General features: G+C 41.1%; 2 protein-coding genes and 1 long non-coding RNA gene across 5 annotated transcripts; 2 read left to right on the top strand and 1 right to left on the bottom strand.

The window, feature by feature from the left end:
• Positions 1–36,284: 36,284 nt before the first annotated feature.
• Positions 36,285–38,921, bottom strand: LOC106507543 (uncharacterized). Its single transcript, XM_085024911.1, has 4 exons — positions 38,917–38,921; positions 38,530–38,787; positions 38,229–38,455; positions 36,285–38,196 (listed from the first exon to the last, which is right to left on the bottom strand). Exons 1-4 carry the CDS (start codon positions 38,919–38,921, stop codon positions 36,791–36,793), a joined length of 1,896 nt encoding a protein of 631 aa, XP_084881037.1. The 3' UTR covers positions 36,285–36,790.
• Positions 38,002–162,750, top strand: ATP2B1 (ATPase plasma membrane Ca2+ transporting 1). 3 transcript variants are annotated; one of them, NM_214352.3, is given in 21 exon segments: positions 38,002–38,178; positions 94,090–94,516; positions 107,607–107,804; positions 114,173–114,427; positions 114,513–114,638; positions 119,355–119,495; positions 121,284–121,322; positions 122,459–122,620; positions 124,062–124,276; positions 126,878–127,120; positions 128,652–128,893; positions 131,936–132,173; positions 137,212–137,391; positions 138,034–138,121; positions 138,474–138,580; positions 145,437–145,628; positions 145,838–146,051; positions 146,498–146,709; positions 148,123–148,230; positions 150,182–150,364; positions 159,486–159,955. In NM_214352.3, coding segments are annotated over 20 exon segments (3,663 nt in total). In that variant the 5' UTR covers positions 38,002–38,178; positions 94,090–94,308; the 3' UTR covers positions 159,798–159,955.
• A 27,668-nt stretch (positions 162,751–190,418) lies between these two features.
• LOC106510436 (uncharacterized) lies at positions 190,419–197,207 on the top strand. The gene is made up of 3 exons (XR_001308912.3): positions 190,419–193,442; positions 194,884–194,980; positions 196,084–197,207. It is a non-coding gene; the product is annotated as an uncharacterized LOC106510436 (long non-coding RNA).
• Positions 197,208–230,655: the final 33,448 nt, after the last annotated feature.

The raw sequence follows: 230,655 nt of genomic DNA on the forward strand, positions 1-230,655 counted from the left end.
CAGTTGGAGCTGTAGCCGCTGGCGTAGACCACAGCTCTCGGCAACACCGGATCCTTAACCCACTGAGCAAGGCCAGGGATCGAATCTGCAACCTCATGGTTCCTAGTCGGATTCGTTGAGCACTGCGCCACGACGACGGGAACTCCCAGAGTACGATTTTAGTGTCACTGTGAAGGGGTGGGACTGCTTTTAAACCACCCCTGGGGAAAAAGTTAAATGTCTCCAAGGAGCTCCTTCAGAATGTGATAGATCCTTTGTTCAGTGATCAGAAACCTTCATAATTAGGAAGTTCTTTCTGATATCTAACCTAAATCTCTCCTACTGCAATTTCAAACCACTCCTTTTTCTATCCTTAATGAATTAGGAAAGACCTGATAATCACCATAACCTGCCTCTTATAATTTGTCATGTTTTTAATTTTATTAGAATGTATTAGTACCTAAACATTCTCCGTATATGACATTTTATCCCACTTAGCTATTTTCTAGCTTATTAACTCTTGAGAGGTATTATTTAGTCTCTTTAGTAAATTTTCTAGTTTCTCTATGTATTCCATAAATTACAGAGACCAAACTTAATGAGTCTTTAAAACACTGTGAGTGATGACTTCTTTGTCGTCTTGGAGATTTGGCATATTACAACCTAACATGCACTAGCTTTCAAATTGCCTTAGGCTATCCCTACATTAAAAATGTATATTGGATTGTTTAACCTCAGGGAAAAAGCCATTTTCCCACAAGACCTATTTACAAAGTAGGACAGAATCTTCCCTTATAGAGAAAGCTAATGTAAGCTATTAATGACATGTGTCAGGTGCAAAATATTCTTAATGCTAACTGTCTCCATCTCTAAAATAACAAAACTTGTTTTGCCTCTTAGAGTTTGGTTTTGAAAGACAAAAATTCTGGAGTTCCTGGAACAGAGGAAACGAATCTGACTAGTATCCATGAGGATGCAGATTGGATCCCTAGCCTTGCTCAGTGGGTTAAGGATCCGGCGTTGCCATGAGCTGTGGTGTAGGTTGCAGATGCAGCTTAGATCTGCCATTGCTGTGGCTGTGGCATGGGCCAGCAGCTACAGCTCCAATTGTTCCCCTAGCCTGGGAACCTCCATATGCCATGGGTGTGGCCCTAAAAGACAAAAAAAAAAAAAAAAAAAAAAAAAGACAAAAATTCTGATTATTACAGTTCAATAATCAATACTTAGGAAGTTACTGTTTTCTCTGAATGTAGTCTTTGTAACCTCATTGGCCAATAAGATCTTCTTGACATGTAGTATCTTTCCTGGTGTCTACAATATTAGAAGAAAAAATAAACAGAGCCTCTTGATAGATTTTTCTGTTAGCACAAGTTAAAGAGAATTACCCACACAAAGGTAAAACAAAGCTCAAGTTTTGTATTTTGAGGAACATATGGAGAAAGTACGAAAAGTTAAAGCTCACTTTCTACCTGATTTGTCAAATATAAAAACATTTAAAAATATTTATAGTGATTTCTATATTCTATTTAAGTGTCAATTTTATATTTATACATGGGAAGTAAATATATCACATATCCTTGTATTTTAGGACTCAGCCTTCTTAAATGAACCTCTCTCTGCTTGGTATGTTTATCACCTTCTAAAAGTTGGCCACCCGTAAATGGATGTCAGTTGGGAGTCTCACAATGCTGTAATTGGGGTCTCCTCTGGTCTGTAAGCAAGGTGACTATTTCCTCTGCCTCTTGGATTGATATTGCCCTTGACCTCCCATTTCTAACTGATGAGCCCTGAGCTGACCCCCCTGATAACGGCTGTTGCAAGTGTTTCCACAGACTGGGAAGAGCAGCCAGTGGTTCCACCGAATCCCTTTGCACAAACATACCTCGCCCATTTCTACACAGTCACACATTCACACATGAAGAATTCTTTATCCTTTGGTATAAGTACTACTGTCGCTATTCCACGTTTTAGAAAATTAAATTCAGAGAACTTATCTTACCCAAGCCACACACCAGTAAGGGGAAGAGACAGGATTGGCATAGGTATTTCTGACTCCAGTGCATAAGTGTTTCCCCTTATCCACTGCATATCCGCCCTCATCGGGTGTAGGCAGGATAGCTTAGCAGTTCAGAGCAGTGATGGCAGAACTAAACCGTTAAGTGTTTCAAAACCACGTCTCAGTTTATGACCATCTCAACACTCCAGATCCATGATATGTAAAATAGACGTAATAATAGTATTTAACTCCTAGAATTGGTATAAGCATTAAATGTGAATGTGTGTGAAGTGCTTAGAATAATGTTGGCCATGTAGTAAATACCATTGAATTATCTATTATTATTTAGTTTATTTTTATCGTGCAATAGAAAGATCCTACTGAAAATCAAATGATATAAAGGGTGAAAGAAGGGTAGTAACACATTAATTCACAGCCCACGTAGAGTCTGAAAATTGGTACCTAGCCACCAAATAGATGTGCAAGAAAATGGAGACAGAGCAGGTGTATTTGACTATTGGACAAGATAGATGGAGAAGCGCCACAGTGAATAATCACAGGGACACTAGAAGCCTGGGGTAGACTGAACCAACAAAAAGGAAGCACAAAGCTTCTGCTTTAAAATTTTGCCGTTAAGTCGATGGTCAACAATCACATGAAAAAATGCTCAGTATTACTGATTATTAGAGAAATGCAAATCAAAACTACTATGAGGTACCATGTCACACCTGTCAGAATGGCCATCATTAACATGTCAACAAGTAACAAATGCTGGAGAGGATATAGAGAAAAGGGAACCCTCCTACACTGCTGGTGGGAATGTAAATTGGCACAACTACTATGGAAAACAGTATGGAGGTACCTCAGAAAACCACATATAGAACTATAGATGACCCAGGAATCCCACTCTTGGGCATATATCCAGACAAAACTTTCATTAAAACAGATACATGCACCCGTATGTTCATTGCAGCACTATTTACAATAGCCAAGACAGGAGTTCCCGTCATGGTGCAGCGGAAACGAATCCGACTAGGAACCATGAGGTTGCGGGTTCGATCCCTGGCCTCACTCAGTAGGTTAAAGATCTGGCGTTGTTATGAGCTGTGGTGTAGGTAGCAGACACGGCTCGGATCTGATGTTGCTGTGGCTGTGGCATAGGCCAGCAGCTACAGCTCCAATTAGACCCCTAGCCTGGGAACCTCCATATGCCGTGGGTGTGGCCCTAAAAAGCAGAAAAAAAAAAAATTGCTGAAAGTCGACTTTGATTGTATTTTACATTATTCTGTTTTTGTTGGCCTTATTACATACTTTTGATCCACCCTGTTTTAGGTATAACAGCCATCTTATGTTGACCCACTGCTCTTCCAGGACACTTGTTCAGTTATAAAGAAATTTCTCCTTATCTCAGGCATACTATAAAACTTTGAAATATCATTGTTCATTTTTATTTAATATTAAATCTGTAGGAGAATAATTATACAACTACTTGGAGTTATATATGGGACCTCTATTAAATCTAGGCCTTGCATTTTCACTGTGTACTAATTTGAGTCAAGGTCTGGTGCCCAATAAAGCCCACAGTATGTGTGGCAGCATTCCAGACATCCTTTATTCTTCTTGGTTTGACTTTCAGCTTCTTAATTCACTGTTCTTCTACTTTGTCAGCACCTCAGAGGAGAGAATTCTGCCTAAGTAGCAGACCTCATGACAACTTTCACCTCTGTATTGTGCCTGGTACCAGGATCTTAAGACTCTCGGGAGTCAGCTTGTCACACTTTTAAAATTAAACCATTGGTGGCATGATCAAAGGCTGAGATTCCATTGAGAACTTCACCTAGGGTTTTAATCTGACTCCTTGTACATGCTGGTTGCAAATACATTTTTAAAAAAGTATTAGTTTATATCTATTCCTTATGTAAAGAATTATATCATGCAGAGGAAAGGGATATGAAAGAGACTAAATCATCAGAGTGAAGATGAATCCATTTATTCCTTCACTTCTCCAATCGTTGCAAAGTCAGAGGAATTTAACTTCCCAGAACCAAGTCAAATAAGCACCTACCATATTTGCATAGTAGGAACTTGAATGCCTACATCCCAACACAAGACCAGTGCAAGTACACTATGTTATCATGAATGCTTCGGTGAATTTTTAATAAGAATAGTAATTCCTTTGTGTCCTTCCTATAAAATAAACCCCAGAACGAAGAATGAATATGCTATGATTACACATATTTTTGTTAGTGTATCAAAAACACCAATGAAGATTACTTTAATCCAATTCTCAGAGTTTATAGCAAACTATACTCAGTGGTTATTATTGTGCTAAAACTTTGGCAGATACAAAGAAATTAAAAACTAAATTTTAAGTGTGTATTGTATAGGTATTTACAAAGCATTTTCAATTTTAAAAAAAGTTTTCTTTGTCATATCTAATAATCCTGCTTGCTCATTTGGTTAGAACCAATATTATCATCCTCACTTTAGAGCATAAAATCAAGGTGAACCAACCAAGTAAAAAAGTAAATAAATAATTTACCCAGAGTCTTGGCTCGCAAGTTGCAGAGCTGAGACTCAAATCTTGGTCTTCCATCTCAAAAAAACCACATGTCGTCTGCTTCTAAATGGCCTACAGACTCCTTGCTGTGTCAAAGTTTCATAGAAATGTTGACTGAAAAATGTCTTGAAACAAGGCAGACAATAAATAAGATATAGTTGCCCAAATGAAAAGACTATAGATATTCATCAAGTGAGAAAGTAAGAAAAATCCTCATGGCCATTTTTGGTGGGAAAGGAAAACCTTCCTTGGAGAGTTTGAACTTTATATGTTACCATGTTGGACCTTCCTGTGTTCCTAAAATGTGTAGAGGCAGATGAGGAAAAGCCTGATTCTGTCTTTGGTCAATCTAGGCATTTACATGGGAGTAATGACTTCCTGACCGGTCCAGCATGCCCTAGGGGCGGGAGGACCACACTGCAGAGTAGCAGGTGATAGAAATAGACGAAGGAAGAAGAGATTAAAAGGTAGACAGCTGTATGTCAAGCAAGAAATTTGGCCTAGGTTCAGCAAACCACACGAAGTTGGAGTGAAGAAGGAGATAACCCAGCAGCCCGGTCTGAGATTCACTAGAAGGGCTATCAAAATCAGGTAGGCACGGTGAGGCCTTCTATCAGGGATAGCACTGAGTCATTAAGAAAGAAACCAAAGACCGTTTCCTTCGTTATGCGTTAAATGCAAAGGACAAAAGACAGAGGCAGTCCCAAGAATTAGAGCTACATGTATGATGATGGTAGCATTGACTACATAGGAAAGCTAGTTTGTAGTTTGAGCATGTTTGAAAGCAGTGGGAGTGCAGTTTTATAAAGCCATGTTTATAAAATGGCTTCTTCTTGACTGAAAACAGGCTAGATCCTAATTCAAGGCAAGTTGTTTTTTTTTTTTTTTAAATCAGGAGACGAATGATTGAGCCATGATCAGTTTGAATCTTTTACAAAACATCTTGCTTAGATAAAACCCTGGGGCATATTTTGAAAGTTTTAAAATTTCCAAATGGCAGTGGTTTGGAGGCTCTAGGAAAAATACCAAGAATCCAGTTGCCCTGCATGGAATGATATTTCAAAAGGATCCTTTGCAAAGGAAAGAAGGAAAGAAACTCAGAGATATCAGAGACCTAATACACACAGGCGTCTGCATCTACCTTCCTTTCTCAGGGCCCTATTATAATCACCATCAGTAGAGATTTAAATGGTGGTGTGGAAACAGAGCTCACCGGGGGCGGGTAAGGTGTATAAGGCAGAGTGTGGATTCAAAGCCAGGTCTTCTGGGAATTTCTGCTGTGGCACAGGGGGTTAAGGACCCTGCATTGCCACCGGTGTGGCGTAGTTTGCAGCTGCAGCTTCGATTTGATCCCTGGCCCATATGCTGCAGATACAGACCAAAAAAAAAAAAAAAAAGAAAGAAAGAAAGCTAGGTCTTCTGCTTTAAATTTGGTGTGCCGCGAAAGGATATGATTGTTCTCTAAATACCTCATGACACAGGAAAAGGATCTGCTAGTGTCCCGATAAGAGGAGGAAAAGGTTCAGGATAGAATCGGAAAGGACGCCACTATCTTTAAAGAGTAAAAACACAATAGAAAATAGGAATAACTATAAGACAAAATAATAAAATAAAACTGGATAAACATATACTAAAAGATGTAAAAGAAAGATGCACTCAGACTGCATAGCATTGTTTTTAATGTGTTAACGCAGAGTCCAAAAAGTATCTCATGTTCCATGATAACATTAGGAATATTCTGAGGTTAAAAAAAAAAAAAGATTAAGTGATAAGATGTTTTAAATCCAAAAATTTAATATTTTCCATATTATATAGAAATTGGGTGTAATGTTTGTCCATTCAAGAGTGTCAAATGCTGTATTTTGTCTCTCTGCCCAAGAGACATGTCGTTCTTCAGCGTTTGTCTCATGCAGAACCATCATCCACTCACACCTTAGTCAAGAAGTTCAAGAACTGAAACCCAGAGAATCGTCTATGTACATGAACGTGCTGAACATGTGTAGCATGACGGAAAACAAAAAGTTTCTTTCTAATGGATGAATCATGACATAATAGGACCTTTCCACATAAGAGCTTAGCTCTTTTTTAACATGCAGTTTTAAAACAATGTAATAAGCACAAAAGATTTCAGTTCCTGTTGGCTTTAGGAGACGACATCATTCACAATCAAGTCCTTCACTGAATTTGACTCTGTATTTCAGTGGTCCTCAACCTTGGCCATGCATCAGAATCACCTACAAACTTCACAGACATGCCTGCTGAGTTGGGACCTCTGAAAGGGCAGCCTGGGCTTCTTTGCCTAAAAAAAAGCTCCGCAAATGATTCAAATGCACAAGCCCTGAGAATTCTGATACGAGCAATATGTAAATAGTTCTTCAGTCACCTTTCTCTGAAAGGAATTAGGATATTGTCATGCAAACCTAAACACCAAAGTGTTCCCTGATAAGGAAAGTGTGACCACTTCTCAGAAGAGTTACCTCAATTGCACTGCTCCACAAAACAGCTGTGGTTCTACAATCTGTGCACCTCCAGGCTATCCCACTTTCAGCAGCTGCGATAAATTCCAGGCATATTTCCAGTGCAAACCAACCCAACCTCTGAATCTAAATCCCTCCAAGTCTCTCCTAAAGTTTAACTGTAAATGTTCACTTTGGTTCAACTTTCCATTTCCCTGGATTAGTCAGCCAGAATGGTTTAGAGATTTATAGGAAGAAAAGCTCAGATATGATCCATATTTTATTGTAATCAAATGTTAACTGGGTTGCTCCTGCTCCCAAGTATTTGGCTACTGTGGACATTTGAAAATAATTACTGAAAACGAACCTTGACTGAACTTATTCAATAAATACTTATTGGGATTCTACTGTTGTGGGACACCATGGCGTGTACTGGAGATAATGGTAATGCCCTTAATTTGCCCATAGGAAGTGAGTAGGAAAGCATTTACTGGACAAATATTTATTACATGGAAGCAAAGAAGCTCTCTGTATTCTGGGGCATCACAGTGCACATGAAGAGGCAGATTTATAAACAGAACTTGCTCTACAGTTTTATAAGTGTCATGATAAATGTGTTACAAGGTGCCGTGTGATCACGAAGGAAAAGCAACCTATGTGGGGAAAGTCAGTACAGGCCTTTCAGAGAAAGTGGCATCTACTGTGGAAGAATGGATGGAATTTTCCAAGCAGAGAAGAGAAGAAAAGTATTCCAAACAGAAATAGTACGGGCAAGTCTCAAAAATAAAGAAAATCATGGCACCCTCATGGAAAATAAGAACTTCATGGAATATTTAGCACAAGAGTCACTGCTGCTCTCTCTGTCGCCATCACTGTCGTCATTCTCAATAACTTCACCAGACCTGAAGATACCCATTCATTGCCTGACCTCTAGGTTCTTGACTTCCAATCACCACACCAAAAGGTGAAATGAGGGAGCGTTCACTCTCTCTGTCAGTCTGTCTTCAAGCTAAGACATCTGTCTTCTCCTGCTTTTGGATTCAGACCAGAAATATACCATTGGCTTTCCTGGGTCACCAGCTTGCTGACTGCAGGTCTTGGGTCCTCTTAGCCTCTGTAACTGTGTAAGCCAAGTTCTTACAAGATGCATGTATACATGTATGTGTTCGTGCGTGTGTGTGTGTGTGTGTGTGTGTGTGTGTGTGTGGTGTATCCTGAGTTCTGTTTTTCTATAGGACCCAGATTAATACAGTAAGCATCACTAAGTAGAATGGATGAATGAATGATGGTATATGTAGCTAAAATATGACAGGGGGAAAAGGATATGACGCTAAAGAGACATTGGGAATAATAACAACACTCGAATGTATTATGCCTTAGTTATATGCAAGGTACACTGTCAAACACCTTAAACAGACCATCTCATTGCGTCTTCCGAATACTCTGAGATGTGTGCTTTTCTTATCTCCCTTGACAGAGAAAGTGAAGTTCAGAGGAAGGAGGTAAATTCTGAAGTCACAGGACTATAAATGTTTTGTTGTAATTCATTTCCAAAATAGAAATACTTGTCTTCATTATTTCGGTTCTTTCAACTCAATCACTAATGAAGAAGCGAGAGTGTACCGAGCCTGCTCTTACGTGCCCTGTGTGGTTTCTGCTCAGGAAATGAAGCCACCGACACTGAGCGCGGGCATCTTCCTGGCTTCAACAAACCTCAGGTCCCAAATACTCCAAACTTATGATTCCTCTGGACACAACTTCCATTTTTCAGTTCTATAACTAGCTATGTGCAATAGAAAAAAGTAATTATAAGAGCAAAATAACTACTAATTACAAGCAGCTCTCAATAAGAAAAACTGAGTTCAACGAAGCATTCTAAACCATGTGTGCCATTTCAGAAATATGCTGTCCAGGTCATTATTGATGTAGGAAATATTTTTTATTCTAAAGACTAAAAACTCCACCCCTGGTCAATTGCATTTAAAAAATAGAAACTTAAAAAAAAAAATTTTTTTTTTTCCCCTCACACAACCGTCTAGATCAAGATTTGACAAACTTGCCCCGTAAGAGGCCACACAGTAAATATTTTCGGCTTTGTGGACTCTAAAGTCTCTGTCACAACTATTCCGCCCTCCCGCTGCAGCATGAAAACAGCCACAGACAGTGAGTAAATGAACGGCTGTGCTGTGTTCCAATCAAACTGTATTTCCAAAAATAGACGGTGGGCTGGATTTGGCCTGAGGGGCTGCCGTCTGCCCAATCCCTGATCTAGCCCCTTAGGTACCGTATTCCCAGATTGAAAAACATAACCAGCCTGCTCCCTCTGATGCTGGTTAGTTATTGATGAGGTCTAACCTGGTGAATACCGGGACGTGTCTGAAAGAACAGGCTGAGAAAGGGTAGAAGGTAGCAGGAGTTAAAAGATCATGTCTCTACTTGAGCCTGGATAAACAAACTACTCAAAAAGAACCTAGGACCTTAGAGGATCAGAGTGGTTGGCCCTTAAGACAGGACGCCACCATTTTACTCATCGTCTCCTTTCATCAACAGGTTTTTCAATATTATTGCTTCCCTCACATAAATTACATTTTATCATAGATAATTACCCATCATAGGCAAGGAAGACCTGATATTTTCCACATGATTTGGTGACTTGCAAACTGAGGCCTAGAAACCACCTGGAAGTTATAGTTTTGGTTGTTTCTAAACTGGTACCATGCGTTTCAAAGACCTAGACATTAGAAAATCCACATTGTCAGCTTCTGACCTTTTCTTGGTTTTGAATATCAAAAGACCACAAGAAAATACTTTTTAAAATTATAATCAAAATTTCTGAGTCATAAGCCCAATAAATATTTATATTATAGTAAAATATTAAATCTTTCCATTTAAAAGTGTACTTTTAACCATCAAAAAAAGTTTTCGTGTAACTAAAACATTTTTTAAATTCCCCTTAAAATTGCATTTCCATTAGTAAACACATTTTTTTCACTTTACACATTTATTTTTTATAGATTTATAAAATCTGTAGGATTTTGTTAACACTTCAGGTTGAAAATGAGATCCCATTAACACATACACTGGAATTTCAAAAGCCATCTGGTTGAGGCCTTAACTTTCAATACAGAGTCACTAAACTTTAATTTCCAAAGTGAATTCTACAGAAAGAACGTGCCACCATTTTTTTTTTTTTTTTTGACACGTGCTTTGTGTTGCTTGGTTTTATAAAATAAAAAGGATAATTTCTAAGTTCAACTAACTTAGGAAACTCATGGTTAATCTTAAACAGGCTTCAAAGTTGACCTTCAGACTACCTATTATTCTGAAATATAATTTAATCTATTTGCCAGAATTTCTAGTAGCGGAGGTTTCTTGTAAGGATTGGGTTAACATTTGGAAGCAAATAGCATTCCTTGTCTGGCAGGGGTAGGGCCGAGGGTGTCCTGGGGGCAGAACCCAAGTCTCCCTCAGCTCTGTCTTTCCACACCCTGCCGAACAGCAGAGCTTCTCCAATCCATGTGCATGAGCTTCATCCCTAACTTTGGTTCAGAGAGTTGAATTTTAAATTGCATCAATCAATAAAATGACATTTCTCAATTTAAAACTATGCCATATGCTTTAGTATTGTTATTATTATTTTGAGTTGTCAGTTAGTCAGGAGAGAATTCCTAGAGCCTGTGGATGTTTTTTTTAAACTATATTAACACCAAAAAAAAAAAAAAAAAAAAAATTTAATCTTTATTTTAAATTTTAGAGTGGACCATGACAATAATGTTTGAACAACCAAATGGCTTTTTGTGGAACAGGTAGGCACACTAGAGAACATTGCATTTGTCTTTCATGCCATAGTAACTTAATGTTTTGAAAGTTAAATATACATTTTCTCAAATGTTGTTTCACTGATTTCCATACTTGATAAATATGACTTATATACATAACAACACTTGTCAGTTGATTATCAACAAGTGCTTACATGAAACCACAGGAAAAATGTGGTTAGAAACTGCCAAAAAAAAATGAAAGAAAAAAAGAAGCCTCTTATTTTTCAGCTTTATATGTGGAGAAAGGGTGTGGTTAACAAGATAATGTATTTTAAAATAACAAAAATACTATTGAGACAACTTATCCATCAATGGTTGTTTGAAAAGATATGGTAATTTTTTTTAAATCTTCTAAAATCAGGCATTTTATTATATGAAGAGTTGACCATCATATGACAATTTAAAATCACCTTATATGAAGTTCCTGTCGTAGCTCAGTGGTTAAAGAATCCGACTGGGAACCATGAGGTTTCGGGTTCGATCCCTGGCCTCACTCAGTGGGTTAAGGATCCAGTGTTGCCATGAGCTGTGATGTAGGTCACAGATGCGGTTTGGATCTGGTGTTGCTGTGGCTGTGATGGAGGCCGGCAGCTACAGCTCTGATTAGACCCCTAGCCTGGGAACCTCCATAGGCCGCGGGTGCGGCCCTAGAAAAGACAAAAAAAAATTTTAATGTTTTTAAAATAAAACTGCCTTATAATTTCTGAAGCCCTGTTTTTATGTAGAAGGGCAGAAGGGACAGACCAAATAGAAGAAAAAAGTAGAGAATGGTCAATTGGAAGAGGTAGACTGAAAAAATAGAAAAATCAGAGAAATTTTAAGATTTTTTAAAAAAAGAAAAGCATCTAGAGAGAGAGAAGAAAAGAATAGAATACAAGAAGGAAGAAAAGGAAGGCAAAGAGGATAGAAAACAATAGTAAAGGGATTAAAATGAATTTATATCTGATATAATGTGCCTGAATTCTTTTTCCTTCAAAAAAAAAAAAAAAAACTATTTTGAAAGAAAAGTTGTCCAAATTATATAAAACACAAATGACACCACCCAAGATTTACAGAGCTGAAATTTTTCTGTCATCAAATAGCCCTTTTGCTTCACAATAATATGCCCTGCCTGGCATTTCTGGAACACAGTGATGACCCTAGCTGCTATCTGATCTGCTCTCTGATCCCATGGCTCACTTCCAGCTCCTTCCCTTAGTGCGTGACCTGTGTTTACAGAGGATGATACTAGACAAGTGGTCTCAGCTCTGGAAGTAAAGCTTTGGGTGAAGAAGAGTCCTGTCTGGAGAGAGCAGAGGAAGATAATGGAAACTTCGCAGTCACCAGTGTAGTAAGCAATTCGGGCAAGAATCATCAATGGATGCTCACACCTTTGTCTCAAAGTAGTACTCCACAGATGACTTATTAACTAAAAAGGCGAGAGCTTATCTTTACAAAAGAGAAGTCTGGCAGTCACTGTCTTGATCAAGTAATCAAGCTAAGCACCAAAAACAGGGAAGCAGCCTGACAGTCACGTCTGTACTATTCCTGCCCAAAATATTTAACCTAAATCTAACTGCAAGGAAACAAACAAATATAGAATTTAGGACACTCTGCAGGACAAGTGACCTGACTTTTCACTAAAGGTAATAGTACAAAAAACAAAAAATGAGGAAACGGTCCCATGAAAAAAGACAAAGGAATACTCAAATGCTATGCATGAGCCCAGATTTGTTCCTCGATAGAAAAAAAAAAATAGAACTATAAAAAAATGAGACAGTTATAGAAATGTAAATACAGATGATATGTTAGGTGATGTCATTGAATCATTTTGATTAGGTTTTTTTTTTTTTTTAGGTTTGCAAAGATTTATTATGTGGGAGAATGTCTTTATTCTTAAGAAATGCAGGCTCGGAGTTCCCGTCGTGGCGCAGTGGTTAACGAATCCGACTAGGAACCATGAGGTTGCGGGTTCGGTCCCTGCCCTTGCTCAGTGGGTTAATGATCCGGCGTTGCCGTGAGCTGTGGTGTAGGTTGCAGACGCGGCTCGGATCTCGCGTTGCTGTGGCTCTGGCGTAGGCTGGTGGCTACAGCTCCAATTCGACCCCTAGCCTGGGAACCTCCATATGCCGCGGGAGCGGCCCAAGAAATAGCAACAACAACAACAACAAATAAATAAATAAAAAAAAATTTAAAAAAAAAAGAAATGCAGGCTCAATATACTTGGAGGTGACAGGGTGTCTACAACTTCAAATAGGTCACCAAAACTCTGTGTATGAGTGTGTATGTGGGTGTAAAGACAGATATCAAATGTGGCAAAATCTCATCGATGAACAGGTGTTCCTTGAACTATTATAAAATGTTCATACGTTTAAAGTGTCCTAAATAAAAGTTGGACAGCCAGGTGGTGTTGGGAAATTGTTGGCCCTGAAGTCGGAGACCCTGGAACCTCAAACTGGAGTTTCTGTCTTGAGCCAACCACACGAATCCTCTGGGCATGAGAAGGATGGCCTCACGGATGCCGCCATAAGATTGCTGTAGAGCTGTATCATGTGTGCAAGCGGGTGTTTGTAAGCCATGAAGCACATCAGGGTTATTAACCTGGAGTCCTAGGAGGGAAGACAGGAGTGCCATGAATTGGGATGGGGGGAAATGCATCCCTTTCCTCTCTGTAGCCTCTTAGTGAAATGCAGCATTTCTTCCAATTATACATGGAGGCACAGACTCCAGGTCATGTGTCAAGGACATACTAGGAGCTAGATAAATTTAGCTCCATTATCACCAGAGTGAATGGTTTCAAATGGCACAAACGAGGGTGGTCAAAGGCATGAGTCCGTCACGGGTTCTTACAATCCGGCATCCTCTTTTCTCTTCCACAATCTGAAAGGACCCACCTACTCTGAGTCAATACCACGTGACAGATGCTATATCACTGACTCATGCTTTCCATGGCCTTGGCTTGTGAAACTTAAAGAAAAAAAAAAAAAGAAGAGCAGTGATAACAGAGCTAAACCAACGTATTGAAACGGAACTCCTGTTCTGCCCTCCCCCCCGACCGCCTCCCCCAAACCTGGTCCCTCAGAGCCTCCCCCATGATGGCACTCCATCTGTCCTGGTGCTCCGGTCAAAAATGTTGGGGTCATCCTTGAGTCTTCTTTCCTCCATTCATTTCAATTAAAAAACACGTCTGTGCTCCTATATTTATTTGGGGGGTTATTTGTTCAGCTTTTTATTGTGGTAAATTCCATGTAACATAATATTTACGACCCTAGTCATTTTTAATGTACAGTTCAGTCATAATTAAGTCCCTTCATATTGTCATGCAACCATTGCCACCACCTCTATCTCCAGAACTTTTTTTTTTTTTTTTTAGGGCTGCACCTGTGGCATATGGAGGTTCCCAGGCGAGGGGTCGAATCAGAGCTGCTGCAGCTGCTGGCCACAGCAATGCCAGATCTGAGCTGCATCTGTGATCTATTCCACGGCTTGTGGCAACAGTGGATCCTTAACACCCTGAGAGAGGCCAGGGATCAAACCTGCATCCTCATGGATACTAGTCTGGTTCTTAACCTGCTGAGCCACAATGGGAACTCCTCCATAGCACATTACCTCTTGCAAAACTGAAACTCTATGCCCATTAAACAATAACTCCCCATTTCTGTTAACTCATGTTCTGCAAGAGCCTACCACATGGTACTTAATACATTTTTGCTGACTTTATAAATAAATGCCTTTCGCAAAACTTCAGATGCCATCTCTACAGGGAATATTGCCAAATTTATAATTCAAGTAGGCTCTATTTCACGTTCCCTCAGTTCTGTCCAAATTATGCTCTGCTCTGTACACTAACTGTTTGCGCTGTGCCTCTTGCATCTTTATAATTCGCCAGTGTCATTAACATTTTTCTCTTAGACATAGCAAATGTTTACTAAAAGTCTAATGAGCGAATAAATGACTTAATACCAGAGTCATGAGTGTTGGGGCTCCCACTACCTCAAAACCCAGCTACCCTTTTTCGCACCTCCTGCCTAGCGCCACATCTGCTCGAGTGTGTTCAAGACGAGATGTTCTCGATAAGAAGGAGACAGGCCACCAGCTGGGAAACACACAGAACCGTATTCTTAATACTGTCAAAACCATGGTTTCCCATGATATGTTGACGGCCTTACTTTCTTTTCTGTTTGTTTGTTTTTAAGTTTTATTGAAGTCGAGCTGATTTACAAAGTTGTGATCATTCCTGCTGTACAGCAAAGCGAGTCAGTTATACATGCGCACACATCCATTCTCTTTCAGATTCTTTTTCCATATAAATTGTCACAGAATATGGGGTAAATTTCTCCGTACCGTACAGCAGGTCCTCGTTGATGGCCTTATTTAGGTGCCAGTGCTTTGGGAGGCAGCAGCTGAGAAAAGATGGAAAGTAAGGAAGAACTGAGCCAGTATATCTCCATGGGGAACTGGGGATTAAAAACAAAAATCAAACAACAACAACAAAAACAGGCTTCCAGGAATTCTAACGGCTCAAGAATCTACTGGTCCTCTGGAGAAAAAAAAAAAATCAAAATGGAAAAAGTAGAAAACCATAATGACCACTCTCTTGCCCAAAAAGAAACGGGAAGAGGGACCACCCCACCGAAAGTAGGGAAAAGATCAAGATGTTTAGACTCCATCCTGTAATAACCATTCATAGCAGCGAGGAAGAAAATCTGGGGGGAAGACACATGATTTTGTCACTCACATTTATTTCCTCTTAGACCCTAGGAAATGCTCCAGAGTCTTTGGCAGAAGTGCCTGTGAATTAGAGTCAGGCTAACATTGGGATCGTAGAAGGGAGCTGCGCGCAGTGGTGAAAAGGGATCCCCTCCAGACCTCTGAGACAAGGAAGGGGTGACAGCTGCAGTGACAGGACAGGTGGATGGACCAGAGCCAGCAGCAGGCTGGAGAATGAGAGCTGGCAGCATGGACAGATGCTTCCTGGCCACTGTGGAGAGGACAGGAGCAAGGAGATATGGGGAGGCTGAGAGGTCCAGGGGCTTAAATAGGTGGAAACCTGGAGGCGCTCATTTATCTCTCCTGCCCTGCAGGGCTGTTGTTCCAAGAAAAGAGGAAGCACAGTTAGATCAACTCAGTTGAATGGTCTGTTCTTTGAATTGAAGTTTCAGCCACAAAGTGGGTCATGGGAGGTCTGTGTGTCCTAACTCAGAGAGAGCTCGTTTGCCATACTTTTACATGGGATGAATCTTTTCATTCAACCGAGGGTTAAACCTCTCCATACAACTAGATCTGAGAAGTTGAAACTGACTTCCGAGGGCTGTGCAACCAAGTGGCATGGTCTCGTCCACATCCCAGAACCACGTTTCTCATTCAGGGCCTCTATTTTTAAAAGCTTCTCTTTGGACACCTAGATGAGAAGCTGTAGGACTTGGGGGGGAAAAGAGTCGGAGGCTCTCTGGTGATAGAAAAATGTTTTGACTCTCATAAGCTCCATCGGCTGGCCTCAGCCCAAATTCAGGAGCAGCATACAAAGATTTAGAACCCGCACGACATGAAAACACACATCAGGAAACTCATCCAGCACCTCTTCTCATTGGCTTCAAACTTTCTGAAAAATTGCCACATCTTCTTACCTGGCATTTGGTGGCACATCTTCTAATTACTTCCTGAGCCATGGCTCTGGGTACTTTTTTCCTAGTGTTTCTCCCTTCGCTCTGCAAGGAGCAGCCTGTTATACTGGGGTAGGAGGGAGAACACCAGCCAGGCCCGCGGTCTCCTTCCAGTGAAGGAAATCAGACACCAGAGCAACTTGATGCAGGCGAGTACCTTATCATGCGATGCAGGATGAAAAAAGCCGAAATTCAGTTTTACTCAATAATTGCATTCCACACCACACTCCCTCCAGGGCCTTTGATGCTGAAGAATCCATCTGAATTTCTAAAGGCTGAAAGAAAGTCTTAAAAGAGGAGGTTAGAGATGAGGAATGTTATTAACATCGGTGGGGATGTCAACAGAAACAAAAGGCAAAGGACCCAACTGACAATAGGGAAAAAATGTTTTCAGTGTTTTCAGACGGTGTGTCTGCTTGGTCCCACTTGTTGAAATTTGCATTAACTTAGCACATCAATGAATGATGGGGTGGGTGTCCCATTTGGTTGTCTTTCTAAGAGCCATTCTTTCTTCTTTTTGTTTCAAGAATCCTGGTTTATGGCCAACTATAGAGGATGAATCATAGTCTAAACCAGAGGAAGGCAAACTTTCTTTCATAAAAATCCAGGTGATAAATATTTTAGACTTTGCAGATTACAATCTCGGTCACAACCAATCGGCTTTGCTTTGTGGTGCAAAACAGCCATAGACAATATATATGATTCAATGCAGCTTTGTTCCAATAAAATTTTATTTGCAAAAATCCAGTATTGGTCTGGACTTAGCCCAGGATCGTAGTTTGTCAAACCCTGGTCTGAGGCAATCATAGCAACTTTCTTTGTGACCTCAGGTGTTGGCGTATTCTGTCTTCTCGTAGTGGAATACTCTCCCTTCTGGCCCCAACTTCCCATTTCTCATTCTGGCTGACTCTAACTCCTCTTTCAGGTCTCATATTAAACGCTATTGCCCCAGGAAGATTTTTTCTAACCCCATATAATTATGTTGTATATTTTCACAGCTGCCTGTCATCCACCTATCATTATGCTCATTGTTCTTTACTGTAATTATTTCTTTTATTATCCATCTCTCTCGCTGTATTACATTCCCCACAAGATCATGTCTGTTTTGTACTGTCGGATCCTAGTGGTCTGCCTTCCTCATGTCTAACATATACTTGTATATATATATATATTGTAATATATTGTAAAATATTGTAAAGTGTATGAATGAATGAAACATCCTGAAAGCTGTGAAAAAAGAGACTTAAAGACAGACCTAACATAAATGATTAATATTTCACTGTGGCTAGGGCTACCACAGAAGGATGAGCGAGATGCTATGGAATACAGAACAGGTGAGTTTCATCTGTGTCTTGTGTTCACCAGGTAGGAAAAATGGGTAAGAGCGTTTCAGGCAGAAGAGACAATAGTCTAGCAAAAGACTAATAAAATCCTGAGTCAAGGTAATTGTGGTAGAAGAGGTTGATTGGAAATTCAGATAAATATATATATATATTTTTTTTATTTTATTTATTTTTTCCACTGTACAGCATGGGGACCAAGTTACACTTACATGTATACATTTTTTTTCCTCCCTTTGTTCTGTTGCGATATAAGTATCTAGACGTGGTTCTCAACGCTACCCAGCAGGATCTCATTGTAAATCCACTCCAAGAGCAATAGTTTGCATCCGATGAAATTCGGATGTATTTTGAAAGTAGACCCAGCCAGACCTGTTGAGAGAGTGACTGTGAACATTGAGGAGGCAGGCGTCCAAGATGGCTTCCACATTTTACCTGAGGCACCAAGGGTGGTGATAATACCGTTTACTATGTACAGATTAAAAGAGAAGCAAATGTTTGGGAAGCTAAGAAAGTTAGCTAAGCTTAGGAGAAACAGAATTTTAGGGTTTGGGGAAACACGGGGGTATAGGTGATAAGAACTCGGAAGTCTAAAGTGAAGACTTATTTGAGGGAATTCAGGAAGCATAGAAGATAGTTGAAAACAGGGGCCCAAATGAGACCAAGATCAAATTAATGAACATTTGCAAAAACATGGCGTGATGATAAAGCACCAATTGCTTTTCCAAAACAAAAATAAGAACAGCATCCCTTAAACATCCAAAAGAATGATGCTTCTTTCAACTGAGTTGCCTCAGGAGGCCCTGCACGCAGGCTGGGTCTGCTGTGACTACTGCTAAAAATACTCCTTATAGAGGCCATCCTTTAAAAAGTGAAAAGCGTGTTCTTTTGAATATTCTTAGTAATGGCAAATCTTCATTGTTTAAGGATAAATTTGATGGGAGGAACAGAAAAACCATAGGGCTAAGTCTAATGAATAAGGGGAATGAATGATCATACTGCACAAAATCATTTCGGTTCAAAACAGTTGAGTAGCAACAGCAAGAAAGATTTTCTTACATGAATCTTAAAGCAATTTTCATTTTTTGCAGGGGGAGGCACAACCTTGACGTATGGAAGTTCCCATACCAGGGGGTGAGTTGCAGCTGCAGCTGCCTGCCTACGCCACAGCCACAGTAACGTGGGATCCGAGCCACTTCTGCAACCTACACCACCGTTCAGGGCAACGCCAGATCTTAACGCACAGAGCAAGGCCAGGATAGATACTGCATCCTCATGGAGAGTAGTTGGGTTCATTATCCCTGAGCCACAATGGGAACTCCTTAAAGCGATTTTCATTCGGTAAATATTTCTGCAGTGGCTATGGGCTAGATACTGTGCTCTTACGTGCACAATAGCAAAAAGGAAGGTGCTTATGTGTTTTGAGCCGTAGCATTTGAACAGATATTGTTTGAATAGATGTTCTTTCCCTAGTTGACTTCATAGAAAGATATGTTACTTAGTGGTACATCTAAGAGGTATTACTAGGGAGTATTACGTCTTCCTAGCTTCCTCATGGTTGGGCCTGGTGCATCTTCATTATGCTTTCATGGCTCTATGTGCATACTTCTTTTGTAGCATATTCGTACGATGTGGTTATTTTCTCTATGTGTTTATTTGTCTCATAGGACGTGATGATTATCTTATTTCACACTTAGCACAGTACCTGACACAGAGTACTGGTTAATAATTGCTTGTTCGGGAGTTCCCATCATGGCTAGGTGGTAACAAACCCAACTAGTATCCATAAGGACGTGGGTTTGATCCCTGGCCTCACTCAGTGGGTTGGGAACCCGGCACTGCTGTGGTATAGTTTTCAGGCGCAGCTCGGATCCCACATTGCTGTGGCTGTGGTGTAGGCTGGCGGCTACAGTTCCAACTCAACCCCTAGCCTAGGAATTTCCATAAGCTGTGGGTGTGGCCCTAAAAAGACAATAATAATAATATAATAAATAATTTCTTATTAATTTAATAGGTATATGGATTAATAAGTGAGTACATAATTTTAAAACTGCAAATTAATTTCTATTCAAATGCCTCAAAGAAGTCTTTCCCCATCAGCTGACCTAAATATCCACACACACCTACCACTATCGGCCTCTGAGTTTTTACTTGCTTTATTTTTCCTCCGAATACTTATGCATATCTGAAATTGAATATGCACTGTCTACTGTCTGTCTCCCTCACTAGAATGGAACTTTAATGAGAACAGTGGCCTTGCCTAGGCTATTCACAGAGGCATCCCCCAGTGTCTTGAACAACTGCTGGAACAGTAGTTTCTTTTTAAATAAATATGTGCGTATGTCCACTATATATTATTATGCAACAAATCACCCCAAAACCTAGTAGCTTAAAACAACAACCATCTTATGATAGCTCGTGATTTTGTGGGTCAGGAATTAGGGCAGGACTCAGCTGGGAGATTCTTCTGGCAACAAAGGACCATCAGTGATACACTTCTGGTGGATCTTGGTCTGGAGGATCCAAGACCGCTTTGCTTTCAAGGCTGACTGTAAGGCGGGGCTTAGCTGGGCTTGATGACCGGAGTCCTACCCGTGACTGTCCAGCATGGAGGTCTCAGAGCACTCAGGTTTCTCGCTTGGTGATTGAGAGCTCCCAAAGTGAGCATGCAAAGAGCTATCGGCAGAAGATTCAAGACTTCCTATTAAATAGCCTGACAGGTCCCCCTCAGTCATATTCCATTCATCAAGCAAGTCACTAAGTCTAGTTTATATTCGAGAGGCAGAAATAGAGCCCATCTCTCAAAGGAAGAATCAGCAAAGAATTGATGGTCATGTTTTAATCGTTCACATTGCATGAAGGAAAAAACTGAATGTGTAAAATTGGGTAGGGATTGAAAACCAAACACTGATTGCTGGATGAGCCAGACATGAGTAGCCATGAGAAAATGAAGTACAGCACAGACTTCTCTTCTCTACCCACAAAAAGACAAATTTTTACAGAGAAGTCAAACTGGAAAATAGTATCTATTAAACATGCTCTACATTCTCTTTCATTTAGTCCTCACAAACCACACTATTGAGTGGCTATTATTGTTTTCACCACCCTTTTCACAGATGAAGAAACTCAGGCACAGAGACATCAAGTACTTGCCCAAGAGTACACAATAGTGGATGATAGGAACCCAGGCAGTTCAACACCAGAGTCCACATTCTTCTCCATCAAACTATAGGGCTCTCGAGGTGAGCATCATAATATATTGCAAGACTGATATTTCTCCTACAGAATGAGCAAGAAGGGCCTATTTAAAGAAAGTAAAAAAAGAATGTGATCTTTAGAATCAGTCATTTGTCATAACCCTGGCTCTTCCTAGTAACAACTGTGCAACTGTGGGCAAGTTATTTCTTAATTACTCCTCTGCAAAAGAGATGATAGTATCTAGTTTGTAGGATACAGTGGAGTTGAAAGTGATATTTCCGGGTGCCTAGAATAGAGCCATCACTTAGAAAGACTTTAAAAAGTATTAGTTCCCTGCTGTGTAGCACTGGGAACTATGTCTAGTCACTTATGATGGAGCATGATAATGTGAGAAAATAGATGTACATGTATGTGTAACTGGGTCACCATTGCTGTACGGTAGAAAAAAAAATTGTATTGGGGAAATAACTATTAAAAAAAGTATTAGTTCCTTTCTCAGATACATAATAAGTGCCCTACTTAGAGGGAAAACCAATCCCATTGTGTGTCACAATTTTTTTCAGAATTTCTCCTGGCATAATTAAATATTTATAGTGAGAAGGAAAAAAAAAAGAGAGAGAGACTTCAGAAACTTAGGTTAGGTTTATCCATCTCCCTTCACAAGTTCAGTTTCTGCCCTATCTAGTGTGGACAATAGAATCGCTTCTTCTAGAAAAAGCAAGGTTACCACTGACGAAATAGTAGGGGGCTGTCAACACAATTTTTTGTTGGTAATAAAAATAGTTTTAGAAAAGACTTACTTTTTATTTAGAATGACCTATAAAAATAATACTGTAGAGAAAAATGCTCTAGATTTACTGTCTAATTCCACATTCCACTACATGGAGGAGTAGGGGAGAATTGGTGATATGAGAATATCACATTTCTAATTTGACAAGCTAACCTCAATGATTCGCATGAATATTCTATTACCAAGAATATACTGTCATGGTTTTATAAGAAAATTTTCTTTTCTACAGCTAAAAGCCCAAGATTGGTACTTGGCTACTTATAATTGTTATGTATAATAATGTACACTACTATTTTAAGTCTTAAATTAGCTACTTGCCTGACAAATCACAGGGACTATCCATTTCATTGCCCATGCTCACATTCTGCACTCTCTGAAAAAGGGTGAGAAATAAACACAAGAGCAAACGGGCAGCCCAAGTATACAGAACGTAAGTGCACCATTCAACTAGGGAAGAAATAAGACAGCTTGTGGTGACCTAAGGAAAAGGCTTATAACTATTAGAAGAGAGAGGTGGTTCAAGTAGCTGCAAGTCAAGTGCACAGTATTTCAGCGCCGAGGCCTAGACAGATACAAAAGATGGAAACATTCTCGAATCCTAGTCGTGCTTCATTTACAAGCACTTCCTCTGAAGACCAGAATTGTTCCCTAGCCTATGTTTTATAATAACCTAAATTACAAAATCAGAGTATGACTCTTAGAGGAGGAGGATTACTCTAAAGCAATAGGATATGGTCCTTACAGAAGTCAGAGAACGGGTGGACAAACAAAGCCTGATTATTCCAATCTTGAAAATTGTGAAGTTTGTTTTTTTTTTTTTTTTTTTTTTTTTCCCACAAATGAGAAGACCAGCAGAAGCACCAGGATTTTGAAGAGCACAGATTTCAGGGAAAAGCTAAAGAGAAATATGGGCTATCGAGGAGACTGCTGAATTTGAGGAAGCAGTCTCTAAGCACAAGAGTGCACAACAATCCAATAAGTGGTGGAGAATTATTAAACAAAGCTTTTGATGGCCAGTGACTTACAAAGGAGGCACAGATCTTTGTTAATTGCATAATAAGTGCATTTCTGAAAAGCCTCCTATGCATTAACCAGTGGAAACCAATGAAAGAGATAGGGGTTTACTCTTGGCTTATTAAATTAACTATCCTCAAGTTTGGCAACCAAACAAGAAAAAAAAAAATCAGAAGAAAGTGGACTTTTTATCATGGATGGTATTCAAACTCTATAAAACTCTGTGCCTCTTTACAGTCATGGAAATTTTTATTATTGCACTAAGGATTTTTGTGATTAGCATACACATTAAATGAAATACAGTAAAAAAAAAGTGACAGAGGGGAAAGTACGAAAGATATATGTTATCAATGTCCTGAGCCATAACTGTGGCAAGAATACAAACCAGCCAATTGCGCCACATCCTGGGTTGTTGGGGTTTTTTTTGGATTTTTTTTTTTTTTAAGGGGCAAGAAGCAAGGTCATGTATGCACAACAGAAAATAATGAATGGTAACTCAGGTATAATATTATACTGGGCACTTTTGAAAAGAAATTGTTGCACAAATACATGTAAGCAGCTTTCTGGGTGTTCTTTGATTTGAGACTCACTCACCCAAAGGGACGCCTGTCCTCTGACCAAAAATATGTCTCCCATTTATTGAGGTAACTAAAATTCACGCCATCCTTTATCACTTTCGGTTTATAGATAGAAAGGAGACCCTAGGTCTGTTGAGAAATGAGGCCGGGTGGAGTCCCAGGAAGGAGTCTGGGAAGCAGGAACATGCTTTGTATTCAAGAGCAGACACAGAAGAGGCAGCAGGGGGTGGACTGGAAAGGCAGCCCAGAGAGCTCTTCCTAACATCGTCCAGGAGTTTGGTCCAAAAGGAGCAAGAGTGATAGTTTCTCTACTTTTATCTTACTCACTGAATTGGCCATGTCGGCCTCAATTATTTTTGCTGCTTACTGAATTGTGTTTTGTGTATTTACTATGAAGACTTTGTTTCTTTTTGGAAAGTAGTTTTGCCATTTGGCTCCTTTCCTGATCAGTTCTAATCACCATTAATGGTTGTCAATTGTGACAACTTTCGGCTTCAGAGAGAGTAAATGCCTTATTATAAAGAGATTTCTATCAAATCCAAAATATGTTTTTATCCAAATCTTTGGAGTTTAGTTCATATAGAGTGATTATAGGAACCATATGCATATGCTATAGAAACTTTTGTATATACAGAACTTTCAAATATATGTGATATGTATATCAGTCCATCTATCTCTCTATGGATGTATATAGATATATATATATAGACAGAAAGATACAAAGATAGGTATATGCACATTTTGAACTTGAACTTAAAATCTTAAGACATTTACTGTGTCTAGGTTGTTACTCTTGTCTAGACGAGGAATTATCTATATGATTATTGGCAAATCACTGTGGGCCTGTGGAAATTACAGAATATAGGAATACCTATAGATTTTTGCCTCTGGAGAAGTTCATTTAACATGATTCTCTTATAGTTTAACTTTCTAGCAATACAAATATAAATAGTGGATAAACCACAAGATCCTACTACATAGCACAAGGAACTATATTCAGTACCCTATAATAAACTATAATTGAAAAGAATATGAAAAAGAACATATATATACATGTATATAACAGAATCACTGCTATACTGCAGAAACTAACACAATATTGTAAATCAGCTATACTTCAATTAAAAAATATATATGTATATGCACATATGACTTTTCTTAGAGTGATAAGGGTTGGAGATCATGGAATTCCAAGCCTCTATTCAATGCAAAAGTCTCTAGTTAATAATGCAAATTTTGGGAGCTCCTGCTGTGGTACACTGGGTTAAGAATCTGACTGCAGTAGCTGAGCGGGCTGGCTGCAGAGGCGTGGGTTGGATTTACCTCCTGGCACAGTGGGTTAAAGGATCTGGGGTTGCTGCAGTTGCAGCAAAGCTTGCAGCCGTGGTTTCGATTTCAGTCCCTGGCCCTGGAACTTTTATATGCCATTGGTGCGGCCATAAAAAATAATAATAATAATGCAAATTTTGTTGGACGTGTTCTTGTTTCCGGAGATGAGGAACTCACTACTCTATAAGTATAGAATTCCAAACCTGACTAGTGAAGAGCTTGAGTCCTTCCGCATTATCCTTCTCTCCCTCCAATTCAATTGCTCTCAGAGACCTACAGTGTCCAACTCCTTAATATTTTCTCTCATCTCTCTCTTCATCACTACATCCCTGCTGTACGTCCCCATCACTTCCAGTTACATTTTGAAATAGCCTAGCCATCCCAAAGCGTTGTCCCCACCCCCTTGTAACCATTAATTCATGATGCTGTTACACTGTCTTTAAAAAACAAACAAACAAACAAAAAAACGCATCTGATCCCGTCATCCACTTAAAACCAGACTTCTTGAAATCATCTTAAAGTCTGGTCCCAGCCAACCTTATTCTTTCTCTCCAGCCTCATTCCTATATCTAACTTCAGGTATACCCTATACTCCATTGTGAATAACCTGTAATTTGTAAAGAGCTAGCCTTTCTTCATGGCTGCCTATCTTTGTGTGCATGGATCCTTCAACCCGAAAAGTCCTCTCTCCTACCCTCCTATGGCCAAGCTAAGTGTTCAGATTCAGCTTGGGCACCATTTCCTCTGAGAAGCTCCCACTGCATACATGCATACCTGGCACTTAGCACATTAAATTAGAATTGTTTTCTATTTTGCTTTTTCCACTGTACTCCCAGTACCTGTAATACTATTACAGCATTACATACCCAGCTGAAATATAGCTAGGTAGTCAATGTTGAATGAACATGAGAGATTATTTCTGTTATTCTATTAAGCAAAAAACCACCTATGCATGGCTTTATTGCCTTTTCCAGATGATAGCCCTTACATTTGAAGACGGTTTTTATATCTAGATTTATCTTATTCTCAACATCTCCCTTAATTCCTAGCCTGATCATCTTTGCCTTGGTGATCACAAACTCTTTTGGAACAAATTTCCTAGCTAACCTTACCTTGCTTTCTGAACCTCTACTTCCAAAAGTTCTTAACTTGTGATCTAAAAGTCTACCCAATGCATTTTCTCAGAGTAAAACTAGATTTTTTTTCTAAGTAACTCGCTTCCTCTATAATCTCTTATTCTTCAAACTATCCTCCTCAAGAAAAAAATTGCTAATAACTCATCAAGTCATCTAATCCTTGCCTCAGAGCATTTTTTCAAGCTACATCCTAAATGTGGCAAGACCTTTAGGTCAAACAGCTCCGCTAATGGTTGGGGGACAAGGGCAAAAGGGCTTATCCTGGTGTCTTATCAAGTGAGTGATTGGCTTCAATGAGCTTGAGAGGATATTTGTAAAATTCTGCACCTTAGCTCAAAAAGTTAAGACTGCTGGAAAATCTACGAAGCTAATAAACTTTCTCTTTGCTGTTGTTTAGTTAGCATTGAAAGACCAATTCTTGAGTAAAGTTCTCCTTCCTACTTAAAATTATTTTGGAAGATGTTTCAGAGGCTCTACCAAGGAGTTGTCCTTAACCAAAATATAGCACTCCTTGGACTTTCCAGATGAAAGAATAAGTCTGAGTGAAACAATAAGAGCAGATATGTGTACATGCTTTTTTAAAAGGTCAACCTTGTTAACAAAATTACCACCCGATTTTCTGTGCCTGCCCAGTTTGAAAGTAGGTATGGTACATAGCTGTCTGTGATATTATTTTCTATACTTAACCATATGTTAAAATTTTCATAATTCAGAGTGAAAACTAAAAATTACTTTTAAAAGCTATGTGGAAATTTTGCCTCACATTTCCCCACTGCTTTACTTAATTCCTTAATAAAGCTACAAATGGGAGTGTGTACTACACGTGAAGAAGTTTGTCAATATGAAGTGTTTACCTCGGATCCTGTTTTTTGTTTCAGGATGAGTTTTACATATTATGGCATAAGTACCCAAACTATTCAACTCTTCAAAAGCTGTTGTCTTGTTTTTCTACAGCCCTGGAAGAAACATAGGATAAGTGCTACTCTCTCTGTTTTAGAGATGAGTGGGTACAGTTGTGAAGAATTCACTCACCGTCTTGCTCTGTGTCTTCCCAAATCCCTACATCAAGGCCAAGGTGCCTGAAATGATCACATATTTAATGGCTTCTAAAAAGCTTCTAGTCATTCAATGTTTTCATACTTCACTTCTACCCTTAACTGCCCTTAAATAATGACAGCTTTCAGAATTTACTGATAAAATAGAATTTTTTACTGTTTAGATTTCTAGGTATCAATGTTAATGCCCAGTTTTTAAGATGAATTAAGAGGGTAAATATTGTACTTTGCAGTAACTTAAATTATTCTTGTCTTACACATTCCAATTATTACTGATTTACTGCTAAGTACAGAAATGCTACATATTGAGGATATGTATCTAGCTGCTAATTTTAGTGTATTAGCGGCCATCAATATGTCTCTTAGAATCTTAGAAACAATCCTATAGAATATAAATTTATTTTTGAACATGCTGTCAAGGTATCTAAAGCACTGTTTTTGGATCTCAGGGTCAGAGTGCAGTAGCCTTAGTATTTTGGTTAGAAATTCATTGCCTGGCTTTTGCATCTATATGGAAGATCTCATAGGCTCCATCTATAATAAGCGGCTTATCTAGTATGTTAATTTTTTAAATGCTGCTCAAGAAAGGAGGCTGCCTTCTTCCGATAAACCTCAGACTTTAATAATTCTGTAAATGCAGTGCTAAAGTTCAGCAGGGTGATCTGGGCTGTTTCATTAGCCCACAGCTGCACTGCTGGGATAACATTTCTTGTTGAGGAGGGAGCTTGGTTTTCATTATTGGGGCACAGGTTCATAGTTCAGTGGTCACTTCAAGCTTTCTTGACGAATTCCTTGTCTTTGTTTTCAGGGAAGACCATATGTTCTCTTGCTTAATCATTACTCAGAAACACTTACTAGTGTTCTTGTCATGACTGTATAGCCATTGATTTGGTCATGTCATAACAAATGGCGGAAATCTTCTAGACTTTGAGAGATCCTGTGTTACCAAAACATATCTGAGTTACTAGTGTAACTAGTACATAGGTCACACCCATAGAACCTTAATTTCAAATACGTCACTGTTTCAAAATTCACAAAACTTTTAAAATCTCCTTTTTAATGCTGAGTATGGATTATAAAATTTAAAAACTCTTTCGACGCTATATACAGTTTGACTATATTTTCTAGTAAATTGTATTATTTTCACACACACTAGAACAGATGAAGACAATATCAAATGTGGCCGATGAGAATATAAACACCTATTCCTTTAGTGTCTATTAGGAAAAACTGCGTGATCTAATTTTATCCTCCCAGCCGCACTAGAAGGCTGCCCCTATTTTAGAGAGAAGCGAGCTGAGGCATCAGAGCAGTTAAGGCTCTTGCTCAAGATCACCCAGCTGGCGTGAATTTCAGAACTTGCATCTGAATCCAGGTCTGCCTTTCATCAAAGCTCAAGCTCTTTCTAAATGTCAAGTTGCCTCCCCCTCAAAGCCAAGAGTAAGATTCATCTTTTGCATAATAATCTTTCCAATGAATTTTAATTCTCTCAGCATGAATTCATGCAATGTGTACTGTACTGTCGCATATTTGTGTTTCTTTGGAATTATTTTTCTTGCTGTTTCATGACTTGTCAAGGCTACTGGATGTGCATAAGTCCAGACACTGTGTCCTCTACCTTCTTTTATGCACCACAGCAAGAACTACTCTGGACAACTTATCTAACCTTGTACATTTGTTATGGCAGGGCGTGATTACAGAGATCTTTCACTTTTCCTACTATATATATCTGTATTTGGATTAGAAAAAAATATACATACAGGAGTTCCTATCGTGGCTCAGTGGAAACGAATCTGACTAGCATCCACGAGGTTTGATCCCTGGCCTTGCTTAGTGGGTTAAGGATCCGGCGTTGCCGTGAGCTGTGGTGTAGGTCACAGACACGGCTCAGATATGGCACTGCTGTAGCTGGGGCGTAGGCCAGCAGTTACAACTGTGATTCAACCCCTAGCCTGGAACCTCCGTATGCTGCGGGTGCGGCCCTAAAAAGACCCAAAAAGAAAGAGAGAAAAAGATATGTACATACATACATGTAGATCATCATCTATACCTAGTACTAAAAATGATAATATATATGATTTTACTGTTTGAATTTTTGCAGATTAAAAAGAAAGGAGGAGGCAGCTTTATTTTTCTGTAGTGGATAAGGTCCCAAAACTCTGGAAAAGGATGACGCAGACACAGAAATAAGAAAGAATATGCGGCTATTAAGTATGTGGCATTTCATTTTTAAAGACCTGGAGAGGAATTATAAAGGAGAGCGAAGATGGCAAAAGATATGGAAGATAAACATTGAGCATGACGGAAGGAAAGACACTTCATATTCAAGGAAATGAGAGGAGTCAAACATTATCACCTTTAGTCAGAATAAGACTACTTTAAAAAACATCCCCAGGAATATAGAAGGCCATATATACATGCTATGCTATCAGTAGAATGATGGTAGCTCAAAGAGAATTTAACCATTCCAAACCAAAACAACGAGATTTTCTCTCCTTTTGGTGGGTTATTTCGTAGAGAAGTGTTCCTGTAGGCCTATAAGCAAGGCACGATTAGCTGGGAAAAATAATTTTGCTGTGATAAACTCTCAAAATAACTTTTGCTGTGGAGTGGCTTCATATGGCTTACCCTGAAACAAGGAATTTAAGAAGTATTTTTCCAAAAATGTTTAAATTAGGTGAATAAAATAAGAAATGAAATGATAGCGGCCAAACACACTTAACTCGATGCAGGAACTGTCTATGTCAGCAGCAGAGCATTAAAGGGGCTAAAATTTGGGACCTGGAAAGCCAAAAATGCAGAGGAGGTGAGAATCTTGACAAGGCAAGGGAGTCAGCCACTGGGACACGTTTTTAAGAAACAGGCATCATTAAAGTTCAAGAGGAGCCAGTGAGGTCAGAAACTTAGCAACAAGCAAGCAGAAGTGAGTATAAATAGATGTGAGAAGTGAGTCTAATCACTGGGTCAGAAATTGGGGAGGCCGAGGAGGTTAGAGGAGGTTACGAAGACACGGTTATGGGAGTTCAACGAGTAGTTACGGACACCATTACTTGCAAAGAGTGAGACCCTGCAAGCCATAGATCCCAAAAGAGAAAAGGCAAAGAAAATAGAAGAACCCGGCCAGTGGTCTGGAACCAGAAAATTCACAACCGCTACGTGAGTGGAGCAGGTATAACCATTTGACTCTGTGACAAGCTATCTCCAGAAGTTTCTCCATCATTACTATAAAGAAATTTCATAAAGCAATTAGTATTTCTAGGTCTTGAGAGTAGAAATATGAAGATGTGCTTGAGCAAACACAGCTAATTGTCAGGTTTTCATGGTGATACTCATTCAGTAAATTTTACATACAAAATTTCAAAGTTGGTGCATCTTCCCTGTCCCTACCACAAAGTGACTCCTCATCTGTCACCTCGGCCCTATCACCAGAAAACTGTCTAAACTATTTTTCGTGCACCTATGATGTGCGATTGCTTTGGCTGTTTCAATTCACTCACTTGATTATTCCTATTCAGATGACATTTGCTCACCGGTTAGATTATGGTCTCAACTCCATGAGGTATCTTCCTAGGACAGTTAATTTCAGTTGCGATCCAATGAATCCCCCGTCGCTAATCCTGAATCATAACTGAAGCAGATTCTTTAACTTTCTGGGACCGGTCAGCTAGGAAAAGACAGTAAAGAGGTTTCCCCTCCCCCTCATCAGCTCTATGCCCTTTTCCTCCCCTTTTCCCTCCCTTCTCAAAGCTCTGGCTCTTCCAGTCCTAAAGACAGGGAGGATGGAGGGAAGAAAAGGACACAATCTCTTTTCTTGGCGAGGCTCTGCTGCAGGCCCCTTCGGAAGCAAATACCTGACTCTTGCAGGTCCATGTGGAAGTGCAGGAACTGGTACCAGCACACCACTGGCTGGAAGTCAGGACTATGGCTGGACATGGGATGCAGTTCCAGCTTCCTGCCTCCCTGAGGCCCAATCATATCTTTTGTCATCAAAACTCCACACTCAAACGCTGATGACGTGTATCCTGGATCACTAATCCCCTCTGGGCTCCCTGCTGGACCGATACCTGCTTACTGCAAACTGGCTGCTCTGTCTCTGAGTTCTTTACTTCAGCACTGCAGACAGCACTGCAGATTTCTTCTTTGTTTGTGCCCATCTGGGCATTTACATTGTTCACTATTTTTCCCCCCTACTATTTGTACTGCGCGCGCACACACACACACACACACACTGTTTGGGGAGTAGGGGTGCATAATGTGGGAACGCTGATCCAGGAGGTCTGAGAAAGGACTCTCGTGTGTGAATTCCGGAAAAGGCTCACCAGATGAGTCTGTGTTATGGACTGAATTGTGTCCCCCCCAACACCCCCCACCCCCAATTCATGCGTTGAAGCCCTAACCCCCAATGTAGGATGGGGTAGTCAAGCACTAAATAAGATCATAAGGGCGGGCCCTAATCCCACAGGACGGGTCATTTTAAGAAGAGGAAGAGACCGCTGAGCTCCCTTTTTCGCCGTGCATAAAGGAAAGGTCACCTAGGGACACAGCAAGAAGGTAGAAGAGCGGTCTCCCCAGCAACCAACCCTTAAGGCACCTTGATCTTGGACTGTAGACAGCCTGTAGAACTGGAAGAAACTGAACTTCCATCCCGCCTGTGCTGTCTTCTTATGGCAGCCCTGGCAGACGAGTGCAGCCTGATTATCAGTGCCCATGACCATCCCTGCTGAGAAGAACTGCGCCAAACTCTCTTGAACTCCTAACAACTGTAACCGCAATGGGAAACCCCAACTCTGAATCACTAGAGGATATTGTGCAAACCTATACTGCTATAAAAAATTGTCCTCTGTATTTGCCTGGGCCCTGGGTAACATTTTATCCTTTGCTCATCCCTCAATTTCTTTAATCAGCTTATTCCAGCCCTTACTTAGCCTTACTCGATTCTGGCTGGTGGCCATAGGCACTTAGTATTATACAAGGAGTATTAAGATAACACTTCTGTGCCTTCCTCTAAACTTTAATTTTTCCTTTTTTTTCACACTTTTTTGGGGGGGCCTTTTTCTTCTCAGTCTAGAAAGAGATGTTCCTTTTTTCTTTTCAAGGTGAATCCCCTCTGTCTGTTTTCGATCCTTTCTTTTTCTGACCTCTGCATACACTCCCCAGCATTTCCAGCTTTCCTCCCTTGAACCCTTCCTGTCTGCCATCACAAACACACGTCAAAAAATGGACTTTCATGGGGGGTGGGGGGATGCACTGAGGGTTTGGGATGGAAATGCTATAAAATTGGGTTGTGATGATCACTGTACAACTCAAAATGTAATAAAACTCATTAAGTAGTCAAAAAAGAAAAGAAAAAAGAAAATTAGGAAATAAGGGATAAAGTGCAAAAACAAAAACAAACAAAAAAATTGGGGATTCTAAAAAAAAAAAAGAAAATTGACTTTCAGTGACCAGGTTTCTGATGACTGGTAAACTGGCTTTTTTCCAGGACAGCTGACCCTTGACAAACATGGGTTTGGGTCCGTTTACATGTGGATTTTTTTTTTCAATAAATACATGCATTTTTTTCAATAAATACATGCATTTTTCAATAAATACATACATTGATTTTCAATAAATCAATGGTATATAGTAATATATAGTAATATACCATTCACGGTTGGGTTTTGAAGCTGAGGATTCAGAACCTCTGGGGCAGCGGGAGGGGTGAGTGCAAAGTTCTAGGGAGATTTTCAGTTGCTGGGAGGATGGGCGCCCCTAACCTCTCTGTTGATTGAGGTTCAACTTTGTTCCTATCGGGAGAAAATGACCCTGAATGGAGTTCTCTTCGGTCACCAGAATAAAAGAACAAGGCAGTGGATCTACATTTAGAACTCATCATTGGAGAGGGATGATGTTTTCATTTGTTGTATTTGTTTAGTTTACTCGTTTCAAACTAATTTCATTTTAAGCACCTCTTCCATGCCAGGTCTTATGAGGCCGGGTATGTACTAAGTATTTGTAACAGTTTCTTTGTAGAAAAGAAGAGATGAATTACCACCTTGATGCGAATACCTTCTAAATCGATATCTTTCACGGTTTTCTTCCTTATAGGCTGAGAGGATAATCCGTCCAGATCCACAATTAAGGAGTAAATTAATGAGTAATGGATAACTAATAATTAATAATAATAAATTAATGAGTAAGGGGTAATTATCCTTACCCTCAAGGGACTGCCGTCATGAAAATGGGTGACCTCTGGGAAAGTTAGGTTAGAAAGAAACGCTGAAGTATATGCACTTAGTGTTGACAGCAGCCAGGGAAAGAGAAACTAAGGAGGCACCCAAGAGGATGTCATGGCAAAGGAGGGATACAGACTGAGGTGCCGCAAAGTCACCTAAAGGAACTGCCAGAAACGTAGATCCTCTGGCTCCGCTCCAAACAGTCTGAATCAGAAGCGCTGCCAGCACCAGGAATCCGCATTGCTACATCCATGTGTGTCTTCTGCACATTTTAATACCTCGAAAAATGAAAGGAGGCGTTTCAAAGGAAAGGTGGGCAATAATGAGCAATATATAAAACTAAGCACTAAATAATCTGAAAAACATGATATAATCTGAAAAACATAAGACACTCCACAAATGGGAGAAAATCATTTTGATTTTCCTATTTTTAGCATAAAAAGATACTGGAGCAGAAAGCTATGAGCCTGGACCCTTGACATCTGCCTTCAGCAGCCGAACCAAACCTACTGTCATCTACCTCTGAACTGTTGATAGGAGACACTTTATTCAGTAAAATAAAGTCAGTTAAGTAGACATGTATATTCTTGGTTGCAGCATATTTACTTTAAAATAAAGGGTAAAGCATGCATGCTTCTGAATAATAACGACCACGGCTACTGAGCATTTACTACATACCGAATATTCTGTGAAGCGCTTTGTAGAAATATCTCAACAAAACCTTACAACAACCCTGTGATACACTATAACTCATCATCTTAATGGGAAAATAAATGAGTTCCTTACGGAAGTGAAAGATAACGAGGGTAGTAAATATCCGTTTCATAGCTAATGAAAGGATAGGGAAATGGATGTGGTAAACTCAGCGAATTCTCAGGTACATTTCCTGGAATTTCTACTGCTGGTCTTCCTTCCCATTCAGTCAAATCTCACTTATACATTTTGTGCCACAAGTCAGGTCCAAATCCTCCTTTAAGAAATCTTCAATAACATTTAAGTAAGAACTCTCTCTTTTTTTGAGTCTCTGGAATTTAGATTTAGGGCCATACCGTATGACCTAGATTATCCAACACTTGGGCTAGAAAAAAGTGCCGTATTCCTCGAAGAGCACAGGATGCAAAATAATTCCCATCAAATGATAACATCTAACTATTTTACATTTTTACCTATAAGAAATTTTCATTATGTGACTTGCAAGTTCTTATTTTAGGCTTATCTGTAATCATACTTCTTTTAATTCAGCAAGTGTAATTAATTTATTGTTAATGGATAACATTTCTCTGTGGTTTTGACCTAAATGTTTCTCTTCACATCTCTCCCTGGTGATCCAGGTTGAGGGAAATTTGAGAACATATACAAGTACTTTTTATGAAGCATTGAATATTTTTCCTTTCCTGCCTCCCAACACCTGTCAGTTCTCCTTAGCATTCTGCTATAATTAGAACTGACACATTCACATATGTATAAATGTGTATTTTGAGAAATGATATTGTTTTTAAAACATGCTGCTGCTATGTCTTTATTTTGTCCTCTTGCTAGATGCATGTGACAGAATTCTTGATGGAAAAAAAATCCTAATGTTTCCCTTTATACTTAATTACATTGAGAATTTTAGAAAACTGTCTCCATGAGTTGTATGAGATTAGTTCATATTGAATTGATCAACTTATCAGAAAAGATGTCATTAGTTTAGATTTATGACACTAAATGGATCATACTTTGACAGTTTGCAAAATACATTATTTTGAAGACACAGCCTGTCTTCAAAGTTAACATCCCAAATAGTAACTTGCCATAGGATTTAAATACCTTTATAAACTTTTCTTTGTAACTAAAAAAGATATTCAAAGCATATTCAAAGAACTTTGTAGGATTGAGTACTTCGACAAAAAATTGCAGTATTGTATTATTCTTATTATGCACTGATATATTCTCTGGAATAAGTGAGGTCTAAGATTAAAAGGATATGGTTATATCATATACAGTGGCATCTTTGACTCAAGTAGTTCCATTTTTTAAGGAAATGCTAAATAGGTAATCAGGTATTTTCTTGATTTTTTTACAATGAAAAATTCACCATTCAGTACTAAACCTTTGGGGAAAAAAGATGAATTTCCTAATGTAATGTGTAAAGTTATTTACATATTACTTTCTATTTGAAGAATGAAAATATAAAAATCAAACTACACAGTACAATCATCCTGACTACGACAGTAAAATATATTATTGTATGTGACTCACATTTCATTAAAATGCATATAAATATGTTCTGGGATATATATGTATATAATCTCCATAAATGAAAACTCTATTGGAATCATGCTCTAAAACGAAAATGCTGAATAATTTTTCATGACCACAACACTTTAAGAGCATATATTTTAGTATTCGGGGCTGCAACAAACCCACAAAGTGAACAGATTCTAGTTTAATCTATTATCCATTTTGCTATGGCACTATAGCAATGAATCATATATTACGTTAATGTCAAATTCTTGATTAAAGTAGAATACATAATTCAATTTTCTGTTGCAACTTCCTTGGAGGAAAAGTTGGACAAAAGCCAATGATTCTTAAATGCTTCTAAGCCGTTCTGAAAAGTTAATCTGTTCCTCTGCTAAGAAGTTTTGAAATAGTGACAGGAAGGGCTATTGTACCCACCAACCAATTTCTTAACAGTGGTTAAAGAGAGGAAAACCGATGTCATCCTGGGCACAGTGCTAATTTTGCTTGTCAAGGGAACAGCTCACTAGGTTCCTACTGTGTTGACCTGGTAAGATACGTAAATTGATTAAAAAAAAAACAACCTTTTTATTCAACAGGGTTAATTTAGGATTTTTTTTTTTTTGCTTTTTAAACTTTTTACATATTTAGTTTCTAATCCTTCAAAAATATTTTACTATAAACCCTACCAGAGTGAACGTTCATAATAAAGTCCTTCACATCGCCTGTCTGCTTTCAGGAAGATGTTACAAACATTAATTTTTCCAGTCCTGGAGTTAAGAGAAAGGAGGAAGACTCTGCAAACCTCTTTTTGTTTTCATTAAGTGGTACTGAAAAATCACACTGACACGGTCTCCAAAGGAGCTGCGAGGGTTACTTGAAACAGGCGGTTAGATGAAGATGGAGCAGTGTCTTAGGTAAGACACCAATACACGTGTGCATGTGTTAAGTAGGAAGGAAAAACCGTTTTATTTTTAAAGATGTCATCACAGTGGTTTCTTTTTTATTAACTTGCAAAATCTCTTGAAGGTTGGGGCCAGTCAGGTTACCTTTTATTATTATTTAATACCCGTGGTTTTTTTTTTTTTTTTTCATTTTCCTTTCCCTCCCACGAAAGAAGGGTGTTGGGTCAAGATGCTACAAATGAGCCAATGGCTTGGCATACGTAGAAAGGGCAAACCCTAAACGAAAACACGGGTGCTCGGAGCGCAGATCCTGACAGGCCAGTTTGCATCCGCCGAACGCGTTAACCCTTTGGGCGCTGCAGCTGGGACCCCCGGAGTCTTACGGGCCCGACCCGCAGGAAGCGAGAGAGGGGCTCCCGGAGCGGGGTCTGCGCGGCCCTGCCCAAGGAGGGAAAGAGCTGGGAGGCACTTTTGTCGTCTGGCGCCTGCGTCACGGCCCGGGACAGGCACCGAGTCCGGCACTGAGTGGAGCGGAGACGCGGCGAGGAGGTGCTCAAGGGTCAGCGGACGCGGGCGTAAGCCTTAACCTATGCACGCCCGGAGAGCTGGCCCCAGCCCGCCTGGCTCCTGGGCTCGAAGGGGCGCTGGCTGGGGGTGGCTCGGGCTCGGCTCCAGGTGAAGGCGCCGGAGTCCGCCTGCGGCAGTCATCGCTCTCGGCGTCGGGAGCCGCGGGCGACGCCGCGACCCGCGCTGAAACTGCAGCTGTGCCTGACGAAGTCACTGCCCGGCGCGCCCGATCCACCCCCTCCTCCCCCTCCGCCCCCCTGCCCCGATACGTCATGGAAACACGGACGTCAGAGCCTCTCAGCCAATCGCCGGCAGCGGCTGGAGGAAAGAGGCGAACAGGAGGGGGCGGGGGAAGCGGCCGGCCGAGGCGCCGGGCGAAGGAAGAGCGGGAGGGGCGCGCGGAGGCGCGAGTCCCCCGCCCCTCACACCCTTTCGCCACCGCGCGGCAAGCTCTAGTTGCCGCGTACGCGCTCGCCTGCCGGGAGCGAGCTCGCCGGGTCCTCCCCTTAAACGCCCTCTCCGCGTCGCCGGGTTCCCAGTCCCCGTTCGAGCCGCGCTTCCTCCCGCGCGCGCGTCTGCCCGCCCCCAGGCTCCCCGCGGGCCGCGTCACGTGACCGCGCCTAGCCAGGGCTGCGGCGGCGGCGGCGGCGGCGGCGCTAGCTTTGGCGGCGGCGGCGGCGGCGGCAGTGGCAGCAGCTGTGCCGCCAGCGTGGAGCTGGAGGCGAGAGGGTGTGGAGAGAAGGGAGCGCCGGACCGGAACGGGTGAGAGTTCTCCTTCCCCTGCGCCCCCGGCAATCTTTCGCGCCACCCGGTGCAGACGGGGCCCCTGCCTGAAGCTTCTCGCAGCCCCCTCGTGCTCGGCCGTCCACTCCCCGGGGGCCGCGGGCCCCGCCTCGTGCAGGGCGGACTGCCGGGCTCCCAGAGGGGGCTGCACCCTGCCCGCGGCCGCCGTTGCGGACGGCGGCGTGAGGCCGGCAGAACTGCCCGTGCTGAGCGCGGCGCGCCCTGTGTGCGGCTCTGCGGAGCCCAGGAGGCGGGTCCTGCGGGGACGCGGGCGGCCACTCGGCTGCTGCCGGGCTCTGGGCGGGGGCCGGGCCGGGCGCCGCCTCCTCCGCCGCCGCCGCCGCCTCCTCGCAGTGCAGCGTGAGTAGGGAGCCCCGGCTGGTGGACGCCGAGCTTGTGGCTCCACGGCCGCTTCATCCTCGAGGTGCAGCCGAACCTCCGCGTGGCGCCCGGAGTCCTGCGAGCCGCCTGCGCACCGGCCGAGTCCCGGTTCTCTGCGTTGGCCGCCGTCCTCACCGTCCCCTTCCCCCGACCCTCTCGCAGCCTCCCCTTCCTTTCCCCCTCGGAAAATGGTTCCTGCTGCCGGGCGAGGTGAGTGGCGGCCGCCGCCTGCTCGCGGCGGGGGCGGCGGGGCAGGTCACCTGCGGGGGAGGCCGGGCGGAACGCGGAGGTCGGGGCGTCGCGGCGGGGGTCCTGACAAGTGGGTGTTCCGCGGACTGCGCGGATTCTGGAGCGAAGTTGGCGGGGCGTGCGGGGGGCCCCTTCGCAGGTGGGAGCACCGCGCCCGCCCAGAGAGATCGTAAAGGTGAGCGGGTTTCTCGGCGTGAGCCGTGGCGCGGGGTCCGGCCGGGAGTCCCCGCCCAGGGCCCTAGGGACCGGCTGGGTGGTACTCCGCGTCTACACCCTCAGCTCTTCGACTTCTCCTAGCCGCCTCGGCCGCGCCATAGCCCATCCTGCGGCCGGCCGCCCCTGCCTCGGCGCCTGGTGACCTTGAGGGCAGCGGTGCCCGGCAGTCTTTCCCCGCGCCCGGGGAGGGTCACCCCTCTAAATCCCCGACTTCGGCCCCGCTGGCGCTCCGCGGGCGGAGAGCGGGGCCGGCGTTGGCCCCCGGCGGGGGCTAGTTGATTGATGCGTGTCGCACAGGACGGTGATTCCCCGGGGGTTGGAGAACCGCCTCGCCTTTCTCCCGGTGTCTCTCGTCTGGCTCCCCAGGATATTTACGGTTGCTTCCGATTCGCGTTTTTAGACTTAGTTTTAAAAGAAAGAAAGGAAGAAGAAAAAAATCCTGCGTTCTCCACCCCCTTTTTGGAAGGGTCTGTAAGAAAGAACCGCATTCCAGTTGCAGAGGTGGTGGTGCTGGGGGGTGCTCCCTTTATTCCATCCTGCAGGAGAATCCTGTGGCTGAGCTAGTTAGCGACCCCTGGTTCTGTGCAGCGGTCACTGGCCAGGCTGGTTTCTGTGCGCATTTCATTCACCAGTTTTCTGCAGGACTCGCAGCGCAGGGAGGGCTCGAACCCTGTGCGGTGCAGCGGTGCCTGGCGCGGAGGGGAGGGCAAGAGGTTCAGAGGGGGTCTTTAAATCTGCGGAGGGCTCGATCCTCGCCTCGGCAGGCATAATTTTACCTTTCCTGGGTTTAGAGCTCAGCAGCCAGGCACCTTTGGCTGCCATGCATGCTACTTTTCTCGGTTTATTAATAATCTAATGGCTCCTGTTGGTATCGATTGCTGTTCATGATAAATTAGTTATATGGATTTTTCTTCATACGCGTGTAGGTATATGCATATATCGGGACTCTGCCTTTCAACATGGAAGCCTTTGTTGTGTTTAACCTCCCCCACCTGAGGACAGCCTTATTTTAAAATCTCTCGTTCAGCGTGGGTGTATTTTATAATAAGAAGTACTTGTAAGGATCTGCTTTGTATGAGGCTCTCCTTGGGCAGAGGGTGTGTAACCCTTTGGATAGTGGCCCATGTGAGTGAATGAAGGGCCTTCAACCGCTTGCCCTGCTGCCAGCTTTCCCCAGACTCCCTGTCCTTGTGTGTGGCGGAGGCGGATTGGGGGAATTAGAGGGATTGGAGGAGAATCTGCTTTTTGTACTTGAGCAGTTCATTTGGTCCCCCCCCCCCCTTTTTCTTTTTTGTCCTGGTGAGTTCAGATTTGAAGCAAATAGACACACTGTCCTTAAAGGGATCCTTTGAGAACTAGTGTATGAAATGGGCTTATTTAGCCATTTCAGGGGGGCGTCTTAGTTTCTACCTTGCTTTGCATGAGACAGTTAAATTGCTGTAATTAAGGGTGGATCTCTGTCCTGATTTTGGCTTCGGTGTAACTGCAATGATCTTTGAAAAGTAACTGTTATTTCCTACCATATAGTCTGCAAAAGTGAGTCACAATCGGGTGAGTTGAGGACAGAGCGCCACCTTTAATTTAAAATTTCGGCATTTTCTTTTATTAAAATGATGAACATTCAAAGGATGCCTTCTTGATTTTTGTTCCAGTTGGTGTCGTTCCTGGCATCCCCATTTAGATGTGTAAGGTGAATTGTCTTCTTTTTTCTGTATTCTGTAATTCCTCACTCTTTTATGGGGGGGGGGTTCTGCAATTGTGTGGGAAATTGTTTTTTTAATTTGAAGCTTGAAATTTAATGTAGACTTCTGAGATGAGATGAGAAACTAGATTTGATTTGTGCTTATGATAAAATAATAGGGGCAGTGATCTAAGGTATCTACCTAGGAAAATAAGGAAAGTAATAGCTTTATCATAAATAGATGTTTAAAACTAGCCATTGCCTCCAAATAAGGATATCCACCAGCATGATAGTAGTTTTATAAATTTTTTTTAGCTTCTGTGCTATTAACAGATTCTAAAGTAAACATGCAAAATTATGAACTTTGTTTGAATAAGGTATAGTAATTCCTTTTTTGTTTTTCATCTCCCAACATCTTGCCATTTATGGTTTGACTAGAGTTTTACAATTACTTGTTTTTAAATAATACAAACGAAGACTTTCAGCAGGAGTACTTATACCCAGTTATTGAAGACCGTATTGGAAAAAGTGGTTTCTGTGTATGGCTTTTCTCAAAATATCTCATATAAAAATAAACAGAGTTTTTAATGCTTAGAAAACAGATGCTGTAGTGACAGCTGAATGGGTGAGATTTCTTCCTTCCCTGCCCACTTGCTCCCTTGTGTTCCCCTCGCTCACAAATCAAAAATTTAAGGATTGTCTCTTTAGACACAGGATAATTTTTAATGATTATGACTGCAGATGTGACATAAAGGAAAAAGATTTACCTTTCAAGTAATGAATGCATTAATGTATGGATATTACCAATTACAGTTGAAATTACACAGCAGAGGTGGTATCATTTCTATCTGCATTTAATTTTTAATTCAACATTTGCAGTTTCTTCATAGACTACTGTAAAGCATAAGCTGTTGAGCTATAGATAGTTTTAAGTTAAAAAATCTGCTTGAGTTTAAAGGTAGTTTTTGCTTTTCAGTCTGTGGAATATGGCCCCAGGTTAAAGGACATCTTGAGTAATTAGGTTGATGTATGCAGAGTGATTATATGTTGTTACGCGTACCTGGATAGAATCCTTGATTTGGGGACTATATTTGCCAATTTCCTTTTGGATTCAGCATTCTCTTACCACGTGAATTGAGTTGTATATAGGTCAGCAAGTTTTAAGAGGAATGGCCAATTACAACCGTTGGTGGTCTTTTGCAGTACTAACAAAAAAGTGTGTTTGCGCCCTTTTTTCCTTATGTTTTTACACATAATGCAGTTGAAACATTATTTTCACTTTTTAATTCTGGAATTTTGTCATGAATGAGAACAAAAGTCATGAAATAAGGATCAGGAAGCAGAAGTTTAAAAATTAAGTTTTTGCAGCTTGGGTAAGAGTATTTACTTGCCCAGTGGAGGGGAATAGTTATTTTCTAACAGGTGTCGTGATATATGGAAGGTTATGGTGAAAGTAGCTTATTTTGAAATATGTAGAATCTGAGGTAACATTGAAGGAAAAGGATGCCATAGTTACGGGAATAATTTTCAAAAAGAGCTTAAAAAGATTTATTTTTTAGCTTTTACCGATAATTTACACACACACATATACGTTGTTAAAAATTTTTATTGTGGAAATTGTCCACCATGTGGAAATAGAAAGAATAATGTATTTACTGACCACTTTTGACAGTTATCAATTCATGGCACATCTAATTTCATTTCAGTTTTTATGTAAGCAATAGGTCTGTTATAAATGGGGACATAAGACAACTGAATGATATTATTTTTTATGTTTATAATTTATAGGATTTATACAGTCATGTCCAACATCTAATTGAATCCGAAAGGTCAATTTTTATATTCATCATTTCTGTAATACTCTGTTTTAAGGCAGGCATCTAAAGACAGTATCTCTCAAATATTATTCTTAATGATAATGATTTTGATATATAAAATGCTTTATAATATTTCAAAATGTATTATATCTCATTCAGTTCTTACAGAAAACCTGTGAAATAAATGAGTAAGGTAGATTGTACCTTTCTTTCTTTTTCTTTCTTTTTTTTTTTTAAGGTAGATAAAATGATTTGTCTGGGCCCTAAGGAAATATAGCTAACAGCCAGATTAGCCAGAAATGGACTCTAGGTGGCTTCTGGTTTTTGCTTCATTGCTCTTTCCATTATATATGTTTATATAAGTTTGTGAAAGTTGCACAAGTTTTTGAAAATCATTTTATGACGAGTAAATTTTATAGTGAAATATAAACATATTTGTTTGGTTTTAACTTTATACATTTAATTGTTGCTTATATTTGGTATAATGAAAGCAGTTCATTCCCTGATTTGATTAACAGCTGAGTAAATGAATTTGAACATATTTGAAATATTATATTTCTAATATTGTGGATTGGATTATTTTTAAAAGTTAGGAATTTTGTTTTCAAAGACCTGTTGGTCTTTTGAAATGGTGAGAGGTGTCTTAAATCTTGAGTTAAAAATAAGGTGGCGTATGCTAAATATTTCTTTTAACTTCTGTAATTTTTTTTTCCATATTCCCTTTTTTTCTGCCACAGCGTATTTGTTTCCTAAATCTTTTTGAAATATTAATTCGGTATGTGATGAAATTTAGTCTTAAAAGATCCAAAACGAGGAGATTTCAGTTCTTGAAATCCAAAACCCTTGTTATAAATTTCACAAAGAAGTTGGTGATTGTCCAGAATGTGTGCAGGAGGATCACCTGGGGGAGTTACTGAAAGTGCAGATTCCCTGGCATTGCCCTTGCAAATCTGATTCAGCAGATTTGGGTGGGGCCCAGAGTCAGCATATTGAGAAACACTGATGTTGAAGTTATATCTAGGTTAAAATTACCTTACAGAGTAGAGTTGCCTTTATAAATTAGAAGGACGTTACTGATTTATTTGACTTTGAACATAGTGCTTTCAAGTAGTTTTGACTCTTGTATCCAAGTTTGATTTGTGGACTTGGTGGTTTTTGTGACGGTTGTAAAACTGGTAAATTGAAAATTTTTCTGTTATCTGTGTGCGCTGTCTTCTTTCAGAAGATCCATCTAGGGTTATTAAGTTACTTATTAAGCACTGTAAAGTCCTGGTTGGAGAATGTTCATTTGTTTTTGTTTTCATGCCCCATTGTCTGCCATTTCCAAATGACTTGAACATAGGTGCTTATTTATGTAAAAGAAATGCATACTGTCCAGTAGAGTTCTGTATAGTTTCATACGCTTTAGTCTAGTTCTTATTTCTTGTCAGAAGGAAAGACTTTGGATGTTCCTTTCAACTGGGACAAATTGGTGGATAAGTGGTGGTCCTTGTTAATTTCAGTTAACAAGTAGCTATTCCTCCCGAAACAGCTAGTTAGTTTTTAATGAACTTTCAGGAATATTAGTAATTGGTAATTTACCATTCTGTGCATGAAAACAGAAGTTACTGCTATTTTAATTAAATATTATAAGTTTATATAGTTCAGCAATCTACTTTAAGGTCTGTTTGATGTAACTGGATATGACTTTTTTAATCATTTAATCTAATACTGTTTACCCCATAAGGATTACTTTCTATTTAAGACCAGATATAAAATGCAGTTGTTTTGCTTCATTTATGGCACTGTAGTAAATATCCTGCATCTGTATTTAAAATGCATTTTGTAATGAAATTAATCTCCAAGCACATCCATCACGAGGCTGTGCTGAACATTTTCTTATTCATTTGTTCCAAAAACTTAAGACTTGTTGGCTACACTTTAGAATATATTTAGGAACGATGGACTATAATTTAGTAATGATGAGGGAAATCTAAACTGATAAAGATTTCTGGCGGAGAGATCCAGATCAACTATGGGTAAACCTTTTCACTATATTCTTTTAAAGCTATTTTTGGTTAAATTTTACTAGAACCATGTTAATTACTCTGTAAACAATATGCAGTGTTTTTAGTTACCTCTTTGATAAGAATATTATTTGCTATTTCTGAACATAAAAACCCCACAACACAGTATCTCCAAATCTGGGGTGTCTGCTTTGTGTGAACATTAATTGTTCTCTGGAGGAAAGAATTAGGATAGTCTTGAATGGACCATGCTTGCTTACGTTGTGAAATCCGAGATTATGCTCTCTCCCTGTAAACTGGTAGGACTACTGTAAAGACCTGATAAATTTTGGACGAAAAGTTGTGTTTTCAGAAAAGTAGATCTTAAAAGGGATTTTACTCTTTAAAGGATGCTTTTTAAATTAACTTGATTATTAACCATGTTGATTTATTGTTCATTGTGTTAACTCAGTGAGTCACTTTGCTCCCTGCAGGATTTTTTTAAGCAGTCTTTTACTCTCAAAATTCTCAGATCTGCTGCTTTAATCTACCTTTGTTATTTGTGCCAGAATTTTTTTGTTTTTTAATAGTTTTCCTGCTGTTATTTCTTGACGAAAACTTTCAGTGGTTCCTCATTTTTCTCTTTATCAAGATTCAACTTGACTCTGCAAGCCCTTTATAAAGTAGCTCAGTATTTTCTAAAGTATGTTTTAGAATACTGACTCTGAGAAACATGAAGAGGGTTTTATGTGTTTGTGTGTTTACATGAGGTTGCTGTGCTTTATTATTTTTTAAATTTTATTGGAATATAGTTGATTTGCATAGTTGTGTTCAGCAGGGGTTTTATGGGGGGGGGCAAAATTTAAATCCAAGATAGGCTGGTTTACGCAGTTTCCCATTTAGGGCTTCTCCCGTACCTCGACATGCTAATATGGACTGAATCCATCTAAATGTGTTGAGTGTTTTGCAGCCTTATTTCACAGAATCACTTTATTAGAACATCCACCTGTTACTTTTCTATATTACTTATCTAGGACTACCACTTCGCACACCTCCAGGGGGTGCTGTTTCCTGGAGTTGAGAGCAGTGCTGCAGTACTGTAGTACTGCTGACTGCCCCCTGTGTGACAGTCATGTCTGGCAGGCTCCTGCATACACTCTTCTCCTTCCTTTTCACGTGACTAAATTGTTTTTCCTCTCACCTGATAGGATCCTTGCTGTTGTTTATCTAAATGTTCCCCTTCTTCGAAACTCAGCATTCATAAGTCTCCTTATCCCAGACATCACTCATTAATTTTCTTGTCTGAATTTTTCTACATTTGTGGTTTGGGTCATTCACTTCCCATCTATTATGTGTCCTTTTTGTCTTGGCAATTTCACTTGGGAATAATATGGGAGTGCAGATAAGAACATGAGTTCTTGGAGTTCCTGTCGTGGCTTAGCAGAAACGAATCTGACTAGCATCTATGAGGACGCAGGTTCGACCCCTGGCCTTGCTCAGTGGTTTAAGGATCTGGCGTTGCCATGAGCTGTGGGACAGGTCACAGACATGGCTTGGATCTGGCGTAGCTGTGGCCAGCATTTTTAGTTCTGATGCAACCCCTAGCCTGGAAACCTCCATATGTGCAGGTGTGGCCCTAAAAAGACAAAAAAAAAAAAAAAAAAAAAAAAAAGCTAACATTAAGAATAAGAGTTCTTGAGGATATATAGAGTTTTATCCCACAAGCATTCAATCAGGTTTTTTGGGGGTTTTTTTTGGCACATTAATTTAGGACTTAGACATTGCATAGCTTGTGTGCAAGTAAAGCAGATAAGGTGGAGGAATTTCTCGGAGAATTCCTAAAGCCTTTTTACCTTTGAAAGTATAACTTTGCTCAGATGGATTCATAGGACAACCTGTTTTACTTCTAGAGGGTAGCTACGTTTCGTAGAATGTTTCTAGGACAGTAGACTTTGGCTTCTACATAGAAAGTCTTTTCCGTTTCTTAGTTGCGGTATAGTAATTTGTCCATTTTAGATTTTATTCTGCTGGTAATTAGTCATTATAGTAGCTAAAAGTTATGTCTTGAAATGACCAGTTTCACTTTTCTTTTAGTTTTAATATCTTTTCATCAATATTGATGTTAAGATGTGCTTGTTACATCTGCAATCCATTAGCATACTGTGCAATGTAAAATGCCATAATGTGAAGTATATATTATGGTCTAAAATTTAAAGTATGATGTCCTGGAGTTCCTGTTGTGGTGCAGCGGAAACGAATCCGACTAGGAACCATGAGGTTGCGGGTTCGATCCCTGGCCTTGCTCAGTGGGTTAAGGATCCGGCGTTGCAGACATGGCTTGGACCCTGCATTGCTGTGGCTCTGGTGTAGACTGGTGGCTACAGCTCCGATTAGACCCCTAGCCTGGGAACCTCCATATGCCTCAGGAGCGGCCCTAGGAAAGGCAAAAAGAAGAAGGAAAAAAAAAAGTATGATGTCCTTGTAGTTACTATTGATAGGAATGTGGTTGGAGCCAAGTTTTTAAATGTCTGCTTGCTGCAGTTTCTAATTTTTCCGAGAGAGGACTTTTCCATGAATTGAGAGTGAACTGTTGGCTCAAGACCTGGTGCAGGATCACTGCAGGCATCAGGAAGAAGTGTTGGCGTATGGTCTCTGTTAAAGTGTAAAGCAGGCAACGTGCTTATTCTTCTAAGTGCCTTCCTTAGGTCGAGGAAGGAAAGCCCATACTTGATTCTGTCCTTTCTATAGAATGCTCACATAGTAGGTGGAGTCATAATTCCAGACGTGTAAGCAATTAATGATTTATATGGATTTGGTGTATGAGCTATTATATTTTAAAATACTTGAAAAAAGTTGCTTTCCAGAGATGATTCATTTTCCAGTGATGAGCACAGCTGAAATTGTGCAGGTGAACTGCTCTTCAGTGTTCTCCCAGCTCTTTGACTTGTTATAGACCTAATTCTTGGTAAGGTATTATAGAAAGAAGTAATTGTTTATCAAGAGAGGAGTGTAGAGTGGTTTTGGTAGTGAAAAAAATAAAAAGAAATCTGTGCAGGCAAAATCAATAGAATCCGCAAAAGTGAAAATGGATCGGAGGAGGACCTTTTTCCTCACGGATTTTGATCTTTTCCTTCTGGGACGCATGTGGGTTACACTGGCGTATACTCCATGCTGCCCTGCTCATACTTAGAGTTATGCAGAATTTTCACTTGTTTTGCTGCAGTTCTGTCCATTTCCTCTCTACTTGCGCCCACCAAATCAAGTAAGTGATCCTTTAACTGCACTTTTTCTGTGTGTTTCAAAAGTGAACCACAAACTTCAGGTATTTTGGACACTCCTGACAACTAATACTGGGGTGCAGAACTACGGGGTTAAAGGGCGCATAGAGAGGGCTGGGAACAAGGAAGGTCAGTCAATGAAATGGGAAAGAGGTGACAGCAAAGTCCAGGAAAAGGAGATCCTCCAGCCTCAGACCCTCTGAATGTCACTTGGCAGAAAAACAGTCATCAGTCAGCCAGTCAGGCAGCCCTCCTCTGAGTGCCACATGGATTTAGGGTGGAGTTTAAATTCACCTGCCTTCAAGCTTACACGCCACTGTTTTTATATGTATAATTGGTCACTGGAACTTACCTGATTCTCTTTTGCCTCTGGACCCTCTTGCTGCATCATCATTCCTTTTGCCAGTAGTATCCACGTTTCTTAGAGCCTGTGTATCTTCATAGTATTCCTAGGTGTGGCTAGACCCAAAACTTCTGATTTTGGTTTTTAACTCTATGATGTTGTCTTAAGATCTCTCCAGATTTAAATTAGACTTTTATCACTGCCACTAGAAAGCCAGGTGACCATGGGTCGATCATTTGATTTTTTTATTACCTCCCCCCAAAGTACAAAATATAAAATCAGAGAGTTTTATTAATTTTCTTTTTTTGGAAGTTTTGACTTTCAAAATAATATGTGTGCACATAGTAGGTCCTTTTCTCTTCCCACATCACCCCAAATTGTCAGCTGTTTAATTTCTTTTTTAGATTTGTCTTCCCATTTTGCCTTTAACTAGCTTGTCATTTGATGTTTTGTTGGTGATGCCCTATTTCATTCATGAAGATAATCTAGCTTTTCAATAAATGTATTTAATCTAAGACTTCTAGTTAAAGAAGTGGCGTATCACCGGCCTCTGACCCTGCTCCCTGTCAAATACTAAAATGAGAGTGAGTGTGAGTTTACAGTATTTGCTAAGATCCCAGCCGCCTTCCCTCCTCCCCTTGCTTTCAGGATGCTGGCCAGGGTTGAAGTGTCTTCTCCGAGGACTCTGACTAGCTTGAGGGACAGGAGCTAAGATGCTCACACCGGTTCTGTTTGCGGGAGGACCTGTCCAAGGAGAATGTCCCAGTCCCCTCCCCTCCAGTGGACTCCCTAGTCAGAAAGCCCCACATGTGAGTCTGAAACTCCTGTTTGATTTATTTGTGCCAACGCGAGAAATCACAGATGCCAGTAAACTGTTGTCCATGATAAAGGAGGGAGAAATCTGAATGTGAAGGAGAAATCAAGGAACTTCAGCGGACTTCAATGCACTGTCTTCCCTAAACAAGCTTTATTTGTGCCTCTTCCTTTCTCTCATAATTTAAAAAAAAAAAAAAAAAGTTCCCATCATGGCTCAACAGAAACAAATCTGAGTAGCATCCATGAGGACACAGGTTCGATCCCTGGCTTTGCTTAGTGGGTTAGGGATCCAGCATTGTCATGAGCTGTGGTGTAAGTCGCAGATGAGGCTCGGATCTAGTGTTGCTGTGGCTGTGGTGTAGGTCGCAGATGCGGCTCAAATCCTGAGTTGCTGAGACTGTGGTGTAGGCCAGCAACTCTAGCTCCGATTTGACCTCTAGCCTGGGAACCGCCATATGCCGTGGGTGCAGCCCCTAAAAAGATTAAAGAAAAAAAAAAGAGCCTTATTAAGGCACAGGTGACATCCAGTACACTGTACACATTCACAGTGGAGAACTTGACTTTTAATGTCTGCATTTGCAGTGAAACTGCCACCACGGTCACGTCATGTAAAGGAACACAACCCTCCCCCCAACATTTCCTTGCGCCGTGTTGTAATCGGCTTCCCTCGCTCCTCCTCTCCTTTCTTCGAGCAACCACTAATCTGCTTTCTGTCATTATAGATTAATTTGAACTTTCTAAGATTTATGTACTTGGAGTCATGAGGTGTGTGTTCTTTTTTTAGTCCACCTTTCATTCAGCATAACTATTTGAAATTCATCCATGCTGCATATATTAATAATTCCTGTTATTGCTAATAAGGACCTCATTGCATGGATGTACCCCAGTTCGTTTATCCATTTACCCAATGATGGCCAGTTTGGGTTCTAATAACTTACAGTGTCTGTTCAGATCTTCTGTCCATTTTTTCATTAGGTCATCTTATTACTGAGTTGTAGCTTCTTTGTATACTCTAAATTTAAAAGTACTTTGGGACGCATTGTATGAGGAAAAGAGTGGTATTGAAAGACACAGACACACGCGTGTGCATGCATACACACACACACACACCCTCCTGCAGGAGCACTGCAAGTAATATGATAGAATTCGGTAGTGAAATGAAAGGCACCTGTTCTTGTTGCCTCTGAATGGAAAATGGTGTAAGGGGACTAAAAAAGACTGCTGGTAATTTTTAAGAGTCTTGTAGACCTGCGTCTGTAAACAGACTTGATGGCATGTATAAGTTTGTCAAAACTAAAAAGGAATACGTACCTGGAATACACTTTTATGTGTGCATAAGCCAGCCGTGTCCCCTGTCAGGTCTCGTGTCTGCGTGCAGTCTTGGGCGACTTAGACGCGGACTCATTATTACTTTGGATAGAAGAATCCGTTTTTACTAAAGCACAAGCGGGCTATGTGGACTTGACCGAAAGCTTGTTTAGGGAAGACAGTGCATTGAAGTCCACTGAAGTTCCTTGATTTCTCCCATTCGGATTCCTCCCTCCTTTATTATGAACAACAGTTCATTGGCATCTTTGATTTCTTGCGTTTCCCCTGGGTTGTCCTTTCGTTACCGCCACTACTCCCCCCCTCAAAGAGCTCATAAAACCAGACGAAGACATTGTTTTTTCTCAAATAACTACATGTAGCCCATCCTCATTAAGAATTGGATAAATGATTTCTCCATTTCTTCGTCTGGCTACGTACATACTCTTAATGTTAGGGTTTAATTCCATGAGATGGTGACTCTTGAGAGACTTTTTAACATATTAAGTACCCTTTCGTAGGTGTGTCTTAACACTTTACCATATTTTAGAATTCCACACCCTGTAATTTCCTGCCTTCCCTTTGAAGAATTTGATTTGACAGGATGTCTTCCTCCTGCTCTTTCTTTGAAGGAAGAATTTCAGAGGGAGACAACAGTCATCTCTTAAGAGATGCTGAAATTCAGAAGAGAAAAGCAAAAAAAAAAAAAAAAAAAATCTATGGTTCTTTTGTCAAGGTGCCATGACAAATAGGCCAGCTCTAAAATACACTAGTTACTTTGACTAAATAAAGGGAGTTTGTATGTGTGTATGTATGTATGTATTGCTTTTTTAAAAAGGGCCACCCCACAGCATATGGAAGTTCCAGACTAGGGATCCAATTGGAGCTGTAGCTGCTGACCTAAACCACAGCCACAGCAATGCTAGATGGGAGCCGTGTCTGTGACCTACACCACAGCTCATGGCAAGGCCGGATCCCCGACGTATTGATCGAGGCCAGGGATCAAATCTGCATCCTCATGGATACTAGTCAGATTCATTTCCACTGTGCCACAAGGGGAACTTTAGAAATTTAAAAATATTGAGTATAATGAACACTTGTGTAGCTGCTTTCTACCTGCCGGGTACTGATTCAAGCAATTTACAAATATTAGCCTGTTGAAATGAGTGGGTTCTGTGGAATTTGGAGGAGAGAGATTCTCTACTGAAACAGATGAAAAGAGTTAAGAGTGGTTATAAAAGGGAATCCTGGAATACAGTGACTTAAGTGTAATGTTTCTACCAATTTAAAATGTAACAACACTAATTTTTGGAAAATACAGAACAATGTAAAAATGAAGCAAAATCACTACCTCTGAGAAATACCTAGCTTTAACATTTTGATTTACCTTTGACTTTAAAAAAAAATGTGTACACCTGTTAACATGCTTGAGATAATGTAGGTATTAATTGTGTGATTTTAAAAATCTTTGTCATTTGCTCATGTCGACAAATTTTTTTCATAAACATCCTTTTAGTGAGTGTGATACAGCATCTCATGACGATTCCCTTATTACTAGATGTTTAGGTTTTAAGTTTTTCTCATGTTAAGTAATCCTCCAGTGATTTTTTTTTTTTTGTAGGTGTTTATCTTCATTTACAATTGTTTCCTTTGTAATTACTGGGTTTAAAGGATTTTTGGTAGTTTATCTTCTGATTGATATTTTCTGCCAGCGTCATTCATGCGAGGCTGGTTAAGTATTGTCTTTTGCTGCTGCATGTACAGTTCATGACCCTCAACTTCTAGGGCTCTGCTTTACTTTCTCAAATTCTCCTAGCCCTTTTAAAAATTCATAATTTGTTGTTTTCATGTTGGACACCTCCATGAGCAGTAAAGTTGGAGAGGAGGCACTGTTAACCTTCTATCACTTGCATCTGGCACACTGCCTTTAGCCTGTGATGTTTTTGTAATGACTCTTGAATGAGCATCTTGCATCCAGTCTTGAGCCTGAGTCTACTGACAGTGGTGTCCAGGAAAATGGTTGTTCTTTCTTTCTTTAGAAACTGTAATATGCTTGCAGTTAGAATGTATCACAAGCTGCTGTTTCTTTTAACTTAAGCTGACTAATATGTTAGCTTAATCACACTATTGAAGATGAGAAATATTTTGTTATAACTTTGTGATGTAACATTTCTAAAACAGTTACACCAGCCCTGCTTGTAAAGGGTAATATAGACTTTACAAAGTGGAGTAGAATACTAAGAAGAAGCCCATCGAAATGGATGTTGCTTTAGTTGCAGTAGTATTTATTTCAAAATGCTGATAAAGCTTTTCTAGAATGCTTCTTACAGATTAAAACTTTTTTTAACAAAGGAGAAAATTCTACGGAAGTTTGACATTTTAAGTGCAAGTATAATCCAAAAAAGTAGAGGTTCTATATTTGTATATGAAATAAAACTTTAAAGTTTTAAGAAAGTGTAGCAGGCTCTGCCTTTGACATTGTATCTGACTTTTTTAATCATCAAGACTTTGGAAAATTTAAGATTATGGATAAATTCCTTTAAAAAGTATTTATGTGTTCAAGACAGTAGCCCCTGTGACCTGCTGAGAGATTGTTAAGCAGAACTTGCAGTCCATCTCACTTGCTGTGTCCAGTATTCCTTCTTGGTTTCCTTTTTTTGTGCGGTGATTCATCAGGTGCTGTGTGCTTCCAAAGAACCAGTGTTAAGTGTGTGCACATGTCCCCTTCCTAGTCTTTGATCGCTTCCTATAATGAATAGGGATGCGTTGTTTCCAGCTATTCTTTTACAAGAAAGAAAAGAAAGGCATTTTGGAGTATGCCTGTCAAACCCTCAAATCTCAGCAGTTTTGCCACCATTGTTTCCTGTTTTTAGAACTCTTGATGGTGAGCTCTTTCCTTGTGTCTCTATTTCTTTCCAAGGATTGTTTTTTATTTTTTTATTTTTTTTAAATTGCACTGAGCTCTGCTTATATTCCATATACAGCCAAGGTAGAGAGCCAGACTGTTAGTTCTGAGTTCCCTTGTAATCTTGGAGTTGCCTGTATTGCCTCCTTTCTTAATGTGCACTTATAGATTCAAATTGAATATTTCCTCAAGACGTGGCGGTCTTGGTGAAGGTCTTTGTGCTGAAAGGGGGAAAACTCCTCCTCTGAGGAGTTTCTTTGGCCCTGCCCCTCCAGTGTGTTCCATACTAGGTGGCCCCATATGGCAGATGCTGCAAGGAGTTGAAAGGAAGACATTTTAAGTGGTTTTTGGGGATCTTGAGAGATTATAGTTTAACCTAATGCTACAAATGTACACAAAGAGATTAGGGGCATTGAAAGTCACTAGATTATGGCGGTGAGGACTTTCAGATGACAGCTGCAGAAGTGGGATGTGACAGGGGAGGCAGAATAGGGTATTAGGGCAGAGTATGTAGTCGATTGAATGTAACTTTCTAACACTTAGTAGTTAGATAGCAACATATATGTATTTGACTATTCAAAGCTGCTGGGGTTTTTTTTCTCTTAATTACTTGGAAAAGTTAAAGAAGTAAAAGGATGGAGTGGCTTTGACATGCCTCTGATGTCAGAGTCAGTGAATAGTGGTCTTTTTGTCAAGGAATGCCGCTTAGTGGATTAAGCCCCACCTGAAATGCCCCCGAAAGGGAAAGGAATGGAAGAGGAAAGGGACCAGAAGAATGGGGAGAGGTGTGGGATAGTTTCTCTCCTAGCCTGAGGGCTGTTATTTTTCTAGCTTCCTCAACCGTGTAGAACAAGTAGAAAAGCAGGAAGCTGGCGGATAGGCCCTCTTGGAAGCCAGGAGTCCATGCATCAAATCTCTCGGCGACTCACCTCCACTTTAAGTGTTTACCTGGTGTGTTTACCAGTATTTTAAACTCATTTCTATAGCATTTGGATAACTGGTTTCTCAGCACACTGCAGACAAGAGCAGATTTGTAGAAATTGGGAAAGTTGTTCAAAGCAAGCCCAAATATTACCTTTTTTTAAAAGAAAATTGACAGTAAAAAACATTTTTAAAATAAAAAATAGAGAATCACAAACCTTAATAGCCACAGAAAAATTTGATTCAAAAACAGTAGCTCTGCAGTGCTTTTTCTGACTTTTAAGTCATCTAAGTCATTTTGGCCATTTGATTAAGAATCAACACCATAACATGTTGCTTTTCATAATCTCTATTCTAGGATTTAACCTCCTTAACGCCTTTCCAACTGACCTGTAACTTTGAAACAGTAAAGTGTATATAGATTTTGTTTGCATTTCTTATTGGTTTAAAGTTACCTTTCTTCGATTTGTGTGTTGTGATTTTTTTTTTTTTTTTTTGTCTTTAATGTAATGGAAGTAATTACATTTGTGTTACTGCATAAAAAGGAAACACTGCCCTTTCTTAGTTATGAAAATTCTGTGGTTTTTCTGCAAGGTGGGAAATTCTGTTCCCTTTAATTGCTTTGCCTGCCATGTGACAAGCAATCTGTGCATCAACTAGCTTTTGGTTTCATTGTTACTTCTTAATTATGAACTTCTGAAAAATTTTAAACAAAAATTGGAGATTCACGTTCTCATCAACTCAACAAGGGTGGAATTTGCTATTTTGTGGGCTAAAAATGCTGAGAAGTGGAAAGAATGACTTCTGAAATATACCGCAGCCAGGGAAATATGGTATTTCTAAAATATTTATTACATTTATCTGTCAAGTTCATACTCCTAGATCAATGGCATTCTTCAAGGGCAAGGTCTAGATTGGTGGTTGTTTATATCCCCAGGAACTAGCAATAGTACCTGGCACATTATAGGTCTTTTTTAAAAAAAGGTAGTAATCTTCAGTGATTACTTGCTGGTTTAATTCTGTTTGACTTTTTCAAATTGTCTAAGGTAATTTAGTGGTACGTGGAAAGATTTTTGTGTAAAATATTTAAAATAGAAGTTTTTTGATAAGTTTCAACTTATGGCATATATTTCACAACCGGATTCTGCTGAATAAATAAGTGCTTTTGACATGAAGAGTTGGAGTATTATGCTGGTAACAGTCGCAGTCCACTGCTTTAGTTTAAGAAAATGGATTTGGCTTACTGGCTTTAATATGCGAGGTCATGAGGATAAAGAATCTGATTTTCTTTGATGGTTAGAAGAGGATTAATTGTGCCAGAAGCATGTTGCATGTAACCGTTGATATGATTTATTCTGTGGCAGCCCTCCAGCTAAGATGATGGCTTCTTTCTCTGGAGATAGAGAAAGGAGTCAGTTCACCTGCCCACGTGCTCACGAGCAGAGAAGGCCTGCGGACCCAGCTCTCTAACTCCGCAGTCTGCTGCTCTTTCTGCCATATGCTGTGAGCCTCTGACATGTTACCAGAAGTTTAAAGTAATGTCAAGGGCCACATTTTTTTTTTCTCTTTTCTTAGCATTGAGATGTTCTTGGATGGTTTTTGACATACTTGCCTGTTTACCTAGGGCTTGATGAAAACTGCAGGAGGCTAGAGATTTGGCTTATTTTGATAAACTCCAAATACAGACTGCAGAAAGACAATTTTAAATCTAGTTCCTAGAAGAGTGTGCCATACCTTTGAAGTGACAATGAAGACTTGATATTATCTTGATCTTGTTACCAGAAATATTGGGAAAATGGTAATTGTTGATGAAGTGTGGTATGTCTGATGCTCTCTGGGGAAAAAGCTAAGGTCTGTTGTAGAAAAGCATAACATTGGAGATTCAAGAAAGCATTTAAGTCAAAATTAGTAAGTGATAAATTGCAAATGGTAAAACACATGTTTATTAATTTTAAAAAAGCAGAATTCTGTTAAATTCATGCCACAAGATTGAAAACTCATTTGGGCTTAGGATATGACACTCTGAATTGATTGAGGAGCTTCTGTATTATGAAGTGTTATCTTTCATAGACACTTGCCTCTAGTAAACAAGTTCTGTGACACAATTTTTTATTGACCAATGTCTTTATAACATGTAGTATGTGAACCATCTACTTATTAATGAAATTTATCAACAAAATTATTCTTGATGACGTATTGTCCAAAAAATGATTTGCTGTCCTTAAGGATATTTTCTTTTAAAAGTACCCCAGGCTCTAAAGGAAATTTTGAAATAGCAGTGCTGGAAATGTTTTTAGCAATGATAGCCTAACTAGAATGAACTAAGGTAATTAATTCTTAGTGTAAAAATAGGTATTTTTAGGCTATATATTTTGATATGTCAGTTATTACTTTATAGTCATACTGCATAGTAAGTCATAGTAAGCAGCGTCTAGGACAGAGTCTAGATTTGTTAGATACTTAGTTACTAGAAAGAATGCAACTATCCAGAAAGTTCATAACTGGACTCTCTGTACATTTTATGTTTAAAGTATGAGTCCAGGAGTCAGTATGACTTTATTTCAGAAAGTGAATTCCAGGTTTGTCATGAAATTAGTATGAATTCAGTGCAGGCTCTTACAACTTCTGTATTTATACTATTCTACAATGGTATTTAATATTTAGCTTCTGTGTATAGAACACTAAGTGTACTCTGTGGATGGTGTAGGGTAGAAGATGAAGGTGAGGATACAAAAGAAGTATTTCCCCAGTTGGTTTATGATCTGTTGGGTAAGATGGATGAATGTAAGTTTTTATATAGCAAATTAAGAAGCCATATTGATGGTTTATATAAAATGCGGTGTGTATATATACCCAGTCTGGAATATGATTCCACTATTAAAAAGAGAAAGACATCTTGCAGTTTATGACAACATGCATGAACCTTGAGGGCATTATACTAACTAAGTGAAATAGGTCAGGCAGAGGAAGACAGATACTGTATGAACTCACTTATGTATGGAATCTAATGAACAAAATGAGCAGATACTGATTGGTGATGGCAGGAGTTCTGGTGGGAAGCAAATGGGTGAAAATGGTCAAAAGGTACACACTTCCAGTTATGAAATAAGTGAACTCTGGAGATGTCATGTATAGCATGGTGACTGTCGCTCATAATACTCTGTTGCGTAGTTGAAAGTTGCTCAGAGAGTAGGTCTTTAAACATTCTCATCACAAGAAAACAAATTGTAACTGTGTGTGGTGATGGGTATTAACTAGCCTCATAGTGGAGATTATTTTGCACTGTGTGCCAATATTGAATCATGTGTTTACACCTGAAACAAGTACAATGTATGTGTCAGTTATGCCTCAAAAAATATATTGAGTCTGGGTCATTTAGAATAAAACAGCCTCTGAGCTGCAGATAGGAATTTGATGGTTTTAAGTTTCATTTTAGAAGCTTGTTATTTAGAAGGTTATTAGTCTATTATTAGTCCAGGGCTGGAAAGGGAGGTCATATGGGAGAGGCTGTTTTACAATTCATTTCCAATATTTTCTAAGTGTGGCAATTTGGGAGTGAGGTGAAGACGCGGTTTCCTTCTGAATCAGAAAAATCAAGTTATGTGTAGTGTTTAAACTTTTAAACATTTGTTTGGAAACTGTTAAGTCAGTACTAGAGTTGCTATATTTAGCAGGTAAAAACACAGGACACCCAGTTAAATTGAATTTCAGATGAATAATTTTTTTGTATACATGTATCCCAAATACCGGATGGGACATTCTTAGAGTAAAAAATTATCTAGTGATTGTCCGAAATTTACATTGAACTGGGTGTTCCGTATTTTACTTGGCAGTCCTGTTAGGACCTGACAAGACAGGCAGTAACGGAGTGTGAATCTTTTCTTTAAGCTGGAAAACAGGAAGTTGAAATATAGACCATATGTAGATTTTTAAAAGGATGTCAATGTTGAAAACAAAGTTTGGAGAATATCTGTTTATTGCCAGTCAGAATAGATGGGAGGTTTTTATGTTCTGGATGGAAACAGCTGAAGTCAACCAAAGTTGTTAAGAGAACCAAAGTTCTGAACCATTAAAGTGAATTTGACACTGACTCTATTTGTGGCCCAGCTTCAGGCTTCTCATGTTTTTTTTTCTAATGAGGAAACTGTAAGCAAAAGATGGGAGTAGCCCTAAGTCCCTGGAAGGGAACACTGATGTTTTTGCACTTGGACTGGGAGAGGTAGCGAGAGGCAGCATTTCAAGGGCGAAGAATTGAAGAGCTAAAGAAGAGCTTGGAGAACTTGGTCCAACCCTGGCTTTTTTAGATGAGAAAACTGAGACGTGGAGACCACCTCCCCGTACCCCCACCCCCGCAATTGGACCAAGATTACACAGTGAGGATGAAAACCCAGATCAGAATCCCATCTTAGTGGCCATTCCAGGGTTCAGTGCTCAGCTTTCCTAAACTTTGATGGGAATAGTAACCATTCAAGAAAATATATGCGTGCCAGCTTGTCCAGTACAGCTTCGGTGCCGTGATGGATGCTGGGATGATATTGGTTAAAACAGCAGTCTGTGTCCTGTGTATGGGGAAATTTATTGTCTTTCTATTTATTATAAACAGTTGGTGCTCAGTGAGCAAGATTCAGGATAACATGACTTCATTAACGTGACATCCAGAGCTGTATCTGATGCTCAATCCCTGTAGCTCACTCCGTTGTAGTTTGTAAGAGTTGTGCAAAAACTAGTATGAGTCTCTAAGTATAGTATACCCAGAACATCTGCATGGCTCCCAAGCGTTAACTCTTTCTTTATAGTTCATTCAGTTACCCTCAATAATGAAGAGTAATATTGATGAGACATCAGTGAGGAAAGAAAAGTACTGTAAATTCATTCCCTGGTACACTGAACAGACAAAAGCCTTGGCTGAAAGCTGCATTATCATCTTGGCTTGGATGCCCACCAAGGACCTTGTTCTGGAATGATGTCTGACTCGTAAGGTGGGTGCCTTTGGGTGCTTACAAGGCATTCGCAGTCCCTCAGCACTGTGGTCCTCGGTTTCCTCTCCTCACTGGAGGAGAGGAGAGAGTTCTTCTATGTTCTTGGGCTTTTTCCTTCCCCATCTGCCTTAAGTGTTCTGCATGCGACTGAACTCCATGGAAAGGGTCTTCTCGGATGTGCTGTAAGAGCTTTGCCTCCTTACTTTCACACGTTCCATTGGCTTCCAGATGTGAAGCATACTGCATTTTGTTTAAACCTTGAGAAAGGAGATACTACTCTAACTTGTTAAACTAGCAACTAAAATCACAGGGCGAGTGACTTTATTTCATTCCCGGATTGAACTTATCCTTCCAAATTAGTATTTTTCTTGTCTTAGCAAATAAAGTGTATGAAGTAAAACTAGATGTTTCTTATATTCAGGTACCTTAATTTTATAATTTTTACCATCACTTGTTCACCAGATCATGTACAGTAAGAGGAAGAATGATCCCAAATTATACTTTTCCAAGAATATTTAGAATGTTCTTAAAATGAATCTCATTTATAAAAACTTGACTGCCTCTTAAAATTCGAGCAAAAATGTTCTAATCAATAACTACTCAGGTTAAGTTCTAATTAATTTTGTACACTTTAAAAAAGTGTTTTGTGTGGTAGTATTTTTCTGGGAAGATGATACTGTCAGTCTTAAATGGGAAAAGGACGAGGTGGTTAGTTTGGCCACTTCCTTTATCTACCTGCCTAGTACGTTAGAAGAGGCTAATCATTTATATTTCTAGAAAACATAAGTAACTCCATAAGGGTATTATGTTAAATAAATTATGGCTATATGGTAGAGAGAGGATCATATTTTTATTAGGCTTAATACCCAGTTGTTTTCTCTTGGTGTGTATGTGGCCACTCTGGTGGTACTTACTGTGGTTTTAACCAAGTAAATTTGCTATGGGTGTGTATGCACGCACACAGGCACACACACATACACACACACACCCCGCACTTGAAATATGAACCTCTTTCCAATCGTATAGCCTCATGTTGTGGCTGAACCTAAGTGTGCCGTGCACTGATGGAAGTGCAGTGAAGCACGTGGAAAATGGCCTGTGTCTGGAGCGTGCTCTTAGGCTGGTTAGGTTGTTGATGGGTATGATTGGTTGGCTAATAGTTCATTTATTGTGTCATCATGTTTCTTTCTTTTTTTCTTTTCCCTCTTTTATTTTGTGGCTGCACCCACAGCATATGGAAATCTCTGGGCCAGGGATTGAATCTGAGCCCCAGCTGCAGCAATGCCAGATCCTTTAACCCACTACAGACAGGCCTGAGGATGGAACCTGTGCCTCTGCAGCAACTGGAGCTGCTGCAGTCTTAACCCACTGCGCCATAGTGGGAACTCTGCGATAGTATTTCTTAATGAAGAGTGTCTTCCATATAGCGCTGTTTTTGCTAAAATATCCTTTTAAATCTTTTGGAAGGTTTAGTGGTATGCTCTTTATCATATGTTATTCATTGTAAACTGGCTAAGAGGGCACATACAGTTGCGACTTTAAAATCCTTAACTACAAACTAAAATGAGAGTGAATGTGCTCAAAAGCGTGTCGGTTATCTGGCATTCTCCTAGTAGGGAAGGTGAAATTGGTGACAAGAATTTGAGAAAGAGGTGTGGTCTTTGCTTAGACAGGTAAAGAGTAGACCAAGGTCAAATTAGGATGGATTTTAGATATTGGAAGCAGCACAATTTTGTTCTTGGAAATAGACTTCAAACAGGTTACGTTGCTTATGCTTCTAGTTTATCTTCTCAAGGAAGTGGGGTATAAGATAACCTCCCTTTATCATCTAAAAAGAGTGAAAGGTTGACTTGAAGAACAAGTTTTACCGACGCCTAAGGGAACGTCAGTTTTCTTTTAACAATGGCCAGTGTTTTCAGTTCATACCTAAGGAGAAAAAAGCATCAAAATTAAATATTGCTGGGGCCACCATAACAGAGTAACCACAGGCTGGTGGCTTAAACAGCAGAAATGAATCTTCTCACAGTTCTAGATGCTGGAGGACTCACAGATCCAGGTGATGGCAAGATTAGTTTTCTCCTGAGGCCTCTAAGCTTGGAGATGGCCGCCTTGCCTTGTCCTTATCTGGCCTTTTCTTTCTGATGACTCTTCCTCTTATAAGGACACCAGTTTTATCAGATTGGGCCACACCTTTCTGACCCCATTTAAGGCTAATTACCTTTTTAAAAAGCCTTATCTCTGGAGTTCTTGTCTGACTCTTTGGAAACAAATCTGACTAGTATCTTTGAGGATGCAGGTTCGATCCTTGGCCTCGCTTAGTGGGTTAAGGATCTGGTGTTGCCCTGAGCTGTGATATAGGTCACAGATGAGGTTCAGATCCCGAGTTGCTGTGGCTGTGGTGTAGGCTGGCAGCTGTAGCTCCCATTCGACCCCTAGCCTGGGAACCTCCATATGCCCGGGTATGGCCCTAAAAGACAAAATAAAAATAAAATGCCCTGTCTCCAAAGACTGTCACCTTTTTGGATTAGGGCTTATACGTAAGAATTTTGAGGAGACACAATTCAGTCCATGATTGGAAGGAGCAAAGAAAATCACTCTAACCTGTCGTTTTCGTCCAATAGAACATGGTTCTCAAATTTTAGCATGCATCACAATCCCCTGGAGGCTTGTTAAAACACATTGCTGGGTCCCACGCCCAGAGTTTCTGATTGAATAGGTCTGGAGTGGGTCTGAGAATTTCCATTTCTAACAATCTCCAAGGTGTGCTGATCCTGCCTGTCTGCAGATGATGCTTTGAGAATCACTGATGTAATTTGCATTGAGGGAAGCTGCCGAAGGATGCCGCTGAAAGAGGGGAACTCTCTCCTTGGGGTGGGAGGGATGGCAGGGACTGCAGAGGGAAACAGAAGACATAGTGGGGATGTTGAGGAAATACCGGTTCTACTCACGGGTCGTCATATTTACTCTCAATAAGCTGATGAGACATTTGATTGGATGTCGAAAGCAAGCACTTCTGTTGTCTGTTATGGGAGGAAAATTGACTCTAGACTTGGTTAATAAGGAATTTAATTCCCAGAATGTTGATCACAACCTTCACATCTTTGCTGAAATGGCATTCCCTGATCATCCTAAATTGCGTCTATGAATTTAAAGACTATCCCAAGAAAAGAGCAAAAATATCCATTAGGTAGAGAGGTGCCGGAAGCTTGGAATTTAATGTTTACTTTGTTTAACCAGACTTTTGGGTTGAAGTGTAGGCAGTGGGTAGGATTGGGTTGTGCTTCAGAAGTTCATTTTTGTTGATTTAGAACGTTAAAGTTTCTCATGGAAATAGAACTGTAACCAATTGGTCATCAGAATCCAAAAATGAAGCTAAGTCGCTAGTACTCTACTAGCCCGAGATCTGGGAGCCCCCGTTGCATTAATACAGGACGCCAGGCGGGAGGGAGAGAAGCCACGTTCCCTTTGCTCACCCAGTCTCAGATGGACCAAGAGGGAAGGTGAAGTTTTACAGGGTGAACCTAAAGCTCTATATTAGATGTTCCAGAATAACCCAGCTTTTCTCTTAACAGACGGCTCTTGCTGTGGCTGATTTTAGCTGGGTATTGAAATAGCCCGAAGTCATTTTACAGTCATGTGTGAAGGACCACAGGTTTCCTCATCCTTGTAGATTCTTGCATTTTAAGACACGTATAGACATGTATTTGTGTGTATCTATGTTTCATGTACATACATGTGTATATATATATGAAATGGTGAAATCCCACTGGTAGCTCCCATGCTAGCCCAGCCAATGAGGCTCTTCCTTGCCTTCATTCCTTTTTTTTTTTTTTTTGTCTCTCTTTCTTCCACAGTGAGAACTGTATCTCCCAATGTTAACGCTTTCTTTGAGAACTTCTGCATCTGTGCCACTGTGGCAGAGTTACTGAGAGAAATTGAAGACTTGTTTACAGTCCCTTTTCCTTTAGACTAAGGAGAAGACTAGTCTGTTCCTTTAGACTGTTTTTACTCTGTAGTAAAAAGATTAACTGTGTCTGAAAGTTAATGTGCAGAGCTTTATTCATTTGAAATAAAGTTGGGTTCCTTATGTTGTATTCCCTTTTAATCCCTCGCCCAGCGCTTTTTATTTCAGTTCTGTGTGTTGAATATGTAGAACATTAATGTGCTTCTGGAAGTCCACATCTCACATACAAAATGTGTGCTCAAAATAGTCCTTCCCTTTGCCCTTCTACCCTCTCATCCCCATGCCTTTTGCACACAATGAATTTCCTTGTTTTCTGCTTCATTCGTTCTGTTTTTTTTCCCTCAAAAATGAATAGAATTTCGTATTATTTTTTTCCTCTCTCTTCTCTTACACAAAACGTGGCGTATGGACTCTGCTTTTTTTCCCTCCTGCAAATGCCCTGCACATCCCTCTGTACTGGCTCAGAGATACCTTCTTGTTCTTTTCTTTATAGCTTCGTGGTGCTTGTGCCACTTGTGCTCTGCAGCTGCTCTCCTCTGTTTGGACAAGTGAGGGGGGTTCCAGCATTTTAAAGTTATAAATAATGCTGCAATGAATGTACATAGGTATTTTCCTATTGTTAAGGTATATCTTCAAAGTAAATTCCTGAGATTGCTGAGGCGAAGGGTCAATTAATAGTAGTTGTATTAGCTGTTGTTAGATTAGGACACACCATGCTCTGGTTGTCTAAACTGCTGCTTAGCCTGCCTCCCCAGACTGATCGTAGCATTTATTTTGTTTCGCTCCTAGAGTCTAGGTCAGAAATTTAGGGAGAGGGCTTGAGGGTGGCTTGTCTTTGCTCCGCAGTGTCTGGAGCTTCCATTGGCAAGTCTCAGATGGCTGGAGGGTAACTCGGACGGTTAGGGACTGGAATTGCACAGCAGCTTCTTTACTTGTGGCTGGTACCTGGACGGGGACGTGTGAAGGTGGGCTCAAGTTCAGCCAGAACGTGGCGTCATGGTCTCTCAGTGAGCTTGGGCTGCTTCGTGGAATTGACAGCCTGGGTTCTGAGGAAACGTACAGATGGGGAGAGTGAGTGTTCCAGGTCAACCAGTCAGAAGCTGCATGACCTGTTATGACCCAGTCCCAGAATGTCGCTTCTGTGATACTTTGTTAGGGGAAGTAGTTGCAAGCCCATCCAGATTCAAGGGTAGGGATGTGGACGTCACCTCTCCATGTGTGTGGTGTCACAAAACTTTCAGCAGTGTTTTGCAACTGCCACATGGCATGTTGTATATATTGTTGATACATTGTTTCCCCAAACAAAGCCTCACTAAACAGTACATTTTCCAGCTTTTGAATTTTTGTTAGTATGTTTGATGAGAGACTGTATTTCACCCTGGATTTAATTTGCATTTCTCTTAGAAGTGACATTGAACATCTTTCCCTGTTTTTAAGGTCTATTTTTATGTTTTAGTGAATTGTCTGTAACTTTTGCTCATTTTCTATGGAATGTTTGGTCTTTTTACCCTCAACTTTAAAAATGTCTTTAATAGATTATGGAAACGAGCCCTTTTTTCTGTGATGTTGCTAATACTTTGTCCATATTTGTTACTTATGTCCTAACTTGGCTTACGTCATGTTTTACCATGCACATGTTTAAATTTGTGGTCAAATGTGTCACTCTTATTTAATGCATTTGAATTTCAGTCCTAGTTACCAAACCTTTTCTTATATTCCAGTTACAGAGGGATTTAACCGTCTTTCCTTCTAGTTTTTTGGTCGTTTCATTTCTTTGATCAATTTGGAATTTTCTCTTATATGGTTAAGGAATGGTTGGTTGGAGCTGATTTTATAAATGTCTAAATAACTGTTCACTTGTCCCAATACAATTTATGAAAGAGCCCATCTTTGCTTCTCCTTATTCTGAAATGATTTGAGTTACCACGTTGGTCATATACTGCTTTCAATATATAGTCGTGTCTATTTCTGAACTTGTCTGCTGGTACATTGGTCTACACATGTAATCGTACCACACTCTTTTATTCGTGCAGACTTTCCAGTACATTTTAATATCCCCTCATATCTTTTCCTTTGCTGTGGTTTCCCGTCTCTACTTGTGTGTTATTTTTTGATAGAAACTTTAGTATCAGCTTGTCTAGTTTCAGAGAAAAAAACCAAACTTGTTTGTATTTGGATTGCATTACATTGACAAATTGACTGAGGAAAAACTGACATCTTCATGATGAGATGTCCTAATCATGAACAAAGAATGTCTGCATTTGGTCAGGTCTACATTTGTGTCTTTCAAGAGTGTCAGGGTTTTTAAATGCAGATTTTAAACATTCATTGAGTTTATTCCTAAGTGTTTTTAATCTTTTTGGTTGCTGTTGTGATGAAATTTTCCATTAAATCTTCTAATTGGTTATTAGCTGTATAAAAAAGCCATTGATTTTTGCATGTTAATTTTAATCCTTGTGCCGTACTCATTTGTTTTCATTGATTCTCTTAGTTCTGGAGTTTAGGATCTTCCAGCTATATTATCATAGCGTCGAAAGAGATTGTTTTATTTTTCTTTTCCAGTTCCTATAGCTCCAGTTTTCTTTTTTTTTCTAATTCATTGGCTCATACTTTCAGAATGATTTAAATAATAGTGAACATGGTGGGCATTGTTTCTTTGTTTTTCACCTTATATTGAACGGCTCTGATATTTCCCCATTAATTGACTTTAGGATTGAGATCTAGAGAGATAAAATTTATAATGCGAAGTATTCATTTATTTCTGTTAACAAATGGATTTCCTAATATTGGAATATCCTTGCATTCCTGGAATAAATATCACTTTACTGTGTTTATTTTTTCCTTAATATGTTTTTGGAGTATACAGAAATCCTAAATAAAACATGAACATCAGCTTTCATAAGTGCCGTTAGTCTGCATTTTTATTCTGCCCTAATAAGGTTTAGATAGCAGTATAATATTTGCTTCATAAGAACCTTGAAAGTTTTATTTTCTATTCCCTGAAACAGTTTATGTAGCTTTGGTCCCCTGACTTCCAGAGTTTTGGTAGAATTCCCCCGTGAAACCCTCTGGACCTGGTGCTCTTTTGCAGAGGTTTTTCTTTGGTAAGGTTTTCTGTTTATCTCTGCTCTGGTCAGTTTTGGTAAGCTGTATTTTTTTTTTTCCAGAAATTGCCCATTCCATCTAGGTTTTCAGATTTATTTACATAGATGTCTTCAATCTATTTTTTGAAATTTCCTCCACATAGTTTTTCTTCTTTGTTTTATTTTAGTATATTTTTTGATTCTTTCTGCTTTGTCAGCATGTATAAAATGTACATTCTGCTCATTTAACCATGTTCCCACCTTTGTCTTAGTCCTGTATTTAAATGTATTAAATGCTCACCCTTAGTTTTTTTGCTGGAGATTTCCCAGGGATCCCTTGGTCAGATGAAATTCATCCAGTAAATTCTTTGAATTTACTTGCGTTTATTGTATTACTCAGTTCTTGCATATTCACACTGTTTGTGTGTTTGTCTTTTGTAGACTTAATATTTCAAGGAATGCTTGGCTCCCATATTCTTTAATTTCTTGAAAATTCTTCTCTGCTCCATGGTTGTCTTTGTGTGTGTGTGTGTGTGTGTATGCTTTTCAAGTCTAATTTTATTGCTTTTTAAAGTAATTTGACTTTTGTACTCTTAAGAGTTTTTCCCCTGTCTTTAAACTCTAGTGTTTCTACGAAGGTGGGTCTTAAAGTAGATTGTTCTAGGTCAGCTTCTCCAGGTAAACAGTGGACCCTTTCAAGATGCTGGTTTAGATTTTCTTTTATTTCTGGAAAGAGGTCTTGAACAATGGTTTTAAGTATTCTGCTCCATGGTTTTTGTTGCCTTAAAGGACTCCAGTTATACAGTGTTGGATCTCTTGTGTGTCTTACACTTCATGCACTCTCTTCTGATGCTTTATTCGCTCTTTATTTCATTTTCATTCTCTTTTTTCCCTACCTTTCTTCAATGTCTTGGGTTTTGTTTTTTTTTTTTTCTTTCACACAAATCCATTCTTTCTTGAGCATTTTGTAATTTATTCTTAATTTTAGAAATGGTTTTATCCATTTTATTTTTTGAGATCAGTTCTTGTTGCATTTCTTCCTGGAATTTTGTTCATTTCTGTTTTTAGATTTTGAATTTTGGGGTCTAGGTGATTCTGGCTTTTGTTTTTAATGTCTTCAGATACTTATTTGAAGATATTTAATTTAATTTGAAATACTGCTTTACAATTTTCTAAAATTGCATGGTATTTGGTGTGTTTTGTCATTATTTCTTCATGGGGAGAGTGTTCATTAGCTGATGTGATTTGCATTTTTTGTTTTCTTGTTTCAGTAGCTCTTTGTGGAATTGGCTTGATTTTTTTTTCCCCCTCCTGTTTCTAGGCATTTTGTGGGCAAGGTTTTTAGTTTGTAAATGCCTTCTCTCAAAATAGTGAAGGACATTTTGGGAGTTCCCGTCATGGCGCAGTGGTTAACGAATGCAACTAGGCGACTAGGAACCATGAGGTTGCGGGTTCGGTCCCTGCCCTTGCTCAGTGGGTTGGGGACCTGGCGTTGCCGTGAGCTGTGGTGTAGGTTGCAGACGCGGCTTGGATCCTGCGTTGCTGTGGCTCTGGCGTAGGCCGGTGGCTATAGCTCCGATTCGACCCCTAGCCTGGGAACCTCCATATGCCGCGGGAACAGCCCAAGAAATACCAAAAAGACAAAAAAAAAAAAAAAAAAAAATAGTGAAGGACATTTTTATTTTGTTTTACTTTATTTATTTATTTATTTTCTCTTTTTAGACAGCATATGGAGGTTCCCAGGATAGGGATCGAAGTGCTGGATCTGAGCCGTGTCTGCCACCTACACTGCAGCTCACGGCAATGCCGGATCCTTAACCCACTGAGCGAAGCTGAGGATCTAACCTGTGTCCTCGTGGATGTTAGATTCATTTCCACTGAGCCATGACGGGACCTTCGTAAATATAGTGAGGGACCTTTTTAAATGAATAGATAGCAGGAGTGAAGGAAATTAGGCGGGGGGTTGCTTGTCTTTTTCTCTCTGGTTTTTCCAGGATCCTTAAATTGTCTGTCTGTCTGCACCGCTGTCTCCTTAGGGGACCCCTCCTTTCTCTATTGATCTACTTCTTCCCCAGAAACGCTGCTTGTGGGAACCTGCGTTTTTGTTGCTCTTGTCTTTCGGTCTCTTTGTAGCTGATGGTGATGCCATAGGCCAAGGAGTAGCAGACTTTTTCTGTAAAGGGCTAGATATTAAGATGTAATTTTAGGCTTCCAGGAGCGTATATAGTCTTTGCTGCATATTGCTATTTTTTGTTCGCCCTTTAAAATTATTTTAAAATCATTCTTAGCCTTAGGCCTTGAGAAAACAGGGCATAGACAGTTTGACTAACGCCTGCTGTGGAACATCTTCAGATGCCTTTTTCTGAACCTGGCTTGAAAGTGACTGTGATGTTTACTCTTTTTCGAGAGCCTGAATCAAGTGTCTGAAGCGGCTTTAGATCTCCTCGGATGTACAAACCAAGAAGAGGTGGATTGGAGTGCGAGCCAGAAAGCATGGAAGTCATAATGAAATGGAACTGTCGGTGTTACTAGTTAGCTGAGAAGAACAAAAGAACTTTTTATGATTCCTGCAAAATACCTGATTTCACAAAGTGTTGCACTTTGATGGGTGCTTCACCTGTTGACCAGCACAATGTGTATAAATATGCGAATGAGGCGCCCTGGGAGTTGCACATACTCTTTAGAGTTACTTGTTTGCATTTTAAGAATTTCTGCAAATTTATTTTGACTTTTTGCACAGCTTAAATTACGCTTTTCTGGCAGTATATACAGGTTCAGTTGCTTCCTAAGGCAGCTCTTGATTTGTGTTAGCAAGACAGACACAAAATAGTTTCCTGTTTCCCATGGCCAGAGGCCTGTTCTTAGTCTTAAAGCTGTTGTTCTGTCATCTAAATGTGTTAGAGACGGAGCATGAACTCTCACTGCGTGGATGACCACCCCTCCTGCTTGTCAGTGGCCGGCAGGAGATTAAACGGGCTTTACGGTGGGTGTCAGTCGCACGTGAGGAGCACAGACATCCCCGTGGAAGGTGACGTATGTGACTGGCAGTGCTGTGGAGGTGAGAAGCAGCGAGGCTCCATTCGCAGGCTGAGTGTCGTCAGTCTTCAGCCATCCCTGGACGCCACTCACTGAGACATTCTTCTCTCTTCGCCTTCCTTGCACACTGTTCCTCTTTCTGGGGTTCGTCATTCTTGGGAAACAGCTGGACGAGACACATAATGAATGGAATTCAGGGTTCATTCGGTCGGGGACACGGTCACATTCGCCACTAACATGTTGCCTCGCGCACAGTAGATCCATTTTGAGGACTAAATGGAAGGTTTTGCCTATGTGTATGATTTTTATTTCAAATATCATCGCTTTTGTTATTGATAAAATATGAACAGTGGTATAACTCCCCTTCCCTACCCTGTTCCTCTCGGTGGAAGTTTAGGGCTAATTTAACTGAGCTTGGACATACAGGAGGAACTTACTATCTCTGATCCATGGCTTATAAGAGTGAAGATTTTTTAAAGGAGAAACATTTCAGCATTAAGGGTGATAAGCACACAATAGTGTCTTTGTAACTTGGAAAGCTGTCTATAATCAGCTACCTTTTTAAAATAAAGTTTACTGGAGTTCCTGTCGTGGCGCAGTGGTTAACGAATCTGTTAACCATGAGGAACCATGAGGTTGCGGGTTCGATCCCTGGCCTTGCTCAGTGGGTTGGGGACCCGGCGTTGCCGTGAGCTGTGGTGTAGGTCGCAGGTGCGGCTCGGATCCCCTGTGGCTGTGGCTCTGGCATAGGCTGGTGGCTACAGCTCCGATTGGACCCCTAGCCTGGGAACCTCCACATGCCGCAGGAGCAGTCCTAGAAAAGGCAAAAAGACCAGAAATAATAATAAAGTTTTCAATGTTCAGTTCCACGAGTTAGGTAAGGAAGAGGTGCACCTACCTGGGCTTTTGTCTGATGACCAGAGTAACAGGAGGATGTTTTTGTTGTCGTTGTTCATCTTTCTTTTTTAAATGGGGGGGTGGTTTTTGTGCTTTTCCATGAGGGCACCTGAATTTAGATTTCTGTGGAAATGATTTCACCCTGGAATTGCCTTAACCATTGATCCACACAGGAAGGGGCCCTTCTCTTGGTGTTTTCAAGGCTTACATTCACCCCCCCCCAACTCTGTCCCCCATGAATATGTAAGTGCTTTAAAAACTAGCCACGCTTCCTCAGTATCAAAGGAAGTTGTGCTTTCCCTTAATTAGTTTCTCAGGGAAACTGAAGATCACTGCTGCCTTCCCTTCTTATTTAGTGTAATGTTGATGCAGGAAGGCTTAGGTTGCATTTGTAGTGAACTAAGACTCCTTGATTTTCTTGAAGATTTCTCTGTTCTGTACTTAGGGCTTCCCCCCACCCCTTAGAAAATCTAAATGCAAGGTTTAGTGTTTATAAAATTCCGTCTTGTTTCCTTTTTTGTCCCACCTTATTGAACATGTAGCCTGCCCTCTTGGTATAGGAGGTCTCCCCTAGTTGTTGTGGTATTTGAAAAGTGTGTGTCTTTTATGTCTGCGTTTAGAATTTTGATGAACAGCGGACAAGACGAATGTGTAATTTAATTGACAGGCTACTACTGGTGAACTTAGGCATCGCCACACCTGATTTTCTGCTGCTCCAGAGAAGGAGAGGTGAACACTGGTGTGGTTTGGCACCAGGAAAAGTAAGCAGGAGCCCAAAGAGTTGAAGGAACCCGGTGATGCATTTTCAAGGAATTATACGTAGAATTTCTTCCAGTACAGTTTTCTTTCGAAGGTTGTAGAGGAGGACACGCAGAGCGTGCGCTTGTTCTGTGTCGTCAGTCTTCAGATGAATAAAGAACAAGTTTTGTTATCAGCTCGGTCCTGTGTTCCATTTAAATAAAGTATGGTGAATCAGATATTGCCATTAGTGAGTTAGGAGGAGAATATTTGAAGGACAAATTAATCTCAGTTGGAAACTATTTCTTAAAATGTTCATTAGTGTGCTAGAAAGATTTGGGGAGGGTATAATCACTGCCTCCCACTTGGCAGCACACAATTGAAATTAAACTCCTGTGGATAAATCTCTCAAAACAGCTGGGCTTTGCATAGGAGTACCTCAGAAGGGGGGCCCTGGATCCACGAAAGATACAAGGTGTTTAATATCCTGCAGGGTCTGTATTCAGCATCCTTTGGCAGTGATAAAGAAAGCCTCTTCTGTCTGCTGGTCCTTGGGTTGCTTTCTTGGCGCTAATGAATATGTGCGGTATTGTTAATAGCAAAATACTTTTCAGAGTGGCGCTATGATTGCTTTTTTAGGGGGTCGTGTTTTTTTGTTTTGGGGAGAAACTGCAACATTTTTGATCCATCACAGCTACTGTTTCCTACAGAGTTTTCTTCTAAGGAGAGAATGTGATTTGGGTTTTGGGGGGTTTTTTGGTGTATGTTTTGTTTTGTTTTGTTTTGTCTTTTTAGGGCCGCACCCATGGCATATGGAGGTTCCCAGGCTAGGGGTCCATTCGGAGCTGTACCTGCCAGCCTACGCCAGAGCCGCAGCAATGCAGGATCTGAGCAGCCTCTGTGACCTCCACCACAGCTCACAGCAACCCCAGATCCTTAACCCACTGAGTGATGCCAGGGATCGAACCTGCGTCCTCATAGACGTTACCTGCTGAGCCACATTGGGAACTCCGGGAATGTGATTTGAAACTGGAAAAGCATATGTTTCTTTTGTTTGTGTTCTGTAGTAATAATAATAAATGGCTGCTTTTGTAAATTTGGGAAATAGAATTGTTTTAAAAATGTGAATTTATAAGGGTAATCAACTTGTAAGAATGTGAGAGCCAGAAAATTTTGTTTCATTTTATGTGAGGTAGCAACAGCTGTAAAACAACTAAGCTTGTTATATCCTTGGATAAATAAAAGTGATGTCTTTACTTAGAGAAGACTTGGTATACCCCCGAATTTGCATACCACTTTGTTACCCTTTTAATGGAAATAATATCTACGAAAAGACCAAAGTAAAAAAAAAAAAATTCTTCTCATTTAAAAATTGAAGTGTAGTACATGCTTATTTTTTAGATCTTTTCTCGGAGGACATTATAGTTTTTAAATGAGGATTTCAAGTCACATGCAATTATAGCTGATGCTGACACACAAAGCCTAACAGACTCTATCACCAGTCATTCTGCCAGCCATCGACTGTAAACCATGTCTGCAATTCTTTTCAGTGCTGTCTACAGTTCTGTACATCCAGGGTGAAATCAGGAAATATTTATTGTTGAAAGTAAATCAAAAACTTTTGGTTTTAGACCTTTAATCTGTACTTTCAGAACCTCCTGAGAGCTCCTGCAGTGGGAGAGAGGAGCTCGAAAGTTCTCCAACCCTGCACCTTTTTCCCTGTCCCAGTGCTCACCTCCAGCTGAGAGTTTGTTTTTTCTTTTTTTTTGTCTTTTTTTTCCTTTTAGTGCCGCACCTGTGGCACATGGAGGTTCCCAGGCTAGGGATCTAGCCTGTGCCACAGCCACAGCCACTCGGGATCCGAGCCTTGTCTGCAACCTACACCACAGCTCACAGCAACGCCGGATCCTTAACCCACTGAGAGAGGCCAGGGATCGAACCCTCAACCTCATGGTTCCTAGTCGGATTCGTTACCGCTGCGCCACAACTCGAACTCCGAGTTTGTGTTTTACATACTAGACACTCCTAGATAACTGGTTCAGCTGCCTTCAGAGTTAACACCTCCCTACTAATTACCCTCTCCCTCCAGTGAGGAAACATTTTCGATGACAGTAAATCTTTCATGTTATTAAAAAAAACCCAAAAAACAATTCTCTGGCCTAAATAGATTTGTTAAGTATTCTGTAAGTAGCACTGTTTTCCTAGAACCTTTTATCGTTTGTTTTTGAAATAATTAAACCTAAAAATAAGTTCTGGCTAGTTGGGGCTTTATGGTAAAAAAGCAGTCTCTCCCCCAGAAAGATAAACAGCACATCTGTGGAGAACGGGCGTGGTTTCTGGGGCAGCCCAGAAAGGACCCTTTTCTTAGCTGTTTTGTTCTAGTGGTGCCTAAGGATTGAATCCTATCAGCTCTTTTCGTGATTAGGATCTTGAGTTGTGAGAACCGCTTTTCTGGAACATGGCAAGAGCTCTTCATTGCTTCAGTTTTAAATTACATAACAGCAGCATTGAGGAGGATACAGATTTTATATTTGCCCGGCTTTTCTAGCATTATTGTTAAACAGTGCTGTTTGTTCATTTAACAAACATTCAAGTGCCTGCCCTGTGCCAGACCACACACGCCACTCGACAGGTAAGAGATGTGTTTCTTAGGTTCATTGTTAATAAAGCAAGAACACAGATGTTCTCAAAGTTCAGGATAATATCCTAAAAGAATGAATAGTAATGCTACCTTCAAGTACAAGTGTGTCACCTGTCATAGATGGGTTATTTTGACTCTGAAAGAGATATGTTGACGTTTATGTAATATGACTCCCTATATACTGTTACATGCCTCTCTTACTTATGATAAGTGCGAGCATAAGCTTAGTTGCTAAAGGGAGATTTTCTTGTCTGTTCTTAGTGAAGAATTTTCTTCCTCATTTGTAAACTGGGTAGCACCTTTTTCTTTTTTAAGCCTTTTTGTATTTTCGTAATGAGGTATGTTTTTCATGTAATGAGCTTTAGTACGTATTGATGATGAAAATTCATGATCTCTTCAACATACGATCCTTCAGAATTAAAATTCTCAGAGACTTTTAGCGACATGTTGAATTTCCAAATAGATGGACATCTCAAGAGGTCCGGTACCGTGCTTTAATAGTATGTGAATATATATGCAAAGGCAGTTAGGGTAAGGAGCAGCAAGCCAGACTGCCTGGCTGTGAATCCCAGCTCTGCCCGTGCCAGCTTTGTGTCCTTGGACGGAATACTTGACCTGCTTTACCTCGGTATCCTCAACTGTGAAATGGAAAGTCCATTACCAATCAATCGCCTGGGGCCATAGTGCTCCATCAAACATTATGGAGATGTTAGTTATTATGATGTTACCGTCGTGATAATCATTCAGCTTCATGTGAAACTGACAGCACCGGGAGTTCCTGTTGTGGCACAGTGGAAACAAATCTGACTAGCATCCATGAGAATGTGGGTTCGATCTCTGGCCTCACTCAGTGTGTTAAGGATATGGCCTTGCTGTAAGCTGGGGTGTAGGTTGCAGATGAGGCTCAGTCCCACGTTGCTGTGGCTGTGACATAGGCCTGCAGCTATAGCTGCAATTCGACCCCTCGCCTGGGAACTTCCATATGCTGCAGGTGCAGCCCTAAAAAGCGTGCGCACACACACACACACACACCAAAAAACCCGATAGCACAGCTGCTCTCTGTATAGTAAACAGTCAAAATGGGGTGGTTTTTCTTTTACATTTGGCAACATGCCAAAGAGAGAGTATTCAGAGGTATTTTTGTCATTATAGGCACCGTGTCAAAGAATCTGCTTTAATGCTCCCTGTGGCCAGAGATTTCCTCACTTGGCTATCCCCGTGTTCCCCCGAGTACCCCGTGTTCATTTTGCATTTTCTAAGTAATTCCAAAAAGCTTTAATAAGACACACTGTTTTGTTTTGTTTTTCTTTTTAGGGCCACACCTGCGGCATATGGAGGTTCCCTGGCTAGGGGTTGAATCGGAGCCGTAGCTGCTGGCCTACACCACAGCAACTCCAGATCCGAGCCGGTCTGCGACCTACACCACAGCTCACGGCAACCCACTGAACAAGGCCAGGGATCAAACCTGCATCCTCAGGGATGCTAGTCAGATTCGTTTCTGCTGAGCCACAACGGGAACGCTAAGACGTACTGTTTGGAACCCTGTGTGAGCTTAATGTCCAGTTTTTTTTTTTTTTTTTGGCTCCTTCTTTCTGAACTCTAACTAAAGGTTAAAAAAGAATCAACTGATGTATACTTACCACAGTTGTAATTAAATAATTGTGTAATTGGTAATTTCATGTAATGTGTGTGTGTGTGTGTGTGTGTGTGTGTACATGGATGTCTTCTCCGGGAGGTTTTCAGTTCTGTGGAGGCGGGGACGATTCTGTCCTGTTCCCACTGTGTTCCCATTTCATTACCTAGTGCTCAGATGCAGCTAGAATGAGGAGGAATGTTTGCAGGCCAGGTACTTTTCATGCTGATGTCAGTAGTTACAGATACTTGTACAGAAGTGAGGACCTTCCTCTTTGGAAATGTACAGGCTAGTTGAAGAAATGCACAATAAGCAGAGAGTTAGAAAAATCCAACTTTAAATTCTTGAATAAATGAAAAACTTAGCTGTAAGCTGTTACCTGTTCTGTACCTCCTGAGGTATTTTGAAGGGGACAGGGACCCAATGCCAGGTATGATGCCACTGTTATTTCTTGTACCATATTCATATTTCCGCCTTTCTCATTTACTGCATTCAAAAGTCTCCAATTGTGGCTAATATGTATAAGACCAGTGCTGCCCTTATTAAGGAGATTGATATCCTTAAGCTTGGAGGGAAAATTCACCGTAATAAAAAACAAATTCTAGCTCACTCTTGGGGAGAAATGTTGGATGCTTATGACAGACACATGATGCAAGATGTGTCGCAGTCATTCTCTTTGAGTCCTCATGACAGCTTTGAGGAGTTGATAGGAACATATCTAATACTTATTTTGTAGACGTGATCTATCACATTCTTATGCCAGGGTCTGAAATGCAATGTTTTGGGGGGAATAGAAAGGATGGGAATGATTAGATGGAGAAGGAAAAGGAATTTAGCTATTGATTGGATATTGGGGAGAGAGAAATCAGAAGTGCTTTTGAGCTCATGTGGTCGATACTTTGACCGAAATAGGAGAGAATACAACAGAATTTCCTAAAGTGCTCTGTGAAACACTGGTTCCAAGAGATATTAATAGGTGCTCCATGGGGGGAAAAAGCAGTTGTTAAAAATAAGTTCAGGAAATGCTACATGTAATATTTCCCTCTTATAGAGACACAAAATTGCAAGGCTCTGCAGTCTCACTAAAGAAACTTACCTACTGTGCTAACCTTTTCACACCATACCTAGTAACATAGTGTGAATTAGCCTTCTCTAGGACCCTAGTTTGGAGAAATCTGGTCTAGAACAACTTGAGGATTGGTCATAGGAATGGGTTTTGAGGTTTGAGCTTGAGGTTAAAACTAAAAATTAAATTACCATTAGGATTTTGGAGATGACTGAGAACCGAGGCTTGAAAGTACAGGTAAATTCAGTGGAGGAAAGAGGCAAAACTTAGGAAATGCTAATAGGCAGTTGTAATCCTGAACCCAAAACTATTGAATTGCACATGGCTCCTTCAGATAAAGGCACAGCCTTTCAGTACCTCCGGTATATACGCATATCACATTAGAGCAATGGGGAGCACAGGAGTGTTTATAAATCTAGAGTCACGTAACTGTTGAGGGCTAGTGAGATAAGAGTAGAGGACCCGGACATTACTGGGATGGGTACAGAGGCAGAAAGTAGATGGGGGATCCAGTCAGAGACACAGGAAGGGATGCTGAGCAACAGAGGTAGAAAGCCACAAGGTGCACTTGGAAGACAAGGGAGGAGTGTTTCACAGGATAGGCAGCCACTGGTGGAGAAAAGAAAGGCTATCAGATCCTTGGGCCCAACTCCGCTGTTTTACCCATGAAAAACTGAGAGTGAGGAAGGAGGGTGATTGGCTCGGGATTAAACGTTAGCCTGGCAGAGTCGCTCACTTCGTTATTACTTCTTTGTACTCTGGACAGAAGGAAAGAGACCCCCCCGGTGGTCTAGTTGGGATTCTGCTCTTTCAGAAGGGAAGAGACCGCTGCGGGTGGGGTTGAGGTCTGCTCTCGAGCGAGAGAGGATTGGCTGTCCCCTCGAGGGTCCTCACAGGAGAGGAATTGCCTCCCTTAGGAGGTTTACCTGGTAAGGAGCCTGAGACCTAAGAGGCTCTGGAACCCAGTTCATCTCCCCTCTGATAATCGATTTTTTCGATCAGGCTCGTATTATCGAAGCTTCATAAGATTGATACAAAAATCAGAATGTCTGTTTATTAATTTAAACTGGGAAAAAAATAACTGCCTTGGGAAGCAGATTTTCAGGTCCCGACTAGCACATTGCCTTCCCCATAGGTTTTGCCACATGGGAAACCACGTTATAATTAGAAGGTTGCTTGGTGAGTATGAAGGCAGAAGAAGTGGAGAATATATTTGGAATGTGTTTTGGAGTCGGGTCTTTTTTAACCCCTCAAAGACCAATAACCCCATCTGGCCTTTGGGGTACTAATAGTACCTTGTTCACAGGGTGTTGGAAGGGTTCAGGAGAGTGTAGCGTATATGGTTTAGTGCAGTGCCTGGCACAGCTGTCCCATCCTTGTTAGCTGGTTCTTCCCAGTTAGGATGCACATACTGCTGGAAACTCTTTGTGGCTTACAGTACTCTCCTAGACACTGCTTGAATGAGAATGGCCAGGTTTTCTTTTGCTGTTCTAACCACTGTCCTTTGTGCTTTCATTGTTGACCCGTCCATTCCTGACTGTTAAATGTTTTTACCCCCCATTAGGATAAATGGACTCAGTCCGTCAAGCTAATCGATGATCTTGAGTCCTGGGATCCACTGTAATCTCTTTAGGATGCTCTGTTTGGTTGATGATGTCAGGTTGAACCACATGAAATCGCTGATAGTCTACTGGTTTTCATATACAAAAACGGCAGTGCCACATGGCTTGATCTGATATACTGATTTTAAAATTTAATTCCCAGGTGGTCCCAGTAGTTCCTATTATGAGAAGCTAAGTCTGTTGAACAGTTCAGAAGCCTTTCTTTGAAATGCAGTGGGCTGTGCCATTATACTTCTCTTCCTATAATCAGGTTCTTCAAAGATTCTTCTATTGCATGTCTGCTGTATTCTTTATGTAGTAGTTCTTTTTCCTCATCTCTTTCCATTAACTGTTGTACTTGCTCAGGCCAGCATTGGGTATATGAATAATTATTTGTAATTCCTTGATTGAGAGGTTATTTTTTCCCCTGTTGTTATGGCTGCTCCTGCAGCATATGGAGGTTCGCAGGCTAGGGATCAAATTGGAGCTGTAGCCTCTGGCCTGCACCACAGGATCCGAGCTGCATCTGCAATGTACACCACAGCTCATGGCAACAATGGATTCTTTTTTTTTTTTTTTTTTTTTTTTTGTCTTTTCGCTTCTTTATAGGGCTGCTCCTGCAGCATATGGAGGTTCCCAGGCTAGGGGTCGAATCGGAGCTGTAGCCACCGGCCTACGCCAGAGCCACAGCAACGCGGGATCCGAGCTGCGTCTGCAACCTACACCACAGCTCACAGCAACGCCAGATCGTTAACCCATTGAGCAAGGCCAGGGATCGAACCTGCAGCCTCATGGTGCCTAGTTGGATTCGTTAACCACTGAGCCATGATGGGAACTCCAACAGCGGATTCTTAACCTACTGAACGAGGCCAGGGATCGAACCTGCGTCCTCATGGATGATAGTCACATTCATTTCTGCTGAGCCACGACAGGAACTCCTGTAGTTTTTTGATTTTGATTTTGATTTAAGTGGTGGTGCATTTTTTTTTAAGTGATTAAACCAGTGTTTGCTGCTCAGTGTACATTCTGTGTATAATATCCTAGATCATAGCCATTAACGTTAAAATTTTCACCTCCTTGGTAAGGATGTTGTGGGTCAGTATCAGAGTTAACAGATTCCTCCTCCATTGCACTTGAATTTCAATGTAATGATGATGGATCCAAGTCAGAAGGCTTAATAATTGAAGGCAAATACATCGCTTGTATAACACTCAGCTAACACCCACGGCACTTTGGAAAGAAGATAACCTGTGATCTACTCTGACAAATGAGCTATTTCCCCCTCGTGTTTACTGGTTCTTGTCCCTTTACTATGTGTGAATTCTAAATGGCTATAATCATTGAATAGATACAGGTCTGTATTTCTGTCTTCAATACTGTATCACAAAGACTTTTCCAGGTTGGTGTTTAGTTTTCTTAATCATCATTTTTCAGTTTTGAAGACTCTTCCACAGTTAATCATTTAATTGTGGGAAGAAAACCTTTTTTTCTTGCTGGGGTTTCTCTCTACTGTTCTTTCTAAAGTAGATCCATCTAGTTGGTAGATCAGCTGTAAGAAAATTCTGGAGGTGATCCAGGCCTCTTGCTTTTTAACTTTTAAATGGCATTAGGTATCATTATATATAAGGATATCAATTCAGATACTGAAGTTAATGTAGTTTATTTTAAAAATATGTATTGTGTGCCTTCTAGATTTGGTAGACTGACTGCACTGCATATAGCAGTTTATTGGACACTAATTAAAAATGTGTTACTGCTAATTATAACAATTAAATAGCTATGGTTTATTAAGTACTTACTATTAAGTGCCAGGCGCTAAGACATTGGGATGATTTTAATATATTTCATGTATTAATTCATTTAAACCTCTTAAAAATTATGAGGTTAGTGGTATTGTCCCTGTTTTCCAAATGAGGGAGCCAAAACACTGGGTCAGTTGTCCAAGGTCACCTTAGTAAGTACAGAGACGTGCTAGAGTGAAATCGAAGAGGTTATGGACCTGCCATCATTCCTTGGGCCAGACACTCTCTTGTGCACTGAAGGAATCTCTGCTTCCCTGGAACTGATGATCTCACTCGCCAGCACCTGAGATGGGCCTTATTTAAGGCACCAGTATGTTTAGCGTGTTGCCACATGTTCTCCAGTTCAGTTACCTGGTGTGGAGTTGTTCTGTGGGCACAGTCTTGTTGCTGTGGGTGGTCACCAGGAGATTCCAAAATGAGCGAGACCAACCTGCAACCTGCCTTCAGAGCTTATAGGTTAATTAGGAGAAGAGCCATGTACACAGGTCATGGTAGTACATGTTGAACGTGACAGTGGTTCAAAAACTACAGAGGCAGAGAGAAATAGACTGGTAATTCCATGTCATGGGGTCAGAGAAGAGGGGGTATGTTAGCTGTTCCTTGAAGGAGAAGTTAGTAGAAAAACAAGGGCAACAGGCCAGCTTTCACAAGGGAAAATGACACGCGGAGACTTACTTGAAACTTGTCCAAAGAAAAAGGAGGTTGAGGAGTCTGAGAGCACAACTGAAACAAAAGACAGAGAGGAGGGATGCTGATGCGGTCCAAGACACCGCACTGAAGCTGTCAGTGTCCGCATTCCTCCTGTTGAAGCCCTCGACAGAGGAGGGGAGATGCTTACAAGCTAGACGCTGCCCAGCGGCTTATCACCATCTAAAAGTGCTTCCCTCTCATCTCCTCGTGGTTCTTTCTTTTTCGTTTTTTGCAAGAGCAAATGAAACATGGTCTGACCTTCTTAAAAGGTGATGCGAGTCTCATTAGTTTTATAAGATGATTTAAAATCATTTGTTTTAAGAAATTATTATAGGGAAATAGAAAGTCAGGAGCTTTTGAAATCTATATTTTCTCCCCCTCAGAACTTTATTAACCTGAAGTTTTGGTCATTTTCTTTTTTATGTATGTGCCTGTTTGTTTACATATTCTCTTAGGGGAGCTTTAGAATTCGGATTGCATTGCATCTTCTGCAATTTCAATGGACTCTTATCCATCTTTCTTCTAGTGAACCGTCAGCAATGTGTTAGCCTCTGTAAGAGCTATTAAAGGAACACAGGTTGTGGCTCCTCCCTTAGAAAGCTTACACTGTATTTGAGAAGAGAAGAGAAACTTACAAGAAACTTTCCAGAGGTACAAGGAGCCGTGTTTTTATCAGGGTATCAGCTCTTTCCTTTGCTGCCTTCTTAGTCTTTTCTAGTCAAGTGCATCCGACGTGCAAGGGCACCTGTGTTTTCAGTCCCTCCACGCCTTACTCTGCCCCACCTACCTTAGTCCAAGGATCTCCAAGCCGCCCCCATTAACACTGCATGCTCTGCGTGCTCACCAAACCTTTCCTGGTGCTCTCTAGAACACTTAATTGTCTTTGCTTGTATCCTTGTCTTTCTCCCTCATTCAGGCTGTAAACTCCCTGAAGAAAGAGCCCAGGACTTAAGAGTTCAGTCAGATGTTTGGGACTGATAAGTTCAGAGAAAATAAGTTCAGGAGGCAAAGTGTAATATTGGTGATTGTGTTTTATTTGCTGCAAGATACTCAAATGAACAGATGAAAACGTTGGCCTGGAGCTTGATCAGGACCTTCGATAAAGGTGGGGATGTGGTATCAGTTTCTCTTTGAGTCCTGTGGGTAGATCCCTGGGCGGTAGCCGTCCTTAGGGTGTGGTAAAGGTTTAAAAAGCCAAGAATGAAAGGGGCTGAGGAGAATGGCTTAGGGACAGGAGAGAAGTCAGGGAGCACTACAGCGGGTAGGAGAACAGAAGGATCGAGGGCGAGGGCTGAGAAAACCTCTGAGGTCCCGAAGCACCACGAGCGGCCCGCTCGGGAGTGTGCGGATGGATCCCATTCGCCCAGGGTGAAGGTGAGCGAGGAGGATCAGGAAGAAGCAGTGAGGCTAGACCTTCGTAAGAGGTGGTCAAAGCAAGGGGAAGAAGGGCCTGTCTTGTTTGGCTAACAAAATCCGAGAGAGGCTTATTTTGGGGGAGAAGGAGGGAAGAGCCTTTTATGGGGTGGAATCTGTCTGGATAGTGAAGCCGAAGGAGCCAGGACAAAGTGGTGGCCATGGCTCGCAGGGGCAGGAAGAGGGAAGTAAGATCTGGGAGTAGACTTGAGTTCTTGGCGAGAAAAGAGCTGGAGCTCCGGAATAGAAAAAGGAACATGCTAGGAAGTGAGAGATGTGTCTGTGGATCATACATAAATGAGGAAAACAGGTTTCTAATGGAACTAGGAACTCGGTTTTTAAAACCTTAACCAGCATTGCTTAGTTGTGTACTCAGGGGTCGTGAATTACCCAGACAGGTGTCGTATAAGAGTGAAAGAACCAGGGAAACACAAGCACAAAACTGGAGTGGCTGACCATTGGGGAAATAGCTTTTTTAAGGAAACAAGTGTGATTGGAAGGGGTCTTGACTGCCTTTGAGGCACGAGGTCAGAGTGTATACGCAAGGGAGTTCCTCTTGTGGCTTAGCGGGTTGAGAACCTGACTAGTATCCGTGAGGATGTGGGTTCAATCCCTGGCCTCACTCATTGAATAGGGATCTGCCATGGCTATAAGTCATGGTGTAGGTTGCAGATGTGGCTTGGATCTAGTGTTGCTGTGACTGTGGCATAGACCAGCAGCTGCAGTGCCAGTTCAGCCCCTAGCCTGGGAACTTCTATATGCTGTAGATTAGGTCCTAGAAAAGAAAAAGAGAATGTGTGCACAAGCCTCCACGTAAGTGAAGAGAAAGAGAGAAAAGTCATACCAGAGAGGAAATCTGGCGAATAGAGCAATTCCAAGGGGTGATGGCTTTGACTGCGTAGCTCTGCCCGTGAACAGCAGTCACAGGGTGCAGATCAGAATCCCGGACTGAAGGTCAGGACCTGTGTGAAGCCAGAGTTTGAAGGATCATCAGCACGACGTGACGGAGTGGTTATGGTTCAGGACATCCTCTGATATCCATATGCTTTGCACTTTGGTGGGTTAGCTCTAAATCAGATTCTTGCCTGACATCCTCTTAAAATACAGCGTACCTTATTTTTCAGCCAGACTCTTGAAATGTGCTGCAAAAGTATTGATTTACTGGCCTGCTCGTTAGTAACCACGGCTGGAAATGGCAAAAGATGTCACTATGAAATGGGATGCATGAGGAAAACGGAGATAAAGGAGTGGAAAATGGTCCTCCGCCCTCAGTTCTGTATTCAGTTGTTTAGACGTTGGAGACAGCTATCCCTGAAACCCAGCGTTTTTAATTAAGCAACCAGAAAGTGCATGTTACATTTCCAGAGAGGAGTTAGGCTTCTCTTAATATCGCCAACTTTATTTTTGTGAGCTCTTTCAGGGCCGTAATGAGCATCCTGTTTCCTTACGCATTTAAGTGTAGGTTCTTGTGAACTGACAGGATAGAAGCTCTTAAGAACTGAGTAGGCCGATAGAGCAGCTGGTGTGACACTCCAGTGTTCGTATTGCCTTCTAGCTCCTGAACAGAAGGAAGAAAACAGTTTTAATTTAGAAATCTCTTTCTTGACTATAGCTGAAATTCTCAGAGCCAGTGAGACTAGAAAATGATAGAACATTCATTTCTCCTAGTTAACTGAAGGTAGAATATGTTCTTAGGTTTGTTGGTAAGATGCCCTGGGTTATATAAAATTGCTTATTTCTGAGCTTTTCACAGGCCTTTCTTTTACCAGAAAACAATTACTGTTAGGATGAAAGTTCTAAAAACACCTAAATAGAACAATGGAGAAAACAAAGAATACTTTGTTTGGAGGGAGAGCAGGAGAAGGTAGATTCTGAATGTGTTAAAATGTAATGTGTTTGGATGTTTAAAATCATTTTACGTCTGTTCAAAATGAAGATGGCTTCCCGCTTCTTGGAATGAAGTGTTTGCAGTATTTGTACAGTATGTTAATATCCGTGGTATTAAAAGTCAAAACAAAGTAACAGCGTATTTTTAGAATATGGTCTTCTTTCAATTATTCGTGCAGATTAAGAATAGCATAATAGGAGTTTCTGTCGTGGCGCAGTGGAAACAATCCGACTAGGAGCCATGAGGTTGCCAGTTCGATCCCTGGCCTCTCTCAGTGGGTTAAAGATTCGGCGTTGCCGTGAGCTGTGGCGTAGGTTGCAGACACGGCTCAGATCCTGTGTGGCTGTGGCGTAGGCCAGCGGCTACAGCTCCGATTAGACCTCTGGCCTGAGAACCTCCATATACCACAGGTGCGGCCCTAAAAAGACAAAAAATAAAAGCATAGCATAATAGAGAACCATGAGTGGTTTACCTCTATTGTTGTCAGGAAATTCTGGATTAAGGCGTAATCCAGCAGTTTGTTCCTTAGTCACATTTTTGGGCGTACTTATTATCTACAGTGTTGTTTCTCCAGACTAGCAGCATTCGGTGTCACCATCGCTTGAGAGGTTCCCAGAAGGTGTAAATTCTTGTCCCCTACCCCAGATCTACTGCGTTGAATCCTGGGGTGTGAGGGGGAGATCAGAGATTGCCAGCCGTCTGTGTTTTAAGGAACCCTGTAGGTGATTCAGATGCATGCATGCTGAAGTTGGAGAACCACTGGTTTGTAGTTAGGACAACCTTTCCAAAAAAATGCTGGCATGAGCAATGTTGAGGACAAGATGATTCCAACTGGCTTGACCGTAAAACAGGAATGTCTGTAGTGAATCAACGTAGCTGTGTTTGGGATCAGTTACGTTAACATGTTATCATGCGCTCCACTTAATTAAGTACTTTGTTGGCATGAGCAAGTCATCTGCGCTGGAAATGACAGCTATCAAAAGAGTAATTGTCTTAAAGCCCCGGGGAGGGGGATGAATCACCAGTTTACAGAACCTGTTCTGCTTTGGGCTGACATATTTTTTTTATCAACTAAAGGCTATGGGGAACAGGAGCTGTGTTTGGGGCTAAGGTAAGGAAACCGGGTGGTTTTATTCACACTTAGACTGAGCCGGCCTGCTGTCGTGTCGTTTCAACATTTTAATTGAATAGTGAAATTCTGAAATAGAGAAATAGGAAAAAACGAACCTTGTAAATGCACAAACAGGCAAATTGTAAATTTTTACTATTATCTATAAACTGATCTTATGGTCTCTAACCAGAAACAGATGGACACAGTGACGGTCGGGATGCCAGTGCCGCTCGGTCCTTCCCCACTGATTCCTTTGAATAATTACTCAAGAAGAGGGACAAGCGGTGAAAAAGGAAAACGCAGCACTGTGGTGGGAAGCAGAGTCAAGCATCAGGGAGATGAAGGCAGCAGAACGTTTCCAGAGGGAGGCCGTGGTGAACAGTAGGAAAGGTTGCCAGTAGGTCAGATAAGAGGGACGCAATGTGTCCATTAGGTGTAGGGACAAGAGAGGTGAGTGGTCACCTTGAAGAGGAATTTCAGTGCAGCAGAAAGCAGCAGCTGGGTGGACGTGGGGTGGTCCCTGAGCTGGAGATAAAACGGAAGTGGCGCGTTGAAGAGGAGGATAGCTAGATGCGGACGGAGGGTCTTCTTGCCCGACAGCCTTCTCTGGGTAAGACTTGTTGTTTAGATCTGGTTACTAACCTGATCACTATATTGATTTGGCATAATTTTCACTTAGCATGAGTCATCCTAACGTTATTTCTCAGATGAATGTATCATTTCTTGCTGCCTTTATGAAGTATTGAAACTTGGCGTTACTACTTTTCATAGCCTCGAGGATCAAGGACCCGGTTAAAAACCACCACCATGTCGCTGTCCCCATAGAACTCATTTGGAATTATCATTTAAATTCCATTGTCTTAAAGCACTGAAAGGCAGGTTTGTATATTTGCATGCCAAGGTGGTTAAAAAACTCCTTGAATGTCTCTCAAGCTCAACACCTGGCATATTATTTTAAACATAGGGTTAGGAGGTTCGGTTCTGCTTTGCTGTTTGAATTGGCATTGGTTACTAATAGAAAACCTGTTTTCACATTGATTTTTAGGGAAGATTCAAACAGGAGTGTTTTCATTGAATAAACATTGAGCACCTACCGTATTCCTGGCAGTGCTAGGGGTTAAAAATAAAAATGGCACAAATCCTGCCTTGAGTTCACCGTTCATTGGGGAACACAGAAGTAAACAAACCGCGGCGATGTTAAAAGCTGCACCGGAAGAACACATTAGGAGGTCCTGCTGTGGCTCAGTGGGTGCAAAACCCGACTGGTATCCGTGAGGAGGCGGGTTCTATTCCTGGCCTCGCTCGGTGGGTTAAGGATTTGGTGTTGCTGCAAGCTGCGGTGTGGGTCACCGATGTGGCTTGGATTTGGCGTGGCTGTGGCTGTGGTGTAGGCTGGCAGCAGCGGCAGCTCGGATTTGGCCCCTAGCCTGGGAACTTCCATATGCCACAGGGGAAAAAAAAGAAAGAAAAAAACGAACTGGTGCCCACTCTGTTCCATTCTGCTCGCTTCCCGCTCCGAGAGATTTGCTAAAGTGGTCATTCTGAAGTTATCCTTGGCAGCAGCTGTAAGGTGCCCTTTAAAGTATTGTGCTTGGTCCCTGCCTCTGAAAGTCTGGTGAAGACGCAACTGAGGGCAGTGAGACGAATTTTTGCCAACACAGACACAGTGGTGGTATTTTGAGACTCGGAAGTCAGGCATAATAGACCCTGCTTCTTTTCTGTTTGTCAGTTCTGTGAAACACATCCTGTTTGGTGGATTTAATCTTGTGTATCATTCTTTACTCACCTGATAGAAATTGGCTTTTCGCTTGTTCAAACAAGCTTTATCGTGTTTCGACTCTTTATGCAAGCGTTATGTTTTCTTTAAGCCACTTAAAGCGTGATTCATGTGATTTCAGAGTAACATTCAAATTGAGTAACCCCTTGGTTCTTCAGAGGGTTTCACTGGAATAATTTGAATGTATCAAAATTTTGTAAAAGAAACTTCCCACCCCTCCGGTGTCTCCTCCTGGAAATGTCTGAGAGACCATTTGCTCTTTCCTCCATTACAGGAAATATTACATGCTGATATTTCTATGTTGAACAATTTACAGTACATTTTTATCACTTCTTATTAAAGTTGTTTGAACTGTTGAAAGACTCAATTTTAGGGTGTGAGTCAAGTATAAGGTCATTTTTTTTCTGCAGGAAGTGACTCTGTAAGGAAGTCAAAGAGCATAGGACCTCTTGCTTAAGATAAGGAGATGAAAGATAAATAAGACACAGGAGGTTTTTGCCTTGAAATAAATGCTTGGTATAAATATATAGCAGGCCTAAATGTAGACCTAGATATACCGTCCAGCCCCCATGGGGAACTTTTCGGTGGCGACTGAGAGTGACTGGTAGTGGCTGGCGGAGTAGGGTGGGGCTGGAAGCCTTGTTGTCTGAGAGGGTGCCACTGTGGGTGACATGCCTGCAGCAGCCACAGGGAGAAGCAGCTGTGAAGATGTTATCCCTCTTCTCATAGCTACCTGTCTGAAAAGAAATTTGAATTAATTTTTGTGTTAAAAGAAGAAAAAAAAAAAAACAACCCTAAGAAAATGGCGATTTCTTGCGTGTTCATTTTTTGAAAGGCTGCAGTCAAAACTGTTTTTAGCTTTTTGTCAGTCAGATGGTGTATCTCACCGCCAGGGTGTCAGGGTCCTTTTTTTTTTTCCTTGAAATGCAGTGCCAGTTATTCCCCCATAGTAGCCTCCTTAAAACCTACACCTTGTTATGATTTATCCCATGATTTAAATTTCGATCTTTTACTCTTCTTTTTAATGATTTTTGTGAACATTTAGTGCTTGCTTTCTTTTATTATAAACATCTTTATTGTTTTTGGAAGTAGATAATGGTGAGTGGTTTCAGTGACTATAAAATGAACAAGTAGATTTGCTCTACTGCATCCCTTTCAAAGCTGTTAAATTCTACGATTCTTTCCCTTGTAATCTTTTTTTTTAAGCAGAATGGTGGTTTTTAAAATTTTTATTGTTAGTTTGATTTAGAAACTTTTACAATTTTTCTCTTATTAAGTGAATGAAAATAAACTGTCTTTATCTTTTGAGATTTTTTTCCCCTTAAACCGCAGATACATAATTTGTGTTCCTGTAGAACCAATCGTGGATTAGGAATCCTTGTAAATACCTTTTTTTTTTTTTTTTTAATTTTTAAACATTTACTGAGACTTGCAGTAGACCTCGTGAATAGAAATTTTGCTTAACATTTATGTTATTCCAGTATTTGAATGAAAATTTGAAGACATTATTTTATTGTAAATACTGTAAGAGAACTGTTTGGATTTTCTTGGGAAAGAATATATGAAATTGGAAGTAACTTCGTGTGCTAAAGTAGTTATAGAATCTGTAAACATTAGAAAGTTAAAAGAGAAAGATTTAGAAAGGTAACTTTTTCTTTCAGTTTTGAAATTTCATCCTGATTTGGGAGTGATTTGGAAAAAAAATCAGTATTACTTGGGAGTCTCTATTGACTCGGAGAACATTTTAAGAGATTAATGAAAGTTTAATTGTAAAGGTGGTTTCTAACAAAAATAAATTACTTTTGATTTTCATCCAGTTTGTGTAAATTTAGGGTTGAAATTAATCAAATGTCTTTTCTAAGCTTATGTCTACAATTAGCAGATCTTCAAATGAGATGGTATGTTTCATGCACTTAATACAGAAATGAGTAATTTTTCTTGTCGAGAGTATGTTGTCTTTGAAGTACTCTTGCCTAAAAGGATCTTGATTTTCAAAAGCGAAACAAATTAGAATGAGTGGGCAGTGGAGTCCTGGCCAGGAAGCTGTGTACATACTTACTGTACCTAGACTGATGAGGTTACCTTTAAAACAGGAATGGATTTGTCAAGGCTATGAAATCGTCACCAAAAGGGCATGGGCTCTCTTCAGGTATGGAGCTCTCTTCTGTACCTTCTTCGAATGTAACTCCATCAACTCCAAAGGTAGGGAGACTGATGGACCAAGGGACCCTTGGTGAGTCAGGGTTCTCCAGAGAAACAGAGCCAGTGAGAAATCTGTACATATAATGCTTTATTGCGGGGAATTTGCTCAGGCATTATGGACATTGGGAAGTCCTGTGATCTGCCATCTGCAAAGTAAGGACCCAGGAAGTCTGGTAAGGTTTAGTTGGAGCCTGAAGGCCTGAGCACCAGGGAAGCCCGTGGGTAGTGCCCAGTCTGAGGGCCGAGGAAGACTGATTTCTCCCTCGCCAGGCAGAGAGGAGTGGGACTCCTGTTTCTTCACTTTAGTTTTATCCAGGCCCTCTTTGGGCTGGATGACGCCTACCTGCCTTGGATGGGGCCCTCTGATTTACTTAGTTTACCCGTTCAGATGCTGATAGCACCCAGAAACCCCCCTGTTAGGCACATCCAGAAATAAAGTGTAACCAAGAGCTGAGCACCTTGTGATCCAGTCACATGGACACTGTTAATCATGTAGATGTGTTCCAATTTGGAGTAACTTTTCACTAAGTTCTGCCTAAGCCAGAAATCTCCCTGTTAGCTTCTTTCATGTTGATCAAGTTGTGTCCTCCACTCACCGCAGAATATATCCACTCGCCACAGAATATATCCACTCGCCACAGAATATCTCCACTCGCCACAGAATATCTCCACTCACGGGTCCACGCTGTGGACCTTCAGATGTGTGAAGATAGCTCTCATGAGATATCCCCCCCACCCCCGCCCCTGACTAAATTACTTTCACTTCTTCAGGATTGGTTTTCTGCTTGCACCATTCTGTTTGAGTAATTGTTACAGTGCAGATCTCAGACCTGACCAATGCAAATTCTGGTAGGCCTATTGTCTGTAATGCAGATAAAAGTCGATGCCTCTGTTTTGTTCATTAGTCTTTTCGATGTAGTCAGTCATCATATGCTTTATCTGTGTAGCTGAGCTTCACTTGTGTTAGGTTCTCATTAGGGTTTGCCTTCCCTCTAGGTTTCAAAAGCTTAGCAATAAAAATAGCTAACATGAATTTACAGTGTACTGGGTGCCAGCTGAGCTCACATTGTTTGACATGTATTCACACATGTAGGGTTGTGTACATCGTTAGGGTGTCTCTGTTTTAGAGAGGATCCTGAAATGTTACAGGTGTGTTGATCCAAGGCAGAGTAGCATAGGTCTGTTGACTCCCTTGGTCAGGTGTTAGACACCTGAGACAGCTTGGGAGTGGGAGGGAAAAGCACTTATGTCATGTGAGTTAACATCAAGTTAATGCATATACAGAACTTTGAGTAAACGGAACCTTTGTCTTTGACTATATACTGTTGTATTTCTTGTATGTCACGTTTGTACAGTTACGTTTTGGGAATTAAATATAGAAGACCATACTTTTGTACCAATTAAAGTTAGCTTTTCATCCCCACCTGTCTTTCTGGATCCCAATTCTGTCATCTGCCATACTCGCTGACTCACCTTGATTCAGGTCACCTACTCATTGGAAACACAGCTTCTATGTTTTCACATCACAAACAAAAGTATATAACAGTCAGGAATCAGGAACCCAATAATGCATTATAAAAACACCTTGTAGGGCGTTCCCATCTGGCTCAGCAGATTACCACCCTGACTAGTATCCATGAAGATGTTGGTTTGATTCCTGGCCTTGCTCACTGGGTTAAGGATCTGTCGGTGCCATGAGCTGCAATGTAGGTCACAGATACAGCTCCATTTCGACCCCTACCTGGGAGCTGCTATATACTGCAAGTGCAGCCCTAAAAAGACAAAAAGAAAAACCAAACACCTTTTAGGTTGTTCCTCATATTCTAAGACACTTGTTTCTTATAGCATGTATTTTCTATCTTGCTTGCAGAAATCTCATGTTACTATGTAATATTAATAATCATTTTTAGAGCTCCATATTTCATCCAGTTCCCTATTTCATCCCAAAATTTACTTAACTTTTCCACTGTATTTATTTTGGTGTTTCTAATATGTGGTATTTTTGTTGAGTTATCATCGTCAAGGCTAGATAATATCCACATAACCATTTCCATGATCTGTAAGTCAAGTGACCTTGTGAAAGGAGGAATTGAATTATAATATTAGCAGAGCTGTCTCTTCATGAACTTCACTTGATACTAAGACCTTATAGTCATCCTTTTATTTTCTTTTGGGGCCCTGCCCATTCACAGTAAAATTCTTGTGTCATTTGAAATCCGTCTTCTTCTTCTTTTTGAAGACTCTATTTCTGTTTGCCCAACTCTAGTCGTAAGCCTCTTCTGTCTTTTTACATAATTCTTCAAAGATCACCAACCATGGTTGGATCAGAGATGTCATCTGGAGATTCTGGGATAAATTATATAGGCCTGTATAGATTAAGTGTGTGTTTTCTTTAAAGTTCCCTTCTTATGGAGCCTCGGCTTCCATTTAACATTTCTTCATAAACATTTCAAATGGAAGATCAAAATGTTTTAGTGAACAATGAGAAGCCAAGTAGATGTTCTGCTTTCTGTTGTGTCTCGGTTCCGCATGGCATGTCTCTCTCTCTGTTGTCATGTTGTGGTTACTAAGTGAGAAGCAAAACTTTTTTGATGTCCTTGGCATCCACTAGTTAGGTGGGTAGAAGAGTGATGAGTGGGTAGAGAGGAAAACAGTGGGAGAGAGGCTGTAGACAGTCTAGCAACAGGCAGGTTGTAGGTACTCGGCAGTTCAGATAGTTCACTTTTGGAACATGGCTCATCTGCATTTGGGGGTTTTCCCTGGACTCTTGGTTTCAACAGTAGGGAGGCAACACGGTTGGTAGTTGTGTCCTTATCAGAGCCCTGTGGGTTGCAAAGTGACAGAAGAACCCCCAAAAGGAATTCATGGGCAGTGATTGGCCAAGGGGCCTGACTGGTTGGGTGCTGACATGCATGTTTCCTCCCTCCTTCCCTTTTAGATCCATTCTCAAAGGCTTTCCACTTCTCAGATTCCAGTTGAGTAAAAAGAAACAAGTCTCTGTTCCAGAGTCTCAGCAGATGCCTCGTGGCCACCTTCCGGCCTTTGCTGACTCACATGCACATCCCTGAACCCATCATCACTATGGTCAGGGGACTGTTTGGATATGGAATGGACCACATGGAGAGTTGGGAAAAGGCAGACCCCCAGCAGAAAGCGAAGCCATTGCTGAGCTGTGGGGGAGAGAATGCTGAGGTGGCAAATGACAAATATCCAGTATAATGTCTGTTGAGTTCTGTTTTATTATATAAGTTGGTACACTTGGTATTGACTTTTTTAACCTACAAAATACTTCCATTTCAGCCTAATACATGTGAGGACTTAAAGCAGAGACAGTATAGTGGAAGGAGCGTGGCTTTTGAGTTGCAAATAGAGGTTCAGATCCTTGCTCTGTGTCCTCATTGCTGAGAAATTTAAGGGCAGTCAAATAACACCCTTCCCTCCTGCTTGAATTCTGTCAAGAGAAAAGGCAAATACTGTCACATTGAAGTAAAAATATTAGTTTTATTACTAACAAAAGCTGAAATAAAGGACTTCGTTTTTGTGTGACAATGATGAGGTTCTAATATTGAACCCAGAACTGAACAGGTATTTATCCCCACCCTAGACATTTAGGATGCTAGGCTTTTTTACCTGGGGTCTGCCCCTAATAACTCAGACCAGAATGCTTGAGTCTTGCAGACAGCTGGCTCACAAAAGAAGCCAGGAAGGTGAGGCAGCTACCTGTCTAGGTTTTCTCCACAAAATCTGCCCAGCAGCTCATTTCACCTCAGGAGGAGGCCAGGAATTAATTGTTAAGGAAAATTCCTCTTTGTGAAAACCAGAGGAATGATGACATAGATGTCCCCAGCACATAGACTAATGAATCTTAACTATTTTCTCTCTTAAATTAATACTAGGAGTTTATTTTAGGGTTGGTGTGACGTTCAGATGCCAAGAAATTTGGGGTATGAAAACAGAGATGATCCAATAACCATCGCACCCTTTTTGAAGTTGGGTTATTATAATAATTGATATGTGAGTAGGAACCTGCTTTGCCAAGGAGATAGTAAAATTGGTAATAAGTGGGCAAGTATAAGGATTTGTGTAGTGGGAGGAAGCAGGCAGTGGAAGAAGGTGTCTTACAGAATTCATAACTCTCACATCCTTGTAAATCTGAACCAAGGCAAGCAAACGTTTCTTCCAGCAGCCATCTTCAAGCAGCCAGTATAAATGCAAAAATTTTTAGCCTGTTTCTTCTCCAGTGGTTCTCATATTGTGCTCTCTGAACTGATAGCATCACTATCCCCTGAGAATTTGTTAGAAAAGCAGATTATGGAGCCTACTCTAATCCTCTTCAGCCTCTGGAGGTGGGGCCCTAGCAGTCTGTATTTTAGCAAGTCCTCTAGGCACTCTTGATGGGTATTGAACTAGGAGAAACGTATACCGTGATTTGCAAACAGCACTGTAAGGATTTCATCGCTAAAGATCAATCGCACTTGCAAGTAATCATTTCTAGTTCCTCATCACCAAGCCGTCATTAGATGTGGGGCATCTGGGGCGGGAGAGAGGTTGAGTGGGTCACACAGAACTTAGGCTTGAATGCCAGACAGGGATGAGCAGTACGACTGTGCTTTCACCCTATAGGTTTCGATGTCGTGGCTCGATGCCTAGTTAAACAAGTAAACGTAGCCGCACAACGTAGAAAGGATTGGGTGGAGGAGCTGATGGACTGAGAGCGAGGCTCTCGAGGGTAGGGATGATCATTTGCCTAGGGCACCTGAAGCTGAGGAGGAAAGGGGCTCTCTGTGGGCTTTTCGGAGGAAGCGTTGACTCTCTTAACTCCCTGGAGCTGGGGTGGACCCACTCACAGATGAGTTAAGAGCTCAAGCCCAGATGGTGGAGATAATGATAGTTGGGGGAGGGAGCTTTCTAATTAGGGGAAAATATGAATCCAGCGGTAGGCGTGTTGACTTTGAGGTGAGAGTTTAAAGGACACATGTTGAGAAGGAAGCGTTGAGAGTTCATGTTGAGGTGGTTTAGAGGAGAACTTTAACGTGCATCTGTCCCCTGATATCTGCAGGGCATTGGTTCTAGGACCCAACCCCACTCCCAGGACCCCCCAATCCACAGACGCTAGGTCTCTTACTGTCGACTCTCTGTCTGTGGGCTCCACATTCACGGATTCAACAGCCCATATTGTGAAGTAAATGAAAGTGATGCATTCACCAGTTTTTGACACTCTTAGTGAATGTCTGCCATGAGTGTGGCACAGTTCTAGGTTCTCAGGATGTAGAAATGGACAAACCTATGCCTGGTGTTCATAGCTCATATTATAGGTGGAGGGAGACAACAAACAAATAAATAAACAAGATACTTTCAGGTCATACCAAGGGCCAGCAAAGAAAATAGAGTAACAGTCAAGAGGGACTACAGGTTAGAGAATATCTTTGGAGAGCTGGTCAGGGAAGACCCAGGGTGGTGACATGCGCCAGAAACCATGGTGTGAGATAGTGTTAGGAAGTGAAAAGACGCTGCCACCACAGAGTGGCCAAGGAGGACTGTAGGGAAGCATGTGAGAAGGTTCGTTGTGCTCTTTCCCCTTTCAGGAGCTGGTCTAGAGGAAGGATTTGGAGAAACGGAACAGTCTATTTGAAGGAACATGGGCTTGGAGACGTCCCAGCTTACTCACATCAGGCATTTGCTAACTGTGTAGAAACGCCTCGAGTTTGCTGAGGCTTAGAGCAAGGAGTAATAATACCTCATGGGATTAAACTGTGGTGATTAAATGAGAGAATGAATTTAAAGCAACTAACGTAGTGCTTGGAACCTAAAGCACTTAATGATAACTATTAATTATACTGATACATCATGCGAAACACAGTTTGATTTAATAGTGGTGAAATCTAATGTCTCTTGATATACAATTGTATTTAGAAGCTATACTTAGACCTTTTATCATGCAAAGCCTTTTAAGGGCCTGAGACCACAGTAAAAAATATTTTTGCAACCAAATAATGTACTGTGATTAGCCGCCTTTAGAAGGTATGTTCATGCGCATAACACTGTCAGATGGATTTTACTGACGTTAAAATTTCCTTCTTACAGATGTGTACATCTCATGACTGAGAGGAAGAAACTAGTCATGGGTCAGAGGCCAAGATACTTCCCTGGGAAATGCTGCTGATGCTGCTTGACGAAGTCAAACAATGAGTGTTTGGTTTAAGAAAGATTTTCATATTTAAAAGATTTTCATCTTGGAAATACTGTCAAGTGAAAATTAGAGTCTTTTGGGAAACATTTTCCTCCTGATAAATTATACTTGTGATGGGCGACATGGCAAACAACTCGGTTGCCTATGGTGGAGTGAAAAACTCCTTGAAGGAGGCCAATCATGACGGAGACTTTGGAATTACCCTCGCGGAGCTGCGCGCTCTCATGGAGCTCAGGTCGACGGACGCGTTGCGAAAAATACAGGAAAGCTACGGCGACGTCTATGGAATCTGCACCAGGTTAAAAACATCTCCCGTGGAAGGTGCGTTTTACGCCACTCGTTCTTCATACATTGTACAGTAAATGCTGTAATTCGCTCGTGAATAAGCATGTTTAGATTGTCTTGGCTGTTGTTTGGTTGTCATATTTTTTGTAAAACAAGATGGACTAGCTCTCAGATTGGTACAAAGTGACTTGAAATCAAGAACAATGTTGCAAATTAATTTATACATTTCAAGTTGGTGAGAGGAAATACTTTATCCTCTGGCACACATTACTGCTTGTTTACAATAGCACGGTATTCTTGTTTATAATTTGCACAAGGAACCAGGCTTGGTAGTTCACGGGGGTTTCAGTGGAAATGAACCCTGTTTGCTATCCTTCATTGTGCCAGCCGACTAAAAAGGGTGAGCTGTTGCCAATGAAAACCCAGTGTTTTTTTTTTTTTAAACCTAGACTTTAACAATGAGTGCAGAAGGTACCAGACAAGGGGGGTAGATCAGATGGCAATTTTTATTTATCAGACATTTCCTTTGATTAAAAATAGCTTTCAGTCTTAGAATTATATTGTTTGCCTGTGTTCAGAGAAGCCTTTGGTTCACAGTTCTTGATTCTATTAGTAAATCTCTTTTTGAGAATCAGAAAAACATTCATTATAAGTTCGTTGTTATGATCTTTGAAATGGTTTGAAAGGGTGACCTTTTTTGTACCTTGATCATGTTGAATATAAAAGTCAGGTTAGGAAGTTTGGGGAAGGCATTTCTGAAATTGCAAAGGAGGCGGGAAGGGTACCTGAGGATGAATGTTTGGTGAATATAAATTATTTGGATAAGGGGATGAAGTAATATTAATGTTAAAGTTTAAGAGATGCTGGTGTTTATCCCAAAGCCAGTTCTAGAGAAATCATGCTTCACTGTTTTTCTTAACGTTTTTCCTGAAACATTGTATGCTATGCCTCTGCTTATGATAAATTTTAAGGTCATAGCAAAAAGTTATTTCCAAAGTTGTTAAAAAATTCTATTTTATTTATTTATTTTTTGCTTTTTAGGGCTGCATCCGCAGCATATGGAGGTTCCCAGGCTAGGGGTCAAATCAGAGCTGCAGCTGCTGGCCTCACACAGGCTCAGCAACTGGGGATTTGAGCCTCACCTGTGACATACACCCCAGCTCACAGCAACGCTGGATCCTTAACCCACTGAGCGAGGCCAGGGATTGAACCCACAACCTCATGGTTACTATTTGGATTCATTTCCGCTCTGCCACAACAGGAACTCTGAAAGTTGTTAAAAATTTTTTAAATCACACTTAAAGATTGTTTGAAACCTTCATATAATTCTGTGTGGATTGCTCATTGTTTTGATGGTAGATAGGCACCTTAATTTTTCTGAGGTGGCATGATCTTGAGGAGGCTGATGGTGATATTCAGATGAATCCTAAAAGGGCTTCCTCAGAGCACCTGCATTATGTTGTTGTTTTTCTATAAAGTCTTGCAGTTTGTCTGGATCTTTTCCTCTAGTCAGAAACACTAGAATCATGGACTAGTCAGTTATATCTTAAATACGCTAGACCATTTTAGGAGCTGGGGCCTCTGCTGCTTAAATTCAGGGAACAGGAGCAGACCCATGGACTTGAACAGATGTAATTTGACAAAATTTGGAGCTTATTCATTATGCAGATCTACTTTAAAATATTAGCTAACTTTCTATTATAACTTGAGAGATTTACACATTAATATGCTTTTCTCAGTTGGTAGATTCATCAATTCAGCCATATGTATGTGTACTACATTTAATCTAGGATCTAATTGTTGGGTGTTTCGAGATCACCAAGTTGATGGGAAACATTAATATTAAAAAACAAACCCTCAATAGAACAACATAGCTTGTTTATAACAGCAATATTGAACTTCACTTCAAAGCCTGCACTTCACTGCACTTCCCCCAACCATGTCTTCCTATTTCCCTGCTGTTAGTTAATCAGAAGTGTTCCCTTGTCATCACTGAGAAACCCTCCATGCTATGTTCTCATGTTTAATGGGTGCGATTTCTCTTTCATTTGCATTGCGGTTCCTTTTGTGCTGTTATTTTGGGCAGTACTCCTGAGGTTGATTTTGGTTTCATTAGTGACTGAAAATTTTAGTTAACTGAAAATTTTAGTTAACTGAAAATTTTGTACCTAGTACCATAGTTTTTAAAGTTTGGCAAGGGGAGGGGATAGCTATGTACCTCTTTTACCACCTGGTGGAAATCGTGGCCAATCTCTAGAAATAATCACCTAACACTTAAAATTATATGTGTAACATTGCTGCTTTGTGTTACAAGTGTATGCCATCTCCCCCTCTTTGATTAGAAGCTTCTTGCTCATCTTCTTCCTAGTATTGTAAATTTACTTTCTGTCAAAATTTTTCTTTTTTTGCTTTTTTTTTTTTTTAAAGAGACACACCTGTGGCATGTGGAGGTTCCCAGGGTAGGGGTCAAATCCGAGCTGTAGCCGCCGGCCTACACCACAGCCACAGCAACGCAGGATCTGAGCCGCATCTGCAACCTACACCACAGCTCACAGCCACACTGGATCCTTCACCCACTGAGCAAGGCCAGGGATCAAACCCACAACCTCATGGTTCCTAGACGGATTCGTTTCCACTGCACCACGACGGGAACTCCCTCTGTCAAAATTTGTACAAACTCTTGTCTTTCCTGTTCATATGTAGTTTGTCATTTTGAATTATTCTTCTAAAGAACGTGAAAAAATATTAAAAGCTTTTTTCTGTGTTTATAATTCTTATAAGAATAAATAAAACAGCGGTGACCATCACAGGAATGTCATTTCCAAAGAAATAGTTCTGGTTTAATATAGAAATAATTCACTCAGAAAGCTAACGGTAACTAGGCAAATTATAACAATTGACTCCTCACTGGGAGTAGTCGGCCAGGAGTTGGCATGCCCAAATAAAAGGATCTAGATGATAAGGAGCCTTTTGTTAGTACAACCTGCTAATAGTCTGGCAAGTGAGATAAAAGTGATTTTTCAAAGTACCTGAATTTTAGTTAGATAAAACTGAAGTTTATCTGACCCTTTATTTCCTTCCTTCATTATTTCATTCTTTGACATAGACAATCTTTCATCAGATTTAGGTTGTTAATTATCATATATTTTATATACATCCTTAAAAAATAATTAGTGTTGGCAGTTGTAATTTTGGGTGATTTTAAGTATGTAGTTAAGTTACATCCCAGTTACAGAGAAGGTGTTCCCGTTGTGGCTCAGTGGTTAACGAACCCAACTATTATCCAGGAGGATGCAGGTTTGATCCTGGGCCTCGCTCAGTGGGTTAAGGATCCGGCGTTGCCGGGAGCTGTGGTGTAGATCTCAGACATGGCTCGGATCCTGCATTGCTGTGGCTGTGGTGTAGGCCCGTGGCTGCAGGTCTGATTTGACCCCCAGCCTGGGAACCTCCATACGTTAAGGGTGAGGCCCTAGAAAAGAAAAAAAAAAAAAGGCTAAGAATATGTGTGTTCTAGAATTGCTGAGATACTGTCTCCTAACTGGCACTTTCCTAGGCTCTGAGCATATACATCTATGAAAGAAACAAAACTGCCTGCCGTGTTTTCACATGGGGGAGACAAGTTCACAGGACACGTTAAATGAGATGTGTTAGTGATACATGCCTATGAGAGAAATGAGTGGGAAAGGGAAATCCGAGGTATTGGGGTGGTGGGATTAGATTGCTCTCAAGGGAAATCCCAGGTATTGGGGTGGTGGGATTAGATTGCTCTCAAGGGAAATCCGAGGTATTAGGGTGGTGGGATTAAATTGCTCTCAAGTCTGGAGGAACAATTCAAGGTGTTTCTTAAGAACAACAACAAAAATGCTAAGTAACACTGATTAGAGATCAGTAATTAACACAGACAGATGTTAACTTATTTTATCCTCACAACAGCCTCATCCTATTTTCACAGCCAAAGAACCCACAGCGCAGAAAGGTTAAGTGATTTACCCAACATCTCACAGCTTATAAGCCCAGAGCAGGGATTCAAACCTAGACATTCCAGCTACAGAGAACGTGCTTTTTAACTACTGTCATGCATTGCCTGTTACAAAAATTCATCTCACTCAGCTTGCAAAAGAGTTGAGATATTGAGAAAGAAGTTCCTATGTTCTCTCTTTGCAGTAGTGTTTTTGTGATGGCAGGAATCACACGGGGGGAGAGGGGGGCAGGGGGAATGGGTGTTTCAGTTTCCGTTTAGCAGCCAGTCTTTAAAATATGCCCTACTCAGGAAGTTGTATTTGTGTTTCCTCATTTGGCCTTCTAATTTCTTGCTTGTTTTCTAGCACACTAGTCCTTTACCTTGATTTGAAGCATTCCGTACATGTACTGATCAACAGGAGGTGTTTTGAACCAAATGGGATTTTCATATGAAAAGGTTTCTAGTGGTTCTGATTAATTACCTTTACTCTTAAAAGAATCAGAACTATACACTGCAGGGTTGGCTGGAATGGCGACTTGTTGCTTCATATGTTTCGTTTTATCAGAGAGCAAACAGAATAGGCCTCAGAATCCAAGAATGTACTTTTATGCCAAAATAACCTTATGATAGCCTCACTATGTAAAATGGCCATCACAGATTTTCTTCTGTATGGTTTTCTAATTAACTTTCTTATTTCTGTTCTAAACTATATTTTTTGATCTTTTTCTTTTTATACTCGCTCTTCATTATCTTTTCCATCTTAATATGTTCCCATGCTATCTGTATTGTATTTTCTATTGGATGCTGACTAAGAATGCAGATCTCTAGCCCTCGTATCATGCCTCTTAGTCGTGGAACTGTATTAAGCATAAACACTAAAGACAGGTGTCCTGAGTGGTATCTGTTAGAGGTGTAACTTCAGTGGATTTGTAAAGGGCCTGGAAACGAATGAGACACTAGGCTATTTAAGTGCTAGTTGTTAAAATTAGGTAGAAAAGGGGAACCAAAAGGAAGTAAGGAAACAGTGGTAGGAGAGAAACAGAAGTCGCCTGTGGTAGGAAGCAGGGTAGAGTCAACAGCAGTTGTCCCTGGCTGACGAATGTTTCCAAAAGGTTTCAGATGGGAGTTTATATTTGCACTTGCTGGTAGTAAGGCTGTTGGTAATGGTGTGCTTTGGCCATGTCTTCATGGGGTAATATCATTAGACTGACAGTCACACATGGAAATACATGCTTAACTCTAAAGAAATGGGCCTTTTGCCCAGGATAAATCATTATTGACTCATAAATCATCACAGTGCAAGAACACTGTAATGCCCGGACGTATGTGTCTGGCCACACAGGTTGGCACAGCCTTTTCAGGCATTTGACCAGGATTTTCTTGGCCGGAGTGTGCCAGCCATGTATTTTTTAATACTTATAAACAGTTCCTAATGAGGGTTTTTTGTTGATGATCCTGTGTGACCTTGTTCTAGAAAGTTTTCTCCTGCTATAATAGAGAATTATACATTTAATTTAATACCTGCTCAGGTCACCAGTTTTCACTGCTTATGAATTTTTTGAAAATAATTGTAATACTACTTTTCAAACTTTCTAGCATGTGTATGATCTTTTAAAGTGGTATTTGATCTAGCCTGCAGTAGCATGGCTTTAGTTTTTTTCAAGTTCGGTGTTCTGAGTTCGAAAGACATATTTCCGTCTCAAAGCATTCTCTTCTGCTTTCATGACGTCACACTCTGAGGGTCTGCTCTCCTCCTGTCTGACCATTTTCATCAGCCTCCCGTGCTTTCCTTTAGACGTCGGCAGGCCCTGGGTTCCTTTCTCTTCATCTCCGCCTTCTCCCTGGGTGATGCCTCCGCTTCTGAGACCTCACATCTGACTCTGACATCTGTGGCTCCAGTCCAGGCTTTTCTCCCAGGTTTGGGGCCTGAAAGCTCAGTGGCTTTTAGACAACTTCATTTTCTCAGCCTCTCCAAAGCATCCTTTCCTTTTCCCTCTTCCAGGGGCCCTGTCTTTCACCTTGGTAGGTGGTCTTGACTCTGATAGGAATCTTTGGCCTATTCTCACGCCCTGGGTCCATACGACATGGAAATTCTAACGCCTGTCTCTGAACTCAAGGGTATCTGCTTCTCTGCCTCCCCACCACCCTGGTTGAGGTCACTGTCTTTCTCTTGCATAATTCAGGTAACAGCATACTAACTGGTGTCTTTTCCTGTCTCCCTTCACTCTGTCTGTCACTCTCCTGCTTAGAGGCGGCCGTGGTTTCGCACGGCCCTTAGACGGAACTCTGGACTTCTCACCAGGTGAGCACATCTCTTCGGGGTCTGGCTCATGCTTACCTCTCTCATCTCTTCTTTCCAACTCTCCTGCTCAGTGTTTTGAGGCATAGCTAAATTTTCAGTTTTCCTAACTACTTTTGTGCCACGCTCACTCTTGTTTCTGATCCTGCTACAAACTGATCTCTCACCCAAAACACTCTGCCTCACCCTTCCTGGGACTTGATCTCTTGCTCGTTCCTGAGATCTCAAGTTTGCTGTCTTAGGAGTCCCTTACCCGCCCCAGCTCCCTAAATGTGGATTCTCGCTCCCTTTGTTGACTTCCATGGACATGCTCACCACCCACCATTACACCCAACACGCTGGGTTGTGACCCGCTGATGACGTGTCAGTCTGCCCCACCAAATGAGTTCCTTGAAGGCAGGTGCCAGAGAAGGGCATCCTCTCTGACTCATTTCCCTTTGTATGCTTATGCCTGTCACCATATGCGGCCCCTGGTTGGCATTCAGGGGCGAAGGCCTAGGTTTGACTTTAGACAGTGACTCTTACATTTGGGAGGGAGTCACGTCCTGTTTTGAAATTGAGCATCGGATCAGAGTGTTAGTCTGTTTTTCAAGAAGAATGCACACAAACACACATTTTCACGTACTTTCTTGCTGTGCATGTTTTCCTGTGGCCCCTACTCAAAGAACTCAGGCTTGCTGCTCCCACCAGCACTGCCCCCCCCCGCCCCGAGACTGACATTGCAAGTACAGAAGTTGGTAAGACTCTAGGATGTGCTGTGCGGCAGCCAAGATTTTCACTTAAACTGCGTGCTTCTCTAATCTGGTGCTCTCCCCTCTTGATTTCCTAAATTAAGACATGATTTTATTAGCCCCAGCAGTTGGAGTGCTACGTTTTTTGGTGAAACATCAAGCTATGGGTAGAATTTGCATTTTACCCCATGATGTGTCCCTTTCAAATGTAAAGACAATTCTCTTGAACCACTCATCTATTTATAGAATGGTGGATCCAGACCCTAAAAGCAGATGTTCTGAGGCCGCTTTTGATGGTTTTTGAATGTTTTATTTTTGGGAGGCTAACTGGGCCACAAAGAGATCAATGCCACACATGCCCTTGGCCTCACTGCTACTGCACTACAGCCAAGTGAGCCCGCAGGACTAGGCAGAAGGTTTCTCATTATATTTATTCATTAGCTATTCATAATGATTAGATACCACATATCCTCTCTTTTTAAAACTAGGGCCGTGTAGTCTCATTACCAGGTCCAGCAGCTTACCTTTCTCTTCGGTCTAGACTTTGCTTTCTCCCTCCTCGCAGTGGAAGCCGCTTCCTACACTCACGCCCTGGATTTCGTTTCCTCTGGCTTTGCTCTGGGTTAATTAGCCTGTGTCTCCGGTATCAGCATTATGGTCCTTTCTAGTTGATCATTGCCATCGCTAAATAATTTGCCTTAATATCTGTCATACGTCTTTTAAAAAATCTTTTTCGTGCCATACCCACGGCGTTTGGAATTCCCAGGGTAAGGATCTAATCAGAGCTGCTGGCCTACACCACAGCAGCACAGGATCCAAGCCGCATTTGCGACCTCCACCTGCAGTTCCCGGCACCAGATCCCCGACCCACCGAGCCAGGACAGGGATGGAACCCGCATCCTCGTGGATATTAGTTGCGTTTGCTACTGCTGAGTCACAAGGGGAACTCCCAAGACCCCCCACATTTTTTTTTTTATTTTCCCACTGTACAGCAAGGGGTGCCCCCCACATTTTAAGTCATCTTTTTCCTGCTTCATTTTTCACTTTTGCTGCTTTATTTCTCTACCGTGCATCACACTCCTGGAAGAAGTTATCTCTACTCATGGTTTCCACTTAACTCGTGCCCGTTCTCTGTCCAGTCCTTTCCAATCACACTTTCTTGCATACGGCTCTGAAAGGTGCCTTAGCAAGACCACTGGCCTCCATCTAGCGAAAGCCAGGCGCCCATTTTCTGTCTTCATTTTACTCCACCTTTGTAACACCGTTTGCTATAATCAGCCACATCATCTTTTTAAAGCTCTGCAGTACTGCACAAACGTGTGTGTATGTGTGTGTGTCAGCACTTCTTCTCCGTTGCTTTTGGTGTTCTAAGAACCCTAGCCGCCCGTCCCATGTTGGAGTGCTCCAAGGCTCTCGCCTCAGCCCTGCTTTCTTCTTGTCCACTTACTTTAGCTTTTTAGGAGCTCTTGTTAAGTCCACAGCTCCAGAATCGTCTGTATATTGAGGACTCTCTGGATCCGATCTCTCCCTGAGATCTCAATATGGATAACCAGCTGTTTACTAGACATTACCACGTGTTTGTTTAATGGGCATCTCATGCTTAAATCCGTAAGGCAGAACCCTTAGCTCCTGCCTGCCTTTTTCCACCCAGTTCTGGAGTTCCCAAAGCCTGCTCTATCTTGGTATGTGTCTCTGTCATCCATCCATGTAAATGCACAAACAAAAATGAGTCTAGGTGTCATTCTTTTTTTCGTCTTTTTAGGGCTGCGCCATGTCACAGGGAGTTTCCCAGGCTAGGGATCGAATCGGAGCTGCAGCTGCTGGCCGCTGCCACAGCCACAGCAGTGCCAGGTCCGAGCCACCTCCGAGATCGTCCGCAGCTTGCAGCAACTCAGATCCTTTCACTCACTGAGTGGGGCCTGGGATCGAACCCAAATCCTCATGGATACTGGCTGGGTTCTTAACCCAGAGAGCCATAATGGAAACTCCTCGGTGTCATTCTTGATCCCTTTTTTTTTCATCCACATCCAGTCCTTCAGCAAGTTCTGTATATCTCCTTGCAAGATCACCTGGCAGATTCAGTGACTGCCTGCATTTCTGAGACCCAGGGGCAAACCACCACCATCTCTTACCTGTACTGAAACGGCCTCTCACTGATCTTTTCCTCCTCTCTTGCCCACTTCAATTTACCTTCACAAGTATATTTACTTATTTTATTTATTTATTTATTTATTTATTTATTTATTTGGCTTTTTTTGTCTTTTTAGGTCCGCACCCTCAACATATGGAGGTTCCCAGGCTAGGGGGTCTAATCGGAGCTGTAGCCACTGGCCTACGCCACAGCCACAGCAACGCCAGATCTGAGCCACATCTGCGACCTACACCACCGCTCACAGCAACGCCAGATCCTTAACCCACTGAGCAAGGCCAGGGATCGAACCCGCAGCCTCATGGCTCCTAGTTGGATTCGTTAACCACTGAGCCACGATGGGAACAACCTTCACACAGTTTAAATGAGATTAGTTATCACTACCCTGCTATAAAGCCTTCTAGTGGTTTCCATGGCACTTAGCATAAATGCCAGTCCTCTCTCCATATTATTTTAATTGTCTCTTTGTCTCCCTCCAGTATAACAGAAGCTCGCTGAATGTAGGACTTACTCATACTGGCTTCTCAGCAATTAGGACATTACCTGAGAGTAGAAGATATTTAGTAAATATCTGTGAGGGGAGCAGACAATTGTTGCAAAACTCGTAACTTCATTCTATTTAGATTATGTAAGTTTACTCTTTTAAATTTATAGAAATCACTTGTCCCCAAAATGGAGTTAAAACCTGCAGTGTTCAGTTTTTAACTTATCTTCCCCCTCAACTGAACTGTTGCCTGTAGCTTATGATTTTCATACTTTTTGTACCTTCTCCTTTGGTCTTCCCAGACGATCCAAGTTACACCAATAAATATTAACAGTCTCCTTCAACCCCCAAAGGGGTCAGGTGACTTGCACAAGATTTCAGTAGGTGACTTAGAACCTAGGCCTTCCAATTCCTACACCATCAACTTTAGTGGTGTAGTGACCTAAGTGGGTGCTCATATGTGTGGTGGGAGCATAGGAGAGTTAGGATAGCCTTTGAATCAGCTGCGTTTTTACTTCCCACATTCCCTCCAACATACATTTTTAAGCTGTCTTTAGCTCTGTGGCTATTCTCTTCAGCATTCACCTAAAATATTGGCCCCTGTTACAACCACTGTAAGTTAAGGTTTAATCAATTATTTTTGCAGTTCAGCGGTGCCATTTAAAACTTAGGTGTTATGTGTAACTAATGGTAGACTCTATTAAGTGCGAGTTAAACAGAACCAGTATCTTCAAAGGTATTTCTTCAAAAAAATTGCAGACTCACACAGGGCGGGATAACAGTTTTTTATGTTGTTATAAGGGCATTAATATATAAGAACAGACCTACCCACGATCTAATATCATCCTTTCATAGAAGAAAGAATATTTAATTTGAAAAGCAGTAAGCGTATGATTCCTGAACATCTCAAGGTATAGTTGTTTAAAACAAATACATTTTGTTTTGTGGAGTGCCTCGCTACACTGATGCCCACAGCCCCCGTGTAAAGCACAGACCGCTTAACAATTTGCAGCCAGGACTGCTGGGGTGCATTGCTCTCACCTGGGGGAACAGTGTGTGGATGCTAAGTTTGCAGGTTTCCTCTCACACTGCCTTTCCCCTAATCACAGTCAGTGCAGTCCTTCCCTGCCCTTCTTGCCTTTGACTCTGTCTCAAAGCCTCAGGCTCTGTGGAAGCTTTCACTTGATGACTTTTTTCATCAGAAATCTAAGACACTTTCCGACCTGCCCACTGTGGACTTGACTTTCTTACAGTTATTAGAGAAAACATTCGCTGGAAGCTTTTGGGCACCCTTAACAAGGAAATAATAAATTTTAAAACATAGTAAATAATGACTTTAAAATCTGTGTATTCATTGCTCATTGCTAATTCTAGCAATGAACTTCCTTTGTTTTCTTTTTTTTTGTTTGTTTGTTTTTGTTTTTTTTGTCTTTTTGCTATTTCTTGGGCCACTCCCGCGGCATATGGAGGTTCCCAGGCTAGGGGTTGAATCAGAGCTGTAGCCACCAGCCTACGCCAGAGCCACAGCAACGCGGAATCTGAGCCGTGTCTGCAACCTACACCACAGCTCACGGCAACGCCGGATCGTTAACCCACTGAGCAAGGGCAGGGACTGAACCCACAACCTCATGGTTCCTAGCCGGATTCGTTAACCACTGCGCCACGACGGGAACTCCTGTTTTCTTTTTTATTCTCTGCCTGCCTCCACATCCAGAGTAGTAGCTAAAATACATAAAGCCAAGAGTTTTCCAGTTATCGGCTGTTTTCTTGTCTTGCTCCTTTGCTGTTCTCTTAGAATGAGTGCTTGCCAAAAAATGGAGTTGACGTTAAATTAATTATAAATTTAAGTTTATAATGATAAAAGTTGTCACCCTGGTAACTCTGTCTCCTTCTTCAGTGTTCTTAAACTAGGGGGAAAATGTCATTTGTCACTGCTGTCTGTGTTTTCATACCCCCACAATCACGGAAATGCGTACTTATGCTGTGTTAGCTAGGTCAGATCTGTCTAGGCTTGATGGGATTAAATTAAAGGAGGCCTTGCTTGCTGGGGTGAAGGAGAGGCAGATATGATCATCCCTAGCTCTCTTCACCTCTTCCTTCCTATCTGATTCCCGGTCCAAGCAGTACTGTGTCCTCCAGTGTACCTTTTCCCTTACAGTGACAGTCATCCAACAGCAGTACCTATTTCTTCAATTAGAAATAAAGCCTGGGAGTTCCCATCGTGGCACAGTGGTTAACGAATCCGACTAGGAACCATGAGGTGGTGGGTTCGGTCCCTTTGCCGTGAGCTGTGGTGTCGGTCGCAGACACGGCTCGGATCCCGCGTTGCTGTGGCTCTGGCCTGGGCTGGTGTCTAGAGCTCCGTCCGATTCGACCCCTAGCCTGGGAACCTCCATGTGCCGTGGGAGCGGCCCAAGAAATAACAAAAAAAAAGACAAAAAAAAAAGAAAAGAAATCCTGAAGGCAAAACTTTAGGGAAAGGTTCTCCTAAGTCTCTTGGGGTTTTTTGTTGTTGCTGTTGTTGTTGTTGTTGTTTGTGACCTACCATCTTTTTTCTTTTTTTTTTTTTTTATTGTAATCAATTGTTATTTCCCCAATACATTTTTTTTCCCCACTCTACAGCATGGTGACCCAGTTACCCATATATGTATACAGTCTTTTTTCTCACATGATCATGCTCCATCATAAGTGACGAGACATAGTTCCCAGTGCTACACAGCAGGATCTCATTCTTTGATCAGTTGAAATAGACCTTTAGAGGAGAAATTTTAGAACTTGTGACAGATGAACTTTTCATTGTTCTAAAGCAAACAAGTGAAAATAAAAAAAATTTGCACCTATTAAAGTTAACCAGTATGCAATAAGTATATCAAATAAATGTCTTGATATAATTCCCCACTTGGTGAGGGAAAATTTCTTAAGGTCAGGGAAATGTTTAATTCCAGTGTAAAACCATCAGAGTCACATCATTTTTGGTCTCTAGCAATCTACAAGTTGGTATAAGATAGCATAATCAAAAACCAGCAGTTTTCAGAGTTCCCACTGTAGTGCAACGGGATCAAGAGTGTCTCTGCAACCACAGGGACACAGGTTTGATCCCCAGCCCAGGGCAGTGGGTTAAGGATCTGGCATTGCTGCAGCTGTGGCGTAGGTCACAATTCCAGCTCAGCTTCGATCCTTGGCCCAGGAAGTCCATGTGCCACAGGGTAGCCAAAAAAGAAAAAACAAAAACCCCAGAAGTTTGGGAAAGTGGAAATTCTTAATTCAACCTTGTATCATCACTTACTTACAATGTTTTTTTAAAGAATTGCACATGTTTTTTGATTATTTAAATTTTTTACACTTAGTCTCTGACTCATAAGAATAAAACGTTTTGATGGGGTCTTACGAATTGTGTCTAAATGCAGCGAAGCTGAAGTGTAAAAAATGAATGTGTTTTGAATAAAATATTTTCCTTTGTAAGTAGTAAAACTGTTCACTGAAATTTATTTCTTTTTATTAGGTTTAAGTGGAAACCCAGCAGATATAGAAAGAAGAGAAGCAGTATTTGGAAAGAATTTTATACCTCCTAAAAAGCCAAAAACCTTTCTTCAGTTAGTATGGGAAGCATTACAAGATGTCACTTTAATTATATTAGAAATTGCAGCCATAGTATCATTGGGCCTTTCTTTTTACCAACCTCCAGAAGGGGATAATGCACGTAAGTAAATTGGGAGGAAAAAAAGGCTTTTCATGTGTGTTGCTAAGTTTGGCTCATTTCCTTACTCATTTGCTTGCTTGATACACAGTAACGGTAGTGGGCCAGCATTTATTGACTGTTTGCTACATGCTGGATGTCATTCTAATAGAGCTTCTAATCGTCCTTTAAACATGTGACCTCAGATATTTACCTGCCAGTAACCCTGTGAGATAGATAGTGTCACTTCCATTTTCTCAGCGAGACCCAGAGGTTATGCATCCTCTGTATCTGGCAAGGAGCTGAGCCAGGTATATGATATGAGTCAGCATGGCTTTGAAGTTCTTTAGAACACTATTGTGACATAATTAGTTTTTTTAAACTTTATTTTTACTGGGAAGTATAGTTGATGTACAGTGTTGTGTCCATTTCTGCTGTACAGCAGAGTGACCCAGTCCCTCGTAGGCACCCATTCTCTGTCTCATGGTGTTTTCCATCAGGTTCTGTCCCAGGAGAGTGGACATGGTTCCCTGTGCTGTACCGTAGGCCCTCGTTGCTTATCTGTTCTAAATGTGACCTTTTACATATGCCAACCCCACACTCCCTATCCATTCCTAATTTGTTGTGAATTTGGGGTTTTTTTAATATTTTGGAAAATCGTTATGAATGCAAAATTTTATTCTCTTCCCCAATCTATTCCTTTTCAAGTTCTTAAAATGTGGTTATAGTTTGTTGTTATATACATGATTTGGATAATTTCCTTGCCATCTTAGAAATGCTGATGTTACAAAGTATCCTGCCAAATGGAAAAACAGAGAGTGGTAACTCTGCTTTAACCTATAGCTACAAATGATTTCGTTTTTCTCCAGCCTTTCTGTGTCCTTCATATCTCTTTTAAATTTCTTCTTCTTTTCCTTTAAAACAAATTATTTAAATATGGCTATTACTGATAGTACATTCTTTAACTACAAGGAGATCTAGTTTGGGCTTTGTCACTGTATTGAAGTAGCTATATTGTGAACCAATAGTATTTTGTGTATCAGAAGAGTGATTCACCAAAATATTCTTTTGTTTGTGAAAGCTTCATTCTTCTGCTTTTGTTTTTTTTTTTTTTCCTGGTCTTTTTTTTTTGGTCTTTTTAGGACCGCACCTGCGGCATATGGAGGTTCCCAGGCCAAGGGTCTAAACGGAGCTGTTGCTGCCAGCCTGTGCTGCAGCCACAGCACCACCAGATCCTTAACCCACTGAGCGAGGCCTGGGCTCAAACCTGCAACCTCATACTTCCTAGTCGGATTCATTTCCGCTGCACCATGACGGGAACTCCTCTTCTGCCTTTCACGTTATGAAGAGTTTAATAAATATTTACTAACTATAAAAGTTGGTTTAGGTAGTCATTTAGAGTAGTTCTTTCAAAGGTGTGCCTGGAGCACATGTGAGAGAGAACTTGGGGCGGCAGGGGAGAGAGAGTCACAGAGTAAGTGAGTTTATCTGAGGCTGAAGTCATTGTAGATCAGGGGTTCTCAGGGCGGCTCTGTCAACATTTTGCACTAGAACATTCCTTGTCGCCTTGTTTATTGGCTCACTTCTCCGGGTGAGGCAGCCAGAGGTCTCCAGACGTTGCCAGGTATCCTATAAGGGGGCAGTTTTGCCCCCAGTTGAGAGTCAGTGGTGTAGATAAGAAAGAACTTAGGCGATGTTCGTGTCGATATGGAGCCAAATTATTTTTTAAACTTTTATTTGTTAAGTAAATGGTACATTTCTCGCTGTAGGAAAAGTAGGAGGAGAAATGACAATTCGTAGGAAATCAGAGTCCCTGATAATCCCACGTTTTAGAGATTGCTGCTATACCATCTTGATATACATCCTTCAAGATTTTTTAAACATTTTTGTGTCTGAGTCTGTGGTGCCCATGGACGTGTGTGTGCACAAGTGGGTAGGTGTGAGGATGCATGTCTCTTATCTGCAAAGGAAGGTCACACCATGTGTAGCATCCCACAGCCACATTCTTCACTGGTTAGTGTTCCCAGCTATCACTATAGAATCCTGGGGATCGGTATTCTAGACTTGAGTTAGCAGATGATTAAAAACTTTTGACTTCTAACATTTTTTTCCCAAGACTATCAGAAAACTGGAGAAATATATTTTTCAATGGGAATGGATTTTTTTTTTCTTTTTTTTTAAACAGAATCTGGGCAGATCTTCTTGGGATTCAGACTGCTGCATTTGTAGGACGTAGTGACAGGCCTTTTTTCAGATTTGCTTAAGGAGATACCTGGTATTAGAGCCAACTGAGAAGATAATCTAGAGTCGTCCGTGTCTTAAGACCTTTTAAAGAGACTCAGAATCTTCCAGAAGGTGTTAATAGATCATGTAAAGATATTTCTGCTCCGTGGTAAAAGTTATTTAGTGTTTAAACTTCAAAAAATAATAATAATAATTAGTGTATTTCGTGTATCTTTTCATCCTGTTATATGTTAAACCCTAAGAAGTAATAATTTGCTTAAAAGGAAACCCATTCGTTATAAATCTATAGTTATAGAAATCCAAATCATCAGTTTTTTAGTTGTACTGTTTGGGGGGAAAACGAGCACTATCACCCACATGTGAATAAATCTGTAGTCACTGTATTCAATTACTGGTTCTCAAACTCTGGTCTCAGAGTCCTTTTATACTCTCAAAGTATTGAGAACTCCAGAGAACTTTTGATGATGTGAGTTACAGCTGTAGATATATGTTGTATTCTACATTAAAGCTGAGAAATTTAAAAATAGCAGTGCATTTAAAAATAATATATGTTATTATAAAGTAATATAACTATGATTAGTTATTAAGGAGCTTTAAAATGGAATAATGAAGAGTAATGTTTCTCACTGTCTCTCATTAATGTCTAGCTTAGTTGAAAAGCACTGGATTCTCATCTGCTTCTCTGTTCATTGTATCATATTAGCACATCTAATGGAATCTTTGGAAAATTTCACTATTGCTTGTGAAATGTGAAGCACATAGCATCTTAGTATTATAAAAATAGTTTTGGCCTTGAGGATCCCCCTGGAGTTCCTAGATTATACTTTGAGAACTGGTTTTTTATACTGTTGATACATACACTTGATACACCACCCAGGAATCACATAGGGGATTTTAGAAGGGAATATTTGCCCTGTGATAGAGAGCATAGGTTGAATTTAAATGATGCGTATCTCATGCGAATATATTTACAAGGGAACGCCTTTAGTAAGACTGATTTTTATTGCTGTATTTACTCATGGACTTTACTGAAAATATTATGAAATAATTTTTTACCGTCTATGTAACTGGTAAAGTTCAGTCCTTTCCTAACTTTGATTTGGGGATTACTTTATTTTCCACCTGAGCTCCCTTAAAAATTTGTAACGGTCATTGGTAGGAAAAGGATTTGGTTTCTAGAAATATTTTACTACCTTCTGTTTCAGGATCATTCTAACTCGATCTGTGTAATATAAAGTAGAACTATATATGAATATAACGTTATGTAATGTGTCTATTTTTAAACATACACAGAAATAGAAAGATTAAAAAGATGAAATAAAGCTTTAAATTTTGATTCTTAGTTCTAGTAGCCATAAAACATCATTGAGGGCATGATTGAATATACATTGTTATGTTTTATAATCTTGATTTAGCCTGATTTGGGTCTAAGTTTGTTTTCTTTCAGAACTTGGTTTTAAAATCTCTCATAACTGGAAAAAACTCACAATATTAGGTAAATTCAAGTGGAAGATTTTAGTGTATTCACTCAGTCACGTTACTTACTTTCACTTCCCTCCACCAGTTACGTAAGTTTTTGTTGAAATATGACTGGTAAATTTCTTTTTTCTATTTTTTAAATTTTTTCCAGTTGTCCTCAGCTTTATTTTTTATTTTATTTTATTTTTATTTTTTGTCTTTTTAGGGTCAGAGCCGCAGCATATGGAGGTTCCCAGGCTAGGAGTCAAATCAGAGCTGTAGCCACCAGCCTAGGCCACAGCCACGGCAATGCCACATCCTTAACCCACTGAGCGAGGCCAGGGATCGAGCCTGCATCCTCATGGATGCTAGTTGGGTTCGTTACTGCTGAGCCACAATGGGAACTCCACGACTAGTAAATTTCAGTCTTTCTCACTCACTGTTACAAAGTATTGAATTTTTTTATTTTTAACCAATGATAGCAAAACCCACTGTGGTGGCTTCATTTGGGAGATAGTATTTTGTCACTGCTTCCAGGATGGCAAAAGTGATCAACGTTAGTATTTCAGCCTTCATCTGCTCTTGAGTTCAGACTGACTTTCTCTAATCCAGAGAGCAAGTCCGTGATCTTCTGGGCAGGGGAGAGGTAAGGAGAAGCTGTCTTTGCTGCTTCTGCTGTTTAAAATAATGTAAAACTGTAGATTTGCTTAACTGGTTATTGAATGCAATAGTACATAGTTATTTCTTCAGCTTGAGAATAATTAAAATAGAAGTTTTAGCGAGTTCCCATTGTGGTTAAATGTGTTAAGAACCCGACATAGTGACCGTGAGCATGCAGGTTCAATCCCTGACCTTGCTCAGTGGGTTAAGGATCTGGCATTGCCTCAAGCTGTGGCATAGGTTGCAGATGCAGCCTGGATCCCCTGTTGCCATGGCTGTGGTGTAGGCTGACAGAACAGCTCTGATTTTGGCCCCTGGCCCAGGAACATCCATATGCTGCAGGTGCGGGCGTAAAAATTAAAAAAAAAAAAAAAAAAAAAGCAGCAGCAGCAGCTTAATATTTGGATGGCAGGGCCGGCGTTCCAGTGGATCATCTTGCCCCCTCCTTTGGAGAACATGCCTTGTACGTATAAACCATTGGTGGCTGAATCCCACTCATGTTCCGGGGATATTTTTTGTGATTGTTCACATCACCCCTTCCATTTCACCCACAATTGATTTTTCTCCAGTTTCTGTCTTCTCTCCCTTCATCTGTCCCACATGCCTCCTCTGGATTAATCCCTATTCAGCATCCTTGCATCTCATATTCCCTCTTCAGTTCGTGCTCACTGTTCTGGAATATGCTTTAATCATTTCTATTGCCGTTGATTTATTCATTCTTTTCTTGCGAATAATCCTTGTCCTTGCTCTGCGTGTCCTAAGAGAACCATTGGGCTTTCAGAGATTTTATTTTAGCTCCACACCCAGAAAGAAAGAACTTTACCTACAAACACATGCCTTCGTGTGAATTTATGTATAAGCAAACGAAGCTTTCAAAAAACAGTACTTACCTTTATTGCCTGTATATCCTTTCTATTTCATTTTAGTTCATTTTTCAAAATTCTGGTCATGGACCACTAATTGGTTTAGAGTCACAAATAGATTATAGCCAAGGTCCAAAAAGCACTGTCCCGTTGTCCTTTCTTCACCACCATTGACCTTGCAGTTTTGAGGGGTTCCCCCACCCCCGTCTTTTTCTAAACTCTTTTCTGCCCTAGAGTCTTTGTGCTGATTTTCCCCTCTCCTTGGAGTCTTCTTCCCTTAAATCTGTGTGTCTGGTTCCCTTACATCATTTGGCTCCTGGCTCAGATACCGTGGGCACCTCTGAGCAGTCATCGCTGTGTACCCAACCACAGCCCTCTTTTCCCACTTCTTAGCACATTACTGTGTTTTATTTTCTTCGTGGCATGTACAGTATCTGAGATCCACCATTTGTGTTTTATTCTATGAATTCTTCATATACCATCCACACCTACCAAACTGAGATGGGTTCCCTGAGCTGCAAGAACTAAGGTGTCATGGTCACCGTTACAGCCTTAGTTTCGAAAACAATGTCTGGCACCTTAGGTGCTCAAATAGTTGAGTTAATACATAGCACTTTGCTTAAAGTTTTATGTTACAAAAGCCAAGCTTTTCTCATACTCCCGTAATACTGATGTAGCAAATAAGCTGGATACATGGTTAGCACAACATACGTACCTTTGCATTTATGACTTGGCTACTCTATGTCGAATGTAGTAGCCCTAAGCAGTGGTTGCGTGTGAAGGATGTCTCAGCCCCTGCTCTGCCTTCTTGGCAAGTGGCTTCTCATTTAATCCTCACAGCAGCTCTGGGGTAAGTGGTGGTGTCCCGATTTGATAGATGAAGAAACTGAGTCTCCAAAATAAGTAACTCTCCTTAGAGTCAAGACTGTGCCTTCGCCAGGGTCCTCGCTCCTCCCTGGTACCCTCGACGGCCTCGCTGCCCTCGGGATGGGACGCTTGAGAGGCAGGGAACTTGAAAGGAACATCAACGTTTTGAAATGCTTCGTGTCCACCAAGGTGTTTAGAGCTGTCGGCAGAATGAGTGGGGCATACACGCGTCATGATTCTCTGTCTTTTGCCGTCAGTTCAGAATCTCTTTCGATGAGCATTTTCTTTCTTTGCGCATAGTTTGTGGAGAAGTCTCTGTCGGGGAGGAAGAAGGTGAAGGTGAAACTGGTTGGATTGAAGGTGCTGCGATCCTGCTGTCGGTGGTGTGCGTGGTCTTGGTCACCGCCTTCAATGACTGGAGTAAGGAGAAGCAGTTCCGAGGCTTGCAGAGTCGAATTGAGCAGGAGCAGAAGTTCACGGTCATCAGGGGCGGGCAGGTCATTCAGATCCCTGTGGCCGACATTACTGTTGGCGATATCGCTCAGGTGAAGTACGGTGAGTAGACAGGGCGCTTTGCCTTCGGGTCGTGTGAGGTGATTGTCTTCTGTCCACAGGTCAGCATGTCGTTGTTTTCTTCTAGGTGATCTTCTCCCGGCGGATGGAATCCTCATTCAAGGCAATGATCTTAAAATTGATGAGAGCTCGTTGACTGGGGAATCCGATCATGTTAAGAAGTCTTTAGATAAGGACCCCTTACTCTTATCAGGTATCGATTTCTTCTATGTACCTTTGAACTTTTTCCTCCTCCACCACTGTCTACCACTTGACCAGTTTCCCTGAGAGCCAGTAATACGAAAAGGATTCTGTATTTTATGTTAGTTTCTACCCTTGTAATCCCTAGAGACTTTCTTTTGTAAGTTGGCAGAGACATTAGAGATCCTTAAATCCAGAGCTGTGTTTTACAAATGAGGAACCCGAGTCAAAAAAAGACCTTAGAGTCAATGTTAGTTAACGTTAGCATACTGATAAAAGTTAAAGTGTAAGCCGAATGATCTCTGTTGAATTGTTCTGTTTTTCTGTGTTGACATGTATTTTTAAGACTTGTGAGGAAATATAAAATTAAGGAATGATCTTGTATTTATTTGATTATTTATGTTGGTCTTTTGTCTTTTTAGGGCTGTACCTGCAGCATATGGAGGTTCTAATTGGAATTGTAGCCACCGGCCACAGCCAGAGCCACAGCAACGCCAGATCCGAGCCGTGTCTGCGACCTACACCACAGCTCACGGCAACGCCGGATCCTTAACCCACTGAGCAAGGCCAGGGATCGAACCCGCAACCTCATGGTTCCTCTTCGGATTCATTTCTGCTGCACCATGACAGAAACTCCCTGATCATGTATTTAAAACAAATTATTGAGTTCTCTGTGGTGGTCTGCAAAGGACAGGGTTTAAAAAAAAAAAAAAAAAAACAAAAAAAACAGAAATATAAAATCCTTAAAGTTTACTTAAACTCACTCCCTCATTTAACTACTGAGGAATGAGTATGAGACTTTAATTACCTAAGATGATGTACTTAATAAGTGGGTCCAGGATAGCACCCAGTCTGTTGGACAAGGCCGCATGTGCACGTGGTTAGGACATGTTCTGAGAATGGAAAAGAGAACTCCTCTGAAAAGGAGTTGCTCAGGCGGTTAAGGATCTGGCATTGCCATGAGCTGTGGTGTAGGTCACAGATGCGGCTCAGCTCTGGCATTGCTGTGGTTCTGGCGTATGCCGGCAGCTGCGATTTCCAGTTCTCCCCCTAGCCCGGGAACTTCCATATGCTGTGCGTGCAGCCCTAAGAAGAAAAAAGAAAAATAAGGGAGGGGTGGGTGTCTGCTCAGGAGACTTCTGTAACAGCTAGATGCTACGGTAATTGCAAATTAAATGGAAGGGGTGATAAAAAAAATTGCAAGCCACCTTCTAAAATGCAGCATGAAAAGAAACCAGATTACCGCAGCTTGACTTCAAAAGTGTGCCAGTTCCTTGACTTTTGATTTCCAGTTTCCTACTCAGTTTTCTAGTAGTCTTTATAGAACTTAGAAAATTATAAAATAATGGTATTAAATGTATTCATTAGATCGGATTATACTAGCATTTGGAGTAAGCAAAGGTTGCCTGTTTGGGGAGTTCCCATCATGGAGCAGCAGAAACGAATCTGACTAGGAACCATGAGGTTGTGGGTTCAATCCCTGGTCTTGCTCAGTGGGTTAGGGATCCAGCGTTGCTGTGAGCTGTGGTGTAGGTGGCCGATATGGCTCGGATCCTGCATTGCTGTGGCTGTGGTGTAGGTTGGAAGCTGTAGCTCTGATTGGACTCCTAGCCAGGGAACCTCCATATGCCGTGAGTGCGGCCCTAAAAAGACAAAAAAAAAAAAGTTGCCTGTTTGTCTTTAATTATCATTTTCAGATGTTAATGGAATGCTAACATTTCCTACCCTGTGAGGAAATTCTGCTTATTTAACTATTTAATAACTTGGCAGGTTTTTTCAGTTCTTATCTGGGTACTTTATATACTAATTGGTTGTACATGGTTTTACTGGATCCAAAGTCAAACCTGTGACAAGGGTCATTTAAATTAGAATCACAACTTCGAGGCACATACCTACGTTTAACCATTACCTTTTTAAGATTTGTAAATACTGTGCTAAAGGCTTATGGCAAAACATCCCACCACTAAAAATCAGAGCAATTTCACGTATATACATTTATAAACGCCATTAGAAATAGAGGGAGAGTTTCACTTGTAATATAGACTTAACACTTCTTTGAAAAAAATCTTGAGATTTGTACACCTTCAATGACCTACACTACTAAGAATGTTCATACTCTATTTGGGTTTTTCTTTATGTTAATGTGCCTTGAAATTCATCCCATGTAGACAGAATTATCTTAGATGTGTAATGTATCTAAGTTTAATGTATACTTAGTTTACTTCTTCTTGGCTGTACTTAGAAGAAATTGTGGTTAATAGTAAACCAGTAAAATCTGTGATCTGGGAGTTCCCATTGTGACTCAGTGGTAGAGAACCCAATTAGTATCCATGAGGATGTGGGTTTGATCCCTGGCTTCTTCGTTCAGTGAGTTAAGGATCCAGCATTGCCATGAGCTGTGCTGCCGGCTGCAGACGCGGCTCAGATCCTGCATTGCTCTGGCTGTGGCGTTGGCTGGTGGCTACAGCTCCAGTTCGACCCCTAGCGTGGGAACTTCCCATATGCTGTGAATGCAGCCCTAGAAAGCCAAAAAAATAAAATCTCTGATCTTTCCAAAGGAGAGGGAAGCTTGCTGGTCCTACCTAGCTGCTGTAGGCTGACTGGGCCACAGTCCTTGGTGAGATGCTGTCCTCTTCCCTCTCTGCCCCGTACACCTGATCAACTTTGATGTACGTCTAGCGTGTTTGACAGGGCTTAGCTCTTCAGATTGACATCCTGTAGCTGAACCTGGGTCCCTTTCTGTGTCAACAGAGATGGCTGATAAGTTTTGGTAGACTTCAGGTTCCTGACACACCAAGTATACCAAGAGGACTCTAAATTTTCCATGTTTAAGAAAAGACCGAAATAGCTTTCTAGAGTCCCTTATCACAGTACGGGTGGGAAAGTTTTTCTGCATTTATTTCCCTCTTCCAAAAATGTACTAAAAACATGAATGCATTTATTTTTAAATTTATTCTCATGATGCCATCCCTCTCTGCTGTTCTTGGCTTTTTAAATTTAGATATTTAAGGCAGTTATTCAGTTAGCAGTGGGGATATGACCAGAACAAAAGCTGTTGACTTGAGCATATTAACTGCCAACATTTGATTATCTGTGGTAAAGAAGAATGAAACCTAAAAAACTGACACTTGCTGAAATCCACAATTGTTAAAAGAAACAAATAGTCTTTTACATGTAGTCTGTGCTCATTGAATATTGTTTCACTCTCCTGCATTTCATTTCTTGTTTCTCTTGCGTTTTTACTGGCAAAGAAGCTAATAATTAGTGAAAGAGTCAGAATATAGATTTTTTGAAAGCAAAAAATCAAAGTCCTAAAAAATTCATACTAGGTAAGGTACTCAGTGATTAATAACTAATTATAAATTCTTAGGTGCTAGAACGAGTACGTAGGCTTAACAGTCTTGCTTTGTGAATAACCTTTTGGCATTGCTTTGGTACACGCCGTGGTGGGAGGTGCTACAGACCCTGCCCTCCCCGAGGAGATCAAATAAGTAACCGATACCTGTAAAGAAGACTGTAAGTGTTTTGAAAAGTGTTAAGTTTTGAAAGCTACTTAAAAGCCACAAAAATACGAGAACAAAGGCTTGGGAAGCCTTGTAATGAGGGAGGGAAAGTTGCAGAGAATTGGATGTACACGTTGAAGAGCTGTAAGCAGACCGACCGGCGTTATGTCTTAAGAATATGCCCTCTGCCCTCTGACAGAGCCGGATTGCATCTGCCTTGTCACTTAATAATGGTGTAACCTTGGCCAAGTTTCCCGAAAATAATTATGCCAGCCAACCTGCAAGATTGTTGTGAGAGACAGAGTCAGAATTCAGTCCGTGTTCCCGACTCTGCTCCCCAGCTCTCTCTTACGAAGTTTCATGTTAGAGCAGGGATGAAAAGCTCAAAAGGTTTGTTCCGTATTCAAGGGAAGACTTCGTCCTTTATCTAGTAGATAATAGAGAGTCAGAAGTTTTTGAGCCGTGAGACACTTACGATAAAATCACATTTGGGGAAAGTTAAAGCTTACCTGGGGATGAATTGGAACGACAAGAGACTGGCCAGGAGGTAATCCAGTGGGGGCTGGCCTAAGACCCTGGGTTAGGAGCAGCTTGTGGATTTGGTGTGGGATTAGGACAATTGTTGCTGTGGAATCCTTTGGTTATGGGCACGTTTCTTTTCTTTTCTTTTTTTTCTTTTTTAAAGTTTTATTGAAGTGTAGTTGATTTACAACATTGTGGTAATTTCTGCTGTACAACAGAGTGATTCAGTTGTACAGGTACACACATCCATTGTGTTTTATTAGTTTCTTTTCCCACATAGATTATCACACTATTGGGTAGAGTTCTGTGTGCTGTATGGTACGTCCCCATTGGCCAGTCATTCCAGGTACCTCAGTGTAAACCCCTTTCATTATAAACAGTGTATTTCTCAGAGAAGTAACCCTAATGGCAATGCAGTTTTAATTTAAATATTGGACATTTCATGGTGCCCCTAAAATTCCAGGCAATATGCCAAACACTTTGTTCTTATAGATGTAATTTGAGTCTTGTGTTTATAGAGTGTGGGTACTCTTACCTCCCTTTGTGGACAAGTAATTGAGATGCTGTAGTTTGCCCAATATCACATGATAAATGAGCGGTAGAGTGAGCTTTGAACTTAGGTGACTTAGTACAGCGTTAAAACCTTAAGCTCAAGAATTTAGGCTTTATACTGAGTTTTTAAAACAACGTTTCTATTACCATAGGTACTCATGTAATGGAAGGCTCTGGAAGAATGGTAGTTACTGCAGTGGGTATAAATTCTCAAACTGGAATCATCTTTACCTTACTTGGAGCTGGAGGTGAAGAGGAAGAGAAGAAAGATGAGAAGAAAAAGGAAAAGAAAAGTAAGAATAGCAATTTGCTATATAAGGATGGGTGTTTGGAAATACGGCAGCTAAATTTTAAGAACTGGTACCAAAAATTACACTATTTCATCAGATTTTGATACAAAGAGTTCTACAAAAACAAATTACCCAACATAGTACTTGCGAGTTGCGCAATTGATAGAGCGTTTTTTGTTTGTTTGTTTGAAGACTTAATAGTCTCTGAAGGGCTCGATGAAGCCATCAGTCCTGTTTACCGTCGCTAGACAAATTCAGCAGCTCCTTGATTAATTCTCACTGTCATTTGACCAGCAGAATGAATTACACTCTCACTTCCTATTTGCTTATTTTTCCTGCTACTTTAGTAGTAGCTTTATCTGTCAGACATTTCACACTTTGGCCTCATTGAGCTTTTAATCTTTTCAGGTTTTCTGCTATTCACATTTACCAGTCTGTACTTATGACATAAAATCAAGACTTCACTTTGACACCTTGTATGTTTTTCTTTTATATTCAGCCTATCTTTCGATAGCAAGGCTTTAAACTTTTAATCTTGATCCATTGTATCTGCTGTCCTTCTAAGGGATCTATCATCCGCAAACTTGAGAACCATAGTTTACCACAGAGACGCTTATAAGATCATAGGGAAATAGTTCAGAATCACTTAGTTGGGGAATATGTCGGTTTTTCTTTTAAGCATCTGCGGTATCACCCTTTTCTCTCATTGGGGATCACTCCTCCAGAGTTTTGGTCCTTTTAGGATGATATCAGTTTACTGTGGTTTAACCACTTAGATTTATTTAATTTTACTTAGGCTAGTCAGCCCATATGTCTCTCACACACAGAAGTATTTTGAGATCTTTTAAAATAAATGCCTTGCTGCAGTCTTGGCTTGCTATAACTACAGCAGTGTTTTTAATATTTAGGTGCCACCTTAAAGTTTCTTAAGACAGAATGGAAGTCAGTTTGAAAACCAATAGTGATGATACCATTTATTGACTTCTTTATATGCATTATCTCAGTAATCTTTCCAACTATACCAAAAAGAAAACGTTTTTACTGATGAGTAAACTGGGCCTTATAGAGGTTGCATAACTTGCTCCAGGTCAGAGATCTAGGAAGTGGCAGATCTAACCCACTTGTCCGGCTCAAGGATCTGTGCTCTTAACCATACCCTATGTTGCACCCTAATTTCTAGGAGACAGAGGTCATCAGACCCTATTAAAAAAGAAAGGGAAGTGTGCATCATGACCTTACTTTTTACTGACCCCGCAGTTTCTTCCCCAGTAAGCACCCCTTTTTCTAAGGTCTTATACACCTGTTTGTATTAATCCAGTCAAGTACATTTGCAGGAATTAGCATCTAACTTACTGTCCATTATTTTTGATTCTTGGATGCCTCTGTGTGTGTGTGTGTGTGTGTGTGTGTGTGTAACGGGAGACACCATCTTTCCATCCGTGGACTCCCACTACTTCTCCCATTCCCTTGAATGAATTAATACTATATATTAATATAATTCAAGGTAATCTGTTTCCGTTCCCTTCGTGGTCTGGGATGTGACTATCTGCTCTCTCTCCAAACTTGAGTTCATTCAAAGTAGCTAGACATTCGTTAGTATATTCTCATCTGTCCTGAGCATCTGTTCCTCTTTGACCATATTTATTCTCTGTTTGTATGCGTGTACACACACACACACACACACACACCATTGTGCAACAGTTGTTATCGAAATGTGAACTACCCTTGCATACTTTACATGGCTGTATTCGTTTCTTTTGGAAAGCTTTAATTCTTGTTTTGTTCCTACAGATAAGAAACAAGATGGAGCTATTGAGAATCGCAACAAAGGTAAAGTCAGGAGGATAAAAGTATCCTTAGCTTGTTCTCATTATATCCAGAAATGTATCCCTTTTGGCTCAGCTGGATGAAGGTTCTGGCATTGTCCCTGCTGTGGCTCTGGTTACAGCTGTGCCATGGGTTCAGTCCCTGGTCTGGGAACCCCCACATGCCATGGGTACAGCCAAAAAAAAAACCCCACTAGAAACAAACACAAGTTCCCACCATGGCGCAGTAGATTAAGAATCTGGTTGCAGCAACTCAGGTCACTGTGGAGGTACAGGTTCAATCCCTGGCCCGGTGCAACGGGTTAAATAAAGGATCTGGCATTGCTGAAGCTACGACTCAGGGTCACAGCTATGCTCGGATTCAGTCCCTGGCCCAGGAACTTCCATATGCCATGGATGCAGCCTTAAAAAACAAGCAAACAAAAACAAAAATATCTTCTGTGTACTGGAGTCATCCGAAAGTAGGATCCGTTTAGCAGGGAAAATCAACCATCTATGGCACTGGGATGAATCTCTCTTTTGTCAGTGCCTTACTCATGCTGCCTTTACAATATTAATAAGATTTTAATTATGAGTTTTGGTAGTAAGCTTAGAAAAGTCCAGATATAGGTAAATTTAAACTAAGAAATGTTTTGGGTATTTTATCATTGGTTACTATGTGATTGCTAGCAGAAATCCATACGAAACAGCACACGTACTATAATTTTTTTTGCGTGGTTAAGAGTCTGTAAACGTATGTGCAGCCCTCTGTGTGGACACATATCACGTTCGACATTATGGTCTTAACTTACACGGGAGGGATTTAGGGTGTTTGCAATGAGTCTCATTACCTGGCGCAACACACGGGAAGAGAAGTGATTTGGTATTTAGCTCTGACTTTTAGGACCCTGTATTTCTTCTTAAGCCTCATGCCTGTTTCCTAGCACAGGATTCTCAGCTGGTACAAAGTTTCAAAACCTCGTGTCACTGTTGTCTTATTTTCTCAGGGTAGACACAGACACAGGCACAAAGCTGAATATTTACATTTTTTGTGTGTTTCTGTAAGAAATTGATCTTTGTCTTTTACAAATTGCTTGAAAATGTTAACCGGTATATGTGCCTTTAAAATGTAGTGACATTTTCATATGTTCTTCCATGTAGCAAAAGCCCAGGATGGTGCAGCCATGGAAATGCAGCCTTTGAAGAGTGAAGAAGGTGGAGATGGTGATGAAAAAGACAAAAAGAAAGCAAACTTGCCAAAAAAGGAGAAATCTGTTTTACAGGGGAAACTGACAAAGCTGGCTGTTCAGATTGGCAAAGCAGGTATGATAAGAGACAATAAGATGTTTTGTTGTAACATATGCTTTCTGTTTAAAATACCATCTTTTGACACACTTAAGAATGAAAGTCATTGCTTTGTGAGTAGAAGGGGAATTAAATATTTTCAGCTTTATCTACCATGTTCCAGGCCCTTTGAGTTACGGTAGATCCTCATAATATTTTGCGGCTTGGAATCTGTTCTCCTCACTTTACGCAGAGGGAGTGTCCTCTGCAGACTGGCTGCTAAGTAAGTGGTCGGGTTAGGGTCGGAGCCCAGTTCACAAGCCCATTTGCTCTTCTCTGAATTTCTGGGAGCAAGAGAGGGTTTGTTGTGAGGTTACTCTGTAAAGACTACCTAACCATAGTTGTAAAAAAAGAAATTTCATCCCACATTTCCTAATTTTTCTACTGACTATGACAAAGAAAAATTTAGGAACATGTTTTTCTTAAAGTTGTGCTTTGCTTAAATTGAATGGGTTAGTTAGAGCATCCTCCTGGTGAGGCTAAAGTGATAAATTGCAACCACCACTAGAAAACACCTGTTCAGAGAGCCATTCTGTAGGCGGGGGGAAAAGCACAACTCTGGCTAGAAGCAGAGCCTGCCCTTCAACAGTTTCCTCTTTGTGTGGCTAAATCAGCACAAGTTACTGCAGTCACTTACCTGGCCTCATTCCGTGACTTCTTAGGAGGATGTTGAAAAAAGTTTGTTTTTGCTTCTGTGCCCAGGAAGCTTATTATCTCATAGCAAATGTTTGCTTTTTGTAATATGTAACCAAATGGTAATACTGACTCAGAGTGTTGGGGAAACGGGTGGATGTAGCATGAGGATGGTGTTTTCGTAGACATTGGATTGGGTTATTAGACCCAGACATGTCGCTCTTCCTTATTTCGTGATACTCATGTGGAAGGACTAACTGTCCCACAAAATAGAAAGGTAATGGTTTGTAAGACATGATGAACTCTGGGTTTTCTAAGAAAGCAGTAGCATGAAAAAAAGTTAAGAAATTATTTCAGTAATTGGTGTTTTTTCATTAAAAACATAGGGTTAAATATTTAATTCCGGATTTCCCCATTGATCAGACTCGTATCAGCTTCTTTTTTTATCATCAGGCCGCTCGTCCACATGTAAAGCACCAAGGCTTGGGTGTTTCCTTGTCGTCGGCCATTATTTTGTCTCAGATTTGGTAGAAGGCCTAAGATATAACTAAGAATCATAAATGCTTTTTTCCCATTTCTCCTGGGGACAACTTGGAAGAAGAAATTAAATCTGACAATGTCAAGTGATGAGTTAGGTGCCAAAAAAGGAGGGAACAGTTTCTCAGAGAAATTAAAATAGATATTGCCTAAGCAGTTATAATTCTTCCAGTGGCTGATACGTAACGGAGAGGGCGTCATGTCTGGAGTATTTAATAATTACGTTTTCCTTCTTTTTCGGTGCCGAAAGGTCTGTTGATGTCTGCCATCACAGTTATCATTCTCGTACTGTATTTTGTCATTGATACATTCTGGGTTCAGAAGAGACCGTGGCTTGCTGAGTGCACACCCATCTACATACAATATTTTGTCAAGTTCTTCATTATTGGAGTTACGGTTTTAGTGGTAGCGGTGCCAGAGGGTCTCCCCCTTGCCGTCACCATCTCACTGGCGTACTCGGTCAAGGTAAGTGGCAGACAGTCCAGGAGACGTCCGCAGGTGCGGAGAAGGCACCACGGCTCACCCTCTCCCCTCAGGTGCTGCAGCTGGATTGCCGTAAATTGACACGGTTTGCTGTCAAGTGCAGTCGCTGGGTCCCTCCCCCCCTGCGGTTGGAGAGCTCTGCGCGGAGACCTAACCGTCCCGGGAGGGCGGCCCGGACACCCCGCCAACTGCCGGGAAGGTTCTCACTTCGTGTTCTTGCTGGGGCAGTTTGTGTCCTCCTGTCCCTTCCCGTTTCCCATGGTGTCGTTTCCCTGTGCGGCTGGAGCAGGGAGCGCCGCGGGTCCAGCGTCTGCGGCCTCCTCGCTTCTGCACTTGGACCCGCGTGACGGCTCGCTCCCGCCTTCACCCGGCGGGCAGCCTCGAGCCCTCCAGGGACGTCTCATCTGACTCGGAATGAAGTCCAGGGCTCCTTGCTGCGGCCCGCTGGGCCCAGCCCGACTTGTCCCTCACGTTCCTCGCTGGGTGCACCCCCCCCCCCCCCGACTCTCCCCAACTCTGGACCAGCTTCACCGCCTTCCGGCTGGTTCTCCGGTACCCCGACCCCGTTCTCACCTCAGGGCCCATGTGTTCCTTCCGCTGAAACATCTGCTCTCTGACTTTTTCCAATCTCTTCAAACATCACCTTCTCCCTCCACTCTATTTACAGTAGCTCGGGCCTTCTCAGTCTCCAGGTAGAGTGCCAAAAAAATTAGCTTGGATGGCTTTGCAAACTGCTGTTTACCTAAAGGAATGTTTTAGTTGAAGGTTACTAATTTTTATCAATCTTATATCTTAGGTAGAAAAGGTGAATTGGATTTAAAAAGTTTAGCGTGGATAGTTTTGATCTTTCAAAATGGCTTCACATATAAAACTCTGCCTAATGAGAGAATAGGACTCTTGTCAGTTTTCTAGTGTTCCTTCGTATTTCTCCTTAAGTAGTGTTGCTGACGGAGAGCAATACAAAGCGCTTAGTCGGAGTTTCTGCTCTCGCACTCTCCTCTTATACAGTGTTCCTGAGAACTTTCAATAGACTTGCCAGGAGAAGGATATTTTTTCCTTAATCTTTTCACACCTTGTACATCTTTTGTTTCAAAAATATGGTGGCAAATATATCAGAGTATAATGAAATCAGTCTCATCATCTGTTTGTCCCTTTTTTTCTTGTTTTTGACTGCATCCACAGCCCATGGAAGTTCCCGGGCCAGGGATTGCATCTGAGCCTAAGCTGTGGCAGTGCTGGAACCTTAACCCACTGTGCAGGGCTGAGGATTGAACCTGAACCTCCACAGTGACCAAAGCTGCTACAGTCGGGTCCTGAGCTCACTGAGCCACAGCAGGAACTCCTCTATTTGTCCTTTTTTTTTTTGATGTTTTAAAATAATTAGCAGTAATTGGGGTAAACCTAAGTTTTAGGCACATTGATAAAATCATTTTATGAATACCATCATTAGTTCACTTTGAATAAAATTAATGATATTAATTTTTCAGTTGATCAAAAAGATATGGACAGGATTGATTTGAGTTTCTTTGATAGAAAATGAATAGGAGCATTTTTTTAAGCTTTTATCTTTTATTAAGTGTTTATTTAGCCAAAATATTACAAGTTACTTGTTTTTCCTCACTGAGGTATAGTCCTTATGGCTCCTCTCTTCGCTTTTTGCAAAACTGAACACATTTTCTTTACTGCAGAACTTCTTTCTTGTAATCTTTAGTATTAATGCAAATCACAGTAATCTTCCTTTCCCGTACTTATTTCTTCAAGGAACCAGTTTTTTTACAGGATCTTGCACTTTAGTAGTCACAGAACATACTTTGTAAAATAACTCTACGCAATTTTAAACCCATTCCAGGTATGTTTTAAGAATCAGTTATCAAGCACTTTAACCTAAATGCCTTTTGGAGCTACGGTGAAACTCTTATTTATTTTTAGAAACTGTCTTTTGCTTATAAATCAGAGGAAGGAATGGTCCTGAGGATGAGACTACCAAGTGTACCAGTTTATGGAGACGATAAAAATGACCCTTTCTAGGTTTGACATGTTACCTCAATCCACCAGAATCCAAAAAAAAAAAAAAAAAAAATCAGGCAGCAACAGGCCCACAAGCTCTCTCTATATTTTAACTGATAAAAGCTACTTTCTACTTGGTGATGATTGATGTAAGAATCTTTTATTTTCCACTTAATATGGAGACTTAACCCTGACACGTAATGTATTCTTACGTGGCGGTAAGTACCTCCTCTGTGCTGCAAATTGTCATTGCCCCTGTCGTTTGAGGACACTTTGCAGAAGCCGTTGGAGGCATGTAGTCAGCATGGTTTGCATATGGGTATCTGTATTCATTTACTAGATTTGTTAAGTAGTTGGAAAGTGATCAAACCCACAGGAAGCTGTTATTCTCTAGCTTATTTGAATAGGTCAGATCTCCTAAATTCTTCCAGTATTAAATTGGTGCTTTAGACTATGTATCCATGTAAAGTTGGGAGTTTTAGTTCTGATTTTAGAGCAGTTTATAATCATTATAATATAATGAGGTCATTGGTTTTATGGGTAGCCTAACTACATTTTTTTTTTTTGTCACTGTAGAAAATGATGAAAGATAATAATTTAGTAAGGCATCTGGATGCTTGTGAAACCATGGGAAATGCTACAGCTATTTGTTCAGATAAAACAGGAACATTGACAATGAACAGGATGACAGTTGTTCAAGCCTACATAAATGAAAAACATTATAAAAAGATTCCTGAACCAGAAGCTATTCCACCAAATATTTTATCCTATCTCGTAACAGGAATTTCTGTGAATTGTGCTTATACATCAAAAATATTGGTAAGGTTTCTTTAACAATTACTTCATATATGAAAATAATATTTTAGTTTGTAATAATTAGACTTATGTAGCTCTTTTTTGGGGGTGGGGGGTGCACACCTATGACATTTTGGAAGTTCCCAGGCTAAGGGTCAGATCAGAACTGCAGCTGCCGGCCTGCACCACAGCCACAGCAATGCGGGATCTGACCCATATCTGTGACCTACACCACAATTCATGGCAACATCTAATCCTTAACCCACTGAGCATCCTGCATCCTCATGGGTACTAGTCAGGTTCATTAACCTGCTGAGCCACAACAGGAACTCCTGTATGTAGTTATTAAGGCCTATCATTACTATCTATAAATTGAAGAAATTGAATTGTGCTAAATTTAAAGAAGGAATATGTCCATATACTGTTTCTTTGGATGCATTTTGTGTTACTAGTAAGGACATTTGATCAATAAATATAAACATTTTGTTTACTTGTATCTTTCTCTTCTTGTATTTTGAGTTTCTTGTGTTAAATTCTTGAGCCTTATAACTAGAACAAGTTCTTAATTTTAAATTCTTACTTTGCCATTTATGAAAGACTAGGCTATCTTACTATAGAAAGTCAACTCTCAAGTTACTAGCGAAAGTTTTGAAACTAGATTTCAACTTCAAATAATAGGTTCTCTATATGCTTGCTGTATGCTCTCTTTGGTTTCTCAGTAGATCCTAAAATCTTTTGGGACTAACTCAGTAAAATAATTCTAGACTTGTGCTACCTTAGAAGAAGATATTTTTTAACTTTGCAAGTTTTTGAAGTCATATTTATAACAAAGCATAAAATTGTTTGATTGCTATGTGTTCTAGTGATTTATGGATGAAAACCATAAACAAAATTAGTATTGCAAGAATTAGATTATTGGACTGGAAAGATGAGATCTTGATTCTCGGTCTAGCTTTGCCTTTTACCAGCTGAAATTCTGAGCTTTACTTTCTTCAGTTGTTGAGATGGTTACATCTGCCCTAATGCTATGGTCATGATTACATAAGGACGTATTTGTAAAGATGCCAAGAAGGAAATAAAATTTTTATATATATTTAAGGCAACAGTGCTTTATTTTAATGCACATATTTTTATTTTGAGCCTTAAAAAGTGGTAAAGTAGATTTAAGTTATTCAATATAAACCTTCTAAGAAAACAGAAAGAGAAAAGGAAAGGAATTAAAATTAAGTCCCACATGTGTCAGGAAACACCTTTAACTTTACGTGTCTTATTTAATTCTTGGTTCATAAGTGCTCCTATTTTCCAGATGCTGAAGCCAAGGACCACAGAAGTTGGGTAATTTGCCAAAAGTTCACACAGCTAGTAACTGGCAGGGCTGAGATTGGAACCCATGTCATTTTGCCCCACAGCCTCTTTCTGCCTCACCTTTTCACTGCCCCTCTTTGAAACGCTGATGCTAATGGAAGTGTCCTCTATGCTTGTGTTTTAGCATTCTAAACTACACTGTTGTAGAGAAACAAGATGATACCCGTCTCTCAACCTTTTTCTCTTGTAGCCACCGGAGAAAGAGGGTGGATTACCTCGTCATGTTGGTAATAAAACTGAATGTGCCTTGTTGGGACTTCTTTTGGATTTAAAACGGGATTATCAAGATGTTAGAAATGAAATACCAGAAGAAGCACTGTACAAAGTCTACACCTTCAATTCTGTTAGGAAGTCCATGAGCACTGTCCTGAAAAATTCAGATGGAAGTTACCGAATATTCAGCAAGGGTGCCTCTGAGATAATTCTGAAAAAGTAAGAGGAGAATGCTTAGCTGAATAAGTTGCTAACTGTGGTCTCTGTGTGGAATACTTACTGTGTTGTTATTGTTGCCGTTTTCTTTTTGTGCACATCAGGCATTTGCTAAGATCTTGGAGTTTTTAGGATGTCTTTAAAGTACCCAGATCTTGGCTCAGAGTATTCTGCCATTTTCACATTCCAGCTTATTTTATTTCTTAGTGTTTTGCTACAAAGAAAATAAGCCCATTACATTGTCTGGTAGGTTTAATGAAATGAATTTGGATATTTGTTTTTAGACATGTTGACTCCATTATTATATAGGGTCATGAAAAATAAAAGCCTCCTGGAGAGAAAAATTCACGTTTGTTTTCAACACTGTTACAGATAGTGATGAATGAATTATAGATTAGTTTTTAGAGCAGCGAAGCAATAAAACTAGATCTTAAGAGTACTCTCTTTATATCAGAGTGAGGTTTTATCATATTTATGCTGCTGCAGTGTTGTATTTAAGTATCTGCAGTCATTCTCAGTGGTAATCTTGCTTTTGTACTGTCCTTGTACAGACTTGTAGCTTCAATTTTGACATCACATGTCTATGTATTATTTCCTTAATGCTTATCTGTTATTACAGGTGTTGTATTTATCTTACTTTTTAAAAATTCCATTAGAGAAGTAGAAAACTCGTTAAAAAAAATTAAGAGCATTTTTGGAAAATTAGGACCACTTGAAATTGTCATATTTAAAATATTTCTGGAGTTTTCTTGTGGCGCAGCGGGTTTAGGATCCAGCATTGTCACTGCAGTGGCTTAGGTCATTGCTGTGTCACAGGTTCATTCCCTGGCCCAGGAATGTCCATATGCCATGTGTGCAACCAAAAAGAAAAAATTTTTTTAAATAAAATACTTTTAGTTTTAATTTGCTTATATGTGGATTATAATCTAGTTTTATCTTAACAACACTTGACAGATTATAATCTAACAGGTTTAAGAGATAAGTGTATAAATAAATGAAAATAGAGTATGTGACACATGTACACAAGATTCTAAGGTGAAAGGTCATACGGTGAAGGATGTAGCCTTTAAGACGGGTTCTGCCATGAAGGAAGAAGGTCAAGGTGAAGGAAGCCACATCTGAGGGAGGGAAGAGGGAATATGCAGGCCGTGTTGAGGAAGGAGGTAGTGGTGTAGTTCAGCCGAGTAGTGATGGGCTTTTGTGGCACGTGGGACATCCTTCTTCCTTGCAAATATGCTTGGTTATCTGATTTCAGTGTATCTGATTTATGTTAGAAATCTTGCATCCATGGCTTGCTGGGTAGCAGGCCAATGGTGTGGGGAGATTTTTTAAATCAAAACAGTGGGACTTTGGCTCTTCTGCCACGAAGTAGCTTTGGGATTTGGGGACAGATTCTTCCTTTAGCTTCATTTTCCTTCACTGAGAAAGAGGACAATGTCCATCAACACTGAAACAGTAATAATGCACATATAACATCTAGCGTGGAATCTGATACATAGTGAGTACACAGTAACTCACTCCACAGTGAATTTTACATTGTGTTGTGGAGGCGCTTAAATGTTGGGCTAAGTTAAAACAGATTGGGAAGCCAGATAATACAACTGAAGAATTTTTTTCATCAGGTAGTAGAATGAGCAGGCTGTGGGAATGAGGAGAGTTCTTGCATCAGGGAATAAAGTCGGTCGGAGGGAGAGAAAGGATGGGGAGTGGAGAGCGATATCAGTTAAAAGGCGCTAACGATAGCTGTAGATTGAGGTGTTCTCCTTGTGGCTCAGTGGGTTAAACCCCCGACTAGTATCCAAGAGGATGCAGGTTCAATCCCTGGCCTCACTCAGTGGGTTAAGGGTCTGGCTTTGCCACAAGCTGCGGCATGGGTTGCAAATGTAGCTTGGATCTGGTATTGCTGTGGCTATAGTGTAGGCCTGCAGCTGCAGCTCCAGTTTAACCCCTAGCCTGGGAACTTCCATATGCTGTGGGTATTGCCCTTTAAAACAAAGCAAAACAAAAACAGAAACAACGTCAACAACAAAAAAACCCGCTGTGGCTGGCAGTAAAAGCCAGAAGAAGGCAGTAGAGTAGCAGGGGGAGTAGAAAGTAGAGAAAGGAAACATTCAGAAAACTGTTCACAGGACACAGACATAGGACTTAGAAGCTAATACTGTAGAGATGATGAAGAGAAAGGAAGTACTCAAGTGAGATTTTAGACTTGAAATGATTGGGAGTAATAATCATATCTGCTACACAGGAGGCAGCCTTTAGTGTGGCATGCAGCAGGTTTAAGGTACTGGTACAACATCTGAGTGGACTCTTCAACAGGGATGGAAAGCTTTGGAAAACAAAGCAGAAGATGGAAGTTTGGGAATCAGCTGCCTAGAAGCAAGAGGCAGTGGCATCATGGGAGAGGAACAGAGAGAGGCAGTGTGAAAAATAAACTTTAAATAGGGAAGTATACAGTGTAACTTTTATTTACTACTTCGTTAAAAGATTGTAGTTAGTTTCACTGAAAATAAAACTTTTGGCATTATTTCTCTCATTCTAACAGAATGCTTGTTTTAACAATAAGTTATTTTTTTTTTCTTTCATGGTTAAAACAATATAGGTGATGAAACAACGTCTCAGGTAAGGGGTTGATTGAACTTGGCTTTTTTACTTGAAAAGAAGGAACTATTTGGAAATTTTGTGTTAATTAAAATTATCTAATTCTGTACCAGAATGGAGAGGTGTATAGTTTATTCTTCTCTGCCACTAGGAATTTTTTGGTGACCGTTTAAAAGCTCTGCATTTCTGAAAGAGAAGGTTTAGAGAATATCCAGAGTCACTGATTAAATGGAGAATGATCGCAGGAGAACCATAAAAAGAGAACTGTGCTTTTTAAAGAGGAGGGTGGAAAGTGAATACAAGTTCAGTCTGTGAAAACACAACATATGTAATTCTTTGAATTCCAGATATCAGATTCCATGCTTTCTAGCCCTTCCACTTCACTTAAATGGCATTAACCGTGATTTTTGTTAATTATTGATGTTTGGATTCAACATTTCCTTATAGGTGTTTCAAAATCTTGAGTGCTAATGGTGAGGCAAAAGTATTCAGACCAAGGGACCGAGATGATATTGTAAAAACTGTGATTGAACCGATGGCATCAGAAGGCCTGAGAACCATATGTCTTGCATTCAGAGATTTCCCAGCAGGAGAACCAGAACCAGAGTGGGATAATGAAAATGATATTGTCACCGGCCTTACATGCATTGCTGTTGTGGGGATTGAAGATCCTGTGAGACCTGAGGTGGTGAAACATTCTGTGTTCTGCATGTGCAGAAGGCACTAACTATAACCAGTTTTCTAGTAAAATGCCTAGTGTTTGTGATTTTATTGCTTTCCTGTGTGAATCCAAGATGAGTGACATAATAGTGCTTGTTATGCATGTGCTACCTGTGTATGGTTTGTAGTTAGATATCTTCTCTCTGAGATCCTACGTGTTTATAGCACCACAACCTAACACAGTGCCTTCAACTGGGTAGGTTTTTCAACGGATATTTACATTAAATTATATAGTAAAAGCCATTAAGTTACTTGTTTTCATAGTTTCTCCAGCACTGTCACTAGAACTTTTCTGCAACCATGGAATTGTTTTATGGGTTCAGTTTAGTAACCAAACCTAAGACTGCTGAGTTCTTGAGGTGTGCCTAGTGTAACTGAAAAAGTGAATGAAAACAATTTTTTAAAATTTATGTTTAAATATCTCACTATCATATTGGACAGTCTGCAGCTCTAGACTTTGCTTTTCTTTCAATCTTTTTTCCTTTTTAAGTTTATCGAGCAACTCCTGGTACCAGGCACTATACTAAGGTGGTAGAGACATAAAGATCTTTGAGGTCTGGTCCTGGCCTTGACGTCCCTATCCTGGGTGAGGATAAACAAGCACCTGATGATAACCAGGATGTTAGTACATAGATACATGGGCAGGGCTGTTACATGAGCACAGACCATGAGCCCCCAACCTAGTCTAAAGTGATGAATCTTTTTTTTTTTTTTTTTTTGAGTTACTGTGTGCCAGATGTTATGTCAAGTGCTTTACATGTATTATTTAATATTCATGTCTGAGTTAAAAGTATTATCACTCATTTGAAAAAGGAAAAAACAAAAAAAACGAGATGTGTATAACACACTCTAGAGCTAGTGTGTTCAAACCCAGCTTTGTGTGAGACACTGGGCTGTGTTCGCCACTAGAGGGGTCAGTAAGTACGACTTCTTGGAGGTTAGTTACCTGATGTGAGACGTAAAGGATGAGGAGGTTTTTAGCTGGACCAAGAGGGAAAGGAGTAAGCACATGGTGAGCGAAGAAGCAACATGAATAAAGCACAAAAGCAGAAGCTGCTTTTGTTCAGTGATCGTCATCAACTGATGGATTCAACACTCACTGTGTGGTACCAGGCACTCTTCTAGGAAACTGGAAATACGGCAGCAAATACAGTAATTATGACATTTATATTCTAGAGAAGTAAACAACAGAGAAACAAAATAAATGGTAGATGCATGGGCAGCACGCCAAGGGGAAATCCATTCTGTGAGGAGCAAGACTTGGTCCTGCCCTCAGAGACCTTACGTTCTGGTTGGCATGGGGGTGGGTTGAGGGAATCAGATATGACAACCGCAAGTGTGAAAAGGGCTATCAGGGTATGCACAGGGTGGCAAAGTAAAGGTAACACAGAAAGGCTGCGTTAAGGATCTCTGAGCATATAGCATTTGAGCTGAGATCTCATGGCTGAGAGTGAACCAGCCATGTAAATAGCTGCAGGAGGAGTGTTCCAGGCAAATGGAACAAAAAAATGCAGGAGCCTTAAGGTGAGAAAGTATTTAGCTGTTTCCGAGACGGAAAGGAGGCCAGTGTGGCTGTAAGTTGGACAAGAAAAGGCAGAGTATCTTTGGCTTTCCTAGGCAATAAGGGCTCTGAATTTTCTTCGGAAATTCAGTAGGAAGTAGTTGACGAAATTCCGTCTGGGAAGTGACGTGATTCATGTTGTTAAAATAGTATTTTGGGATAGTGTGTACAAAAAGAATTAGAAAGAGGAGTAGAAGCTGTAGGATTATTGCAGTGATCCCAGGGAAGAGATGACCATGGCTTCGAACTACAGTCGTGGCAGGGAAGATGGAAAGAAGGGTATAAATTTAAAAATAAATGGAGGTGGAACAACGGGATCGAATATATTGGGTTTGGATATACGCTTTTTGACATGGTTGAGGTAGCCGAAACATCCAAAATAGATGTCAAGTCGGCCGTTGAACCGGGGCGCTTGAAAGTGGTGTAGCGTGGAGAATGCACACGTGAAGCTGGAGGAGGTGTCTTGAGGAAAGTGTGTCGCTGCAGAAGCAAGCCGAGAACTGAGACACCGCCACAGTTAGATCTCCGCTGGAGGAGTGGAACTCGGTCTCCAGCTTGCGTAACTGAATGGCTCGAGGATGGCATTCCCAGTGTAATGAGAGACTCAGAAGAAGCTGCCTATTTAGAGATCAAGATAAATTCAGTTTGGGTTCTGGAGTTTCAAATGCCTCTGAAACATTCAGGTGGATGTTTGCCAACCTTTGGTCCAAGGAGGACCATTCAGAGTTTTAGCCACTGATTTATGGCTTAAATCGTACCCAAGTATAATATTAAATCAGGATGTCTTCAGCTGTGTCCTTTGGAAAATGTATTGCTTTATTGTGTTTTTGGCATTAAGGTTGATGGACAGTTTTGTCTTTTTTTAAACATGTAAGTGGCAATTAATTTCTTCACTATCACAAAATCAGATGAGTACTTTCTACAAAAACAAGACAGTGCAGTAAGAGGTAGCTTTCCCGAGTGGGTATTCTGGATGGTACAGCTTTGGTGTAGAGAATCTTGATTAACTAGGTATCTAGTATAAATCCAGCTTTATCGCATATGCATAGATACTTGAACAGAATGCTTGGCTTCTCTTCAGGGCACCTGTAACGGTGGAAGTAGTTTGTGAATTTTAAGTAGAAGTGTTCGGTGGTTAGTGGACCATTAATACATTTAATTTACTTTCATAAATATTATTTGCCACATAGGTTTAACCAAGACCAGTTTCTCCCTCTTATTCATTATTTCCTGTTCCAGATGGTCTCAGGATACGTTCTGTCTCCACTGAAAATTTTGGGTATATTACATATTACATTTATACAGCAGACCAGTGTTTTCAAAATCGGATGCTAGTTTTTTTAAGCAATAAAGGGATGTATAATAGGAAAGCACAAATCCGTCTCGGGAGGCCACAAAAGCTCCCAGAGACGTTTCATGTACATTGTATTTACACTGAAAGTCACAAACAGCTTTTCTGCCAAAGTTAGCCTTCAGTCAAGTTATCTTTGGATGGGTGTGTGTGTGTGTGTGTGTGTGTGTGTTTAAAACATCAAGTATTGAGAGAATACATGGAAATCTGGGTTTCTGCTTTCTCTTGAAATTATAGACTATGTCAGCATTTCCATCACCACACAGATAAGGTTAGAGCTGAGTGTTCTTCCATTAGGAATTGCCTTGGGTTTGTCACTTTCAGTGTATCTGTGATCTGCATGGCCCTGTGGGTATTTGCATTTCAGTCTCTGTTCTTGTAGGATCTCTATGGATTTTCTGGTTAGAGAAGAGCAGAAAAGAATTTCCTGGGCAAAGGCAACTGCAAAAGCAGAGGCACAGAAATAAGGCATAGGTTATTCATCCATTAAGATGGGTATAGTAGAAAAAGTTTAGATAAACCTAGAAGACTTTTTTGTGAATCGTAAGCATGATACTGAAAACTTTTAACAGTAATTCCTAAATATTCAGTATTTCAAATTTCCTAAATTGTGTCACAAATGTTTATTCAATCGGGGTCTAAACAACACCCACATATTGAATTTATTGCCATGCCTCTCTCGTCTCCTTTAATCTAAAGGATCTATAGATTTCCTCCCTTTTTCATCCTTGCAGTTTATCTGTCAAAGAACAAATCATTTTTTTTTCCTTTAATTAGCAAGCAAACTATTGTTTCTTTGCAAATTATTTGTAAAAGGGCTTGTGTCCTGGAGAGTTTTCTACATTCTAGGTAGAATGCTGATTGGATTCCTTTTATTTCCTATGAACTGGTAGTTAAATGTAGAGTAGGGTTTTCAGATAAAATACAGGACACCCAATAAAATTTCAGTTTCACCTCAACAGTGAATTTTTTTTTAATGTAAGAGTACTCAATAGTGCAATATTTGATCATCTTGTATTTGTATTTTTTATTGAGATGTAGTTGATTTTCATTACTGTGTTAGCTTCAAGTGTATAGCAAAGCGATTTGGTTATATTTTTTTTTCTTTTTTTATTCTTTTCCATTATAGGTTATTACAAGATATTGCATATAGTTCCCTGTGCTATACAGTAAATCCTTGTTTATCTACTAGGAAGCTATTCTGAAGCGCAAGTGTGATACTCTGTTATACTGAGAACTTTGTGGTTTATAGTATAACAGTTGAGGAATCATCATGTATTTTTAAGAAAGTGTATTAGAAAAAGAACTCTATTGTCAGGTATATCAGATATTTTAAAGGGGAAATGAACATAAACACAGGGATGCCAATTTTAAAAAACTCTCGTAGTAGCTCAGGCAGAGGCAGTGGAGATGAGGCACAGGCAGGGTTTGAGGCGGCATCTGCAAGGCACGCTGCCCTTAGGAGGTAGGGTAAGGGAGACGGAAGAGGTCAGATAATCTTTAGGTTTCTTTTGAGTAGAAAACTTGGTTTCCCTTTTGGACACCCAAATTCTTGGTGTCTCCCTTTCTGTTGGAACTGGGAATCCAGCTATCACAGCGAGCTGGGAAAAGATGTAGATTTGAAAGTTATTAGCACGTAGATGGTAGTTGGAGGTGCCAGAGTAGGTAAGATAACCCTTAAGAGAAGAGAGTGCAGGGGGCAAAAAAGGTAAGCCAGCGGTAACCCCCCCCGGAGTACCAACAGTTTACTCTGGTCTGGTCTGGGCAGTAGACCCAGAAGGGTAGAAGGCCAACCAGGAAAGAATTGCCTGATGGTCGACTGGGGGCAGTCGCTTGCCAAGGCCTTTGGCAAAAAAGTAATGCCGGCCAGTTAAGTCCGATGAAAACTGAGACTGAAGCCTGAAGTAGGGTAGTGGCAGTGGAAGGGGAAAGAAGAGGTTATTGGGAGCCCTTCAAGAAATAGTGTCTGGCGATGACATACAGTTGTCATTTGTGCAGCTGCGAGGCAATGTATGTTTGCTCAGTGGGATTTCCCCCCGTTCGGCAGTACTAATTTTCTTTCCTAATGTGAATTGTGTCCGTGTAAACCAGGTGCCAGACGCAATAAAGAAATGTCAGAGGGCCGGAATTACTGTGCGGATGGTAACTGGCGATAATATTAACACCGCTCGGGCTATTGCCACCAAGTGTGGTATTTTACATCCTGGGGAAGATTTCCTGTGCCTGGAAGGTAAAGATTTCAACAGAAGAATACGAAATGAAAAAGGAGAGGTAAGGGGTTTTTTAGGTTGATGTATTTTTAGTCTATTCGGAATGTCCTTTGACAAATACATCAGGAGTATGCGCTCTGTGTCAGGCGTCACAAACCGATCAGGGTAGCCCTCAAGTGTAGTTGGTAAGAAGCGGCAACGGTAGTGTTTGAGGAAATAAAAGGCACAGGTGGTAAAGAACCGTGTCACAAAGAGAGCGAGCGCTTCTTTGTCTTCCACTCAGGGCGCCACAAGGACACGGTGTATAAGCACGTAACGGGAGATGAGGTGGAGAGGGTGATGTGGAAGGTATTTTAGGGGACCCGACCCCTGTACTTCTCATGCTAGAGCGTGTGCATTTTCATAGGCAGTGGGGAAGATTTTAAAAATTCGATCTTCCAATGACACACCTCCCAGTGGGTCTCAAACGTGAGTACGCATCAGAGTGACCTGGCATACGTCCTTAAACCCTGATTACCAGGCCCCTGGCCCGGAGTCTTTGCTCAGATAGGCCCAATTTACATCTCTGACAAGTTCCCCGGGGTTGCTGATCCTGCTGGTCTGTGAAGCATACTTTGAGAACCACTGATACATCTGCTGGATGGCTCATTTGGAATTAGGAAACTAGGTATGGGCACATTTTAACTCTGACAAAAATTTATAGATTGAGCAAGAGCGGATAGACAAGATTTGGCCAAAACTTCGAGTGCTTGCGAGATCCTCTCCTACTGACAAACATACACTGGTTAAAGGTGAGTAGATTTAACAGTTACTACACAATTTCTTAATACAGAGAGATGTTTTGCCTCCTAAAATAGTAGTACATACTGAATATTAGATTGAATCATGGGTATCATGTGTTCGAGTAAAATCTCAATACATTTCCTTGTGTTGCCCTAGGTGACTTAATGTTTATCTTCAGTTCTTGGAACATTCCTGATACACCAATTTCTGGAGTTGTTCCCTGCCCAACATATCAGTAGTTTACGTTTCTCTATATTTTTAACTCTGAGTCTCTAAACTGACGAGCCAGGATATTCTGTGGAGTCACCTTGTTAATTAAAGAGGTTGTTTCTACAGCACAGATATTTGTGTTTATTTCAGGTATAATTGACAGCACTGTCTCAGATCAACGCCAGGTTGTAGCTGTAACTGGTGATGGTACAAATGACGGCCCAGCATTAAAGAAAGCAGATGTTGGATTTGCAATGGTAGGAACTTCCCTAATTCAAGTATTCAGATGTAAAACACTACCTGGGTTTTCTGTTTGGTTGGTTGGTTGGTTTGTTACTAAATTGCTGTTAATTTTAAACACTGTCCCTCCAGGTAAGCTTGAGGGATACTATATAGGCCTTAATTGGTTTATAAGTCTAATTAGTTTATATAATACCTTTATTTGATGTTGGAAGATGACTACTTTTGAACAGTTATCATAAGATAATACGTTTCTCTTGTTCTCTGTAGAATATATAAATGTCTGTCATTTCATCCTCTTAAATAGGAGACAGGCTTAGAACAGCTGTGTGTATTTAGATTAGGAGTATCACTAAGAACCTTCCACTCAACTGAAAATGTCTTAAGAGTAACTTTTAATAAGAATTATTTCGTATATAACAGATGTAATCTTTTTTGATCGGAAAAAAGTTTACTTCTCCCCAACCCAAGTTCTCAATTTATATTTGACTATTAAAAGCGCTGGGAAATGTCAGCATTTCATCATGACTTTCTTTATGCTATAGCCAGAGTACTGGTGAAGTGTTAACTTTGAAACAGATAACATGAAGTACCTGTGCTCCGTAATAGTTAATGATTGAGATTAGATTGTTACATCTTTGACTCCACTCCTTCCCGTTTCTCAGGGTCGGAATGAGTCTTTGTACCTTCAGTGCCAGAGAAAATTTAAGTATTAAGTTTAATTTGATTGATTTCATTTTTGGAAAATATAGGTCCGTCATCACAATTCTCAAATCCAAAAATCTGAAAACTGTATTTTTTTTCCCCTAAATTTGCAGCACACTCATTTAATTGCAAAACATTCTGATGAGAGGACATTATTTGTCCCTCTTAATATGGGCATTCCTAGTCACTGTAGAGATACTAATGTGTTTGTATGAGATGCTCACCCTATCTGGGAGAACTTGTGATAGAAGATACGTGTCTCATTATCTTTTTTTTTTTCCCCCATTTTTGGCCACCCTGCAGCATACGGAGTTCCTGGGCCAGGGATCAGATCCAAGCTGCAGTCGAGACCTAAGCCATAGCTGCAGCAGTGTCGGATCCTTTGTCCACTGTGCTGGGCCAGGCGGGGATCAAACCTGTGTCCCCGCACTCCCGAGACACTGGCGATCCCATTGCACCACAGCGGGACCTCTGTGCCTCATTATCTTTCTAAAATATGAGAGACTTTGAATTCTGAAACACGGTCTGGCCCCAGATGTTTCAGATAAGAGAATATTTAGGTGTACCAGTGTTTAGTTGCATAATGTGTCCCCTTGGTATTTTGTTGCTTAAAAGGGGGGGTTAGCAAAAGCACCACCACAGTGGCAGCCTTTCAACAGGAGTGGGGAGACGGAAGAAGGAACCAATATGAGGTACTTTACCCTCAACCAATAGCCTGAACCCAAAGGTTCCCCCCCTTCCCTGTCCCAGACTTGCTGCGGTGCAGCAAGCAGCGCATGGGTGTCAGCTTCTGAGGAGGTGCCCAAGTAGACTAAGTAATCGATAAGGAATACTTAAGACAGTTCCTTCGGCTGTAAGCAAAATGGGATCGTGCACTTTAGAAACACAGGATCGCTCCTTGCTGCTTTTGAGCATTTAACAAGATTGTTACTGTTGCTTTTATCTGGACAGCTGACCCAAAGGCATTTAAATACAATGCATTTAAAAAGAAACACTTTCTTCCTAAAAGTTAAATGTTTAAGGCAGATGCTAAGGGCATTAAATAAATGCAGGCAAATATAGAAATGCAAACAAAAACAGAGTATAGCAACAGCTCTGTTTGATTTTTAGGCCCCATTTTACCACTTTTTTTTTTTAAAGTAGCACATGAAAAAAAAACTCTAAGTTTATCTTAAATATATGGGGAAAGAATAACAGCTAAGTAGCTTAGACTTGAAAGCACTCTTGCTCAAGCATGGATTTGCTTTGTGTATTTGTTCAGTTATTCAATTTCATATTTTAAAGCTGAACGACGAAATTATTTGTCTTGGGCTTTTATTAGATACCCACAAGAAATTGCTATTGATTAGTTCTTTCTAAGCCTACCTTTTATTTTTCAGGCAGAAATAGCATTTTAAAGTGCTATCTCTTTCTCTCTCTCTCTCTCTCCCCCTCTCTCCCCCTCTCTCTCCCCCTCTCCCTTTCTCTCCCGCCCCGCCCCATATATATAAAACACACCAAAAAAACACACTTATATGTATATTTATCACATTAACATTAAAATAAAATTTATAGTAGTCAAACAAAGGGGCTCTAATGTGAGTACATTATTAGCTTGCAGAGAAGCTTGGCATTTTCCCATTTAAATAGCCTCTCCTTTTAGAATTCCTAGAATTTTTAGATAGCAATACTCCATGCTGTGTGTAAATATGATTACATTATTTTTAAAATTATATTGCATTATTCTTATCTGTTAACAACACATGTACAGATATTTCTGTCATCAAAGACTGAATGCCCTGATGTATTTCTCTAACCAGAGGTACATCTGCAGTAGTAAAAATCTTTCCTAGTGTGATTAAAATACCTTAATTTAAAGTCTTTTTAGACTTTGGATTAATAATAATTTGTTTCTTCAAACATGAAGAAGCTGTTTCTCAGTATGGTTCAGAGGCATTAGAGGTGAGTCTTTGCTGCCTCGCGAAGGCTCGGCCTGCAGGGAGGGAAATCATCAAAGCACAGGGGCAGCCGCCCAAGGCTTGGGGAGCACGGGGAGCACGGGGAGCGCCTCCAGGAAGAAGCCCTTGACTCTGCCTCCGAGACCGGGAGAGGTGTTCTGAAAAGGGTGCCGTTCGCACCAAGGGAAGGAAAAGAGCAGGGAGAAAGGTACTGCCCGGAGACCTTAGAGATGGCACATAGTTTAGCTCCACTAGAAAAGCTGTGACGGTGGTGGCGAGTACTGCGTGTGACGGCCTTTAAATACGATGAGGAGGACTTTGTTCTGTCATCCTTAGATCAGCACCTTCCTGATGTGGGAGAACAAATTTGGAAACTCACAGTGCACATGAGCGTACAGCTCTGAGAAGCTCACAAAAAAGCTATTTAGGAGTTCCCGTCTCGGCTCAGCGAAACGGAGCTGACCACCATCCTTGAGGACACAGGTCCCATCCCTGGGCTCAGGCAGTGGGTTAAGGATCCGGCGTTGCTGTGAGCTGTGGTGTGGGTCTCAGACGTGGCTCAGATCTCGCCTTGCTGTGGCTGTGGCGCCGGCCAGGGGCTACAGCTCTGTTTCGACCCCTAGCCTGGGAACCTCCGTGTGCCACAGGTGCAGCCCTAAGGAGACAAAAAAAAAAAGCTATTTAACTTCTTTTGATGGAAAATTTCCCAAACTTGTTTAACTATGCACCAAGTTTTTATTTGAATACCAATTAACATCTTAAAGTAACTTTTTAAATTTTGAAAGATTTTGAACAGAGAGTGATGATGTTTGCATTTGCAAAAGACACAGGATGATGAGAGGCTGGGAAAGCTTTAAATATGTTACACATTAAAAGTAGAACATTCGGACTAGGAGCTGGAGACTAAAATTTTAAATTAGGATTGCTCCTTTATTGACGACTTTGAGAAAAGCTTGATTTGGACTTTGCTTTTGTGTTTATCAGAACAATATTGCATAGCATTTAAAAAGTTGACATTTAGGCGTTCTCGTTGTGGCGCAGTGGTAAAGGAATCCAACTAGGAACCATGAGGTTGCCAGTTCAATCCCTGGCCTCACTCGGTGGATTAAGGATCAGGTGTTGCCATGAGCTGTGGGGTAGGTCGCAGACACGGCTCGGATCCCGTATTGCTGTGGCTGTGGCTGTGGTGTAGGCCGGCGGCTACAGCTCTGTTTCGACCCCTAACCTGGGAACCTCCATATGCCGCAGCTGCGGGCAGCCCTAGCAAAGACTAAAAGACAAAAAAATTAACGTTTAAAAAAAATTTTAAGTCAACAGTCCTTGTAAGACTTCATAACTTAAGTCCCTGACCACGCATCATTTCTTCCAACTCATTTTTTGACGAAAAGAACTATTTTAGCCGTTTGTTTTCCTTAGCTGTTTGCCTCTTTGTATCTAAATGACAGGGTTTATTTTAATATAAGCCTTTGTTAATGACTTTTCAGTAAGGAAGATAAGGATTTAGCAGCTGCACAAGCGCACGTGCACACACTCACACCCCTGATGCATTCGTGCGTACTCCCCGCCCTGTCATTCTTCCGTCAGCGTTAGAGACGAGTCCGCACACCGTCCGTGGAATTGCCAGCACTGTTCAAGCTGAGCCACGCGGTCTGTTATAATTATTTTCACTTCCTTGCACAGCTTCTTGTGTTCCTATAACTTCTTTTTTAATTCACTCTTTTTAATCTTTAGGGGAGCTCTCTGTGTGTTTATTTTCTCAGTTTTTTTAAGTATCTAACACTAACTCATCACCAGATCCTCTGTCATCGTGGCAGAGACGTGGGGCACTGCCAGCAGTTTCGCCTCCGTGGCTGCAGACCTCTCCCCCGTCCCCCACGTGCTTCACCTGGCCCGCTTGCTAGGCCTGCTACACGCTGTCTCTTCTCTCCCTGTGCCTAAGGAGTTCCGTCAGCTCTCTCTTGTGTTGGGTTTTGAATTTCCGGCGTTTGATGTCATCCTTGTTTTTGGAGTACCCTCTCACGCAGCAAAGCCGTCTCCTAGATTCCTGAGAAGGGTTCGTGAGAGGTAATTTTTTCACGTCTTTTTGACTGCAATCTCTGTTCTCGCCTCAGAGAATCTTCTTTGATTCTGAGTCTGACTTGGTATAAAAATCTAGGTTGAAAATAATTTTCACTCCGAATTTTGAATTTGTGCCTCTGTTAGTATTACACATCATTTTGAATTTTGAGCCTCTTTTTCTTTCCTTTTTCCCCCTTTCCTGGGGTGTATAAGTCTTTCCTGTGTTCTCAGTTCTCTGAAATGTCATGGTGCTTTGTCTTAGGGCAACTTTTTATGTGAAAATTCATTTTCTTCAATTTTGTGCAAGTTCTTATACTCGTTTTATTTCTTCTCCTGTTTCTTCTTTGTGGAACAGTCCCCCCGCCTTTCGGACCTGCCTTACTGTTTCATCTCTTTGCTTCCTGTTTATGATACCTTTATCATCTTTCAGGAATATTTCCTCAACTTCTGTTGTTTTTTTCACTTCTGTGATAATATATTTAATTTCGAAGAGTTTAGGATCTCTGGGTTTGCTTCTTGTTTTAATGTCTCATTCTTGTGTCATGGCTGTACTTCTTGCCTTTCTAAGGATTTGGCTTTCTGAAAAATAAGCTTTTGTCTCTTTGTCCAGGTCCCTGTTCACCTTTTGATTTAGCCTCTGTCTTTCAGGTTAGTGCTTTCCTCAGATGTCAGGGGATCCTTGGCTGCCTCTGCTCATTCACTGATAGAAAGCCGAAAAGCTGGGATGCCTCAGGCCTCCAGATGGAATTGGTCAACCGGAAGCTTCTTGGTAAAGTGGTCTGGCTTGGCCATTCCGCTTCCTTAGGGTACCTTGAATTTTCAGCATTTTTAGGTCTCTTCTCCTATGATGCTCAGATTTTCAGGAAAGAATTTTCAAATCTGCGGACCAGAGGGCAATCCTGGGAAGACATAGGTATAATATATAGCTATAAGCTTCAGAGGGTGTTCTGGGAAACAAGTAAAGAAAGAAGCCTGGTGGTCTCTACATTCACTGAACAGAGTTACTCGTCACTCTCCCCCTCCTTTTTCAGTACAGCACCCCTGTACTCAACAGCACTAGGTATCCTTCAGGCTAAACGGTCTCTGTTGCACCCTTGTCTATTAAATTAGAGTCATGCGCCAGCTCAGCGAGGGGCACACCGCCTAGGTGCGTGGACTTGGGGAGAGGCTTGAAGGCTCTGCTGCCTTTTCTTTTAATGTTGTTACTAACATATAACACACATGCAGAAAAGCATCTGTGTCGTAAGTACACACTGAGTGGGTTATGACAAGATAACCGACCTGTGTTATGCAAGGCCAGAAATAAAATAGGATGTATTTTGCACTCACATACTCCCTTCTCATTCCTGCTCTGTTTCTCTGCAGAGATAACCAGTATTCTAAAGATAACTTGTTTGCTTTTGAACTTTGTACATAAGAATCATGTATATCATTTTACGTTCATCTTCCTTAATGCATCATTCTCCTTCTAAGAGTCATCCGTCTTGTACATGTAGCTGTGGTTCCCTCATTTTTACTAATCCTTCTCATTCCACTGTTGAGGGACGTTGTTGTGCTCAAGTTGGACTTCTCAGCACTTCTTCAGTGTCTTTGATGGACTTTCAAGAATTCCTACTGTTCTCATTCATGCTGTCACCCTACCTCCAGGGCTGCCTGGTGCTGCCAAGTCCTGAGCCTTATATCAGAGGATCCTATTGTGCAAAAAAGGCTACGTCTCTGCTCTCCCTACTGTTGGTTTAGGCTTCAGCTTTCTGAGTCTACTGAGTTGTTTACTATGTGGTTATTTGCTTTCCAGCCTCTTAAGTGTTTTTGTAGTATCTCTTTCCCCCATTAACTTTGTGTCTTTGTGAGTTTTTATTTTTTAATAAAAAAAAAATACCTTTTAGTGTGACTTTTGGAGGGAACTTGGTTAATGCCTGTGTCCATTTCTCTTTTTTAACCTAATTTAAACTTTATTTTCAGTGCCTCTTCTTTAGGTTCAGTTTCTGCTGAGATAGAATGTTTTCCCAGGAGGTGGTATCTTAGAATAACTGTGTCCTGTGATACCCTTTTCCAGTAAACTTAAGTCAGTCATTCTTAAATATGATGATAAAGTTTTGTTTACAGAATGTATGTGATCCTTTCACATGTGTTTTAAACATTTAGTCTAAGTCACAGAAGTTTTTTCCAATAGGGTATCGCTGGAACTGACGTAGCTAAAGAAGCATCAGACATCATCCTCACAGATGACAACTTTACGAGCATTGTTAAAGCAGTTATGTGGGGACGAAATGTCTACGACAGCATCTCCAAATTTCTTCAGTTCCAGCTCACTGTCAATGTAGTAGCAGTGATTGTTGCTTTCACGGGCGCCTGTATTACTCAAGTAAGTCAACAGTTTGTTCATTAAAATGTGTATAACCTGCCTTGTTAAAGCACTGAACTCCTTAAGTGAGGCAAAGCGTAGTATTTTAGGTTGCTGTGAAAAATGTACTCCTGTTCTGTTCTCTGAGTTTTTAAGTACAAGTGGTTTCCTGAGGATCACTGAGTCCCTCAATAGTCGTGACCGTTCATTGAGAGCCCTGTCTTTTCTAGGATTCCCCGCTGAAGGCGGTGCAGATGCTGTGGGTGAACCTCATCATGGACACACTCGCTTCCCTGGCTCTGGCCACCGAGCCCCCCACTGAGTCCCTCTTGCTTCGGAAACCTTACGGTAGAAATAAGCCTCTCATCTCACGCACGATGATGAAGAATATTTTGGGTCATGCATTCTATCAGCTGGTGGTAGTCTTTACACTCTTGTTTGCTGGTAAGAATTCAATGCCTGCTAAAGCTTCAGTTCATTTCTTCTCCAAGCCAGTATCCCAGATGTTTTAATGTCACACGTTTTTCAAGGACAGAAGTTGTTTTCTTTCTGATGCTCCATTTATCTGTAATTTTTCCTCTCTATCACCTTGAGAGGCTGTGTGATAGATGGTAGAGGGAAGTAAAAGGAGTCCAAATTTCTGGTCCTGGCTCCACTGCTACCTTAGATGTGAGATCTTGAACATGTCACCCCAGTTTGGGGGTCTCCTGTTTCCTCCTGTATAAAAGAGGAGGGTTGTCCTAGAGAATCCCAGGTCTCTTCCACCTCTTTCTCTGTGGCTTATGGGAGAGCCGAGAAAGGTCTGGCTAGGTTTTGTTATTGCCTACTTCCTTGAAATGTTATGGTATTTTGTATGATAATTACAAAACAGTGATTTTTCATTCTTTCAGGAGAAAAGTTTTTTGATATTGATAGTGGAAGAAATGCTCCTTTGCACGCTCCTCCGTCAGAACATTACACTATTGTTTTTAACACCTTTGTACTGATGCAACTTTTCAACGAAATAAATGCACGGAAAATTCACGGTGAAAGAAATGTATTTGAAGGAATCTTTAATAATGCCATCTTCTGCACAATTGTTTTAGGCACTTTTGTGGTACAGGTGGGTAATTGTAAAAGATAGTTTCAAATTTGGTTATTATGCGGCGTTCTTAAGTAAACTATAGGTGGCTTGTTCCAGAAATTAGCTGACTACAATGTGTGGGACTTCCGTGTATTGCCTTGATGACATCAAAAAGAGTTTCAGATACCATGACTCACGTGAAAATTTGCCCTGTCCTAAAATTCTACGTGTGAATGAGCATACTAAGCTAATGCCACTGTAACTGCACTACCAGTTCTATGTGGTATTTCATAGTCACTCTGATTCTGAGTATTCATTCTGTATTGTTATTATGAAAACCGTTATAATGTTTTTACGTTATTTTAGGCCAGTCTTACAGTTAACCACTTTTTAATCTAGCCAGAGTGACCATTTAATTGCTCCTAACAGTTAATAACATTGTAGTTCTACAGTTGAGTTCATTATTAAATAATAAATGGTTTGGGAATGAATATTTTAAAATCCATGTGATTCTGAATGACTGCATCCTGAGTTGGAATGTGCCACTTTTCCATTTTGTAATATTGTCAAAACAAGACAGAAAAGGAAGTGGAGAATTGAGTGTGAGGAATGAAGATGAAACAGGAAGGATTTAATTTTCCCATTTTTATAAAAGTCATTCTAAGGACAAAACTAAACATCACTTTACATATGGTCATTTTTACATAACTATATATTATACCTATGTTTTTATATCCTCTTGGATTCTGTGGTACTCTTCTATGCAAATGATTGTTAATAGCAGAATCTGGAATCACAACGAGTAAGTAAATGATGCATGATCCACACCAGTAAATCAATAAACACAGTAAGATTTCAAATTTAAGAGTGAGCTTTTCAACCATAGACTCAGACAGTGATAGGGCTTATTTCAGAATGAAGAGCTAAGAATTTTGATGAGTTTATTCAGTCTATACCTTGTGCACTGTGGATAGCAAAACCCAAAACCCCAGACTTAATTATTTCTGTGCAGACTGTTTCTGTTTTTGCTTTCAGTTTCTGTAAACTGTGGGGGAAATTTTGCTTACTTGTTATGTAGTTTCTGGAAGTATTTTATGTTGATTTTGTAAAAATCACTGTTGATGGTATGCTAAAATTTTAGCTTTTACTTACTGTTAGAATTAGGTTTATTTTATCTGTTTTTAAATATATAGGTCTGCAAAAATGTAATTGCCTATCTCTATCAAGCAAATCTGATAAAACTTAGTTCCTAACATAGGTTGATATCCCCAAAACAGTTGATGTGAGGTGTCATTTTTCAATGCTTCATACGTATTCCCACGCTACTCAGAGTGTGGTCTGTGAATCAGCCACTGATCTGTTTATTGCAAGTCCACAGTGAGATAAGGAGCATGGGCCAGAATGTAAGTCAACAACTTCACTAAATAAATTTATTCTTGATTATTTCTCCAGATAATAATTGTGCAGTTTGGTGGAAAACCTTTCAGTTGTTCAGAACTTTCAATAGAACAGTGGCTATGGTCAATATTCCTAGGAATGGGAACGTTACTCTGGGGCCAGGTAAAAAAAATAAACAAAACCTCATCATTTTTTGTTTAAACCTAAAGTGATTTTTTTTTTTTTAATTTTTAGTGTGTGTACATTTAATCAGTTCTATAACATGATTCTAGGTAGTTTTCATTCCGGGTCGAGAAAGGGCATTCAGAGTTGTTTTTTAATATAAAATTTGTTCTCATTTGTCACTTGCTGTTTATTATAATTATGCTTATACAATGTAATTTCTTACCTGGTTTTTTAACTTGTTATTTAGAACAAGATTTACAGCTGTTATTAAGTTGATGCACTTACAACTGTATCTTTTGCTCTATTACCTACTTTCGCAGTTTCAAAATTAATGTTTTAATAAAAATATTGTATATGTTACTTTTTATCATTTTCTTAGATAATTTAATAAAAATGTAGCATAGGAAAAATCCTGAGTTTCACTTGATGCGAAAAATGTTTCCATAAATATCTGGAAACATTGGCCACAGAATGACATTTTAGATTATTTGGATCAGATGGTTTTAACAGTATATATATTAAATACAGTGCCTGAAAAATGAGATAGCCTTCATCTTCACTATAGGTAGCTAACTTGCAGATGCATTTCGTTTTTAAAAAGATAAGTGGTAATGGTTTGTGTGTTGTTCATTTTAAGTCCATTGCCATCACTGTAATGATAATCTGTACTAACTTAAGTTACCGTAGGCTGTTGGTGTGTAACTAGTGTGAACTAATTTACTGTCATTTTGTAAGTCAGTGTAACAGAACATCCAGATTTTACTTAACCTTAACTCAGTCTTTTTGCGCCTTTTATCTCATTCACCTTTTCCTAATTGTGTTTCTAGGTTCTGAGGTTTCTCGTCTTACTTGTAAAAACCTCTTTAATTGACTTCTTTTAAGTTGGATCCATACCGGATCCCCCCCCCCCTTTTTTTTTTTTTTTTTTTTTTTGATGACTGTTCTAGTTACTTTCTAATGTTCCCTCACAGGCAAAACCAAACCCCACAACCTCCCTCAAAATCTAGCTAAATTCAGGAAGAGGAAATTCAGTATAGCGTGCATGCCCAGCAGGCATCAGTTCCTGTCCTCGGTTGACGCTGCCTGTTGACTTTAGGTGGACGGAGGTAGAAAGCACTGATGCTGTTAGTCAGGAGACTTAGGGTCTTAGTCACTCCATGAACGAGTCATTTCCTGTGTCTGTGATCCTGTTTCATCTCTAAAATGAGGTGATTGGACTAGAAGTTCTTTGAGCATTTCTGATTCTGCCTGCATGCCTGATTCCCAACTTGCTTGATGAATGGCCACGTTCCTTAAGGAATGGCTGTTAACACTTAGAAGTTAATACATATTGCTGTTTTTGTATCTTGTATGTCTTCTGGGGAATCTTGTTTGGTGTTATTTTCAGTCAGTGTTAATCCAGTATTACATAGTTGCATTTTATGAAAATATACATGTAATAAGCCAAAGTTTTTTCAGTTCAACCTTGAAGATTTTTTACATTTGGGTGTTTTTTCTCATTGAATCCTTAAAGCACTAATGAAATGTCAAGTTATGTTGCATCCTCTACAACCACCTGCTATTTTTTTAATTTTATTTAAAATAAATTAATTCACATGAATTTAAGTAAATATAATCTAATTCACATGAATTTAAGTAAATATGTACGTATTAAAGCATGGCTGTATAATGTACTGTCTTGACTGTCCTAAATAAAATGTCAAAACGTAATCAGGTTATTTCCATTCAGGAACAATTTTCACCCTCCAAACAAATTGTTTATGTAGCTAAGAGGAGTAATATTTTTTGTTTTGAGAAAGACAGCCTCTGATGGACAGGATCTCATTGCTTCATTGGTAAAGATAGTTGGCTATGCTTGCCCCTTTTCATACCTTTTCTGTGTTAAAGGCGATCGGTTTAATTGTATTATGATACGATTTGTTTCTAAGTTCTTTCCCCTGTGTTGTAGCTTATTTCAACAATTCCAACTAGCCGTTTAAAATTTCTAAAAGAAGCTGGTCATGGAACACAGAAGGAAGAGATTCCTGAGGAGGAGTTAGCAGAGGATGTGGAAGAGATTGATCACGCTGAACGGGAGTTGCGGCGTGGCCAGATCTTGTGGTTTAGAGGTCTGAACAGAATCCAGACGCAGGTATGGGCCTGGTGGAGAGGTAGGAGAGACGATGGGCACAGGAGCCAAGGGCTTTTGGACCCGGGAGGAGGTTTGAATGTGCTCCTTCACTTCCTTCTAGCCTCCCCAACCCACAAAACTTACTCTTTTGGAAAAAATAGTACTGCTTTCTGGAATGAATGAAAGTTCATGAAACTGACCATGAAAGAATGTGTTGATATTCCCCTGAGCTCCTTTTCTCCTAGCTGTTTTCTCCCCTGCATCTCCAAATGCTACTCTTGCCTATTTATCTGCTCTGTAAAAAGTGCCTTTTTCTTTACTTTTGTATATGTTGATAGATGGAATGGTCCTTTCTCTTGTTCTCTCTCTCTCTTGCTGAGCAAGCTGTCACAATCTCTGATTCCTTGCAGATGGATGTAGTGAATGCTTTCCAGAGTGGAAGTTCCATTCAGGGGGCTCTAAGGCGGCAACCCTCCATCGCCAGCCAGCATCATGATGTAACAAATATTTCTACCCCTACACATGTAGTGTTTTCCTCTTCTACTGCTTCTACTACTGTGGGGTGTGAGTGTGTGTTCCTAAGTGCATGAAATTAACATTTCCTACTTCACACACCTAACGTTTCTCATTTTCTCCTTAATGTTTAAATTCATTGTTCAGGCTTTTCATAAAGCTTTCTTTTCGTAAAGTGGATTGAGACCTCAAAGTGTTGTCGTTGTTGTTGTTTTATTTCTTAGAGGGCTAGATTACAGGTGGAACAATTGCAACCAAAGATCAGACATGAAATCTGTGAGCTTGTCTCTCGGCTAATTAACTCTGATAGTTAATATGGGGAATAAAACTGTAGCTTAGAATTTGTGAAACTACTATAAATTTTTGAGTATATGCCTTTAAACATGTTCATACTGCATGATTCCCAGAAGCATGTGATTTGAAACTGATCCAACAGAACCAAGAAATTGCATTTTTAAAGCTAAAAATGAACTGAGCGCTTTGACTTGTATCTGGTTCAGCTTGGAAAGTGAGTTAGTTCCCTGAAGAAAAGTACTGAGCATATAGTAGCTACGTGTTTGCCTTCTGAGCCTGGACTGTGGCCTTGCTTTGTGGGGTTTTTTTAATTTTGTTTTGTTTTTGAGAAGGGGTCTTTGTGTAAGATTCAAAGTTCTTTGGTATGTTTGTGGCTTTTTTTTTTTTTTCACTTACATAATCAATTTAAGTTAAAATTCCTTCCTAGATAAGAAAATGTTCTAAGTTTTCCAAAGAAATGAGGAAAGTACATTTTTTCAAAATTTTGTATTCAGTTTTTTTTTTTAAGTTAACTCATTTCTCCCCAACCCTGCTCACCTTTCATCTCGTTACAGCAACCAATCTATTTTTTGTATCTATGAGTTTGGTGTTCTGTTTTTTGTTTTTTGGAGTTTTTTTTTAAGATTCCTCATGTAAGAGAGATCATACAGTATTTGTCTGTATCTGTCTGACTTATTTACTTAGGACAATAATGCCTTCAGGGTTTATCTATATTTTCACAAATGGCAAGACTTCCTTCTTTTTTGGAGGTTGAGAAATACTGTGTGTGTGTGTGTGTGTGTATTTGTGTATGTGTATACACCATAGTTTCTTTACCCATTCATTCATCAGTGGACACTTAGGTTGTCTCCATATCTTGGCTCTTGTAAATAATGCTACAGTGAACGTTGGGGCACCTGTATCTTTTCAAATCAGTAATTTTGTTTTCCTCCGGTAAATACCCACAAGTGGAGTTCCTGGATCCTATGGTAGTTCTGTTTTTGGTTTTTAAGAAATCGCCATACTGTTTTCCATCGTGGTTGTACCACTTCACATTCCCTCCAGTGGTGCACAAGAGTTCCCTTTTGTCCGCATCCTTGCCAACATTTGTTTTTTCTTGTCTTTTCGATGTGGTAATTAAACTAACAAATGTGAGGTGATGTCTCAGTGTGGTTTTGATTTGTGCTTCCCTGATGATTAGTGATGTTGAGCATCTTTTCATGTACTTGTTGGCCATTTGTGTACCTTCTTTGCAAGAATGTTCAGATCTTTTGACCATTATTTTGGGGGGGGGTGCCCGTGGCATATGGAAGTTCCCCGGCCAGGGATCAGACCTGTGCCGCAGCAGTGACCTGAGCCTCTGCATGACAGAACAGGATCCTTAACCCACTGAGCCATGCGGGAACTCCCCCTCTATACCTGTTTTGTTAAGAGTTTTTATCGTAAATGGCTGTTGAATTTTGTCAAATGCTTCTTTGCATCTTTGAGAAATGATCATATGATTTCTGTTGATTATTGGATCATTACGTGTCATAATTTTCAGTAATTGACTAGAATGACAAATATTCTTTCAGGTTTTTAATAAAAGTTTTTTTTTTTGTAAACTCCCTGTAAGTCCTCTAACCTATATCATCCTTACTCTGAATTAGTGTCTTGATTTCATGGTGAATTCTCAGTATATCAGAGGCACTAAAGATAGAAACCCACCCACCCCTCATCCCTACCTTTGAAATCATCTGAGAGACCTGATTCGAGCAGACACCTCTTTTTCATTTGGTCTTTAGCCCGTGAAGCACTAAAGGAGCCTTGGGAAGCTGGGACCGAGATGAATTGAGGGAGGAAACAGTGCCGTTGAAAGGGAAGCTGTTTACTCAGAGCTTGTCTGTTCACCACTCGTTGCTTAAGTAATTTTCATTTGTTGTCTTTAATGGTGTGACAGAACAGGAACTGTGCCCATTTTATAGGTGTGGAAACTGACTTGGAGTTTAAATGACTTGCCCCTGGCTGGTGAACAGTGGCATCATGATGTAGAGCAAGGAGCAGGTGCGGGCTGTCAAGCCGGACACGCCCTGTCACGTTAGACATGGGCACGCGTGGACGGATAGGAACCTTTTTAGAAGTTACAGTGGTGCTGCCTACCTGAATGAAAGGTGTATACCGATTGATTGCAGGGGATTCGACTGAAGGCTGATGTCAGTCGAATCCCTCCCTTCCGTGGGTGTCACGCTCTGCTCCTGGTTTTTGAGGGCGTGTCGCCGCTGGCGCCTTCGTCTCCTACTGGTATCTGGTTGTCTGCTTTCACACCGGAAGGCCTGCCGTCGCCCTCGCTGCTCTCGGACCTCCAGGCCTCGTGGTCTAGTACGGACTTCAGACAAGGAGTTGGCAGTTCCTACCTGAGAGCAGAGAATGTTCTAACAGGGGCTCTAAGCCGCCCTGGGAAGTCAGGAAAACGACTCCCAAGCCAACCCCTTGAGAGAACTTCAGCTGACAACAGAGGTTGGTCCTGAAAGAGTAATAAGATATCAAGAGTTGGTGAGGCTGAAATAGAAGGTGAGCATCCATTTATGTCCCACAAGAAGGCGCCACACTGAGACTTAATCCTGATAGACTCCCTCCCCTCAAGACTTTAAATTTGAAACAGTTCAAACTGCCAGACAAGCTGAAAAATTAGTACATGAATACTTTTCACCTGGATATATCGTTTCTTAATATTTTATGACATTTGCTTTATCTAATAATGTTAATAGATACCTTTTTCTGAGCCGTAGAAAAGAAGTGGCAGATAGAAATTCCATCTCTGAGTACTTCAGCAGGTGCTCTCCTGTGTAGTCCTACTGTAGAACCACATCCAAGAAATCGAGCTTTGATACCATTTTGTCTAATATACAGTCCATATTCAGATTTCTCCAAGTTGCCTCCAAAATGTCCTTTATAACTTTTTTGATCCAGGATCCAAGAAAGGACATTTAGCGGTGTGTGTTTGGACTGTTTATCTACTTTAACCAGGATCCATTTTCTCTGCTTTTATTTTTCATAACATTGACTTTTTAAAGAGATCCAGGCAAATTGTCTTAAAAAGTGTCCTGTTTTCTGGATTTGATTGTTTTCTCATGATTAGCTTTATGTTAAACTTTGACCAGTTTATCTCCTAGGTGGCATATATTCTGGTGTTTTTCTTTTTTTTTTTTTTTTATTTCAGCAAAATTTTAAATAATTGACTTTTCTCATTAGGAGTAGTATCATATGAGCTTAGATTTATCATATTTACTGTATTTTTTGGATAATGGTGTTCTAGGATTTATATTAAATATTAAATCACTCATCAGCTCTGTTTTAAGACATACCCACCCAGACCTGCGTCAGACTCTTTTTCTGATGAACAACTACATGTGAAACCTCTGAGTTGCCGGGTACATGTAGCCAGGGTAATGGTGTTGATACATTTAATGAATGATTTCATTGCCTCACTGTGTTCTTCCCTAATATAGAACAATCTTAGAAATATCTGTGTTCATCAAACTACTTTGACTCTTTTTTTTTACAATTTTTTAATATAGTTAATTTACAATGTTATGTTAGTTTCAGGGATACTGAAAAGTGATTCTGTTATACACACACACACACATATATATATATATATATTCTACTTCAGACATGTTTTCTGTTATAAGTTATTACAGTCTTGAATATAGTTCCCTGTGCTAGACAGCCGGTCCTTGGTGTTCATCTGTTTTATACATGGTGGTGTGTATACGTTAATCCCAACGTCCACACTTAGCTCTCCCCCACTCCCCCGCTATCCCCTTCGTTAACCATTTGGAGTTTTTGCTTTGCCAAATAAAATTATAATCCATTTCAACTTTATCATATGCTAAGCCTGAAACGCCTCTAGAGAGATCATCCTTTGTCCTCACTTACTAGTCAGATCGTCTAAGATCTCGAGAGAAGACCCTCTTGCTTTTCTTTGTCAGCTGTATCCTTCTCATAGCAGTCTTCACCATTAGTAGATTATTTTGCTGAATCAGAAGTTAGGTGTTCCTGGAAAGGAGACATAGAGGAAAAATTTGGTCTTCCAGAAAAAAGGTCTGCCGACCATAGCCTATGGGCCAAATCTGCCCTGTTAGCTGTTTGAAAATAAACTTTCACTGGAACATAGCTTGTTCATTTAATGAATGTCTTTGGTGGTCTTGCGAAGCAGAGTTGAGTTGCATCAGAGACCAGATAGCTCACTAAACCTAAAATATTTACCATCTGGCCCTTTTCAGAAAATGTTTTCCAACCCCTATTCCAGATAATGAACGTGTGGGTGTCACTTTGAGAAAATTTGATATGCAAATATACAACTTTGAAAAACAACCTAGAATTTCTTTCCTATTGCAAAGTATCTTTTGGTTTACCACCGAAATCCTTTAATTTATTGTGCACACAGTAAAAGTAGTGATGAATGCAAATTTCAGAAACGTGCAGTCTGTTGAAGGGAAGATATGTCAGCTGCTGATTAAGTAGTTTCATAGTTTAGAGCCATCTTCTTGTGTACATTGTTTTAGGCAATAATATTCTTTTGTTATCAAAAGTCAGGATTATATTTAAGAAAATAGGTGATTTAAGCAGGGTGCATGACCTTAATTTGATTTGTTACTTCCTATGTTGATAATCATTTTCAGTTTACTAAAATTACTTTATGATTTTAATAATCACTTCAGTTTTTTGTTTGCTATATATGCCTCATGCAGTGTTTTCTTCTGTTTTTTGTTTGTTTTTCTCTCAATGAATTACTCTAAAAATTTTTCTCATGGATTTCCCATTTTGGCTCATCAGGTCAAGAACCCAACATTATCTCCCTGAGGATACAGGTTCAATTCCCAGCCTTGCTCAGTGGGTTAAGGATCCAGTGCTGCTGCAAGCTGCAGTGTAGGTTGCAGATGCACCTCAGATCCAGTGTTGCCATTGCCATGGTGTAGGCTGCAGCTGCAGCTCCAGTTAGACCCCTGGGCTAGGAACTTATATATCCACAGATGTGACCACAAGAAGAAAAAACAATTTTTTTTCCCTTGGAAATTCCCATGTAGCACAGCTGTGGCCATAGGCCACAATAGCGATGCACGTTCAGCTCCTGACCAAGAAACTTCCACAGGCAGCAGTTGCAGCCAAAAAAATTTTTTTTCTTGATGTAGGAATTGTTGGATTTTTCTTAGTTCTAATCATTTTAGGGGTTATAATGTAAGTGGTAGGTCTCAATAGCCATTAAAAGAATTAAGTTAAAAGACTAACTTAAAGCAGTAAGGGTTCAAATAAGCAGTAAGGGTTGGATTGTCCAAAAAAATAGGTAATTGGGATTACTTCTTATATTTCTGTTTAAACTGATTTATTTGTGGTGTTTATTTAGTATTTTGGTTTTCTATCTACCTACAGTATATCATGTACCCAGTTGTGCTTTTTAATTACTTAGAATTACTACTGTGCTGTGAGAATTTTACCTATAGAAGGTAATAGAGATCAGAGCATGTATAAACTAGCTTAGTATCATGCCTTAGTTGGAGAGTATTTTCTTATTTATGAGTAGAAAGTAAAATTGATCTAGTTCAGATTTTATTCTCTGTGCCTAATGTGAGAACTGTTTTTCTGTTTTTGTTTCGGGTTTTTTCTTGTTTTTTCGTGTTGGTTTTTTGTTTTTTGGTTTTTTTTTTTGGTCTTTTTAGGAACACACCTGCAGCATATGGAAGCTCCCGAGCCAGGGGCCGAATCAGAGCTATAGCAGCAGTCCTACGCCACAGCCACAACAACACGGGATCTGAGCTCTGTCTACAACCTGCACCACAGCTCACAGCAACACTGGATCCTTAACCCACTGAGCAAAGCCAGGGATTGGACCCGAGTCCTCATGGATACTAGTTGGGTCAGTTAACCACTGAGCCACAACAGGCACTCCGAGAAATGCTTTTTGAAAACTTTATTGCTTTGGAGCATTTCTAAGCTTGTCCTTGTCCTGGTGCTGACCTTCATCTTAGCAAATATTTTATTCTAGTCAAGTTAGTTATGAAGTTAATATCCTTATGTTCTTCTCTCTTATTGACTTGAAAGAACTTGGAGTTAAAAGTCCAGAATCATTGATGCTAAGACATTCTGGCACTAATTTGTAGCGACCTGGCAAATCAGCTACCCTGTCGTCAGCCGCTCACGTCTATCATTTGTGAAGTGGTTAGAATAAAATATTTCAAACATCCTTTCAAGCTTTGATATTCTAGGATAATTTAATAAATCTTATCAGATAGGGGAAAAAATCTTAGCAAAATTGAAAAGCTTTGGTAAAAAGGAATCTAATTTCACCTGCCACAGGTGTGTGTATATTTGTGTACACATGACACACTGCCCTCACCTACGTTTTTTACTCTTTACACTCTGCTCCCCCTCGAGCTTTGATACCTCCCGGATCTGTAACTTAAACCCATACCTTCCTTCTGAGCTCTGGATATTTTCACTTCAATGTTCTGCAGCTCCCCAAATGCACTAAAATTTGATTTATTTCTCCCTTCACTCCTATTCTTCACTACTTCTGTTTACCCAGACTAGTCAAAACAGCAGAGACCTCCGTTGCTTCTCTAGCTCTGTTAGCAATACCAGCAACCAAGTTAAATAAGCAACAACTTGAGAGTCATCCTGAGCAGCTCTCATCACCCACCAGATTTGCCGGCTGGTCCTCCAGCTTCTGTTCTCTGTGCCCACTGGCCACTGGCTATAGTGAACATAGGAGTGTAGGAACCACTCCAAGATCTTGATTTCAGGTCCTTTGGATAAATGCCCAGAAGTGGGAATCTAAAATAGTCAAATTCCTAGAAGCCAGAAGTAGAATGGTGGTTACCGGGGGACCAGGAGTAGAGGGAGTTGCGAGATACTGGTCAAGGGATACAAAATTTCAGTTACGCAAGATGACTCCGTTCTGGGGATCTGATGTATAGCATGGTGGTTACAAGTAACAACGCTGTAGGATGTACTTGAAATTTGCTAGATGGGCACAATCTCAAATGTTCTCACCACACACACGCACACACCCACACACAAGTGATAACTAGGTGATGTACTGGATATGTTAATGAACGTGATTGTAGTGATTACTTCATAAAAAAAGACATATATCAAATAGACCTCTTTGCCTGAAATATATACAGTAAAAATGTGAGCATAAACTGTTACATTTTTTAAGAATAAAATGTGAAGAAATTTATTTTTATATCGTAGTCATGAGATGATGTTGGTTCCTACTTACAAGATGACTTTGGTCTTTTTTTTCTGGAATATCAATATCCATTACTTAACATTGTAAGTAAATAATGTCTTCATTGCTAAACTAGATTCTTTAAAATCAAGGCAAAAGCAAACACTGTACTTGAATTGATGTGGACTAGATACTCACCTATTTGGATTCTGTCTTTTTTTTTAACTCCGGAACACACTGAGTCTATGAGACCAAAAGTCAGTATGTACAGTAATGTATTTCAGTTAATGACCCATTAATCTCTTTTCATCCATATAGCACACTTCTGAGAAGGAAGGTCAGGTGTTGGGCTTTATGTTTAAGGGTGAAACGCTGCAAGACTTTGTTTCTTCTCCTTGGGAAGTTTTTCACAGAAGAATCCCAGAGGGTTTTTTTGTTTTGTTTTATTTTAAATCTGTTCTTTGCGGTGACCTATAGTATATAAATTTAAGTTTTAATATTATAGAGAAAAACACTAACCCTTTACAGACAAATGGCATATACTCAACTATTTATAGCTGTTTAATGGCATTTTGTAGATATTTATTTGGGTTTTGTGTTTATTTTATTTTTTAATTAAGGGCGTAGTGGGGTAGATGTGAGTTCATTGTGGCATTCGGCTTATAATTGCTTGGCTTTTTCATAGTCAGTGACACCCTAATTCCTAGCATGATTAATAGTAACCCTCTGTGCTTGACTTTAACTTATTTGAATTGTTTTCAAAAATTATTTTTTTTAATTTAGAAAATCAGCTAAAGCTTGTGTATGGTTAATTTTATGTTTGTTTTTCTGTTTGATTTTGTTTTCTTAGGGAAAAAAATCCTATAAAATGGCTATTAAATTCTTAGCCAGTGACAATGAGATTTGCTTCGTATTACTTTGAATTCTATACCTCTTAATTCTTAGAGTATGTGGTTTTGTTGTTCTGTAGTGTCCTACTAAAATATTCATTTTTTTTACAGTGTATTGCAAGTTCCACTGCATTACATGCAAATATGATTCACTCATACCTAGCTGTTTGTGGATTCAAACTCATAAATGAACCATTTTTAAAACTAAGCTGATGGCGTACTGATACCTCTCTGTGTTTTCTGATATTTACAGATTCGAGTGGTGAATGCATTTCGTAGTTCTTTATATGAAGGGTTAGAAAAGCCAGAATCAAGAAGTTCAATTCACAACTTTATGACGCATCCTGAGTTTAGGATAGAAGATTCCGAGCCTCACATCCCCCTTATCGATGACACTGATGCTGAAGACGATGCTCCTACAAAACGTAACTGCAGTCCTCCGCCCTCTCCCAACAAAAACAACAATGCCGTTGACAGCGGGATCTACCTTACAATAGAAATGAACAAGTCTGCTACCTCTTCATCCCCAGGAAGCCCACTACATAGTTTGGAAACATCGCTCTGATTGTAAGCTGAAGGTTAACACACTAGCTGCATTGTAAAGAAACAAATTGAAACTGGGTCTTTTCACATATTGTGACGGACAAGATAGTATTCTTGTCTTTGGACTTCAACAGAAGACACACTTGTACGAATGTAGATTTATTTTTTTAAAAAAAAAAAAAGCAAAGCTTTCTGCCAGACTGAGGGTGCTTTTTGGGGGGTGGGAGAAATGAACTGACAGATAAACTGTAACTCACCATAAGTTGACCTGTGGATCATCAGTAGAACCTAAGAATGGTCCTGAACAGTGTATTAGCAAAGCTTTAGTTTATCTCAATCCGTGATGGGAGAGAGGGAGGAGTCAAGCTGGGCAAGCAGGCAAAGAGCCCTGGATCATTGAATTGATGCTTTAATTTCTGCTGTTGGCTGTTAATAATTTGGATTATTTATGTTTATAAATGATACAGATCTGTTTACAAGGTTTGTAGATACTTTTTTTGTTCCTGTTCATAGATGGGAAGCTTCCTTATAACTGATGCAGAGAAAAATTAGTCCTTCAAATACTGCTGTATTTTCAGGAAAAAAAATGGGGGGGTGTTTCTATTGAAACTGTACTAAATTTTTGCCTACAATTTACCTTGTTAAATATTGTAGATAAATTGCTAATACTAATAGCCAAATAGATAACACTAATGCTTTGTTTAAAAAACAACAACAACAACAAACAAAACAAAAAAAAAAAAAAACATGAGCAGTGGTGTTCTGATGAAGTTACGGCATCTGTCCTAATTAGTTTCTTAAATACATTTACTACTTAATGGTTTTGAAACAACTGTTTAATTTTTAAAATTTTTGAAAACTTGCTAATAACCTTTGTTCAGAATTTAGTAGATTGTTTAATGCAGGACATCAACTACATAATGAAAGAAGCTTGAAATGCTTTTGTTATTTCAGGCAAATCAAATTAAATCAAACTATCAAACTACAAGAGAACTTTAGTCCTTTTTGTTTTTGTCTAACCATGTTAGTTCAGTGATGTCTTGGTGACCTGTGAGTGAACTGTATTGATTTTTCTAATAAATCCTTAGAAACCTTCATACAGCATGAGGGCTGTTGGCATTTTGAAAATGGTTAGTAAGTAGAAGCATACCTGTTTTTCTTCTGTTTTTGAAACTTGTTTGTAAACATAAATAAATATGCCCTTTTATTAAATAAATACACAGCAATGTTTTTTTAAAAAGAAACTTCCGCTTCTTCACTCAGTTCCACATATCTGCTGCATCAGTCCGTTCTCTTTACCCACAATTGGAGTACATTTCAAGATGGTAACAGCCCCATGAAGTACCCCCTTTCGCTCCTTGGTGGCAAGCTGACAGAATCAGATTAAGGAAACATCACAGTTTGACTTGTTCTTCCCAGAGCTTAGTTTGCCTAAACTAGTCTCACAGTTTAAAATCAATAACGATCCCCATTGTCTTTGATGCATGTGTTTTCATCCCTAAGTGGCCAAATAACAAATTAGTTCTTTACAATGAGATTCTGTGAAAAGATGGGAAAGGCCCTAAAAACAGACGTTTAGCTGGACTAATTTACCATGTGCTGGAAAGCCCATCTCTAAGCCAATTGTGTTCTTTTACGTCTTTGTGTCTTCGGTCCGCCTTCCCCCCTTCTGTCGCCTCTGTCTCTACCTTTTAGGAACTGGCACTGTGTTAGGGCCCAGATGTCACCGTACAATCCTCAGGCTGACGTAAGGTTTACGAGGACTGCTGCAACGTCTGAGAGTGCTGACCCAGCGAAGAAACCTTTAGTCGATGGTGCTTGACATTTTTGGTGGGTGGGGGAAAACCTTTTTCTCTCCATCAGTGCTTTGCAGTAACCCTCTGCAAGTTTCCGGAACACATTGGCTCTGTCAGCATCTGTAATTGCACATTATTCATCAGGTATTTATAGCAAATCATACTGTAAAAAGAGGTAGCATGATATGCCGAAACATGTACTAGGCCAGGCGTCCAGACCTGATTGCTGGTCTTGGTTTTGCCATTAACGTGCTGCATGACCTCGGGAAAATTAGGAGCCTAAATGAGGGAGGTGGCCTAGACCATCTCGAAGAGCCCTTTAACTCTAGAAATTTACCCTGTCACCTGGAGAGCCTGTCAGGCATAGGGAATCGAGAAAAGGGAAATGTTTTCCGTTTTCTTTTTTATTTTGGTTATGCTTAAATATGAATGTAATTACCAAAAGATGTAGAAGTGCATGTGCTTCGGAGGGTTCGTATTGAGCTTTCACAGTATTCATTTTTCAACTCAAGGCAATGGCTTTTTACACCGACTCTAGTCCATAAACGGGTCTTATGACATCCATGGAGTCGTAGCAAGACATGCTTAGTGTGTATTTCTCTCTTTGAGACACTGTCATTTCTACCAGAAATTTCCAGAGCATTATATAAGTAGAAAAAAACGCAAACAAGCTGTTAAAGATCTTGGATCCCATTATATAGTATGTATCGCTGAAATCAGCATCTGTAATTCAATCACTTTTTCTCTTTTATCCTCTAACCAAAAAATTGTTTAATTTTGCATCCCAAATGTTTTTAATCTTTGTATATTTTTTAAAAATCTTTTTCTCCTCATCATTGCCTTTTTTGTGGTTGTAAATAGACTTACTTGCACTTTGAAGATGAGTTACTCCTTGTCATCTTATAAATATGTGATATGGTAATTTTCATAACAGATGTCAGTTTTGAGCCAAGAAATGGTGATTTGTTTATAAGAAAAAAACTGGCTTCATTTCTGTGAAATTGCTCTTTGAAAATTTCTTTTTACACGTGTAAGCCAACTGAGATACCGTGATGGTGTTGATTTCTTTCAATGATGCTTACCATCTATTTTAGCCACTGAGCCTTTTATTATTTGTCTATTTGTAAAGTTTATTTGTCTTAACTCATTTAATAAATATACTGTTTATCTGTTTCTGAATGGGGACTGAACTTTTTGAATATCTAAATGATCTGAGCATCATATATTGGAATTTTTTTCTACCTGAAGTTTTAAAAACCTAACTGATGAAAATTCTGTAATGTACTTGAAATATTATGGTTGTGTTACAGTTAATCAGTGTTGTGATATGCATGATCTTACCCCTGGAATGAAAGTGGGTATATATCGTCCTTACTCTCCTGCCCACCATCTCCAGTCTTTATAGCACAATGGATCGTTTCTGCAGTCCACGGGAGTTTTATGTTTTTATTTATTTATTCATTTTCTGCTTTTTTGGGCCGCACCCACGGCATATGGAAGGTCCCAGGCTAGGGGTCACATCGGAGCTGCAGTTGCCAGTCTACACCACAGCCACAGCAACACAGGATCTGAGCCACATCTGCAACCTATACCACAGCTCAGGCATCGCTGGATCCTTAACCCGCTGAGCAAGGCCAGGGATTGAACCTTTGTCCTCGTGGATGCTAGTCAGATTCATTAACAGTTGAGCCATGATGGGAACTCCCATGCGGGTTTGAGAAAAATTATTTTTTCACATTAACTCTAAGACTTTATTTTTTCATTCAATAATCGCACCTTATCAATAGCAATAATGATAGTCGTAGTAATAAAATTAATCAAATTTCCCTTTATAATAAATTACTAACAAAATTAGCAACTTTGTTGAAACTTTAAATGATGATGAATACCGTATTTTTCCATAGTAAAAATGATTCAATTAATGAGTATATATATACCATATTTACGACATGAGATGTTTTCCATTTTGTCAAGTTGGATTTTATATATGTGTTATATGTTAGGATTGAATTTCAGATTAAGTCCCTTCATAAAATTAACTGCATAAGAAAGGGAAGTTTCTGTAAGTTTGATATTTTTCCTTCCCTGTGTCTTTAGAGAATGCCTTTCACATTACAGCTGGCTTCTTTCTTTAACCTGTGCCACTCTAAGACTCATGTCCAAACCTCTATTGACCTTTAGTCTTTTTAAATTAGTGTCACACTCCTTTGGAGACACACACAAAAAAACCCTTTTATTAGCATAATTATGCTACCTAATTAAATACAGTCTTTGAAAGATCCTTGAAAAATTATCTTTTCTTTAGAATAAGCATTGTAAAACTACCATGAAGACTGTTGCGTGCGGTATTGCACGTCTCTAATGAGTAGTGTCAGACAGGAAATGATCTTTTAGTCTTGTCGTGTCATTTCTCATCAACAGACAGATGATGTTGTCTCAAACTTTTTTTTATTTTTTCGTTTTTTTTTTTTGGTTTTTCTGCTATTTCTTGGTCTTGGGCCGCTCCCGCGGCATATGGAGATTCCCAGGCTAGGGGTTGAATCGGAGCTGTAGCCACCGGCCTACACCAAAGCCACAGCAACGCGGGATCCGAGCCGCGTCTGCAACCTACACCACAGCTCACGGCAATGCCGGATCCTTAACCCACTGAGCAAGGGCAGGGATCGAACCCGCAACCTCATGGTTCCTAGTCGGATTCGTTAACCACTGCACCACGACGGGAACTCCTGTCTCAAACTCTTGATGGAGAGTTTACTTTTGGACTTTTTTGTCTTAAAAACTTACTTCTTGAACATGTTCCCTATTTGCTAGGGAAACACGTCGGCTTGCAGATGAATGTACTGAATGTAGTCCCGTTTAATCTGTCTTCTCTGAATTCCAAGTGTCATTATTGAACATGGTAATAGTATTGGTTTCAAAGTAGAAAATTAAAGCAGGAAATGTGCGTATGTGCCTGTACAGTAGCAATCTTTGGTACAGCCTTCTTAACCAGCACTGTATGTTAGGAAAACTGGTTACCAAGTTAGTATTACACAAATCTGGGTGGTGGGGTTTAATGCAGTAAATTTCCTAAGATTCTCTTAATAAATCAGAGGTACAAAGACGATGTAATTTCCAGATTACTTTTCAGATAGTTAAATATAAACACTGATACTTTTCTTACTTTTGAAAAGGAATCTTATCTCACCCTAAAATGATATCTAAGCACTTTAGGTGGATTATGTAAATGGTAACCCTGTCTGCTACTGTTGCCATTTTACACAGGCAGAAATTGAGGCTTAGTTTAAGTAACTTGCTCTGGGTCACATGGTGAACTGGAATTTATACCAAGGCAGACCTTCTTAAGATCCCCAAGCTGGTAGCTATTAATTTTTAGTACAGTAGTAGCATTTTGTTAACCTGGCTCAGGACCCAGTGCCTTAAAAGCTTAATTTTTAAATATTCCTTTGTTGTTCTAACATCAAATGCTTCAGAGGTGATCTCAAAAGATTTTTCATAAGCTTTCTGGAGGATAACTCAAGCGATTGAGGCAGAGAATCACTGATTAAGATTTGTAATCCAAGTTCTCTTGCGGCGCAGTGAGTTAAGGAACTGGAGTTGTCACTGCAGTGGCTCGGGTCACTGCTGTGGCACGGGTTTGATCCCTGGACCAGGAACTTCCACATGGCACAGGTGTGGCCAAAAAAAAAGGCTGTTAAAAAAAAGATAAACTCAGTAGAATGATGTTTTAAATAACATATTTGGGTAGAAGTTTTGGTGATTCATTACTTTTAAGATAAATATGTTTATTCAAAGTTTCATAGTATTAATTTAGCAGGTCATTGCTTTATTTCCTAAATAATTTGTGATGAAAGTTGATCACACTAATGAGATAAAAAGCATTTTTCTTGACATTTGTGAAATTAAAGAGGGTGTTTTACATTTTTTGAAGAATCATTTTGTCCTCCAGCTGTATTTTCTTTGAGAATTCTCAATGTTTTAATTTTTAGCCTAAGGGAGTGACCCTTTTGTGCATTAGGCTTTAACAATTTTTAAAACAAAAATTGCAGCCATTATTTCACTGTTGTCTTAATACCATTTTATATTAATGTTGTTTATGGTTTATAAATAGCCAGCCTCCCAGTCTATAAAAATGAGATGCTTGCTGATTTTTATAATCTTTGAGGTAGCATTTATCTTCATGAAGACAAAACATTTCAAGACTCTTTTTTCCTATAAGGCTGCTCTTGAAATCATAAGTGTCTAGTGTAAGGATATCTTAGTGAATAGCTTGAGAATGGATGCAGAAATACTAAAACATGAACTCAGGGACTAAATACTAAATACTAAAACATGAACCTGTGCTATCTGAGGTTAGAAATTCACATTTAGAATGTTTCAGGTTTATCTAAGATCCTAAGTCTTTTAACTCTAAGTTAGCTTCGAATCCTCCAAGAAGAATAGTCTGCAGTAACTGAATTCTTTCATTTTCTCACTGCTGTCGACAAGGTGGGAAGTAGCTCTCAACATCTGCAGTGTCGTGGGGGTGAGAGGGAATTGTCACAGTAAAGCCACACTGTATTTCCTGAGTCCCAGACTTAGCTCCCTAAAAACACTACGCTAGTGTCTTTCCCCTTCCCTGCCCCCTAAAATGATCTGACAACTGCTTTCCTGCCTTTGATCTGCATCTCCTGCTCTCCATCCATCCATTCCCTCCGCAGATGCTTGGTACCTGTCATGGACCATTCATACCATCCTAGACTCGGTGGAGCCAAGCGAGTCCCTTCTCAGGGCGTCGATGTTGTAGGTGGGAAGACAGACCCATGCTAGGTGGTGGCGACGGTGCTGTGCTAGAGTGTGGTCAAGGAAGCCCTCTGAGATGCAGTGGCATTTGAGCAGGGACCTGACAAATGCGAGTGAAGGAGCCAACTTCTTGGTTGTCTGGAAGAACCTTCTGGGGACAGCAAGTGTGGCTGGAATGGAGCGAACCAGTGAGAGAGCAGTGGGAGGGACGCTGGGAGATATAATGGGAGGCTTCGATGAGCCTTGGCAAGGACATGGACTCTTCGGCTGAGTAAAAGGGGAAGCCAGTGGAGGTTTCTGAGCAGAGCACAAATGGGTCTGACCTCTGAAAGGAGCATTGGCTGTTCCACAGAGAACGAGAGATGGGAAGTTAGGAAACCGGTTAGGAAGCTGTTGCCTTGTTGAGATGCATTCCATTCCAGCTTAGATTTTTCTGCTGTTTTTGTGATCTGTTGGCTTTCTTTTAGAAGCTTCAAGCTATGAGTCTCGTGGATCCTTTATCTCTTTATATGCGTTCTCTTTATGCTTTATCCAGATGACGGTAGGCTGGCATCACTTACATTTTCCTCCTTCCCTTTACCCTGTATTTCGTTTCCCACATGAATCACAATATTACGTTTTTATTGTCATTCAGCAACATGGTCATAAATAGAAGATGATCATTTGTCAGCTCTTCCAGCTCTAAGATTCTAAATGCACCTTCTTCAAAAGCTCTTTTTGGCTCTGTAAAAGCTCTTTACACCTGCTAATTTTATTTTGTATACCAAGCGTGCCTGCTGGCCTATTGAGTCCTTCTTCATGCCCCGGTCTTTTTTAGCCTGCCAATTTTCCTGGCTCCATCCTAATGAAGATGCTCCAGGTGGCTACCTCCCTCCTGCTCTGTCTTTGACCAAAACGGCTTTGCCTCCTTCATGTTTCACACCTTGATGCCGAATCCTGCACCCCTACCAGCTTCATACCTGTCCTCAGCTTCAACACAAACTTACAGTCTTGCTGATGACCAGAATTCACACTCATATCGTGGGTGTTTTTCCTCAATGATGTTCAATCCTTATGCCTTTAAGGGTCGTTCCTCATTGTATTTGAAACCTTGTACATTTTTTTTCTCGGCACAGATCCAAGATGTGGTTAGTCTGTCTCCAGACACTTTTCCCGTTCTACCGCTCACAGTCAACCAAACCTGTATTTTTTCCACGTTTAGCAGATACTGCCTCACCTTGTACTTGTATTACCAGCTTTTGGTCCCAGAATACAGAGTTTTACATCTGTCTATGTCAAAGTATTGTTTTAGTCTATTCCCTTTGACTCAATTTTATCATCTAGTTTATTCTTCATGCTTCTCAACTTAATGCTGCCCAAGACAGTGACTGGTTTTCTTTCTATTCTTTTATGGAGTCCACTGTTTCACAGCAAAACTGGGAGACAGAAACAAGACAGATCTGCCAAAAACCCTTTGCCCTACTTTTCAAAACCACTTCCGGATTGATGTTAATGCCATTTTAATTCAGTCATTCAACCAGGTAGGGATCGCCTGATTAAATGTCCTGCCATCAGATCCAAAAGTAGATGTCTTCTTGAAATGCTGTCCCCTGTATTTCCTATTTTGCTGCAAATGTTTCTTCCTTGGTTTCAAGTACCTTTATCAGTTTTTGGTTTTTTGTTGTGGTTTTTTTTGTTTTTGTTTTTGTTTTTCCATTTCTAGGGCTGCTCCCACGGCACATGGAGGTTCCCAGGCTAGGGGACTAATCGGAGCTGTAGCCACGGGTCTACACCACAGCCACAGCAACGTGGGATCTGAGCCGCATCTGCAACCTACACCACAGCTCACGGCAACGCGGGATCCCTAACCCACTGAGCAAGGGCCGGGGACCGAACCCGCAACCTCATGGTTCCTAGTCGGATTCGTTAACCCCGGAGCCACGACGGGAACTCCGCTTTGATCAGTTTCTTGGTTTTCACTGGTGTTTACCCTATTCTCTTCCCTCTTCACGCCAAGCCATGCGCTTAGGTTTCTTATCTGTCTTCCTGACCCTCGTCTCTCCCTTCATCCGTCTATCCAACAGCTAACCTCAAATCATCCTACTCACCCCTCCGCCTCATCTCTCCTCAAAAAAGAGATAAGTGAATAAATACCAAATTTAAACATACACACATTAAATGGTCCTTTGTTTGCTCCTTACCTCTTGGCCTCGCAGCGTTGCCACCTGCCGTCTCTCCACCGCTCCGAGTCCGTCCTCTGTTCCCGACCCTCCCTCTCCTGCGGATTCCTCCTGGAAGCGTCCAGGCTCCGGAGCCCTTTGGCTCCGCACACCTCTCCATGGTCCCCCCGCAACCCGACCTCCCTCTGCTCTCAGCACGACAGACGTTAAGGGAGAAATAGTGAAGGATGCTTTATTTTTTCATAGGAAAATCTCCTCTCCGGAAGAGGGTGCTGAGGCGTGACGGGCTCTGAGGGCTGGGGAGAGGCGGTGTGACGTCGGAAGAGGAGTTGCCTGGGAGTCAAACGTAGGGTCTGGGCCCAACTCTGCTTCGTGCCAGCTTTCAAAACCTTGAGCCCTCATTTTCCTCAACGGGATTGGGACTATTCCGATGCTTCCCCGGCTTTGGATGTTCAGAGGAACTTGGAAACGTGAACGCACGTGAACAATTACAAAAGGCAATGCAAGATGGTACTGTTGGCTCAACTGCAACAGGACCAGTCCTGTGAAGAGCTTGCCTGCCTCCCCCAGTAAATTTGCTTTAGATAGAAAATTTCAGAGTTGCAAAGTACCCTTAAATCCCAAGTGGTTTATAAACACCCAAGGCTTTGTGAAGACTACCCTAGAGATTCATCTCACTAGAAATAATAGTGTTTGCTTCCGTTTCCTTTTTTTTTTTTTTTTCTGTGCTTTGAGTCAGTATAAACCTTTTCCCTTTTAAAAAGCAGCAGCTTGCTTTCTTCTTGAACATTTGAAGGTAGAGCTCAGAGAAGTGCGCTAGTGACCCACTCCATTTTTTATTTTTTCACTATGTTATCATTTAGCTGAACACCACTGATGGTTTGGGACTTAGCTAGTTTTAGTGGCTTTTTTTATCCTGGTCACATCTGTATTTGTATGATGGACCATGCGTATGTCATGGGATGACTCTCTATTTCCCAAATTTTGCTGCACACTGGAGTCCCTGGGGGAGCTTGAAAACCTGCTGGTACCAAGCTCCCACCCCCAGTCATTGCAGTGGAGGGGGTGAGCTTTGGGATTTAAAAAACAAAAACACTTTCCAGATGATTCTAATATGCAGCCGAAGTTGGGAACTTTGGGTTACTGGGTTCAACAGGAAAGCCTTGAGAACTGCAATGCAGAAATGCAAGAAGTTAATAATGAAGAGCATAAGAAGGACGTTTTGGAAACGTGACCTTCAAGATGATGTTCGGTACCAGACGGTCTGTTAACTCGGACGGAATGCTTTTAAAAAGTCACGTTATCTAGTACTTTAAAAATCAGCGTGTAGAAGAGAATGTGTACTATGTCGAGGATTATATTGATAGTTTTAGTTTACTACGATTAAAAACTAACCTAAAATATATACTTTCGTGGAAATGTGCTTAGAAAAAGTTAAAAGGTCTTTATCTCATTATTTGAAAAACAAATCATGACCAATCTTTAAATAAGCTAATTTATTTTAATGAAAGCAAAATGAAAGGATCTCAAATCTCAGGTCATGCAAGTTTTTACCTGTTTTTTTTTTTTTTAAATTCTAGTCTATATTTACAGATGCAGTCTCACTATCAAGCAATTTGCCATTAAATTTTTTTTTCTCGGTGCTCCCACCGTTTACAGTGGGTTAAGAATCTGACTGCTGCGGCTGGGGTCACTGCAGAGGTGCACATCTGATCCCCAGCCTGGCGCAGTGGGTTAAAGGATAAGGCTTTGCCGCAGCTTCGGTGTAGGTCACAGCTGTGGTTCAGATTCACTCCCTGGCCCGGGAACTTCTATATGCTGCAGGTGCCATGAAATAAGCCATGAAAATAAAAAATTTAAAAAAAAATTGTTCTAACACATTATGCTTTTTTGCAGAGTTAAAAGTAAACAGCATGTATTGCTCAGCAGGAAAAGGTCATTTTATGATGAATGTTAAATATGAAAATATTTATAATACATTATTTAAGAGTATCCTTTAAGATAAGATTTTTCATAAAAGCACTTTATCACGTACCTGGAAAAAACACTACTCATTGATTTTTTTCTATTTCTAAGAATAAAAGTTAAATTAGTCCTCAATGTGTGAGTCCAACCATCCAGTCTAGTTAATCCTAAAAGATTCCATAGCATCGCTCAACTGGTCATCTGTGCCCGCGTGCTTGAGTATTTCCAGCAGTAATTACAGGGCACGCACTAACCTTTACTGAGCCACAGGTCACTTGTTTTTCGCTTTTACCTCAGAATGCCATTCCAACTTCATCCCTTTTTATAAGTTAAGAAACTTGCCTGTAGCCACACGTCTCTTTGGCATCATCTGGGATGGAATCCATAACTATTCAACAACCAGACTCACAACCATTATGTCAGACTGGAGAGCCTCATCGGTTCAGTCACTCCAAGGGTTCAAACTCAAGATCACATCAAACCAGTTCTTCCTGAAGTCGCAGATCCCCAAGGCAGCTTGCATGTCCCCCAAACTCCATCCTCGTCCTTGTCATCTCTTTTCCAGGCTCAATAGCTCCGGGTTCTGCAGCTGTTCTTGGTAGTAGACCAGCCGTGGTCCTAGGTTACCAGGGATAAGCTTTGTGTCTAAACCTGCCATCGCAATGTGATTAAGAACCTCTGTCTTTTACTCTCAAAAGTGTTCTGGATGGCACGATACGAATTGTAAGTTTTCAACTCGCATCGTCATCTTGGCCCCTTTCCTCCTTGTGTCTGTATCCTTCTGTGTCTATAGTCTGGCAGCTGGTATTTTGAAATGCTGGAATTTGGGGTTCTACCGCTCTGACACGTAGAAAATTGAGACAAGATGCAGAGTCTGTACAGAGGACGAAAGCGACATCAAAGTACATCCTGCTGGTAGGTGCAGCTCTCAAAGTGCAGTGAGTAAATCTCAACACATCTCCGCAAGTTTCTAGCTGAGAAAACCACTGTAATCCGCTGTGCAGGTCTCCATCCTCAGCTGCTGAGGAAGCCCACCTTCCTCCCACCCAAGAGACCGAGGATGCAATTTGAGACCTGACCTCTGATTCAGAGGCAGTTGCGTAAATAGCTTAAAATGTTTTTGAAGCTGATCTGAGTGCCTCCTTAGAATTCAAAGAAACCCAATACCACATATATATATATGCATACACACACACACTCACACACACACACATGTATTTACCAGAAATACAAGTCAGACATTTCTTTGAGGATAGCGTATAATCATATACTAAATGACTGACATATAGGCCATTGATTAATAATTTCAGATAATTGTAGTCAGGGTTTTGAAAAAAGACTTCCCTTTCTGGCTTCACTAGCAACTCAAGTGTTTAATAACAAAGGCTTATTTTCATATATTATACCACATCTTCATGATAGAATTGTAGGAAATCATTAAAAAAAAATTTAAAGATTTTTGTTTTTTCCATCATAGCTGGTTTACAGTGTTCTATCAATTTTCTACTGTACAGCAAGTAGTACAATTTTCTACTGTACATGTATACATTCTTTTTCTCACAGTATCATGCTCCATCTTAAGTGACTAGACATAGTTCCCAGTGCTACACAACAGGATCTCATTCTTATCCATTCCAAAAGCAAGTTTCCATCTATCAACCCCAAATTCCCAGTCCATCCCACTCCCTCCCACTTCCCCTTGGCAACTACAAGTCAGTTCTCTAAGTTTCTTTTCTGTGGAAAGGTTTCTTTGTGCCATATATTAGCTTCCAGGTATAAGTGATATCATATGGTATTTGTCTTTATTTTTCTGACTTACTTCACTTAGTATGAGAGTCTCTCGTTCCATCCATGTTGCTGCAAATGGCATTATTTTGTTCTTTTTTATGGCTGAGTAGTATTCCATTGTGTGTATATACCACATCTTTTTAATCCAATCATCTGCCGATGGACATTTAGGTTGTTTCCATGTCATGGCTATTGTGAATAATGCTGCAATGAACATGCAGGTGCATGTGTCTTTTTCAAGGAAAGTTTTGTCTGGATATCTGCCCAAGAGTGTGATTGCTGGATCACATGGTAGTTCTATATTTAGTTTTCTAAGGTACCGCCATACTGTTTTTCATAGTGGTTGTACCAACTTACATTCCCGCCAACTGTGCAGGAGGGTTCCCTTTCCTCCACACCCCCTCCAGCAATTGTTATTTGTGGACTTATTAATGAGGGCCATTCTGACTGGTGTGAGGTGGTATCTCATGGTAGTTTTGATTTGCATTTCTCTAATAATCAGTGATGTTGAGCATTTGTTCATGTGCTTGTTGGCCATCTATATATCTTCTTTGGTGAAACGTCTATTTAGGTTTTTTGCCTATTTTTCCATTGGGTTGTTGGCTTTTTTGCTGTTGAGTTGTATAAGTTGTTTGTATATTTTAGACATTAAGCCCACGTCAGTCACATCATTTGAAACTATTTTCTCCCATTCTGTAAGTTGTCTTTTTGTTTCTGTATGGTTTCCTTTGCTGTGCAAAAGCTTGTCAGTTTGATTAGGTCCCACTGGTTTATTTTTACCTTCATTTCTGTTGCTTTGGGAGACTGGCCTGAGAAAACTCTTGTAAGGCTGTTGTCGGAGAATGTTTTGCCTATGTAAAAAAAATTTTTTTAAGTTTAAAGAAAACCATACTTTTGAATACCCTGCTCTTTTTTCATTTTGTATTATGTGGTAAATAATTAACATCAATACCTGAGTCTTGGATGCTTTGAAAAAAATGAGTTGTGTGACTTAGGACATGTTACTTCATCTCTCACCTCATCCTGTAAAGTTGTAGTAACAGTATATCTACCCACCACTCAGGGTTGCAATGATCAAAGGAGATGGAATGTCATAGAGTCCTAGCATGGGGCACGACCTGTTTAAAGAAAAGAAAAAAAAACCTCAGTAAATGTAGGTTATAATACTTATAATAGTAAGAGCTTTCATTAAAGAGGTAATATTAGCAAATTATTTAATATGTGCTGATCCTAATACAGTGAGGGGGCAGAGTAGCTCGTGTGTCGTAAATGGATGTCCTGCAAGCTCTATTTGATGTGTTTCATTTGACCCGAATGGTAGCGGCCCCGAGGGTTTTGTTTTGCTTTGATATTTTTGATGGCCTGTATTGAAGGATTTCCCTAAAAACATCCAAACTGTTGGCATCTAGCAACATTAGACCCTGATTCTGTGTGGTAACAATAGCTTGGTGCATTAGCTGCCCTTTCTGGTTTGCCACAGTCTCCACCACTCCCTACAGTTCCACACCACTGTCATTTATCTGTATTGGTGACCATTTATCACTGTTTTTCTCCTAGTAAAACTAAAAGGAAAGTGAAATATTTTTATTGCTATCAAGTGTGGAATACTGCAAGATAAGTATTCACTCAAGAAAAATCCTTCTCACTCCGGTCTTTTTTTGGGGGGAGGGATTTTTATTTATTTTTATTATTTTTTAATAGAACGATTTTTATTTTTTTCCCATTGTATCTGGTTTACAGTAATTGGGTCAGCATGCTGTACAGTCAAAAATTGATGGTTCACTCTGGTCTTTTTTATTCACACGTTACCTGCCTGGCCCCATAGGCGTTTGTGTGGAACCCATAGCCTCTCATAAAATTCTGAAGTTGTAACACACCAGCAGTTTGGGCTAGATAATCATATCTTTTCTTCATTGCATAGGTGAGTGAATTTACACCCCTGAGACATTGTGAAGTGCCCGGGGTTTTAGTTAGAAGCAAATTTGAGGCTGAATCACATGTAGAATATTGCCTCTCTATGTATTTCTCAGACTTTTAAAGTTTTAATATTTTTGTCTTAACTTTTAAATAACGGAAATTTGTATAAATTCTCTTTAAACAAAACTTCTATGCCTCTTCCCACTAAACACATACATAATTCTTGGTGTTTCAAATCTGTATATTTAGCACTTTCTGATAATGTCAAGAAATGTTTTAGTTCAATATGCTTTAGTTTTGTTGCAGTGCTTGTAGTGGATTTAAAAAGACCATTTGAAAGCTGTCATATTTTGCAATAATGTTTTCCCTTTTTTTCAAGAATGGAGAACCTGGATAGAACTTGTCCTCGAAGGCCATGTGATCTTGAAACTTACATGTGGAGGTAGTTTTGGTGTTGGTTGTAGATTTGGTTTAGTGTATCAGAAAAAGACTTGGCAGTTGCTCTTGACTACTCATGGAACTGGAAGGCCCATGTGTGTGTGTGTGTGTGTGTGTGTGTGTGTGTGTGTGATTACTTCACTCTTAATTTCAAGCTTCTCAAAAACATTACTTAGTACACATAATGAACAACTGAATTAAATCATTTTATTTGTATGTTCTTTTTCTTCCCCTCTCCAGTTTCTGGAAAGGGAAACAGCCCAAAGGAGTTGGAAAACAGATGACATGGGTAATTCACAAGTGGCTCTGTATTAAATAAGTGAGGCATTATTAGTATGTATAAAAATATAAAGCTCTTTTGAGATTTATCATGTGGCTAATTGAGTTATAATGAAGACAGAACAAAATTATAGCTAGTAGTTTCATCTGAAAAAAAAAAACAGCTTTTTATCCTTGCCCTTTGGAAACATGACCTTTTATCTTTGGTTTTGAAACAGTTTTATATGGGAGATTTGGGATTATAGTTTTGGTTAATCCCAACCATAAATATCTTTGGTTCTTATTTCAGATTATACAAATAACCTGTGCTCATTATTAAATAAGGAAGGTATCTAATAACAAGGAAAACTACCCTTAACCCCATCACAGAGACTTAAAAATTTTGGTGTCTCTAAATAGAATTTGCTGTTCTGTGAGTTAACACCACAGCTCATGTCTACAGACATGAGTATTAACTATTAAAAGAAAAAAGTTTGATGGGTTTTAGGATGAGCTTAATGGGATCCTAGTTGTTGGTAGGAACACAGGACACCGAAAAGAAAAAAAAAAAATCCACATAGTTGAAGATTGAAGTCATGGCCTTTCAAGGTGAGTGACCAGGCCAGGGGAGGGGACAGAGCAGGGCACCTTGGTTCACAACGAGGCTGTTCCTGAGAAAGAAAGACATGAAGGGGAGAGGAGCTGTGTGGTTCAAGGTCCTGCAACTCTGCAATACAGGCCATCTTCCAAGAGGACCATAGGATGAAACAGCATTGCTGCCAGTGGCCAAGCCACTCCTCTACAGAACCCTAAAAGATTGAGGCAAAGCCATTTCTCCATCAGTCAGAGAGGGAGACGGAGTAGGCTTATAAGAAGAGGTTCAAATGGCAATTGTCCCAAGGACCAAATGTGGGAGGCCCAAGCTGATGGCAGTGGGAGAACACACTTGAAGTGATGCTTTAAATTCTGGTCCAGAAACCTCACTGGGTGTCTATCTTATGCAGGGACTGTCCTTGGAAGAAGGGGTACCAAAATGGAAAAGACACAGTTCCCAGGATCTGAGACTGGTATGGGAAGGATTCTGATAAAGTGATAAGCACAACTACGATGCCAAAGAGGGTATGTTGGAGGATCAACTCCAACACAGATGGGAATCCAGGGTTAAAGAATGCTTAGCAGAGAAATCCCCCAGGCCAGAAATTGAGAGATGCATGGGGCTCTGCTGGCCCAGAGAGATGGAAACAGACCAGACAGAGAAAAGAGCTGATGCGAAGGAGCAGGGGAGACGGGCATGTTTTCACCATCATCTACAAGCCCAAGAGGTAAGCGATGGTTCTGAATCCAGTGGGCTTTAAGACTAATTGAATTACACATGTTTAAAATACGTAAAAACCTCTCTAGAACAGGCTAATGGAAAGGCTTATCTTGATTAGATTCTTGAAATGTGGTATTGTATTGCTTTTAAATATGTAAAGGCATTGAGACAAGAATAGCTGTTGGGCAGCAAGATTTTTGGAAACTGACAAGGAATAGCTTATAAATGTGCACTTCCAACATGTTCTGTTCTAGAATTCAGAGCTTTCCCCTTCCAATCTTGATGATGCCGTGAATTTGTTAAACTCGCCTTCTTTGGCTTCCATCGAAAACAAAATCAATCCTGAATCTGAATTATAAATATTTCCTGTACTATTTTGTTCAAAAAACATTTTTTTTTTTTTTTTGGTTACCAAAAGAATGTTCTACTCTTTAGTGAATGATTCACGTAGCACATATTGTCTCATGGTTTGATTTGGTGACAGAAAGGACAAGGAGGCTTAAAGACAAACATCCTTAAAGTTATACCTTCCCTGTCAACTCTACAACTTCATGTCAGGATCGCACATAATTAGGAAAAATAAATCCTCCGTGTGAGGCCAACCTAACTAACTCCATGATGTCTGAATCATCCCCAAACTAAAATTGTTTCACAATTTCTCTTATCCAAGCCTTGTAAGTGTATATGGTACATTTTACTGTGTACTCAGTTTTATGGAATGTGGAGGCAGCCTCTGATGTAATATTTTCTATTTGGGCTGTTTACTTTGTGGGCAAACATTCTTCAAAAAACATTTTCATCTCCCCCCACATGTTCCATCCAAGGCTGTCAGTTCCTATGTGGAAAGGTTGATTGAGATCCGGTGTCTCCAAGCCTCTGATACAGAAGCAGCTTTCACCGGCCATTATCGTTTTCTTTGATTTTGCTGCCAGGTCTATTCTACACGTAAATATTTGCCAGAGTCGGTTAAATTTTCTCTTTTTCCACAAGCGTGGGGGGAGTAAGGTTACCATAACATAATTTATGATATGAAAAAAACTACCTTTCATTTCTGCCTATGTCTTTTGGCGAAATTCTTCGCTGTGGCCAAATTGGAAGATGTCTTCCTGACGGCTCTTCGTTGAGCTTTTGGCTGCCTTTGGAACTGCTGAGTCAACCAGGAGATGACGTAGCACATTCGCAGGTGCCTAGGTTAATTTTGGTTACCATCCCTTCATGTCCCGGAGGAGGTTGGGTTGAGTGGGCCCTCTGCCATGACCCTTAACTCTTGAAGAGTGAGCATCCTCCGAGAGCCAGCTTTGAGCACCGTGCTTTGGGCATATGCTGACCTGTTTCTTCTTCACCTCTCCAAAAAGCAGCGCCTGATTCAGAATGTGGTGGGAATGACCCACCACAGAAGAAATGGACTGTGAGCTGAAGAACTTGCTGCTAATGTTGAGTATTTACCAGAGACTCCTAATGGGCGGGAAGAAAACTTTGTCTTTTTCCACCACTCTCACTTCCTCTTTCCAGCCAGAGGTGACCCACCCACTTAAGACGGGAGGAAGGGTGCTGACAGAGGCGGCCCTGTGCTCTCTGGGTGCCTGCTTTGTCCAACAGGAAAATAATGAGAGCCACAAAGGGGATTTTAAATTTTCTAGTAGCCACATTTTAAAAAGTAAAAAAAAAAAAAAAAAAATTAAGCTTAATAGTGTATTTTAACCCAGTATATCTAAAATATGATCATTTCAACATGCAATCAATAGAAAATTTGTTAACAAGACAATTTACTTTTTTTAACCAAATCCTCAACATCTGTTATTTATTTTATACTTGGAGCGTATCTCAGTTCAGATATTAAATTTTCATTGGAAAAAGCTGTTCGATCTTTTAGATTTTATAAAATTAACAGCTGAAGAAATAGATTCACAAGTTGTTCCAAGCATGCCAAAAATTGCTTTCCTATAATTGAACCAATGATCAGCTTCTAAAAATTAATTAAAATTAAAGTATTTCATTTCTTAGGTGCACTAGCCCACATTTCAAGGGCTCCACGGCCACATGTGGCCGGTGACCCCCACGCGGATGGCACAGAATCATAACGTTGCTACTTCAAGTGGGCTCCACACATCAGCGTCACCCAGGAGTCTATTGGAAATGCAGAATCTCACGTGTCGCCCCAGACCTACGGAATCAGAATCTGTGGTTTCATGAGATTCCCAGGTGATCCAATTTTACAATATAGATTGGGAAGGACTTTTTTTTAAAACACACCGGGAAAATTGGTATTCTTCCATTCACTATCCAGGCGGGTGTACTAAGGCTCAGAGAGGTTGTATAGTGTATCTAAAATCATAGAGCTAATAAGTACAGGAGCTAAAATTCAAACTCAGATCTTGCCCATTTAAAGCCCACACTTCATCACTCAAAGCATGGAACATGTTGCTAATGATTTGAAAGCTGGTTTTAAAGGGTGTCCAGAGAGCATTTAAAAAAGCCCTAAATACCACGTTTGAGGATTTGGCTCTTTTCTGTCCGCTTTTCAGTTTTCTAATAAGGTCAAAGATAGAGTCTGCGGTGCCATCATGTGTTTTACCTAAACCTTGCTGGAAGGGGGCCACAGCTTCAGAACATTCAGTGAAGTGTCTAGCTAGATCTTCATAGCTCTGTCTCCTTTCATCGTATTCATTCGTACTTTTACCATCTATGTGTGTCGTAGGATGCTGCCTTTCTCTTTACAGCTATGATGCACAGAGGACATTCATGTAAGTAAGAGAGTGGTTATAAATGCATGGTAGATGGGGCACAGCTATGACCGCATAGGGATGACTGAGGGTGGGAAACGCTGGCCTGGATGAAGATGCTTCGCAGGAGGCAGCGCCCCCAGCAGGGCAAGCCCTAGAGGAGACTGAGAAGCACAAGAATACAGAACACTGTTTGTTTTTGTTGCAGGTGCCCCAATCAAAACCTTTAATTGTTACAGTTTTGTCTTTGCATGTGTGATGGATGTAGTTGCAGTTGGTCGGTCGGTTGGTCGGTTCATTGGTTGCCCAGCATTTCTTCCCTCTTAGCACAGAAAACAAAAGGTCCACCTTTTGACCTCCTCAGTCCCAACTGCAAAGCTGCGGGATCCTCTAATTGGATGTTTCTGTTCTTGGATGAATATAGAGCACATGCCAAGAGAAGCAAGAAAAGCTTAGGGTTCATATGGCTGTCGTGGTGGTGGTGGCACAGTGACTTCACTCACGTTCCTCAATGGTGGTGATTCCGTGGCAGGATCCACCAGGGGCAGCAGGAATACCCCGACCATGCTTTGGCCCGATTCCAGGGCCTAGGTTCCCTTAGCCATGTTGTGTTTCCATGTGGATCGCTCTTCAGGTTTCCTGTGGCATCTGTGGGTCATGCAGGAAATTTCCGGAACTGCTCTTCCCTTTATGGTAACCGGAGTTGGTTTCTGTCTTTTGCAAACAAAACCCCTGACTGTTAGAATAGCATTATTTGATTGTCTGTAAAACCCATTAGATGATCTAGTCCCATGAGAGTAGCGTCTGTATCTGCTTGTTCGCATCGCATAATCCCCCAGGCACAGAGCTGGTGCTCAGTAATTTCGTGAGGAATGAAGGAATGAATGTTAAGCATATAGAAGATGCCAGGGAACAATGCTGAACGTCAGGCTTTTACTTCCTCAAAAAGCATTAAATGCATTCTATGACTTAAGAGCATCTCTGAAAATTGGAGTTCCCACTGTGGCTCAGGGGGTCCAGAACCTGACACAGTGTCCGTGAGAGTGTGGGTTTGATCCCTGGCCTCACTCAGTGTGTTAAGGATCTGGCATTGCAGTGAGCTGTGGCGTAGACTGGCAGCTGCACCTCCAATTCGACCCCTAGCCTGAGCACTTCCATATGCTGCAGGTGCAGCCCTGAAAAGAAAAAAAAAATAGCATCTATGAAAATGAAACTTGAAAGGCAAATTAATAATAATAATACCTAAATTGAAAAAACTCTTTATTTCACAGACTGATTCACCCAAGAGTTCTTCTTTGATTTTTCCAGTGTTATGTTTTGTTTTCTGACTATAAGCTATTAGAGGAGCTTAGAGCATAAAGGTAAGAGTGACTTTTTGTGCAGTGACTATGCAGTGCTTTCAAAATTAAAGGAAATAAAGTATTTGAAAAACAGCATTTGGAGCCATTGGCAACCCAAAGTGGTTCAACCATGAAGATCACACGTCTGAAATAGAAACGTCAGTCATAGAATTTTCAGAAATTAGTACATGGCCTGCTAAATTGCAAAGCTGTGCCAAGCAGCTTACCAACATTTTTAAGCTTCCCAACAACCAAGGAGTTACCTACTTTTGCGACTCTTTTCTAGATGAGAAACCTAAGACAGCAAAGAAACGAATTTGCCTGAGGTCAGAGCCAATAAAAATCTCACCGCTAAGGAGCTAGGATTTAAACTTCAGCCCGACTCCAAAGCAGGAGATTGTAAGCACCATCCATACTACCCAAGTCACCTGAGAGACTCGGGGCATATACTTGTAATCACGACCCTGACGCTTCTGCTGACACTTGATCGTTGGCAGCCTTGGTCCCCCCCAACTTTTTTTTTTTTTTTTTTTTTTTTTGGCTCCAATCTGAGCAAGCCCCAATGGAAAATGGTCCCTTCCCTCTCTTGGTTCCAGCAAGGACGTTCACTTCACTCCAACGCTACCCTCTAATCACACACACAAAGCCGCCCACCCCTTCCTTCTCTCCAGCCATATGCGGCCCAGCCTGGGGGACTGCTCTGTTCTCCCCGGAAAGCCTCTGAATAACAGAGCTCTTCATGGTCTCTTGGTGTTCATGTAGCATCATCTGTCTTAACATCCAAACAAATTTTGGGTCGGGGGTGTTGGTCCTACCCACCTGGGGACCTCGAGACAGTATTCCATGTCAGCATTGTGCCTCGGCATTTGAAGCCAGAAACCTTCGCTAAAGATTCTTGTAAGAAAAAAGACTCTACAAAACGATTGTTGCATTGACTACCAAAAAAAAAAAAAACCCACTTCATTTATTTTATCTTGTCTGATTTTGTGAATATTACTGGCAAGGAGGGTAATTCTTGCTTTTTCCCGTCCTCCAAACTTAGCTGCTTTCCCCTAGGGAATTTTCCGGCTCACTGGTCCATCCTGGCTCCTCATCTTACCCAACTGAGGGACATCCTTAGACAGCAGGTGACTCTTTCTTCCGTGACACACTTTCTTCCCTTGCTTCCTGACAGCGCACGCGGTGTGTACTGTCTTTTACTGGTTACTCCCTCTCGGCCCCTTTTAATGCTTTCTTCGTCTTAATGTTGCAGTGCCCAGGATGGGTCCTTGAGTCTCTTCTCCATCGTAAGTCGAGGCCTCCTTGATCTCCCACTTGGATGTCTAATGGCTATCTGGAAATCAACACCCACCCCTGAAAGATCCTGACTTGTCCCCCCCTCCAATCATCTCAATTGATGGCGTCTTCATCCTGCAGTTTCTTTTCAGGCCAAACTTTGTATGTGTGTGTGTGTGTCTTTTTAGGGTCACATCCATGGGGCCAGGGATCGAACCCGTGTCCTCGTGGATATTAGTGGGGTTTGTTACTGCTGAGCCACAGGGGGAGGTCCCTCTCAGGCCAAACTTTGAAGGCATTTTTATTTTCCTCTTTCTTTTATATTCATCTCCAATCTAGCAGCATATTCTGTTAGCTTTGGCTTCAAAGGATGTCCGGGATCCCGCCAATCTATGCTGCCTCCACTGCCATCGCCTGGTCCAGGCCATCACCACCATTGTGTACATCACGGCAATAGCATCCCGACTGGTTTGCCTCTTTCCACCCCGTCTCCTGAGGCCGGTTCTCAATGGAGTAGCCATTGCGGTCGTGTTAAAACACAAGCCAGGTCATGTTGTCACACCATATCCTGCATGGCTGCTTACTCCAGTCCTCACAAAGCCTCCGGACCCTTTATCATCGGCCCTCTCCCTCCTCCCTTTTCCTCTCCAGTCTCATCTTCTAAGACTCCCCTCATCACCCCTTGTCCACTAGCTACCCTGGCCCCTTTGCTCTTCCTTCAGAACACCAAGGATGGTCTCATTGTAAGGCCTTTGCTTTAATTGTCCCCTCCGTCTGGAACCCTCCTCCCACCAAGAACCACGTGGCTGATTGCCTCATTCCTGAATCATGGATCACATTTTACCTTTTCACGGAGATACCCTGACCACCTGCGAGAGCTTGTGTTTGGCCGTAACAATATTTCATCCTGACACCCTTCTTACAATGTCACCTTTGCACTCTCTCAGTAAGATATGGCGTCCATGTCTCTTCCGCTTTGAACCTGGATGAAACCTTGTGACTCACCAGCCAGCAGAGAGATGGTATGTCACTTGACCGTGGGTCATTCTCCAGTTCTCCAATGAAAGACACCAAGATCTCTTGTAGAAGTTAGAATATAATGTAGGAGAGGAATTCCCGTCATGGCTTAGTGGTAACAAACCCAACTAGCATCCATGAGGACATGGCTTGGATCCCTGGTTTTGCTCGGTGGGTTAAGGATCTGGCGTTGCCGTGAGCTGTGGTGTAGGTCACAGACATGGCTCAGATTCCGAATTGCTGTGCCTGTGGCATAGGCCGGCGGCTACAGCTCTGATTCAACCCCTAGCCTGGGAATTTCCATATGCCACAGGTATGGCCCTAAAAAGCAAAAACAACAACAACAACAACAACCCTCCACACTGGTATGAATAAATAAGTGAGGGAGGAGAGACTGATATTCCAGACAGAAGGATTCCAAAATGAGGCTTGTAGACGCCAACCCTCCAAGAGGTGGCGTTCAGCCTCATCCTCCCCTTTAAGCGTGGGTTAGTCTTAGTGACTGGCTTCCCAGAAATAGAATATGGGGGGGAACTAGCAACTCTACTGTGGAAAAACATGCCAAACATGGCCTTAACCAGGTGATCAAATTAATATTGCCAGTGACATCAAATGGATGTCATGGGAAAGGGTTTTACCTTTGTGATATTCTTTCCAAAAACCCATAATGAGAAAAACATCAGAGGACTAGAGTTGGAGGGGAATTCTACAAAGTGACGGAGCAGTACCCCTCAAAACTGTCACAGACCTGGAGTTCCCATTGTGGTTCAGCAGGTAAAGGACCCCACATTGCCTCTGTGAGGATGCAGGTTAGATCCTTGGCCTCGCTCAGTGGGTTAAGGATCAGGTGTCAGACCTGAAGAGACTGAGGAGACATGAACACAAATGCAAAGTGGGGTCCTGCCTTGGATCCTGGAACAAACAAACAAACAAAAAAAGACTTTAACGAAAAAACCAGTAAATCTGAAAATCTAGAGTTTAATGACTAATTGTGAACCCATGTTAGTTTCTTAAGTGTGACAAATGTACCACAATAAGGAAGATGCTGACGTTAGGGGAAGCTGAAACTGGGTGAGGGATGTACAGAAACTCTGTACTTTGCAACTTTCCTGTAAATCTCAAATTATTCCAAAATACATTTTATTGAAAAACAGAGGCGATCCGGCTTCATCCAAGTCTCTACCTCCCTCCCTCCCTCCCTTCTTCCCTCCCCCCCTCCTTTCTCCCCCTACCACCAACACTGGTTCTTGACCCCAAATGTCAGCTCTAAGGATGTCCCGTGTACATGGAGGGCCCTGGTGCCGATGTTCCAGCTGGCAGCTGCAAGGACAGTTTCAAATGATGGTCAACATCAGCCACCAGGCACAGGTGTGCAGAAGCCTCTGAGGCGATGCCAGCCCCAGCCACCACCTTCCTGCATGCGCGCAGGCGATGCTGCAGGAGACCCCCTGGCTGAGTGGCGTCAGCCCTCGGAACCATGAGAGACCATGGTCATGAGAGACTCTTACTGTTTCAGCCACTAAGTTTGGGGTGGTTTGCTGCAGGTAACATCCTCCTCCTTCCCAGGCTGGCTAGGCCCTGTGCTTTCTCCTACTCCATGTGGTATGGGAAGCAAAGAGACTCAGAAAATCTGGGGGGACCTGACCCCTTTTACAGGCACGCCTACATGTGTGCTTCCAGGAAGAGATGGGGGATCTGCTTTAAGCCTTAACCTTATGCCTAAGGTGGGTATTACTATACAGCCTTGGCTTCAGAAAATCATGAGTGGTTGAGCATCTATGAATCAAGTAGTACTTAATTCCCATTCTGCTGTTTTTCTTTCTGTCCACAGAGTCCTGAAGAACAAGCTCTGAGACAGTATTGCGAAGGTAGGATCCTGGCATATGTGGGTGATTGTATATCACACACTAAAACTCCTCACTCTTTACAAACATTTAGGGGAAAACTATGTCCCTGGAGATGTGTGTGTGGCCCTGTCTCTGCTTTGTACTTAGGGATTCCAGTAAATGGACCTGTAAGCAGAACCTCTGTTGAATCCCCTCTTCCCTTTGCTGTTCATTTTAAATAAGAAGTGGGCTCCAGCACAGTTTCAATAAGGCCTGACCCACTTTGACCTGGGCCACAAGTTTGAGTACACAGCAATCGTGAGCACGAATGACTGGTATCTTCGGGAATATAATTTGGCAAGGGGACATGAGCAGACCCAGTCCAGATCATGCCACTAGTCACCTTGAGGCTTAAAAGAGAAACTTTTAGGAGTTTCCATCATGGTTCAGCAGAAACAAACCTGACTAGTATCCATGAGGATGCAGGTTCCATCCCTGGCCCCTCTAAGTGGGCTAAGGATCATGCATTGCCTTGAGCTGTGGTGTAGGTCACAGACATGGCTCAGATCTGGCATTGCTGTGGCTCAGGTGTAGGCTGGCAGCTGTAGCTCCAGTTTGACCCCTTGCCTGGGAACTTCCATATGCTGCACCTGTGGCTCTAAAAAAAATAAAAATAAAGAAATTTAAAAAGAGGAATTTTCATTTTTCTAAATTGCTGGCATGAGATCTGTAAGTATCTGTAACTCCGCGTCTTTGGTCTCTCTTAAAACAAATATATCATCAGCTTTAACAATTTCATAAGGTAAAAATTCTACATAGCGGAAAATTCTTACAATTGTGTCAAGTTTCTTTATGAGAAAAAGGAGAAACCTTGCTCAGGCTGTCAGAATAATAGAAGACAGCTTGTGGGTTTTTGCCTAGAGTTTGCGTGGGCAGGAAATTTATTCTTTGCTTGGTACATCTTTGAGCTGCACGCAGCTGTGTGAGATCCCAGTTCTTTACAAATTGCTAATAAAGAAGATAATGCCAACATTTGCACTCTTCTCAAAAGTCAACCACTGAAGATTTAAATCTAGATTTCTGGATAGAAAATCGTAATCTTTTGAGTCATGTCACTATGCTTTTAAATCCATTTCTTAACACTGAAATGAACTAAAATTAGAATTTGAAATAAGCCAGAAGCAATGCAACAATTTTCTCATTCATCTAACATGTACTTACTGAACATATAATCTATGTATATGCATTTAGACATTTAAAAAAAAGTGACGACATGGGTTTGATCTCCAAGTACAAGGATTCTATTAAGTTTTGGCCAAAGAAGAAGGTAATTAATATTTGTTGAGCCTTTGCTATGTGTCCAGGACTTGGCTAGGGTTTATGTAACTGTTATGACATAAATATTATGGATCCCATTTTACATATGAGGTTACTGAAGCTACATAATGGGTAAGTTAACAAAGTGGGATGTTTAACCTCAGAGTAATTGATTCCAAAGCCTTCTGTATCACACTGCCTCCTACAATATAAATTTTCATCTTGATTAGGAAATTTTCTTTTCTTTTTTAAAAAAGTTCTCATAAATATTAACTCACTTAGATTTAAATCCATTGAAAGCACAAAAAGATAAATATATGTATTTCTGTGACATAACCATTTATTTTTAAGTTAATGTGATATTGGATATGAATATGAATTTCGGTCACAAGTGGGAAAAGACATCAGAAGCAAGAGAGGACATAACCCTATTGCCTGCTAAGGGAGACCACACCCAGAAATCTATACAAAATGAAACTGCAGAGAGTTATGACTCAGATAAGGGAATAAGGGGAAAAAAAACACAGAAAAATATCTAAGTGATCTGGATACTACCAACCTCCATGAAGAAGACTTTAGACTGATGATAGTAAAGATAATTCAAGGCCTTGGAAATAAACTAGAGGCAAAGATTGATAAATTACAAGAAACAATGAGCAAATAAATAGAATATTTAAGGACTAAGCAAGCAGAGATGCAAAATACAATAACTGAAATTAAAAAAAATCGCTAGAAGCAACCAAGAGCAGAATACAAGAGGCAGAAGAACAAATAAGCTAGGTGGAGGACAGACTAGTGGAAATAATTGATGTGGAACAGAAAAGAAAAAAAAGATTGAAAAGAAATGAAGACAGTCTAAGAGATCCCTGGGACATTAAACACATGAACATCTGTATTATAGGGGTGCCAGGAGGAGAAGAGAGAAAGGAACAGAAAAAAGGTCCAGAGAAAATATTTGAAGAGATAATGGCTTAAAACTTCCCTAACATGGAAAGGAACCACTCACTCAAATCCAGGAAGCACAATGAGTACCATATAAAATAAACCCAAGGAGAAACACCCTGAAACACATATTAATCAAACTGACCAAAATTAATGAGAAAGAGAAAATATTGAAAGCAGTTAGGGAAAAGAAACCAATAACATACCAGGGAAACCTGATGAGATTGTCAGCAGATTTTTCACCAGAAACTCTGCAGGCCAGAAGGGAGTAGCACAATATACTTAAAGTGATGAAAGCAAAAAAGCTCCAACCAAGATGACTCTACCCAGCAAGGCTCTCATTCAGACTTGAAGGAGAAATCAAAAGCTTTACAGACAAGCAAAAGCTAAGAGAATTCAGCACCCCTAAACCATCTTTACAGGAAATACTAAAGGAACTTCTTCAGATGGAAAAGAAAAGGCCACAACTAAAATCAAATCTATTGCAAGTGATAAGGCTCACCAATAAAGGCATACATACTGTAAAAGTAGGAAATCATCCACACACAAATATGCTATTAAAACCAGAATTCATAAGAAGAGAAGGGCACAAATTCAGGACACTGTAAATGCACTTGCAATTAAGAGATAAACAACTTAAAACATATATATATATATACACACTCCTATACACACACACACACACACACACACACACACTTCTATATCGAAACGTCATGGTAACTGCAAACCAAAAATCTACAGTAGATACACATACAAATAGGAAAAAGCAATCCAAATACAACACCAAAGATAATCATTGAGTCACAAGAGAAATGAAAAAAAAGATCAACAAAAACAAATTCAAAACAGTTAATAAAATGGCAATAAGAACATACATATCAATAATTGCCTTAAATATAAATGGACTAAATGCCCCAACAAAAAGACAGAGACTGGCTGAATGGATACAAAAACAAGACCCATATATATATATATATATATATATATATATATATATATATATATGCACTATCTTCAAGACATCCACTTCAGTTCTAGGGACACATACAAATTGAAAGTGAGAGGATGGAAGAAAATATCCCATGCAAAAAGAAATCAAAAGAAAGCTGGATGTGAATATGAGAAATATGGTAAAATGAAGCAGCCCCCAGGAGGTATCTGGTCACTTGCAGTTTATCCCTTCTACCATCTTCCCATCCTTCTTTCCATCCATCCATCCATCCATCCATCCATCCATCCATCCATCCATCCATCCATCCATCTATCCATCCCTCCACCCATCCATCCATCCATCCATCCATCCATCCATCCATCCATCCATCTATCCATCTATCCCTTTAATTGAGCTTCTACCATATTCTAGTCTGCAGTAGGCATTGGAATGAAAAAATAAAAAGAAATGAACTTCACTCCTAAAGAAGTTTCAGGTGAGCAAATGAAAAGGATACATAAAGTAAGCAATTTAAATACAATGTATTTCATTGAAAAAAAATTACCTGGAGCAATGAGATCTTAGAAGGAGTTGTGCACTTAAAGGAGTCAGTGAGATTTCCCATAAAAGGAGGGAAGAGGGATGAATGGAGACATTCTACTTAGACAAAAGGGCACAGAGTTGGAGTAAACTGGACTATTACATCTATAATGACTCATGTGTCAGCAATCCACATGGTAATATGAGGCTGTTTACCTTTCATAATCCTGGTCCACAGACAAATGTCAGCTGGAGATACCAATTTATTTCTCTTCCAGGTTTAAGGAAATCTTTACACTCCATTCTTGGAGATCTCTTCATTTTTAAATGCAGATTGGAACATATCTAGGAATTAGAAAAATCCTCATCCTGGAATATACCAAGATTTTCTCAAATTCATAGGGACATTCATACCACTGAGTGTGGTAGTGATGGGGAAAGAGCAAAAGTGTGGAACCCTGTGGACATTCTCAAAATCCATGCTTCTCAAGTGTGGTCTGAGGACCGCTGGCTCAGAGTCCACGGGGGATCCTCACAGAAATGAGGTGTCCTAGCCCTACTCTCTGGCTCTGAATTATGATCTTTAAGCAAGAGACCTATGAATTCTCATTTAAACAAAATCTGTGGGTGAATCTGATGCTCTAAAGCCATCCTTGACCTGTATCACTTTGGGTCATTGGGTTCAGAGCTTCCCCAGAATTGGTATAAGAAGACATTGATGATTGGATTAGGAAGATGTGGTATATATACACAATGGACTACTACTCAGCCATAAAAAAGAACAAAATAATGCCATTTGCAGCAACATGGATGGAACTAAAGACTCTCATATTGAATGAAGTAGGTCAGAAAGAGAAAGACAAATACCATATGATATCACTTATATCTGGAATCTAATATACAGCACAAATGAACATTTCCACGGAAAAGAAAATCATGGACTTGGAGAATAGACTTGTGGTTGCCAAGGGGGAGGGAGGAGGGAGTGGGATGGATTGGGAATTTGAGGTTAATAGATGCAAACTATTGCTTTGGAATGGATTAGCAATGAGATCCTGCTGTGTACCACTGGGAACTATGTCTAGTCACTTATGATGGAGCATGATAATGTGAGAAAAAGAATATATACATGTATGTGTAACTGGGTCACCATGCTGTACAGCAGAAAAAATTATGTTGGGGAAATAATGATAAAAAATTTAAAAAAACAAAATTTGTATACTATTATTCCAGTACCATTTTTGAAGAAACCATGTTTTCCTACTGAATCGCCAAAATGACCCTGATGTCTAGTCTTTCTAAAATATCAATTGCCCAGATATGTGCAGATTTATATTTAGACTCTCCCCTTTGTTATGTCAATTTATTTATCTATTCCTAATAAAACATCTTGAGTACTGTAAAAAAAAAGACTTTTACATGGATTGCCACCATGTAAACCTGCTTGTTAGTTCAAAAAAAAAAAAAAAAAAAGGCAAGAAACTCATTATGTGTAAAGCCTTGTACTAGGAGCTGATGGAGGATTCAACAGAATCACATGGGAAGGCTTGTCTCCCAGGGAGCTTGTGTCAAGGAAAAAAACATGGAGACAAATTTAGGAGTGCAGGAGAGCTACTGAGGGTAATGCCTGCCATGGTAAAGAGATGAGCAAGCAGGAGCCAGCAAGGTAAACCTTCATTATTATTATTTTTGGGCCCTGCCCACAGCACGTGCAAGTTCCCAGGCCAGGGATCAAACCCATGCCACAGCAGCACCTCGAGCCACAGCAGTGACATTGCCAGATCCTTAACGCTCTGCACCATGAGGGAATTCCAAGGTGAGCCTTTAGACCACAGGGCAGCTCTGAGGCCATCCTGGCCAGCCCAGGGGCTAGTGCTCCAGCTTATTGATTTCCTGTACAGGAGCCCCAAGTTTAGCAAAGGGGCCAGGCCCTAGGAACACTGCCCCACTCAGCCACGGGCTACAGCTCCCCGGAGAGAGTGTGTCTGGGCCTCACACACTGCGCCACACACCAAAGTTGTTGCAGCTGGACGTGGTCACCTGACTCCTTGTGAGGTTCTCCCTTGAAGGGAGTTCTGAGAAGGGCACTTCCATGGCTGCCACAGAGCTTGGACTCTAAATGGAGATTTAAAGGTCTCCTCCTCGTCAGCGGAACATCAGGAAGAAGGCATGTGGCAATCATGAGGAATCTGGCCCATGTCTCTGGAGCCACACAGAGCTGGATTAGAATCCCAGTGGTGTCACTGAGTGTGTGACCTCAGGTGGGTGACCTGACTCAGCAAGGCTGCATCCTTAGCAGTCGAAGTGGGATGGTTATAATAGGGCGTTTGGGCCTGGCTAGGGAGAGTTCAAATGGTCCTTGACCTTGGATGGTTTGACTCATGGTTTTCAGACTTCATGATAGTGTGAGAGCAATACATATTCTGTAGAAACTGTACTTTGAACTTTGAATTTTGATCTTTTCCCGGCTCTTGATGTGTGATAGGACCATCTCTCTCTCAAAATACCGGGCAGCGAGCTCAGCTCCCAGGCAGCCTCATGATCAGGAGCTGCACTCACAACCATTATTTTCACTTCCGGTACTGCGTTCAATAAGTTACATAAGCTGTGAAACACTTTATTACAAACTAGGCTTTGTGTTGGATGATCTTGCCCAACTGCATGCTGATGGAAGTACTCTGGGCACGTTTAACGTAGGTTAGGCTAAGCTATGATGTTTGGTATGCTAGGTGTCTTAAATGGATTTTTGCTTACAGTATTTTGAACTTGCGATGGGTTTATCAGGACATAAACCCACTGTAAGTCAAAAAAGATCTGTATAGGCAATATCTGGGAGTTCCCGTTGTGGCTCAGCAGTAACCAACCCGACTAGTATCCATGAGAAGGCGAGTCCAGTCCCTGGCCTCGCTCAGTGGATTAAGGATCTGGTGTTGCCATGAGCTACGGTGTAGGTTGCAGGTGCAATTCAGATCTGGCGTTGCTGTGGCTGTGGTGTAGGCTGGCAGCTGCAGCTCCAATTAGACCCCTAGCCTGGGAACCTCCATATGCTACAGGTGCAGCCCCCCCCCAATAAAAAGAAAAGAAAATATCTGTCTTATTCCCTAATAATACATACATACATGCACACATGCATGCACACACACACACACACACACACACCGCTACCTGCAGGTTTTGTTTTCTAATAAAGAAGAGAAACCAGAAAACAGAAAAGGCAAGCAGGCAAGTAATGGCACCGTATCTGTTGTTGAGCTGGTCCAGATTGGATTTATCTCCCTTTTGTGGTTGGCACAGCTTTGTGTGGTTGGGTGTATGTGAATGGCTAGATTCATGTCATAGTAGTTACAGAAAATGACAGCATCTGTAGGCCACTCTGGGGTTGATGGAAGAGAAGGCTGCTCAAGGTGAGATGATGGCGTTAGGGCTCTGGTCACTCAGTCCCCACCAGGCTGCCCTAAAGGCCAAGGGGATCCATATCCCCTGTTCACTTTGCAGTTTGCCGCTGCACAGGGGGCACTGCTGGGAAGCTCTCCCCTTAGCTCGCAGACCTCCCCAGGAGATGTGATGAGCTTCTGGCCCCCTGAAGAGCTGCTAAAGGCATGAGCTGACCTAAAGGGGAGAAGACATTCTCCCTATCTCTTCATCAAATTCCGTGATGTTTGAGCAGCTTAAAGACCAGAACATTTGGTGGCATCTGCAGCTGGGATCTTGGATGTAGATACTGTCATTTCGCAGTGACGTCCATGTGTGAAGAAAAAGAACAGAACAGACTGTGTGGTGACGGAGGCTGACAGACTGGTTTGTAAGAAACCGTGAGTGAGAAATTGTGACTTATAAGAAATAGATCTTTGGCCATTCAGATGACTAAAATGGATTGTTCGTGTATGTTTTGGGCTTTGTCCAAGGTTCCTGGCTCATGTTTGTCAAAACCCTTGGGACTTCCTGGTCATTAAGAGCCATGGGAGCATCTTTGGTCACCAACATTGGTCTTATGTCATCAGTTCCTAAAATTGCTTCCTAATCATAAGTGTGAAGTGGATGCCTGTTTATTCATAACAAGCCCCTTTCCACAGCACCCGAGTTTGTGTTAATGAGGTGCCTTTTGTGAGTGCTGAGCCTGGAGGCTGGCTGCCAAGGGAACCAAGGGAGAGGGCAGGACCTGGAGACTGAGCTCAGCCACCAATGGCTAATGCCGTCATCCGTCATGACTATGTAACAAAGCCTCCATAAAACCTGTAAAAGATGGGGTCCAGGGAGCGCCTGGGTTGATGAACACATAGGGATGGGGGGAGGAGGGTGTGCTTGGAGAGAACGTGGGTGCTCCAAGCAGTTCCTTTTCCCTCGTCCTATGCATCTCTTCCACCTGGCTGTTCCCGAGCTGTGCCCTTCATCATCCATTGATCAGCTGGTGAGTCCATGGATTTCCTGAGTTGTGTGAGCCCCTCCAACTGAATCAGGCCCAAGGACGGGGTCATGGGAACCTCTGATTTATGCCCAGTCCGTCAGAAGGACAGGTATCAGCCAGGGTGTATGAGCCGTTTACCTGTGGCATCTGACGCTACCTCAGGGTAGAGAGTGTCTGAATTGAGCTGAACTGCAAGCCCCCAGCCAGTGTTCAAGAATTGCTTCTTGATGGTATAAGGGTGGAAACACCTCCCCTGTTGGAAACTGGTGACTAGAGCCCCTTTAACGAGGCTCCCCTTGGGGGGATACCCAGCACAAATTGTGGGGTACTTAGGCAGAGTTATTGGAGGAAACTTTTAACCCAAGAAAGAGCTGAGTCCCAAGAAAATCACTTCCCAAGGAGCTGAGAGGATTCAACAAGATAAGTCTTGTGAAGCTGGCCCACACTACGTGCTCCCTAAGTATGTCTTGGCTCTTCTATTAAACCCCTGTCTGCAAACAGAAAGTAACTCAAATGCACTTAAACTGACCAAAAATGATGTGCTTGTGTGTGTGTGGAAGGTGGAATGTGGTTGGTGCACTGTTTAGTGTAAGAAAATAGTGTTGTCTCGCGAGGCCTGAGGACCAGAATATACCTGACCCTTAGGAGGTGCTGGAAGCTGGACCTGAAAACCATTCAGAACTCAGGCAACCTCGGTAAGTGAATTTCTCTATGGACCCCTTGATAGTGAAAATGGCACAGCGTGACCCCTGGGCTCGCCTTCCCTCCAGCCCCAGTGTGAGAATTTCTTCATGCAGACCATCCGGCAGAAGAGCATCTGATGGGCCTAATGTGGGTGATGTGTCCAAACATTCTTTGAGGAACCTTTGGCCTGGAGTGTGGGACCCCAGAGCAGGAGCATGGACCCTTGGTGCCCCTCCTGCAACCAAGGTGAGTGAACGCCTGGCGCCCCTGTACCTCAGGTCTATGGAGGTCTCGGTAGGGAGCACAGCCTTTGCTCATCTTCCAGTAACTCAAAGAAAGACTAAGAAAAGGACTATTTACAAAGGTGAGAGGGATGGAGAAGTTAGGGATAAGGTAGCACTCAAACTGGGATGCTCCCACCCCTGGACCCAACCTGAAGAGGGGGAGGCATGGTTATCAGAACCCGGAGGAACCATGAGGTTCTTCTGTGGGCTGTGCTAACACGATTCTGCAAGGAGGGAGCCTGGAAAATAGGGTCCCTCGCATCACTCCCCTCCTGCCCTCGGATCTCTTGCAAGTCACTCTGTGGCTGAACTGGGAAGGAGACCCTTGTGCCTGAGCCTCTGCAGGCCCGCCTGCCAGGGAGGAGAGGAGAGAAAAAAGGTAGAGGGTGTGTCTGTAGGGCAGAGGGATACCTCTAGCACTGATACTGTTCCCATCACTTAGTCAGCAGAGGACATCACACCTCTACATGGTACCTACTGGCTCTCTTTAGAAAGCAAACCACAAGTTTATGGCATCACACCCATCATCCAGGCCCTAAGAGCCGTAGTTCCCACTTCAGTCAAAATAGGCTATTAAGGAGCTCCCATTGTGGCTCCTAGGTTAAGAACCCAACATAGTGTCTATGAGGATGTGGGTTCAATCCCTGGCCTCTCTCAGTGGGGTAAGGATCTGGCATTGCTGTAGGCTGTGATATAGGTCGCCGATGCAGCTCAGGTCCTGCATGGCTGTGGCCGTGGCGTAGGCCAGCAGCAGCAGCTCTGATTCAACCCCTAGCCTGGAACCTCCATATGCCATGGGTACAGCCTTAAAAAGAAAAAAAAAAAAAGAGGCTATTAACCATTCTATTTACTCCAAACTCCCACTCCTTGCCCTCTGACCCCCACTTATCCATCCAAGACAAAATTCACCTCCCATCTATTTCCTGAGGTCTTCCACCAAACAGTCTCTCCCGTCTCTGATTCTGTAAACTTGGTAAGGCTGGGTGCTGATTCATTTCCTACGTTGTGTTGTAATTTCTGTCCAGCTTCCTGCTCACTCATCTCTGTCCCTCTGGAAACTCGGACAGACCATTGCCCATAGATGACGTTCAGGAATGTTTGCGAAGCTGTTGAAGGGAGTTTGAAGAGTTTGGCAAATCTCTCTCTCTCTCTCTTTTTTTTTTTTTTTCTGGACCAGCATTCGTTCTTTTAAGATTGCTTAATGGATTCTTTAAGCTCGAAACTTGGAAAAACACGATTCAACAAGTTAGAACATTTGGGAAAGGATTTCCGTCTCCCTCACAACCCTGGCACAGCTCTGTTGCCTTGAGGTTACTCTTGAAGAACTTTGATTGTGTGACTGTTTCTGAGAAAGGGTTGGTGTTAACTCGCACAGGAGTGAATCACTCTCCTATATCTTACAGAGGGATGAGAGAAGAAATTAAAACTATTAGAACCCCCGTGAACTGCATTTTGGAGAAGACGTTAACTTAAAATCAAGTCACACAAGAGGAGATGAAGGTGAGTCTGAAAACACGCATGCAGCGTTCCGTCTCACACCTTTTAACCTCATTTGCAGAATTTACTTGGGGACCTGGGAAAACCTCTTAATTTTCTAAGTGAGACATTTAGGATTAGGAGATAGTTCATCCTTTCCGGTCTCATAACCTCAACGTCACCTTTGCGACTTCTGTCTTTATATTTAGAGACCCTTCCCTTCCTGTGAAGCTGCTATTTAAGGCCACCTTGTTAAAACATAGGTCATTAGCCCTTCTTCTTTTTTGTTTGTTTCTTAGGGCCACACCCGTGGCATATGGAGGTTCCCAGGCTAGGGGTCAAATCGGAGCTCTAGCCACTAGGCTACACCACAGCCACAGCCAGGCCAGATCCGAGCCACATCTGCAACCTACACCACAGCTCACCGCAACGCCGGACCCTTAACCCACTGAGCAAGGCCAGGGATCGAACCTGCATCCAATGAGCCACGATGGGAACTCCAGCCCTTCTTCAACCTGCCATCTTTCCAACCTGTTATTTCTACTCTGAAATTGTTTTTGTCGATCTCTTCTGTTCCCACCGTCCATGGAACACCACCCCGCACCTTTCCTTACAAAACATTGAATTTCCTTGACGCTGGGACTCTTTCACAAAGTTGTGAGTACTTAAAAAGGAAACACAAGGAAATCTAATGGGAGTTCAGTGCTGGGAGTGATAATAACCTGGACAGGTTTGTGAGAAGGATTAAATAAGGTAACGCAAAAGCAAAGCCCAGCCCCTAGAGGCACACGATAAATACAAAATAAACACTGGCTCTACAGATCTCCAAATAATGAGAAAATGGTCTCCTTTTCCAAGATTATTCATCGTTGGAGGCCAGACCTACAACTGATGTGTCTGCCATAAGCCTTGGGCTTACCCAACACCGCCTCTCCATACTTCTGGGCAAGACTTGCTTGGTTGGTGAATAAGCAAGTTTCGAAAAGAACAACGTTGGGCTCAGTGAGCTCATGTTGCTTTGCGTTACCAGTGATAACATGGAGAAAACAACAGCACTCACCTTGCAGGTCTCCCCACCAAAGTGCTTTGGTGTCTCTCATTGACAGATTCCATCTCTGTCTCTCAAGGTTCTCAGTTCTTTAACTTGGAAGGTCAAGCTTCTGCTATCATCCTAAACGCTCCTCTTGGGAGGGAAACAGTGCTTTCATATCGAATGGAAAGAGTTTCGCTGGGGAGCAACCCTCTGGCCTCGGTAACCAGTCTTCCTGGAAAAATACCAGACTACACAGGAAAATCCAATCCTGAATTCCCAGCTTGTAAGTCATTTTGTTTCTCCTCTTTGAATTCTCCAATTTCCTTCAAGTATACCACTGATTTTTATCTTCCCTCTTCCCAAGCCCTAAAATCCTGCAGTGAATGGTAATAATAACAATAAATACCTCCGATTACACCATGGTAAACTCTTGGCATACGCTGTCCCATTCAGTTCTCGTATTAACTCTATCATGTAGGGATGAACGTTATTCATATTTTACCTGCACTCCTGAGGTTCGGGGAAGTTAATTATCCAAAGACAGATTGCTGGTAGATGGTGAAACCAGAACTTAAGCTCATTTCTGAATCCCAAGATAATGCCTTTAATCTCTGTGCCTGACCATGCGTGGGACTTTCCTTCCTTTAACCTTCCCTCTCACTTGGCCGGTTTTGATGGTGTTTTTGGTGATATTCACTAAAGCATCTTGCTTTTGTCGGTTAGTCTAGGATTACATCTAATTCACTTTAACGCAAGGCTGAGCTCTGTAACAGATACAAAGAATTTTGCCCTTAATTTTCTTAAAACTTAACTTTCTTTCCCAAGTGAGGTGGACTGCCATTTGGACAACACATTCCGGTCTTACTTCCTCTCCGCACAAAATTGGTGAATGCCTTAGTAAAGAACTGGGCACAAAGCATTAACCTTGTGGTTCTATTAATTGTTGGTTCCCTGAAAAGACCACCAAATTAACCTATGGGTCAAGCAAAGCCAAGTTTACAACTTATTGCAGTGAAGGAGAATGCCATTTTGACATATTCTTAGTGTGTCTCAGAGGCGGCCTCAAGGGTGGTTATTTATGTACGTATTTATTTTTTAAATGATCTTTATTTTTTCCATTATAGTTGGTTTACACTGTTCTGTCAATTTCTACTGTACAGCAGAGTGACCCAGTCACACACACACATATATATATACACATTCTTTTTCTCACATTATCCTCTATCACGTTCCATCATAAGTGACTAGATATAGTTCCCTGTGCTATATATCAGGATCTCATTGCTTATCCATTCCAAATACAAGAGTTTGCATCTATTAACCCAAGATTCCTGGTCCATCCCACCCCCTTCCACTCTCCCTTGGCAAGCATAAGTCTGTTCTCCAAGTCTATGAGTTTCTTTTCTGTGGAAAGGTTCCTTTGTGCCATATATTAGATTCCAGATATAAGTGATATCATATGGTATTTGTCTTTCACTTTCTGACTTACTTCACTTAGTATGAGAGTTTCTACTTCCATCTATGTTGCTGCAAATGGCATTATTTTGTTCTTTTTTATGGCTGTGTAGTATTCAATGTGTATATATACCACATCTTCTTAATCCATTCATTTTTCCAATGGACATTTTAGTTGTTTCCATGTCTTGGCTATTGTGAATAGATGGGTTACATGGATATTTAAAAGGCTGAGGTGAGATTTTCAGTGTGGGTCCCTGCTTGTGACTGGGCCAAGTGCATGATACATTGGTTTAAGTTGGGTGAACTCAGCAAGGTCTGGGTTTTGAAGTAACTCCTGTTGAGTAAACAACCTTTTGATAAACAATCTGTTTTTTTCCATTTGAGCCAGCTATTCTTCAGATAAGTGAATTTTCAGAATGTTCTTGAGACAAATATTTTGCAGCTTTATCTTCCTTTTTAAAAAAAAAATTATGGCCACAGCCACAACATATGGAAGTTCCCAAGCTGGGAATTGAATCCAAGCCACAGGGGCCATGTAGGCTGTGGCTACCACAAACCAGATCTTTTAACCCACTATGCTGGTTGGGGTATTGAACTACAACCACGACAGTGACCTGAGCCACTACAGTCAGATTCCTAACTCATTGTACCACAGTGGGAACTCCACAGCTTGATCTTCTTGGGCAAGAACTTTCCAGAACAGAAAGTTATGTTAATGTAGCTGGCCCTATTTCATATAGCTGCCTGGAAATTTTCTCAGTTCTTTATGTCTCTTATCTGTAAATGGAGATGATTATAGCACTTACCTCATAGAGTTATTATGAGATTTAATGAGTTAATGAAGGTTAAGCTCTTAGAAAAGTGCCTGGTACACAAAAGGTGCTATGTATGTATTTATTATCATCTTTACAACCTAGTATACATTTAATTAGTCTTGCCCTTGCCAGACGGAGAACGACTTTCCATCTAAATGGATTTTTGTCATATTTATAACAATGCCAGTCATCTGACCGCTTCACATTATTTTGTTTTTTAAGTCGTCCTCAATAAACAAGATTTATAACATTTGCCTGTATCGCCTTAACTTTTATCTTCCCTGAATTCCAGCTGTGTATTGAAACTGAGTTGCTGGAAATGAAACTCAGTTTCCCAAAGTGGAATTTCTCCTCTTTGCCTTCTGCGTGCGTTCCCCCAGCACCCACCTTGGCCGTATTAGAACCATCCAAACAGTGGGCTGAAGATAAAGGAATCTCTGACTTTTTACCCCATCCTCCTGTGCAGACTCTTGTCAAAGGTCTCATTCATTCTGCAGATATTAGTTGAACACCTTTTATGTTCCAGGTGCCGTGACCAGTACTGGGAATAAAATGATAAGCAAAACAGATATGGCCCCTGCCCCTCACAGAGAACACAGTCTGGTGGAGATGGACCTTAATTAGATGTAAAGTTACAATTGCCCCAAGTGCCAGTGGGGAAAGGGTGACATATACACAGGTATATTATGAGAACTGAGTCAGCTTGCATCCATATTCTGTAACTGCACCTACATCAACATGACTGCATTATTTGTTCCAGTAATTCTTACCCTGGAAGCTAAGGTGATGCTCCAGTAAATACCTTGATTGTTTGCTTTACGTTAGCAATTTCCTAAAAATCAATTTGTCTGAACTTGAGCTGCTCAAACAGTCAATTTCTCAGGATAATAGAACACTTAAGAGGCAAACTCCTTACTCACCAAATGATTGTTTACTTACCAAGAGTTGCTTCAAGACCCCCAGTTCTATCTAAATTCCCAACGCCAAATTATTGATTACAGAACTTTGCTGATTTCTGTCAGATCCCCTTAAAGCCACTTGAGTCTAGACCTCAAAACCCTATAAATATCAGCTCTCACCTTCCCCTTTCTGAGACATTTCTAAGTTTTGATTGATTGACAGCTTATGCTGGTCATCTTTTGGGGGGTCTATTCTCAATAATGATTACACACTGATAGGGGCTATGCGACCAAAACACAGGGACATGAGTGGATAGCAAAGGATCTGATGTAGAATAAGAGTGAGCAAGGAGAACTTGGAAGGTTCTGGAGGAAATGATGTTGGAACTGAAAACTTAATGTCAAGAAGGAATTGACTGAGGAGGATGAGTGTTCCAGGCTAAGGCTTTGAGTTGGAAGAAAACTGTATTTTTCTGGACTCGGAAGAAGGCTACTGTGGTTGGAGCAGTGAGAGCACAGAGAAGGCTGGGAGGGAATGAGGCTAAGGGATGGGTGGGGCCAACCAGATCGTAAGGACCTTGTATGCTATGCTGAAGATTGGCACTCCTTTCCCTGAAAGTAAAGAGAATCTGCTGAAGGATTTAAAATTAGAAGAGAAATAGGATCTGATCTGACACCTCAACAAAATCACTGTGGCTATTGAGGGGATGCAGTGATTGTAGCGGAGCAGAGGTTGATGGCAGATAGTTAAGAGATGATACAGAACTCCAGAGAGAAGACTACAATGGATTTGTCACCTGTATTATGATCCAGGTCCATCCTACACTACCCACTCCCAGTTTAGGTTTTTACCGTAGCCTCCTACCCTAGTCTAACCTGGTCTCCTCCTCCTCCTCTTCTTCTTTTTCCTCCTGCTCTTCTCCTTCCCCTTCTCCTTCTTTTTGCTGCAGTTCCCAGGCCAGGGACTGAATCTGGGCTGCAGCTGCAGTAATGCTGGATCCTTAGCCCACTGAGCCACAGCAGGGACTCCTAACCTAGTCCCTTCTAATCAACGCTATGACTTAAGTAGCTCTCTGATCTCAGTATCCTGTTTTATTAAATGGGGCAAGTAATAACACACATGCCGCTCACTTAATTCAACAAATGTTTGAGTACTTATCATGTGCTTGGTATATGCTAAATCCCAGAAATTGACTTGTGTATAAGACAAACATATCCTGCCCCCCCATGCCCCCAAACCACAGGCTCAGGTAAAACAATGCACGTCAAAGCTCTTTGAAAACTGTAAAGCTTTAGGCATCGTATATATTTTACTTTCTGTTTAGGATGATGTTTTGAATTTGTTTTTAAAGGCTTTCTGTCTGGAGAGAGACTGCTCTTCCTGAGGCTAGCAAACTTAAGATATCACCAAGGACTTAGCTGGGAGCACACCTTTGATGTGCAAACTAACCAATCCTGAATGATACCTCCCCTATCAGGCCCCACATCCCAGCAGACTCTATCCCTCTGCCTTAAGATCCTAGGGTGTCAGACAGCTAGACACCCTTTTAGTTTAGAGCCTACCAAAATGATTCAAATTAGGCAGTCCTAGACTGTTTACCCTGTATTACCTTGTACTGTCTCTTGCACAGAAACTCCTAAAAGTTTCTAGCCTCAGCTTTGCCCTTGTTCCTGTTCTCTGCTTAAAGATGAAACCCAAATTCTGGTGCTTCCCCTGTGACCTTTATGGCAAGTGGTGATTCCCTTCTCCAGACCTGTGCGTATAATCAACTTTGGTTTTTTGTGCCTCTCATAGCTCCTCTTGTGGCTGCACTCAACTGCCCAGCACATAAAAGAACGTAGAAGACTGCATTAGCACTTTTGAGGGCAAGGGACAAAACCAAATCAAACAGCATGAACAGAAAGGGAATCTATTAGCTCCTATACCTGAGAAGTCTAGGGGGAGACTGGCATTAGGGCATCTTTGGATCAACAAGGTCAAGTCATGATATCAGGGATCCAGGTCTTTCTCCATCTCTTAGACAGACTATTTCCACAGCGTGGACCAAGTGGCCACCAGCAGTGTAAGCACAGTCTCAACAGAAAGGGTACATCTTTGGTGAGAGCTACAAGAGAAAAGTTCAGGGCAGCATTCCGACGGGCCTGGCTTAGGTAAGATGCCCATCCTTGTGCAACCTAAGGCCAGTGCCAACCTTGATGTAGTGTTCTGCCCGGGCCTGGTTCCTGTGCTTATTCCTAGAAGAAGGAATTGGGAGAGTCAGGTCTCCTGAACGAGGTTTCTAAGTGTTGGTGTGAGGGAAAATTAGCTTCCCAGTGGAAGGTTTCCAGGCCAAAAACAACCACAATAACAGGCTCACAACAAAGATATTGTGAGCAAATAGTAGGCTCTGTAATTAGGACCCAAGTATCTGATGTCTCTGTGGTAGACTTTTGAGTCTCAACATAAATTGAAGACAGGAAAGAAGAAAAAAATAAGAAGGGAAAGAGAAAAATGGAATAATAATGGCTAGAGGATGACATTGCATGGGTCAAGCTGATGACTTTCAGGATGAAAGAGGCGTGAAGATGTTTTTAGTCTGAGGAAGGTGGACTTGAAAACACTGGAGAGAAAGGGAAAAAAATCAATGGAAAAAGGTCAAGGAGGAGAAAGAAAAAAGAACCTAGGAAGAAGGTTTTGGTTTTGAGGAGGGATAACTCAGCTTTTGACACAGGAACGAAAGAGGTTTTGGTGGGTATGGAGGCACCATACTTAAAAATCATCCATTTTTCAAGACTATTTTTTAAAACCTCTCTTATGTAAGAATTGCCTGAACATTGTTTCATAATGTAATTGCAGCATATTCTTTTTAGTGTTATATGAGATAATGGTGCTTCTTTTGTTTGTTTTGGCTGCACCAGTGGCATGTGGAAGTTCCCAGCCCAAGGATCGAACCCATGCCACAGCAGCGCTTCAAGCTGTTGCAGTGACAACACTCAATCCTGAACCCACTGTATCCCAGGAGAACTCCTAATGGTGCTTCCTAAAATGAGTAGTCTCTTAGATTTGATGAAGTTCTGTGGGTAAGCGTGTATCAGTCATTGCTTATCTGCCTCTATGCCCTTCTGAATACCTGCAGAGAGGAGATGCGGTCGTTTGCCCACAGGGACCAGGTTGGAATTTGGAGGAGGTCGGTCCAGTCCTGGCTCTGAATTGACGCTCAGCTCCACCAGTTACCAGCGAGGTCCTTGGTCAAGTTTAACGTCGCTAAGCTTCCGTTTTCTCATCTATGAAATAACAGTACCTAACCTATATGTTTGAAGACTAGATGAGATAAATGTGTGGAAAACAACCTTAACACGTTGCCTGTGCCCCAGCAAGAGTGGATGAAGGTTGGTTGCCATTGCTCTTTATTTGTGGTTCAGAGAGGTGTACATGTTTGGAAGCGCTGCTGTGGGCACGTATGAGAAAGAACTAAGAACAAGAGGACTGGTGCTAGGGACCCATCTGGGAGCCGAAACCGTAAATCCGTGGTGCCACTGTCTGCCCAGTGCTGTGAGCTCCTCCAGGTGGGCAGGGGTAGGTGTGGTGATGGCAGGTGGTACCCGTGATGGCTGGCAGGCTGAGGGCAGCAACGCGCCAGTCATGTTGCCACAGCTCCTGGGCCTTTGCCTTTTCTTTTGCTGGGAACACCTTTCCCCCATAGCTGCATGGCTCAGGCCCGCAGTGCGGACACTTCCCCGAATGTCACCTCTTACAGGGACTCCTCTCTGGCCACCTTCCTGAGAGCAGCACGCTCTACCTCACCCTGCCTGATACTTTCATCAGCGCACAATAGCGCTGTGGGAGGAGAAAAAATCCTCCTTCTCTTACCCAGCTTGCATTTGTGTGCATGACGGACATGGAGGCCAAACAAACTATAATGGCAGAGGCTGGAGCAGAGAAAAGTTTATTGCAGGACAAGCAAGGAGAATGAGTGGCTCATGCTCAGAAACCCCCAAACACTCCGATGGATTTCAGCGAGAAGTTTTTACGGGCAAATTTGGAGGTGAGGCTGCAGGTGTGTGGCTTTCTTCTGTTTGGTTGGTGGTCAAGGCAGGGCTCAGCCTGAAGCTGCCATCTTCCCGCTGGGTGAGGCTTTTGTTCTGATCAAAGAACTAAAAGATTTTGTTATATACCTGCCTTGAGGAAGAACCAGGATCCTGCACTATTGCTTCTTGATTGTTCCTCTTTGGTTCCTACATTCCTTTACGTCCCTGTTGAGGGACAGGTGGCATCTGCTCTTTGGTATTCAGGACAGTCTATAGAAGGCTGAAGTCTTCTTCCTGCAAATAGGAAAATGGGGGACACAGAAAAGCTTTTGTGCTCAAGAAGACCCCATGGAGTCCTCCCCTTCTAGGTTCTCAGGTGGGGCACTTGTAACAAAAGACAAATTAAAAAGAGAAAAACGAGGAGTTCCCACGGTGGTGCAACAGGATTGGCAGCCTCTTGGGAGCACTGGGATGCAGGTTCGATCCCTGGCACAGCACAGTGGCTTAAGGATCCAGCATTGCCACAGCTGTGGCTTAGGTTGCGACTGCAGCTTGGATCTGATTCCTGGCCTGGGACCTCCATATGCCATGGGGCGGCCAAAAATGAAAAACAAAACAAACAAACAAAACAAAAACTTGATGTTAAAAAGAGAGAGAGAGAAACGTGGCGTTCCCATTGTGGCTCATTGGTGATGAACCCAACCAGTATCCATGAGGATGTGGGTTCAGTCTCTGGCCTTGGTCGGTGGGTTAAGGATCCAGCATAGCCATGACCTGTGGTGCACCTCACAGATGTGGCTCGGATCTGGTGTTGCTGTGGCTGTGTTCTGATTGGATCCCTAGCCTGGGAACTTCCATATGCTGTAGGTGAGGCCCTAAAAAGAAAAAGAGAGAGAGAGAGAAACAAACAAGTTTATTGACATATATGTCTCATATGTGGGAGAAACTCAGGGAAAAGTGACTCAAAGAGGTGGTTTAGAATTTGGGTTTAAACACCATCTTCAGCTACAATAAAGGAAGAAGCATGTAGGGGAGGCAAGTTATGGGAAGAGAAACAGGAAAAGCGAAATAAATAAGAGTAAGATTTGTTAGAAGGAGTTAAGTCTGTGCCTTCTCCGTGGATGAGAGTTTCCTATGATTTAGAGTCGTCTTCTCCTTGGTACAGAGTGGGAGACACCCTTGCAAATGGAGATTTCTCTTATAAATGCAAATTTTCCTTACAAAAGAGTAACTTCTACTCTGATTTCAGAGCTCCACCTGTGTCTGCTATTTCTTAAAATAATCCGCTCAAAATAATCCTTATGCAAAAAAGGCATATTTTGGGGTGGCATATTCTGGTTCCCACAGCACCGAACACAGTACATTTTAATTTATTTGTGTACTTAGTGCCTGTCTTCCTGGCAAGGAAGGAGGCGGGGACTTTTTGTTCAGTGCTCCATCTCCAATGTCTGGTACAGAAGAGACACATAAACAATTGTTGAGCAAACGAATGGAGGAATGAATGATGAGAGGGTGATTCAGGTCGTTAGCAGTAGTTGAGGTTGCAGTGGAAGGAAATGAAGCCAGAAGGCAGCTGATACCCACTAGCTCATTCATTCAGAACTATTTCTTACCCAGCTGCTCTGTGCCTACTCTGTTCCGGGTGCTAAAGATGGATCAATGAAGAAAACAGTGTTCCCATTCCTGGGGTTTATGTTTTACTGTGGGAGAGAGAAAATCCGCACGATCAATAATTAATTATGTCCAGTGTTGGAGAGGGATCTGTGCTATGGAAAGTAGAGCAGGACAAGGGGAATCTAGAAGGCAGGCCACAGGGTGGGATGGCAGCAGTTCAGCACAGACCAGAAGTGTATCATGGAGCATCCTGAAGCCTAAGGTACAGCTCGTGCAAGGGGCCTAAGGCAGGAGCAGGTCTGTAGGGAACAAGGAATAGCCAGGACCCTGCAAGAGCCCTCACTTTTCCCGAGGTAACTGGAAAACTAAGCAGGCCAAGCTGAAGCCAGTTCCCAGGTCACTCTTAGTATTTTCAAATGAGACTGCCTTCTGTTCCACGTGGCTCAGGGAGGGGGCCACCTCCCCCTGCCTGTGCTATTCCTGTGACTGGCTGCTTTGGGAGTGCTGGGGTCAAGATCCTATCTCCCGACTCACCTGGGTGGATTTTTCTAGATGATGCCTGCTGTTGCTGATCAATGTTCTACCATCTTTCCTACCAGGCATCTTACTCTTATTTTGCCTGTAACTGCTACCCTAGTCTGGAACTAGAGGTTAAAATAATCCTAGTAAGTTACAGCTACTTTCTAATTTTCCACTCAATCCAGTAAACACCAAGGGAACATCTGTCACGTGCTGGGTCCTGGGAGCAATTATGCCTAAGGCAGCTAAGTTCTCAGGGTGCTGCCGTCTAAAACATAATCAACAAACTTGTCGTCTTACTTTGGGCCTGGTGGCACTGTTCTGTTATGTACAAAGCTTTGTTCTGAGGATCCTAGAAAAGCAATGGTTTCTCCTTGTGAGTGTAAGAACTTGAAGTTGGTCATTTGCTGACCCCATGAACGCTTGGAACATGTTGCAGGAAAAGCTGATTAAAGCGAAAGCCTGTCTCCTTGTCTCTCAGGCTGAATACTTCCATTAAAGGTTTGAATGTCCTCCTTGTTCCTTTAAACGTGGCATCAGGCCAAGTCATTAACTTTCCGATAGCCCGTCCTTTCCCCCAGCTATCTGTTCCAGATCTGCCCTCGGAGACTCAGGTTGCATGGATGCTTTGATGGAAATTGCGAATGAGCAAACACATAGAATATTAAATCTGAAAGTACTTTGCCCCAACTGTTTCCTACCCCAGATGAATGGAAAGGGAAAACCGAGTAAAGGGATGATTTTCTGCCTGTTTTATAAAGCTGTGCACACTTCTGTGTTTTTTCCAGTCTCGTTTTTTAAATGAACATACAGTGACGCTGGCGTTTTTTAAGTACAGCCCTATATGTTTTAACGCTATATAAACTGACGTTACCATCACCAGGATCAGGATACAGACCAGCTGGGTCTCACCCCAAATGTCCTCATGTTAGCCCTCTGCCAGGTCGTTCTCTCCCCAACCCCTAATCTGTGGTCCATCGCTAAGACTTTGTCCTTTCGAGATTTTCATATAAATGGAATCACTGAGTAGCTAACCTTTTGAGACTGGTTCCTTTCACTCTGCTTAATACCTTTGAGCTTCATCTGAGGTGTTGAATGATTCAAAGTTGGTTTCAGCACATCATTGCGTAGTATTCCATTATTCGGATGTACCAGAATTTGTCCACTAATTAAAGGACATTTGAGCTGTTTCCAGTTTTTTGGTGATTATGAGCCACTATATAAAAAATTATGTGCAAAGTGTGTTTGTTTGTTTTTGTAGATGGATTTACTTCTCTGTGGTAAATACTCAGAAATAGAATTATTGGATATAGTACTCATAAATAGTTTCTGTACAGTAAAAACGTCTGTATAGGCTGGCAGCTGTAGCTCCTACTGGACCCCTGGCCCTAAAAAGCAAATAATAGTAATAATAATAGCTAAAAAAAACCCTTCCAAACTTTTTCCAGAGGGCTTGTACCATTTTACATTCCCACCAGCAAATTATGAGGTTTCCAGTTACTCTGCATCCTTGCTGCCACTTGGTACTTAGTAATTTTTATATTAGCTATTTTAATAGATGTGTAGTTGTGGTTTTTCATTTGCATTTCCTTCATAGCTAATGATGCTGAACATCTTTTCAAGGGTATTTACCATCCACACATTCTCCTCGTGTAAAGTATCTATTCAAGTCTTTTGTCTATTTTAATATTGTACCATGTTTTTATCCTTGATATTTGAGAGGTCTTTATATATTCTGGAAAGAAGTTCTTTTTTAGAAATATTATCTGCAAATGCTTTCTCCCAATTTGTAGTTTGTCTTACTTGTCTTTTCATGCTCTTAATGTCTTTTACAGAGCAGAATTTTTAAATTTTGATCAAGTCCAGTTTTCCAATTTCTTATTTTTTTTTTCTTTTGTATTTTTAGGGCCACACCCATGGCATATGGGAGTTCCCAGGCTAGGGGTCAAATCAGAGCTGTAGTTGCCAGCCTGCACCACAGCCACAGCAACGAGGGATCCGAGCCGCATCTGTGACCTACACCGCAGCTTATGGCAATGCCGGATCCTTAATCCACTGAGCAAAGCCAGGGGTCAAACCCACATCCTCAAGGATAGTAGTCGGATTAGTTACCGCTGAGCCACGACAGGAACTCCTACCAAGTTCTTCCTTTATGGCTCATATTTTTGGTGTCATGTGTATTTTTACTCTTTAGATTGCTGATATGGTGGATTACATTGGCTGATAGTCAACACTGAACCAGGGCTACTTCATTGGCAGGATAAATTATACTTGGTATTGTAAATTATTGTTTTTATATATTGTTGGATTTGATTTTGTTGAAGATTGTTTTCAAGTATAGTTAATTTATATGATATTAGTTTCTAGTGTACAGCATAGTGATCCAGTATTTTTATAGATTACACACTATTAAAAGTTACTACAAAATAATAACTGTTAATTCCCTGTGCTCTACACAATATATTCCAGCTGCTTATCTATTTTGTACAAAATAGTTTATATCTCTTAATCCCATACCGCAATCTTGCTCCCTCCCCTTGCTACTCCCCACTAGCAACCACTAGTTTGTTTTTTATGTCTGTGAGTCTGTTTCTGTTCTGCTATATACATTCATTTCTGTTTTTAGATTTCAAAAATAAGTGATATCATAGAGTACTTGTCTTTCTCTGTTTAACATTCCACTCAGCATAATATTCTCTAGGTCCATCCATGTTGCTGCAAGGAGCAGCATTTCATCCTTTTTTATAGCTGAATTATGCATATATATTTGCCACATCTTTATCCATTCATCCATTGATAGACACTTGGATTGCATCGTTCCAGAGTAACGATGACCTTATAAAATCAGCTAGGCAATGATTTTTGGCTAATGTGAGTAATGCTGCTATGTGTCTTTTTGAATTACGGTTTTCATTTTTTTTTCAGAAATATATCCAGGATTTGAATTGCTGGATCATATGGTGGTTCTATTTTTAGTTTTTCAACGAACATCTGGACTGTTCTCCATAGGGGCTGTACCAGTTTACATTCCCACCAATAGTGTACAAGAATCCTCTTTTGTCCACATCCTAGCCAATATTTGTTACATGTAGATTTGTTGAGGATTTTTGCAACTATTTTCGTGAGAAACATTAGTCTTAGTTTTCTTTTAACTTTCTTTTGTTTTTGTATCAGAGTAACGATGACCTTATAAAATCAGCTAGGCAATGATCACACTTCCTATTCTGTTTTCTGGAATAGATTTTGTATAACTGGTATTATTTCTTCTTTGAATATTTGGTAGAATTCACCAGTGAAACCATCTGCACCTGGAAATTTCCTTTTTGGAAAGTTTTTAGCTAGGAATTAAGTTCTTTAATAGTTATAGGATTATTCAGGTTATCTAGTTTTTCTTGGGTTAGTGTTGGTAGTTTTTGTTTTTTCAGTGAATTGGTCCATGTTTATAAATATAAACATGTAAATAAATATGTAGAGTTGCTCATGGTATTCCCTTATTATCTCTTTAATGCCTGCGGAGTCTGTAATGATATCCTTTTTCATACTTGATAATAGAAACTTGTATCTTTTTAGAGGGATGTGTGTGTGTGTGTGTGTACATATATGTTTAAATATAAATGTATAATATAGTCTTTTTATAGAGCTACTTTTTGGTTCATTGACTTTTCTGTTTTTCTGTTTTCAATTTTATTGATAAGTGCTCTTATCTTTAATAAGTTCTTCCTCTGATTACTTTGGGTTTATTTTGCTCTTTTCTCTAGTTTCATAAATTAGCAATTTAGATGATTAGTTTGAATCCTTTTTCTAATATAAACATCTAGGGCTGTAAATTTTTCTCTGCGTACTGCTTTTACTGAACCTCACAATGCACATATTTAAAACTTTCCAAAATTTACTTAGAATCAATATTTTACTACCTGAAGTAGAATATAGAAATCTTTTCACCCTATAGATCTCTTTTTCCTCCTTGCTTTGTGTTGTAGTTGTCTTATATATTATATATATATATACACACACAAAAGTCCACCAATGTTATAATTTTTTCTTTCAACCATTAAGCATATATGAAAATAGTCTGTAAAAAGAGTAGTATATTTTCTAAAATATTTACCATGTCTGTTGCTCTTCTTTCATTATTGATATCATAAATTTCCTGTAATTATCATTTACTTCTGTCTGAAGAAATCCCTTTACTTCTTTTAGAACAGGCTTGCTGTTAGTGAATTCTTTTTTTCCTCATCTGAGAATGCTTTTTCCTCCTTAAATTCCTGAAGATTATTTTCACTGGTTATAGAATTCTGGGTTGATAGTTCTTTTCCTTCAGCACTTTAGAAATGTTCCATTTTCTTTTCCATGATTTCTGGTGAGAAATCTACAGTCATTTTCTTGTTAGAGCCAAATTATTGTTTCCCTATAAGTAAAGCATTATTTTTCTCTATTTCTTCTGACATTTTTCTTTGTCTTTAGTTTTTAGCAATTTGGTCATAATGTCTCTAGGATGGATGTCTTGGGGGTTACCTCTTGGAGTGGTTGCTGAGTTTCTTGAATTTGTAATTTGATTTCTCTTTCCAGATTTGGTAAGTTTTCAGCTGTTATTACATCTAATATCTTTTCTGCACTACAGTCTTTTCCCTCTTTTTCTGAGACCCTAAAAACACAAATGTAAGACTTTTTGGTATTGTTCTATAGGCCCCTGAATCACTGTTCTTTTATTTATTTATTTGTTTCAGGGCCATACCCACGGCATATGGAAGTTCCCAGGCTAGGGGTCAAATTGGAACTGTACCTGCCAGTCTATCTCACAGCAACATGAGATCTGAGCCAATCTGCGACCTATACCACAGCTCACAGCAACGCCAGATCCTTAACCCACTAAGAAAGGCCAGGGATCCAACCTGCATCCTCGCAGATACTAGTTAGCTTCATCACTGAACCGCAACAGGAACTCCTGATTTTTTTCAACCTTTTTTTCTTTATTGTACCAGTTGGATAATTTCTATTGATCTATCTTCAAGTTTATTCTTTTCTTTTTTAACTTCTTCTGCTATTGAGCCTATCTAGCTAATTTTTCAAGTTGTTCTAAATTTCAGTTCTAACATTTTAAAATGGTTCTTTTTTATATATCCTGTTTCAGAGGCATTCTATCATTCCATTTGTATAAAAACTTATTCCTTACTTGGTGGAGCGCTATTGCAATAGCTCCTCTGGCAAGAGTTTGTCTGATGTTCCAACACCTAATGTCATCTTGGCTTTGGCATCTCTTCACTGTCTTTTCCCAAATGAGTCATGAGCTTCCTGGTTCTTTATATGCTGAATACTTTTGGATTGGATTCCAGACATTTTGAATACAATATTATGAGATTCTGGGTAAATCCTACATAGAATATTGATACGTGTTTGGGGAGACAAATGACACTCTTGGGTTCAAATTGCCAATTCCAGACAGCTGTCCATGGGTTAGGATTCCAGCATCAATCCAACTTTCAAGGCCTTTGCAGCTGTATTCAGATCTGTCCCATGTATGTACCACCCATTTTCCAGTCAAAGATCTGGGCAGTAGTCAATCCTGTTATTCAATACTCAGTGTCCATATAGTTTAAGGTGAGATGTGCCATTCAGGGGTGGGCCCAAGAATTCATTAACAACTTCAAAGAGTTGCAATCTGGAACTCCTTTTTCTCTGTGATATCCTTGGTACATTCTGGTTTTCTGGGGTTCACCTTACAGTCTTCTGACCAAGCTAGGATTCTGCTGTATTGTGCACTTCCTGCAACTGACCCACATCTGAGGCCAAACAATGAAAAGACACAGACAGACAAGGTCACAGAAGTTGGCTTCATCCCCTTGGGATCACAGCTCGTCCAGTTGGAGAGGAATGTTCCCCTTTCTCAGAATTTTGACTCCTGCAGTCTCCTGTTATTGCCACCACTGTAGCACTTCTTAGAGGCTAAAGTGAAGGAAAGAATTGGCGAAAGAGAAAAGTCATTAAAATCGTGGTTTCCTGCTGTCTCTCCAAGGGTTAGAAGTTCCCTTTTCCACTCTTTGAGCCTGAGTTTGAGGACCCCTCCCGGAGTTCTCACTGTCTGTTCCTCATCCCACATTGAGTTTCAGGCAGATGTGAATTCATTTCAAGGGCTACCAGAGGGGGAAATGTGCTAAACTCCCCATTTCCATCAACTTTTCCAATCTGTCTGCTACTATCTACCTTCAGAGTCCTCAGATGTTCCAGGTGTTCTGGGTGGCCTTTATAGATACTTTCAGTGGGAGGAAGAGGGCAGAATGAATGTGCTCACTCTGTTGTACCTAGAAATGAACCTCTTCAGTGTAAGAGGCAAGAGCATGGTGGATGAAGTTCCCTATTGAAAATTTCCTGCCTAACTAAACGCTTGGACCTATGGATGTAGAAAGAGGAGAAGTGTAAGTGTGGGTGGATGAGGTGGGACTATCATGCAGTCATGTGAAACATTTGAAAGCCAAAAAAAGAAGAGAAAATCTTTTGAGCTTTACTTTTACAGGCTTATATTTTACCCAGTACCATCTGTGGGAAAGGAAATAAGAAGCAAAAGGCAAGAATTAAAATAAGTTTTGGAATCAGTAAAGGACTAAAGAAAGTTTTTACTGGGCAAGTTAGTAGGGATTCAGGAAAGAAGGAAATACACTATACTTACTGAGGTTTTTTTGTACCATCTCCAAGCCAGGGCTTGCCAGGAATTTCCCTTTTTCCATTTACCCTGCTTATAAGCCCACCACAAAGAGCAAGGCTTGGGTTTGCCTAAGCCTACGCTTGAGACAGAAATAAAACCCTTTTACCTCCAAACAGGAGACTGAGCTGTGAGACACTAAAAGCTTTTTGTATTGCTTATCTCCCTTTTTTCTTTTCTTTTACAGCTTTGTGGATCCATAATATCATTACCTGTTCCCACACAATTAGCTAGTTTTGGCTCTTATGTCCACGTAGCCCATAGAGTTAGGTCACAACAGAGATCTATCTCTACACAATGTGCCCCTGTGTTAGCTGGTTACAGTCTGAATATATTGATTCTGGTGTGTGTGTGTGTGTGTGTGTGCGGGTGGGTGTGTGGGTGTGTGTACTCTTTGGAAACTTTTCAGAGTTTAGCCAAGGATATAAGTCTCCTGATCAGAGAGACAAGGGTTTTCTCCAAACGCTTGCCTACAAGTGTCTTTTTAATGGACTCCCATCCTTTAACGGGTTTGGTCAGAAACACCATTTCCTCCCCTCTTCCAGGGCCAAGGTTGAGGAAAGGACTTCTGGGTATGATTTATAAGACGAAAATACAGACTATTCATCCCAAAGGAGACGCTAAATTTACTTTGAAAACCTGCTCTGTTTGCCCGGAGATGACTCTCATGGAAAACACCCTGCAGCCTCTGCTAAAAGGAGGGTTGTTATTACCCAGAGCACTGTCCCTCCTCTCCGGAGCCTGGCAGGAAGCAGTTTGGAGTTTGGGAAGTGAATCGCTATCAGCCTAACCACCTAACCCAGAGCAGCCCGATCGCAGGCCTTTCCTGGGCTGGGGACCACGCGCTCTTTACTTGTACTCGTGCTCACTGTGATTCTCCACAGGGAGGTGACCCATGCAAGTATTGAATTAAGTGGCATCTTGACCAGATCTGAGTTGATTTGTTCATCCACATTTAGCGAATGGCCTGCTACGGGCAAGACTATGTTCTAGTTCCATACACTGACAAGGGAAAAAAAAAAGAAAAGAAAAGAAAAATCTTGCTTTAAGGAGACTGTTCAGTGGATGAAGCAGAAGATAACCGATAATCTCAGTACCATAGACTGGGTGGCTTAGACAACAGGAATGTATCTCTCATGGTTCTGGAGGCTAGAAGTCCAAGATCAAATGGTTGTCTAATTGGGCTTCTAGTGAGGGCTCTTTCTGGCTTGTGAATGGCTGCTTTCTGGCTTTTCCCTTCCTTGGTAGAAGGGAGAGAGAGAGAGGGAGGGAGAGAGAGCTGACTCTCCAGTGTCTCTTCCTATAAGGCTACTAATCCTATTGGATCAGGGCTTCACTCTTAAGACCTCATTTAAACTTAGTTACTTTCTCAATCTATGTATAGCGTGCTGAGGGTTAGGGTTTCAACATGCACATTTTAAGAGGCTATAGTCAGGCCATATCACCAATCAAACAAATAAATACAAATGTAGATGCTAGTGGGTAGAAGAGACTAGTGCAGTTTGAGGTCAAATGATATACTAGGCTTCTCTGAAGAGATGACATTAAGCAGAGGCTTCAGTGAAGAGAGGCAGTAAGCTGTTGGAAGGGAAGATGGGCCAGACTGAGGGACCAGCAAGACAGAGGCTTTGGGGCACATGAATGCTTGGTCACAGCAGGTAGATATTTAAGGACCAAAAACAATTGCTCAGATAAAGTTGATCAGGGAGAAAGAATAGATGTTTTGAGTAAAGTAGCCTAGAGGCTTTCAGCTCAGCCACAAGGGGGAACCACTTTGACCCATCTGATCCCCAGGGTACCTGGAAGGTCAAAGGAGTAGGTGGTCAAAATGTATTTGTCATAGCCAGATCTCTCTAATAATAAGAGCTCAAGCTTCAAGAGATTTTGGCCTGTCCCCAGAACCCTGAAATAATTCATTCAACAATTTGCAATAATTCAGAAGCTCTTACTACTATGTGCCAGGTACTGTGCAATTACTCATGATCATAGTTTGGCATAGAAACTGGAAAAATGTGCTTGGACTTCTTTTCCTGGGAGGTAATTATTGCAGTGGTAAGTGGTGGTAAGTCAACCAGTCCTGTCACAAGCTTGCAATGCCCTGGGACAGAACTGGCTGTTCTTTTGTCATTGCTCAGTCCTTCTCCTGGAGTGCTTCAGACCTTAGAGATTTTGGTTCTCTTCTCTACTTCATGTTTTCTTCCTGGCTATCTCATCTAATCCTATAAACATATTCTCTGTGCCTATTAGCCTGAAACTTACATTCACATTCCCACATTTGTCTTGGACTCTTCACCTCATACATACTTCACTGCCTGCTTGACCTCTCCACGAGGATGTCTGATGCTCATCCCAAATTCGGAACTTGTCAACTTCCTCCCCAGTCCTGCTCTACCCACACACAGTCTTCCTCATCTGAGCTGATGACAGCTTCACCCTTGTTCAGTCCTAAAACCTCGAAATCACGCTTGACTCCTCTCTTTCCCCAAATCTCACCTCCAATCCTTCAACGAATCCTGCCGCTTTAATCTTCAAAACATATCCAAACCCTGACAATTATTTACATGTCCACAGCTACCAGACTAGTCCAAGCCACCCTCATTTTTCACCTGGATGATTTCAACAGCCTCCTGGTTGGTCTCACTCTTCCTCCTTTGTAATCTCTTCCCCAAAGGGCAGCTGGATGCTCTCAAAATGTAAGTCAGCTCATGCCACCCTTATGCAAATGCTTGCACTGGTGCCCCATTTCCCTGAAAGTAAGAACTGAAATCTTACAGCAGTTTGCAATTATCTTCCATTTCTTTAATTCCCTGACCTCCCATCTACTCCTTTCCCCTTGGCTCACCTCACCCTAACCCCAGTGGTTTCTTTAGCTTGAACTCATCATGCCCTTTCCTGCCTGACTGTTCCCTTTGCCTGGATTCTCTTCCTCCAGGTTTACATGTGGGTGGCATCTTCTTTACATCTTTGTTTAAGCATCACCTTCCCAGTGAAGCTTACCTGAACATCTTATTTAAATGGCAAATCTCACCCATGACACTCCTGATGCCTTACCCTGCCTGATTTTCTTGAGCATCCCTTATCTCCATCCGACACATCCTGTGGATTACTTATTGACTGCTGTTAATTGCCCGTCTCCCCTCACTAGGTATCAGTTCCATAAAAACAAGCGTTCCATGTTTTGCTCGCTCGTGTAATCGGAGGGGTCTAGACTGTATCTGATACTTAGTAGGTGCTCAATAACTATCTGGCTTGTGAATTAATTGTTTTTAATGTAGATGTGCTGCCCTGCTTATAAGACTATAGATGATACTTAATGCAGTGCCCTCCATTGTAAGCCTTCGATAAATGATTCTAATAGGCTGCTTAGTTGGAAAAATACTCTAATTGTGTAGCATTTTATGAAATTGTATAGTCTAGTTTCTAATTCATGAAAGCTTTTGCAAGAATGTCATCATTCTATAGAACACATTATATCTTTTCCTTTCTTATTGAAATGTAATAGATGTATTCAATAGTACATCTATCATAAGCACACAGCTTGTTGTAATTTCACAAAATGAAATCCCCCACGTAACCAATGCCCAGAGGAGGAAACACACCACTATCAGCTGCTAGATGACCCCCTGTGCTGCCTTCCCTGACTTCTGACATCATAGGTTACTTTAAGCACATTTTTAAAAAACTTAATCAATTAATTTTTTTTTTAGGGCCTCACCTGTGGCATATGGAGGTTCCCAGGCTAGGGGTCGAACCAGAGCTGTAACCACCAGCCTACACCATAGCCACAACAATACCAGATCCGAGCCATGTCTGTGACATATACCACTTGGCATCTCCAGATCCTTAACCCACTGATCAAGGCCGGAGATTGAACCTGAGTCCTCATGGATACTAGTCAGACTTGTTTTCACTGAGCCATGATGGGAACTCCTAAGCACATTTATTTTAAAGACTCCATATTGCAACTCCAACACTTTCAATAATGCTTATAGAAAACCAGTCTTATAGAATTGATCTGATTTTTCCTCTCGCTGACAAAGAAAATATCAAAGTGAAACTTGTTTTAAAAAGCACAAAAGCATAAAGAAGGTAGCAGAAGCTCACCTTTCAAAATAGACTTTCTGGCAAAAATCAATTATGCATAGATGTTGGATGCCTCTACTTTTACCTTAGGTCTGTTTAGGGTGGACTATAAAATACATTATTTGTCAGAAATATATGTCAAGTGCTAAGTTATTATTCCTTTAGTGCCTTCTTGGCTTGAATATTGATGCTGTTACATCTGTAAGGATTTTCTCACCTAAAGTAAGGAGAAGCTTGCTGACGAATCATTCCTTTTAAATTGAAGGGTAAAGAACTTGTGCATACGTGGGGGAGCTGTTATTCTTTATCCCTTCACAGCCCCAGTTCTATTCTCAGCACTTCTCTTCCCTGCAGAAGCGAGTGACTCAGGCTTCCCACTCTTTCCCGCCTTTCCCTCAATCCATACCTCTGGCTTCAGGGGATCCCCTATGATCAAAGAATCAGAAGGCCAGGGGCCTGACGCTGGCTTGACCTAAGGATGTTTCTGCCTAGGGTGCCTCTGCAAGTCTGAGGGAAATCTGCCAGTGGACACGACTTGGGGCACTACATCGGGTTAGTCAACTGGCATGAGAAAAAGAGACAACCTGAGTTTCCTGAAATACACTGATTGATGGGCAATAGATAATGGGTTGATCAACTTATCAGGGGCTTAGCAATTTTGGAAAACTGGTGCCAAGATCACCTGAAGGAAAATTATAACATGCACCTCTAAGAATGGCCATCCAAGACATCCGTTGCATGGAAGGCTAAATAAGGAGGTGGCTAAAGGGGCCTAGGCCATGTTTGCCAGTGAGCCTCCTTCCCTGGCCATCTCTGTGCTCACGTAAGTGGCCCAGGTACCAAGTGGCTGTGGGAACAGAGGTAGAGGTGATATATGGGGACACAAACAAGCACTCCTCTCCCCACAGTTACTGATGAGGCTCCCCCTGCTGCTGATGAGGCTCCAACTTTCTAAACCAGAATCTAACACTGAGCCCTTAGGCGGCATCGTTTCCTAGGAGACCAGCCATCCAGGTTCATTATTCGGAACCACTCCGTTTTGGAAGGGGCAGTAATGTGTCTTTTGGGGAATACTTGCAGCTCCTGGAAAGTGATTCCCCTTTCCTGCCTGTGATGCTTCTGCCAGCACTGCCGTATGTGGCGGATAGACGGCCTTCGTCACCCCCACGGTGTCCCACGCATCATTGCCCCTGACTGAGGAACTCCTTTACAGTGAAATAACTGTGATATTGAGAGCTCCCGTCATGAAATCCGTTGTTCTTACATCACCTAGAAGCATCTGGCTTGAGGAGAGGATACACTGTCACATGGAGGTCTCAGTTCCCAGATCCAGGGAGAGGCAACGTCTTGTGAGGTTGGGGTGTTATTGCTCAAGTGGTCCCATCAGTGGTCCATACAAGGTGTTGGATTGTGGCTCTGGGAACCCAGGGGTGGAGATGGAGGTGTCTTCTTACTGTTATCCTTGAACACTCCCTCCAAGAAGATTATCTTCCCGTCCCTGAAACATTGTAGCTAGTGAGTCGAGGTCCTTGTGCCAAATAGGGAGACTATTTCCACTGGTCAACAGTAAAACTGCCCCCTGGCCATCTCAGGCTGCGCGTGCGAGGAATTAAGGGCGGAGAGTTGGGTGTCTATATGGGCCAGTGTGATTGATCCTACTTATCAAGGAGAAATTGGATTGTTGCTGCAAAACGGGGACAATGCCATGTCTGAAGGCCATGGGATTTACTGCAGTCCCTGTTCAATAGTCATGGTCCAAGGGAAACCACAGCAACTTGATAAAGACAGAGCCATGAAGCACCCTGGTCCTATGGGATTGAAGGTTTGACTCATCCCTTCAGATAAGTTCCCGTTGTGGCTCAGTGGGTTAAGGACATGATGTTGTCTCTATAAGGATTGTGGGTTCAATCCCTGGCCGTGCTTGATGGGTTAAGGATACGGGGTTACCGCGAGCTATGGCGTATGCCTCAGCTGAACTGCTATTCAACCCCTAGCCAAGGAACTTCCACATGCCGCAGGGGTGGCCGTAAGAAGGAAACAAACAAACAAAAAAGAACACCTTCACTGCCAAGGTGCTAGTCAAAAGTACAGGCATGATGGAATGATAGAATAAGTGGTAGAAGGAGGAAGGGGGGATTATCCATTAGATCTGCTCAAATGAGGGGTCGTAGCTGCTACATTCTGTTGTAATTGCCACTCCAGATGCAAGAGTTTGCATCTCCGAACCCTGAAGTCTCAGCTCCCACTCCCTCCCCCTCCCCTCGGCAACCACACGTCTGTTCTCCACATCCCTGGGCGTGGTTCTTTTCCATCGGTAGCTTCATTTGTGCCCTATATGAGGGTCCAGGGCGATGAGACTTTGCGGGTTCCCAGTGTTGGGGATCCGAGTTGCTTCAGCTGAGGAAAGGACGAGCATGGAAGCTGAGTGACCACAGGGTAGCCTGGCCTGGTTATTCTTAGCCCTTTTCTCTGCCCTTTCTGGCCAGACCCTGCGGCCTGGAAAGCTGGCTGCGGCTACACCTGCCACCTGGCCCTCTGACCAGGAGGCGCTGGCAAGAGGCAGAGGGCAGGAGGAGGGCGAATTCAGGGATTCCTCCTCCTCCTCCCCCGTCAGTCCTCCAGCCCCACCGCCCTGCAGCCGAGGCTCCAGCTCCCAGGTGCCTCTTGGCACAGCTCAGCGCTCATCAGGTCGGGAGGACTAATCTCCGGGTGTCTCCCCAGATCTTGTTGGTTCTGTTAACCCTGCCCACGCCTCTGTAAACAATCCCTGCACGAAATGCTTTTCAGTTAAAGCCCTTTGAGGGTGCCATCTGTTTCCTGCTAAGACTTCAATGGATAGAACCGGGAAAAAGCTGAGAAGTGGGAGCACTATACCGTTTGGCTGTTGGGAAGGAGGTGAAGGGAAATGTTAGGATTTGAAGGCCAGCGTATCACAGCAACGCCTGCCTTTCACAGGCTGAGAAAAACCATCATCTCTACTGTTCATGGTTGTTGTTGTTGTTATTTTAAGTGTCATCAGGTGGAAAAGCCTGGAAAGCAAAGTGGGTTGCACCAAAGATTGAGGGGTTTTCTTGGATGCAGGATGATCCCTTCCGTGCCGGACAAACTGGGATGATGGGTGACCTTAATCTGTGATGTTAATCGGGCGTGTGAGTCCCCTCCTGGATGTCCCTGCTGAAGGAGCATTCCAGGCAAAAGAACACTGTTCTAAAGCCCTGTGCCGCCTCCTCTCAATCCTCTGTCGTGACGGCAGACATCCTTTTTCACTCATGGCGTGCTTTCGCTTTCATTCTCCCTGCAGCCTGAGATTCCCTCTTAACCCCGTGGTTCAGGCAGCTGGTGTCAACTGCTCAGAGTTGAGATGCCAGACAAGAACCTGTCTGCCCCTTTGGAACTAGAGCTTTGACCCCAAACCCAACAGCTAAGCTGGATCACACCTCCCTTTGCCCTTATAACCCTGGACCTTGCTGACGTGGCAGAGAGTGTGGCCTTTTGACTCCCTTGCACCTGACCTTGTCTTTCTCTCTCTGTGTCTCTCCATCCACTGTAAAACCTTCAAAGGCTGACAGTGTGTTTGTTGTAAAGACAGCAGCTGGTACCTTTGTAACATGAACACATGCTTGGCATTGTTCTAAGTGCATTTATCTATTCTTTATATTTTCAGGATGAGGAAACAGATACTGACCTAAGTGACTGGCCCTGGGTCACACAGGTCGGGTGTAGAAGGCTCAGGACTCCATCTGCTCAGTCAGGCTTGAAATCTCTGCGGTGTTACACTGTGCAGCCTCTCTTCTTGCTCACCTGGAAACTCCTGGCACCTGGCTCAGAGCTTGGCCGGTGATCCGTGTTCAATCGTTAAATATATACCTAAGATCGTTAAAGGAAGAGAAACCCTAATATAGTTTCCTCTCCTTATAAGGCCCCTTTTCCCTGGACCCTGCCCTGGTTTTAGCAGACTTCTAAGCAGGGGCAACATTTGACCCAGCCGACTAAACCAGCAGCCTGGGAGAAGCAAGGAGCAGAGTGGTCCAGTGTAATGTAGGTTCAAATCCAGGCTCTCTCAGCCTCCTAGTCTGTAAAATGGGAATTAAAATGGTATTTACCTTGAAGAGTTCTACTAAACGCTGTACGAAAACCTCGGCAGGCACTGAATATATTTGACGTTAGCTTTGATTTCTTTAATCAGTGTTATTTCCAATCAATCCAAACATAGTAAATCTACGTGCAGAAGGGAAATTTTCTGTTCTACGAGCAATCCCTTTCCACTTCTGAGTTCCATCCTCTAGCAGAGGGATCTTTCTGCGGAGTCTCTTCCATCCTGAGCCTGTTTTTTCTCTGGAGCAGGTGAGTGGAAGGAGAGAAATCCTTGAGCTCCCTCTAGAGGCCCATGGTGCTCCAACTTTGAAATCCACGGTGACATCCTGAGATCCACAGGGTTGTTTTCTGAGAATTTGTTTCTTCCTCCAGCTGTGTGTCCCTCCTTCTGTGCTGGATGTTTTTTGACTGACCCTCTGAATCTACCCTCCACTGCTTCCCGTTCTGCTCTGGATCCCAGAATGCTGACCTGTACGGGCTGCAGCCACTGGCTCCCTTGCCCATCAGCTTGCAATTTATACTAACCAGCTATAGTCACTAGCATTGAGCAAGAAGAGAGAGGTTGCTGTGTTATTTCCCAGCCATGTTGCTAAGTATAGACGACACCCTTCTGGCAAAGCCCACAGCTCCTGTCACGCAGCCTCAGATCTGTGGATCCTTGATGAGGGCTCCCCAGGTCCCCCCTCAGACCCAGGGATGGAGAGGCTTTGTGCAGTTACGACCCCGTGCCAGCGCATCTCAGGGGACTCCCTTCATCTTGCCCACCGCATTGTGAACCGTCCCATTGTTGAGCTCCCCTCGGTTACACTATTTGAGAGGGGCATCTGGCAGATCCATCTCCTTTCCCGTCCAAATGCCCTGAGTTAACACTCCCCCTCGCCTCCCCCACGCCTCCCCCAGTCCCCTGGGCTCCAGTAAACTAACTGCCTACAGTTTCCAAAATATCACCTGCTGCCTAGTGCTCCAGGGCTCGCCGATGGCTTTATCCATGCGCCGTAGCCTTGCCCACTCCACACCCGACCCCTTTACAATCCACTCCCCCACCCCCACTAGCCTCTACCTAATCCCAATCCCTTTTCCTCTAGAGGCCATGGCACAGATGGGGGCACAGCAGGATCAAGGGCATGGCTCAGTGGCCATGTCTTCTCTTCAGTTCTTCCTGATCTCTTGAGGTGTACACTTTTTCCCATCTCTCAGCATCCATGCCGTTGCCACCCCCCTGGGCAGCAGCCTTGCATTTCGGTTGGGTTTACCTTTTCTCTAGTGTCCGTGGAGGCTCCTGGGTCGTTTAATTATGTTCCACTGACTGGGTTCATTAATACAAGCCTAATCCAGCCAGACCATGGCATTCCCTGGTCCAGGGATGACTTCGAGGGGTTCTGCTCAGCAGGAGACTGATGCGCTGTGATGGCTGATCTCCGGAAGTGAGGTTCTTCCCTTCAGAAGTGAACAAGGAACTGGTGGTTGCCTCTGCGGCTGCCTGCCATCTTGTAGCCCAGAAGGATGCCAGTCTGAGGAAGGAGCCAGCCTGCAGGGAGGCAGAGCCCAGAGAAACCACTGAGAAACAGAGCTGGGTCCTTGATCACATTGTAGCCACATCTGTTATGCAAAAGCCAGTTTGAGATGGGTTTTATGTTATTATACAAACTAAAAATATCTGCTGTACTTATGCTAATTTTTTAAAAAGCAAGACTCATAAGGTGCAATTAGAAAGCAACTTCTTTTCTTCTTTGGCCCATTCAGACTCACCCAAAGGGCGCCTTCTGACTGTTTCTGTGTGAAGTCTTGGTGGGGTGCAAGGGGGAGGGGTCCCCCATACCTTACTTGTTCATTCACTGACCATGAAATGTCTTCCAGACCTCTAACTCAAAATAGTTTTATTTCAGTAATTAAAATACCCGTCTTCTCTTTTGCATTTGTCTTTGGGGGGAGGAGGTAGGGGTATCTCAGAGCTGCCCCTGGGTGGGAGTGGGGAGAAGGGTGGGGCACCCACAGCCCCGCCTCTGCCAGGCTCCTCCCTTTTCCCACTTGTTGGTCAGCAGAGGGAATATTCTAGTTTGTTCTCTTGGTTGTAGGGAAAATGCTGCTTTGCTGGAGCTGAGGGCTGGACTGGGGGAGGGCAGGGTTAGTTCAGTTTAGTTCAGTTTAGGAGCCTGCTAGCAAGCCTCTTTGGTGGTATCTTTAGTACTTCTTAAGCCAAATCCTTTATCGTGACAAGCATGAATGGTATCAAGGCCAGCATTGTGCCCTGTCTGTCCGAAACTTTTGGACACAACTGCTTCTCCATTCGGATGGGAAAGAGAGGCCTTATTTTGGTGGGGGGACCTCTTAAACACCATTGCAGTCCACAAACATGATTTTTTTTCCCCACATATTTTTAAAAATTTTTCCAAATCAGCTTACGACTTTTAAAATGAGTGAGACTTTGGAGTTCTTGATGTGGCTCAGCGGTAATGAACCTGACTAGTATCCATGAGGAGGCAGGTTCGAACCCTGGCCTTGCTCGGTGGGCGACGGATCCAGCGCTGCCATGAGCTGTGGTGTAGGTTGCAGTGCCACTCGGATGGAGATCCCCCATTGCTGTGGCTGCAGTGTTGGCCGTTGCAGCTCCAATTTGATCCCTAGCCTGGGAACTTCCTTATGCTGGGGTGCCCTCCCCCCAAAAAAAGACAAAAGTAAATAAAAAGTGAGGGAGTTTAACTAAAAGTCTGGCTTTTCAGCTTGTTATGGTAATGTCAGTGATTCAGGGACTGCCTTCCTCAGGGCAACTGTGTCTGAGACTGAGGAATAGCTGTCCCTTTAGGTAAGAAAGGTAGGCACTTTGCAGTTCTCTGAAGTTCCTCTTGCCTAGAGCTACTGGATTTTAGCAAATAAAAATTCATGATGCCCTGATTAAAGTTGACATTCAGATAAACAGCCCTTTTATTTTATTGTTTTTGGTGTATGTCCTGTGTAATTCATGTAATTCAGTTGGGACACCTGATTGTGTCTGGTAATCCCATGGTCTTGTCTAGCCTCTTATTTTTGTGATCTGCTTAGGCCTAGAAGATGAGTTAAGTTTTCTGCCCTTGTACTCATTTTTACTTATATTTTTGTCTAAAATATTGCCTGTCTTGGTACAACCACTATGGAAAAGAGTATGGAGGAACCTTAGAAAAATAAATGTAGAACTACAGTATGACCCAACAATTACACTCTTGGGCATATATCTGGACAAAACTTTCCTTGAAGAAAACACATGCACCTGCATGTTCCTTGCAGCACTATTCACAATAGTCAAGATGTGGAAACAACCTAAATGTCCAGATGAAAGGATTAAGAAGATGTAATATATATATATATATATATATATATATATATATATACACAATGGAATACTACTCAGCCTTTAAAAAGGACAAAATAATGCCATTTGCAGCAACATGGATGGAACGAGAGACTCTCATACTGAGTGAAGTAAGTCAGAAAGAAAAAGACAAATACCATATGATATCACCTATATCTGGAATCTAAAATATGGCACAAACGAACCTTTCCACAGAAAAGAAAATCATGGGCTTGGAGAACAGACTTGTGGTTGCCAGGGCAGAGGGGGAGGGTGTGGGATGGACTGGGAATTTGGGGTTAATAGATGCAAACTATTGCCTTTGGAATGGATAAGCAATGAGATCCTGCTGCATAGCACTGTATCTAGTCACTTATGATGGAGCATGACAGTGTGAGCAAAAGAACGGATATACGTATGTGTGACTGGGTCCCCTTGCTGTACAGTAGAAAATTGATGGAACACTAGACCAGCTATGATGGAAAAAATAAAAATCATTTAAAACTAAACTAAACTAAACTATTGCCTGGCTCATAGGAGTGTGCTTAATACTGTTCGTAACATGAATATATCGGTACAGTCTGAGGACCAAAATCACATGCCGTAGAGAATGTCACCAAAGCACTCAAGATGGTTCAAAAGTCATTACCTCTGGCAGAGGTCATCTTGAATAAAGATGACACATTTGTGTTCCAGAGCCAGCCTGTAACTGGAATTCTGAAGCACTGATTTGCAGCCTTGGCTCCATGAAAGTCTAGCTGAACAGAGTCGGGAAAATCAGGGAGCCTTCCTGGATTTCTGGTTTCTCCTCTCTAGTAAAAAGAAGTTGAAAGGCTTTCCAGAGCCTCTACCAGTGCTAATTTGGGTTTTGTGTTGTTGTTCTGAGTATTCATCAGAAAAAGATTAGCATGTGCAGGATTTGACAGCAGTGTTTGTCAGCAGCAGCAGGAGAAGAGTCAATTAGTGACTCTGAATTGGTGATAATAAATCAGCTTGCATATGGATAGGTTACTTTTTCATGTCTCCAGGCAGGATTTCAGGAAGTCCTGATCTAACACAGGAAATAGAAGCTTAGAAGAGTTTACAGTATACTGCTTTTTGGGGGAGTTTAAGATGTCATTAACTGACAGCCACCATGATTTGTTGAGAGCCACTTAAGGAGAAAATATATAAATGATCACAGCTCATGCCAAGTCAAAAAACTAAAACAGTGATTTTTAAAAAGTATATCTTATGACGAAGAAACTATGGTTTAGGGCGAGCTTAGGGGAGTGCCAGTTATCTGGAAACTTTATAAACACCAGGAGAAGATCAGCCAGCCCTTAATGGTGAATCAACATTTATTGAGCTTTTAACAAGTGCCAGGCACTGTGCTAAGCACTTTCATTTAGGTCAAGATTTCTCAGTGTTGGCACTACTGACATTTGGGGCTACGTAGTTGTTGTGAGGGGCTGTCCTGTGCATTGTAGGATGTTTAGCATCATCCTTGATTTCTACCCAGCAGATGCCAGTAGCACCCACACCCCCAGTTGTGACCACCATAAGTGTCTCTCTCTAGACATTGCCAAATGTCCCATGGGGAAAATTGTCCCTAGTTAAGAATCACTGATTTAAATGACTCAATTGAATTTTAATTGTTCACAAACTCAGTGGGGAAAGGTCCCCAGGGTCTCCACCATGCCAAGGCCATGCTGTGGTCCATGCAGACCTAGGAGGGAGCCGTCTCTTGTCATTCTGTTTTCCACTTAGCTTCCAGGATGCCCAAGCCGTGCAGCCTGTGCCAGCTGCCTCACCAGACTCAATCACAAAACAGCTTCTGCTTCTCCTCTGCCTCCTCTCTCCGTGAGACTCAGACTGAATCCCTGGGACTGGGGAAGCTGAGGCAACAGAATGCTGTCCCCTGACCTGTCTTCCTTTTCCTTTCTCTGGTGAGAGAGCATTTATTCAAACCTTAGGTAAGTCAGGAAACAGGGGGCTAAGACTCTAGCTGTTCAATACTTACTATCTGCCAGGCAGCAGGGATAATAATACCTACAATATCTCCATGGTGCTAAATTCTAAAAATGAATGACTCTCTTGGAGCTCTCCTGTGGCTCCGTGGGTTAAGGATATGCCATTGACACTGCAGCAGCTCAGGTTGCTGCTGTGGCACGGGTTTGATCCCTGGCCCCAGGAACTTCCACATGCCATGGACGAGGCCAAAAATAAATAAATAAATAAATAAATAAATAAACAAAATGACAGTGCTTTATTTTATGGAAATAAATGGAAAGTTCCGGGCTACTTTCCCCCTTACTTTTTTTTTTTCACAGTTGCTTACTCATCTTAACTTGGAAACACACTGATACTTAGCTTTTGACTAATCTAAACCATAGTTGAGTCCTTCGCCAATCAATTATGTCTTGTTTGTAAGGCTTTCATTGTGATTCCATGAGGATGATGGATATAAAATTTAGGTAAAAGATAAGCTGTTATCTGTGTTTATTTTTTCAAGAAAAAAATTTATTATTTTTATGTATAAAAATGGCGGTTTTTAAAATACTCTTCAGGTTGTGAAACTATCACTATTATTTAATTCCAGAATATTTTTGTCACCCCCAAAAGAAGCCCTTTTCTCATTAGTAATCACTACTCATTCTTTCCTCCCAACAGTCCCTGGCAACCACTAATCTCCCTTCTGTCTCTATGAATTTGTCTATTCTGAACGGGAACAAATATTGTCTACTGGCTTTTTTCATTAGCATAAGGTTTTCATGTTTCATCCATGTTGTAGCATGAACCATCCCTTTTTATTGCCATATAATTTTCTATTGTATGGATATACCACATTTTGTTTACCCATCAATCTGTGTATGGATATTTAGGTTATGTCTACTTTTGGCTATTATGAGTAATAGTGCTATGAATCTTTGTGTCCAGGTTTTGGTGTGGACATATGTGCTCATTATCATGGGTACATACCTTGAGAGGAATAGATTGATGATATGGTAACTCTGACTTTTTTGAGGAACAGGTTGGAAATTCCTGAAAAAGTCCCTATCACCCAATAATTCCACTCCCAAATATAAAGCTGGGGTAACATTTACATTGCTACCACCCACTTAGGAGTGTTTCAGTTTCTCTACATCCTCATTAACACTTGTATTTTCTGTCTTTTCCCCTCCCGTTTCACTGAGATATAATTGACATATAACTTTGTGTAAGTTTAAGGTATACAATGTGATGATTTGATACATGACTATATTTCAAAATGCTTTCCATGTTAAGGTTACTTAATACATCCTTTATGTCGCATAATTACTATTTTGTTGTTGTTAGGGTGAGAACATTAAAGCTTCACTTTCATATCAATTTTCAGATTTACAATACAGTATTGTTAACCATGCTGTACATTTGATCCCCAGAACTTACTCATCTTATAAATGAAACTTTGTGCCCTTTGACCACCATCTCCTTCATCCTCATGGATACTAGTCGGGTTCGCTTCCACTGTGCCACAAGGGGAACTCCCTATCATGCTTGTAATGTATCATATTTATTGATTTGCATATGTTGAAACATCCTTGCAATGTAGGATCATTCATCTTTTTGATTATAGCCATCCAATGGCTATGAAGTAGTATCTCATTGTGGCTTTTTTTTTTAATGATTTTTAGGGCTGTACCAGTGGCATATGGATGTTCCCAGGCTAGGGGTGAATTGGAGCTACAGCCTCTGCCCTATGCCACAGCCACTGGCCTATGCCACAGCCACAACGTGGGATCTGAGCCATGTCTTTGACCTACACCACAACTCACAGCAATGCTGGATCCTTAATCCACTGAGCAAGGCCAGGGATGGAACCTGCAACCTCATGGTTCCTAGTTGGCTTCATTTCCACTGTGCCACGATGGGAACTCCTCATTGTGGCTTTGATTTGCATTTCTCTAATGATTAATGATGTTGGGACTCTTTTCATGTGTTTATTGGCCATTGATATATGTTCTTTGGAGAAATGTATTTTCAAATCATTTTCCTGTTTTTTAGTTGTGAGACATACATGTTTGAAGAAAGACGGTATTGTGATATAGAATGAGAAGGGGCATGCATTTTTAAAAACTTGTGAGACCCAAGTGAAGTAAAAGAAGGGGGTCACACAAAGATTTTAGAGAGGTAGAAGCAGAGAGAACAGTAGGGGCTATGAAGAAAATGACACACAGTAATCAGACTGGGAATGACTGGAAAGAGGAGCCGTAGTAAATAGGGCGGTCTCTGAAGCCTCCTTGAGGAGTGCCGTTTAAGCAAAGACCTGCCAGCCACGTTCACGTCCATTTTCCCCTTCATCCCTCTTATACAGTCTCTTGGCAAGTCCTAGTGATGTTTCACATCAGTGACCTTCAAGTGCACAAGCTTATAATTAGGATAGGGAAGTGGAATATGTACTGCCTTTCCTACCTAATGGGAAAAAAGCAAAGTAGAAACCTGATACAGCGGTCAAAATACATGGAATCAGCTTGGTAAATTGTGAATTATCATGATTTTGTTTGTTCGGAGGCAGTAAAAACTACATTTTTTGTTTGCTCGTTTGTTTAATTAGATACGAACGTGTAAGCCCTAAAAAGGGAGTTGCCAGGGTCCCAAGGCCAGTCATAACAATTTGCCAAGAGGAACTCCTGGTTCAGGACCAAGGACAGCATTTCACTTTTTTTTCCTGCCCCCTCCCTTCATTTTACTTATGTGGCCCTTGCGCAAATCTATCAATTTCTCAACATCTCTACTGCCCGTATAAGTACAGTGCCAGAACTCCCCCCCACCCCTTTCCTATAGTGCCCTCCAGTCCCCAAGAATGAGATGCCTTTGTGTGCTGTCTTCCCCTTAGTACTTCCTTTTTTCTTTTTTTTTTTAATTTTGGTAGAATACACAGAACGTAAAACTTACTGTTTAACCATTTGTGAGTAAAGCTCAGTGACACTAACTGTATCCACCTTGTTGTGAAACTATTGCCATCATCCATCTAGAACTTTTCTTATCTTTGCTGACTGAAATGCTGTACCCATTAAATAGTAACTCATCTCCTTCTCCCCCTCAGCCCTTGGCATTCTACTTCCTGCCTCTCCCTTCCCTCCACCCCGCTTTTTATTTAGTCTCCCAATTGCCAAAGAATTGTTCATTGATAGCATAAGCACTGCACCTAGGAACTATAAAGACAAATTCCCAGACCCCAGACCTACTATATCAGAAACTCTCTTGAGTGCGACCTAGCTCTCTGCAGTTTAACAAGACTGTCAGGTGACCCTAATACCCAGTTCCTGCAGGAGTTTCCTGCAATGGCTTAAATATTGGCCCCAGGGAGGTGTGGTTGTTTATGAAATGAGACTTGGTTTGAGGTTTAGACCACGAAGCCACAAAGTGCATTTTTAAAAGTCCTGCAGCATGATTTGCCCAGTGGCTCCCAAATATTGATGCACATTATAATCATCTGGGAAACTTATCTGAGGACACACAGATTTCCAGTATTTACATCAGATGTTTTAAATCAAAATCTCTGGGGTGAGGCCCAAGAATTGGTACTTAAGCTACCCTGGTGATTCTTATATATTTGTTGGCAGCGCACAGGATGCCAAGGCACAGGTAAGTCTTGAAATCAGAAAGTAAATTGGGGGTTTTGAAAATACTTCAGGAAGTAGAGGAAGGGGGCCTATAGGGGGGCTGGAGCCAAAAGAACAGAAAGATGGGAAGATCAAATCTGTCGTGAGGATATGGTCAACAGGATTTGGCAGCTTCATGTTGATTGACATACATCCCTCACAGTCTTTTTAAAAAAGGTTTAATGCTTCAGAAGGATCTGGTACTTTCCTTTCTACATATTCTTCTATACTTTAAAACAACGATATCCAGAAGAGAGTTACACTGCCAGCAACAGTCTACAAAGTAGTTGACCCTTAAATAATGCAAGGGTTGGGGTGCTGACCCCTGGGCAGTCGAAAATCTATGTGCAACGTTTGACTCCTCAATTTTTTTTTTTTCTAATAGCCTACTGTTGATTGGAAGTCTTATCCATACCATGCACAGTCAGTTCCAGTTCACACCTCTTTTGTATGATGCATGCTGAATTCTTACAATAAAGTAAACTAGAGAAAAGAAAATGTTACTAAGAAAATCAAAGAGAGAGAAAATACATTTATAAATACATTTATTTATCGATACTGTGAGTTTACATCACCTGTTTGCAAGTTGAATCATCTGTGTCTGCATCAATATTGTCTTATATAATGCAAGGCACTGTAGATGTTATACATATTATTAACACTAGGAGCAAAAATGAAAAGGAAAAAAATGAATGAAAGCATGGAAAAGAAATCCATATTTATTTACAGGTATAACTATTCATGCATTGATGGTGAAGAAGCAGCAGTATGATTGCTTTATGATAGCCTAGTGTAATCAGTACAAATGCTTCACAGTAGCCTAGCCTATACACTGATGAATGAATAAATATACAATGTTTATGGCATATAGTTTTACAGTTATATTCGTAGTACAGTATTGGAAACATTGTTACGTGAAAAACTTATCTGTGATGATAGGTTGATGTGCAGTTTCTCTAATTACAAAGGAGGCATGCTGTATGGCTAATATAATTATTTGAAAGCAAATTATAAAACAGTAGGGAGAAGAACATGTTATTAATTTTATGTTAAATATCGCTTACCTTTGATATTTCTAGACTATCAAAGTTTATCTGAAACTTTTTTCAAATTGTTGCAAATCTCCAAAAATATTTCCAATGTATTTATTGAAAAAAGCTCTACATATGTGTGGACCCGAGTAGTTCAAAACCTTGTTCAAGGGTCACCTGTATTTTCAGTCCAATGCCACAGAGAGAAATGAGCAGTAGATGGCACTTTTGTGCTGTGCCTGGATTCTCAACCATTGAAAGGAACTTACCTCAGGATGACTCCTGCTAAAATAAGAACAACACTTCCCAAGTGCTCAAATGTAAATTTGATTTCTTTTTTTTTTAATTATCATTGATTTACAATGTTCTGTCCATTTCTGCTGTACAGCAAAGTGACATATATATATATATACACACATATGTATATATTCTTTTTCTTGTGTTATCTTCCATCACGTTCCATCACAAGTGACTGCATATAGTTCCCCATCCTAG

The sequence above is a fragment of the Sus scrofa genome, chromosome 5 (genome assembly GCF_054392235.1).
Source record: "Sus scrofa isolate SSC_HxYL_T2T_F1_AM1 chromosome 5, Sscrofa_HxYL_maternal_Yorkshire_Landrace_v2.0, whole genome shotgun sequence".
In the NCBI taxonomy this organism is placed as follows: Eukaryota; Metazoa; Chordata; class Mammalia; order Artiodactyla; family Suidae; genus Sus; species Sus scrofa.

Excerpts from the sequence above, each read along its gene's own strand:
- LOC106507543 (XM_085024911.1), bottom strand. Across the intron at positions 38,456-38,529 it reads CGGCCGCAGGATGGGCTATG|GGCCCTGGGCGGGGACTCCC; the intron begins GCGCGGCCGAGG and ends GCCGGTCCCTAG. Across the intron at positions 38,197-38,228 it reads CCGCCCGGCCTCCCCCGCAG|GCGGCGGCCGCCACTCACCT; the intron begins GTGACCTGCCCC and ends CGCCGCGAGCAG.
- ATP2B1 (XM_085024790.1), top strand. The coding sequence starts at position 94,309 with ATGGGCGACATGGCAAACAACTCGGTTGCCTATGGTGGAGTGAAAAAC. Across the intron at positions 121,323-122,458 it reads TATTGAGAATCGCAACAAAG|CAAAAGCCCAGGATGGTGCA; the intron begins GTAAAGTCAGGA and ends TCTTCCATGTAG. Across the intron at positions 146,710-148,122 it reads TAGGCACTTTTGTGGTACAG|ATAATAATTGTGCAGTTTGG; the intron begins GTGGGTAATTGT and ends TTATTTCTCCAG.